Here is a 272,097-nt window from a genome sequence, read left to right as displayed (position 1 = left end):
TATGGATTCACGACATTATTTAGCTACAGATGTGCTTTTTTGTCCGTCAGAGACAATCGTCGGTTATGTGTATGTAATCAAAAAGCCCTGCCCTTAAAATAATAATACTGCTGTCTTTAAATTTCCTAAACAAGCTCAAATAGATTGTTATTAAATTACTAGCTGTTGCCCGCGACTCCGTCCGCATAGAAGTATGTAAAATTGTTTACATCTTATTCTCAGACCTACCGAATATACACAACAAAAAACAAATATCGGTCAAGAAGTTTTGAAGGAGTTTGGTCACAAACATTTTTGTCCCGAGAATTTTACATATCAGATTAACCGGAGTACATTTACAATATATGAATAGCTTAAACAAATCAATTGAGAGGAAAGTTGTATTTTATGTAAGTACACTTGTAGTTTTATGGGAAGTTAACATTAAAAGGACATTATGGGTTATCTATATTAATAATTTCGTACAGGTGTACGGTAGACTCGAACGAAATGCACATCAAATTGACGAGCGTAAAAAATTAATCAATCCGAGTCGACAACTTGTAGGCGGAAAATTCGGATTATCGAGTATTTTCAATAAGCATTGCACCGCTGTGGTCAATCGCCAAGTACCATTTTCAAGTTGCTCAAAAATTTAAATATAACGCTTAGGTTTGTGTATCGTACTATTGATGAGGACAAGAAAAGAATTGGCCGGCCTCGCTCCGTACGAACACCAGCAGTGATCAAAGCGATCAAGAAGCAAGAAATCCTGTCCGAAAACAGAAGTTGATGGCGTTGAGATTTTAAACGAAGATCTTAGTCTACGAGCATACAAAAAATAGAGTGGGCACTTACTTTATGCCAGTCTAAAAACAATAAGGCTTAAAAGATCCCGGAAGTTGTTAATGCGGTACGCGAAAAATCGACACCGTGATCCTCTTTACAGACGAAAAGATTTTCGATATTGAAGAGAAGTACAACAAACAGAATGATAGAGTGTACGCTAGGAGCTCTGAAGAGTATTCTCTGATCTTATTACGGGCCAACTGAGGTTCATTTTTGCAAAAAAGGGGTCAAAATCAGTGCGAAAGTGTACCAAGAGACGGTTTTGGATAATCATGTCAAAGATCTGCCCAACACGCTATTTTCAGGACATACACTATGTATGATAAGAACGTGACCGGTAAAACTTCGAAAAAGGAAAAGAATTATGATGCGAAATTCTATAATTATATAGTTAATGAATTACACTTTCATGCTTTATTTTTAATAAGGTGTCCAGTCTCCCGAATTGTCTATAATCGCTTGGCATCTTTGAGGCATACTTTCAACTAAATTTTCACCGTAACTGCGAGGTAAAGACTTCCATATGGACTTCAGTTCTCGAGATAGATCAGCAACGCTAACAGTATTTTTTCCTCGTAATTTCAGCTTCATCCACGCCCATACATTTTCTATTGGCTTAGCATTGGGTGATTGTGAGGGCCAATCCAAAACATCGATGCCATTTTCAGCCTTCCACGCAGTACAAACCCGACTTCGGTGTTTAGGGTCATTATCTTCTTGCAGGATCCATGAAGCATTATGCCTTGAAAACATCTTCTTAGCGGAAGGTAACAATGCCTTTTCATAAATTTTCGTCATTTTTAGGGCATCCAGTGAACCAGTGAACAAGTGCAAAAGGCCAAAACCCTGTTTTGAGAAGCATCCCCAAACATGCACCTTTACTGGGTGCTTGACGGTCCGCACGAGCAATCTGTTATCAGCCGTAGACCAAGCCCTGGTTGAGTAATTAGCTGCCCAAAATGAAGCTTCATCTGAAAATATTATATTATTCCAATCCCGGTTTTTGTTTTCACTCGCCCATGACAGTCTCTTTCCCGTGTGTTTTTCAGTAAGGAGCGGTTTCTTCATAGTACTTCGAAATTTGAATCCATTTTCCATCAAACGTCTTCGTATTGTATCTATAGATATAGATAAACCATATTTTTTAACTTTTCTTGCCCGAAACGCAAAGATAAAAGTGGATTTTTCATAAATATTTGTAAAATCCGCTTATTCTCTGCAGAAGAGGTTGATTTTGTTTTCCCGCGTTCTGGTAAGTCGTCGACGTTTTTTGTTTCCGAGTATCTTTTCACCCACTTGTTCACAAACGCCTTCGACTTATTCATGTACTAAGCGGCCCGATCGCGAGACATTTTGGGTCCTTTCGGATGTAAACAGAGGAACACTGTTTCGTACCGTGTAGCATACGCGGCACTCATTTTGGAAAATATGCTTTTGGCGGGAAACTGACAGATTTTTTATTTTATTTTTACAAAGCATTGTACGTTAAAGACCATGCTATTCAGCCAGTACTTTTTTTTAATGGGTGCTATTTAAAAAATAAAAATTATACCGGTCACGATCTTGTCATACACACTGTAATTTTGTGTTCCAGCAGGATTCTGCACCAGCACACAAAGCCAAGAACACTCAAGCCTGGTTTGACGTCAAAAAATCGACTTTATAAGACACGAAGATTTGCCTTCCTCCAGTCCGGACCTTAATCCTCTGGACTTTAAAATTTAGCAGGTCTTAGAGGGGAAGGTCTGTGCTAAACCCCATAAAAATTTTGAGAGCCTGAAGTCATCTTTAAGAAAAGCAGTCGCTGAAATAGAAATTAAAATGGTGCGTGCTGCGATAGACGACTGGCTGCGCCGATTAAGGGCCTGTATTAAAAACAATGGAAGTCATTTTGAATAATTTTAAGTAATTATATTTTTTTATTAAATGTACTTAAAATTGTTATATAATTTATTAAAAACTGATTGGTACTTTTGTTTTAATCATTATTTTCATTTGTGACATAACTTTGGGACCGACTACGTAGTTATTTGGGAAAATAAGATTTAGGAGAAATATCTACTGGTGAAATACCGATACGTAGGTTAGCCGTTAAAGTGTTTGTGACACATATCTGTGTCTGACATTTGGATTTTTTCTTGAAACAAGTCTGTAACTTTCTATGAATAAGGTTAGATTATTACTACAACCGATTATTATTGCAACTCAAATAAATTATGATAAAATAACGAAGAAATTATACTTATTTCTATCACACAAAATAGGCGGCATAGCTTCTGTAATGCCTTACATTGTCATACATCTGTATGGAATTGTTTTCACATTACATATTATGCTGTATTTTTTATTTTATATTTTTAGGAACTCATTTCATTATAGTATTTTTTTGATTGTGCATCGTTTTCTTTTATTGAGTACAGAATTCATACTGTAATTGTTCACTTGTCAATGTTTTGCGCTATATTGTCCGTTACTTTCAGTAATAGAAGCTACTGACACTTTTCAAAAAAATATCATGAAAATTATTTAATTATGTAGTACTCTTTTCCTGTGACCAGCTGGACTTTTGAATATTATTCAAACGATTTATTTGAATAATACACAAATTGAAAAGCTACATTGTAATGATTTATAAATACCTAGTGCCATCCACGAAGACGCGTGATTTTGACAAAATTAGACATTAATGACATTGTAATAAAAACCCCGCGTCATCGTGAATGACTCTACCTATACCTTTTCCAATAATTACTACCGTTACATTACGTATCAAATATACCACCTACCCAAGTTACACGTATATGTATATACCAAACTTCAATTCAATTTAATTTGCTACTGATAAATAAAAAAAAACCTATCGTTAAAAGTAGATAGAAGTAAATACTGGATAGGAACAAAACAAAAATTATCGATGGCTGTTGGTAAATTAATTCGCAACCTTATATTCTTATTTCATAAAAAAATGCTTACAGGCAGTTTTCAAATTTCAACCGCCTATGTTTAGGGCCATTTGCAGCAAAACATTAAATCAGGTTTGACAAATCTATAAATTTTTAAATACTTGTAAATCGCACTTATAATTTATATCTATATTTTTTCCTAAGACAGCCTTAAAACATAACGAAATACATGTTCGTTTTAAAACTGGGCGCCCCTAGCGCCTGCCCTGGGCGGTAAAACAGTCCACGGGCACCAACACCAGGTGATATTATTCAATAATATCTAACACCCGGTCAAAATAAACGAAAACAAAACGAACTCATAACATTTAAAAAAATATTCATAATTTTCCACTTCGCCATAGTCTGATGTATCATTATAGAGCACAGCCATCATTTATACTATTATCTTGTAAGGAATTTACAAAATCAACTAAATAAAATTAAACATCTAGATACTCATAATAGTTTTGCTGAATAAAAACATGAAGCCCTTCAGGTGATCGAAACCATAGGTGCAAAAACACCGAAGCCATTCATTAAAAAAGCTCATTAAAATTACACAAGTACAAGAAGCCTCTCTTCATAATATAATACTAAAAAGCTTGTAAAGACAGCTTTTTTTACAATTCTGGTAATTTAATAGTTAAGTTTAAGATCTAAAATTTGTAATTCACATTAATATAAGCCTCTCCCTCATCCCTTAACCGTATTTTGATTAAGCTTTGTGGCAACTTACAATTTTTTTTCCGAGCTTCACTTTCGACAAATTAATTATTATAACATCAACATTTAAATTAAAAAAAATACGCAATATCTTCTTTTAAGTACCCACGTGGAAAATACTTATCGAGAATTTGCTAAAAGTAAAAGCTTCAACTGCATTAACTGCAGAAAAAGTATCACTTCACGGGATAATTTAATTCGGCTAATATTGAACTTTCGCTTAAAATCCATAACCTAAACGGAATATAAACTCCAAGAAAGCTCTTCAACAAAATACATGACAGGCAATTGCAGTCTACGCAAAAATGACAAGGTTGTATACAGAATTATGATTTCCTGTTCAAATCAAGATCATTCAACATGTTCGAGTATGGTACTCTTAAGTAAAGATTCTGCCCTCTTCCATTAGGTACGTTGAAATTATTCAAAGGACATGAAATTTTTATTTTAAAGTAATGCTACTATTACAGAATGGGTTCTAACTCTTAAAACAACTGCTTACGTTGCACTTCTATGATAAATAATTTAAGTATAATTGGCAGTCATCGATCAGAGGAACCTACGATGCGCCAAGCGTGGTCCGAAAAGTCTAGAAGGAACGTTTTTACAGTCAGGTTGGCGTAATACGTCGTTATCTCCAGATGACGGCGACGTTGGGGTCGTCTTCTATGATCTGATCGAGCGTGGGTAGGTCGAGGCGCGCCAGGCAGCAGATCTCGTCGGCGCAGAGCCGGCCCGTGAACAGCCGCCGCAGCCCCGGCGCCGCCTCCGGGCGACGGTTGAAACCGTTCGACCGCGACGGCGGCCGTATGTACACCGGAAACCTTGAAAGACATTACAGTTTAGTAAAAGCAAGTTAAAAATTACTACGTTTGCGCAAACGTTGTGTTTATTCGTTAATGAACTACATTAATTGACCTTGCTTCTCCGCTACAAAAGCGCAGAAGAAATATAAAATAGTGTAGTTCATTGATGTGGACCTCCGCAAAGTAGCGCCTGAATCAATCAGTTCATTCATTATGGTCACTCGACGCTGAATATGAGAAGCAAAAAATGAGAAAGAAGAAAATGCCGAGACAATGTTTAGGATTATTACATTCCATCTGAATCCTACATAACTTTCACGCTAAAATGGTTAGCGATTTGGATGAAATTTGGTATAGGTAGGTAGGTACAGTTAGATCTTGGGAATAACAGATAAGCTATACTGAGCAGCACAAAACTTGACCCACTCTCCATAGAAAATTACCTTAACTGCATACATTTGAGGGCCAGTTTTTTTGCAGTTCAGTATACGTTTAATACGCATACAAAATACGCATCGAAAATACAAACTGAGACATGGATGCACAGAAAAACCAGAAAAAGAGACCAGCGCTGGGAATCGAACCCAGGTCCTCAGCAATCCGTGCTGCGTGCTATACCTCTACATTACCGATGGACAGGAATCTAGACACGAATTTTTCCTATGCATACATATCTCAGGTTGCTTATTTCTACTACGCTACTTAAAAAGCAGCACTAGCGACATCTATGTTCCGCTCTCATCGAGAGAAGTCACACTCTTTCGGAACCAACCGCTCACCCAGACAAGAGATGTCGCTACTAAGCAATCAAATTATGATTGAAATTATGATTTTGATTGCGGTTGGTTCCGAAAGAGTGTGACGTCTCTCGATGAGAGCGGAACATAGATGTCGCAAGTGCTGCTGCATAAGTAGCGTAGTAGAAATAAGCAACCTGAGATATGTATGCATAGGAAAAATTCGTGTCTAGATTCCTGTCCAGCGGTGGTGTAGGGGTTATAGCACGCAGCACGGATTGCTGAGGACCTGGGTTCGATTCCCAGCGCTGGTCTCTTTTTCTGGTTTTTCCGTGCATCCATGTCTCAGTTTGTATTTTCGATATGGTTTCACGGGATACCCGTAAAAGTAACAAATTTGAAGTTGAAATAAAAAATACAAAAAGACTCCAAAAAAACAATCATAAAATACGCATCTAAAATCCCGAAATGTCAACCATCAAAGTTTCTTCGTGAAACGTAATTTAAGGGCACAGTTTAGTTTTTAGTTACTCCAATGGAAATGTAATGGATTCCGAAAGACGCAACGGCTACGTTATCAACTGCGAACGTTTTTACGTGCTTGATACTGCAATTAAAAAATACCATCACGTAGCTTGAAAAATTCTCTATCAGATGAACTCAAAGGGTGACTGGTAGAGATCCCTTAAAGGGATAAGTTCGCCTTTGTACATATATTTCATTGTTTGTCATCTGTGTTTGTTTACTTATTTTGTACAATAAAGTGTTTACATACATACATACATACTAAGCAAATTGTATTTTCTGTATACTCGAAATGTCTTAAAAATTATATACTGCCAATGAGGGATATCGTTTTTTGTCTTTTTAGATGGCGCCACTGTTGCGTGAGGGTTTTTAAGTGTGGCTTTCAAAGTCTGTTATTACGGGCGTGAAAACAAAGTTTAGATTAAAATCATATTTAATACACCTTAAAACCGTACCATAAAAATATCGAGCAACCACAGTGTTGCGTAGTCCCGTTTTGTTCGGAAAAAAAGGGAGGACAAAAGTTTCCGAAACACAAAACTGTCTCAAAACACTGGCATTCGTTGCCTCGTAACGCATAATTGCCATAATTAATTTCAGGTAATCCAAAATATTCACAAAATTATTCTAATAATAAATAAACCCGCGTACCTCACCCAAAAACTATGAGATTTGACATTTCGGAGACCTCACGCAACACTAGCGGCGAATTCATACACGATAGCCCTCATTGCCCTATGAGGGCAGTATAGTGTGTTTATTAACCGTTTAAGGCACTTGATGAAGCCGTGCAGCTGCGCGAAGAGGATCAGCTGCCGTATGTCGAAGGCGGGGCGCGCGGCGGCCGCGTAGCGCTCGCACACCGCGCGCAGCGTCGTGCCCTGCTGCAGCGCGCACAGGATCGCCAGCACGTCCGACATCGACGGCTGCCAAACAACAACTAACACTCAACCAAATAAAACCTATGCCGCATTTACACTCGCGTAAGAGTCGCGAGACGAGGCGCAAGGCGAGGTACGAGGTGAGACTGTGATGCGGCATTTACACTCTCGCCTCGTGCCTCGTTTCGCGCCTCGTCTCGTATCTCGGCCCGCGCCTCACGTGACGAGCTTCCTGTTTACACTCTCGTGGCGAGTTCAGTTGTCTTTGAGCTTAAAACCTGCTCAGCACAAGGTTCAAACTCGAATGAACCGAGAGCGCGAACGCACCAGGCGAGAGTGTAAATCTCGCATTAGAAGTGATAATATAGACATAGACTTTGTACGACATCAAAAAATACACTGACTCCTAAAATAATAAACAAATCATAAAACCATTTCATTACGTAGAAAAGGAATTTAACTAAGCATTACGCTGAAGTAAATACTTACTTCACGTATACACGTGCCTACTATAGGGCTTATTTTCAGTCAATACCTTCCTATCTTTATATCTAACGTGTTGAACCGGAATCAGCACAACTAAGTTTGTGTAGGAATAGTGTACAATGAATAAAATTAAATTAAATCTGTGTTAAATATGTACGAAACCAAACGCAACCATTTGTTTACATATTAAGCACGTAAGTAGGTACAGTCGAGTTCATAAGCTTCTGAGCAAACATTTGATCAAAAATATGCGAACACGACTCTATCGTTAACGGCGTAGAAGCGTGTTCAGATATTTTTGATCAAATTATTGCTCAGAAGTTTACGAACTCGACTGTACAAGAGCTGGCACGAATGGATTGAATGAGTGAATGAAAGTATTTGTATTCACACAAATATAAAAATGTCATGCATCTGTCATTTTCCTACATAAATGTCTAAGTAACATTACTTTCGTTCAATCCATTCATGCCAGCTCTTGGGAATCGTCCGTAGTTTCGTTCATTCGTCAGTCCATTTCGTATCAGATGACCCGCTGGCTTTCCATAATAAAAAAAATACCTTGCAAGTGACGATTTCTATTTCCACAATAGTTTATGTAAACCTATGGTCCTGCCTGTTAATTTTTAAAACTAAATCATGTTTCATCATTGACTAAATAAAAGGCATAGATTTAGTGAATAATGTATGTTCGTCGGGAAAAGTCAGAGGCCGTATTGTCTAATGCGCTGCGCTGAAATGAAGTGGTGGAAAACCGCGTGTCAAAAAGAAGTGGTGGAAACGATTGTAATTCCAAGTGTGTTTGACGATATAGGTATACGTTATACCAATCCAATTTATGGAAAGTGTAAACAGACCGATTTCATCCAAATTCTTGTATAAACACCCACTGGATCGAATCAATAACAATAACACATTAATCTATAATTCGTGTTTATTTAACTAGACGTCTAATCACTTTTTTTACCAAAATTCACTTGATTTCAATGTTTAATTTTCATTTAAAAAATCTTCGTCAATAAATCTAACGTTATTTCTTGAATGAAACTAGTGTAAAATTTGCAGTAGCATAGATTAGCGTAGAGATGGTGGAAAATTTGACATTTTAAAAATCGATTAATACTCGATTGAATAAGCGATTTATTTATTTAACTTAAAATTAAAAAATAGTTACTGCTTGTATAATTGAATAAACAGTCTTTGGAATTAAATGAAGTATTGTAAATAATAAAATAGACAAAAATACTTTGATCTAGTCAATTAATAAATTAATCGATTTACTGAACAGATTAATCATCTTGCAATAGGTTCTATGTTTTCGCATCATTAAATATCTGTGGTCGGGTTAATGGCGTCTTTGTTTACCCTTTCTATAAATTGAATTGACATAAACCATAGTGTCATTCACGATGACGCGTGCCGTGGTTCTTATTACAATGTCATTAATGTCTAATTTTGACAAAATCACGCGTCTTCGTGGACTGCACTAGGTATAAGTCTTCAGATCCCAATCAGAATACGAAGGCACCCGAACTGTCAATCAATAAGTGACATTTACATATTCATTAATATGGAACTTCATTGTTTAGTGTCAAATGTAACATGTATTTCATTACGACACGGTTCTGTGGTGGCCTAGGAATAAAATTGGCTGACTACATGCAATCATAATCTTGTTGTACCCAGGTAGATATCGTCACCTGTAATATTAATTAACATAAAATGGAGACTTCAGGAGAGGCCAAAATGTAATTTATAAATACGATACAGTAAGCAATTATTACAAAAATGATTACAATAATAATAAAGTGTTAATTAAATAACGGAATACCATAAAGTAGTTTGCTCAAAATAGACACAGTATATATATAAGCTAAAGCTTTAGCTTATATATACTGTGTTATGGTGGAGCCGGAAGGTGGCCACACACAGCATCTCAGCAACAAAATTATATTATTATAGCCTTCTAGAGTTTGGGCTCGTTTGATTTGTCTTCACAAGTGAAAACGTAGGTATAAGCAATAACAAAATGTAAACCCGACTCCAAAAAAATAACAAAAAATTGAACAGCCTACAAAACCCTCGAGTCTTAAGGGCGTACATTAGTACATTGTGTCTTAAGGGCGGTAAATAAGGAATTACGAACGAGAGTCTATTAGAAGCACGAAGTCGAACACAAGGCTTTAATGAGTCGATTTTCGTAATTCTAGTACCGCCCGTGCGACATACAATGTTTTTCATCACATTTGCGAGTAATATTTTATATTTCTAAAAGAAAAAATATAATTATTCCAAATATTGGCGATACCTTAGGCTGCGCTCTTGGCAGCGCCGAGCAGCATGCGCCTGACGTGCGTGCAGCAGCATTAGTACGGGCATTGAGCCGTTTACCGACCTTGGGCTTCATGACAAGAAAAATTGTCACGCAATGACACATTTACCGACCACGACAAGTTTCATGACAAGCACATTAAGGTCGAGGGTTTTATTTGGGGGGTTGCAACCAAGGTAGCCTGCATGGAGCTAATTGTCAGAGCACGATAAATGCAAACTTTTACGATAAATACGATAGAAAACCACCTTCTTGTATAAATAATCAAATAAATCAAATAAATAAATCATTTTAAGTTGCCCAAAAAAATAAAAATAAAAATTACCTTTTCTTTACTATCGGACCCATTTGTGATAAAGGACAGGCAAGACTTTTGTAATTCGTGATCACTGAATAGTTGGCTTAAATTGGGAGTGGCTCTGTACATGTTAGTAAATTTTATCACCGGTATTAACGTGACCTGAAACCAAAAGAAAATAACATAGGCATTTTTATTTTAAAACTACAGATACCTATATCAAAACAATGAAGATAGTTATACATACCACTCCATAATATACCAGGTTTTGTATGCATGATTTAACTAATGTTTTCTCAACATTTGTATCAGCAGCAATCTTCGATACGTGGTTGTATCCAGTGATGTACGGCAAAAGCTGAAATCCATAAAAATATGAATTAATAATGTAACAGATTTTAGTGATACATACGTTATTTACACTAAATATGTTTTTGCGGGATGTTACCCGTAATTAACTTTAATGTGCCACCGATATTTATTTATTTATTTATTTATTAACTTTGGCACACAAAACAAATTGTAAACATGCGGTACAGTAATGAGAATAATTAAGGCAAGAGATCATTTACAATTCAAACTATGTGTACACATAATGAAAAAAGTGATACAATTAAAACTTAAAGAAAAGAAAAGAAAAGTATCAATATTTATATAAATACAAGATAAACTATACATGCATTTAGTTAACAAACATAATTTATTATATTTTACTTAGAATCCTCACACAACTGAACTGAGGACAATCCTTAATTTGCTGACAAAAACATTGAGTCTTGAACCAAATATGTCTAGGTCTTCATGAGCACCGGCTAAGTCGTTGTACTCCCTACACATTCTAACTATTGGATTATAAAAGGATGTATTATTTTTAAAGACTTCGAGTGAAAAGGTTTTAGGTTTTCGTATTCTATATTTAATGTTGATATTTAGAAGTGATAAGAGGGATGGCGCATCAATATGGCTATGAAGGATTTTGTACAAATATACGATGCTATATTGTCTACGACGTATTTCAAGTGATGTCATTCTAAATCTATCAAGTCTGGCGCTGTAACCTGAAAGGGGCTTACCCAAATTGTACCGGAAGCATCAAATTCTGAGAAACCTTCGCTGTACACTTTCAATTCGAAACGAATGCCCTGAGTAGAATGGTGACCACACCGGTCAAGCGTATTCATGGATGGTACGCACTAAACTGTAGAACAGATAAATCGCGCTCTGTGGCCTATTAAAGTGTTTAGTGGACCGAAGTATAAATCCCAAAAGCTGCTTTCCTCTACTAACTATGTGCTCATAATGAGGTCGAAAGGAAAGCTGACTGTCAAAGAGAACGCCAAGATCCCTGGCTACCACCTGTCTATTCAAATTACTACCAGCCAATCTATAATTGTATACCAAGGGATTATATTTTCTAGTAAATGAAATGACAAAACACTTTCCCACATTCAACAACATTCGGTTTGCTTAACACCAATTGAGGACAGATTCAATATCCTTTTGTAATAATAAACAATCGTTGACAATGTCCACTTTCCGGTAGACTTTTAGGTCATCGGCATAAAGGAGACTAGGGCAAGACTAGTTACTAACGAGATCATTGATAAAAATAACAAACCGAAGTGGTCCCAGGTGGGATCCTTGAGGTACTCCAGATGTAACAGGAATTGGGCTAGACTTGAAACCCTTCAAAGCGACCAATTGGCTCCGGTTGCAAAGGTAAGAGCATATCCATCGATATAGACTACCACTAATACCGTAAATATCCTTTAGTTTATGACACAACAACAAGTGATCCACCTTATCGAAAGCCTTGCTAAAATCGGTGTAAACGGAATCAACTTGACTAGTTTTCGCAAAAGCACTACACAAATAATCTTATAATTGAGAAGATTACTCACTGTTGATCGATTCTTTACAAATCCATGTTGATTTTCTGAAATGGAGTGCTTTACGTGATTGTAAATAACATCGTATACACATGACTCAAAGATTTTAGCAAAGCAAGAAAGAATATTTATGGGTCTGTAGTTCTCACAAAGCGACCTATCTCCACCCTTGTGGACAGGCACGATATGCGCTGATTTCCAGACGTCAGGAAAGCAACCAGAAGATAATGATTTGTTGAATATGAGACACAAAGGCACACATAATTCAGAACCACAAGCTTTAATTATTGAAGGAGGAATACCATCTGGTCCCGCTCCCTTGGTACTATCTAATTGTTTTATGATAGAGCCAACTGTGTTTTCATTTATAACTATGGAAGCCAAAATACTATCACAGTTGGGTTTAAAATTAAAGTCAGATTTAGTTCCCGAAGAGGATTTCTCGAAAACAGAACCAAAATATGTTGAGAACAGTTCACACACATCTGAACCATTAGAGCAGGTGCGACCGGCATACGCCATGTTTTCAGAGATAGCGGAATGATTCTTTCTACTATTAACAAATCTCCAGAACATCTTGATGTCATCCCTAACACTGTCCTCAACCGAGGAGATCATTTTCTTGTAGCATACATACATCAATAAGCACTTTACATCTTGCACGCAATATTGAGAATGCATCATAGTCTCTAGGATTTCCATACTTTTTGTGCAGTCTATGAAATTTGGCCTTCTCTTTGAGACAATTTAATAATGCATTGCTGTACCAAAAAGGATAATTGCCTTCCCTCGATTTGGAATACGGTGTGTGAGATAAAACTATTTTATTTAAAACGTCATAGAAATTAGAAACACAAACATTAATGTCCTCTGAGGAAAGAACAGCAACCCAATCTACGTTTTTTAATTCAGCTTTGATCTTTTCAACGTTCGATTTGTGGAAGTTTAATCGTTTAGTATGGTTGTCCTTGATTTTATTAAACGAAACATTAACAATGGCATCAATTGCCAAGGGAGGGTGATGGACATCAATTCTACTCAGCGCAGGGGACCACATACTTTAATATTAGAAATAGTGCTTAAAACTAAATGGAGGTATCTATTGTTTTGGTTAGGCACATTATTGAATTGGGCTAGGTTGCAAAGTGATAATGTATCAAACAACAACTCAGATCTACGATCAACTGGGGCACCAAGCTCCATTGCGAGTAAATGCAGCGACTTGGTCCATGTAATGTTAGGAGCATTAAAGTCTCCGATGAGAATAAACTCATCATTTTCTTTTTCACCAACAATATTTTTATGACAATTTTCATAGAAAATTTCAAGCGCACAAATTGGTAAATCAGGTCATCAGGTGGTAGATAACAAACACATAAATGGATATCTGGCGTGGTGCAATCATTAGAAACTACTGTAACCTAGACATCCTCTACTTGACTCTCCCACGAAGAGCGACGGACAACATTAAGATGTTTTTTGACAGCTATGAGGGCACCGCCACCGCTCTTCTTATTAATAATCGTATCACATCGGTCACGTCGATAAACATTATAATTTTGGTCAAATAGTTCACCATTAAATATAGCACCATCTAGATTAGTCTCTGTTAGACAAATAATGTCATAATTACAATGCAAAGTATTGAGGAAAAATTCAGTAAGTTTAGGCTTAAATCTGTTGACATTCTGATAATATATTCGTAACATTGTAGGAATAAGAGAGCCAAACAACAACTGTAAGCTTTTACTTTAGCAATAATACTTACACAATATTTATGGTAATTTACTAAGACATTCCATGCTTTTAACATGAATATAATTAGAAGATTCGTCTTTTAAGTCTTTTCGCACATAAATGCGACCATATCTCACAGAAACACGTTCGTATCCACGCTCGCGAGCAGCTCGCCTTGTTGCCGCATGTAGCTGTTTAAGCTCAGGTGACAGATGTTCCGAAATAAATATTCTTCTCTTCTCACCAGCCAGGCCCAAGTGACCTGAGTGCAATAAGTCGTTAGGATTCACCTTATTAAAGCGAAAAAAAGGCAGACATAAGGCTGTAACGGAGACGAGGCGAGGAAAGAGTGACCAAAATAGTTCTGGGACGGTTCGAAGTCCTATCAAATTTGGCCACTCTACGGCAGGCGTGGACGTCAGATTCATTCAACGGAAAATTGATTGTGTCACACAAAGCTTTTAGAAGTTGAAGAACGTTTTCACTACGACTCTCGGGCACGACGTGTATTTCAAGGTTACGGCTACGCGACATCTTGTCCATAGAACCCACCAATCCTCGAATATCATGCAACTCCTTCAGCAGACGGGAGTGTTCACTCTGTAATGCCGATATTTGCTTGTCTTTAGCCTTGATCTCGCTTTTTAAGTCATTCTGTTCGGCAGCCAAGAAATCCGTAGTGCCCGTAAAATCATCCTTTAATTTCTGCATAGAAGAACCAACCTCGACTTCAATCATCTTTTTTATGTCCTCTCTTAAAATAGACCTTAGATTAGACATGAATGGGGATGAAGGGGCGAGCTTGTGATCCAGAAGACGACTAATCGTGTCCAGCGAAAGGGTTTCACCTACATTGCGTACATCGGTATCAAAAGACATGTCCAAATCCAAGTTCAGTACAGAGGACTGCTCTGCTCTCACCGGATCAGGATCATCTCTGATCTTGCGCTTAGTGATATTCATACAAGAGACGCCATCCCAGGGACGCCAACTCCGTTGTAGTCAGCCTGGACGCTTCTTCCGCTGTAACTCCAAGGCAGGGCTTGCAGTAGAAGGCAGCACAAGAATTGCATTTCAACAGATTACTGCCTGCAGCACTACCAAAGCAACCGTGACAACTCATTGGGAGGAATCCAAAAAATAAAAATATATTTTTTTTGTTGCGTTGTGAGATTTTTAATTTGTTGATGTGGTATCCCTAGGAAAACGTTTGGCTTCCATCCAGATGACAGATGTCATCTGTCAACACACACGTCAGTTGTCACACGCGCGATAGAAAATAAAAAAAATGTGAGGGTATTCCGAAACTTAACTGATAACTGGTCTGGAAAACACGTTCCGAAGAATGAAGCGAGATCAATATTTGGCTCAATAACACAAAGAAACTTGTACTTACTTCTATAAATTATTGACGGAACTATCAAAAACCACGACTTCACTCGACGATTACCCGAAGACAAAAAAATTTCGATGCAGTTGTACAGTTTGATTAATTCGAGTTAACACTTGACAGATGGGCTTGACAGATGGCTTCAGTCAATTTTCAACTTTGACGTCATACAAATAAAGCCATTATTAGTATAACTCTACCCACATTTACAGATTATGTAAAAACTATTTTATTTGTATGACCTCTAAGTTGAAAATTGACTGAAGTCACGCCCATCTGTCAAGTGTTAACTCCAAGAACCGTACTGTATGCATCATGATCACGGGTAGGGCAGGGAAGGTAATCACGATCTAATCCCTTAACAAATATATTTAAATTAGCGCAGTTAAGGGGCTACCCGAGGTTTTCATTGATTTTTGACAAGTTTTGAATCGCATCTCCTACTTTTGCACTACAGATAGAGTTTTAAATCAAACGGCTATCGGTTCTCCAATCTTTTATCTTCATTTTTGTCTACCGGTTTTGCGAAAAAAAATAATCTTAATTTTGTATAATTTTTTTAAACATTGTCTGAAAAACACTTATTTCGTATCTCTATTGACGTGAAAGATCTAACATATACGAAATCTACATATTTGGGATCGCCCTTGACGTCTCTAAAAACTGGTCGAGGGTTTTCCTTTGAAACTAATTAACACAAAAGTTATGGCCAGAAAATCAGTTTTTTGGCCTAAAACTGTTCAACTTTGATGCCAAATATTTCGAAAACAATGAACTTTGCAGTAAATATGGGATACTATATTGCTTAAAGCCGTTGTTGTTAATATAATAAGCTACAAAAATCATTAGAAAACTAAGGAATTCAGATCGAAGGTCATTGGGGCACGGTGATCCCCGTTAACCAAATTGCTGCACCTGTCTGGTTGTGTAGATACCCAGTCGGCACGGCGTTAAAGTCGACCTGCTATATTGCTTAAAGCCGTTGTTGTTAATATAATAAGCTACAAAAATCATTAGAAAACTAAGGAATTCAGATCGAAGGTCATTGGGGCACGGGATCCCCGTAACAATTGCTGCACCTGTCTGGTTGTGAGATCCCAGTCGGCGTTAAAGTCGACCTGGAAGGGTTGATCAACGTCGATGTCGGGGTCGCACTGGTCGGCTCCATCGGCGGGCGGCTGCGTGGGCACGGGCGGCGGGGGCGGAGGCCGGCGCCCGGGCCGCGGCAGCCCTACCGACGCCAGCATCACCGGCACGTCGTGGTCGTGCACTGGCGCCGGGTCCGCGCGCACCTCCACCACCTTCAGGTGCATCACTGTGTCCCCTTCTACAAACAACATGACGTCATTCACGAGTTCAGTGTCCCTAACCTAAACCGTGTAAGGGGCAGAGGTTTCCTTAGGGTCCACGTTGGCGTAAAAATTTAGGGGTTTTAGGACTATTAGGGGCTGTTTCACCATCCATTGATTAGCGTTAACCGACGGTTAAATGTGATGCCGTCCCCGTCTATTTGAACAAAACAAATAGGGACGGCACCACACCTAACCGCCAGTTAACACTAATCAATGGATGGTGAAACAGCCCCTTAAAACGCAAAACTTTAAAAGTGGTCTATGAGAAAAAAATTAGGGAACCTCAGCACTAGTACAGTCGAGTTCATAAACTTGTGAGCAAAAATTTGATCAAAAATATCTGAACACGCTTAGTTCTACGCCGTTAGCTATAGAGTCGTGTTCAGATTTTTTTTTCAAAATTTTGTTCACAAGTTTATGAACTCGACTGTAGTACCTCTATATGTTTTGAACACTGACCAGGACGTCACTTTCAACGTAACTCGCACATTTTTGATTTAAAATTCTTGAACATGGCAACTATTTTCAGGCCCCTCTTATCCACTGGGCACACTGACGTGCCCAGGGCCCCGCGCGCGATGCATAGTCCCTACTCCATTACCAAACGATAACCGATAGTTTCTCCACTCTCGCTTGAAAACCAGGCTTATGCGGTTACCTAATGATTCGCCGACTATTTTTAGGCAGATTATTGATTGGCAGACAACGTTTCGCCGAGTAACGGTACGCCGATGAATTTGTATGCAGATGTATTATTTCGTCGAGTAACGTTTCGTAACTCAACCTTTAGCAGACTATTTACTTGGCATATCAGTCAGTGAGCCGAACAACTATTCACAGACATTCGTTTAGCCTATTAATCACTACACATTTTGCACGTTTGGTCGAACAACCTTTCGCTTTTGTAACGGTTGAACTATTATTCAGTGCGAATATCAACTTTTCGCACCTTTCATTTCGCATGGGGAATGGCATTCAGTACCGCGAATATGTGTGGATTACACTATGGCCTCATTGGCATTTTTACACGCCAGGCGTGCTGACCACGCATTCTTTATGATTTTCTCATGTACCCTCACAAATTTTAAGCGTATAACGCAAGTAATATTCGTATTTTTGACCATCATTTGTATTTATTTTATATTGGAGTCTAAACAAACCAAGTCGCGACGCTAGCGATTCGCTTCTGGCACTTCGCCGGCCGCTGCCGCGGCACGCTCGCTTCGCTCGCTCGGCTCGTGCATTGTTGGTCGAAATTCTACCTAACACTCCTCCTCGCTAACGCTCGTCGTCGCACCTAACTTCATTTTGATAACAGCTAGTATAAAATAGTCAACTCAGTAAAATCCTACCTGTCGTTTGGCCGTTTTTATCTACGCAGATCACGAAACAAAAATCAATACAATAGTATAAGCAATAGCTTAACAATTATTGAATGCCATGTGATTACTCTGCTTATCGTGTATCAACGAACAGTTAAATCGACTGAACATTAAATCTACTTATCAATATGAATGCCATGTGATAACTCTGCTTATCGTGTTTCGACGAACAGTTGTTCGGTTAAATGAAACAATTACAAAACAAACAATCTACTAAACGTAAATCTGCTTATCGCTATTCTTCCTACCGACTACTCGGCGAAACGAATAATAGGCGTAACGAAATTATACCAAACGTTGCTCGGCGAAAAGAAAAATCTGCCAATAGTTGTCTGCGAAACGAAAATCTGCGTAATTAAACTCGGCGAAACGACAGGTCACCGGTACCGAATGCAGCATGTTGTGCCCAGGGCCTCTAATAGGTGAAAGCTGACTATTTTGTACAGAAGTTAGTTCCTCTTTCATTCGTTTTCTACACTTTTGTGTGGGAGCCTAGACGTCTTGTGTAGATCCTTTGGACTCACTCTAAAGCAGGATTGAAAAAGCGAGGAAAGAACGGCGTTTTTTGCGTTGCCTTTTCTGTCGCTTTTCACATACATTCCCTGTGTTCTTGATACACCGGAATCTACCGTCAGACGGGAAATAGTTATTCTCATCTCTCCTGTTCGGAAAGTTTAATTTCGTGGGTGGAAAATTGCATTTTCATCTCTAGGATGGAAAGTATTTTTATTTTTAATTTTTACGATTAGCCACGGAATCGAAGATAAATTGAGTTCCGTTATTTAAATAAAAGCTTTTCATTTATCTAAACTCAGCTATACATTAAACGACGTGTTAATTACGATCTATAGTTTCACACTAAAAACATTTTACGGTTGGTCTATTTTTTTCGCAATTAGGTACAGAAAATCAACATTTATAGTACATTGTGTCTTAAGTGCGGTAAATAAGGAATTACGAACGAGAGTGTATTAGAACTCATTTACCGACCTTGGGCTTCATGACATGAAAATTACATGCTCGCTTACATGCTCACGTACTTGCATGCTTGCTTGATCGCTTGCTTTTTTTAAATGTTCACGCGAGCGAAGCCTAGTTCTAATATATTTCAAGAGCAAACAGCATAGAAAATGGTGTGGGTTTTACCTACAATTATCAACTTCAAAAAAAATAATTTGCAAAAAAACAGAAAAGTTGCACTTCAATCCCTGTCGTCAGAGAGGAAAAGTTACTTTTCTGAATGAGAGGCGTGAAAAAAAATAGAGATCTTTCGATCATTATAATCCGAAATGGACTTACCGACAAGCGTCGCCTTGCGATGCGTGTTCAGGTCGTGCAGGAGGTGCGCCAGCAAAGTGGGCAGCTTCGTGGACCCATTCGACACAAACATCGTCTCCTCTTCCATTATAGTCTGCACAGAAAACAAGAATATGTATACAGACAGAGTGATAGAAAATGCGATGACATGTTATGGAACGCATTATTTATATAAGTCGAACTCTCGAAAGAATAAATTATAATTGAATTGTGTTAGTAGTATTTTAAATTATAATTTAAAATACTTTGAACATGAAACTACCGTGAGACTCACTGGTATTAAATGATATTGTAACAGATAACTCACGTCCCTAACCGAGTTTAGCTCGACATGTTTCGGGCTATTTCGTAGCCCTTCTTCTCAGGAGCACGCGACTCGGCGGCTGCCGCAACACGCACACTCGCGTTTAAGACGTGAGTTATCCGTTACAATGTCATTTAATATGAATTTAAAATTCTAATAACACACTTTAATGGTAAACATTCACACAAAAACATTCTTGATTAACATAACTTTTTAGAATAGTCTTACAGCCTTATTCATAAAAAGTTAGAGCCTCCTTGAAGGCCCGATGCTAAAAAACGTGATTCATAAACGTCTTTTAGCGCTAATCAGTCGATCAAGGCTCTGCGAAAGTTAGAGGACCGTAGACCCTCCTTTATATCCCTGCTAAGTCACAAAATGGCCGCCACAAGTTTGAACAGCTGACTTTGACAAGAGCAAAAAACCATACCGAAGATATTTTTAGTGAAGGGTGAAGTTACGCAAAGATTAAAAAAAAACAGGAAAAATTATTTTCAGGAATTTGTATTTAAAAATCCTCTAAAATTACTGCTACTTTACTACTTTACTAACAATAAATATGAGAAAAATAAAATTAGGATGGTTAACATAATTACGGCTTTTTGCACTTAAACATAAACATGCGGATCGGAAATGGCGGGAAAACAAACATCTCGCTTCTTATTTTTTTTCCTGCTAATTTGCTGTCACTGCTGTCAATTTTTTTTTTAATTTTCGATGAGGCCATTTTTTGTCTTTGATTTGTCAAGATTGCCAACATAACGCGTCTAATCCGTCTATCAGCAGCTCAACAACTAGCAGACTGCTAGCAAGCGTTTATGAATCATACTTCTTGACAACCGTCTAACAAGCTTAATCAGTCTGCTAAGTAACAGACCGATCAAACCTCAATTAAGGATTTTTTATGAATAAGGCTGTTAGCATGTACACCCTAAAACTAACAAGTTATGTTGCCCTGTCTTGTAGTTCCAACACCTAGCTTCCGGCTCCATCATCAGATCAGCTTGACCGCACCACATTATTGCATTTCCATCAGAACATCATCAGAAATCAATGTTTTTGAGAGAGTAAATAAGTATTATAACTTAATAAAAAATATTTCAAAGCTACTCACCAAGTGTTCGCCAAGCTTCTTAACAACTGGCTCATACTGTACAGTTCTCGACCAACTGTCGCATACAAAACACAAATTGAAGAGGTACGCATTGCGTTCATAGCGGGAACTGTCGATTCTTATTGGGTAGCCCACGATTTTGTGACCAAGTGCATTTCTAAAAGAAATTATTATTTATGACTTATCAGTGTTGATTGGTAGTTTAAGAAAATAACTTACAGAACAATTGCTTGGATTTTTCTATCAGCATTTCTCGACTTTTAATAGCTGCATAATATGTATGTGTATACAATAGACAGACATTATTTGGTTCATGTAATTTTGTTACTAGTTTCTACATTTTATCAATAAATATTTTATATTTACGATTATATGTGGTTAAGTAGTAGTAGAGAACTAAAAGGAACTTACTAAAGTTCCTATTAAAAAAAAAGGTTTCTTGAGGAACTTTTCGTTGGTAATAACGGTCTTTCCAAGAGTGCTGAACCTTTTACATCCTATTAGATAAATTATTTTTCATTTTGAACATAGTGGTGTATATGAAATTTACGATAAAAGTCTGTGCTGTCTAATTTATTGATTAAGATTGCATTACACATTTATAATTTCTTGTCTAGAAGTTGAAACATATCTAATGTATACCCTCTGTATGAATAAACGATTTCTGACAACTAAGGCTAAAAACTGATGAATGCCATAATCCAAGCAATTGTACTGTACACATTACACCATTTATCAGTTTTTAGTTTTTCATGAAACACCCACATTGCGAAATAGAAATACTATGTGAATACAAATGCAAAAATTGTAATAGTATTCAAAAAAAGGATAACATTAAGCTTATCATTATTTCAACTATCATCAATTGCCAATTATCATTAATTAAAAATAAGTCAGGTTTTTCTTTTAAAGAAGGTTGTAGTTTCCCCACTGCATTGCGAATTAAATGGGTTGAAGAGAAGATATTTTACTACTATAATTATACCATATCTACATGACATGTACATAATTAAGAAAATAAGCGAAAAATTTGATTCCAATTTTCAGTTTTAGTATTCTGTACATTAAATAAAAAAAATATACTGATTTTCGATGTTTTTATTTTAGTCGAAAATACTATATTGAATAGCACAGAAAAAACACAAACAAATAGACAGCTGAAAAAGGACAGGATAGTTTTTATCATGAAAAATTTCATATTTCTCGCAGAATATTAACAAACATATTCCTTGCAGATAGAGCTGCAGGTAACAGCTGGTCCACTATAAAGTCAAAACCACTTTTTCTTGGCCAGAATTATATATAGTGTGTAGTTTGCTAAGCATATAAATAAAACTAAAAACTAAAGTAAAATTAATTTGGTAGCACCACAGCATTGCTTTTTATGAACTGCGCTTAGCATATTAAATAAATAAATAAATATCATGGGACACTGACACCAATTGACCTAGTCCCAAACTAAGCAAAGCTTATACTATAGATACTAGGCAACATAATAGATAAATACATACTTAAATACATATTAAACATCCAAGACCTGAGAACAAACATTCATATTATCCATACATATATCTGCCCCGGCGGGGAATCAAACCCGGAACCTCAAACTTCACAGTCAAGTTCTCTAACCACTTGGCCATCCAGTCATCCTGTTCATCATATTAGTTTTAAACATACATTTAATTAAAATTCATATTTTCTATGGGCTGCACATTCGCTTTAGCTGTATGAATGTGATATTTTATTTAATTTAACATTATAACTCTCCATACTATACTGAGCATGGTCAGTCAGCAAAATATGACATTGTAATAAAATTGACTCTCTCTACATCAGCAGAGTTAAACCAATCACACTAAAAAATATTGCATTATTATTATGCACCTAAAGATTTACAGTATTTACTCAAGTCATTCAAGTTAACACAATATAAGTTATCACAAAATGCATTGGCACAGTAAGTTTAAGCATAACAAAGCATGGATAGACATTCATGGTTTCTTAAGTGCAAGCTTTTTTTGAGTAAAAAAAAAACAGAATTATTAAAATCAATCAATCAAATTTCGCTGAATAGTTGACTAATAGTCTCATTGAAACATGGCAAATAATTGGTAAATGCGCTAGCTGATCTACAAAGTTCACTTACATTGTCATTGTACATCGTTGAATCTCCGGCTTGGGAATGATATAAGCACTAATAGAATCAAAAACTTCTTTAGATATATAATCTTCAGGAAACTGAAAACAAAAGTTTTTTTTGTAATTAGGTAATCCTATAAATGTCTATAGCTAGCATGGTTCTTATGATCCTTACTAAGGGATGGTTATTTTAACTAAACAAATTGAAATATTTTTCCATTAAAAAAAAAACATGAAGGTTGCTTATTGATCAAATATTAATTGATGACTTTATGTTATGACATGGGAAAGCACTGGATGGTATACATAACAACATAATGTCATAAGCTGAGCTTGTGATTTATTTCTTTACTTGATGTCCAAATTAATTTATACATAATATACAGTAAATATTTAATTCAAAGTTATGAAATCTTTGTTGCTTAGTGGCATATTTCTTTAATATACTAACCTGACACGCGATTTTAGGGCCAGCCACGGGATGAAATTCGCCTAAAAAGATGCATCGTATTGGGCCTTCTCTTCCACACCCTTCATAATACCTTGTTTCCGTCATTTTTAAATTAGATGAATTGACCAGTCATAGTATTGAGAAATTCAATACAAACGCTGTTGAGCAAGCAGTTACAAATTTCCAAGTAATTGGTATAAGTTATAACAGTGGTCATAACACAAGTATCGTCTAAAATAAGTACACGTTAGCACAAATAGGTACTTTGGATTTCTGATGAACCAGTCACTTCTGAATTTGACCTTAATACCTTAATACCGTGCCTTGCACTATTAAAATGTGACTATTACTGACTATTATAGTTTATTATAATAAATACAGGGTAGTAAATCTGCCTTTAAACACAGTTTAGTTCCACTACTTCAATCAATCAATCAATTCTAGGAAATTCGTCGTCACTCACGTCAATCCTGCCTGACATAGGCCTGACAGTATGATTTTTTTATGTTTAGGCAGGGCGAAAGAGTTTTGGTCATACATCCTTATTTACTAGAATCCTGTTTCTTACTCTTACTATTAATAAAAGGTACCTTATATTATAAATTGTTACTTAATATTATAAATTGTTACTTAATATTATAAATTGTTACTTAATATTATAAATATGAAAGAAAATCTCATTTTCTGACTGTCTGTATGCGTATCTACGCTTAAACCGCTGAACTGATTTAGGTGAAATTTGGTAAGTATGGAGAGTGGTTAAGACCTCGAAAAGACAGGTAGTTTTCATCCCGAAAAAATGGGCAGATTCCGCGGAATAACATTAAAAGAGTTCTTCGCAGACTAAGTCGCGGGAAATAGCTTATTATAATAGGTATACCTATAGTCATTATATGATCATCGTACTAATTATTAGGTACAGTGTGAGAAAACAGGGTTATACTCGTACGAAATCTTATAATAGGTATAAGGGAAAGTAAGCATACGGAATAATTAACTTTTTGATTATCACGATAATCACGGACTGATTGTTATCAATGATAATATCGTCCATACACCTTCGAATTAGAATTTTTAGTTTGTAAACTAACGCGATTAACATACTTAATACGTCACTTTTTGTTTATTCTGTGTTATCTGAACACGAGATAACTAAAAACTAGGTCATCATCATCATCATCATCATCATGTCAACTGAAAGACGTCCACTGCTGGACATAGGCCTCCCCCAAGGCTCTCCACTCAGACCGGTCTTGTGCTTTTCGGATCCACCGCGATCCCGCGATATTAACCAGCTCGTCACTCCATCTAGTTGTTGGAGGCCTACCGACAGCTCATCTCCCGGTCCGCGGACGCCATTCAAGAACCTTTTGACCCCATCGGCCATCAGTCCTGCGAGCAATGTGCCCCGCCCACTGCCACTTCAGTTTCGCAATTCTTCGGGCAACAACAAACAACTAGGTACCTAACATTAATTTCATTACATGTGTTATTATTGTTTAATAACTGAATAATTATCCTATAGTTATTGAATAATTATTAATTAACATAATTATCTTGATGATTTCCAGCCACATTGTCACAACAAAGATCTCAGTGAATCAAAAAACAGAACTACTTAATGCGACTATTTTGCAAAAAATAGTTATTTGTGCAACAAGAGAGCAAAGTTGTTTTTTGTTGCGAGTGTTGATTTTGAATCCCGAGTAAGCGAAGGATTCTAGGTTAGAATCCTGAGATCAGCAAGGGATTGAAATACACGAGATGCAAAAAAACTTTGGTCTCGTGTGACACATACAATTTTTCACCTCAGCAGCGAGAACATAATTTAAATGTAACATAAGAATAAAACCACATATGTCACACCTGTTTACAAAACAAACACATTTTTTAAAAATAGAATCCGATTATTATCAAATATAATAATTACATTTAAAACCATAAAAAGACTCCAGTAGCTACAATACAAATCGCATACTCATAACATGCAATCTTAACTTCTTGTACTAATGTCACACTTATTTTTTAATACTGCAAAAAGCCTCATCTCGGGGTAATTGAAAAGGTTGAACAATTAAACCTTTAAATATGATTTTTATTAAGATTTCTATTACATAAACATAAATAGATTTGTTAAAAAATCATTCAATCTATCAAATAATAATTATACTGTAGAGGCAGTATACGGAATTTTTTTTAATAAAAAAAAACAAGAGAAGCGGCTTTCGTGCAACGAGGTTGCATACTTTATTAAAAGATCGAGAAAATTTACATTTTGGAAATATTTCGATATATTTTTAATACCAAAAATTTAATTTAAGTTTGTAATCGACAAATTTGATCCTATCTCTTGCTTTTTTCGAGTTGAAGTGAAATGACAGATCAAAGTAAAGTTCAAATATTTGGAATTCAGTGAGTAGACCCAACACTGTACTCAGCATTTAAAAAAAATAATTAAAAAGTTACTTTGTCTCACGGAGTGAGCAAAATGCGATTTTGCTCACTGATTTCTCATAGCAAAACCTGCCTGTTTGAGGTGCTGAGGTGAAAAATACTTTTTACAGTGCGCCCTGAATGTTAATGTTTGTATCTTTCGTTATTTTTGTGTAGGTAGTTTGTACAGTTTATTTAATTAAGAGCATTAAAAACTCATATAAAGCTAATAAAATTGTAGGAACGTAAGTACTTTTAGAGCATGAGAAGTGAAAAGTAGTTTTTATCTCACCTATTTGTAAACTAAGTGCAAGCAATTTATAAAATAGGTAAGTGCGAGCAAAGTAAATCATTTCCCTGTGAGACTTTCACATAGGGCAAACACAGGCAATTTTATTGGTGCTAACAACACGACCAAGGAGATCGAAGTCTGGTATTGTATGAAATAAGCACTTATGTTGCACTTTGTTATACTGGCAGGTTTAAGATGGGCGGCGCGTAACTGCCAAAGAGCATAATAATATAACCACTACGTTTTTAACTGCGCGCTTTTTGAATTAAAAAAAAAACGCGGGAACTTATTAACACGTCCTTAAATACGTCCGATCAGAGTCCGATCTTCTCTGTACTAGTAAAGTGAGGTACTAGTATTTTATACTCTTTGAAAAAACAACAAATGATTTTGTCGAGTACCTAGCGAATGTAGGTACAATTTTAAAACCTGAAAAATGTAATAGGTACACAGGTAGGTTGTATAGGTAGGTGTATAGGTTACTATACATACCAGCTAAATCCTGGGGAAATATTAATCCATACTAATATTATAAATGCGAAAGTGTTTGTGTTTGTATGACTGTGTTTATGTTTGTCCGTCTTTCACGTCGACACGGAGTGACAAATCAACGTGATTTTTGGCATAAGTATACATAGTTTATGGGCTAGAGAGGCTACATAAGTAACCCGGAAAAATGCACAGTACCCAAGGGAACAGCGCGCGATAACATTCCACGCGGGCGAAGCCGCGGGCAAAAGCTGGTCTATACATAATCATATACGAGTATGAGGGGAAGATAAAAATAGTGTTACTGTACTCGCCAGCAATAGTAGATTCTACAACAAGAGCATAAAACGAGCCATTTTACCCAAGACGTTCATACCTATCAATGGCGTAGCGTCAGATATTTCCGTGGTAAAGCCGAAGTAAGGATCGCCCACATCCTTCATAAATAATTAGCGTCCTGCTGTCGTATTTTGTCAATATAGCGCAAGCCGGTGGGAATGAGGTTCTATGAACGCTTCGCCACTATAGCCGCATTCCTCTATAGCCACCCTAGCCGGTCTTAGACTTTGCCGGTACGGCAAGGTTGGACGATAGATGTCGAGGGGGAAATGATGCTCGAGTTTTACACTGCTTTTCATTTAAGATTGCGAGGAAGTGAAATATTTTAGTTTTATTGATTTATTTTGATTACAATATAAACAAAATTCATTATACAGATAAGTAGTTTGAGTCCTCGAAAAGGACATAGCATAGTTAGTTTAAAAACTAGAACCGGGATCCCGGAAAATTGCATAGTTCCCGCGGGATAGCGATAAATCAATACTACGCGGACGGAGTCGCGGACAACGGCTATCGTTAATATTATAAATACGAAAATATATGTGTGTGTGTGTGTGTGTGTGTGTGTGTGTGTGTGTGTGTGTGTGTGTGTGTGCGTGCGTGCGTGCGTGCGTGCGTGCGTGAATGCGTGCGTGCGTGTGTGTGTGTGGGTGTGTATGTTTGTCCGTCTCTCACGTCGAAATGTAGGTTACTATGTAAGTACCTACTGTACCTACAAATAGCAGAAGCAGATGTATCGTATTGCTTCGAACTCCCATGGTTTTTTTTTACCTAGAAAGACCGTGCTCATCTTTTGTCAAAACGTGCTACAGATATTAAGAACAACTCGAAACACTCTTTTGTCTTGGTCTCTAAATCATTCAACATATCGGATCGGAAGTACTTTATACTATAAACACATTGACCTAGTAGGCAGGTGACAGCGCTTTGCCCGTGAACCGGGAAGTACGTCCAAGGTTAAAGTGGAGCATGCGCCTTCAGCACCCCTGACCGCAGTATGTAACTTTGAAAAGGCGCCCAGCCTATACGAAAGTACTTGTACTATTATCTATTCTGTGATGAAAGTATATTATGGTACCTAAGACTAACCAAATTCGCACAAAATAGACTATGTAACCAATTTCGTCAATAGAATTTGGTCAATTTGGCTATCATCGACAAAGTACCAATAATACCAACAACAAAGTTCGTACAAAATACAAAAAACCGGCCATGAGCGAGTCGGCGATAGGGTTCCGTAGCCATTACGAAAAAATTAAGCAATATTTTTCTAAGGATTTCGTATTTTGTAAGGAATATTCCAAGTTTTGGTATATTTTATACCTTAGGCTGCTATTTACTCTTAAACTACTAATAATTCTCATAATGCCCGGGCTTTATACATAATGCCCTTATTAATCACTGGTCCTTAACATACCTATATAGCCTATTCTTCAGGGTTCCGTAGTTTGCTTCTACTTTCTACCATAGTGGATAACCATGATTGATGATGCTGTCCGTCCGGTTGTCCGCAGAACGAAGTATGTTAAACGTTTTGAAAATTTTCAACAACCTCAAAAAATTTATAAGGTAACTAAATATCAAAGCTTCGACTACCCCCGAGCAAGGTTAAGGGGGCGGCCGGTGTCCTCCACGGCTGCCTACACAGATTTTAGTTCCGAAACGCGGTTATCAAACGCCGGAATTTACTGTGAATTCAGAAAGATTTATTTTTACTTATGCATCTGTTTAAGTCCTGCCTGGGCTTGACACTATATCCTATAGGTAAAATGTAACTAATCAGGCTATAGCATTAACCATCGCATTGCAGATATTTTAATACTTACGGTAAATATCGGAAAAGTCTTTTGACCCACAAAACTAACATAAAAAATAGTGATGAGCTGCTCTGTGCTGGTCGAAGCTACGAGCTCCTCAAATATTGAAGACGATTTGTACACGTAAGTATTTTTAAAGCATTAATTGAATTCAAATGGATTAAAAAACTTTGTGATAGTGACGTAGGTAATGGTCTGAGATCGATTATTAATATCAGCTGGACTTTTCCATGGCCTTGAGGAACGGCCTTGACGGTGTGTCTAATCAATCTAACTACAACAGATCTTCAAATGTTTGTGCCTTGACCATATTGGTGGTACATGACGGTCCTGCTTCCTTATACCTACTAAGATGTACACCTATGTTTGCATCTTGTAACTGAGTAAAAATTCACTAGGAAATGTATAGGTACTCGAATGTAAATTTTAGGACGTAGGTATATTACTAACACCTATTATTATGGATGATGTGTGCCAAATGTACAATAGTCCGAATTAAATATTTTTTTGAATCACAATATAAAAATAAAAACTCAATATTCTTTTAGTCGTAAAAGTTCTCACATTTCATACCTTAGAGCGTATTCAGATCCGATATCGGTATCGGACGCCGATACGACATCGGGGCAAGTATATATAATGTATGAAATACCGGATCGGATAATCTGAAAGACAGGCAATATTTCATACATTATTCCCCATTTATTCCTGTTTTGTACCTACTCGTATATGCTAATAAGTATATTCATACGTACCCACATATAAAAATAAATTATTATTTAACTGGTAAAATACCTAGCGAAAAGTGCTTACCTGTTGTCGCTGTCGGTCGCTGTTTATCTTCCAGGTGCTAGGATTGCGGCAGACTGAGAAGTGGCACTGACTTTTTTCCTGTTAGGTATTTTGATTCGTAACTTTCTATACTTTCGAAAGAAGTAACTTGCAAGTTTGAACCTAACGTAAAAATATGCGATCTGAGATTGTATAAAAAACTTGTAAAAATGCAAGTCTGTTACACTAGTCTTGACAAAAAAAAACTGAGACTGTGTGACAAATCTGTTCTCTGATAAGTAGTAAGTAACACGAATTTATCAGGGACTGGTGTGAAAACTCTCTTCTAGTTAAATAAAACTGCAGACATACATTAACATGGCATTATTATGTTTCAAGTAAGAATTACAAATGAATCTCGTGTTTCTTCCACTCCCGCCAAGAGAGCTCTGCGTTGACAGTTCTCTCATGTAGTTAAGCAACTTATTTAAACAAATATTCAATTAACTATTTTTGTAATAATATCAACGATGTGTAATAAATTAAAGAAATATTAAATTAACTTCATTCCTTTTACATTATTGTCTAAATAACCAGTATTTCATTTATTAATTTTATTGTGAGAAAAATATTGAAACGTGCCTATGAACATAAATTCATGACATACTGGTTTACAAAGGTTACTTAAAACTACTGAGTATTCTATATAATCTAACAGGTGAAACAGTCACATACCTACTATTGAGAAAGTTAGTTATGGCATTATGGCATTTAAATATGTAAGTATAAAAGTGTTTCGTGATAGGGTAACTAAAATATTGTTTTTTTACTTTTCATGATAAGGTAACGGCGCCTATTACCGTGGTACTTAAGGAAGTTTTCAAATGAGTCCCAAAAATTAAGGGTATCAAAGCTCCTTAACAAACGAGATTTTTTTTTTTATTTAAGAGCGTTTATTGAACTTTCAGTGTCTTAACTTTTTGGGCTCGTTTTAGTTATTAGTATTTGATAAAATAATTATTGAAATCAAAATACCCAAATCTTCTATTACCGTGGTAATGGACAGGCTGTGATTCCATTACCGCGAATTGAGCTTCTATTACCGAGGGTATAAAAAAACGGCAATTTTCTACCATCGGTAAAAGGAACGCGACACATGTTTTGGAACTTAATACCGAGGGATTAAAAAAAGGTAATGGCTTTGGTTCTGTATAATGTATTGTACACCAAATATTTTTTGAGAAAATTTAAATAAAAAACTAAAGTTTGATTCGAATAGTGTATCCAGCCCATTGTATTTTATTATGCTTATGCCACCAGTTATAGTTTGATGTATGCATGCTGAGTAAAAGTCACAACTTTATCAAAAAAATCTGCATTTACGGTACCCTAAATGTGAATTATTTTAACAGAAAAATAAAATGTCACTCGGTAATAGGGACTTCTTTAAGAACCTATTACCGACCCAAAGACAATTGAATGGGTCGGTAATAGATGCCCAAACATTCTATTACCGAGGGTTATGCGATCATACCATCGTTAATTGGCTTAATTTGGAGTATTGTAAAATCTAATTCCGACCTATAAAAACTATAGGATAGAGTTGTGTTTGAATTACAAATCAAATATACTTATTACATCCTTGCATATAACCAAAATTACATAACTGGTAAGTAAATATAAAATTTCATCGCAATATTTAAACAACTTGGCAAAATAACGGTTTCTATAGAAACTACAAATTCAGTATTGAAGTTTTTGCTAAAAAATAAGAGTTTGTTAATACTTTTCATACCACGGAAATAGTTTTTTAAAAGCGTGAATAGATCAAGATTGGAATAACTGTAACAAATTATATAAACGATAATTTATACCAAAAATAAAGCTTGAAGAACCAAAAATACCACTTTAACTATTACCGTGATATACCACGGTATTACAACCAACAGTTAAAAATGGCGCCTATCGCCGCTGTATTTTATTTTCCATTTTAATCGTATTTCCGGGCCAAAAAATATACAAAAAGTATTCAGAACTCGTACAAAAAACTATAAAAAGCCATTTAAAAACCATAACATTAGTTCAATTGCCATAAATATTTTGTAAAACACTAAATAAGATTCGAGTCTGCTTGTATGTGGTGTCACGCGTTAGTATGGCAAATCCTCTTCCGTCGGTGCCATTTCGGAAAATCACGAATTGCAAGATCTTTGATTCATGCACATACACTAGCGCTAATAAATCAGTGAGTCGACTAAATAAGCTTTTATCTTGTAAAATATATTTTTTAAGAAATCTATCGGTTTGATTATAAAATGCGTATTTTAAATTGCCGCGGTGATGGCCGTCGATTTCGATACCCCGGTAATAGGCGCCGTTACCTTAATGACAAAACTACTAAACAAAGTAACTAAAGCTAGGCAAAGTATATTTCTTATTGATCTGATAAAACTAAATTTTTATCGTTGAATTTAACTCTCTGATGACTATCAATAATGAAAATCTTATGGTGGTCTGCATTAGGTTAGGCAGGTAGATAAGTATTTTTGTTTTCGGTTTTTCATGTCAACCCGATACACGGTCAGCCTTGTCCAAAAAGAACATTAAAAATAATTTAAATGACAAATTTTTGGGTAAAAATATATTCCAGTGTGTGTATTTTTTTTGTAAATATAATCAGTATCCCCGACACGAGGTATCGGTAAGACACATAAATGCATAAGCGATTTTCGACACTCTTGTTTACAATTCAAATCATAAGTTTCAGTCTCCAACGTTCCTTGAATTGCTCACTGTAAAAAGATGTATAAAAACTCATTCTCGTCCTTGAATGTGCCTACTATTAACTCCATTAACCTAGTGGCCGCGTTTTACTGTTCCCCATGCTTGTCTTCATTCAATTCCGAAGTGTATTCTGATAATGTCCAAGTACCATATTGACAAACAAGTATGGACTAGGCTAATTATTTCCTTAGTAAAAATGCGAAAGTGTGTTTGTGTGTTTGTCCGTCTTTCACGTCAAAACGGAGCGATGGATCGACGTGTTTTTTTTTTATGTGGAGATAGTTGATGGTCCGGAGAGTGACATAGGCAACTTTTTGTCTCTTTGTAACCCCCCACCCCGCTAAAATAGGGGGTTGAAGTTTGTATGGAGCTTTCCGCAGTTTTTAAGGTAGAAAGCTAAACATTCGTATGCGGACTCTTTGATAGATACTAACATAAAATACGTGCATCATTTTTTTTTGAAATCTGCCCCCAACCCCCTTAAAAGGGGGTGAAGGTTTGTATGGGACTTTCTTCAGTTTTCAAGGTAGAGATCTGAAAATTGGTATACAGACTCTTTGTAATAAGTACACGAAAAAATCTTGCGTCAAGATTTTTTTTTAATTCCCCCTAATCCCCTAAAAACAAAAACATTTAAACATACAAACTAAACTGTGTTACCCGCGGATTCCGATAGATGGCGCTATTAGGTTGTTAAAACACGCTTATGGTGCGTTTTCTTATGCTGTTAGGTCCGGGCATCTGTCCGCGCTTCACCTAATTATGAGTTTCTAAAAGCTCGAGAAAGGTGAAGGTGAATTCAATTTCGTGGCAGATTTTAAAATTCTTGCAATAATAGAATGATACTTACATTGTCTTAGATTGACAAATTAAGGATTTTAAAATAGAATTTCTCGGGATAAACGTAGCCTATGTCAATTAAAAACTGTAGCTTTCTATTAGTGAAAGATTTTTAACCCCCGACGCAAAAACGGGGTGTTATAAGTTTGACCGCTATGTGTGTCTGTGTGTGTGTCTGGCTGTCTGTGGCACCGTAGCTCCTAAACGGGTGGACCGATTTGAATGCGGTTTTTTTTATTTGATAGCAGGTTATTTAGCGATGATTCTTAGACAGGTTTTATTAAAATCAGTCCAGCCGTTTTTGAGATATTTAACTTTGAAATCACTTATTTCTATCTCCAGGGAATTTCGCATTTTCCCGAGGAAAAAATAGGTAGCCAATGTCAGTCAAAAAAGTAGCTTTCTATTACTGCAAGTGTTTTTTTTAATTGATCGAAAGGGTCATATCTATCTCGCGGGAACTATGCGATTTCCCGGGATAAAATAAGCCTGTTTCAATTCAATCAGGGACAGAGTAGCTTTTTTTCTTCTTTCTTTCACGTATTCTTCTACCGCGGAAATTATCCTATATCGTGTAGGGGAGACCGAGGAGAGTTGTGACAGAGGAGAGTAATGACAACGTCGATTTCTTGCAACTTACTTATTAACTGCTAGCGAGCTCGCAATAGCGCGCGTTTTTTAGTTCGTCTCAAACTATCAAACGCGTGCTACTGCAAGCTCGCTTTACAAGTAGTTAGTAAGTTTAGTTAATAAGTTCTTAAAAAGCGGCATTGTCACTACTCTCCTCTGTCACAACTCTCCACGGTCTCCCTTACGAAGTTGCGGGCAAAAGAAACACATATAGGCACATTAACGTTTTCTGGAATTCCACCCCTGAATATGTTAAACAGAAGTTCAAAGTTTGTACGAATTATGATTACTTGGGTCGATTTTTGAATTCCAATAATTTGCTCCATCTGTCTAAAACAACGACTGTCTGTATCCGCCACATAATCCTCCGAAAAATCAATCAAAACAGGAAAAAAAGGATCGTAAATAGAAAGTAAATCTATGTTAACTCAAATTTAACGCGAGCGAAGCCGCGGGCAAAAGCTAGTATATATATAGAGCCAGAATTAAAGAATTAATTTATAGTCAAATTGCCAATAATAAAGTAATTATTATCAAATTGCCATCTCAAATTGGCCATTTTACAATCATGCTCATGTATTATGAAAAATGACCAATTTATCACTTGGTCCACAACATTAGACACCCCAAAAATGTTTTTTCATTTTATTCTAGTTTAGTTGACCGCACTTAGTTTTGAATACCTTCATTATTTTAAAAGATATAAGTATTCTTGTGTTTGGCTAAGTCAGTATATTAGTACGTATTCTTCTTCATTTCTAAGTCTTCACTCATGATTTGTATTTGTCAGTTGCGCTTTTGACGTTTTTAGGAGAAAATCACACAATCACATTTACAGCAAAAGGGCCAGTATTAAATTATCGCAATAATATGTAACCTTGCTAAAATATTTAATTGGCGCCTGATGCAGTCGTAGCTTTTAGACTGGACACAAAAAAAGGGATTTAAGTATTTAATTTAATACAGTGTAATCGACTCTACTCTCGATTCTGAGGAAACTGCTTTCTGGCTTTCAGTAATTTAATTAACACCTTGTATAATAATACTAGCTTTTACCCGCGGCTTCGCTCGCGTTAACCATTAACATTTCAAAGAAGCAAGCAATCAAGCAAGCAAGCCAGCAAGCATGCAAGTGAGCATGTAAGCAAGCATGCAAGCAAGCATGTAATTATGCAAGGAATAGTGCAAGCAATCATGCATTCGAGCATGCAAGCAAGCATGCATTCAAAGCTGCATTCTAGTATGGAAGCAAGCATGTAAGTATGTAAGGAATAGTGCAAGCAAGCATGCATTCGAGCATGCAAGCAAACATGCATTCAAGCATGCAAGCAAGCATGCAAGCAAGCGTGCAAGTAAGCATGCAAGTCAGCATGCAAGCAAGCATGCAAGTGAGCATGTAAGGAAGCATGTAATTATGCAAGGAATAGTGCAAGCAATCATGCATTCGAGCAAGCAAGCAAACATGCATTAAAGCATGCAGCAAGCATGCAAGCAAGCGTGCAAGTAAGCATGCAAGTCAGCATGCAAGCAAGCATGCAAGTAAGCATGTAAGGAAGCATGTAATTATGCAAGGAATACTGCAAGCAAGCATGAATTCGAGCATGCAAGCAAGCATGTAATTTTGCAAGAAATAGTGCTAGTAGTAAGCATGCATTCGAGCATGCAAGCAAACATGCATTCAAGCATGCAAGCAAGCATGCAAGCAAGCATGCAAGCAAGCATGCAAGCAAGCATGCAAGCAAGCATGCAAGCAAGCATGCAAGCAAGCATGCAAGCAAGCATGCAACCAAGCATGCAAGCAAGCATGCAAGCAAGCATGCAAGCAAGCATGCAAGCAAGCATGCCAGCAGGCATGCAAGCAGGCATGCAAGCAAGCATGCAAGCAAGCATGCAAGCAAGCATGCAAGCAAGCATGCAAGCAAGCATGTGATTATGCAAGAAATGGTGCAGCAAGCAAGCAAGCATGCTTTTTAACACATTATTAAAAAAACGTTTCTGTAATGTGCATTCATCAGCAGTCAGCTCAGCGGTTAGAATACAAAAACAAACTTTTGGTCATCCCTTGGGAATGGCAATTTTTTTCGGGATAAAAAATATCCTATTATTTACCTGTTCGTTTTTAGGGTTCCGGAGCCAAAATGGCAAAAACGGATCCCTTATAGTTTCGCCATGTCTGTCTGTCTGTCTAGACACCCGTCCGCGGCTTTGCTCAGGAACTATCAATGCTAGAAAGCTGTAATTTTGCACGGATGTATAGGTAAACTATGCCAACAAAATGATACAATTACAAATTCAAAAACAATTTTTTTATTGTACCTCCCATAGACGTAAGGTGCAGGTGTTTTTTTTTTTTCATCCAATCCAACCCTATAGTGTGGGGTATAACCATTAGGGGTTTGTTTATACGATTTTGCGGTTCAGTGATTTGTTTGCGAAATATTCAACTTTAAAGTGCAAATTTTCATTACAAACGAGCGTCCCCCCCCCTCTAAAATCTAAACCGGTGGGTGGAAAAATTTTGGATGGTAGTCAGTAAGTATATCAATCTTTCAAGAAAAATTTTGGGCGTGTCCGACACGCTCTTGACCGGTTTTTTAAAGAATATAAAACCCTATCGCGAATAATTATTGGAGTAGACCTAACCTAAGTTATGACGTACTCCCGTCCCGTCCCGATGCACCGGCAATGTGTCGTCACGCTTGTTTATATAGGTACACGCCGATGGAATACCTACAGATTACGCCAAATTCGTCTGAAACAGACGCTAGATCTAAATGATTAACTTCCGTACTAACTAATATTATAAATAAGAATGTTTGTATTTTTATCCGTCTCATCGAAATATCATATGATTTTTGGCATAGAGATGTTTCATGAGCCAGAGTGACATATTTAGGCTACTTTTATCCCGGAAAAATGCACAGTTCCCTAGGGAACAGCGCGTGATAACCGAATTCCACGCGGGCGAAGCCGCGAGCAAAAGCTAGTAGTAAATAACCCTCCTTCTTTGCAGTCGGGTAAAAATAGGGTCGTTCGTAAAATTTTGTTCCCGTCTTTTCTGTCTGTAGACACGAAAAAAGTTAACGGTTCACAACGAACAATTTTTGTTTCAATGTGCTTGTACGGCGTCTTCCCTACTTTTATTCCGTTTAAAGAAATCATAATTTTGATTATATAACTTCTTAAAAAAAAATTTTCGTTTCTTATTTTGTGTATCCCAAAATTTTAAACCAAGGAAACACTAAAAAAGCCAAGTTACTACAGGACACCGAAGTGATTTCGCAAACAAAGTAGAGGGCAAATATTTTTAGAATTATTGAGCGAAGCCTAAATAAAGCATTGTCGTTTTCTACTGGCATGAGACTGGAAGACAGCCCTCCAGTTTTCTTTAGCTGTTCAGTTTTTTAGGTATTTATTACTCTTACATAATAGTACATTACTGCAGAGGTCATGAAGTAAGGGATTAAGGGACGAGTTCGGAGTAGAAGGCCGAGTCGTAGACGAGGCCGGATAAAACGAGTCCAGCAATCCCTGTTCTGGCCGAAATTTGTATAGTGCTTTTCTCAAACAATGTGAGGAAATATTTCATCCATCCATCCGTCCGTCCGTCCGTCCATGAATCCATGCATGCCTCCATCCATCCATCCATCCATGCATCGCATCGCATCGCAATATCGCAAATGCTTACAGAGTGGTGGTTGGTTGTTTGTAATTTTTTCTTTGTCAGTTTAATGTTAGTAAGCAAATTTAAAAAGTTAGAGCAGCGGACAATAATGGATTTTCATACATATTTCATTACCTAGGCCAAGAAGTTATGTAGGGAGGTGGTAGGGAGCCATAAATGAGAAACTTCATGTCTCCATTTTGTGACATTAACGCATACATTTCCGAGCATGTTTGAGAAAAGATTATTAAAGGCCAGAGTAACTTACAAATAAATCAGGATATAACGAGTATATGTATCTAGTTTGGTATATAGGTAGTCATAACTTGCTACATTCGGAAGCAGTGTCAACGATCGTTAATTTTTTCAATTTATTGTTCGCAGCTTTAAAGAAGAGCCCAGTTCGCCGGAGCCAGCAAATTCACCAGGTACCTACAGTACAATCTATTACTTGATTATACGGCACATACGCTTGCGTGGTTTAGAGCTAGCCATACCTATAACCCCGAATTAACCATCAGCCCAGGGTAAAGTAGTGTCAAAATGTCGGGAATTGCACTCCCCAACACAGGTTTAACGAATCCAAATATAGCACTACTAATTCATGGCATGACAAGGAATCCAAGGCCCATTTGGTATTTATTCTAGATCCCTAAGATGTACAAGTTTTCAGACTTTTATTCAAATACAAAATTAAAATCATTATTGCCAAGAAGAATGCGCCGGCCGCAAGAAACTTGGCAGTCTTTTTTTTTTAAATAAAATAATTATAAATAAAATACTTAAAAACTACAGTATAATTAAAGAAAAAATTACAAAAAAAGAATAATAATAATACAGGGATGTATAGAGTCCCTTAGTTACAAATCTAAACACTTAACTATACCTACGTCCAGTGGAAGTGTAGAATGCTTCCACCGTCATAAATTAAAAAAAAAATGATTCTGAAATATACATTTCAGGTCATTTGGATACCGAAGGCGTTAGCTCAATATTCATTTAATGTATCATCTATAACATTAAGGGGCTGTTTCACCATCCATTGATTAGTGTTAACTGGCGGTTAGGTGTGTTGCCGTCTCTATTTGTTTTGTTCGAATAGACGGAAACGGCATCACATTTAACCGTCGGTTAACGCTAATCAAAGGATGGTGAAACAGCCCCTAAGTCTAACATAGCAAAGTCACAACAATGTTATGATTGGTTTTTTGGACTCTTTTTGCAGTATCCCGTGAAAACCATATCGAAAATACAAACTGAGACATGGATGCACAGAAAAACCAGAAAATCGATTCCCAGCGCTGGTCTCTTTTCTGGTTTTTCTGTGCATCCAAGTCTCCGTTTGTATTTTCGAGACAACAATGTTAGACAAGTACCTAAACATTGCTTAATGTGGGGTAGCAAATATAATGCTTCCGCTATCAAATAAAGTAATTGTTATAACAAGCAATCCCTCATGTTTTAACGAAGTTCAAGCACCTTATAGGTCCGTTGAGAAAAACGCTTCGACTCCAGTTGTTGCCTACCTGGAGTTGTAAACTTGCCGGCAAGCGGATCGCGCCACACGGCAAGCGAGTTGGTAGATACCTTATCTCAAGCATTTCTCTAGCTGTTGAACGCTTTTACATCTTTTACATCACGTCAAAACCGCGACCATCCGGAAAACCGTGATCTACTCTGCAAAATTTCCATGTCAAACATAAACAAAATGGATCAGAATTAACTTGCAAGACATCAGTGAAGTAACCAAAGGCTAGGTTAAATTATTTGTTAAATTTAGATACTAAGTACTCTGTGATACCAGATGCGCGGAACAAAAGAGGAAGTATAAATCTACTTGAAGGTGGACAGTCACACAGTGTTTCAGAAATGATAACGGACAATAAAATAGTTCAAGACTAAAAAGTAAAAAATAATTATGCACTACCTAGCTGTAGCCCGCGACTTCATCTGCGAAGAATTCGTTTATCCCTATTCCGCTTTGACTGTGCTGATTTCCCGCAGAATTAGGCTAAGTTAATTTAGTATAAGTACCTAGTAATATTTTTTTATCTAAGCGCCGTCGGTGTCGGGGGACCGCTAAGGTTAATACTTTAAAAAATACAACATATGTACTTTAGTTTCCTGTTAACCTTAGCGGTCCCCCGACACCGATGACGCTTAGATAAAAAAAAATACTAGGTAGGTACTTATACTAAATTAACTTAGGCTAATTTTGCGGGAAATCAGCATAGTCCCCGCGGGATAGGGATAAACGAATTCTTCGCAGATGTTGTCGCGGGCAACAGCTAGGTACGTAGTGCATAATTATTTTTTACTTTTTAGTTGTATTTTTTGGCGGAGTTTTTTTCGGCCTTTTTTTATTTTTGCTGGTGTTTTTTTGTGTTGGGGGCTTTTTAAAATTTAAATTTAAGTTTTTTTATTTCATGTATTTTAAACTGGTATATTTTTTTTAAAGTGTTCTAGTGTGTTGGATATCCTGGCTGCAGCATCAGCTCATCGTGTTGCCACCATTGCATTTTATGTAGAATCAAATACTGATCAAAAGGAATCAAACAGGACATATCTGCTATTATTTTTTCAAGAGTATACCTACTGGTGGTGTGTTGAAAAAAAAACGAATTCTAATCGGTCCACCCGTTTAAGAGCTACGGTGCCACAGACAAACACAAACACACAGACACAGACACACGGTTAAACTTATAACACTTGACAAAAGTGAAATATGTCATTTAAATCTTTTTTCTAATGATGTTTGCTATTTTGCAATACATGTCATATTTTTTCTGAGTAATAAGGAATTCACCTATATACTTTTCACTAGATTCCTCTGTATACCAACAATATCAGAATTGTAATGCCTGCCTACCTACTTGTATTTAAGTGCGTAAAATGCATAAAAAAGATATGTGTACTATTTTCTTTATTCATTTAGTGACAATCTGCTTGGGACGTTTAAAAAATTCCATCTAAAAATTCACAGTAGGTATATATTTTACGTCTTAAAAAATCGCTTGCATTGAACACCAGCTTTTAGCTATCGAGTTATTAGTGCGATGCACCCACGACGAGGGGATATTTCCAGGCAGTCGCGTGATGAAACTTGCAACTCGCACGTTTCATTAATTGGTTTCAATTATCTTTACCAGCTCTTTGATACCAACTTTACTAATATTATAAATGCGAAATTAACTCCGCCGTCTGTTACCAGCTGATACTCCGCACGCTTAAACCGCTGAACCGATTTAGATGAAATTTGGTGTGGAGATCATTTTAGACCCTAGATATATATAATAGTTGTATTCCGAAAAATTGCATTAGAGGTACCCGAAAAGATAGGTAAAAAAATTCGCGGATTTGGTTTTTTGAATTAGACGAAGTTGTGGGATCTAAGCATAAGTATAAAGTATGTTTCTGTGGTAACATTGAAAATCCTTCTTCTGATGTCTATTTATGACGACTTTTGCCAACGGAAGTGGAGAACCCCCCCCCCCCCCCTCCTCTATCAAATGGAAGCTGCGCTTCCTCGTTTGATTAAAAATGCGCTCGTGCGTAAGAAAAAATACTTAACTGGAGTAAACCGTGATCCAAAAAAGTTTGTCCTTATGTGAACTCAAGGTCAGCAAAAGTAAGTCCTCGTGTACTTCACAAAATACAAATCAGTTATAAGAATAACTGCTGAATGTACTTGGCGGAGTACAAAATTTCAATTAAATATGAACTTTAAATATAAATATGTAAGTAATATGAAAAATCAAAAAACAGGATTCTCGGTTCGGTCTGTAGAACTATGTATGATCTGTGGTATGATAAAAAAGTCAGGACTTACGAGGCTAAATTTAATAAAAAAACTTTAGGTACTTATCATGCACAAAATGTATTAAGGTAAAATAATAAATAGTATAAAATATATATTTTGCTGTTATTATATTGTAATTAGATTATTTTATTATTTCCCTATACTTGACAATCTGGACTGAACGTACCTACTTAATGTTTCAGCTTAATATGTTGAAGAGATTTTAATGATGATAGGCCATAAAAACCGTGGAGCTGCGCATAAAGAACCTCTTATTTAACGTACTTCATTATAATTATGGCGCTTCGCACCTTGGCGCGACTCTAACCTAATTTAATGTTATACTTACCTAATTCACCGCACCTACTCGTATCTCAACTTGTGACCACCAGAGGTGATTTTTAATTACTAGGTACCTACTTTTTAAAGTGGTATTTTTGGTTAATGGTTAAAGCTATGTTTCCACCAATATTGTGTAAGATGTATTGCGAGGGATGTGTTTTTCGTTAACCAATAGAAACGCTTCATTTACACATCCACGCACAGCACATCTTTGGTGGAAACAGCTGAGCGGAGCGAGGCGAGGTACCTAAATGAAATGTTGCTATTATATTGGTTAATGAAAAACATATTCCTCGCAATTATTGGAGAAAACGCTGCTTAGGTTTAGGATGTTTAACATATAAATATGTTCGATATGCCAATGTGGCTTGGTGGTTAGAAATTATAGCCAGGAAACATTTGTAAATTAGATACATAATATTACAAGTTAACTGTTGACTGAATATTGGTTTAAATTGTTGACCATTATAATATTATTAAAGGAACAAGGTTTGCAGCTTGAGTTTCATTTTGTTTACTTATATGCCGTCTAAATGATTTAACGGTTTTTTTTTCTAACTAAATTGAAAAACTGTTAACCATTTTAATTACTTCTCTTCATATTTTTTCTGCAACATGTACCTACTTAGTTATTCACAGCAAATCCGTTTTGTCATTCTACCTTTTCTGGTTCCAGATGGTTCTCTGAATAAATACCCATAAAAGCATTAATGCTGTATTTATTTAAGATCCCATTTTTGTTTTTATATTCTTGGTGCGTATCGGCAAATCTTATGAGACAAGCAAGCCAACCAGCAAATGTTATATTACCTTTGCAGAAACTTCCTTAATCTCGGTCAAGTTAAATCCAGCTGTATTCACTCTTGAATATGAATCGATTTGCTAAGCCCTCTGCATAAAACACGTTTCATTAGATACCATAACTATGTTCGTGGATCCTCTTCCGCACCGTAAATAGAATAGGGTCTGTTTTAGCTAGTTGCTGCAAATCTAACAGGTATATTCAGTTCAATGACCTGCGTAAGGTTTGCTTCCTGCGCTAACGCCTTCGCCATAATAGAGGCAACACGGCGCAAGCGGCCATCGCGTCGCGTATACAGCACCGTGCGCCGCACGCGCAGCTACGAGTAGGTACACAGATCTAAGCAAAGCATGCAAGCTCGATGTTCCAGCTAGCTGTTTTTATTTATAACTAGCTGTTGCCCGCGGCTTCGCCCCCGTTGTATTTTCCATAAAAACCTTCTCCTGACAATGACGAACGCAACAAATTAAGAATAAGTAAAATCGGACCAGCCGTTCCCGAGTTTAGCGCTTAGCAACACATTTTACGATTCATTTTTATTAGATAGAGAAGAAGATAGAAGAAGATTCGGACGATGTTGTAGGAGACCATTGCCAGAGCTGTTTGCAACAGTGCTTTTGACCTAAGCAGATATCGAAATCTACTTGACAGCGGAAATATGTTGGGTATACTAGCTTTTACCCGCGGGTTCGCGTAAACCATTACGCATGGCACTAAAATTCCAAGATTTCACAAAAATTACTAAAAATTAGGTAAGTACATCTTGAGTTCCATTAAGGCAGCTTATTAAACCGAGTTGAAATTTTGGAACTTTATCCCGATCTCATGGGAATTTTGGGATCAAAAGTATATGTGCTAATCCAGACTTCCACTTTGTAGTACATAGGCACCTAATTTCATCTAAATTCCGGGATGCCCAAAAATTGCCGAGGGAATTCTCAAAAAATACATCGTGATTCTGTTATTAGAGCTGCATAAAAACCCCGCGCCAAATTTCATATCTAATCCTAGCGGTTGTATCTACTATGTTAAATTTTCTTATTTTATGCGCAACTTTCTTAATTTTTTCCGTAAGTAAGAACATTATAAAAAAATATGGATCAAATTAGTAAAGTCGTTCTCAAATTATGATATCATTAGGTAAGGGAAACAGTGATTTGTTTTCATTTATATATACTAACTAGCTGTTGCGCGCAACTCCGTCCGCGTAGAAGTATGAAAAATAGTTTACGTCCTATTCTCAGACCTACCGAAAATACACAGAAAAATTCATAAAAATCGGTCGAGCCGTTTCGGAGGAGTTTGGTCACAAACACTGTGACACGGGAACTTTATATAAGTACATACTACAAGTAGAGAGATAGCAAAAAGGACAAATGGTGTTTGCAGCTTTTAGATAAGTACTAGCTAGGTCACCATAACAGACAGCTTCCACCTTCCTTAGTTGATATAAAATTCATATATCCTGAAACTTACGCGTTACCTACAAGCCGTTTGTGTATCAGTATCACACGTATCAAAGCTCTACAGTCTAGAACATTGCTATTTAAGTTTCAGTAGGTAGTCCCTAGTAACAAAATCTAGGCACAGCTGTACTTGACCGATTCCCTACATCATTTCAAATTGGCCACCATTATATAATCATTTGAAATTCAATGGCTTCTTTTTTTGTATCGATTTCTGTTATATATTCCACACTGTTTCCGTCCGTCAAATTCGTCGGAGCGAAATTTAGTGGATTGGGTCCGGTATACTGAGATCGACCTGCAAGTCATAAGGGCATTTTTACCTAATTCTTCCCTATAAATAAAGCGAAATACGTTGCTATTTAATCAAGAATGTCATTTTCAGAGTTTTTAATGCGAAGTGTTTAGGTTGAAAGCATGAAATATTGCGTTATACACAGATTTTTGATCACAAATCAAACATTAATATGAATAACTAATATTTTTTAAATTGAATAACACGTAGAGCTAATTGTTGTATTCGTTCGGTTAGCTTAATTTTGTCGACTCCAAGTCGTAACTTTTATGCCCGTAGAAAACACATTTTTGTTTGTTTGTTTTGTTTGTTTATACTTACTCTTTATTGTACAAAAAGGTTACAAAAATATATATTCTGTGTATGTTCCTATTATTTTTTACGGATTTAACTTTATTGTAAATTGTATCCAAGTCGTTTAACACGAGTTGTATTAACATAATAAATATGCGTATTGGGTGTTTTGACGCCTGTGAGCCGTGCGGGCGCCGAGACAGGGTCTACCACTCGCGAACGTCATAGGTACACTTGCATGACGTATTCATTATAATGTAGCTTTTTTTTGCTACCCGCCACGAAGGGTTGTGGAATAATCAATCAAGAATATAATGACAAGGTTCTTTTTACTCTCGTTCCATCGTTTAAGCTAAGTTTGATAGGTATATCTGTTACAAAGATGTAGGTAGGTATATTTCATTTTCATTCAACTAACTAGATCCAGCACAGGTTAGGTTCATGTGCTTTGACATTAGTAATTCTCTTGTTAGTATTTGTGACCAAACTTCTCCGAAATGACTTGACCGATTTTAATGATTTTCTTGTGTATATTCGGTAGGTCTGAGAATAGGACGTGAACTATTTTTCATACTTCTACGCGGGCGGAGTCGCGGACAACAGCTAGTGTCTCTATGAAATGATGTATTTCGAACAAAAAGAGTTGTATAAGAAGTATAAGTAAAATCAGTTGTTACGCTTGGAAGAGTATATCCGTATTATTCGGTATAAGCAAAATCCCATGGCGAATTGAAAAAACTCTCACTGCCTACCGATTCTGCAGAGTCCGAACCGAGCACGGCCGCGGGAAGCATCGTACATTAGGGTTCCTTCGGGACAAAAGCCGAAAAAAAAACCTAGAAATTGTTATTTGTTATTTTCTTAGAATATTTAACACTAGTTTCACTAGTATAACATGTGTATTACACGCTAGAAACGTAGAAAGAAGTAACAGGTCGTCTTGTATCATTACGCCTAAGTAGAACTTTACTTATAGGTAATACGTATTCTCGAAAATATTAAAGTATGGTAAAGTAAAATAATTATACACTAGTAGAAGTCTACTTACTTATGTATGCGGTACTTGGATTCTTAAATCCAGTTTTAGAAAATGTACCTAAGTACAGTCAAGAAAGTGTGAAATAAAACAACTATCTATATCCAGACATACCACAAAACACGAGACAGAAGACACACTCTTTGTAAGTATATCAGTTTTAGTGAAATTTGGTCCGTCTTCAGACTTCAGACATATCCCGGACGCTTTAATACTTTGTGTTTGCTAGTACCAACTGTTTATTGGAAGCAGATCGCTACGCTACGGGCCCCTCAAAATCTTTTTATACATATTTCGCTTCACAGGTTTTCGAAAGCAAGTCGCGAGCTTGAGGAAAGCTCAGTGCGCGGTTTGTGACGAGGGCCGGCGCACGCGCAGGTCACTACAGGCGCCGGCGTTAGGCGGACATGCGCGCACCATGGACTTATGGAAGGGCCGCCCGCCCGCACGCGGCACTTCCCCGCCCTTGACCATCGAGGGCGAAGGGTTCGCACTCACTTTTTTTGATAAGGACGGCGTCGCGCCCGCCCCGCCACCGAAACAAGGTGTGTTGTGTTTATCAATTAATAGGTATCTACCTACAAAAAGTTCATTATGTATCATTACGTAAATTAATTGGTAAGTAAGTAGAAACGTTACCAAAAAAGGTAGTTCGAGCAAGATTAAGATTTTTTTTGTTGTACTTATTGTATTCATTTCCTTCTGATTTTTAGATTAGTTTTAATTTACTTTCTGCTATATATTAAACAATATTTATCGCGTCATGTTATAATATACCTACTTCCTGAGAATGGCGTTTCTGGGCTACGTATAAAATAAATAACCCCCTTATACATAAAAAGTTACAAGCCTGCTTGCTATAAGAATAAAAATATTTGGTCTGTGTCCCGTTGGTGTCCCGCAAAGGAAAGTGTCAAATTCAATATGACTATAAAGGTACAGTCAAATGCAAAAATAATCTATTGTAACCACTCAAAAACATATCATTCCGATCTAATCTACAGCTTCTTATTTCGACGTATTAAGGCCGCTGTACATATGTTTGCAGAGTTGAATAAGTTCCTATTTTTACACGACCCTGTTTATTATTTGTACTTCACTGTCAATTTTCGCTCTCTTATTTATTGCTCTGCTTTGCTTGCGTCTCAAAAAGTCACGCTCAAATTTTAATATTGGTGTAATATCTTGTATAAAGTTTTAAAGTGAACTTACGTTGACGACAACATATTAGTCTACCATTCAGTACATTTACTGGTGCACTTATCATTGAAGCGAAAAATGTTAAAAGACAACAATTTATGCCACAAGTATTTATCAACTAAATATGAAACTTGTTTACCCTCCGCAGTTCCCAATTATAAATATAGGCATGGTGATATTTCTATCTTTCATAACACTTTATAACTTATTTGGTCATTGCATTACTTTCACTTATTTTTTGCACTTGCGACATTCTTAACTGCCAAAGCCAAACCAAAACTAAATTAAGGTAAATTGAATTTGACTTCGTTTATAGTATCTACTCGTAGGAAGACCAAGTCCCGGAATTCATCTTTATGTTGTAGTTAAGCAGATGCTTCTTAACATAACGTTAACTGGAAGAGATCCCTTTAAGGAATATGTACGCTTTTGTGAGTCTGTCTTTTTGGTTATCTGTTAATTCTATGTGTAAATAGGATATGTCCTATATATCTTTGACTGGGACATTAACGGTAATATTGTTGCAAAAATTAACAGAACACTGTAGTATTAGTTCCAAGAGGTGATAAACTTAACACTGTCGTTTCACTGCTGTCTGGATATTTGTCACAGGTTTGTATCTCGAGAATTTACACATAACATTTATTTATATTGCCGCTCCAACAACAAATAACAGAAGTAAATTAATTTAAAAACCAATCATGAAAAGTATTTTTTTACAATGTTTAAATGTGTTCCCTGAGATCGATTTATGCACCTCTATGACCGGTTTTTGTTATTTATTTGATAATAATTAAACATTTTCCTCTATCTCCATAACGTTCAAACATACAAATCTCAAACTCAGAATGATATAGACACAATGTATTGCAATTCAACAAATAAAAATCCGGTCACACATGAGAAATATGATTAAACTTTGTAGTTTGTCTGTCAGCGTAACTCTATTAGTTATGATTATGAACTACAAGTGGTCTGACACTGGCTATATGGAATTTCTACTCGCACTTGGCAGGTTTCTGAATTTGCACTGGTTCCACAGTTCACACTGTTCTTGAACGGAAGATCTTTCTCGCTGCCGCCACCGAGACTAAACTTAAATTAAATTAAGTACTAGCACAAGAGACGTTCTCTTGTTTATCTCTTTGTTGACAAATAAATAATATATAAGGATTCTTCAGACAATAATGCCATGTGGGTATGTGGCGGTTAGGTAGGGGTTTCCAATTAGACAATGGTAATCACTCATTCGACAGCATTTATTTGATTCCTGCCGTGACACACAAAAAAAAACTATCATGGTGATCATCGATTTGACTACATGGAATATTGACTGAGGCGGAGGATTTCAAGAAGTCGAGACGAACTGCGATAGGTGTAATGTACAGATATCACTAATATTATATACAGCCTAAGTGAATGAGCGGCCACACCAGTAGGATTTTTGGTCAGATCAGTAGTAACATTATCCTGACCTAGTGTCTCCTATCGCATATGTACTTATCCACTAGCACCTACTTAACTTTCTTGAAACAAAATCCAATTTGCAATAGGTAGTATCTACTGCAGCATTACAACGCTGCATGCGAGTTGCTTGTTGCATACTTTTTGGTCATTTTCCAAGTATTTTTACTGGCCGGTTGTGTGCTGGCAGTTAACTCTTTTATGTTAGACATTTGGTTTCTGTTTTGAAATTTGAAAATTAAATTCTTTGATTCGTTGGTTCGACTGATGTTTTTGTTTTTGGCCTCGATTCTTAGATCAAATGTTGGATAGCGCAGAGCTCTCGTCTGAGTTGGAATTTTGATTTAAAAAATATTCTGCAACCAGTTTTTCCTTTGGTGTAGTGATTGATACCAGTGTCAGTACAAGTGATTTTACCAATTGTGTGTGGCCGGCTGGTGCCGCAAGATGTTAAGCGTTTGCCCGCTGCTTTTCTTCTGCACGCCCTTGTGACGGGGCGTTTTAACGATTTCTCCGATACTGCCGATTTTCATCGGGTAAGTTTTGATTCCGTGGTTGTCTAGGGTCGTGTTAGTTTGGGTCTTTTCCTTGTTGTGGGCTAATTAAAATTCTCTTTTCAGTTCTACCTATACCCCTACTCACATCCTGATCTACCACCTACTCGTGATGGGTGTCGCCATGTGGTTATTATCCGCACGTTTAATCTCGGGAGACTGGAGCGTGTGACGTCTACTGCTCCGTGGGATCCGTTGGCGTGGAGGTTCAGAAGAGCATACCGTTTCGTAGTGAAATTGGTTAAAAAGAGTTTGAATAACCTAATCATCCCTATCTTTAGAATGTTTTGCTAATATCGTATATGAAAGACAAACGTTATTATAGTTTTTTTCGCTCTCATAGATTTTAGGTTGGTACCCGATGAATACATACATGTACCTAGTCATTAGTACTAGCTTACAACTAATCAGGCCCATCATACCAGGGATTACCTTAGCTTTTAATATTGTCTTTTGTATAGGTTTTTAGGGGATGATTTCCTTTTCAAAATTCAAAAAAAGGCCTTTACAAAAGCGCTTTCTACATTGTTATTGGGTTTTATTTGGCTTGCGGCTGATTAACCTTTTTTTCATAACCGTACCAATTATAATTTTCTTACGTACCTAATTCACTAACAGCTCCGTGTAAATGAACGTGTGATCCCAAAATTTGTTTATTTTTTGTGTTTTTATAGTTATTTGTGTGTTTTTCTTTTATATATAAAGTGCGGCTGTTAAATTTTTAAATAAAAAAATGTTTTACTGCAAAATTCCACGTTTTTGATTTATGTCAGCTTGCTTAGGGTTCACGAGCACCTTATGAGCTCTTGGACGTTTAAGTATTGCTGCACTACCTATCCACACATATTCAAATCTTCTAATATACATAAAATCTAAAATTCTTGGGTCAAAAATGTTTGTGACCAAACTCCATCGAAACGGTTTGACCAATTTTTATGATTTTTTTTGTGTAAGTATATTCGGTCGGTCTGAGAATGTCTGAGAATAGGGTGTAAACTATTTTTCATACTTCTACGCGGACGGAGTCGCGGGCAACAGCTAGTAAATATATAAAAATCTCTTGTCACGGTGTTTGTGGTCGCACTTTTCCAAAACGGTTTCTATCGATTTTTTTGTATATTTGGTAGGTATGAGAAATAATCGTAAAATATTTTTCACCTGCCTACTCGTATCTCCCCCCCCCCCCCTTTTTATATGGTAGAATTAGAATAACTCGGCCAGTCCATAAATAATACACAAATGTATAAAATTCCCCGTGTAAATGAACTCATAATACAGGTAGTTTTACCATTTTTAGAGCCAAATCTGTTCGTCTGTCTGTTTGTCAATTCGTCCGTCCATCTGCCCGCGGATGAGCTTAGAGACTGTTAGTGCCACCTGGGAAGTTGTAATTAAACCACGCGGATAATGTAGTAAAATAAAATTTCTGAAAAGTATTTTAGGGTACCGTTCCCTAATGTAAAAGTAGAATGATTCTTTTTTTCTTATGTAAACCCATATCATTTTTCGATTTAAGGTATCCGTTTGCAGACTCTTAACTAAGCTTGAAAGTACTAATTTTTTAGTCAGGTGTCCCCCTCCCCCTCCCAACGTAAACCGTGAGCGTAAAAAATAACGAAGTTCTTTAAATGCATTGTAAAACTCTTTGTTGTAAGAAAAACAATTTCCACAGACTCTTATTCCGAACATTCCGATGCAATAAGTCCGTATTTCTGAGTGGTTCGAATACATACCTACTTATTTTTGCAGTTTACCGTACACAAAAATACATGAAATTAACATATTATATGACTATTGTCAACGTTCGTCAGACGTAGTATAAAGGTGAACTTATCCCATGTACCTACACGCGCATAGAACAGTACACTGCGCGTGGCCCGACATATTATCATCAGACGTGTTAGAAGTGGTCGATCCCTACATGTCTCCTCTCCGCTCGGCTCGTCTCCGCCTCACCAAACACTTGTCCGGTTTTTTGATATCAAGCAAAGATGATAATTCTGCTACAAATTCTTTACTTACGCGACGTGTTGAGGGATCGCGAGGTGAATCCCGTTAGGTATTTTAATTATTGACTCGCTTCGTTTATCTATTGCAGGCAAAACATTTAATTTCGCACCTTAGTTTCTTACAAATTAATCTACTTCCATACATTTCTTATGAGTTGTACACTTAGTTATTTATATTCCTTTGCGTACTTAGTGATAAGTTCATGTAGTTTGCGCATGATAAAATTGCAATCGAAGCCCGATTTGCATTAGATTTGAACTTACAGCGTGAAGGGACAATGAAAGATATATTAATGTTAATTTTTGAGATAAAAATTAAATTACATTCAAAGTACATAGGTACTACACACATCTTTAGAAAAAACATAGCTCCATTCTGATGTGAAATTTAGAAAAATTAAACATCACAACACGCTTAATGACGTTATGGTGGATTTTAATTTTAACATTAAGTATAGTTAATCCATACAGTAGCATTGCAAATCCGCACGAAAGCAATCGAGCCAGCAATACTCGCAGATAGACACGGTGGGAGATCGCGGACTAGTGAGAGGGGCTAGAGGGGGTCCGCGGAGGGCCGGGGAGGGGGAGGGTGTCGTTGACCGCAAACGTTATGCAATGGCTGTAAGCCTCTGATAAAGACGTCCGTGATATTGCACCTTTGTTGTTTAAATCTTAGCCTCTTCCAATCTCAGCCGATCTCTCTTGACCATTTTACGCCTTTTGCCTGTTGGCTTAAAACGGCTGACAAAAGTGATAAGAAGCGTACTCCTCTATGAGATTTATGTAACGTTAATTATCATCAGTCTAGTGTAGGGTTACCATATCTCAGGATTCCGGCCGGATTTTGGAAATCTCAGGATTTTTAGTTTTCAACTAAATAGAGGATTATTTTTACATCATTTTATTAAAAAGTAACAAAGTCAATGTGCGTCGCGTGACCCACGTGGATAGAACATGACGCCCACATGGCTTCCCGATAATGTCAATACTTATAATAATATACCTACTGCCATACACGAAGACGCGTGATTTTGTCAAAATTAGCCATTAATGACATTGTAATAAGAACCACGGCACGCGTCATCGTGAATGACTCTACCTATTACCATCGAGATCTGTGTATATAGATGTCAATGATAATAATAACTGACTTTTTATTGTAAATTACGTTGGGAAAAGTAATCTGATATTGCAGCAAATTCTCAGGATTTTTTGACGGAAATCAGGCTTATTCTCCGGAGTTTTGTATTTTGCATCTGGTAAGCCTACTACCCGCACCTCTGAGTTTTTCGAAATTCATGTGGGACGTAAATAGGCTGGGATGATGAGCCCTACTCTAGTGTAAATAAATATATATTAAATACATAATACTATTCAAAATTATTAAAAAATATGTGGAATTTGAGATAAGATTAAACTCAAATTCTTAATTTCGGACAAACAGAGTATCCATAGTGTGTTAGTAATTAAACAAACAAAACAAAAGATACTTAATACATTTAAAACTTATTCTAGTGTTAGTATTTAAGGACATATATTATTAAAATAAAAGAACCTGAGATTAATTAACAGAAAATTACAGCTTAATATTGTCAACTAGTTAATTCTAGGGCTAATGTAAAATTAGTAATTTCTGGTAGTACTTATTTACACAGATTTTTTTACAAGATTTTATTTAGTTTCACCTGTTGTCTCATATCAAATCGTAGAAGCCATACACTTCCAGTGGTCGAATTGACGTGAAATTTGGAACGCTTACAACTCTATTGTATTACTCGAATTACGAATTTGAAATGAAAGTGAGAGCCAAGTTCAATATTATGATATACCTACACGTCGCCTTGGTTGTTGAATTCAACGACAAAGAATAGAGATCTAAATGGGTACCAAATTCGTATACCAACATAAAATATTTTATAACAATTTAAAATAAAAAAAAATCTTCTTATAACTTAGGATAATATATTGAAGCCTAAGGCTACTTGGCTAGTTTTCGTATACGAATTATAATATACGTAGCCTTTGCAAATTCTGAAGCTGTAAGTTCTTATTTTATTCTTCTAAAAATTTGGCTTGCCGGTAGAAACTAGTCATCGAACATAGGGCTCTTCCATGACAGTTTTAGTAGGTACTTATTAATAATTCGTACAATGAGAACTAGCTAAGTTATAATAAGAAATTATATTTTAATTAAATTGTTAAAAATATTTTATGTTGTTATAAATAAATTTCAGGAATGGCCATTGAACTTGGCACCCATTTAAGAGTAGATCCCACTTCTTTTGTCGTTGAAGTCAACAACCAAGGCGACGTATCATAAAAATATATATATAATATCATAAAAATATTGAACTTGGCTCTCATTTCACATTTATGTTTTTTGATAGTATACTTACATGTTATTCTAGCTGACTCTGCCTGACTGCCAAGGTAATAGGTACGTGCATTACAAAACATCAAGTCACGAGTTCAGTCCAGCGTGCATAACTTATGACTATACATATATGTACGAAGCGTGAAAGTAAACAGTTTTTATTAAAACATAAAACCAAACGCTGAGCTAGACCGATCAAACACTTACATAACATTTGTAGTAATAGCTAGCGCTCTGACAGAAAGTTCCTGCCCGAGTAAGCAGGAACGTTTAACAATACATTGCAGAGTCATTGTAGGGGACCCGAGTTTTCCAAAGAAATATTCCTTCAATGGAAGTTCTATCCAAAGAAGTATAGGAGTAAGCAAAAGACAAGAAAGGCTTTTATTCTACTTGCGAGAGGGAGATAGGCATAACTGTTAGTGCAGGTTCAATGATCGACTCGCGCGCAGTTTGTTGAACTGCAATCATTGCTTTGGGAAAAAGTTAGGGTTGTTGATTTGATTTATATGTAAATACCAATTACTTATGCGATATCAAAACCAAAAAAAATAAATCTGTTTACTCCTAACCGGACTTTATGTATCAGTAGGTTGACAAAAGTAGGTATAAATAGATAAGGTACAGTACCTACCACTAGCTTCAACTGTTAACGGAAAGGCAGTCAAAGGTTCTCGATACAACGAACATGAATGTAGGTATTGAGTGTTGCGAATTTTTTGAACAGCTTTGTTAACTAAATCTACTTAAAACATGATAATTACCATAATATACTTACTTACCTATCGGTATTTCCTCCTATCATTACCAAAATTCGTTAAGTATTTTTTACCCTATAAATTACGTAGTTATTTTTGTTACAATTTTAAGAAATAATAGGTATATTTAACCGACTTCAAAAATGGAGGAGGTTCTATGTTCCAATGTTTGTATTTTTTTATGTATGTTCATCAAATACTCAGTCAATTGTGGACCAATTTTCAAAATTCTTTTTTTATTCGAAAGAGTATTTTTCTGAGGTGGTCCCATTGTCACCAAGTCAAACTTCAAATTTCATAGGCACACCTATGGCGATTTGCTGAGCATTTACATTCAGAAAGTATCATTTGGTAACCTGGACCTGTTGAAGAAGACCGTAGATGACCAATGGATCTCGTCAAAGCTAAGTAATGCTCGCTCGTCTATAAACGATCATGATTAATATACCTAGCGATACGCGATAAGCGACTACGAAAAAACTTTAAGTTAATGATTCTTTAGAACTGATCTGATGCTGAAGCCAGAAGGTAGGCAATGAAACTCTGTTATAAAACAACGTTATACTAAGTCGTGTTTGGGCTTAATGGAATCCTTGTGAGATGTAAAGTATAAATAAAAAGTGAGAAATAAAGAAAACTTTTAACAAAAAAGTAAAACCGACCAAAAAAATAAATAAATATGGAACCGACTACAAAACCCTTGAAAATATTTTTCTATGTCGGTGACTCAGCACGACCCAGCAGGAGGGATTGAAACCCATAGTATGTAGGTGAGGTAGACGACTATTGTTCCACTCCTGCTGGCTCGTGCTGAGGCACGAGCCAGCACTTCGAGCTGGTAGGTACATAGAATAGTTATTTGTTATGCAAGGCTGGAAAGTAACTGTTTGGCACGAGTGCTTATATTGAAAGCCGAGCAAGCGAAGGATTCTAGGATTGAACCACGAGCGAAGCGAGAGGTTCAAAAGAAGAATCCTGAGCGTAGTCGAGGGTTTCAAAGGCACGAGATGCTAAACAACTTTACAGCCGAGCGAAACACACAATTTTTCACCTCACGACAGTGAGAAAAATGTAGATGGAATAAAATAAATTGAGCACTTATAAGTCAGTTTCAGGTTATGCTAGCTAGTTTATGCCAATGGCTTCTTCTAAATCGCAGAATTCTCATCCCATGGTAATATAAAATACATCCATGTTCTTGTCTCCATAAAAAGAGGGAATTTCGAAGTCCAAGTATAAGTTCAGCTTTCTAGATCCAGGGTTTGGGTTGGACGTTGATAAATGAGTTAGCCTGTAATTTTTACATTTAATTATGCAAGTAGCTAAACCTACTTAAAATTAAAATAATTATTAGGTAAGTACTAGAATTGGTAATACACCTTATTGGTGGTGACCTTTTTCCCTCCGGTAGGTGCGTTCTGAATTTGACCACATATCTATCTACCTATTTGTCATTATTTTTTGTGAATAAAGACGAAAAAACTTATGTAATAGAACAAAATGTAAATAAATGTTATCTATTTTTTTGATATTATTAAAATATAACAACAATACTTATCTAATAACAAGAATGAAAACACTAACGCATTTATATTAATGAATTAATAATGACAAACCACGTTTCAGAACGTGTCATTGTGCTTTTTTTTCTCGGGTTTCCGAATCCCTTTTCATCATTTGATATCCCATTTTCTTCTTGTTTGATCTGTATTTTTTTTGTAATTACTTATAGATGCATTCGGAATAATTTCAGTAAACTGAAATGAGCTATATTATTACTAAATAAATGTTTAGTAATAAGAATAAAATAACAGATTTAAATATGAATTCAAAAATGTATGAAGAACTTTCTTTGTGAACACGTCAATATGCAACGCTTACTTCCTCAACCTCGTATCTACTCGAAATGTATACCACAAATCAACACTGTCTTATTTACCATAAAGATGATTCTAAAGCAATATTGTGGCCAGATACGAGGTTGTGAAAGTAAGTAGTCGATATGTGCCTATTCTCAAGGCGGCACCCATTCACGATAACGTTCGAATTTCAAAAACTCTTTCCAGCCAAGAGGATAAAAAGCGACTTTCCACGCAGATTTCGAAGGATAAAGACAGCTTTTTCGAGCTAGTGAGGTGAAAAAATATTTTCAAGGTTTTTGTAGTCGGTTCCATTTTTTTTTGGAGTTGGTTTTACTTATTTGTTAAAATTTTTCTTTATTAGGGTCAACCCTACACAGAGTTAGTAAGTGAACCTAAGCTTGGGACTCGTTTCCACGGGGCGATTAGAGCAAGATAAAACATTCGCGGAAGAAAGCACCGTGACTCATTATGTAAGTTGTTATTTAATAGACACTGGTTTAGCTTAAATATATCTACAATATTAGACTTTCGGATGCAATTCAGGGATTCTAGAAAGTACCTCATCGTGCATCTCTTTTCTCGGCGGAATCGTCACCTGCGGAGTAAAATAGTATATTTTATGTGGAGGGTCTAAAGAGAGCTATTAAAAAATACAAACATTGGAACATAGAACCTCCTCCTTTTTTGAAGCCGGTTAAAAACCGAAGCCGCCCGCAGTTTCACCGAGTGAGGCCAAGAAATTCTGATGGTTTTAATTGTTTTTACTCTTGATAAAACTTAAAATAATAAAACTAATCAAGAAGTCGGGTTTTAAGATTGTTTTACATATTTTTTATAGTATTGTTTGGTATTTATAACTTTTTTTTGTACATAAAACAAATGAAAATAACAGTTAACAAGATAAAGAGATGTACAAGGGCGAGCTTATCACGGCCTCTGGTTTAGAACTAAGTACTATCGTACTGTACGATAAAACTTAGGTACTCTGGCAACAGATAATGGCGTACCCAACCTATTAAGTTTATATTAATAGATCATGCAATAAGATGATCGGCTACACGAATATTCAGCCTTTTATGCGAAAGTACTTAGTATTCTAACTTACAAAATAGTGCGCAAACTACATTCTGTATTATGATCATTTTGCCAAAAGAATATGCGAAACAATTACGTCAATAGACTAGGTACTCATTTTTCTTCATTATTGTAGATTAGAGGTCAAGAAGCCATTTCATTTTCCATCCGATTTCACTAATTCACGGGATTTCACGGTTAAAAACTGCATTTCCATAGGCAGATTTAACGTATAACAGGAAAGACCATGTTCATGAAACGTTTTTTAGGTTCCACACCCAAAGAGTTCAAACTGAACTATTGATCTCACTGACGTGTCAGTCCGTCCGTCTTTCACGCAGGTTTTATCGCCAAGAGGTTGGAGCTACAGTCTTTACATTTTTACAGTACCTATACTACAGCGTCATGTTGACCCAAAGCCATACAAACTGTCAAAAATATTTTTATTCATAAGATTCCCGTGGGAATTTCCAAAAATTACATCGTGGTTTTTATTGACGCGTTGCATTAAAACCATGTCATATTTGATTTCATTACTCTAAGCCCAGTAGTTATTATTTAGAGATTTCCCTGTCCCGTGGGAATATCGGGACAAAAGTAGCCTATGTGTTATTCCAGACGTCCAGCTTTCTACATACCAAAATTTCCTCGAAATCCGTCCAGCCGTTTTAGCGTGAAGGAGTAACAAGCTTACACACACATACTCACAAACTATCGTATTTATAATTCGATCGCTAGCAGTGGGTAATGTTATGTGTCTTAGCTCAATTGTTTTTTTTTTTATATATAAGAGGGGGAAAATAAGCATGAGGATCACCTGATGGGAAGCATCACCGCCGCCCATGGACACCTGCCAACACGAGGGGTAACACAGGGTCGTTGCCGGCCCTTTGTGAGACTGATAAGCTCGTTTTTTAAAGATCCCTATGCTGTACCGCTCTGGAAACACTCTCCGAGAAAGCTGGTTCCATATTTTAGTCATGAGTGGATAAAAGTTTCGCTTAAAGCGGAAAGTGCTAGATTGCCAATCATCATCAATCATTGGTGAAAATGAAATTCCTGACGGCTGCGCGAAGTACGGCAATGAAAGAAAGCGTCAGGAAAAAATCCGAATAATTTATCTGAACACTCCCCATGATACATGCGATACAATATACAGAGAGAGTCTACATCCCTCCGCATTGCTTTTTACTTGCTAATTTTGAAATTATCAATATACAGATACCTATAGTGAATAATGTATTTCCCTCGAGAAAAGTCGGATCTCAATCGGAATACGAGTACGACGGCAGCCGAAGTGTCAATCAATTATTATTGTATTAAATAAGTGTCATTTTCGTCTTCATTATTGTGGAACTTTATTAATATTAGATTCATTTGACTTAAATATAATTTGCTTAAATACAAAAGGCCCACAAATCATTTTTTTTTAATTTTATTGCAATAAAGTTGCACGTTAAATAGCATTTAAAATGCAATTATTGCGATTGAAAAACATTTTTTTTTACATGTAGCCCTTTTGTATTTAAGCAACGATTAATATCGACGGCTACACGATGGGTATTGAAGCTAACTGACGCAAGCTTCTTCGCAGAACCCTAAAAAGAGTAAGTGGTTGCAGTATCGTTTTAGCAACATTACGATACACTGCTGTTATGGGGAATAGACAATTATAGACTTTTCCAGAATCTTGTTATGTATGCTGTTATATTACTGTTCGTGATTCAGTAAATCACAGATTACAGTAAATTAGTAGAAAAAACAATAAAATAAAAAACCCAGTGAAACAAAACAAAAGACACACTTTATTGCTGGCCATGGCCAGGCAATGTTGTTTGAAAGTCCATACTAATAATTTATACTAATATTATCTATACTATATACTATCTATATCTATACTTCTATATCTATACTCTATACTCTATACTAATATAGTAAAGAGGAAAGATTTGGATTTTTGGATGTTTGTTACGAAAAAACTACTGGACCGATTTTAACAACTCTTTCACTATTAGAATGCTAAATTATTCCATTTATATATAGCTATAATATTTAATACCAAAAAAAATTTGGGTTCCGTACTAAAACTTCAATAATGTGCCTCAAAGTGTAAAAAAGTTGCCATAAAACATGTTTCATCGCATGCGCTGTGGAAACTATTGACGATAAAACAAAAAAATTAATATCCTTATCCAAATAAATAGTTTCATATTCAAGATAGTTTCAATACCTGTAGATTACTTTTTGAATTATTAAAATCGAACATTCCATTCAAAAGTTATTACGAATTTAAAAATATCAATCTAACCAAAAAGTGCCTCGCGATTCGCGCGGGTCGGGTGTTGTTTTTAGGAAATGGAGCTGAAAAATGTGTGTGAAGTGCCCTCGATTAAAGACCTTTTTAGAGTTCTGTGTCGAAAGGGTAATAAAAACGGGACCCTATTACTAAGACTCCACTGTCCGTCTGTCTGTCTGTCACTAGGCTGTATCTCATGAACCGTGATAGCTAGACAGTTGAAATTTTCGTAAATGATGTATTTCTGTTGCCGCTATAACAACAAATACTAAAAACAGAATAAAATAAATATTTAAGGGAGGCTCCCATACAACAAACGTGATTTTATTTTTGCCGTTTTTGCTCGATATTAATAACGGCATCAGGTAGTTGCTTGAAATATTCACAGAATATTTATTTTCATATCCATTTCATAATAATTTTCGTAACAAAACGGATACATTCAAACAATATTTTGGGGACACATCTGGAGACCCTTTTTTTACAGTTCGGAATCATGGGCTGAGTATTTATACCACCTACATCCCAAATTTTGTTGAAATCGGAGAGATAAACTCAGGGTACATACAACGGTAGATAGAAATGCCCAAAAAGGAGAAGTAACCAGAATGTAACAGTCCAAATTCCCCTAATCGCAACCACTTCTGCCTTGAAAAAAAATACCCACAAAAAATAGCAATACAGATCCTTGTACAAATACGGAATCCAAAAAAACATCTTGTAGATTTAAAAGCACAGCATTAATGTATCCTTTTGTCTAAGTAGGTAGACTGAAATTTGATGCTCAAGATAAAAGTTTGGAAGTAAGTAGGTACAGTATAAGTATCTTAAGACTACGACACTCTCTTTTGTTGGAATATTAATAGATTGTTATATGTAATTGAAGTGCCTTGCAACTTTAGATCTATTGTATCTATATAATGTAACTTGCGTGCACGAGAGTCATATGCGTCTTTCATCACCACGAGTCGAGACCTATAGCAAGCTCTAAAAAGAGATGCGAGTTTCTTCTTTCTTTCAAGCGATCTCTGTCGTTCATTAATAAACTGTTGTATATGCTCTTGCTGATATCCTACAATTTGTCAGTGGTCAGGTACGCCGCGGATAGCGCAAGCGCAGGCAGCGGCAAGGCGGCGGTACCTTGTCGAGTGTGCGGTGATAAAGCATCTGGCTACCACTACGGCGTCACCTCCTGTGAAGGCTGCAAGGTAAGCCGACAGTCATTTTTGCTCTGCCTCCCCTCCGTGAGATGCCTCATTCGGGTCTATATAAGTAGTACTACCCTATGCGTTATAATATTGTTGTCTTGCTCAACGGGTACAATATAAAAAAAAGATTACGTATCTATTACTTATTATGGAGGTAAGTAATCAAATTTTTACATTTTAATGGATTGGACAAAACAGGGTAGCTTTCGAGTGACTAATTTTTATAGGCTTCCTACCGTCCCCTTAGGTCAGATACATTTGGGAAGTTGTTTGGGGATAGAAAAGTACCTTGAACTTTTGTTCACAGGGTTTCTTTCGCCGAAGTATTCAAAAACAAATTGAATACCGCTGCCTGCGCGACGGAAGGTGCCTTGTAATAAGGCTGAACAGGAACCGCTGCCAGTTCTGCCGCTTCAAAAAGTGCCTCGCTGTCGGCATGAGCAGAGATTGTGAGTTAAACTGAGTTGCATTGATTTTTTTATGAAGTATGTTTAATCTTAAAATTTGATTAAGTTTATCGATATCCTACAAAGTGCGACTTCCGTTAGTAATTATTTATTTCTTGTTTTATAAAAGTGTATTCAGTGTCCGCTTTTGAATGCCCAATGTATTATCTTTTTTCTTATTTAAATTGATGTGATTGATGATATAGGTATCGTCACACACATATCAACATGTACCTATCTAACGTACAGGTACCATTAGCAAAAATATGTGGTCTACCACCCTAAACACTTCTTTGCGACAAAACTGTGCTATCTCCAAAGTTGCGATTTTACAGATGTCACAGTTTTGTCGCAAATGAGCGTAAAGTTGATAATCGTTTTCATGTCATAAAACAATAATGCCAATAGACGTGTCTATCAACTTGAAAGTTCGACTTTAGCATATTCATTTGATAGGAACTTGTTTAAAATTTGATAGACCACTTTTTTGGTTGAAGGTTGTACATGGATGTCGATGTCAACACGCCGACTTATTTATAAAAAAAACATAATCCTACTTCGGACAGTCGGGTAAAAAGAGCAGGCTTGTGCTTGAGCTCTAATAGAACCGTAGATACGTTGCATCTTGCGTCGGTACGAATCGTCTGCTTCCGTCCATTTTCTTAAAATCAGAAAATAGGTATGACCTCCGTACCTGCCTAAATACTTACAATTAATTTGAAATAATTAAATTATTATCATCAGACTAAAGCATAGTAAATACACAAGCTCTTTGCTGTGGCAAAAAACCACCGTCTTCGGTCCGCAACATTACTCTGTGATAACTAGGCACTTATCAACATATCAAACACGCATTTTTTTTTGCAGTAAATTTTGTAACCATCATTCGGCTTCTAAGCAGTTTTATCGCATTAACTTCGCTTTTGTTTTTAATGTGAGCTCACTCCTCAGCTGTTAGGTACGGCAGAGTACCGAAAAGGACCAAGGAAGCGGTAAGCACTGATAGCATGCCTGACCTGGCCAGAAATCTGACCGTATCGGGAGCCGTTCCCCTGGCAAACAAGGAAGACATGGAGTCTGAAAGTGTGCGGCACGACGTGTCCAGGGAACTGACCAAGACCGTGACGGCGGCCCATCGCTGCAACAACACCTACACCGAGGAGCTGCGGGGCTCGCTGCCGCGCCGCGCCATCCTGCTGCAAATCGATGACTCCGACAACGAAGGTGACGTGTGCTTGCTTTTGCTTTAATGTAAGAGTAGGTTACGTACCTACTTTTAGACATTTACTTTAAATGTCTCTCCCTAGTTGCTACTAATCGACTATAACAGTGATCCCCAATTAGTGGTAGGTAGGTAGGTACATCTTTTATTTTAGAAGTATCTGCCTACTTAAGGTTATTAGGTTGATTTGATAAACGAGACGCATCTGTACCATTTCAGTCAGAGTGCTATCGCATAAGACTGCTTAATAATTACTGTTGTATCAAAATCATTTATTTTGTATTTGAACGCTTATAGTGCACCAAATATTGTCAATTTATCACAGTTTAGGCTATGTAATCTATATATCTAAATAAATAAAGGTAAATGAAGAAATGTGCTCAATCACCATATGGCCAAATTAGTATTTTTCGCTTCAGCTGATAATGTACACTTTGATAATACACAATACGCAAAATGTTCACTACACGCATAGTGTGTAAACAGTCAAAATGTACATACGCAAAGTCTACATCATGACAGACGTACAGTACACGAAATGTACAGTACGCAAAATGTACTTACGCTGAAAGCACATTATAACGCAAAATGCACAATCCGCAAAATATGACAAAAGCAAAATGCTGAATCGCCAAACGTACAAAATGTAAAAAGTACAAGTACAAGTAGGTACTGACCTGAGCACGGTTTGGACGTTTTTAAAAAAAGTGTATCCATTCCGTTATATTTAAATTTTGGAAAAAAACTGGTTTTTCTTACTCAGAATCAAGAGCACAATCGATTCCGATCGTTAAAAAAATTTACTCCAGTTTTTCATACAAAATTTTATGAGTCAGTTTTGTCACGCCCATACTGAGTGTATGAAAAGAAGTCGCAAAACTGTAATTTTTTTGGGACATTTTTTTATTTAAACTATCGGAATCGATTGTGATCTTGACTCTGAGTAGGAAAAACCATATTTTTTCCAAAATTTCAAAAAAAGAAAGGGTACACTTTTTTTGAAAACGCCAGTTTACCAAAACCCCGACGCAAAAAGAGGGTATTACAGGTTTGACATGTGTACCTATGTGTCTGTCTGTGAGTCTGTGATGACACACATAGAGGCAAAGTGTTGCCAATCAAATAACTACGAGGTTCAACTTTCGTTTGCCACACTACAAAGCATGTAGGTACATTTTGCGCATTGCTATTTTTCCGTAATGTACATACAATCACATCATTCTAACTTGGCCCATTTTGCCACTTTCAAGTGGAGTGCATTTTGCATATTGTATAATTATCATATGTACATTTAATTGTTTGTACAATCTGCTACTGTACATTTGTCATGATGTACATTTATCATGGTGTAAATTTTGCCTATGTACTATTGACTGTTTTCACATTATGCGTGTACTTAGTGTACATTTTGCGTATTGTAACATTATAAGCTGAAGCGGTATTTTTCGCTAGGGAAGGTAACGTATTTGTCGTTATTAGCCTTTGCGCGTAATTAAATTAATTCTTAGTCAAAGTAGGGTAAAGGCACCAGTGCCCAGCCAGGATCCTGTAGTCAGCCTTTTGCGTCTTTATTTGCTCATAAATAGCGATATTTTTCGATTTAACCAATCACGAGTGGTTGAAAAGATGCTTTGATTCCTCATTCGTCAGTGCATCACGTGATTGGTGCGGTAAGTGGGCAACGGGTAGAATCAAACTCATTTAAACAAGTACTGTCAGTCGACTTGAGTGGTAGTGCCATGTCCGCCATTTTTTCAACAGCAAATAGTGTTTACGAAAAAGGTAAGAAAAGTTATGTCATTACGTTAAAAGTGACTGATTTTCTGCATGTGTGTGTTAATTACTAGTTTATCTATTAAATTTCATCAATATTGAACTAAATTATCGCTGATTTACATAAAAATTTAGGAGGCTGGATACTGGATACTATTTTTTTATACGACATCCAATGCTCAGCCTGCTGGGGCTGACTTCTGGGTAAAACACATATTTCTCATATCTTAACAAGAGTAGTCCATTAAAACCGTTAAATTTAAATAGTCAAATGGAATTTAACGTTCCCTACACAATTTTGAGAAAAACCCAGTAGTCGGCCGTATTTCAAAATATTTTTTTATATGGCTGACTACTAGGTTTTTGTGGCGCCAGTGTTCAGCCGTTCCTTTTTTTTCCGTTTATACCACGTTAGTGGAAAACAGGCATGCGGCCTGCCTGATGTTAAGCAATTACTGCCGCCTAGGAACGCTTGCAACAACCGAAGTATCACTCGCACGTTGCCGACCCTGCATAAACCTTTTTAACTCGCTGGGAAAACCACGACAGGAAGTTCATTCCACAATCTAAGTGTTCTATGTAGAAAACACCTTTTGAACCGAACGGTACGCGACCGTTGTGACTCCAAAATGTGGGGATGAACTCCCTGTCTATGGCGGGCGGTGCGATGGTAGAAAGTTGCTGAAGGCATCATGTCAAAAACTTCTTCAGAACACAGCCCGTTATAAAGGCGGTAGAACACGCAAAGAGAGGCGAAGTCTCTTCTGAAACTCAACGGCTCTAAACCGCCTGTAAGTTTGGGATCGTCGACAATCTTAACTGCGCGTTTCTGTACCGAGTCAAGTGGACTTAGCTGGTATCGTGGTGCGCCTGCCCATAGGTGAGAGCAGTACTCCATGTGGGGCCTGTTTTGCACTTTATAGAGCAGCAGCCTTTGCCTCGGGGTGAAGTAGCGCTTCGCCCTATTGAGCACACCGAGGTCCTTAGACGCCAGCTTTGCTTTGCTATCCAGATGACTGCGGTACTGCACATCGCTTGAGGTATCAACACCAAGGATCTCAATACTTTGAGCCAAGTCCAGAGCTGTGTTCTGAAACTGCGGAGTTACAGCGAAGGGGGTTTTCTTAGCGGTGAATGCGCAAACTTGTGTCTTCGTGGGGTTAAAGCGGACTAAATTAACTCGTCCCCAATCAGAGATTTTGGCTAGAGTGCTCTTAATTTCAGACACAAGTTTACTCCGACCCTCCTCCACTACGGAACGAGGGATGTTTGTTCTCCCCGTGTAATACGCCTCTCCGGTACTATCATCCGCATAACAATGAACGCCATCGATTGACAGCATATCATTGATATGCATCAGAAACAGCGTCGGGAATAGCAAAGAACCTTGTGGAACGCCAGCATTTATGCACGTGTCACTGGAGCAACGACGGCTCTTATGCATCTGCCAGACAAAAAGCTGGCGATCCATTCGCACAATCCCTCGGGAAGTCCGTAAGATGGTAGCTTCGAAAGAAGACCACGGTGCCAGACCGAGTCAAACACCTTTGTCATATCTAGGCTTACAGCCAATGCCTCACCTTGACTCTCAATGGCTTGTGCCCAACGATGAATCAGATACACCAGAAGATCGCCAGCCGAGCGACCGCTTCGAAAACCGTACTGTACTGGCGATCCCTAATGAAATCGCGATCCTCTAGGTACCCGAGGAGCTGGATGTTAATGACAGGTTCCATCAGCTTGGAGAGAAGGGAAGTTATTTCAATTGGCCTGTTATTTGCCGGGTCCGATCTGTCGCCTGTTTTTGGCACAGGGTGCACATTTGCAGTCTTCCACGAGGACAGAACTCTTCTTTCAGTATAGGAAAGCTCGAAAAGGCGCGTTAATATAGGACACAGCTCAGGAGCATACCGTTTTAACACCAATGCTGGTATGCCATCCGGCCCACTCGACTTATTAACATCCAAAGAAAGCAGCTCCCGCCGTACTACCCGCTGGGAAAAGCGAATTTCTGGCATGGAGTGTTCACTCCTCGGGATAGTAGGAGGCGTGGCGCCTTCATTGTCAAAAGTCGAGTTTGAGGCAAAGAGGTTGCCCCTAATTACATATGCTGCTGCATCAGAGGCCTCAATGGACTTACAAATTAAGACAAATTGTGAAAACGTAGGTAATGGTAATGGATATTGTCTTGGATATAAGTTTACCGACGCTTGGTAATAGTTCACTTTTCAACAACAGGTACATAATTAGGTACACAATTTTGAGGTCGCTTTAATTAATAAGTGGCTAGGCTGATTACTGGGTACACAGAGGCTGATTATTAGATTTTAGTGGCTGATTACTGGGAATAAGTGCTATTTTGTGTTTAAAACGAAATATAAAATTATGAAAGAAGTTTTTTTGTTAGTTCATTGTTTGTTTTAAAACACAAGTAAATAATGAACCAAACTGGGTAGTACATTTTATTGTCTGCCCTACCCTGTAGAAATAACAAAGGTTCAAACTTGAAATTTCCGTTAAAAGGCTGACTTCTGGTGCCTTTACCCTATGACAGTTATGAAGCTTTTTTGTTCAATCATTGTTGCTTATTGTTGTACTCCGACAGAACTATGGCTACAATTCGTATTTGTTTCATTATTCTAATTGCCACTTATTGTGCGTAGGTACCTACCAATTTAAAGCATACTTACTTATGTATAAAAAATATTTTTTTGAAAATGTATCGGAACCCGCATTTTGTATATTTTTAAGCTAATATTTACCTATTCGTAAAATTATTTTTCAAAAAAAAAACCTGTCAAGATCGTAACTATTTACTTTATTTGTAAGGCCAGTAGCCTAAATGTGGGTTAACTTGTAGTACAGGATTTTTAACAGCATGTATAAGTACGTTGTTGTGAATGTTTAGGCAGCGGCGGCGAGGAGGCGGCGTCGTCGACGACGGACCGGGCGACGGACGTGCGCTCCGTGCTGTGGCACCACGTGGCGCTGCGCATGACGCCCGCCGTGCAGCAGGTGGTGGAGTTCGCCAAGCGGCTGCCCGGCTTCCACAACTTGCCGCAGGATGACCAGCTCATACTCATCAAGGTAACTACCACCAAATTAAACCTGATCTTAAATAATCTTAAATAAACTATATCCTTTTCAAACCGGAAAGTCTGATGCGTAACGGTTTTGACACACGCGATCACAATCCAATGACAGTTTTGTATGCGAACGTTACACATTGGTCCTCAGGTTAGCTTGAAAAGATCCCTTTTAGGGATATGTTCACCTTTGTGCTGTTTTTGTTTTGTTGTTATTTTTTATTAAGAACGTTTATACCTGCTAAAATGGCAACGTTGCATTTTTGTTAGTTTTTCTCGATTATTCCATAAAAATTTAACGAAAATTAAAAATATTTTCTGATCGAACACTTCTTAATATATAAGTTAACTCCAATAATTATTCGTGATAGACTTTTACCTTAAAAACGAATTAATGTTTATGACCGGTTTTTAAAGAAAATAAAAGTAACGCATAATTATTGGAGTAGACACATTATCGTATATAGTGTTCTATCAGACAACATTATTAATTTTCATTCCATTTTTATGGAATAATCGAGAAAAACTAACAGAAATGCAACTTTGCCAGCTCAGCAGGTATAAACGTTCTCAAGTATTTTTGCGTTTGATGTACAATTAAGTTACATACTGTAAAAGGTTGGTTCTGGGCATCGAATTCCGAAATTAATTGGTGATTTGTTACGATAAGTGCGTCATTCTAACACATGATACAACCATTTTTATTGTCTTGAATGACCACTAACAGCCCATAGGTAGGTACTTTGAAATTTTGTACTAAGAGCAATGGTAAACAAGTGCGTCGGACAAAATAATATGTACTTCTTTAATGTTCATTTTTCGCCTGCCGTTGGAACAGAGTATATTTTAGTTTTAGTATTAGAATAATAAAAAGCAGGGGGATTTTACTTAACTATGCTTTGCGATGACTAAACTAAACTAACTCGTGATACCTCATGGACAACCATAGAAAACTACAACTAACTCATTCTTGCACGGAGATAGTCTCTGCGCGCAAAAGAGTGTCTAACCATTTTTTTTTGTCTTACCACCATCACCATTTCTGTTTTTGCGCGACATATTTTGCCAATATTGCAGTAGAAAAGTACGTTCGTTTAACTTTCCAGTCAGTTGAGTACCTGTCTTCATTTCGGCTTCGTCATGTATACAGCCAAAGAAACTGAAACACGTATCGGGTGGAACTGCAGATGTCAAATTGATATACCACACGTCTGACAAAGAAATCATGTGATTAAATTTTTTCGACTGTAGGTAGGTATTTCGTATACCACATTTATTTATCTAAAAGCATAAAAAACAATAATTTTGATCTTTGCGAATGTGTAATGTGCCGCATTTTATGAAAAATATTGCGATTCTCTTTTCGCTTCGTCCATTCCTTCCTTACCTGTAATTCTTCTGGCAGTACCTTTAATGGAATAATGCGATTTTGTCGTACTAGACTAGATCCGTTACAAGTTAGGCAGGGATCACTTGTAAAGGAATAAAAGCGAACAAGGACTCGCAATAGCTTTCTTAAAAGAACTACAGCGAAAAAATTACTCGCCTCGCAGTAGATACTAACTAAGAAGAAACTTAAGGAACGTTCCTTTCTTTTCATACTAAGTAACAATTTTGCACTACCAAAGGAACTACGCAAATAAGTAATCCCGAAAAAATGTCAGGTACTGGCAAAGAAACTAAGTATAGCGAATATCCGAATGGTTGGCAAACATAAATTTAACACAGTGGTGTGCATTGTTCTTGCAGCTTGGGTTCTTCGAGGTGTGGCTGACGCGCGCCACGCGGCTTTCATCCGCAGACGGCATCGTGTTTGACGACGGAACTATTATTACCCATAGTCAGCTGGAAATAGTGTATGATGTAAGTTTTTATAATATTGAGAATCGTAACAGATACCATGTCTTGGAGGGCGAAAACCGTTCTATCCCAGAATAAAATGACAACAGCAAAACAAATTAACACAAATTTACGTCCATGGTAGACAGCAGGTAAAAAGGGTCAGTAAAATACCCTCAATTTATAGTACTTTGTGCATTAAGGGCCGTAAGAAGGGAATAAATAATAAATAAATAAATAACACGGGACAATTCTCACCAATTGACCTAGTCCCAAAGTAAGCTTAGCAAAGCTTGTGTTATGGATGCTAAGCAACGGAAAAATATAATTACCTATATAGATATAGATACATACTTAAATACATGTAATTCATGTCCCGCGGGAACTTTACAATTTCTCGGGATATAATCCTATATCGTGTATGAAGTTGCGGGCAAAGGAAACGCGTAGTATGTACTTTAACGTTTTCTAAAATTCCAACCCTGAATCAGCGAAGCAGGGTTTCAAAGTTGGTAAGAATCATAATTAATTACGTATGTAGGTCGATTTTTGTATTACAAAATTTGCACTATCTGTCTAAAAGAGAATCTGTCTGTATTTGTATATATAATCCTCCGAAAAATTAATCAAAACACGAAAAAAGGATCGCAGAAAGTAAATGTATGTTACTCCAAATTTAACGCGAGCGAAGCCGCGAGCAAAAGCTAGTTATATATATAGAATATAGATTATTGTTAAATCGACTTTGTAGATTAATTAAAATATATAAATAATTATTAAATAATGAATAGGTACTTACATAACGGACAATTATTATTATTATTATTATTATTAAATATTAACATTTTAGCATTATTTAATTTGACTGTAGTACCTAAAGTTCCCGGGTCCATTCTATTGTCGTAATTAAAGAAAAAAAAGTTTTAAAATAGCGAGAATTTGTTTTGCTTTTGCACGGAGTTCTTGAAAGTTTTAAGAAATCACTATTTAAACAATTTTTTATCTGTGTGAATGTGTGACTTTGGCAAATTGTGATGCAGAAATGTTGACGCCACCAAAAATTAAACAGGCGGCAATGGAAGTGAGCAGTAATTCCCCTTACAGTAGTTGCATGAAATAAACGTGGGTGGTGCTCGCACGAGGGCGCTTTATTTTATTTGTATTATTAGTAAAAACGTGTGTTCTCAGGCACCGTTCGCGGCGGCCGCGCTGCGCTACGTGCGCGACGTGACGGCGGCGGCGCTGAGCGAGGAAGAGCTGGCGCTGTTCACGGGCGCGCTGCTGCTGAGCCCGCAGCGGGCCGGCCTCAGCGAGCCCGCGCGCGTCGCCGCGCTGCACCGCGCGCTCTACGAAGCCTTCCAAAACTCAGTCAGTGTAACTCATATTATTTTGACGACACTGCTCGGAAATATGGCCATATATAACCTGAATCCAGTACCCAAAACTGCCTATATATACATTAACAGCTGACTCATTTATGGCTCGCAAAACACGACAACAATGTAACACATTACGGTAACAGGTCGTATGTACTCATGGTACCATCAGCTAAATATGTGGTCTACTACCCTAAAGTTGATAATCATTTGAATGTCATAAAACAATAATGCCTGTCAACTTAAAAGTTCGACTTTAGCGATATTTTCATTTGATAGAAATTTGTTTAAAAATTGATAGACCACTTATTTGGCTGATGGTACATACGACTTTTTAGAATATATTTCAGAATTTCATTCTCGGCGTGCTGAAAGGACAATCGGACCAATCAAAAGTAATCATCTGCTGCAGAAATTAAATTGACCAATGAAAATGCGTCATTTATGACTTTTATGGGGTGTTTTTAGGGTTCCTTACCCAAAGGGTGCCAACGGGACCCCGCTGCCTGTCTGTCTGTCTGTCTGTCTGCCTGTCTGTCCGTCTGTCACAGGGATCTATCTCTTAAGCCGTAAAAGTTAGACACTAGAAAATTTCACAGATTATGTATTACCGTGGCCGCTATAATAACAAATACTTAAAATAAAATAAAGTTACAAATTAAAGGGGGTCGTCATACAAGATTTTTTTTCAACGTTTTTTGGTTGCTAGGCGTTATTAGCCGTTGCTAAGGCGACTGAGTCGCCTAGCAACGACTAGCTATTTCGTGTGAATATTTCCCTTTAAGTTTGCGATTTTAATGATGTTTTATAAAAGCTTCGATAATATAATATAGTGACTGTCTGATTGTGTGGTTTATTCGTTTTTGTGCAAAATTAAAAGCAATTTATGAACCACAAACCTCAATGAAGCCAACTTTGATAAAGCGATCGCCAAATCCACACCGTATAATCACTATGTTTACCTATTGTTTTTACACTAAAAAGTCATACTAAGTATTTAACACTATTTACAAGGTTTATAATACAGTTTAAAATTTATTCACACTAGTTGAGCTTCTTATTACTTAATTACACAACATACGAAGTCCGCTGAATTTCCCGCGAATGAACTGAGCCAAAGAGGATGAGACTTTAAAATTGTTCTCTATTCAAAATACGTGCACCTAGTGCTTACATTTTGGTGATATGTTTTTATTAACTTGTAATGAAATGTAATTAATTAATATGTTTGTTCGGGTAAAATTAACATTTCAACTTAAATTTGAAGTGGATATCTTCAACCGATTGAGCTGAAATTTTGCATGCATGTATAAATCCGATGACAATGCAATATTATTAGGACGTAGAGCTGATCTAATGATTAAGTTAGATGTTGGCCATAGGAACTCTGTAATAAAACGACACGACCGCATCGATTTTGGTCTCATTTCATTCGTCTTGACGACTACCTACTTTGGTAATCAGGGGCAAAAAGTACCGCCAGCAAAAAAGGTTGTATTAGATTTTTTTACAAAAAAATATTACTGAACTATTTGTTTTTAAAACATTGTACGGAGGTGCCCTTCATGTGTGAGTAGCTCCCACTCGCGCTTGAGCGTTTTTTTTCTTTAATGCATAATATGCACAAATGCTTTAATTTTTTAGTATGTAAAAACGCCACAGCATCGCAGAGGTCGGACATGATGAGGATGACGTTTTTATTTATTAAATATGTGGTTGGGCACTTGCCACTGAGAACGGATTTGTTTAAAAAAAAACTATGTTACAAAAGAAAAACAAAAATCGGCGGGAGGGGTGACTCTGTTTACTTAACGGCCCGGAATAGTAATATTATCGTAATGGAAATAACGACCCGATTATTCGTGTACGTCGCCTATACAAACTCAAACAAATGTCAAACTGACATGAGTTTTTATGGGCGTGTACAAGAAAAATCGGGTCGGTATTTCTATGTTGGTATTATCCGGGCCGGTAAAGAGGTGTGACACTCTTCGCAGGAGCAAAATGTTTTTTATTTCCTCGCAGAGGTCGTGAAAAGCACAATGTTTATAGTCTCGGCCAAAGAGTATTAGTATGGTCTCGGCCAAAAATGCAATAGATGAACTCGCATTATCGAAGGCCTCCCCTACGGGTCGGCCTTCAAACTAACTCGTTCATCTATTGCTTACTTTCTAGCCTCTACAACAATGTCTAGCCTGGGCCGGAGACTTCAGGCCGCTGTACCTGTACCACAAACCACAAAAATTGCAAGGGCTACAAATCGACATTAGTTGTTAACTTTCTCATACAAACGTTGGTGGTGCGGAATATACATACGAGTATATGGCATCTAGAATTCGAGCAAGAAGGTTAGGTAATTTTGTTGGATTATGATTATATTTGTGTGTTTACCCACGGTTTACCTTACGTTGTATGTACCTACAGGTCTACCTTATTTATTGGACTGCCAAACATGGAAGTTTACAAAGAAACCAAACCAATAACTAAACACATGCCAAAGGAATATATAGAAAAAGATAGGCGGGATAGGTAAGCCGAGGGGTAGGTAAAATAGGTCGTATGAACGAGTTATCCGCTTTTCTAAAGTTTTTATTCCTCCCATTTAAGAAATTAAACGCCAACGTGACCATTATTTTTATTTTCGTTAGCACATTAACAGCGAGGAGCGCAAAGTTTGAAATTTATTGACGGTTGCGTTTGTTTTCAGGTGATTACCGCGGCGAGCACGGGCACAGGCGCGGGCGGCACGGCGCCGGCGCGGCTGGCGGCGATGGCGGCGGCCACGCGTGACGTACAGACGCTGGGCCGCCGCCACTTGGAGCTACTGGCCTGGTGCCGCGACCACTGGCCGCGCCTCGTGCTGCCCGCGCTTTTCGCTGAGATCTTCGACATCCCCAAGGGAGAGGAAGACGACGCCGCCGACACGGAGCGCGCCTGCTCCTCTTCCGCACCCCCACCCTCGTCCTCAGACGCCGCCGCAGGCACCGCTGCCGCCGCCACCGCCACCTCCTCCGGAGTCTACAACGGCTTGGCTTCGCAAATACAGGGATAAGCCTCACCCTTTTCACAAATACAGGGCGTCCCAAGACCATGCCACATGAAGGGGAAGTATCTTAAATATTGTACTTAGATAGACAGTTGTACTGAAAGGAGACTTCATTTTTATTTTAAAAACAATTTTAATTTTAATCAAAGATTTTTAATATTTTTGATTAATCGCCTTTCTGAACCGGGAACTGAACACACCAAATGGTGAAAAAAAAAACACAATTGATTTATTACAATATTATTATTTTATCTTGTACTTTAAATAGGAAAATAATACTTACTAGAGTTATTAGTAGGTAATAGGTACTTTAAAATGATAATAGCTATCAGTATTTAGAAACAAAGTAAAGTCAAAGAAAAGGCTAAGTATTTATTTTCCTGGAATTGTAAATGTAAAATTTCATGGATAAAAATAATCCTTCTGATTGAGCCTTTTGATCGGTTTCGTAAAATGACGGTTTTTTTTACGATTTGGCGGTTTTGATTCCCGGTTCAGACAGACGATTATTCAAAATTCTATGAATGCCGTTAAAATGGTTTTAAAAATCAAAATGAAGTCTCCTTTCAGTTTCAATAAACTTGTCTTCCTACAATATTTAAGATACGATACTTCCCCTTCATGTGGCATGGTGTTGGGACGCACTGTATAGGTAGGTATTCAGCCACCAACAAATGTATCGTCCTGATAAAATTAGGTCAGACAACAGCGCTTGCATAATAGATAAATTATGTTCGCACACTCGCCCGATACATCCGCTAGAGATACAATCAACGAATATGTGGTCCAAGAGCCCGCGGCAGCCAGATCTTCTTTATAAAGTTTTTTATAAAAAAACTGCATAGGTGTATAATTTTGTCAGGCGTCTATTTAAACATATTTTAGGGTTGCCTGGCAGGGGGTTACTTTCCTAGAAAGTGTCTGGCAATAAAGGAAGTGATGACAAATATCAAATGAACAAAATATACTCAGAGGTACCAAATTTTACATACAAAATTACCTACTACTGCATATATTTGAGGGCCAGATTTTTTGCCGCTCAGTAGGTAAGTATACCGGGTGTGGCCTGTAATACGAGCAAATAATTAAAACATAGATCGTACTCGTCAAACTAAACAGCATTAGTTCAGCGACTTTTAAAAATAATGGAGTACGGAATCTTCCAAGTTTAGGTATATTTTATACCTTAGGCTGCTATTTAAGAGTAAACCTACTAATAATTCTCAAGCAAACTTAGCCGTTATAGTTTTCCTTGAAAGTTTGATATACTTACTACCATCCTGATTTTTTTCAAATCTTTTCCGTTTAGATTTTAGAGGGCGGGACGCTCGATTTTAATGAAAATTTGCACTTTAAAGTTGAATATTTCGCAAAAAAAGCAATGAATCGAAAAACCTATCCAACTATACCCAACACTATAGGGTTGGATGAGAAAAAAAAACACCCCCACTTTACGTCTATGGGAGGTACCCTAAAAAATTTTTTTTATTTTTTATTGTAACATTTTATCGGTATAGTTTACATATATATCCGTGCAAAATTACAGCTTTCTAGCATTGATAGTCCCTGAGCAAAGCCACAGACAGACAGACATGGCGAAACTATAAGGGTTCCGTTTTTGCCATTTCGGGTCCGGAACCCTAGAAAGTAAATATTTTTAAAAGTAGCCGAACTAATGTTGTTCATTTTGACGAGTATGATCTATGTTTTCATTATTTGCTCATATTGCAGGCCACACCCGGTATATCAAAACTGAGTTTTATACATTTTATATTATGACTAGGTGACATTTTATGTTATGACGTTTAACACGTAATATTTTCCAAAGCGCTCAATATGCAAATTGGGGGATCGTTATTACCTGTGTTAGTTTTGAACGTGAAACTACCGTTAGACTCACTCATATTAATTATATTGTCCCGGGTAACTCACGTCTTAAATCGAATTTAGCCCGACATGCTTCGGGCTAATCCGTAACCGTAACCCTTCGTCTTCGGAGCAACGCGACTCGGCGGCTGCTGCACCACGCGTACTGTGCGCCGCTGCTCTGCTCGCGCGAGCGTTGCTCCGAAGACGAAGGGCTACTGATTAGCCCGAAACAGTCGGGCTAAACTCGATTTAAGACGCGAGTTATCCGGGTCAATATATTTAATACCTGTGCTAGTACCATATATAAAAAAAAACTTTCAGCCTTTATACTAATAACGAAGGTGTGGCTGCCGCGGACACCGGCTCTTATGCACTTGTTTATCTACTTAATTTCATTCCAACATTCCGCGTAAGGCCGAGGCCGCACTACGGCTAACGCTGCGGCTTTTAACGCATTCACTGCCACCGACGCACATATGCGTTTTCGGGACTTCGCCCAGTGCCGCTGTCATACTCATTCATACATTTTGAACGCACATGTGAGTCGGTGGCACCTGTGGAAGTCAGGAGGCAGTGAATGCGTTAACCGGGTGACTTTGTGAATCAAGTAAACTAACAAAAGCGGCCGCACTAGCGGTTTTAAGTTTACTTGTATTAAAAAGTCACGCGGTTATAAACCGTAGAGTACCTATTCTCACAGTCCGAGTACAACAGATGATTTACTGACTTACATAAATAATGTTCAGGTTAGAGATGATAACCGTTATTGGAATAGTGAGTCAAAATGTTTTTAGATAGCAAACAGTAGAAAACAAAACCAACTTAAACTATCTCTCTCACATTACCTACTCATTGTCTTATTGTGCTTTTAAATCCTAGGTGCCCACGAAATGGCGATGTACCTTCTTCACTTTAAATTTTGCCATAGTTTTCACCTCATCTGCAAAACACCAGCAGCGACCAAAGTTCCGAAATCACTTGCACTCGTAGGTAGTAGCAATCAGCGACAAACTTCGTTAAATTTTCGTTGCGGCCTTCATTTCAAACTTCGAATTTCGTAGTACACGGCACCAATTTGCGACTGGCAATTACGATGTTCGGAAATGAAGCAAAGGGGTGCTATCTTCTACAGTCCGGCGAGTGGTCGGGTTGCCCGCCGAGAGGAATAAGCCGATCCCTCTGTTGGGGTAGGTACATCTACACAGACAATATTAACATAAGTTCTTTGAACAATGCTGGTGAGCTCTGCTATGTGGCCAAGGTTTTCTTATATCAGATCAAAACCAAGCGACGGCCAGCCAAGTGACTACTGACTGGAAAAGAGAGAGCTTAAGACCTCGAAGTGATCGGACGTGTAAATCCCGTGTGATAAATATAAACAACAGATAATTTAAATACGAGCCGTTTTAATATCGACACATGCACAGTCAATCTTAGGGGCGGTACAGACGGAAAGCATTTGAACTGCAACCTAGCTGCAAAATGTCAGTTCGAGTGCAGTTTTGCTGCAATTGGTGTAACTGCATCAAAACTGCAAACCGATCGTGCAGTCCGCTTACAGTTGACGTGTACTCCTGTCAACCGCACACCGACCGCAAGCTGGCTGCACGGCCGTAATGCAGTCGTATTGCATTTGAAGACAATTGCAATAGAACTGCGAAAGGAGGCATTGCAGTTACAATGCAGTTATATTGCAGTCATTTCAACTGAAATATAACTGCATTACGAACGTGCAGCCAGCATGCAGTCAGTGTGTGGTTGACAGGACTGCACGGCAACAGTAAGCGGACTGCACAGTCGGTTTGCAATTGTGGTTGTGATGCAGTTACACCAACTGCAGCTAAGCTGCACTCGAACTGCCACTTTGCAGCTAGGTTGCAGTTCAAATGCTGTCTGTCTGTACCCTGTGCCCTTTGTTCGATGTAAATTTATTTACAAAAACTTGCTTAACTTACATAAGAGATGCCTTAACTTAATAGTAACATATAAAATATTTCAGGAAAAAAACAAGTGATTCCGTAGTAAAACTGTAATAAGTCAAAAAATAAAATATTTTTCCTAGTATAGTTGTGAGTAAACTAAAGGTATAAAAAAATCTAATCAAGTCAAAATAGCTCAAGGGAAAATGTTGTTTCCTTATCCAGCTACGGCCTTACAGTTATTATGAAACTGAAAGTAGGTAAAGCCTGAATACATGCTCTTTCAATGAAAATGAAAAATATTTTTCTTAGATTAAGCGCCTAGTTGGCTTTAAAAATGTAATTTAATGGGGTGCAATAGAAAATACTTTAATTTTAATGTATTCCAAATCTGATCTCAGCTTTGAGACTGATCGACTCTATAACATCTTGTTATACTTGTCGCCAACGAGTGGCACCACTGTATTGGCCACAGAGTCTGACTTTCATTACCTAACTTAAATCAAGCTATTCTGATGACTATTTCGCTAGCAGTCTAAATGTTTGATATAGGAAAACCTAACAACCAAGCCGGACTGTTGTTAAATGTATATGTATGAAAGTCTGACTACTTATATAATATGATCCCACAGAATTGGAAACCGCCAAGACTAATATGTCCGTTTTGTTTACCTTATGATGTAGTCTGACCAGACCCTGATATGCAAAAAGGAGTTAAATCATTACATACGGATATTTTCTGAGTAACCAGTCCGTTTTATTAAGTAACAAGTCAGCAAACTTCGGGACAAGGGTGTGGTTCGACTAGCAAAACATTATTAACGAAAATTGTAAAGGAGCAAGAAGTTTGCAAGTTATAAAATTAATGATAATTAATTTTCACGCTTCTTTGCTGACAAGAAGTAGGTACTTTAGTATTGTATTAGTCAGCGGGCCTACACACGCGTACCATATAAAGCTAGTGCTCGCGGCAACTAGACCTTCATTATAGTACCTATAAAAGCTGAACTTCTTTTATATATGGTACTAACACAGGTAAGAACGATCCCCAATTATGAAATTAAAATATCACGAACGAAGATGAATTTTGAACATGAAACTACCGTGAGACTCACTCATATTAAATGATATTGTAACAGAAAACTCACGTCTTAAACCGGGTTTAGCTCGACATGTTTCGGGCTACTTCGTAGCCCTTCTTCTCAGGAGCACGCGACTCTGCGGCTGCCGCAACACGCACACTCCAAATGTTTTATGATTTTTTTATTGTACCATTTTGTCGGCATAGCTTACATATATATTCGTGCAAAATTTCAGCTTTCTAGCATTGATAGTCCCTGAGCAAAGCCGCGGACGGAAAAACAGACAGAAATGGCGAAACTATAAGGGTTCCGTTTAAAATTGCGTTTACATACTACAGTATGACGAATTTGAGGTGAAATTTTATGACGTTTGATGCGTGATAATTTCCAATGCGCTCAATAGCCAAATGTTATAATTGGGGATCGTTCTTACCTGAGAACTATATAAAAAACCTTCAGCCTTTATACTATAACGAAGACTGCCGCGGGCTCTTAATCGACCAGTCAAAATTCATTGCAATACAAAGATATGACTTTCTAAATCTAGAATTGTAACTGTTATTACAGGGTGTGTTTATTTTCCCTACATTTATATTGATAAGTCTTAAATATATTACTCAGTGGATATTAGGTACGTATGGTATAAGTAGCTGGCTCTTTACGTATCCGATTCAAAGTTGATCCACCTTAAAAACTACGTGCCAAAGAGAAGGTGCGACAAAAAACTACCCCCAAAAACCAAAAACAAAAAACTTTAAACTTTGTCCCGGCTTTTCGCAAATGATTCTTGCTGCTGTATCACTGCTACATATTATACTCCGCAAATTCTACTGGGTATGAATCTGACAAGTATTCCAGATGTTGAGAATACCTACGAAGGTAGATAAAATAAAAATTAGAATTATTTTCTAGTAACACCGATACGACAGTCTGCTGCTTACGAACAAAGTTTTATTTAGGAACAATAAAAAAAAATATTAGCATTAAATGGTTTAAGGGGTGTCTACTCGAAACTATAATAAGCAACGGTATCAAATGTTTCCTTCTACGAAATAACAGTGAATCAATTTGATTTCTGGGCCACCATTGAATGACAATAATTATATATATAACAGTGCTTATGGATTGATTGACGGAAATATCACGATGAAGGTTCTGTAGTGGCCTAGGAATTGGTTGACTGTGCCTAGGCAGAGTACTTATTACTAAGCTATTGTCATTGTAAATTTATCTATTTCAAAGCTATTTTTGGATAGTAAACATAAGATCACACTATACACGATGTATTTTACTGTGTTTATGTAAACCTAAGCAGAATAAGTTACTATTAGTGCGATAAAAAAATAAACAGAAATCAGTATACTTACACTCATCAAATACGATAAAAAAAATCTTGTCTTAATGTAGAATTTAGAGCCTTATTATAATCTAGATGTACTACTTAAATTGTTTACATACTGCTAAAGTATGCCTTGATAAAATCAATGTCATACTAACCGGATTAAATTGCATGTAGCAGCGAACTTTATTTTTTTCTTATCTCCCTACCTACTTTAATATGTACCTATACCTACTCTTCTCCGTTGACGTGAACGTAAATTCAAGAAGATCAACTGGAAACATGAGTCTGCCTCGAAATATTATTTTAATATATGTATATCTATAATAGTGATAAATGAAACTTAAATTCTAAGTAGGTATACATCCCGCGGCTCGAAACTAGCGGTGACCGCACTCCAATCCTCCAAATCTTCTGCCCCGCCGATCGCTCAGTTCCCCGCAATACCTTATTGTGTACTTCTGTGCATTAACGGTCGCCGCTAATCATTCGTGCCATTAGGTTACACGCATTCTACGGGCTCATAATACCTAAAATTAAGACTAAGAACTAAATTTTCGATCGTATTTATGATAAAAATAGTAACGAGATGAAATAAGATGAAATTCAAATTGATAATTACTTAATTTATTTCATCACCATCATCATCATCCCAGCCTATATTGCAGGGCACATGCTTCCTTTTAGAATGAGAGGGATTGGGCCTTAGCTCCCATCCCACGCGCGCCCTGTGCGGATTGGGAACTTCACACACACCATTGAATTTCTTATCAGATGTGTGCATATGAAAAACAGTGATTTCGAAATTTAGACATTTTTCCATGCAGCTCATCCACTTCTGCTGCTGACTGTAGACACATAATTTTTAGATTTGTCTGCTTTTGCAATAAACTGCTGGCTCGGCTAAGCTCTTAAGCGCAAAGAGGGATAAAGGTATCAGGTACATAATGAATAAAAATATATTTTGATTTAATGCTTAATTTGTATTGCCGCTTTCTCAAATCACAAAGACGAAACAATAAGTGTTAAACATAATATTTTAAAAACTTACAATTTAAGAAATTAAATAATTCTTCTTTCATCTTTAATAACAATAACAAAGCAAAGAGCTAATTTTAGAATGTTAGCGATGTATATCGCTAAGTTAAACAAGCTTTTCGTAATTTTAACTCGCCTACTATTTAAATGTATTATACAAAAACGAATACGATATTTCAAATCTGAAAGCCATAATAAAATAATTGTGGTAAGCATTATAACTTATAACAAACGGAATTTTTAACATCGAACTATTTGAAAATATGATATTAGTAAACTAAAACTTCATAACACACAAAAACATGTTATTTTATTACCTTTCTTACTAGGAAAGTTATATGTACATAGGGTTTAAAAAATGTATGCCTTTGAAATTCATAATTACTTCACCTTTTTAAAGAAATCAAATATTACAGAACACAATTAACCTAAAGAAAAGTGCATTATAGCCGAGGACAACTTTCTAGTTTGAGAAATGTTTGGTTCAGTGTTAATAACATTCATTTTCTTTGCTAGTGCTGATAGGTTGGCTCCCAACTAACTCAACTTTTCAATCGGTTCTCGATTTTGATCCCTGACCCTGAAGAAGCTGATTTTAAAACATTACTACGTACAGTCAGCAACAAAGATATGAATACAGCCAAAGAGCCTAAAAATATGTATACACGACCTTAATGTTCAGGCAATAAAGTCATGTATTCGTATTTTTGGCACTTCAAACGTATGTATATTTTTGTTGCTGACTGTACATCATTACAATTTAAAATGCGGTTTACCGACGACTACTTACAATTGTTTCATTATGCTAGTGTTAACACAGAACATTAAAGACGATTGATATACCGTTTAATTCTAACTTGTATGTACAGGTGAAACGACGATCAACTTTATTTTTGTACGCGAGTAACAAAAAGCAACATAAACTAAGAGTTCTCTACTTTGATGCAGGGGCACATGCCTATTTCTTCTTTCTCTCTTATTTGCTAACTATAAATAATCATTCACTCCCACAGACGAAACTTGGACTCTTTTATTTTCAAAAGTTGTATTAATGGCTTTTAGTTATACACAGCGACTGGTACATCAAGGATAATTAAGGATATTAGGTTTACAATTTTAAAGAGAGCCGGGAGATCAACTGTCAGCTTTGCTGTCTTCCGTCCTCGTACACGCTTTTTTGCTCGTGTCAAAAATCACCGGATTCGCTCTCCCCTAAACATGTGGTTCATAAAGCTGTAATCGTATAGAAAAATTTATTTAGCATGCCTCAGTACAAAAAAAACTAGATTTTATAACAGCTTATTTACGATCCACCTAACAATTAAATTCTTATAGCGTTTAAATCGTATCGCATCAAATGCTACACAGGCGTATGTGACCATAACAAAACCTTCAAGATCCACAATTGTTTACTTTTTCTACGATGTTGATGGCAAACCGAGAATAAACTGATTGATTCAGGTGTTACTTTGCGGAGGTCCATAGTAGAGGGAAGCATGTTGCTCTTACTGGCGGAGAAGCAAGGTAAAAATATATTGTAGTTCATTTAAACCGAGAATTGTTCAGTGTAATGATTTAACACGGGTTCTGCCTTTACGCAGAATTAATGTTTGCCAAATATTTCATTTCCCAACTCTCAATTTTCCAACCGAAACCAAAAAAAAAACTTAATTTATTTTCTTAAGCTTTTATAACACAGATTATAAAAGGTTAGGTTAGGTTAAGTTTGTTTTATGAAATATGAAGAGAAAATTCTGAGTTGGCAAATTAAATAGTTTGAAATTAAACATTTGGGAAATGTGAGTTGGGAAAAGGCAGAGAACCCTTTTTTAAGAAACAGGAGGGGCTAACGAGCAAGTAACAGAAGTAAATGGTGGGTAGCCGTTGTCCTAAAAAATGTAACTTTCACAAAGTTTTATTTCGGATATCAGATCAAAGTTTTGTCTGATATTCTTGAAAAGAAAATAAGAAAGTGATAAGTGTGGCAACATTATAATTTCTAAGTAAAACTTTACGTGTAAGACCAGGCAATTGCTTTAACCTTAAAGTAGGTCACGTTTTAGTTGGGCTTGATAAAATCACGCATTTACATGTCGCATATGTAAAAACTTTAGGTTGAACAGTGAATAAAATATGTAGACAATAATTATACAAGAATACAAAATAAGACTAATTAGTATTACCTATATTGAACGAAAATACCAACGTAAAACATTATATTTTCATATAATAAATAGCGATTCTAAGTAAATCACAATATATATTGAAAAAAAAATACCATAGACCAAAAGCTACATAGTTTAAAGTTGAAGGTTTCTTGGGGTTAGTCTCACTTCGCCTAAAAAGCAACTGGTCTATGTAGCATGTGGTCTAAAAAGCAGCTGGTCTAAGTAGCAAATGGTCTATAAGGCAACTGGTCTAAGTAGCAAGTGGTCTATAAGACAACTGGTCTGAGTAGTAAGTGGTCTAAAACGCAACTGGAAGCTGGTCTAAAACGCTTTTCGCCTAAAACGCAACTGGTCTAAAAATACAACTCGTCTGTAACGCTACTCGTCTAAAACGCTTCTCGTCTAAAATGCAACTGGTCTAAAACGTTTTTAGTCTAAATCTCATCTCTTAAAAAATGCAAGTGGTCTAAACACAAATTAGTCTCACTACCATAAGTCCGAAATCTTTTTGAGTAGGCTTCATTACGACTTTACACTAATATTATAAATGCGAAAGTTGGTGTGTTTGTTACAATCACGTGTAAACTAAATAGAAAAAAATTAAATTAATTTACAACATCAAAAAGCAATGCTCGCTTTGCTCGTGGTTCAATCCCAGAATCCTTCGCTTGCTCGAGTTTCAATTGTAAGCACTCGTGCCAAACAGTAACTTTCCACCCTTGCATAACTATTAGACAAGCTTATAATTTTAGACATGAACGTATTTCTTTATCGTATGTTATATAGCTATTAGATAGGCATAATATAGGTCTAAGGAATAAAATACTTCTTCATATTTAGACCAAGTGGCGTTTAAAACCGATTATCAGGTAGCTTAAGACCACTTGTTACTTAGGCCATCTGCGTTTTAGACCTATGGCTATGGTTTTTTAGGCCATTTAAGTTTTAAACTACTTGCTACTTAGACCAGCTGCTTTATAGACCACTTGATAATTAGACCAGTTGCCTTTTAGACCACTTGCTACTTAGACTAGCTGCTTTATAGACCACTTGCTAATTGGACCAGCTTTGTTATAGACCACTTACTACTTAGACCAGTTGCTTTTTAGACCACTTGCTACTTAGACCAGTTGCCTTATAGACCACTTGATACATAGACCAGCTGCTTTTTACACCACATGCTACATAGACCAGTTGCTTTTTAGATGAAGTGAGACTAACCCGTTTCTTGCAATTAGGTACAATCCGTGAGCTCTTAGAAAAAATTTCGGGATTCGGGGGGAATCGGAAGGTTTCGTGTTGTAGAAAATGTCAAAAAAATGTCTTTTTGATTTAGTAGCAATCCATGACGCGAGGAGTGCACTCGTTGTGTTTTCATTAATTTATATAGAGCAGTTAAAACCACCACTTACACCACATTTCCATGGGGAGTCAATTTAAACAAGGTATTTCTGCAAAAAACAAAAAAAAACATTTGACATACCCAATAGAAGTATATACTTCCAAATAACAGTAGTGTGTTAAGGTGGGGTGTTCTCTATTTAAATTAACGATGGCAGAATTCGAAAATTCTGATTTTGTTTTATTTGTATCATGACGAAGTCATATTGTGTTAAAACTAGAAAAAGATAAAGAAACGTAATATTATTACAGTAAGGTTTATTTTGTACTGATGGTTATTATTTACATAACTTTTTACGGTAACTGAAATGTTTTGCAAGTAGATAACAGAACAGTACAGCATATCACGATCACATGTCATCGTCAATACCCGAAGTATGCTTCTAAAATCCGAAGTTTCTTTTAAGAGCTCACGGAGTGTACCCACTTAGCAAATACCAACCGAATTTTGCTTAAAAGTGAAAAACATTAATTACTCGTAAGTTATGATAAGAACTACAAAAGCATTGAATGAAATAGAAAATAATTATCAGAAGAGTAACTTAGACCAGAAATTAAGCGAAATGAAATGTGTGAATAATCATCATGAAATTATTATCAGGCCCACATTCAAGGGTAGAAATTAAGTCAGAGAAAATATTAAATTCGAAAACGTTGTCATATTGAAACGTTTAAAGACTAATAAAACTTGACATTTACCTACCTACTAACGAACAGAACTATTTTTATAACTTAATTTCTACTCTTACTGTCAGAAATAGGTAAAAAATAGTGATTAACTTGGTAGCCTTTAAAAATATTAGCTTTCAAGAATAGCTACAAGAATGAAAAGCAATTTTAGATCTCCTATTTAGTCGTTTATCATTATCAATTCAAAGATTTTTTCTTAAGTAGGCTACCGGCAAGATTTACAGTTTTTTATAAAATATAAAAGGCAAGTTATATCCGCCTGGAATATCTCTACTAATTACTAGAACACTATGTTTCTATCCGGATTTTAAAATTTTGCTCCTACAATTATTTCAGACATACGAAATAAAGTTTCTAAGTCTTGTTAAATAAGTTTTAAGTAGAAATTACATTTTTAACACCTATTTCGGTAGCGGTACTTTATTATTCGTGTCATCGGATTTACACACACACGCACCACATTGCAAGATAATCGGAGTAATCAGACTGGAAATCGGTAAGTAAAACTAGACTTACAATTTTTTTAGGATTCCGTAGTACTGCAAGTAGTTGCCAACCGCACTATATACATAAATACAGTCAGCAACAGAAGTGGATGAGCGGTTACGCTGCTCAAAATGATCTACACGACTTTACTACCAAGATAATAAGAGTGTTTAGATCATTTTGAGCACCACAATCGCTCATCTACTTCTGCTGCTGACTGTACTATATTTTGAGTCTGTGTACTATATAGCATTCCGTAGTACTGCAAGTAGTTGCCAACCGCACTATATACATAAATACAGTCAGCAGCAGAAGTGGATGAGCGGTTACGCTGCTCAAAATGATCTACACGACTTTACTGCCAAGATAAAAAGAGTGTTTACATCATTTTGAGCACCACAATCGCTCATCTACTTCTGCTGCTGACTGTACTATATTTTGAGTCTGTGTACTATACACTACTGAAGATATATACCACTATTGTACGCAGAAGTATTATAATGTATCACGTGCGGTTTAGGATGACCTTTTTTGATTAGTATAACTAAGTAGTTCTCATCTTTTAACCCAGGGTCGTTTTTGTCTTTGTCTAAACCTATTTTTACCTATTTTTTGGGACAAAAACGACCCACTGGGCATATATGGGTTAAAATACTCAACATCCCATAACTTTTGCTTTATGAACGCGCCTAATAGGTATTAAAGACTGATTAACTAGGAAAAATAAAAACGCCATTTTAGTGTAGGTGTAGGGGTACCTGTACACGTAATCTAAAGAGGGGATGATTTTTTTGCAATTTTACTATACTATAACCGTTTTCTGAACGATATCGATAATCGCTATTTCAAAACCAGAGGCTTGTCATTGTATAACGCGCGGACGCTTGATATCGCATTCACTATTTCTTTCTGTCTAACGGTGTAAGATGGTGACCGAAAGAGATGGTGAAAGCGATGGCAAGAACCCACGCGTTAGGCAATAGGGCCTCTGATCCGATCCCTGGTACTCTTACGGCTTAAGAATTCCAAATTTCAACGGCATTCGATAGAGTGTATGATGATTCATGCATTTTTGACAATTAGGTACGATGGCATGAAAAAAATCAGCCTGCGTAAGATAGCTACGCCAACTGAAATGTTTTTTTCTTCAGAAATGCTTGTTACTTGCGTGATTGAAGAATGAACTAAGCTTTACTTATAATCTGCTAAAATTGTTGAATGTGAGTACGTGATAGTTGTGTTCTTTAAACTTAGGTATGTTGTTAAATTAAGCCTAGTAACCAAGGGGAACAAGCAAGCCTAACATGAAAGACGATGCTTTTACACTTGTTGGTCAGTGAGTCCCATTTCAACTACAGCACCACTACAGTATACGAGGGATGAGCGACGAGCACAAACAGGCGCGAATGCTCGTCGCTCTGTAATGTTTCGGTATAGTTAGTAATTATTTTGTGAGGGTACAGTTTGACATATCATAGTAGGTAACATAACGATTGGACGGAATTAATTTTCGAGTGAATTGAACAAACGGTAGGCGCGACGCTCCTTTAATTAAATATTGATTATTGCTTATTTGGTTAGAATATTTTATTCAAATAGTAGTTAGCCTCAAATTATGACTTCCAAAATATATTTTAACAAAAAATATAATCTATTCAACTAAATCGCACAAGCATTTCCGAATCATTGATGGCTAATTTGACTTGATTGTTGTTAAAATAAATCAGTTCATATGCACTTATTTTAATGTAACTGATTTTAAAAAAGGTAAATATGCCCGTAATTTATCAGAAACTAAGTGACCTATTTTTATGATACTTTCTCAAGGTACTTAAATAAACATAAAGAGTATACGGCAAACATACAGTTATAAGTTATAACATAACACTACATCTCACGGAACCCTTTCCTTATCATATATTCTTTTCCTTTGTAACAAGTTGTGGAATCGAGTCAGATGTTTGCACACAAATAAATTCGCACCATCATCTTATAATATTACAACTCATTTCATTGTCTGAATTTTTGGGATAAACATACATTACTTTATAAACTTTCTTCAGCCCTGGCATATTATTAATTTATCTCATATCACGCACGATAAATAAAGGGACCCTAATTGGGTTTTGGCTCCGAAAATATATATGTAAATTGGCAAACATAGAGTAAACAGTCAAAAGTAGCAAATGGATGAAAAAGAATTAAAACCGCAAATACAAAATTGTTAATTTCAAAACATTGTATGACTTTATGAAAGACGCAAAGAAAGTGATGCCTTCGTTTAATTTCCATTTTTTGCTGGCGTACTCTAATTCTCTAATCTTTGTTAAATACAAGCAATTCTAAAATACCAAGCAAATATAAAACACAACACAACCGAATGAATTTTAACCTGGTAGTTCATTCTGCATTAACTCTTATTCAAGCACAAATTTTTCAACATTCTGTAAAACATCATATGAAGAAAACAGACTGCGCAAAGTATCTACTTCATTAAATGTTCATTACTAAAATTTCATTATTTTCAAAACCTCGTCTCGTTTCGTTTCGCAATGAAACTTGTAGACGAGTATAAACCAACAAGTTGCTAAAACTAATGCTTTTGTGTTCTAAAATTGTATGTAGGTAGAAAGTGCACTTGGGATCTAGATCTATTAAAATCATTTAACCTTCCTTTTAGGACATACCCCAAGCAAAATATCACAAACGAAAGGTAAGTTATGACTCCATTCGATCTTTAGGTACTTGTACGTAAGATGCTAGCGATCGAATAGATAAAATAACTTTTAAATCAAAAGATAAAAGATAGAAACGAGTTTCCAAAAGTTCTTGCCTCCATGCTTATTGCTAGTTTAAATTTCATTTTAGTCTTATGATCCAGTTACTTAAGGAATAAGAAGGGGTCAATCGCGGAATGAGAGGTAATAAGCTGGAAACTCTTACACAGCTTCATTTTGGTGTCCTAATTGCATTAGGATACTCGCAGAAAACTGACTTTTTTACATTTTACCTTGAATAACTTACGACCCGGACACAAGATCTTATGTGACTTTTGAGACAGCATTTAGGGCACCAAAATGAAGCTGTATACGAGTTTCCAGCTTATTATCTCTCATTCCGAAGTAAATCTCCTAATATTACTGCATCATTGTTAAATTCATACATAAGCAAAGAAACTAAAATTCTAAAGAAAATACTGCATTGAGAAATAGAACCAAACCAAAAAGTTTACTCGAGCGCTGTGGTCACTTCACTACGTGCAGCGGCCGAATGGACTCAATAATTTGCCTAAATATATTGATGATATGTTATTGCTTTCTCAGACGCCTATGGGCCTCGGTACTTTTGCCTGCGCTCAGTCTAAGTTCCAATCCAAACTATAGAGTTCGGATCAAAATTACAAAACAGTTTATTTTCATACAGAAGACAAATTCACTCCTAACACGTAAGTACCCATAACTATATAAGCAGGTGGTAGGACCTTGTGCAAGGTCCGCCCGGATTGCTACCACCATCTTGCTCGCTAATCCTGCCGTGAAGCAGCAGTGCTTGCATTGTTGTGTTTCGGCGTGGAGAGTAAGACAGCCGGTAAAAATACTAGCACTTGAGGTATCCCATCTTAGGCCTCTAGGTTGGCAACGCATCTGCAATACCAGGAGTATTGCAGATGTTTATGGGCGGTGGTGATCTCTTACCATCAGGAGATCCACTTGCTCGTTTTCCAACCAGTCGAATAAAAAAAATAAGAGAAATAAAATCTGTGCTGTGCCCAGTCTGTTGTATAAACACTGACACTTCAAAAAAATTAACCAACAAGGTCTCCTAGCCTCTTGCAAGTGCGAGTAAGCGTAACCGTCAATATTAACTAGTGTTTGATGATATTAGAAAATATTTGCTAAATAGTAACCAGCACCCACCCCATCTAACGAAAAAGAACCCTTGGAGCTTCTGAGTTATAAGTCGCGATATTCGAAATGCATGCAGATTTGGTACAGATGTGCAAGTTGCGGAAAGTTTTCAAAAAGTTCGTAATTTCTGGAAATTTTCACAAGAAATATAGGAAATTTAAAGTTAAGAAACGGAAAGTCTCAATACCCATACAAAATTGTGAGAAGTTTCCGAAACTTTCCTATGCGAATAATTCCGCAATACGGTATTTGACTATTTTTTATATGTTTTATAAATGAAAACTTCACAATACCTGTTATCGAATAGAGAAACAAATTTTAAGCTACCTTTACAAATAACAAAGTTATAAAGGTTTGCAATCCAAGATTAGACAGAGAAAGACATACTGGCATGTGACATCACACGCTAGTAGCGCCATACTTGCTGCATAGAGAAAAGCGTTTGAGAAAGAGACAGGTATATAGATTTTTCAAAAAATCACTATAAAATCAATTTTCAACTGATTTATGTTTTTTCTCGCTAAACACTTTCTGTATACCTATATTTTCATAATAATATATAAGACATGGTAAATTCAGGAGTATTCATTCAAATACCGTATTTTGGGAAGTTTCCTTTGGCACATCAGTAAGTTATGGTACCACTGAGATGTTGTTTCCATTATGGGCCAATATTTTGCATACGGGTGGTATTTCACTTATCAAATATCTTTTTCCAATTCCAGTGTTACATTCAATTTATTTTTATGTATTTTTATTTGTTGCGTAACCATATTGATTTAAATATCCATTGGATGAAGTCGTCCAATATATTAGAACTATAATGATTTTTTCTCATTAAGGCACTTGTCCCACCGCCGACGATGAGCGAGAAGCGAGTAGAGCGAGTAACTAGAAACGAGTGGGTGAGCAGCGAGAAGCGAGTGTAGTTCTGTCGCTGGCTGTAAGCGAGCGTTCGAGTGCGACGGGCGATTACTCGCTCCACTCGACTCGCTCGTGCGGGGCGGCCGCCAAGCTGGCATCGCTGAGCGAGTATCTATAGCTCAGCGAGTTTTATAGCTCTTGTCGCTGCAACAAAAGATGTAAGAACGAGTTCTCGCCGACAGTGTGAATAGCCAGCGATCAACTATTAATATATGTGCCTCTTTTACTCACACAGGATCTTATATCTTTTGTTCGTTTCTTGAGCGAGAAAATAGTCGATAGCCAATCGTTTCCTCGCTGGCGGTGAGACAACTGCCTTAGCTTTGTCCGATTTAATATTTAATCAAAATTCTTTAACGGATGCCCATTTCACTTTTTTGTTACCGGTTCGCTACAACAAAATGTCATAATACCAAGTTACGTATTACGTACGACGCAATGTCAAAACAGATTAGTTTAAAAATTCACATTGCGACGTACTAAGAACATGGTTGTAGCAAACCGGTAACACTTTTTCGTACAACATATTTTCTTTTTTGCATAGCCAGTCATTTATAGATTTCATGTTTGATTAAATGCACATTGAACATAGATATTAGATAAGTGGTCCCAACAACAATGCCCAAGCAACATTTTTAGGTTATATTGCAATCCCTTGATTCTCTATTGTTTGACTGATCGATTGGTTGTGGCCCGATCCCACAGCCGCGCGCCGCCGTCAAAGCCCGGGCTCACGTCCGTTGCGGACCACCGGCATCTCTACGGAGCACCACAACGTATATCCGATACGATAACTCAAACCAATCATTCAAACAAACCAAAATACGACCGTCTAATACTAAAGTAAGCACAAGATTTAAAAACCAAGAGCAAGGCTTAAAGGGGTAGTGGACAACAGTATTTACTGGTACAGGTGCTGGCATTGTAGCTTGCTAGACTATCAGATTGAACCTTATCACAAAAATACTGTTGGTAACGTTTTTTTATTTATATCCATAATCATGTGAAATTAGATCTCTAACTATTCTCATGTCTGATGTAAGTTTTCTTTATTAATATTGTCACACGCATAGTCCCTAATTGTGCAATTTCTACAAAATTTAATGCAAATAGACCGTAAATCTAAATTCCTCCATATACTACATATAAAAATATTTAAAATAGTTTTTTTTTTTTAATCCATTTTTGCATAATCCATTATTGGTAGCCAGCAAGCTGTTTTTGCATTTATCTTCATGCTCAAACATTAATAGCAAAACTACTCGCGTGTAAAGAGAAATAACCACGAGTGCGTAGGTACATAATCAAAATAATGCACTAATGTGTAACGTGGCACCTTTATCAGCTGGAGTTAACATTGCAGTAGTTTACATGAGTAGAGCGAACAATGCCTTTAATAATGACCATTTAGGTAAAATATTGCTATTATTTTGATTGTTAGAAGATCGATGCTTGCGGAAAAATGAGTCCGAAATCAAACGTAAAAAAAAACTGAAATAAATAATGACATAAACAATAACGTTAACACATGAAGAGCTATAATTAATTATCAATTAAAACAGAGAGCACTCTAATCAAAGCATGTTGCGGGCGACTATTGGTACAGTCACTTTTACAATGCTGGATGCAACAGAGTTCAACGAAGTAAGAACATGAACGATGGATATGATCTCAATATATTTAAACTCAAATGTCCACCTTGATCTGATTTTGCCCGTATTTAATATTATTATATTCAAATGAATGGATTGGCAAGGGAAATTTAATGCTAGGGGAAAAGAAATGAAAAGGGAAACAGAGGAGACGCGTTGACGTAAGTGTCATTTCTGTGGAGGTGGTAACGGTGTAGGGAAAGGGGCGGGCGCGGCGGCGCGCGCGCTCACTTCTTGGTGGGCGTGCCGCGCTGTGTGAGGCCTTCGAACCGTTTGAACGTGTAGTTGATGAACACCCAATCCTTGTACGCCACCTCGCCGTCTTGCGTGATCGGGGCCGCGGCTGCAAACACAACAAGGTTCCTTTACATCTATATTTGATTGATCATCAGTACGAGGGCTGCCTTTTAAGTTCTGTCGTTTGCAAACCTCCCGTGACTATTAAAAAAAAAACTAGTATCATCTTAAAATATTTAAATTTAGAATTCGAAAACAAAAGAATGATTCGAGATCAGCCGAACCGTTTTCGTACAGCGTCGGTTCAAAGTTGACAAGTCAGTTGTGAAAATGGAAATTTGGAATGAAAATTTACGTGCAAGAATTTTTTTACAACTTCAAAAGAAGTTTAACGCGTCTACAGTGCTTTGAAGAGCTTACTACTGTTTTTAATAATAAAGCACCATGCAACCGGACTGTGGAACGCTGGTATTTAGAATTTCTACGTGGTTGCTCTAGTCTTAGTGATAGGCACCGTGAAGGCCGACCCGTAACCCAGGAGAACATTTTTGCTGTACGGCAACTGATCTTAGAAGATCGCCATGCGACATACCGTGAGATAGAAGCTTCATTAAGCATTTCAGGGACCAGTGTTCAAAATATTTTTTCATGATCACTTAGGCGTAAAAAAATTTGATCTTACGCGGGATACCACATTTACTTAGTGAAGACCAAAAAATGACTCGCGTTAGATGGTGTCGCAAAACTCTGCGGCAATTCAACCGAGGAGACTCTAAACACGTTTATAACATTAGCAGAGGTGACGAATTTTGGATATATGCCTACTATCTGGATTCTAAACAGCAGTAGACTATTTGGGTGTTCCAAGATGAGCCAAAACCGACCAGAATAATACCCTAACCGAGCATTTCGAAATGGCCACGTTGCCACCATCGTACTCGAAGACAGTAATACAGTTAATGCTGACTGGTATACCACTGTTTGTTTTTCTGAAGTTATCGGCGAGTTCCGAAAAAAATACCAATACCAATACGTCGTATAGTACCGCACCACGATAATGCTAGCTCGCACACCGCCCGGCAGACAATACGGTATTTGACAACTCCGGATTTTGCAATATGTTAATATTATTATGAAAATATAGATAAACAGATAGTGTTTAGCGAAGAGAAAATTTAAACCGGTTGAAAATTGGATTTATAGTGTTTTTTTGAAAAATCTATATACCTGTCGCTTTCTCAAACGCTTTTCTCTATGCAGCAAGTATGGCGGTACTGGCGTGTGACGTCACATGCCAGTATGTCTTTCTCTGTCTAATCTTGAATTTCAAACCTTTATAACTTTGTTATTTGTAAAGGTAGCTTAACATTGTTTTTCTATTCGGTAACAGGCATTGTGTACTTTTAATTTATAAAACATATACAAAATAGTCAAATACCGAATTGCGTTTTTAAAAGAGCAAAACGTCTAATAATACGTAAAAATCTGGAACACCCGCCGTACAGCCCAGACTTACGCACTAATGATTTCTTCACTTTTCGAAAAATCAAGCAACGACTTCGTGGTCAACGATACCGGACGCCTGAAGAAGCGGTTGATGCATACAAAACGGCCATTTTAGAGACCCCGACAGACTCGAATAAATCTTTCGAAAACTGGTTCGATCGAATGAAAAAGTGTATTAAATATCACGGTTATTACTTTCAAAACAACAAATACCATTTGACTCTTAAATTCTTTAGTTTTTCGAAACGACAGAACTTAAAAGGCAGCCCTCGTAATCATTAACATGTTAGATTCGATTAGAACTACAAGTGAGGTGGATAGGAGAAAAAATATACTAAAATAACGCGATCAACAGACCAGCAATAAAACGAAGGAGTAATTTTTTTTATTCGCTGATAACAGAGTAGTCAAAATTTGTATGACAGCTTTGTTTGTTTGCAAATGTCCACATGAACACACTAAGTAAGTAAGTTGTTATGGTTTTCATGCGAACAAGATCGCAGCTAGAGATGGATGCTGGTCAATTTGATGTGAAACATGATATAGTACATTGTGTCTTAAGGGCGGTAAATAAGGAATTACGAACGAGAGTCTATTAGAAGCCCGAAGTCGAAGACTGAGGGCTTAAATGAGTCGATGTTCGTAATTCTAGTACCGCCCGTGCGACATACAATGTTTTTCATCACATTTGCGAGTAAAATTTTGTATTTCTAAAAGAAAAAATATAATTGTTTCAAATATTGGCGATATCATAGGCTGCGCTCTTGGCAGCGTCGCCCTCCCCCTGCCTCAGCATGTTGTGCCTGAGCCGCGTGTGCATGTGGTCCTGCTGCTACGCCATGCGCAGGCTGCGCAGCGCAGCACCATCAGTACGGACATTTACTCATTTACCGACCTTGGGCTTCATGACAGGAAAATTTGTACGCGCAATGACTCATTTACCGACCACGGGTTTCATGACAAGCACATTAAGGTCGAGGGTTTTATTTGGGGGGTTGCAACCAAGGTAGCCTGCATGTTTCGACGCTGTTTACGAGCAAGTGTGATGAAAAATAAATTAATAATAGATTAGATAAACATCTCACGACGCATTACTTTTGTCTGAAAAGCGGGCGATTCGTACAGTACAGAATATATCATCGGTTGGAAGGATGGATGTTACTTCTTTGTGCTTAAAATAAAAAAAAATAACGAAAAAAATATACTCAGCGGCACAAAATGCGGCCCATTTTTCATACAAAATTACCTATTACTGCATACATTTAAGAGCCAGATGTTTTGCCGCTGAGTATACCATTAATGTGATCCAGTTGGTAGGACACCTTTGGCGCGTCAAAGTCAAGGCGTGTTTCTAATGAAAACAATTTTTATTATTTGTCAAATTCTCTCCTTTCTTAATTATCGTCATCGATAGTTATAGTAGGTAAGGTACTGTCGAACCAACTGAATCGTGACCCAATGTGGAAACTTTTCGTAGAAAAAGTCATAGTGACATCTCATAGCTTGACAAGGGAATTTATTGAGTCACTTATTGGGAGAACGTTCTAAGGTGAGTCAGGAAGGAAATGGTTCAACTGTACACAGAGAGGGGGTACATATGATCGCTGCGCAGTGACACTTACGTATCTCGAGCTTGACGTCAGGGAAGTCGTCAAAGTTGGAGGTGTCGTCGATGGAGCGCACTTCCACGCTGATGGCGGCGGGGCGCTCACGCACGTGGCTCCAATCCACGCCGCGGAAGAACGACACCGACTTCACGTCCTCGATGCCGCGCCCCGAACCAAGCCTGTGGAACAAAACACCGCAACTATAAGGCTGCGTTTGCACCAAAGATGTGCAAGAACGTGTTGCAAGGAATGTTTTTATCATTCATAAACCAATAGAAACGCTTCATTTGTCTATCCTCGCATGGCACGTCTCTGGTGAAAACAGAGCCTCACACAGTATATTACACTAGGGGGTAATACAAAATACATAATGGCTTAAAATGCAAGTCTTGGCACCAGTCAAATGCGAGAGCGATAAACATATCACCTACCACCTTGGCTTATCTTTTTTCTTGACCAGGAAATGGGATTTGTGGTAAATGCCCAGCCCAGAATGCCCAGCCCAGAATGATGTAAATTGCTTTGGACTATTTTCGTCGAATAGCTCTGCTCGTCATTAGTTTCACCCGTTTCACATCTTGACATGACATTTATTAAGTTTATACCTGCTGAGCTGGCAACGTTGCATTTTTGTTAGTTTTTCTCGATTATTCCATAAAATTGGATGAAAATTAAAAATGTGGTCAGATAGAATTCTTCTTAATATATAAGTTAATGGGTCTTTTTAAAGAATATAAAAGTCTATCACGAATACTTATTGGAGTAGACACATTAACTTATATGTATATTAACCCTTTACCAGGCCCCTTAGAACTAGCGTGTCTTCATACGTACTTTATATACTGTTACAACCGTATTTAACGCCTTGTAAAAAATGTATTTACGAAAGTCGGAGATGTTCCTTTAAACCAGAAATAAAAATGTGGGTTACGGTTATCCCATCGCCTGTCTAAGTAATTAACTGTCATACTCGATTTTGTCTTATTATATTCTTGATCAGGCGAAGGGATATATTCCTCCCACATCTTATTCTTCAGGGAAAGTCTTTAAAAGGAGATTTTACAGCTAGGTACATGAATTCGCTCTAGGTTGAACACAAAATCAGTTTTATTACTTACGCGAGTTTTTATGACACGACAAGACAATTTACCGGGCCATGGGAAGAATAGCTCCCGCACAGTTAAACTCTAATAAGGCCATGGGATAATGTCAACCCATATCCTAATTTTGGTCATACACAAAAATGCATGAATATTTAGCAAAGTTTAAGATTACATTACCTTTCAACACTCAAAATCTATAAAATATCAAAAAAAAATTCGATCTATGAACTTCTGTTTCATAGAAATTAAGGAAAGTGTTCCAATTTCTCCGTAGTTTACTGAAATTAGAGTTCAAGTGAATCTAAACGGCTGCCAAAGATATACTACGCGATTTAGAAGCGTGTTGTGAATGAAGATAATAAAATACAATTTTCAGGGATCAACAAAATATTTTGTAGGAGGTTTGGAGTTAAAACCTGACTACGGTAACCGATATAAGATGTGGGAGGAATATATCCCTTCGCCTGGTAAAGGGTTAAGAAGAGTTCTATCCGAGCAGATTTTTAATTTTCATTCAATTTTTATGAAATAATCGAGAAAAACTTACAAATATGCAACGTTGCCAGCTCAGCAGGTATAAACGCTCTTAAGAGAAGTCTCCCTGACGGCCGCTGGCCGCGTTAGGTATTCGTTTGGGATAAGCTCGTATTACCATAATTTGATGATCGAAAACTCAACAAAAATACTTACTTAATTTTCGCTTTCATATTTAGTAACAAATTTTGCAATGGTTAGGTAACGAAGTTGTTTTAGTGAACTTTGGGAATAAAATAGTGCTCGGTGATAGACATAACTGGATATAGCAAAAAACTTAGTTAATTCTTACTTCAATGCATGTGCAAAAACAACAAAGTTAATGATTTTACTAACTTTATTGTTTGCTTTATTGACAGAAATAAGACTGAAATTTGCTGATGACATTAAAAAGTCAATTTCACTCTACGGGGACGACAGAAAAACCACAGGCATAGACAATTACGTCTAGTCCATTTTAACCAAATATCATCTACTTCTGTTGCCTAGTTTTCAAATGAGACCGGGACTACGTTTGTATGGAGAATGGAACGAAGCGACATCTCTTAAACCATATCGTTTCTCAATCAAATTTTCTGACAAGCAGTTTAAGTTTTTGTGTTTGTCAATGTAAAAAAGAATAACTGGTACCTGCGATCTGGCTCGGAGCAAAAACGCATTATTGTTTCCCGCGCTTCTTCACTGATCGGGATCTCTGGAGGGAAGGTCAGCGACTCCCGCCAAGACATCACCTTCCTGTACGTTTCTTGAGGAGATTCAGAGCAAAATGGAGGATAACCGATCAGCATCTCATACCTGTAAGAATATTAGATAATTACGAATTAACTTTTTGTCATCTAAGCGAGCACATACAGGAAAGGTAGCTCTGCAGGCGGAGGCGAAGCCGCAGAGTAAGCTAGTTTATTTTTACAAGTGCATTGGTAATTAAAAAGATTGATTGTTTTAATTGTTCATTCCTCTTGCAAAATAATAAATTTAAACTACACCAGAATAAATAAATATCATGGGACCGATACACAACAGAAAAGTACATTGTTGAAGACATTATTTACAACAAAATTACAAAAATCACATGTATGATTGATATATCGGCTTAAGCAGCGTTTCCACCAGAGATGTGCGAGGATGTATTGCGAGGAATATACTTTTCATTAACCAATAGAAACGCTTCATTTACCTCGTTTCGCTCCGCTCAGCTGTGTCCACCGGAGATGTTCTGTGCGAAGATGTGTAAATAAAGCGTTTCTTTTGGTTAAAATTCATTCAAGCCGCGGTGGCCTTGTGGTTTGACCTATCGCCTCTCAAGCAGAGGGTCGTGGGTTCAAACCCCGGCTCGCACCTCTGAGTTTTTCGAAATTCATTTGCGGAATTAAATTTGAAATTTACCACGAGCTTTGCTGTGAAGGAAAACATCGTGAGGAAACCTGTACAAACCTGCGAAGCAAATCAATGGTACGTGTGAAGTTCCCAATCCGCACTGGGCCCGCGTGGGAACTATGGCCCAAGCCCTCTTGTTCTGAGAGAAGGCCTGTGCCCAGCAGTGGGACGTATATAGGCTGGGATGATGATGATGATTGGTTAAAAACACATCCTCGTACATTATTTGTAGAAACGCTGCTACAGTCAAGATAACTAATCAATTGGCTATTCCGTCGTTAGTTTTTGTTTAAAGTCAGAGGCAAACGTAGAATTTATTGATTAAATAAACAAACAAATATGTGTACAATTCACAAGTTGTGATTAACAACAGAAGGGAGCCACTAGTAATACACAATAGGCATTCAAACTAGAAATGATATATAAACGAGGCTACGATAGTACAATACGAACGATGCCGGAGAATAAAGGTAGTCTCCGCAAGTAACTTAGGTCGTAGCACATTGCTGTCACAAGTAAATTAAGCTTAAAAAGAACTTTGACTATAACACTTCAAGCTGTAAACAAAACTGTAGGCAAACTGCAAAAATATAGATTTAGGAAATATACTAAGCGGCAAAAAATCTGTCCCTCAAACGTATTCAATAAAAGGTAATTTTGTATGTAGAGTGGGCCAAATTTTGTGCCGACGAGTATGTTGTTGTTTCTTTAAAAAAATATGGCTCTGTCCATCGGAGGACAATTTTGCTAGTGTCTAGTAGTTTTTGCCGTTGTACGGTAAAAAAATTCTAGAAAACGAAATATGAGACGTAATGGTGGATGAATGATGACAGCGCGACCGAGTATATTTTTAGACTTATGAGGCGTAGACTTTTATGGCTGACGTGCTGATCATCACTGACATGAAGTAAAAAAAAAAAATAGGCAACTCTATGGAATTCGAGTTATTATTATTACGATGCCACAATAACTCGATTACCACAGGGTTGCCTATTTTTTTTTACTTCACGTCAGTGATGACAAGTATGGCAAAGCTTGTGTGTACATATACTAACTTCATGGAGTTGTATTCGAAGTCAGATAACGATTCTTTCACTCTCTGAGTTGCTTAACAAGAATGTTCACTACACGACACTCAAGCAGCGCTTCCACCAGAGATGTGCGAGGATACGTTGTGAGGAATACGTTTTTTTATTAACCAATAGAAACGCTCCATTTACCTCGCCTCGCTCCGCTCAGCTGTTTCCACCTGAGATGTGCTGTGCGAGGATGTGTAAATTAAGCGTTTCTATTGGTTACTGAAAAACAAATCTCTCGCAACACATCCATCCTCACACATTATTGGTGGAAACGCTGCTTAAGCCTGTTAAATCGCAATGCAAATTATAAAAATAACGACAAGATAGAAAATGACAGTAATTTGACACAAACAGAATTAGAAAAACATTAAGAAATAAGGATAGAGAGCTTAATTTTTTTTCAACCGTTTTTATTCATGCAAGCTTTTCGGTTGACCATCCGCTTTTTATTGACAGTAGTTGCACGTCATCCAACCTACATTCACATACCGAATTTCAAGACTATCCGTAAAAAGTGGCACTTGCATTATGGCTTGATGTCACTAATTGATAAAGAATAATTAATATTTCAAATTCCATCATAGCTCTGTATTAGCTCATTGCGTCAATACTAATCGTAATAAACCAAGATGCAGAGTTATAAAAACATTTCGATCAACAGTCATGCTGCCAGTCCAGCCAAGTTAAAGTTAATATCGGCTTTTTGTAGACTCCACAAATCAAAGTGCAATATAAACGCGTTCATTAGGAATGAGCGTCTTAATGTGACTGAGGTGTGCATGTGGTGTAGTGTAGTAAGTGGGCATGAATGTGTTAGGTTAGACGGCAGCAAGTACTCACATGATGACGCCGAGGCTCCACCAGTCGGCCTGCGGGCCGTAGCCGGTCTGCAAGAACACCTCGGGCGCGATGTAGTCCGGCGTGCCCACGGTGGAGTAGGCCAGCGCGCGTCGGTTGCGCTTCCACGACTCCGCGCGCCGCTTAGAATCCATCGCCGACGACGACGTCGAAACTGAAAAAAAGTCTAACGTGACGATTCCACGAATTATTCATCTATAAAACCATGACACATAAATAAACAGAAAATAACCATGAACTGTGTGATAACGTACTGAAGTCGGAAGGAGTGGCGCGTGACAGGTCTCGGTAGAAGTCGGTGCGGTGGCTCTTTTTAAGGCCGGTGCAGAGGCCGAAGTCACTCAGCTTGATGTGCCCGCGCGCGTCCAGCAGTAGGTTGTCGGGCTTTATGTCTCTGCACACACAAATTGTATTATAGCGTTACGCGATCTAACTACTAATTCATTAATGAGCATAGAAAGTTATATTACCTATGTATAAAGCCGAGTTTATGTATACTGTCGATCGCCAAAGCTGTTTCAGCGACATAAAACTGCGCACATTCTTCGCTCAATGTATCTTTCTTCATCAGAAGCGTCATCATGTCTCCTCCGGGAAGGAATTCCATAATGAGGTATAGATTCATAGGATCTTGAAAACTATAATACATCTTCACTACCCACTGATGGTCCGCTTCTACCAGGATGTCCCGCTCGGCTCGGACGTGTGCCACCTGAACAAATTTTCACATAAATCTATTGGTTAACATACAGCAAGACCTTTGTAAAGAATTTGTACTTTGACCACTTCAATTTACCCTATGGTTGATCAGTTAAAAATAGTGTTTTTTTTTGGTAAATTTTTTGTCACTCACTTGTTCCTTTTCAAGCATATCGGCTTTTCTGAGTATTTTCATTGCGTAAACATGACCGGTATCTTTCTTTTGAACAAGCCGCACCTCTCCAAACGCGCCTCTACCTATAACCTGTAAAAATTGTATGAAGTAACATGGTCATTGTCATTACAATCCATTTCTTGTTTACCCAAGTGGAAGGAAGCAAATTAAGTATACCGACGAACAAGAATAACGGATAGCTTTTGAATTTTGATACAGTTTTGTATTTTAAGTGACCTGTTATTGTTGCCCGTCAAAGTAGAAGGGTTTTTTTTTTATTCGACTGGATGGCAAACGAGCAAGTGGGTCTCCTGATAGTAAGAGATCACCACCGCCCATAAACATGTGCAACACCAGGGGTATTGCAGATGCGTTGCCAACCTAGGGTGTTGTTGTTGTTGTTATTATTACCTTTAGAGGCTCAAAGTCCTCTACGCCGAGCCTAGATCGCTTGAGTCTCAAAAACTCTGTTTCTTTCTGAGCGTGTTGTTGTCTTTTTTCTTGCTTCTGGCTTTCCGTCAAGTTTTCATCCTTGAGCGACTCCTCCAGTTTCTCCAGCCTGAATAGACACGTGAACAAATTAAATCAAACGCAAACAACAAATTGGAATTGAAATAAAAAATACATAAAGATTCCAAAAAATCAATCTTAATCGGTTTTGATCCCCTTGACCAATTATAATATGTTCAAATGACACCTATAAAATTAACTTTTTTGTTGGCCAACAACATGTCAAAAATTGGTTTTTAAATTTATAAATCGGTTAAAGTTTAGGTGAAAAATGTTCTCGCTGTTTTGTATGAAAAGACTATGTATGAGAAGAAACATTCGTTTGTGCTTCACAATGCTCTTAATTACGAAAATTAAGGAGGTACAATTATCATAAACAGTCATGTCATATCAAGTCAGCCGAAAGACGTCCACTGCTGGACATAGGCCTCCCCCAAGGCTCTCCACTCAGACCGGTCTTGTGCTTTCCGCATCCACGGCGATCACTCGATCTTAACCAGGTCGTCGCTTCATCTTGTTGGAGGCCTACCGACAGCTCGTCTCCTGGTCCGCGAACGCCATTCGAGAACCTTCTGACCCCATCGGCCATCAGTCCTGCGAGCAATGTGCCCCGCCCACTGCCATTTCAGTTTCGCAATTCTTCGAGCTATGTCGGTAACATTAGTACTGCTGTGAATATCATCATTTCTGATTCTATCCCGCAGAGAAACCCCGAGCATAGCCCTCTCCATTGCCCTCTGAGTGATTTTGATAAACAATATCATCGCTTAATTCACTTACCTTTGTTTTCTCTCATAGTGTTGTGATATAAGGTTTGTATAGAAATTTTCTAAGGTGACCTTGGCTTTTGTAGCCTTATCAAGCGTGTGCCCGCTGAACCGAATGTTATCCGTGGCTGTCATTTCCAGCACCCCTTGAAAGAAGAAAATTGACACTATTATTAACAACTTTACGTTCAGTAGTTATTGAGTCATGGTGACGCTAATTGGCTAAGTGTTCAATCAATTCCGATTCAAAAAAAAAAAACTATCGACACGTGTATCAAAGCGGTATGTGCTGCTGTTAAGTAGCTGATTAGAAGATATACCTGATTGAAATACGGTAGTTCACTCAATATTAACTCAGATGAACAAATGACAGAAAACTGAACAACTGATAAATAGGATTTGATCTGTTGAGCTTTTTATATTTCTATACATCTATAGTATATTTTGTACAACGTGCACTACGTGTAGGGCTGCCATCCGTCCGGGTTTCCCCGGATTTGTCCTAGTTTAGAGGGCGTCCGGGGAGCGTCCGAGCGGGGTTTCATTTGTAGTCCGGGTTTAAAAATATTTTTAATTTTTGGACCAATGCAATTAGAATTTTTCAAAGAATTAATTTCCAGCAAGCTTTAAATCGTTTTATAAATAAGGATCTAATTTGATTGGCCTATATTATATTATACCTACTGACCAAGTTTAATAAAAACCTAAACGTTTTCGGCTCCAAAATCCGGGGTTTTCACGCGTCTTGTCCTGGTAGCCAAATTTTAGCGATGGCAGCCCTAACTACGTGTCCGGTGTCTATCTTGTCTTGTCGGATGGTTAACTCGTCTTGATGCATCAGTGCGCAGTGCGCTAAAGGTACTCATACCTTTTACAAACCAAGACGTAAGCGTATTGAATTTCATTACGTTACGAGTAAATAAATACAGATGCGTATCTATATCATATAAAATAATTAAAACAAACAAAAACAAAGCCGATTATTGCGGCTTTTCTAGACTTCACTATGGATGTATTTATGAATGAACCAATAATAGAGTGGCCAAACAAAGCCAAAATGGCTGAATGTGTTGAAAGTGGTTTATTGTACCTCTTCAGCAAAACAATTTGCGACATGACACGGATACCTATCCTCTTATAAGAGGCTATAATTATAACGAGGTAACACCATACTACAAGTAAGAGCTCTGACATGACGTCAGACGCTTCCGACCTTGCTGGGTCGTTAGCAATACTCTAGTAAGTACCACTAATACATCTTACACCATTAATTAGAGCTAGATTTATATTTCATACAATGCTTCAATACTGCCCAAACTGTTGAAATAAATATGAAATATAATGTGGTCAGATGTCAGTCCATACAAAAAGTACTTCCCCATTGCTATCATTAATACGTAATGATTATTTTCTCTTTGAAAGTTGTCACTCGAAAATATACTCTGTGTCTGCTATTAAAACCGTTTGCGGTATGCCGACTGGTGGTTTTATGGCCTAGAGGGAGCTGCACTTTTTTGTTTAATTAATTTGCTCGTGACTCAATGTGTGAATAAACACTATTACGTAGACACTTCATTACTACGTACCTAATCGTTCATTAGTGACGATTTGATAACACTTGCAGAGTAACTTGATTAAATTTTTCAAATTACCAAATCTTTTTCAGCCAAACAACCTTTAGTGAATTGAAAATAATAACTAATAGTAACCGACACAGTAAGTAATTTCTCTGGTAAAATATCAGTAACTAACTGATGCATGATGTAACTACTAAAAATACAGGTACTGTCAAGCTCAATATGAATGACCTGCACCTCTTAGTACTTAGTTAGTGATCAACAATACTGGAACAGTTTGAAATATATACCTAGTTCAAAGTTGTTGCTAGTGTTCAAAGCGCACTAAATTGAATTGTTAAGAATATAATAATATTGCGTTTTTTTCAAATTTTGTTTTTATTCCTTTAGTAACAAATTGGTACGTAATTAAGCAAAACAAAAACTTGGCCAACGTCAGTTATGAATGATGACAGGCTGTGGAGTTCAATTAGCTTAAGGCCGGCCGCAGACCTACCGATTTTGTTCTGATTATTTTTTGTTCTGTAAGAACATAACAAAATCTGGGTTTATCATCACCAACACGCCGGCCGGCCAGAACATTCTGATCGGCGAACTGTAGATTCCTTGCTGACCGATTATTCCTGCCGACCGACAGGTCGGTAGGTTTGTGACGAATGGTACATTTTGTATTGCATACTAGCCTTCCAGTTTCAATTCTTTCAGGTAGAATAGAAAAGAATTTACAAATCTGAGGCCGGCCTAAGAACCCTAACATTTAAGCAGCAACAAAAACAAAAAACCTTTTCGTTTTCGGCTGAACAATGTTGCGAGAGTCACACTACACTACGAGATCCCTAAACTCGTCTTTTGTTATGTTAAAGATTATCCGCATGTCAGTTGTCACTGTACCTAGTGTCTATTACGTCTCCATCTCAGACATGCTTATTACAAAACATCAAGACTTTTAAGATACATTTTACGTAAACTCAAAGGTCATTTTAGTCATTTTACACATTAAATTTATTTTATTATTCACTGTTTCATTTAAGCACAGAACATATAATATTACTAACGTACAGAATGGCCACGCTCCGCCCCGCACCGGTTCGAGTTACCCCACCCCTCAAGCGCAGATTGCAGGAAAACCGCAGGAAAGCAGTCGGGTGCGCAAGGCGACGTATGTCGGCCACACGACGCTAAGTTCGGGAGCAATAATTACCCTACCTACTTCCTTTTTCTAAATAAATAATGATTTCTGAAATTATCGCGATTAATACATAAAATAACTACCTACCGAATAATTCGTTTAAGTTTGTAGTCGTATATCTATTGTAATTGAAAATAATAATGCTTAAATGCATAAACAGACACATTTTAAGTAAGTTTAAATTAATAGGTAAGATTAACGATTACATTGATTTCCACTATCTAAGCCATACCTATAGCCGTGGTGGCCTAGTGGTTTGTCCTATCTATCGCCTCTCAAGCAGAGGGTCGTGGGTTCAAACCCCGGCTCGCACCGCTGAGTTTTTCGAAATTCATGTGCGGAATTACATTTGAAATTTACCACGAGCTTTGCGGTGAAGGGAAACATCGTGAGGAAACCTGCACAAACCTGCGAAGCAATTCAATGGTGCGTGTGAAGTTTCCCGCGTGGGAACTATGGCCCAAGCCCTCTTGTTCTGAGAGTAACCTTGTCAGTTTGAAAAATAGGCTGGGATGGATGGATGGAAGCCATACCTACATATAAGTACCTTTAAATGTCATTGGTAGCACTTATTAGGGTTTTGCGATAGTCAGCCCTGTGTATCTTACGCACACATTGACGCGTGTACAGACTTCATCGTGCTAATGTAGATTCAAGAACGCATATTTTGTACGGCGTGGCCGCCGTGTGATTTAAGTCAAGCCTTAGTATCTTATAGTATACCTACCTATGTTTTCAAGTGTCTATAAAAATATCGTTCTAATATTATAAAATAAATGTGAAGATGTTTGGATGTTTGTTACTCAATCACATCTAAACCGCTGAACCGATTTAGATGAAATTCTATGTACAGATAGTTTGAGTCCCGGGGAAGGACATAGGATAGTTTTTATCCCGGAAAATTGCATACTTCCCGCGGAATAGCGATAAACGAATACTACGCCGACGGAGTCACGGGCAAACTGGTAGTAATGCATAAAGGACATTAACCAATATCTGTAGGTAAATCAAAATCAAGGGTTAGTTTTGAATAATTGATGGACTGGTAAAATAGTGTTACGCCAGCGTAAGCAAATCAATATTTTATCGTTTATCCTATACGTAACATTTTATGTACATAGGCAGGCGTAAACAAGCCGAACCGTGATTTATCTGTAGCCTCGCACTTTATTAGCGGAGATGAGATTGTCGCAGCGCACCGTGCCGCGCTCCCGGGTGCGTGGCGTGACGCGATGTACAAACAAACTAGCTAAACACTATCATTATGACTTCACGCTCTTAGATATTCGCTCCGCACCCAATAACGTATCAAGCTAATCATATGTATGTATGAATGTATGTAAAAAAAACTTTATTTTACATAAACACACAAAATAATACAAAAAGAAAACACCAAAAGAAAAAGAGTACAAAGTGATCTACAACGTGAGAGTACAACTGATCCCTAAAATGGATCTTTTCAAGCTAACCTAAACTAGAAAGGAAAACTCAAAGATAGGCGAACAGTAATTTATGCACAGTGAGAAGAAATAAATATATAACATGTAAATAAATACACTAAATAAACAACAATTAGTATGACAATTATATATACATATGCTTATTACTTACTATTTACCTGAACACGATACACACACATTATGAATAAACAATACATATAAAAAAAGAATACAATTACTTCCACAGTTTCTTCAATCTATACCTGAACGAGGACACAGACGGGGACTCCCTAATGTGACTTCACGGAATGAATGCTGAAAGATTTAGCATATGAACGCGCATTGTTCGGCGGGAAGGCAAGTGTGAGACTGGAGCTGAACCGCAAGCGGTCCCCGCTTCCAGCGGCCAAGTAGCTAAACCTTTCAGATAGGTACGAGGGAGAGGAAGGATTGAACAGTACATTGAAAAGGAGACAGGATGTGAATGTCTCTCCGCCGTCTAATCGGCAGCCAATGAAGCTGCTCGCGAAAGTGAGAGACATGATCGTAGACATACCGAATGCACACATTTTGCAGCCGTCCAAGTTTGTCAAACAGTTCCATATTTGTATCGAAACATCGTCAATACTTCTAGAATATACACCGTGTTATTTTTGATTTCCGTTAACTTAAATAAAGAGGACATTGCTACAGATCAAATGACTTAATTATTTCTCTAAGACACTAATGTCTTAACTCTTAATGTTTAAATGATAATAAAGAGTTAAGATAATTAATTATGGTAACTATATTTTCTCTCCTAATTTAAGATGTGTCACTAATCGGCAATACCCTAATTATAATAGGGTATGATTTTATTGATCACCTAATAAATGCGTTTTCGGCGACCTAAATTTAATCACCAAATAATATTAAAACGGCTACCTAAATATTATTTAAAAATCACTCGGAAATAATATTGATCATCAAATAATTATATTGGGTTCCTAAATAATAAACGGCTTCCTAAAAATTAATTATTTCACTGGAAAATAATATTGATCATCAAATAATTGAACTGAAATTTTGGCGATAATGATAAACAATTAATGAAATAATAATACTAATAATATTATCTTCTCACAAATTACACCAATTGACCCAGCCCCAAACTAAGCAAAGTTTGTGCTATGGGTGCTAAACAACGGGTAGACATACATACATAATATACTTAAATACATACAAACATTTATATTCATCATACAAAAATTAGCAAAAAAAAATCTGTTCTGGCACTTCGCCGGCCGCTGCCGCGGCACGCTTCGCTTCGCTCGCGTTCTCGTTCTCTTAAATTCGGTATACAGATAGTTTTGAGTCCCGGAGAAGGACATAGGATAGTTTTATCCTGGAAAATTGTATAGTTCCGCGGGATAGCGATAAACGAATTCTACGCGGACGGAGTCGCGGGTAACAACTAGTAATTAATTTAATTTTTCAATGATTAAAAATTAATTTTTAGGTGCACATTTTTATATTGTTTGGTGATTTAGTTTTACTGACACTTTTATTATTTTGAAACACAATATAATTCTTTGATGATCGATATTATTTCCAAATATTTTTTAAATAATATTTAGGTAACCGTATTAATACTATTTGGTGATTCAATTTAGGTGACAGACCTACTATTTTAGGAACAAATATTATTTACTAGCTTTTGCCCGCGGCTTCGCTCGCGTTGAATCTGGGGTTTAAAAATCAACCTCCATACGTAGGTAAGTAATTATAATTCGTACCAACTTTGAAACCCTGTTTCGCTGATTCAGGGGTGGAATTTTAGAAAACGTCAAAGTACTACGCGTTTATTTTGCCCGCGACTTCATACGAAATATAGGATTACGAGTATATTGTACTTGGGATATCCCAAGAAATTGTAAAGTTCCCGCGAGACATGAATATTCTTAATTTTCGCCCTGTCTGACTCCTCTACAGACCCTTATTTCAGAACCTTTTGAAGCTATTATATACTCAGCGGCACAAAATTTGGCCCACCCTTCATACAAAATTACCGATTCTGCAAACATTTGAGGGCCAGATTTTTTGCCGCTCAGTATATATATGCATAAAGAAGATTTTTATTCTCGAAAATATATTATTTTACAATTTAGCGAAATTTTTTATTATCAAGTTCATATCAATGAACTGAGCCGTCTGGCGAAGTTAACGGAAAAAAAAACACGGTGTATGTACGTTCAATCCGCATTGAAATGTCGGAATACAGATAATGTGATACACAATGACAAAACCGTGTACTGTTCGGTAGGTACAGTCGAAGACATAAATGTGTATACAACCACAGCATCAAATATATGTATACCTTATGGTTAGTGTTTGAAATGTTATAAATAAACATACAGACAAATTTAATACATGTTTGTAGGGTGTCCTGGGAACTGACGATAAGCAATTCGCGTATTCGCTGGTTTAAGAAAACTAAAGATAAAAATACTCATTTTTCACAACTGAACATATGAAAGATTATCTCCCACAATAAGATATTTAGAAGGTAATATCTATTGGCAACAAAATTCATATCATAACGAAACTAAGGTGTGTTAGAGCAATGATAAAACAGTGTTTGAAAGACACCTTCATCACTGGTGGAGATAACAAGCCATAGATACAAAATTTAATCAAGGCACCTAGTGTAACATGGTTTTCATGTTATCTGATTTATAATAATATCAGGTACTTGACAAATCTTTGTCGCTTATTTCTTAGAGTATTATATTAAACTTAAAATTGTGCTTGGGAAAGAAGCTAATGTTCGTTAAATTATTTTCAGCTCATGCTGTGCTATAGTTGGATCAATACTAAGTATTATGAGCAAAAACATCATGCATTAATATTATGTACTAAATATGCGGCAAGGTGATACAGCATGGCTAAATTGGATAAGTAGACTTTATTTGGAGCTATGACAAGTTTAACAGGAAAAGGCAAACATAGGGTAGCAATGGCTTACCCGGAGGCTGGGGCGCTGGCGCCGGTGTGTCTGGGGCCACCGTAGTGCCCGGGGTGCTTTTCCCCCAAGACACGGCTCTCTCTGTGGAAATAACACATTTAAAACACAATCAGTTATGTATATTTAAGTAATACCCAACATTGTTGTCAATAGTTTATTGACCATCATAGAAATTCTAGCCTAGCACCCTGAACTAAGAACCTCTGAAAGTCTAGACATGGAAGCATTATTTTGCAGCATTTGCTATAGCTGTTTTTTTGGTGGTAACAGTCACCACCATCTGCATCATAAACAATGGAACTGTCTGGGTGCTCAAAAATATCTTTGGCCATATTGTCTAATACCAGAGTCCTCATGATCCCATTCACCATTTTTTTCTACCCTCATTATTATTGGAAGAAATTGTGAAAATGTTTGTAATTCTGAGTGTGTTAGATGTCTAATGCCTTTGAACAATCCTAGTTCCAGTGTTTATAATCATACCCCATTATCAAGCGCAGTTTGGTGTCTGCCTAACATTAGTGATGCTCAAAACAAACTATCCAAGGCACACTCAATTAAAAAAAAGTGTTTTTTATTGAAATTGCATATCAATCATTTTAGGTAGCCACCAAACTGACCGCTTGATAATGGGGTCTATTTATAATAAACTCTTAATTGAAGTTGATATGCATAGTGGGCATTTCACAAAAAAGTGTACCTTTTGTTATCTTAAAATTTTGGAAAAAATATGGTTTTTCCTACTCAGAACCAAGAACACAATCGATTCAGATAGTTAAAAAAAAAAACCCAAAAATAAAGACAGTTTTGTGACGTTTTTTTCACACACACTTACACTCAGTATGGGCATCACAAAACTGACTCAGAAAATTTGAAAGAAAAGGGTAGGTACACTTTTTTTAAAAATGCCTAGTATACGATTTGGTATGGAAATTAATTTTATTCTCGTAAAACCCATATCAAATTTTGATTATTAGAATATGAAACTTGAGTCAATCAGTAAAAGTTGACATTTGCTTTGATGATTGTCCTAAATATAGGACATTGGGCCTTACAATGTTATATTTGGGAATTATTTCTTATTATTATAAATGTTAGAAAAACACCTAAGCAATAGAATTGGCATCATAACTGAAACACTAAGTATTTTGTATGATGCTCAATTAAGCAAGAAGATAGTTTGAAATAAAACAATCAGAAGGAGCTATAATTTTTGCAAGAAATCTGATGAGTAGCCTGTTAATGTGTCAACCCAACTCTCTGTTTTCTATCAGGATCTTCACCGTTCAGACACATTGTAGTACAAAGAGAAAAGTTTACTTGAATAACTATGTTACACTTTGCTACACAGGTACATAACAGGACCAGCCCACTAAACATAAAATGTCAATACAACATGGAGGCCCAGGTACAATGGTGCTTTCAGGCAATGGCGTATGTTTGTCACAAATACATCTTCTTACTGCAGATGTAAAACTGAGGCACCAAAACATCAAAATCAGTAACCAAACAATGATTTTAAGAGAAAAGTCAAATCCAGAGCTAGTCATAATTTTTTTAAGGAAACTTTACACTCATTACATTACAGTGCTTTTATTCTAGCATGGTGCATGTGACACTTGATGCATGTTTCATTTTACTCAAAAAAAGTTGCTGCAGTCTAACCCCCTTATTCATAAAACTTAACAAGCCTATGTTAACTAACAAATGCTTTGTCCCTTTCTAACAAATACAAATGTCGAAGTGACAGATAAGGACAAACAAATTTTAGCAGCATTTTAACTAAAATAGGTTTGATTGTTGTTTATGAATAAGGGGGTAAATATATGGAAGTATATTTCAGTTGTAGCCTGAATATGACTGGCGTAAAATATTTGAAGATAAAGAACTATGTTATATGAAATAAATTTAATTAAATTCAAAGCACAATTAAGTGATGAAACATAATATGGATGTAATGTGATGTTTAGTGATGGGATCTAATGGATTTTGAGTTATATTGGTACTTATTAATTAATTGGTATGTAATAAATAATCTTGCAAACTTCGTTTAGCCTTACTTAAGTGGCAAATAATATTCCAACCTAGAATTTCACTAATATTCTCATCAAAATTAGCAGAATAATCAGATTAATGGTGACATTATGATTAAGATTTTAAATTATTAGTTTTATCAACTCAAGTTTCGACACTTTGACTCTCTACTATTGCGATATTGACAGCTCTCACTCGCACCATGCTACAATGAAAGTACAATAGTAATTTCAACAATTTTAATGTCACCTAGTCTTGAGTGCTGCTGTTCAAGTCAATATGGAACAATCTAATACTAGCACAAAATCCAGAGACTAATTATTACCAGATATTTTCTAATTTATTTTTGATGACCATGATTATGAGTGCCAGTGCAGTAGTTTTTCCACTATCACAAATATTGAGGCAGCATTATATTAATACCATAACCAGACAACATAGTTTTCTTTGTGTTTCTTCTCTCACAACCTTAACTCTTTTCTTTATAATGTGTAAGCAATACAACAATATATAGTTTTATATATAGATTACACATCAACTGGCTTGATGTGAATCTAGCTAGGGAGATTAGTAATAATATTGAATGACAGAAAAACACTTGATCATAATAAGAATGTTTAGCATGGTTATTTCTACTGATGCCTCAATATAAAATTTAAGTAAATTGAAGAATTGTAGAAGCTGCCATTTACTGTACAAAATTGTATCACTTAAACGAGCCAATTAGATACCCTTATGTGGCATTTATAACATCAGAGCATAATTTGCCAGATTTGATGAAAGTGGGAAAAGTATTACGTTAACTAGTACTTTTTTCTTTAGATGGTTTTATTTCTAAATTCGTCTCTAAAGGAACAACTGATGCTTACCTTGAATGGGACTGTGGCACAAAAATCTTGTTGCTTGTGCAGCAACCACCTGAGCCCACTAATAAATAAACACTATGTTTCTGAATAGGACTAAAATCGATAATTTAAGAGACCAAAATAAATCTTTACACGATGTCACTGAACGGATCAGCGTTTGTAACGCGTGTTCCACTAACAGTGGTCTGCCGTCGCAACCAGTTAATGCCTTTGTTAGATGAGTTACAAAAGCAAATAACGGGATTTTTCATGAGACCTGACAGAAATTGCACAAAGAAAGATGTCAGAGGACTCCAATTTTTTTAAATCGGGCTTGAGTGCGGTGGCAATTACTGTACTATCTAATTCAGCCCTAACCATATCTGTGGTTTTCGTTTAGAAACGTTCTCGTAACTACGCAATGCTGTTTTAAGGTTAACACATTTTTATGTAATTCTTGAAAATATAATATCTAGCTTGAAATACTCACACATTAATTTTGCGAAAAATCAAACATATTTTTTTTTAAACTTCAGTAAACATATCTAAACTTGGAAGATTCGGTACACGATACGAAATACTCAGCAAAATATTACTTACTTGATTTTTTCCTAATGGCTACGGAACCCTTTCCTGGGCATGTCCGAGTCCGACACGCTCTTAGCCGGTTTTTTTTATTATGGCTAAACACTGATGTTGGCTAAAGCACTAAAGAAAGCGATCCTGTTCGGCAAATTCGGCATTAAAACCACTCTAATTATAATCTGTGATTAAAACCATCCATTCTTTACAAAAAATAAAATGTTGATTGGATTTATCTTCATTTGATATAATCGATTGCAATTTATCTATCTTTGAAAAAACTCAGTGTGGGTTTGTATAATTTTTAACCCCCGACGCAAAAAGAGGGGTGTTGTAAGTTTGACCGCTATGTGTGTCTGTGTCTCTCTGTGGCACCGTAGCTCACGGGTGGACCGATTTTAATGAGTTTTTTTTTATTTGAAATCAGGTTTTCTAACGATGGTTCTTAGGCATATTTCATCAAAATCGGTTTAATCAGACTTCAGTTGGCCAAAAAACAATTCATTTAATTTAATAATAGTGAAACAGGGGGTTAGTTTACTAAAAAAATATAATTAATCCGTCAGAAAATATTACTAACTCGTATTTTTTTCTTGTCATGTTAACAAAAAATTATGATGATTACTTACTTAACCAGTTAAAGTTCCGCGTGACGTCACGCCGTGCGACACTTTAGCACGGCGCCCCCACTTTCAAACTGACACGCTTTATCTTTCTTAAAAAATAGGTACAGATAATAGTTTTATACCTTAGAAGGAAAACCTACGAGAACTAGCATAAGTCTGTACGCAATTTTTATGAAAGTACGGAATCCCCTTCACGCTAGTTAAACACGCACTTGACTGGTTTATTTTTTGGATAAATAGGTAAATTAAATGTGTATATCGTTTATTTGACTGTCGAAAACCAAAACAACACACTTCTTTGAAATCTGTATTTAAGGATAAAAACCTTAGGTATCTTATTTAACATTTTTACCATGCTCAAACTTTGCTTGAACTTGAGAGTCATGCAGGAAGTTGTAGCTACCGAGATTGGGCTCACCACCTAAAAAATATAAATAAAAACAAAACTATTAAAATGTTTGAACAAACGGACGTTTCAATCTCATTGTTAAGTTGCGGTTTGGGAATAAAGATTACCTGGTCCGTCTGCAGACAAATGGGAATTGCCCACTAGCACGTCTTCAGGTGCAGGGTCTCTTGTATCTGTTCTAAAGTTCGACGGCTGAACCTAACATAGAATAAGCAATATTAGTAGAGTCAATGAAAATTGTTAAAATGTATTTTCTTTATCCTGTGTAGTAGCGCTTAGGCGTTATAAGTAGGTATCTCACTTCAAAGCTATGCTAGATTAATGAAAATTTATCACAATAACAGATCTGTTATCTGTGATATGGATACTGTGAAGAACTGATGGAGTTAAGCTTTACCTGGCCGTCGTTTCGCATTATATCAGGTGCGGCGGGTGAAGCAGGATATCTATTGTAAATTCCGTTCAAGTTGTAGTGCAGATTCATGTCCGGACCAATGTTAGCTTTAAGAAGCTGCTCCCAAATACCACCTACAAACGCAAAATTGTTTGTGATGATTTCTCATGCGTTTGCGTGTATAGTAGGCAAATATATAAGTTAACATATTTAAGTAGTTCATATATCGTAATACCTTTATCAGCAGATACAATAGGCCTGTTCGATTGCCAAGGATATTCTGCATGCGCTTGGAAATATATTGCATACGTTGAAAGCTGAAAATAATAAGAAAACTTAAGTTATCTTCTAGTCTAGACCTACTATCAACGAAATAATGCATGGGACACCTACGCACAGAGGTATAGATACTTAGTGGCAACTGAACGTAGTAGGGTTAATGCTAAAACTGTAATGTCTGTCTTATCCATTACGGATTTATGGCTCTGATAATTGCATGAAAAGGGTGTAAAATACCTACCTGTGTATAGTAAAGAGACAACCAATATTTCCCCCCATGTCCTACAAATGCCGTTTCGTTAGCCTGGAGAAGCCCCATTGGCAAATCTTGGTGAAGGGCTTCCGGAGATATGCGCAAGTTGCAACCATACCTGCAGGATAAGAATACAAATAAATCGTTGGTAATAACAAACTTTCATAAGTTGATACAACTTGAGGGTTAGCAGTGCTTTAGACCAGATGTTCTCAACGTGTGCCGCGTATACCTATATTTTCAGGTGAGCCGCGATTGTTGCATTGAAATCATGAATAGCTGTTTTAATATATGGTTTTTGGGGTTTTGTACCTAAAGGTGTCAACGAGACCCTATTAATAAGCCACTGCTGTCCGTTATCTTATACATATTATGGGTATACTGTACGGAGCCCTCTACACGCCAGTCCGACTCGCAATTGGCTATTTTTTTACTGGTGTGCCGTGAAACTTTGACGAACGAAAAGTGTGATGATAAAACCAAAAGGGTGAAAACGCCTGCTTTAGACAATAAAAAGAAAATAAAAAAATCGATGTTTTGTTTACCAATCTGGACAAGCTTTAAGTATGTCGTAAGGCGCCCTGTAATATTCCGCTCTCCTCACTACTGGATTCCTTATGTTAAACCGTTCGTTAGGGTCTGTCAAGTTTACTCTCTTGATCTTGATGTCTCTACGTTCGCAGATGTAGTCATAATGAAACTTTGGAATCGCCTCACCACGAGCACAATATGTCGCTGAAAATTAATTCTCGGCAATAGTCATTTTAACCAATAAAGAAATAACTAAGATGTAACATTAGGCCACAAATTACAAACATTAGGGTACAAATTATTTACTTTTATAAGTGCCGTCGATGGATTTTACGGCAGCATATTTATCGATGCAATATCGATATCCAAGAACCGTAGGGTAGCGGAGATACGGAACTTTACATGAAAATCTTCCTTCCTGGTACATCGCGCCCTGTAAATAGCCTACGATTAAATACTGCTTGTGCAAAACAGGACGGTGAGCGTCGTGCCGAATAGACGTATTAGACAAGATGCCTTCGACGAGTAGCGAAACTTCTACCTATCTCTTATGCGCAAGTAAGTGGATAGAATTTAGCACCGGTCGAGTAGAGTTAAATGGGGGGATTAACCTTGCATATGACGCTCCTTCTGCCTGGTGGACGCGATACACCACCAAAGCAATATGTTCTAGTTCCGTTGATCATGATCTCCGTCACCCCGATGTGGGCTATGAGCGTGATACCGTTGATGCCGGCCAACGCAAACCTCTGCAGCCCGGCTCGCTTGCGTACTTCCACGTTGTTCTTCATGCTCATGGTGTTGACGATTGCTTGCCAACCGTATACAAATTCATGCATAGGACCTGAAATTAAGTCAATTTTCGATAATAATTACAAAATCTTAATCACTAACTCTCCATTTAGAAATTACTGCATTAGGTACAGTTAAGTTGTTTCGGTTCGTAGAACCGCCAATTATAATCGAATATTCATGGCTAGATTGACAACCTATTCCAAAGCTATCTCCATCGAGGAAATTAAACATTTCCCCAAACGAATCCGGCATCAAGCCGGCAATAACAGTGGAGGCTTGCATGTTTTCTTCAGGCAGCATCGGTGCGATCTCATCTTGTGGCGTTGTGAACTCGTGTGCTGTCTGATTGTTAAAATGTCCCTTGCTGCCATTACTCTAAAACACATGAATTAAATAATTAAAAAAATATTAGGTATATGTAAGTAATCTATTTCAATGAATTCCGTGTATATTCATATTATATAAGTACTTCACTACTACGTTGTTATCAAATGTCCATAAACTTTTAGGTTTCAATTAGTAAGCAAATCCACTTAAAGATCAGTTTACATAAAAAAATGTTACGAGTTACGCCAATCAAGGAGTTAAAAACAAGCAGTTGTCGTTAACATGACAACGTGGAAAATTACAGTACGCAGTTTTTCCTTTTCTTTTCCTAAAATCTTATTGGGCTTGGAGGTGACAAAGTAGATTTTCAAGCCATATGCAATAGTATGCGACTCAAAACTTGACAGACAAGCATGACGAAGCTAGAAAAACTTCTATCTTTTTTCACTGGGGAGGTACAGATTATTTTTATTTACAAAAGGGTAAATAAATACTATGATGTGCAAATTATACCTGCTTAATCCATAGAATGGAGGATAATATAAAAACCATATACTGCATGGTCCAATCGCTCATCGTACCCCGACTTTATGTCGGCAACTGTAAGCTACAACCATTAGGTCAATAAAAATAATTGCTTTGATAGACCTAACTAACAAGCAAGTTGTTAACAAATTGATTTCGAACGTTTGGATAAAATGGCTCATAAGTCTGGACCTCATACGTAGGTACATAATTTTTTTTAACACTTACCTACAGTGATAAATCCAATGGTAGGTACTTGTAGGGTTTTTCAATTGTGCACAATGGAAGACGAAGATTGTAATATATTTGTTTTTATTCTATTTTTTTTAAATATGAAAAAATTACAATGTATCCTTAACAAAATCACTTAAACCAAATCAATAACCTAGCTAGTGGGTCGCATAGCTCATAGATCAGATAATTGCAAATTTTATAAACACAATAGATATACAGAATGTCCAGACATCAACGATATATACCGTCAACAGCTGATGGGGCTGCTAATTACTTCTCAGAATATGAGGTTTTAGGTTTAGTAAAAATGGCTGAGGTAATTTTCGAGATATCGTCATTTTTGTAAAAATCCTGTATATTTCTTGTAGGTAAAGTCAAAGAAATTGACTCGCGTACTAAGCAGGGTGGACCTTTTAGCTGCAAATGTCGTGTTGACATTTGTGTAAGTTTTTAAACATGGATGGGTCTAAATTTATACAAGTAAACTAATTTATATGGACAACCAGTGTATAATTCATCAATGAAAATGAGTAAAAAAGCTATTATAGACATTTCACTTATTGGCTCTAAGAATAAGTACAAAAATTGTGACACTAATGACCAGACAAGTCTAAGCAAGTCTAAGTATAGATTATAAGTACGTACATGAATAACTTAGCATTTCCTACACATGCATAGTTTCACATAGAAAAAGGCAGAATTATTATTATTTAAGCACATAGTATTGACATAATATCCGCCGCACTAAATTATTTACAAAAGTGTAACACAATAAGGCACAGTCGTTCTAACAAAAAATACGACACACAAACAGTACATCTGCTAAACTTACCTATTAGAGAACTACTTTTTCAAAGCAAATATTTTAAATATTTTACAGATTAGGTATTATAATATTTCGTTGAGAAACACTTCAATTTTGACAATTTACGTAAGTTTAGTTTAGTTTATTTATTCAATCAATACATCATTACATTATAATTTACATAAATGTCAGTTATAAGAATTTGTATTGAAATCGTCAAAGGTAATATGATTAGTAATAATTATAAAAAATAAAATTCTAAGCATGTCATAAGTAAATTGAATTTATTTTTGAAGTACATACTATTACTGCAGTGTGATTTTATACTATCACGTATGTAATTTACTTAAGTACTTACATATAGAGTCATTCACGATGACGCGTGCCGTGGTTCTTATTACAATGTCATTAATGTCTAATTTTAAAGTAAGCACATACTGTGAATAATAATAATACTGCAGTGAGATTTTATACTATCACGTATGGTACATATAGGTAGTCATTCACGATGACGCGTGCCGTGGTTCTTATTAAAATGACATTAATGTCTAATTTTGACAAAATCACGCGTGGATGGCACTAGGTAGGTATACGTATGTACTTATAAAATGAGAATTCTTGTCATCAACCAAGCAAATGAAGTAAAATCATTAGGTATGAAAAAATATTGTTTATAAAAAAAAATACAAAATACAAAATAGTTTATTTCACAGAAAACAGAATTTTACAACAGTAGGACTATCCGTCAGTGACCAAACTAGGCTGAGCCTGTAACTTGGCCAGCTGCGAGTGCGGTTGACAGTAAAAGTTGACAAACGAGGAGACAATAATATAAAAGGGAACAAAATTTAACAAAACATGTGGTATGCGTGTATGTATGTTTGGTTATGTTATGCATAATCATTGTTATGGTGTAAAATATTTATTTTATTTTTACGTATCCTCAAAATTCACGCACTAAGTACCAAATTGACACAGCGGAGATAAGATTTTTGATATATTATAAATCTGTTTGTAATTAAAATTAAACAAAATGTATTTATTTCAGTATTTGTAACTATGGCCGATATAGGAAGCAAATTTAGATACCTAATATTATCGATAGTTTATTAGTTATTAATCAAGCCGCAAGCCGTGGTGTCCTAGTGGTGCAAGCCGTGGTGGCCTAGTGGTTTGACCTATCGCCTCTCAAGCAGAGGGTCGTGGGTTCAAACCCCGGCTTGCACCTCTTGAGTTTTTCGAAATTCATGTGCGGAATTACATTTGAAATTTACCACGAGCTTTGCGGTGAAGGAAAACATCGTGAGGAAACCTGCACAAACCTGCGAAGCAATTCAATGGTGCGTGTGAAGTTCCCAATCCGCACTGGGCCCGCGTGAGAACTATGGCCCAAACCCTCCTGTTCTGAGAGGAGGCCTGTGCCCAGCAGTGGGACGTATATAGGCTGGGATGATGATGATGATGATTAGTAATTAATTGTGCTTAGGATCTTATCTTATCTTATCTTATCTTATATTTAGGGGTCCTTGCGGATACACTTCGACCCGTAGGGATCTTTTGTGTAATTACCCCTCCTTCGCACTTACTCTATTGCCTTTATCACCTCGTCCATAAATTGGATGATTTGACGTAGCGGTAGTGCCTTAAAGTCTCCTGGTGCGGGGTATCCGTTGCCAAAGAGTCTCATTCTAAATCTGGCGAGTGCGTCACATTCACACATAATGTGTTCCTTTGTTTCGTCTTCCTCGCCACGTATTCTACAGACTTCATTGTCCTGTAGTCCCATCTTTACTAGTATGTGTTTAGTATTGAAATGACCTGTGAATGCCCCGACGATATGTCGGAGTTGTTTCCTACTGAGTATCCAGAGTTTTTTAGTCCAGCTTGTGAATTGTGCTTAGTAACTTTGAGCTGCCATAAATTGGAAGAAATAGTGTATACTTATAGCGAAATATTGGGTACTTAAGTAATTATTATGTTAGCAACGGTCAACTTTATTAAAATTAAATTAATTATAAATTTTTTACCAAAAATTAAACCTTTTGGGCATAAAATTAAATAACTTGTCATTTAGAACTTATCAAATAATCCTTACTCGGACACAGTTCACTCCGTTCTGATTCATCGAAGTTTGGCTGAGTGAGTGAGTTTTTGGTGCCGAATATAGTTGGACGTATGTATTTAATTCATCATCATCAGCCTATAGCAGTTCACTGCTGGACATAGGCCTCCCCCAAAGAGTGTCATTGCGCCCTATCCTCGGCTAGACGCATCCAGCTTCTACCAGCAGCCTTTCGCAAATCGTCACTCCACCTGGCCGGAGGGCGCCCTACACTACGTTTGCCAAGACGCGGTCTCCACTCCAACGGTTGTCGGTTCTTCGAGAGATATGACCAGCCCCACTGCCACTTCAACTTGCTAATTCTCTGAGCTATGTTCATGACCTTAGTTCTGTCGGATAGCCTCCATCCTTCCATAACTCGCTGAGCGACCTTGAAGTGGTGGATAAGCCGTATTGTGAGCGTCCACGTTTCAGCTCCGTTGTCATGACGGGTAGGACGCACTGGTTGAAAACTTTTGTTTTCAGACATTGCGGTATGGATGACGAGAAAACCTGACGTAATTTTCCGAATGCTGCCCAGCCCAGCTGAATCCTCCGCTTGGCCTCCTTCTCAAAGTTGTTCCTACCTAGCTGCAAAATCTGCCCGAGGTATGTGTACTCCGAAACAACTTCAAGGTTTCCATTGACGATGACGGGCTTCAGATCAACGCGGTCGTTGACCATAATTTTGGTCTTATCCACATTCATACCGAGGCCTATCCGATGTGAGGCTGATGCTAGGACGTCCAGCATTCGTTTCAGCTCCTCTAACGACTCCGCGAATCGTAAGTGTGAGATGTACTCGCCGTTTATGTTTATGCCCATACCTTTCCAGTCCAGCGTCTTAAACATATCCTCCAACGCGCTTGAAAACAATTTTGGTGACATGACATCGCCTTGTCTCACTCCTCTGCGCAATTGGATGGGTTTGGACTTCTTCTAGGTCCATGGTGCCAAATCCTCCGCGAAACCCGGCCTGTTCCGGTGGCTGAAACTCGTCAAGTTTCCTGGCGAGACGATTCGTAATAACTCTTAGAGAACAGCTTATAGACATGGCTTAAAAACGAGTTAATTCTAAATAAGTTTCTGTTAAAAATTTCATTTTTAATAAAAGCTTTTTTGCTGACTGTAGTTTTTGTTGACTGTACTTGCATTGTCATTTAAACTGCATATCCGTAGCAAATTTCAAGTCGGTACTATTAACCATTTTGATAATGAGACTGTCACTAAACAAAATATGTCAGGTTCTTGTCAGGTTGCAAAATTAAACTATGCGTTACAAATCTTTCAGTGTCATTTTGAGAGATGACAAATTTTGTTCAATGACAGTCTCATTCTCAAGGTGCGCATTGAGGAGTTGCCTCCTGCGGAGACGATCCTGGCAGGACCACCAAGATATCACTACAAGATTATTGTATTATCACCAAATTTACATAAGTATGTCAAATTTCAGTCTCTAATGGTAACCTCACACTCATGTAGTGCTTTCCACATACTGTCGTGCATGGTATATAGACTCAAAAGCTTTAGCATAGTATAGTTAATTAACGTCAAGTTTAATTAAAGTATGGATGTGATCTGTTGTGGAGAAGTTTTTTCTAAAGCCAGCTTGTTCTGCTGAAATTTCCCGGTGAATATTGCTAAGCGACTCTCAAGACATGCAGCAAATAGTTTGTATAGATTAGGTTGTAAGCTTATTGGTCGGTAGTTCCAATATCGGCAGGGTCTCCTTTCTTATAGAGTAAAATTATGTCTGATTCTGCCCATTCTTTGGGTATTGCTCTTTCATCTAGAATTTTGTTAAATAAGGTTGTTATACAGGATGCTAGTATGTTTGCCTACTATCTGACTTTTATAATACTAAAAAAAACATTATTAATTAATAAAAAAAGATAATGAATGCACGTTCTCATAGCCATGGGCTGAAAAGATTGCAAACGCTATTATTAATATGACACTGTGTAGATACTAGATATCTACTTCATGGAACAATACTTTTCAATAAAACCATTAATACCATTGAAAAAAAATTACATCCGAAAAACCTATACTGTGATCACTCTGCTAGATAAAAACACACAAAGAAATCAACTAAATTAATATTAACTAAATGGATAAAATTTTATAAACTAAACAACAGAGACCATTCGAGATTCAAGATTCTATTCATTCTTCCTTATCTTCTACGGCAGAGAGAAACAATTTTTGGCACCCATGAGTGAACTTTGCTGTAATAAAAAGAATAACTTATTTATATAATTTGTTTTTAAACTTAAGTAAATAATGATTACGTAAATACATATAAAAGATAATATAAATTATCCTAATTTTCCAAGTACAAGTGGAATGCTCGTCAGCGCAACTACTTAGTACTTATTCACATATTCGGGATAGTTTGCAAAACCGCTCGAAAACGCATGCAACGTCAATGTCCTGGTAGAGCACTGAAATCTGCTATTTGAACTAGGAGTCAGTGAGCTGAGCACCTCACAGGCCATAAGCTAAAGATGGAACTCTACTCTTTGACTACAAAGAGCTTAGCAGTTCGGCAATTGAATTGAAAATCCGGGTTTTTACTAAATTCATAAGAATTTCCAAAAATTACATTGTGGGTTTTATTAACATTACATACATTATAATAATAGCGGTTGAAATATAAGACTTTTATTCCGATCCCGCGCGAATATCGGTATAAAAAGTAACCTACGTGTCATTTTCAGACGATCAGCTTTATCAAAATCTGTCCAGCCGCTTTAGCGAAAGGAGTAACACACATACACACTATGGCGTGCATTGAGTAGGCAGCAGTATAGGCAGCGTTAGTGCTGGTGGCGCTGCTGCAGCGCCAACTACCAACTCATCATCATGTCAGATGGCTCTCCACTCAGACCGGTCTTGTGCTTTCCGCATCCACCGCGATCCCGCGATCTTAACCAGGTCGTCGCTCCATCTTGTTGGAGGCCTACAGACAGCTCGTTTCCCAGTCCGCGGGCGCCATTCGAGAACTTAGACGTCCAGATACTTAGTACTTACTAGCGTAGGGAACGAGCCAGGGTGGGTGCGAACGCACGAGTGCGAAGTAGACGGGCACACCGGCGAGCGTGATGGCGGCGCCGGCGCACACGGCCAGCGGCTCGCTGCGTATCGGGACCACCAGCAGCACGGCGCACACGCACACGAACACCACTGGCATCCAGGTCGGCACCTACACACACCACAATTTATATATCACGTCTTTAACCTATTGAGGGTTCATTCTTCCCATTCTTCCCGAACGAGCATTCTTCCCGAATAATTTACGTGCACATATTTTTTGAAGAAATGGCAAAATATGGAGAGAGTTAGAGTTGCATAGTTCCCTCGGGATAGCGATAAACCAATTCTTTGTATACGAATTCGCGGGAAAAACCCAGTAAAGCATCATTTGGACTGCATTGTGGACCGCAATTATGGATGAGTTGCCCTTAAAATAACGCCATTAGAACATGGTAAAAGGTTTTCAGAGCAAGCGGAAAAACAAAAGCTTGTAGTAATATAAATCATAAAGTATGCTTATTTGTAGTTTAAGTGAGAAAAGTTTTTCTATGTCAAATTCTTTATTACGAAATTGGCATAAGATTGATTTTGAATGGTCCTGTGTATAAAGTTTTTTCACTACTTCTATACCTTGATAGGCCTAGGCAAATCCGGCTTCTTGTATCGCAGCCACAGCACAGCACTGCAACTGAGTGTTGTGAAGAAAGACTCGACTATGGTACAGTACGTAATAAGTGACGTCAGGTTACTAGGGATCAACATTATCAATGATATTAACATCTGGAACAAGTAAGAGCGTTGTAATATCTGAATGTAGCCATAGTAATAGTGTTCGTAGACTCACAGTACTCACCAAAAATATGAGTGACGGTAAAGGAGACATGCATTTAACGTTGATATGTGCCAACAGTTCCGGCATGTGCCCATTTCGTGCGCCCGCAAAACACATTCGAGACGACGTCATAATGTGAACGGTAAGTCCGCCCAAAATGGCAATGGCAACCAGTGTTGGCATAGCAAATCTGAGCCAACCCAAAGCAGCAACAGAGAAATCCTGATGGGGAAAAGACCTATTAATATTGCGTATATCATTACAATAATGCAAAACTGAGATTATAATTCGATTTTAACCATAACTAAAAGTAGAAGCCTTGACTGACCTTTCTGAGTATGAGTAAAGTAAAGTTTATATTTTTGGTCAGCTGTATTATCTATTTAGTATATGAGTACGTGTAAAACTTACGACAGCAATGGCCTCTGTCGCCCTGACGCCGACGGGCCCCAGCACGGCCAGATAAGCGACGTTCGCCAGCAAGTAAATAGCCGTCACCATGGGCAATGACAGGTAAATTGCGCGTGGCAGGTTAACAAAAGGGTCCTTAAGCTCTTCCGTCATGAAATTTAGGTAACTCCTGCGGACAGAAACAAGCTATACCAAGGAAATTGAAACTATTCCATAATAATAGGAAATTGAAACTATTCCATAAAAAATCTTTTACCTATTTAATAATGTCAAGCAGTGGTCGGTTTTTGTTGATTGTAATAACATAATCTTAAGCAACACTGTATTTATGTAATAAACAATTTAAGCAACAGTGTATTTATGTAATAATACAATTTGAAATAAAAAAAAGAAAATTATTTTAAAAAATATAACCAACTTCTGTTACTCTCCTTTTAGCTTTGAAGAACCTTCTTGCAGAGTCGTCAACTTGTAAATGAAAATTAACGAAAATAGTACTTAACTATTATTTATAATGCGAAAGTTTCGGAGTATTTGTATATTGTAAGTGTTTGGTACTCCTTCACGTTTAAACGGCTAGACGGATTTGTATGAAATTTCGTATGTAGATAGCTGGACATCTGACATAACACATAGGGTGCTTTTATCCCGATATTTCCATGGGATTGAATAAAATGTCGAAATATCAACTGCTGTGCATAGTCATTCATAATGTTTGTCACAGTTATTTTAAATGCAACATCAATAAACACCACATTATAATTCTTGGCAATTCTGGTTGGAATTTTTAATTGTTATCACTTCATGCTAAAGTGGCTGAATGGAGTTGGATAAAATTTGGTATGTAGATAGATATAGCTCTATAGGCCCTGGGATCAGGGATCAAGGTAAAGTCTCAAAATCTCAACTGCTGGGTGTAGTTATGAAATTTGTCATGGTTGTTTTAATGCAACGTCAATGAAGACCTCAATATAGCTTATGGGAATTCAGTAAAATCACAGGATTTCAATTCAACTGCCGGATTGAATGCTATATGTCATGGATAGTCTAGTTTATAATACAAAAAAAAACAATTATTTATCAACACTACAGTATAGCAGTATAGTAATGCACTGAATCCCTTACCATCCAGAATAAGAAAATATTCCTGAGTAAAAAGCCACAGACCAGTCACTGACAGAGGTTTTTGTTCCCGCCCAGCCATCATCAAATTGCTCTACCCTTCCTAAAAAATCACAAAAGAAACAAATGATACGAAATTCTCAAAAAAAAAACCAGAATAATATTTAATAATGAATATTTTTACCTTTACCCAACCACACAATCCCACCAATAATTATAATAACCAAAGCAGATATTTTTGTGAACATGAAGACATTTTGAACTCTAGTTGTAAAACGAACATCATAAGCGTTTATGAAAGTGAGAAAGCCTGTAAATAATGAAATTATATTAGCATTATCATTTAAATGTATAACATAACATATGTAAATGAAACCCTACAGAGCCAAACTGGACTAGCAGGTGGTCCTTGTGAAATATAAATAAAGTATACTTACAAATAGTAACAGCAGCAATTAGCTTCTGGCTCAAGGGGTCAATTGGACAATTTGGAAATATGGGCTCCAACAGGTTATTAGCAAAAGTTAATGCCATTATAGCATTTGTACTTGGTCTAAAATAAAGTGATATATGATAAAACAAAATTTATAAATATTATTATTCTCAAATAACCAGGCATGCAAGAAATGTATTTTACGAGGACAGCAGCAATGATCAGGGATCGTAAAATGCAAGCAAAATCAATTGAAATGATGTATGACAATTATGACTACCCTAGCATTTCAATTAATTTGCTCGCATTTTATAAACCCTGGCAATGGTAATGTGTATTAAATGTTATCACAAAGGCATAAAAACGTATGAAAAAATACTTAAATCAGCTGATCCCTCTAAACTAATATCCTGTCTATGAGGTACAACAAGTCATGTAATATTATATTATGAAATGGAGATAAATACAGAATATTTGTATGATTGAGTTGTGTCCAAAGCAGGAAATAATGGGGCTAATATTTATGTCCCGTGTTTTTTTTTTTTAAATGGCTTCAACTCTTTGTAAGCTGAATGAAAAGATACTACTAATAAATATATAATGATGGTTGAATGGAAAAATTTACTAAGCAATTTTTTTTAAAGATATTGAGTTATATACATGTTTAGAATCAGTGAATTTTTCTGTTGTTTGAGCAATGTTAAAAAATTTCGCAAAAATGTTGCTTCATCAATTTCCCCTTTCAACTGTTGATATTATACTTAGCACAGAATTACTTTATTCAACAAAATTACTCATAATCTTCTAAAAACTGCCAGGAAAATTTTGACATTAACCCTTTTCCAGGCATAGTGCATATAGCAACCACATAAATGTACACAAACATTCAAACATGCTAAATTTACTATATGGAACAAATTCAATTGAAGTAGTTAAAATATTATTTGTTTTAAATTAATCCCCCATAGCTCAACAATATAACTTTTATTAATTTTCCAGTAGCATGTCTAAATTAGTGGGGCTTAGAAAAAGGGTAAATATACTGAGTGGCAAAAAATCTGGTCCTTGAATGTATGCAGTAATAGGTATTTTGTATGTAGTAGGCCAAATTTTTTTGCTGCTGAGTATAGTACATAGAATGTACTATAATATATAGATATACATATACCACTCACACAAACACCAAATTAGCATCCCATAGATAAAGGAATGCTGGCAAAGATCCATAAGCCTCATTAATATAGTGGTAATCTCCTCCACTTTGAGCCAATGTGGTACCTGTTTAGAAAAATACTATCAATGCTATGTAGTTATTCTACTTAGTAAATAAAAAATATCAACTCAAATTACAGGAAAAAAAAAGAACTTGCCTAATTCTGCATAGCACAAAGCTCCTAGCGTTGCCAAAAGTCCACAAGCAGCCCAAACCGACAGAGCGCCCCAAACAGACCCAGTATTTTCCAGTACTTCTTTAGGAGATATGAATATCCCACTTCCAAATATGATGCCTAAAATTATGGCTACTCCTTCTAACAGGCCTAGCTGCTTTCGCATCTTAACCCTTTCTTCGCCCATTTTTAATCCGTTTTTTGACAACGAAGGAGTCTGGAGTATAGCTGTGTGAACTATGAGCCGCTCAGCGTTACTGTATTAACTTTAATACTGAAGACTGTAGCAATTAACCTTTCACATTTTTTAATTAGAATCCGTCCTTGCTGCCGGTTCCCTCATGGCCTGTGGTCCAGTGGCTGTGTTCGATACAAATAGTCATGAGTTAAAATCACAACAAAAGTAATAAATACTTATCTGGATTGTTTTATAACAGTGCTATCAAATGACTAACCATTTCCACTGTAAAAAATCCATGAAATCAAACACTCACGCAATAAAATTGCTTATTCGTTCGATACGACCAAGCGAAGCGAACACATGGCCGGCCATGCCAATTCATGCCATGCCATCAAAAACGTCATTTTTATTTTTGCTTCCTTTGTGATGAAAAACTGAGCTGCACAAAGATACCAACAAAACAGACGCGAACCGCGAACACTGGTGCAATGCAACCCAGGGGCCGAAATCTAGCCGAAATAAGAAAATCGGAGTTCGTATCGCACCGTCCCTCTCACTCTCGTATTAAATACTTTAAGTGTCAGAGGAACAGAACGACTCGAACTTCGACTTTCGTATTTAATAATAGTAGCCCCGCAATTTTGCATTATTGCATACCACTTGCATACCCTCCTTTCAACGAGCTACGAATACGCTGTCAAAAATGACAATTGGGCGATCCGTTCGGAAACGACGATCTTATTAAATATGCTTATCTTATGCAAAGCTTTGATCGTCGTACGATGCGGAACTCATCCTCTATGGAACCCCAAAGTCGCTTTGTGTTATTCAAGTACAGTCAGCAGCAGAAGTAAATGAGCAATTGTGTTGCTCGAAGTGATCTACACACTTATTTATTACCTTGTTATTAATGTCGAGTGTAGATTATGTAAGTATTATGAGCACCGCTACAGCTCATCCGCTTCTGCTGCTGACTGTACGACATAAAAAAAACGAATGAGAAAGGAACTTTTTTTACCTGGAAATGAGGCAGTTATGATAAAAGTAGCACAGTTGCTTGATATCTAGTCTTTTTTGTACTCTTTTTTGTAGTTTCAAGTATACGTATACCTCACGTATACTAACCAAACTGAAACTGGGAATGTAAATACTTACTTAATAATTATTTTTATTAATTATGTGTAGCATTGTGGTAGCATTACTCTGTATCTATGTCTGATATTTAAAAACTTACCTACTGCCCCAAAAGCGTCGTCGGACGCGTCGGCACCTCTACATTGACTTCCAACCAATTTCCAACCGTACAAATGCTCGATTATCACTTGTTTGTGCACGATGAAATATAACATAATAATAATACTTAAATGAATCTTCCTTCATACATGCTTCATACTATCTAAAGTGTCGTATCATAAACAAAAAAGTAAAACCGACTCCAAAAAAATAACAAAAAATGGAACCGACTACAAAACCCTTGACAATATTTTTCTAGGTACGTACTAGCTCGAAGTCGGTGCCTCAGAACGAGCCAGCAGGAGTGGGACAATAGTCGTCTACCTCTTTTACATACTATGGGTTTTAATCCCTCCTACTGGGTCGTGCTGTCACTGACTTCGAGCTAGTACGTACCTAGAAAAATATTGTCAAGGGTTTTGTAGTCGGTTCCATTTTTTGTTATTTTTTTTACATACATAAAAAAAATACAAACATTGGAACATAGAACCTCCTCCTTTTTTGAAGTCGGTAAAAAAGCGACCTATCCCAAATCTATTCACTTGCTATTCACCCTTCACCTAAACGTAAGGTTAGATCTTGTTCTTATTTTTAATCGACTTCAAAAAAGGAGGTTATCAATTCGGTTGTAATTTTTTTGTTTTTTACTTAGAACTTCGTCAATTTTTTTTTTGCGCTCTTCTAGGACCAAATCAGGATCTGATGATTGGATCTTAAGGAAATCGAGGGAACTCTTCAAATGTTGTAGGGACATCTATATAAATTGGATATATTTAGTAGTAACTCGTGCATTTGCTCTTGAAAATCATCATTTGGTATCATATACAAATTAATCCCTATTTTCCTTGGTCACGGCATCACGCGTGAATGGCTGGACTGATTTCGCTAATTCTTTTTTTCTTGTGTTTGCTATTGTCAGGAGAAGGTTCTTATAAAAGAAGTTTTAGAAAATTAAAAAAAATATATAACAAAAAATTTACTTAACCGACACAAACGATGAAAATAATTTTCTACCAGTCAGCAGGAGTGGACCTATAGTCACCTATTTCACCTACGCACTACATATTGGGCTTCAATCACTCCTGCTGGCTCGTGCTGAGGTACCGACTTCAGACTGGTAGAAAAATATTTTAATCGTTTTTTGTAGTCTGTTAAATTTTTGTTATAAATTTTTTTTCACCATTTTTAGTGTAAATATACTAAGATACAATAGATTAATGTCAACTGCTCGTCACCCTTTACAAAAGATTGCTTTTTCCGATGCAGAGACTTTCATTATTAAGGAATCCTGGTGCTTTACCACCCATTCCATTTCACCATATGCATTACGAGGAGCATAAATTGCTTAGCAACTGTGTTAAAGTAATTGAATTCCGATGGTCAACTGTGGTCTCCATCATCAATTCCACTTCACGAAATGATGATTTTCATGAGCAAATGCACGAGTTACTACTATTTAAATAGAATCTAAATTCTAATATCAAAATTACCATAGGTGTCCCTACAACGTTTGAAGAGTTCCCTCGATTTCCTTAAGATCCAACCATCAGATCCTGATTTGGTGCTTATGGACCTAATTGAAAGCATTCCTAGACGAACGCAAAAAAAAATCAAATCGGTTCATAAATGACGGAGTTCTGAGGTGAATTGATAACATCCTTTTTTGATGTGGGTTAAAAAAAAACTACACCGGGTGGGGGGTGAAGCCGCGGGCACCAGCTATTTGGATATTATGTATTTAGTAGTAATGATGATGAAGACCACAGTTGACCATCGGCGAGTTACTTACTACTCAATAACAAGTATTTAACTGGTTGAATTTAATTACCTACTTTGACACAGTTGCTAAGCAATTTATGCTTCTAATGCATAATAATGGTAAAACGGGTGGTGAAGCACCAGGACTCCTCTATAATGACCGTCTCTGTATCGGAAAACGCAATCTTTCGTAAAAGGTGACGAGCAGAACACTTGATATTAAACTATTGTATCTTAGATTATTTACACTAAAAAGCGTGAAAAAAAATATACTTATAACAAAAAAATTAGCCGACTACAAAAAAAACCATGAAAATAATTTTCTACCAGTTTAAAGTCGATCGCAGTGCCTCAGCATGAGCCAGCAGGAGTGGACCTATAAGTAGTTATCTCCCTCACTTACGCACTTTATATTATTGGGCTTCAATCATCAATCACTCCTGCTGGCTAGACTAGACTAGTAGAATAATATTTTCATGGTTTTATGTAGTCGGTTCAATTTTTTGTTCAAATTTTTTTTTGATGATATATCCACGGAATATATATCTAATCGAAGGAAGTCAAAAATTCCAACTCGAAACCTCATACGACGCAACGAACACATGAGCCTATGCACAGACTGATCTAATCAGAAATATTGGATCTGTGGTTTATTAAAAAAAATATATGTGACACGTCCACCCACCCTGTCAAACTTACACGGTTCTTCGGCCACTGATTTCTACATTATAATTTTTCATGTTTGTTAACTAAAAAATGGTAAGAATAATAAGATGTCGACCGTAATATGTTAAAAATAAACTATAATAGTATAATGTTGGGAACCATTACGTTTCGTAATTAAATGATTTACAGAGTGTGTCATCATCGCCATCGATCATTTCGGCATTTGTGAGAAAATATTATTGAAATACGTATTTTAATCTCGATAATGCAGTGCTAACCAGTTGTTTGTTAATGTTTTTAAAGCCGTTGAGACTGGATATCAAAAGGAAGTTGACGGCGAGGTCGGACCGCGTCAAGTGCGTGGACCAGCACCCGACCGAGCCATGGCTCCTTTGCTCTCTCTACAACGGCGACGTCAACATATGGAATTACGAGACACAGCTTCAGATCAAGAGATTCGAGGTAGGTCACTAATAGTATTTTACTAATTTCATAACTGGCTTTCTCCTGTGTTTTCAATTGAATGTGATTTTTCATTAGATCAGGAAGTTTTCTGTTTAGAATTATTTCAGCATTTTTGCTCATTTAATATTTAATCAAATAACAAAAAATAAGCACTGACAAAATCTATTATTAGAGTAGTGAATTCACTCTATATCTGAAACACTGAAACAAATGCAGTTATGGTAATTCTTCATTAGTTTACTGTTAAGTGACCTGCCCATCTCCACTTCAATTGTGTTAGCCTCTTACCCACATCCGTTGGTCGGATGACATCTGGCAGGCGGTTGGTAAACTGTGGATGAGAAAAGCACAGGAAGAGACAAAGTGGCGTGAAAATGAAGAGGCCTTTACTCAGCAGTGGGTGGATGTGGGCTGATTTGATTGATTGATTACTGTTAAGCCCTCCTTAACTACAAACATTTTCAATAACACTGTTATGAACCTTTTTTACCATACCAAAATGTCACCAGTTCTGTTGTTGACAGCAATTATATCTTAGTACGGTCAAGAACTTTAATGAGCCACCATGGTAACTTTTCAAAGGTATAGTCATTACGACTTTCCTTTTTAATTAATGCGATGTCACTATGACGTTTACTGTGAAATGGTTCCATGGTGGCTCATGAAATAAAGTCCTTAACCGTACAAGTTGATTCACAAGAGCTGGCACAAATGGATTGAATGAGTAAAAGAAAATATCAGTGTGTTACCTATTTGAATACATTCACACATTACTCAGTTTCTCACAAAAATGTCTAAGTAACATTACTATAGTTCAATCCATTTGTGCCAGCTCTTGTGATTCGTGCCGCTCTTGTGAGCGGCCAAAGTTATCAAAAATATCAATACATGAACTCTAATACCTTAATAATAGAGTGCATGTGCCCATATTTTTGACCACCTTGGCCGCTCCGAAAATTCTGATGGCGACTACAATGTCATATATAACTTTATACACCATGTTATTTTTTATATCTGTTAACTTTAATTAAAGGGACAATCTACAGGTCAAATGATGTTAATTTCTCTAAGACTATTTCCTCTAGTGGCCTAATTTACTGTTTAAAAGATAATCAAGTTTTAATTATTAGCAGTCAACAGCGTAAAAGTCCTTAATGTATGATTTTTTTTCAAAGTCCATAACTAATCAGTGTTTAATTCACACATATTTAACAAAAGAAAGTTAACCCCTCGTATGCTTAGACACGGATCCGCGCCAGTTCATGAATTGCGTTAGCAAGTATCTGTTCCAAAGGTACTACTATGCATAGTATGTTCACATTTTACTAAATTTTCTACTTTCTGCTGTAAAACATAGGTCTCCCCATGAGGCTGGCATAGTCACATTTAGTGTACTAAATCCTCGTTAAAATATAAGATAAAAAAAAACAGGTCAAAAATAATTTACACTATTTTACACCGATCCTCCTGCATACAATGGGTTAAATATGTGGATTTTTTTATGCCTCTCTTATCCTCCTGGGGTTCAAAATAAGTATTAGTACATATTGTTAGCAATAGAATTTATATCTTTTGAAAAAAGAATAGTGTCATTTTCTCTGTATCATTCAAATTAACAAAAAACAATAATTCAACTATATATGAGACATTAAGATTTAAATTTCGATGTAAATTTTTGTTGTATGGTGGGTCGTAGGAGGATAAGTGTCATATCAATGTATTTTGTCAAATTTATTTATTTTACAAATTAACAATGAATGTGAAGCTATTATATGCAAGAAAAGAGATTTTTATTTAATTTTTTTTATGTTGTGAAAAGGTCAATTTTCGGGTAGTTCATATCTATGAACTGAGTTGTCTGCCAAAGTTAACGGATATCAAAGAAAACACGGTGTATATACCTAGATTGTTATATTTTTTAATTTCTAATTTCTTGATTAACTTATCTTAATTTAAACTTCATCAATAACCATAAACAGAAAAAAACACTTATTTATGCAGACATTAAAAGACCGCAGTTTCGTTTGCCGCATTGCGCAGAATTCGTTTTTCACTATCTTGCGGGAATTATACAATTTTTCAGGAAAAAACTACCCTATATCCTTCTCCAAGACTCAAACTATCTGTATAACGAATTTCATCTAAATCGGTTCAGCAGTTTAGACATGATGAAATAACAAACATCCAAACCTCCAAACATCTTCACAAACTTTCATATTTATAATATTAAAGTTTAGTAGGATATACATGTAGTTGATGTTTTGTGTATGTTATATTTATTCAATGTAAATGGACCTAAATTATGAAGAAAAACTATTTCAGGTATGTATGGATCTACCCGTAAGGTCAGCCAAATTTGTGCCCAGAAAAAATTGGGTGGTCACAGGCTCTGATGACATGCAGATCAGGGTGTTCAACTACAACACTTTGGAGAGGATACATTCCTTTGAAGCTCATTCAGACTATGTCAGATGCATCGCTATCCATCCAACACAACCTTACATTCTAACATGTAGTGGTAAGTCCTATTCTGTTCTTCTTTATTACTATTATTCTGGTTTTAAATTTTTATACCAAAAAAAGAAACAATTTGTCATATTTTAGGATGCCATTGATGGCATAGATAAAATAGCAGAAATAGTTTTATGATTTATATCTGTTTTTTTTTTTAAATTGATTAATTATAAAACTAATGAAATCTGTCACATAAAAAGTGCTCTTTGGGCAGACTATGGAGTTGAAGTTAATTTAGCAATTTTCATTAATAAGTTCGATTTGACTTTTTCGTAATTTTATGTGTTAATGATACTAAATTTCACATTATTTATTTTTTATGGTTGCAACTTCCTACCATATGTTAATGATTATATAGGTAAGTGATACACAGAATACAAATATATATGCAAAACACAATTTGGACTGTTTTTTTAGTAATATGTTCAGTTAAAATTATTATTATCAATTTATTGACAGATGATCTATTGATAAAACTATGGAATTGGGACCGCAATTGGGCTTGCCAACAAGTTTTCGAGGGACATACACACTATGTCATGCAGATTGTTATCAATCCCAAAGACAACAACACTTTTGCAAGTGCCAGTCTCGATACAACAGTGAAGGTGTGTGTCATATAAAATTAAATTATTCTGAAGACATTTTTGGATCTATTCCTTAACATAAGACAGTGCTCTTTCAGTTCAAAATGCTAGTGAAATATATTCAAAGATGTTAGCTGACCATTTTACCCAAAGCAATTTTAAGTACTTAATCATGCAATAATAATTTGAATAATATCATTCAGGTGTGGCAGCTAGGCTCTTCTGTGTCAAACTTTACACTAGAAGGTCACGAGAAAGGTGTCAATTGTGTTGACTATTACCATGGTGGTGACAAACCCTACCTCATCAGTGGGGCAGATGACCGTCTGGTTAAGATATGGGACTATCAAAACAAGACATGTGTTCAGACCCTGGAAGGTAAACAGTACTATTAACTTATTTATTATGCCTTCTGGTATGTCAATCAACACTTAGACAACTTGTTTTATCTAGGTCACGCGCAAAATGTATCAGCTGTATCATTCCACCCTGAACTTCCCATCTTGCTGACGGGATCTGAAGATGGCACAGTCAGAATATGGCATGCTGGCACATACAGACTCGAATCTTCCCTCAACTACGGTTTTGAAAGAGTTTGGACAATATCCTCCATGCATGCTTCTAACAATGTGGCTATTGGGTAAGTTAATATACTTCTGGTACCAATTTATATTCTTGATATTTCTTCCATTATCCAGGATTGTGTTTGTGTTGCTTTACTTTATTTTAATTGAGTAATTTGCCACAGCTATGATGAAGGGACCATTATGATCAAAGTTGGAAGAGAAGAGCCAGCTATTTCCATGGATGTTAATGGAGGCAAAATAATCTGGGCTAAACATTCCGAAATGCAGCAAGTTAACTTAAAAGCTCTTCCCGAAGGTAAGTTGTTATAACTTGACCTTTTTATACTTATTAAATCAAACTGATTCTGCAAATAATCTTTTTATATCAATCTTCTGCAGGTACGGAAATGCGAGATGGCGAGCGTGTTCCGGTAGTTGCTAAAGATATGGGTTCCTGCGAAATCTACCCACAGACCATTGCTCACAACCCCAACGGCAGATTTGTGGTCGTCTGCGGTGATGGTGAATACATCATATACACGGCGATGGCGCTCAGAAACAAGGCATTTGGAACGGCACAAGAGTTTGTTTGGGCCTTTGATAGTTCAGAATATGCGACGCTAGAGAATTCTAGCACTATCAAAGTGTTCAAAAACTTCAAAGAAAGAAAAAGTTTCAAGCCTGAATATGGAGCTGAAGGTGGGTTGTTTTTTAGAGTAAAATTTTGATAGTGGATATTATGTAAAAGTGTTTATTTCTTGTATCTACTAATTTTTATTATGTTACAGGAATTTTTGGAGGAAATATGCTTGGAGTGAAATCTATAAGTGGAATGGCATTTTCCTTCTATGATTGGGAACATCTCGAATTGATAAGGCGGTAAGAATTTAATTTAATTTAATAATAATTATGTGCATATAAATATTTTTGATGGCCAGCATTAAATTAGTATCTTGTAAAGAGCTCTGACTTGTTGATTTGATTACACCTTATTTATGTTACCATATCTCACCTGCAAATGCGATGATAGTAAAGAGAGCAAGATTTTCAGTAAAACATCGGAATGAGAATTAGTCAATCCCGGTGAACGCTGTGTACTTTTTCTACTCGTGTGCGAATTTAAATCACGATTTTAAGTTTGTTACCATTTTCTGAGGGTCAATAGTATAAAGAGTACAGCAGTCTAGTTCCTTATCCAGCTTGTGCGTGGAGCATAGATGCAAGCTGTAAGGAATACGGAGTAAAAAACAACTTCTTTTTTCAAATTTGTTTTATGATTCGAAAATAGTCTGCTTGGAATAATTACCAAGGGAAAACTTAATAAGTACCGTACTGGTTTTAAAGCAAATCTTTTCTGAATCGTTTCTCGTGCAATAAGATCCTAATTAGAAGGTACTCATTTTAATAAGAATATGAATGCTGAATGTCTTTCAAGCGTCCAGAATTATATTTGACGAAGCGAATAATTATTATCCTTTGAAAATAATACGCTGGAACTTAACAGAATTTTGATATTAAGCAGTAAGTACCATAATAGCTATGCAACTTAGCTACGAAATGACACTTCTTTGTTTATGTGACGAACGAATCAAGAGCGCTGTGTTTGTAATTGTAAGTCTAAGGAGAGATTGTTGTGTAAACATTATTTGAAATTCAATTTTAAAAATGTAATCGAGAGTAGTATTACCGCGGCACATCACTACACGAGAGGTACAGTCGCCATCAGCTATTTCGGTGCGACCAAGGTGGTCAAAAATATCGGCACGTGCACTCTGTTAACTATCAAGGTATTAGAGTTCATGTTTCGATATTTTTGATCACCTTGGCCGCTCCGAAATGTCTGATGGCGACTGTACCTAAATCTTGGTGTACATACGTAATGTCTTCTCGACCCATCGTATAACTCTGTAATTACAGATATAGTTTTAGGGGCTGTTTCACCATCCATTGATTAGTGTTAACTGACGGTTAAATGTGATGCCGTCTCTATTTGTTTTGTTCGAATAGACGGAGACGGCATCACATTTAACTGTCAGTTAACACTAATCAATGGATGGTGAAACAGCCCCTTAATATAGTAGTCGTAGTCATGTTCAATATAATCTGCAGGATTAATATACGACCGCTATCAGGCTATCACAACCACCACAACGGAGATGCGGTAGAAGGATGTGGCCGATATGATTGTGAGCGCGTGTGATATGTAGCCTCGTATTAGAAATTGGTTTACTTGCAATTGTAATTTTTATGTCAACAAGAAAAACTTAAAAAATTTTTTTTTATGATAAACGCGAATAATTAATTTGAATAAAACCTTTTCAAACAATTTCTCGGTAAATATGCAAAAAAACTGTTTTTTAAAGAATAAAAATAAATTAGTAGCCGTTAATTCTTATGCTCTGCAACTATAGGTATTCAGATAGTGGGCTGCAGCGAAATGCTTATCCTTTATTCTGTATAATAAGTTTATAATAAGTACTGTAAAATTTCATCACTCATAACGTGCGATAAGGCGATGAAGTCGTATAGCGCTGTAGCATGCATTTAAAGGTTTTCAATATGCCTATGGCTATGATAATATCTATTCTATTTAATTGTTGCTATATAGGGATTATCTGAAAAAGTAATATTATTTGATCTTCTCATTTAAATGAGAAGTGGTGTTTATAAGGCCAGTTTTGGATACGACAAAATTAAATACACTGTAAAGGGTGATATACACATAAGTCGGCCGGCATAAAGCGACACAACCGGGTGGTAAAATCTATTAAGTATACGAATGTGCGAGGTATAACCCGCTCGGTTTTTCTGACTTGTAGGTACCTACACTAGGCCCCATAAACCGAACAAGTGCAGTAATTGCTTTGATGATCAACAAAATGCTGCCCAAACGACAGATCCGACCCGCTTATGTGTATAGCAAACTTAAGAGACAAATTTCACGATTTATTGTAACGATGCTACCGCGATGTACTCTCAACCAGTGTAGATGCTTTGCGATTTGCCTACAATACAACTCGCCTAGACATTCATAGCTTGTCTCGTAACGTACCGATTGTTTTGGCAGCATTGAGATCCAGCCGCGCCACGTGTATTGGTCGGAGAGCGGCAATCTGGTGTGTTTGGCGACGGACGAGACTTACTACGTACTCAAGCTGAACGCAGCTGTGATCGCCCGCGCCCGCGCCAACAATGCCGAAGTCACGGAAGATGGCATCGAAGACGCTTTTGAGGTCTCATTACAATACCATTCAGTTCTATGCAGCAGACATACGTATACATCCAACATAAATAAGAAAGAGAAGAGAGAAGGGGATTTTTTTTTACTTGTCAGTCATGCTATTCCTTCGCAAAGGTTCTCAGAATCTTTTGCAGGATATTTTAAATCCGACAGTGTGGTTGCTAAACTCTCAGTTTCTTAAATGTTTCTGCAGTCGCTTCTTTCGCCCCTTCTCGTATTTTCAACTGGCAATTTTATTTAAATACTTTTAGATAATACACTTGTAAATACATCATTCGTTCTTACTTTAAATACAATTCACTTTCAGGTGGTCGGTGATGTCAACGAAACAGTTAAAACAGGATTGTGGGTCGGCGATTGTTTCATTTATACCAATTCCCTAAACAGACTAAATTATTACGTCGGAGGTGAAATCGTCACCATATCTCATCTGGATCACACGATGTACATCCTCGGATATGTCGCCAAAGAAAACAGGTAAATCATTTGAAATAATTGTATTGAAAGTATTTATCAAAAGTAACAAGCTTCTAATTTTACATTAAATTTATCCATTTCAATCTCAACTGACTGGTAATAGCGGTTAATATAACTTGTTGGTAGTGCCGCTCGATACGCAATGCTGGAATCTGTTTAATGAATTTCTTTTGTAACAACTATATTCGTGACCAAATTTGATTAAACATGACAAGTATGGTAAAGTTAAATGTATAGTGGACGTCACGAGGATAGGTATAGTCGAAGTGAGAAAAGTTTTCCACGTCCAAGTCTTTGTGACATTGACATCAGATTGATTTTTACTTGGTCTGTTAATAACTTTTTCACTTCCCATGCTCGTAAAGTTCGTGTTTATGCTGGATCTAGGCGACATAAAATGACTTTTTATGCTCTAGTGCATAAAATAAAATCTTCGTCTAAGACTAACTTAAGACCAAGGTAATCAGGTGTCAACAGACACAAACAAAAAAGTATCTGTATATTTTTAAATAATTTTTAATTTATATAAAACTAAAAATCATTCAAATCAATCATAATAAATCAGTAAAATTAAAAAAAAATGAATTATTATAATAATGTATAAAAAATAATAGGTAAATAGAAAGTTAATAATTGTTTCCCGTGTTGCTTCATTTCCTCGCCATCGAAGTTAAAAGCATAGTGAAACCTATCACTACTGAACCAAAATTCTTGTCACCGAGGGATGACGTCCTATCATTATTTTTGTCATATATTTCATTTTTACTACTGCTTAATGTGCTGTTACATTGTCCAAGAACATGTTTGTTTAAGACATTAATTTCGGACGAACTCAAGCCCCTAAGGCACAGGTTTAAACCTAGTTTAGGGGTCGAAAGCTCGACCACTTACTTAAGACCCTTTTGTACAAACTTAAGTTTATGTTACTTGTAACACTTCTTTTTGAGTACAATAAACATTATTATTATTATTATTTATTATAGTGTAAAACTCGAGCATTAATCCCATTTTCCGCTCAACGTGTCTATCCATGGCTATATGGCTATATGAACGTCTCGGGTAAAAAAAATGGCACGTTTTATGCTCTTGTTGTTTGTACAATGTACTATTTTCACTACATCTAATGTGGGTAAGGTAAACGTTCGAGTGCTCGACACGCATTAGCAGGGTGGGGGGTGGCCATTATCCCAATAGACGACACCCTGCTGTCATCTCTATTGCTAATGACATAAGATTAAAGATGCCAACTATTGGGACAGTGATGAGCACTCGTACGTTTATCTTATATGACTTTCGTTAGCAACTACTGTATAAGTCGTGACATTTTTTATGTTTTTTATTTTTTTTTATTCGACTGGATGGCAAACGAGCAAGTGGGTCTCCTGATGGTAAGAGATCACCACCGCCCATAAACATCTGCAAACCAGGGGAATTGCAGATGCGTTGCCAACCTAGAGGCCTAAGATGGGATACCTCGTGCCAGTAATTTCACCGGCTGTCTTACTCTCCACGCCGAAACACAACAGTGCAAGCACTGCTGCTTCACGGCAGGATTAGCGAGCAAGATGGTGGTAGCAATCCGGGCGGACCTTGCACAAGGTCCTACCACCTGCAAATTTGATAGTTGAAGGGCAGTTCTGTAACCAGTGTTGTGTTTGCAGGCTGTACTTAAACGACAAGGAGCTGAATGTGGTGTCGTACTCGTTGCTGCTGTCGGTACTGGAGTACCAGACGGCGGTGATGCGTGGCGACTTCGAGACCGCGGACCGCGTGCTGCCCACCGTGCCGCGCGACCACCGCACGCGCGTCGCGCATTTCCTAGAGAAACAGGTGCCGTACGCGTACTAAACATACACAGTCACACGTCACCACTATATGTCAGCCCAATATTAAAAATCCAAGCTGCATTTCTGTGCCTTTATTGAATCCACTAGGTTATCTTATCTATCATCTAACTTTGGCCGACTTACCAACGGTTTTATGAAATTTAAATGACGTTAAAAAGCAATAATTGCTAAGTGTTCTTATACTTGTCAGAAAAACGATGGAGAGAATTGGTTCTTAACGCAGTTCACTGGTCTGTGATATGATAACGCAATGTGGCGTGATTGATATGGCGCGGGGATGGCACTGAAGTCGATCAGCATGAGCTCAATCGGTTGCCTGCTCCGTGCGGTATATCTAGAGATTGTTAGTGAGGTGGTGTTCGCAGGGCTTCAAGCAACAAGCGCTGGCGGTGTCCACGGAGCCGGAGCACCAGTTCGAGCTGGCGCTGTCGCTGGGCGAGCTGCGGCACGCGCAGCAGCTGGGCGAGGAGGCGGCGGCGGCCGAGGGCGCGCCCTCGCGCTCCGCCGCCGCGCGCTGGTCGCGCCTCGGCGCCGCCGCCGCCGCCGCCGCCGACACAGAACTTACCAAGACCTGCTACCTGAAAGCACAGGACTACAGCGCGTTGCTGCTATTCGCAGCCAGCACCGGTCAGTCATACACGCAATCGATTACTTCGGATTTTGTGACGTTTGAAATGGGGTCTTTGTTTCTCTAAAATTTTGCCACTATGATATGATATTCAGCTCCAATATTCAACTACCAATATTTAATAAAAAGAGAAGATGCATCTTTGCCATATGCGCTGAAAACGATGACTAGCATCTGAATACTGAGTATCTTTGCCACTTGAACATTTTTTTCTCTTCAAGTTATTTTGCCACAAAGACTGCTTTGGAATAGAATATGTATTTAACCTCCTAAGTCCTGACATTTTTTAACAAACTTAGCGTTTAAGACCTAGACGTGGTTGGCCTGCTTTGTTATTTTGGATTTAATTTCAAAATTCTTAGAATTCTTTATTCAATGAAAAATTTGTACTTTATAAAGTACAATTCGGCCGTTATTCTTAGTATTAATTAGTCCTTTATAAAGTACGCAAGGACTTAGGAGGTTAAATAAAAAAAGTTTGGAATGAACTTTCGTTTAGTTATGTTGCTAGGGAAGTGGCAGTTAATGTTTATATCCTGTAGGTGACGAGAAACTTCTGGAGGAGGTTGCGACGCTGTCGGCGGCGAACGGCGACGATAACATTGCGTTCGTGGCGCACTTCACGCTCAACCGGCCCGAGGCCTGTCTGCAGCTGCTGCTCGCTCGCAACAAACTGCCCGAGGCTGCCTTCTTCGCCAGGTCACTCATACACACACAGCTGCACTATCACAATAAAAAAAAAGTAGATTTAAATAACATGTACTAACCTTTTAGTTTAATTTACCGCATGTTTTTATATTGCTCATAGTTATTGATTATTACATCGCTTAAGCGAGAAACACACTGACGGCGGAGGCGGAGCGGTGCGGCGCGTAGGCGGTATCAGTATAGCGGTATATTCGAGCTAACATGAAAGAGGACACACATAATACCGCGCGAGATATAAGCGTGGTGCGGTATTCTGTGTGCCGCATCACTCCGCCTCCGCCGTCAGTGTGTTCCTAGCTTTATGGTTGACTTGATTTGAGATCAATGTAATTTGGAAACGCCATAAGACTTATTGCAATTAATTAATTTTGTATAATTTTTTTAAACATTGTCTGAAAAAACACTTATTTCGTATCTCTATTGACGTGAAAGATATAACATATACGAAATCAACATATTTGGGTTTGTCTTTGAGGTCTCTTAAAAACTGGTCGAGGGTTTTCATTTGAAACTAACTAACACAAAAGTTATGGCCAGAAAACCAGTTTTTTGGCCTAAAATTGTTCAACTTTGATGCCAAATATCTCGAAAATAATGAACTTTGAACTAAATATGGGATGGGGTTGTTGTTAATATAATAAGCTACAAAAAACTCAGAAAACTAAGTAATTCAGATCGAAGGTCATTGGCATGAGATCCCCTTAAGCGAGATGACTTTTAATTTTCCGTAAAAAGACAAGTGATTTATCCGACCCGTCCATAGCAAAACAGTGTTAACAAAAACGCTTTCACAACCATCCAATAATACAATGATAAAGCTAAAACAGCTTATGTAACACACACATAATTTTGTGTACCTACTTTATGTCGGTTAAATAATGAATTTCGAGATATATAGCCAAAAGTCTTATTGGTTGAAGCGCCAAAGAAATGCTCTGAATCGGCTACAACCCAGACCATTCGACGCAGAAAAATTTGCTGTTTCCAAATATATAGATAAGTCGATTTCACCCAAAATGTCGATAAAACCAATTTGGCTTTTAACCCTCGTATGTCCGAAAAGGAAAATATATATTTCCGCAATATTTAACTAAGGGTAAAAAGAACTCTAAAATTTCACGGTGATTGCTTCATTCGTTCAGAAGATTGTTTTTTTTTCCGTCTATCTTCTGGACTTGGGTGTTCATGACGAGATTTCACTACTTTCTATAGGCAAATCATCTCAAGCAAGACTGCACGTTTTTACAGTAGGTTTTGGTTGGGATTGACCTTGCAAAATTGAATAGTTGATCAGGAATTTATGTATGTTTCAGGTCTTACATTCCATCAAAGATGTGCGAGGTGGTGAAAATGTGGCGAGAAACACTCGGAACCACAAATAAACGTTCCGGCCAGTCTCTTGCTGATCCTGAAAATTATGAAAATTTGTTTCCTGAGTTTGCGGTAATGCATATTATATATCCATAAATAAAATAAAGTTTTTATTCTTAAACATTGGCATTGTAATATGTTTATTTCCGAAACAGGAATCTCTAGAGTTGGAGCGATTTCAAAAAGAGTTTGGATTCGAAAACAGTTCTCTACTATCCAATATTCCAACGAACTCCAAGTTATGCAATATAGATCGCAATCTTGCCGAGGAGAAGGCCGAGGCGGAAAAGCTCGGCAAGTGGAAGCCTTCTGACCGGAGTAGCAAGCCTGACTCGCTCCTCGACAATGATGACGATAAATTGGCTAAATTAATTCCGGGGCCTTCAAGCGACAGGTATGTCTGCAGTCTCTTTCAATGATAACTGTGATCAATATATATATAAACGAACCGGACTTCTAAGACGGTGTTTGAGTATCTACAATTTGTAATAATTTTGTGGCGGAAGTTGTTGATCATAGCCGTATCTTTAGACACCGTAAGACTAAATGTGAAAATATCGTTTTCCTTTTAGTATTTTACCGGCAGCGGCGGAGAGCCAGCCTCATAGGGACCCGCTCGACATGATGGACGAGATCGACAAAGAGATCGATGGCATTGCGCTGGAAGACGACGACAGTCTGGTGAGTCTGCTCGCACTTGGAGCCGCTTCAATGCCGGCGGGAAAGAAAAAGAGCGAGCGAGTGATACAAACACCCTCAATCTTCACCAACACAAGTTCAAAATGACAGCCAAATAATTCATTTCAGTCTCACCAGCGCCACCATTAGGATGGTATTTGTACATACCGTATGCGTAATGGTAAATAAGATTATAAATATTTTTTTAAGGAATAATAGTTCCGTAACACCTCAAGTAACTTTGTACTTCTCTTATTTGCATTTAACGTAAATAAATGGATATATCAATAGAAGGTAAAACGTACCGTTGATATTAGGCTATTTGTAATTACATATGTAAATGTAGCTGTAGAACGCTTAAGTATCCCCTTTCATCGTAAGTACAGTTAAAAGAAAACTTGCAGAGGAACTTAAGGTTGCTAAGAGTGGGTTTATAGAGTAGTCTGGCCAGCATAAGTTGGCAATGGAAAATATTCTTATTCATTTATTCATAAAATTAAAAAATTTACATGTCAAATATTTAAGTATATAAAATCTTTATTACAATTTATAATAGCGGCAAATTAAAAAAATATAAGATTGGAAACCCACATTTTAACGGAAATAAAACTTGTCACAATTTTTTTAACACTGCTAATCCTGTGAATGAATGGAATAAATAAAGTTGATACTTGTTATACCTAACCATTTCACTTTTTTAATTCTAATTAGAACAAATGGTCAAATTTGTAATGTTTTTGTATGTTTTAATTAGACACTGAAAATTTCCTAATTTTTACATTTGAATCGTTTTAATAAAAGTGAATGAGCGTTGAGAAGAAAAAAAAGGATGTACTTCAATGTATTTTTTCATATATTGAGATTTCTTAAAGAAGTTACTTATAAAAATGTGAAATACAAAAATAATGTGAGGTAAAATAAATCCAGACTTAAGGTCACAGCTCATTAGACCCACCCGGCACCCGACCAGCACCGCTTCAACTTTCGGCGTCAACTCGCCGACAGGTGATCCACTGGTGGATGCCGCGTTGACAACGAGTGGACCTCGCGTGATCCTCGAATTTCCTAGCAGTCACTATGGCGACGAGCAGCGGGCTATCACCGATTGGTTCACTCGCCGTCCGCGCGTGGCAACCTCGCGAGTGAGGCGATTCGATGTTCGGTGACGGAGTTGATGTAGAGAGCGCATACCTATACAAACCTATATGAAGAATACTAACCGCAGGCGGAACTGGTCGGATGTCGGGTGACTGTAATAGGCTGTAACCTTTATTTATTTGTAATCAAAGTATCAAAACTCATTGGAACATATCTGCACATGCAAGATGATCATAAAAATTTTGCTACAATTTAATTTGATTAACATCGCTGCTTGTTGGGGTTAGTTTTAGGGTTGCTAAAACAAGTTTTAGATTGCTCGTGACAAGTTACACTGACCGCACTCTACAGTAAACATCTAGTTATTTTCGGTAGAAAAAGTAACGAATTTTTTTTTTCTTTCTGTTTATTCCGAAAATAAACACCAATGATTTTAAAGATATGCGTTTGGAATGGTTACTGCACAGACTTTTTAAAGTATTATTTATTGTTCATTATTAACGTAGTTTTGTGAAAAATGCTTTATATTAGTTATTGCTTTGTATTAGTTAGTAAGGGAGCCCGTAAGAAAGACTAAATAGGAATTTACTCGAGTATCGCGGCGATCTGGACCTATTCAGTTTCAAAGGTTAGATGGTGTAAAGATAGTTATTTAACTATTTATGTGACTGATACTTAGTGAAAGGCATTTAAACACGAGCGAGGTCTAATACAAGCGACAGCGAGTTGTATAATAATATCTCACGAGTGTTTTAATGCCTAATTATGTACAGTTGCATACATAATTTTATCTACATGCATATCATAAGTTTTCTACTATTATGTATAGATATATAGATCGCGCCATCCACGAAGACGCGCCCCACTTTTCTTCCTAATCGCTTAAAATACTAGTGTGCAACCTTTTAGCAGTATAGTAGTTCTGTCTTTGCACATTTATTACCTTGAGTGCATACGCACACAACGATAAATAGACTAATCAGGAGCAAGCTCCTGAGAGCACAGCTGACAACTAACAGACAGCTGGAAAGATGCTCTACTTGATTTTAATACTGCCATACAAATTTCAATTCTCGTTTCGCCTCGCCGGTGGAAAATCACTTTGAAGCTTATTATATTATATTAAAAAAATTCATTTTGAATAATTCGGTTATTCAAATAATGATAAAAATCTATAACGACATTTAGAATAATGATAAGACGGTATAACATCATGCGTGCCAAATGCAAAAAAATAATTATTTGATTTGTGCGAGGGAGCGAAGCGAGAGAGCAAGACGGTTCGGAGCAGAAGCGACTCGGATAGGTTAGGTTTTTTTTATAGCAGCTCGGATAATATTGCTTCACAAATGATCTTTGCTGCTGGATGTGGAGGTGTTTATACTTTTCGATCATTATACTCGATGTTTGTATAAAAATTGTTTATTATGAACTTTTATTATATATATTTATTTCCAATGTATTTTTACAAATTAAATTATTAAATTACTACGTTACAAGTAAATAGAAAAGAATTTAAATATCAGATTTTTAAAAAGATATCTATTTACTATCACATCATTAAATAAACAAAGGAATAATCGAAGCTAAAAGAAGAGAAATAAAATAAAACTATTTGTCATGGTTCATTTAGGACCCTAAACCGTGCTTGAATTATTGTCAAATTGTAATGCCACAGATTATGTTATGTACAACCTGAATTTTTCCAGGCAATGGAATGTGGCTGTCTCACTGTGACGTCATCCAGCGTATTTCGTAAAAAAATGTATAAAAAAATAAATACTCATCCAAATTCAAAATCAATGAAAATGGTATCTTAAAATATCCTATTCTTTCCAAAAATAAGACAAAAACTATAGGTTGTTTTTCTTGGTGCATCCCAATTGTGCAAATTGAAAAATAAGATTTGAGAAAATAAATTCGACAATTTGTTTATATGCATATTGTTTTTATACCTACGTTCTCAATATTTCGACAGATATAAATTTCGATATTTGTGTTATAAAAAAATTCGCAATTTGAAAGAAGAAAGAAAGAAAGAAAATACATTTATTTAACGCCATAAAAACAAACATAGGAACAAACATAGAACAAATAAAGACAAACATGACGCTAAACAGGTCCCCACTCAGCATAATGCCACGGCAAGCCGTGGCGCTGATTTTCAGTGAGGAGCGATTTGCAAATCGTTCTTATGACAAACATTATACACCCATTCTAAGCAAAGCAATAAAGTATATCATATTACATACCTGACTTTTTAATACAATACGGTGAGATTTCTTAGACATTATAGACGAGGTTGTCGTGGTAGTAGTAAAAGATGCAGATTATCTATTTACAATGATATATCATACAGGAAATAAAATATTTAACATAGTTCAATATGAGGTTTTTTTCTCTTGCTAGTAGAATTGACAGCTCTGTTATTCTCGTTGCTGCACGACTGATCGCAGCATCGCGCAGAAGCGCGGACTTAAACGATGGCGGTCGAGCGGGCCATAGACATTTTGTAAAAATATTAAGTAGAGCAACAATTCCGACGTATCTAGATTTGCGTAACGCGGACTTAATTACCGCTCATGACTAACGGTCTAGTCGAACTCCCCGCACCCCGCCATCCCCGCATTCAGAGAATAGTGGGGCGTGTCTTCATGGATGGCACGATCTATACCTGCATTTTCGAGTTGTGGTTCTGGTTTGTAGGCATAAAACCTCAGTTTCAATATATGACTGACGGAGGCAGGTATAGTTTTTTTAATTCATAAACAATGTAAACTTCACTCTATATTGATTCTCAAATCGATTTTAATATTCGCGATTGAAAATATGTATGGAACAATCATTTTATTATTGAAATTTGAATGAAATTACAAATCGACTAATTCAACTATCGCAACCAATAGAGCGGGTTCTGGAGGGAGTTGTGTATGCAAAATTAGAGGAGTGCATTCTGTGAGTAGTTTTCAACTCAGAAAAGCTTGCAAATTATGATTCTGAATGTTGCCAGGAGGTCCGGTGGACCATTTTTTTTAATACCTGAACCCCTAAGACATCATGTTGGTATATGGACTGAAAAAATGCTTTCAAACCATTTTAATAATTATTTTCCTGACAATATCCCATTTTTACAAGCTTTCATTTAACTTGCAATGTATGTCTGTATGTACTAATGTGCGGGTCAAATCTTGCAAGTTGAATTTGACCCACTTTCAGTAGCCGGATTGACTTGAAATTTGGCATACTTGTGTAAACAATACAATAATCGGATAGTGATATCCTGGTGGTCCAACTAGGTCGTCTTTGAATTACGGAACTCTTCAACGGTTAATGGCATCGACTTGAAATTTGGTACGGAAATGTAGTTTAGATGACAATAAAAGTATCATCAACAAAAAGTACAGTCAGCAAAAAAACTTGTATTAAAAATCCTTTTTTCTGATTATTAAAAATAAAAGTTATCAACTGACTCGGTATATGTATTCAAACGTGTAAAAGATGAATATTATCACGAAATTAGTTATTAAAATGTTCCAAAAGCATTTACATGGGGGTTTAAGGGATGGGGTATTAAAAAAATGGACCACCGGATCTCCTGCCAACATGAATCATTATTTGCAAGCTTTTCTGAGTTCAAAACTATTCACAGAATGCGGTCCCCTAATTTTGCATACACAACTTGCCTTGGCGCCTGCTCCAAAGGCCTGCTTGACAAACAAGATTTTAGATTTTTTAAGATGTTCGAAATTTGAATGTAATTAAAGTATCACTTACCAGCACTATAATGAAAACATTTAGATGCAACCACAGATAGAAGTTTCTTAATGTAGGTCATTTGCTTATCGTCGTTGAACATAATATCATAGGGAAGTTATGATATGGATGTGGATAAAAAGATTAGATGAAGTATTACCCATAATATCTTTCTTTTTTCAACCGCAGTTGGTATCAGTCGATCAGAATAGTAAATCCAAAATCCAATTGTTGTGTATAGTGGCTTGGTACTAACTGAGGGAGCTGCCACGCGAGGCAACCACTTTTAGCACGATATTGAGCGCTATTCGCTCAGTTAGTATCCAGCTATCGGGCGAAAGACCAAGTAAATTTTAGCTGCACAGTACGTAGGTATCATTTTGCTTTCATCCAGCTCAGTTAGTATCCAGCTGCTTGCAAGATTTTGTCGAATGTTACCGAGCTTGTGAGATATTATTATTTAATAGTATTACGTAATTAAAAACCCACTTACACGTTTCTCAATAGGTAGATATTTAATCACTAAATATATATAATAATAAATAAATAAATAAATCACTAATTTACTGGAAATATGCATTTTTTATTATTATTAGACTTTAATTTTAATGGTCATGTTTAATTTCAGGATTTCTCGGATGAAGGTGCCCTGCTGGATTAACATATAAGTGTATTTAAAATTTTATTTTATATTATTACAATCATAAAGTATGTATTTCCTAAAGTGCTAATACATGTAAGATTAAAGTACCTATTATACAAATTTTCTTCTGAAATGTTGTCTTATTAAATTATACCATGTGAACAAATTATTGGTAGGTATTGGTTCCCAGGGATAATCCCCCTATAAACACTTCTAAATCAGGCTTTCAGTTCTTCAGTAACAATTCGAATATTTAGGGCTTGTTTCACCACCTGTCGGCTTTAAGTGTCAGATAAAAGTAATGCCGTCTTTGTTTATTCGGACAAAACAAACAGACGGCATCACTGATATCCGTCACTTAAATTTAGTCGACAAGTGGTGAAACAGGCCCTTAATCTTACCTCCTAATAGAATAATAGGTAGGTATGGACAGTCGAATATGAAGATATCTATACATTTTTGAACCTTTATTTTTATTACATTGTAACAAATCATAAAAATTTTATAACTTTTGCTTAGGACTTGAGTTTTTTCAAGTGTTCAGCTCACTTGAAAAACTCAGTTCAGAAGTTAGGTGAATAACTGAACCAATGTCTACTATTTGATATGTATCTTCAATTTATATGTAATAAGCACTTTTGCACGGACTTTTGTCAGTGGCGGGTACTCTAAATTTCATTAAAAACATAAAGCTCTCTTTGATCTTCATATCTTTTGACACCCGTCCCGTTACCACTCGTGCAAATGAACTAATGATAAGTAGTTAATGTCTAAAAGTTAATATATGCATAAGATAGAAATTTAAGCCCGTAACTTGTATTTCCACACGCCCTTTGAAACAGTATAATTTCGCCATTTTGTTTAATTTAAAAAGAAAATGTGCAGGTCAAAAATTGACAAACTTTGGCACCTAACTGTATATCTTTCTGGAAGTTAGTTTTTCCGTAAATTATTGGAGCAATATTAACTAACAAATTATACAAACAATTACTTACGTCAGAAATACTGGTTAAATTATCATCTTCCAATAAATTTAATCATTGTTAATAAACGCAAATAGAATTACCCAAATTAAAAATAATAATAATTGAATTGCCTACGACTAACCAAGTATCGAATAATTTTAAGAGAAGTCTCTTCGTTCCATTCTCCATACAAACGTAGTCCCGGTCTCATTTGAAAACTATGCAACAGAAATAGGTGAAATTTTGTAAGTATAGACTAGAGTAAATTATCTATGCCTGTGGTTTTTCAGATTTTCATATAAATGAGTAATATCAAAATTACAGGAGCTCAAAAGTCGATAAAAAAAAGATTTCGACTTTGCACGAGAATTACAGACTAATAAAGCATTTTTACACAAATCGAAAAACCACAGGCATATATAATATCTTGATTCTAAAATATCATTGATTTCTGTGCTATACTTTTCGTATAATATGAGTACAACGAAACCCAAATTTCAACCGCCCATATTACAGCTTTCTCGATATAAATTACGGACGTCGTTGCGGAAGGCATGGGGGAAGAGCATGGGGGGGACGGCTGCGAACGCTTATGTCACGAGCGATAAAGACAGCAATATCCCAAACGAATACCTAACGCGGCCGGCAGGGAACATGAAGCATCAAAGAGGGCAGGTATTAGGTGCTTGTCACATTGCCGCCGCATCCCGTTGCGGCGTGCGGCAACGGCAACGGAGCGGCGATGAATTCGCGTGCGGCGACGACGCAGCACCGCACGGATTTGCTTCTGTCCCGTTGTCTGTCTGTCCCAACTTCTAGCAGTCGGATTGACTTCAAATTTGGCATACTTATGTAAATTGCGTGACAATACAATAATCTGGTAGTGACATCCTGTTAGTTCGGCCAGGATCGTCTCCGCAGGACGGAGCTCTTCAACGGTTAATGGCATCGACTTGGAATTTGGTATGCAAAAGTAGTTTGGGTGTAAATGCAAGTAAAATAACAAAAAGTACAATCAGAAAAAAGCTTGTAAGTATTAAAAACTACTTTTTTGTTTCTTATGTTCATTTCTATGGCGCTCAATGTGGCATACCCCGCGTCCCGCATCGAATCGTTCGCCCGGGAGTGCGAACCGTCGCGCGATTCGCACCTCCGCACGGAGACATGGAGCCAGTGTGTTACACGATGAGGTTTTTGTGTACAAATCTAAATAGGGATGACTACTGGGTTCAAAATATATCATTCTATTTAGTCCGACAGATTATGGAAAAATATGAGACACTATTTTTTAGTTTATGAAATTATTAAAAATCGACAAGGGTATAGATCATCAAACTTTCGGAATAGGAGCTTGTGACGTCACTTTTTCTTATGTAGCCTGTAATATGTCCCAAGGCTGGGCAAAGGCCTCCCCTTTCTTTCGCCACTCTTCCCTATCATGAGCATGTTCCTGCCAATCGAGCTGAAAAGCGCTGAGGTCGTCCCGCCATCTCCTCCTTGGTCTGCCTCTGCTCCTTTGACCATCCTTCGGAACCCGTTCGGTAACGATTCGTGACCATCGGTCTGGATGCATGCGGCAGACATGTCCAGCCCAGTCCCACTTCAGCTTAGCGGTCTTGACACCCACATCGGTTATACGGGTTTTGGAGCGCAGTGCCGTGTTTACCTGATTCGATCAGTTCTTCGAACACCCAGAATACTGCGCTCCATTGCTCGTTGGCAAACCTTGAGCTTGGACTTTTGAGCTTCAGTCAATGACCAAGTCTGGGCGCCGTAGGTTAAGATGGGAAGAATGCACATGTGACGTCACTATTAGGTAAAAATCGTACCATATAGTCACTTCACTCGAAACTTCTAAGCACTATCCTCATCATTTTTTGTTTGTCAAAAAAAAAAAATACGTGCACAATATTTTTTAATTATCTAACTGATGGACTAAAATTTTTTTTTAGTCGTCTAGCCTATTTATTCTACAGTATACCTAAAGTTAAACACTGCAGCACTGGACGCCGCTGCGATGTACGGAGCAGTAGTGAAGAACGAGTTTGAATTACGGCATTTGTCTCTATGTCTGTCTATCTGTCTGCCCATCGGTTTGTCTGTTAAGATAGAAAGATATGGCTGCAGCTGAAAATCAGCGCTGTGTTCCTCTTCCTCAGCAATTCGCTGAGCAATGACAGCCCCTTTGCGTCGTGGCTAGATGTAAGCCATTCCTACATTATGTTATGTCCTGATGTCTCCGTTACCCACCAAGTAATGTATATTGCAAAATAAACATTTACAACCTTTCCTCCTACTTTTTTAAGTCGGTTAATTAGGTGGTGACGACTGAACAAGCAAGATTAGATAAAAATAGATAAATGAGAAATCGAGTAGTTATTAAAGATTTATATTTAAAAGACTGCACAATTAGGGATATCTCTCTCTGTGGTTGTAGTAATATTCCAACACAACAATATGGATTGGTGAAAGGCTTTTCATTTGAAAGCGAAAAATTGTGGATGTGGTATAATGCAGGTAATTAAATAAAAAAACAGCATGTTCTTGAAAATAATTATACTTAGGTACTTTATGTACATTTATTTTCTATTTACAATTACATTACTTGCTAGTACAATCTAATAATCAAAACCACTTCGCACAATAAAGAACTAACTAAAATATCGCAGCTCAAAACTATAAAAACCATCTATTTAAGTTAGCACGTTATTATACAATGGAGTTTTAAAAGAGCCTTGCCCCTTCGTCCCAACATTTTTGATAACAGTCACATATCCTAATTCTCCTAGACAAGTCTGTTCTACGATCTACTATGTTTTAAAAAGCCGGCACGATTCCCATCTTGTTACAACACCAGTATAATATAAAAAAAAAATGGGTTTGTTCAATACTTTTTAAAGTAAAATTCATTTATTAAAATTCAGTTGCATACTGTATTCAGAGTTGGGCGTTGATCAATTAATTAACGCACTAAACAATTATTGCCATTAAAGGGTACTTAACCGCAATTAAAATTTTAAATGTATTTTGCATTAAAATTATTTGTATTAATGTATTTAAGCCCAACACACACAGACGAGTGCAGTTTACATAGCGGTATATCTTAGATAATTAAAGACCGGTATATGGACTCCCGACCCGACCCGCGCCAGCCGTCAGTGTTATGGCGTCCATATACCGCCAAGTAAATACGCCCGTGCACGACCCGCGACCATCGTTTGTGTGTCAAGTTGGGCTTTAATTCGTAACTCGTAATTAACTTTTTTAATTGTTCTATGATACGATTAAATTTAACAATTAGCTTATTTGTCTTTACGGAAATCAATAAAAAAAGATACAAGATTTCGAAAAATTAACCTACACATTAACCTCTTCACCGCCAGAGTCATCCAGTCGTGACAGCCAATGGAATGCCTCACACGCCACGGTCATCTATACCATACATGACCAACATTCGACTCGAAATAAAAATCAAGTTAAGAAAAAAAGCATAATTGTAAAACATTTGTCGCAAGATCTTTAAGCTTTATTATTAGGTAATCGGTAATAATCAGAGAATATTATACTAACTAATGATCTGATCACCGAGTCTATAACAAACAACCATCCATGTCTCAATCGGCTTCAACAAAATATTTTCATTACATTATGAATCATAATTTATGATTATGTTCAGCACGACTGAAACGTAAATTGTTTTTAGTAGATTATTTATTATTAAACATGGGCCATGGCCATGGCATGGTCGTTACCAGATATATCAGGGCGGCTAAAATATACACACTCATCTATGGCTAAAATGTCTTAAAATATTATGACTACCTTTGACACGCCCTAACGGGCCAGTCACGACAACGCACGACCAACGGGATGGCGTGTGATTGCGTGAACTGTCAGCTGTCTGATTAACCAACCACTATGCGGCAAGTATCTCGGCCGTTCAAAGAACAGAGAAAAGTCGCTCTTCGCCGGTCGCGTGCTGTCGTGGTCGGTGGCTGGACTATAAGAGCATTTAGAGGGTGCAATATATTTGATGCAGTCTGTACAACGGTTGCTTTTGCCGATAGTACTCGAATAAAATTAGAATTTTTCGAGGTAGTGAGTAAACTGAATTCATAACATTCTAACAATTTGAAATTAACAATATAAAATCTTTCTCAGTCTAACCCTAAACTTGGCAGCGTATCTAATAAGATAAATAATTTAAGATCATGTTTTTGTATTTTTTTTTTCAAGTTTTTTTCGTTAGCTCTACAAGAATCCAATGTGGCTTGAAGTGAGTACATTTGTCTCACCTTGTCAAGTTTAGGGTTAAGTCCCTCTAGTGGAAGTGTCCGCAAATAGATATTTTGTTATTTATCAGAGATTTGTTTAAGCTTTCATACTAAATATTTCAGCCAACGAAAGTCGGATTGATTCCTTTTTCGTCGTATTCCTGATTGGACATATTCTTGTTTCGGCACATTCCTGTTTGGACTTATTCCGTTTTCTTATAACTACTATAATAATATATGTATGTCTTGAAAATAAAAAATAACGATACCTAGGATTGTTTTTTTTTTTAATATAAAAACTGTCCACGATAAAATCCGGGCATGCCTGATCTGGTGTATCTTTGCAATGAATGCTAATTTTCAAGCAGCACTTTTTTGTAATAGTCATTGGTTATGAAACTACAAAATAAAAATACAATCACAATAAAATGTTAGAGCGTCTGTGAGTTTTAGCTTTATGTATTTCACTGTGCCTAAATACGGTATTTGACAACTCCTGATTTTGCCATATCTTAATATTATTATGAAAATATAGATAAATAGATAGTGTTTAGCAAAGAGAAAATTTAAATCGGTTGAAAATTGGATTTAAGTGATTTTTTGAAAAATCACTATACCTGTCTCTTTCTAAAACGATTTTCTCTATGCAACAAGTATGGCGGTACTGGCGTGTAACGTCACATGCCAGTATGTCTTTCTCTGTCTAATCTTGAATTTCAAACCTTTATAACTTTGTTATTTGTAAAGGTAGCTTAAAAACTGTTTTTCTATTCGATTCGACAGGCATTGTGTAGTTTTAATTTATAAAACATATACAAAATAGTCAAATACCGTATTGCTCTGTACATCGTTTTTTGATAATCTTCACTCGTTTTCAACTTTAATGCCATAATTGTATTTTCACACCTTCAGAAAAGTAACTTTTCCTCCCTGACAAGAGGGAACAAAGTGCAACTTTTCTGTTCAAGGCTTTTCTAAGTATTTTATTGCAAATGCCATTTTTTGAAGTTGATAATTGTAAAGCCACGCCATTTTCTATTCTGGTTGTTCTTTAATCATATTTAGAATTTGTTTTTTTTTTTCAAGTTTCTTAATGCTCGGTGTGAAAAGTTGCATGAGCCACTCGGGAGCAAAATTATTTTTCTCTTGGGCGTTAACACTTGAATCCCTCATTACGCTCAGGATTCTATTGTAGAATCATTCGCTACATTCTGGATTCAATGTATACGCCCTCGCCGTAAATACACCATTTTGCTCCCTTGTGACACAAATAACTATTACATTTTCACAAGCTGTTTTACGCTCAGTAGGATATTATCTTTCCAGTAAAAATCTTGATATTACTGTTTTCTACTTGGGGGAGTCCAGAAAACTTTCGAATCTAAGCACCAAAAGTAGTTTTTATATGGGAGATATTTTTCTGTCAAAAAGGCAAATTCACCAAACTACCTCAATCCTCACCTCACACTTCCAAACTACCTCAATCTGAATTCAATTTGAAAATATTAGCTGTCGTGAAAAGACAATGTTATAAGACATCAGTGCTAACCATATAACCATATAAGCCATAAAGTGAATTGTCCAATTTAAAAAAATATATAAACTTTACATAAAAACCTAGGCCGTCAGAAGACGCTGTACAAAATAATTTAGGCACAGTCTAATATATAAAGCTAAAACTCACAGACGCCCTAATCACACAGACCACTAATTACTTATAAAAAGTGCTGCTTGAAAATTAGCATTCATTACAAAGATACACCAGATCAGGCATGCCCGGATATTATCATGTACACACTTTAGGTAACGATTTATGCCGAAAACGGAATACCTCTAAACAGGAATGTGCCTAAACAAGAATATGTCAAATCAGGAATACGACGAAAAAGGAATCAATAATTTCCAATCAATTCAATTACTATAAGCGAGCGAGAATCGATCAAAGACTTACAGAGGTAAGTAGACCTGAGGCTGTATTGCCTAACGTTTCTTATCAAATGACAGTTTTTGTTTGCCAAATCTGTCATCAGACCGTATTGCTTAACGTGCGGACGCTCGCGATCGCATTCGCCGTCTCTTTTTACCGTCACCGTATACCGTGTGCCAGAAAGAAGAGGTGAAAACGTTTCTGATTTAAAGTGCGTTAGACAATAAGGCTTCTGTTACTGATAACAAGCGAAACCGCCAGTCTGTAGTTTAATAATACTTTTCGTTTAGACGATTTATGTTTTGATTTGGACTAAGAGGGTCAAGGAAGGAGCAAATCATAGTACCTAAATGGTAAATCGTCGAAATAATGTTCATTAAGTTCATCTAAAAAATTATCGATTTTGAGGTAAGTACAAGTATTTTTAAAAGTAATGACGAAATGTAGCTATTAATTCATTTTAGATTACGTCAGCACGGAAACAGCGTAATTCGCCAACAATTTTGTAACTTGAGCGTCGAAGTCGGAAGCTTCGATAGTATCGAAGGAGCTGCGAGTACATTTCAAAAATTGAATTGAATTGAACTTGAGCATCACGCAACAATTGCACTCTACGGATATGACCCCCCAAAGAAAACATTATATTGACGTGACATTTGAAAGAAAAAGAAATCGTCGTAAACGCACGTACCTACTTATGAAAAAGATCTTCCGGAAAGATCGAAACTAGTCGGACCGTTCCAGCAGGGCTACCACGAAACTCGAAACTCGAAGTTCGTGTCGTGCGGTCCCTCTGACACTTATACTATTTAATACGAGAGCGAGAGGGACCGCACGACACGAACTTCGAGTTTCTTAGTAGCCCTGCTAGCCCTATACTACGCAGTGCAAAATTCGAACTTCGTATCTTTGCCGTCCCGCTGACGCTTACACTAAAGACGCTGACGCTTTAATACGAAAGTGAGAGGGACGGTACGATACAAACTTCGATTTTCGTAGTAGCCCCCTTGACTAATATACAATCGTGAGTTGAACCGTTCCACTTAGTACTTTTATCAATATCTCTGACGAGAATTTAAATAATATTAAAGTCGGAGAAGCTCCTTGTTAATGAAATATAAAAAGCAATAAAATTGTTCAAGTCATAAATTAGGATACACGTTGGTTAACCATGGACTAGTTATTGAAAATAATTGTTCATCCCCTAAATGATACGACCTAGAATTACAGAATAAGAGACTTCATTCACTATACCTGAACAAGCTTCCCTTAAAAGTCACCAAAAAATGTAAAAAAAAACCAAAGGTTTGAAAAACATACGAATTAAACACAAGTTACTTTTAAAAGAGGTTCGGCCTTAAACAAGACTCTGAAGACCGAGCATGAAAAAATCGGTAGTATCTTCTTTTGCCTAATTTCGGTTTGCGTTTGTTAAATAAACTAATATTAGGTACTTAACCTAATGGCTTATTTTACCTAATTTTCCTTTTAGTGAAAGTCATTTGGTATACAACTTACCTACTTTACATAATTTTGTTTCGCCTAATTAGAACTGACCTAAGTATCACGTTATATAAACTTATTTCGTATACTGTTTGACTGTCAATTATTTTCGTCTAACATAAATTCGGTTATGGCGCTTCGCCGGCCGCTGCCGCGGCGCGCTCGCTACGATCGCTCGGCTCGCGCGCTGTTGTGGCCGCAGTTCTAACCTAACCTAACCTTCTATACTGGTCGCATTTCTAATCTTAGTAAAAACGTTATTCGGCTAAGGAATGATTAGTTAAAATATGAACCGACAAAGTGCGTTTTAAATAAGTGCAGGTGGTTGGACCTTGTGCAAGGTCCGCCCGGATTGCTACCACCATCTTGCTCGCTAATCTTGCCGTGAAGCAGCAGTGCTTGAACTGTTGTGTTTCGGTGTGGAGAGTAAGACAGCTGGTGAAATTACTGGCACTTGGGGTATCCCATCTTAGGCCTCTAGGTTGGCAACGCATCTGCAATACCCCTGGTGTTGCAGATGTTTATGGGCAGTGGTGATCTCTTACCATCAGGAGACACACTTGCTCGTTTTCCATCCAGTCGAATAAAATAATAATAATATTAATATTCGACAAAAGTTTATAAAACTGATCATTTAGGAAAAATGAAAATCCGGAAAAATAATAATTATGAATAATAAAATTATACTTTAGACAAACAATTCACTATAGTAAAAGTTGTAAGACAAACTGAAATTAGGCAAAAAATGTTTAGACATGTCAAGGGAATACCGAAAAAATCGTCAAGCCAAAGAAAATTATTAACCTTTTAACCGCCACGGTCGGCCAAAGCCGACAAAAAAAAATTCGGAAAATCGTTCCATATGCGCCACGAAATGCCGACATGGCCACCATGGCACTTTTTTCAGCTGTCGTGTTTTACCGACCGTGGCGGTCAAAGGGTAAGAGGAAATAGAAGTCAGTAAAAGTAAGTTAAGTGCATTTATTATTAAATTATTTATAAAAAAAAAAAATTGAATGTGGCTCTAGACAAGTGGCTAGTAATGTAAATATACGATAGTTTTGAGAGTAATTCTGACCACATCGGTCTAAAAGGCAGACGAAATTATCAAGTGTAACTTTAAGAAAGTGTTTCACGCCGTCAATTGACAATACAGGGCTGCCGTGGTTCTTAAAGTTCTTTACAACGATGCAATGCAGTCAACGATATTTGTAATATCTGCCATATGAACAAATTATATGTATAGCAAATATAGCAGCCATCTCCGTTATACCACATTTATATAATATAATAGGATGTAAAATCATATAACGATATTTGACTAAGGCTCACAAACGTTTTGACCGCCCGTTCCAGTGTGTTATGAATATCGATGCATACGAACGATGGCCCGTTTCTAGTAATATAAGGATGAATACTTCACTTCAAACTACTTGTATCAGAAGTTGACGCAAATAGTTATTGTATGCATCAATATTCATAACACACTGGAACGGGCGGGCAAAACGCTCGTGAGCCTTACCCATTTTCGAATAAATATCGCACGGTTTTTGGTTTAAAAGGGTTTTTTTTTCACTGGCACAACAAATGTGACATAATGTTGCTACTTTTGGAATAAGATATATGCAGTAATACAGTCGACTGCAAAAAGATATGTTATTTATCACATAAAAAAGTGGATACATGTTTTTGTAGTCGGCTTTGCAACGAGAAAAGAAATAGGTGCGAATGGTCAGCAAGGGTTGGAAAAACAAGGAACTTAACTACTTTACTTTGAGAAGCAAGGTAAAGTCGTTTAGTTCATTTATTGTATCTAGACGTTGCGGAAGCAACGTAACACCTAAATCAATCAATTATGGATATGACGATAATTTGGATCAGTCCAGCCCGGCACAGATGGATGCCCTAATAGGCTTATCGTAGCATCATCATCAATTCATCACCTGACCTAGTCTCCTACATGAAATTTTTTAAATAAAATGCAACACTAAATTCCTACGCAACTGGCACGTTTTTAACGTACAAAGCTTAATTATCTGTTTCTTCTTTTAACGGTTTTTTTATTTTAATGTATGTGGGAGATTATCCATTACTGTTTATTATACGAACAGATCACATTTTCATTTTTAACAGGTTAATTTTGAAATGAAATGATGGATGTTTTTCCCACCCTTGGTAGTCAAAGAACAGACAATTAAAACGAATAATAAAATGTATGATTAGATTAACAAACAACGAGTAGATATTAATGAAAAATATATTATGTACACATACATAACTATTTACAAGATTCTTACATATTAATTAACTACGAAACTTGTTATTGTTAAAAAACGGGCATGCGACGTTCTTCACAGAAATTAACTTATTTACTTGTATGCTTACGTTTGTAACAAATATGCTAAGCTCTAAATACGCTGTCACATGAAAGGTTGATAGATATGATTATGATAAGTATTTTGATTACTCATGATTGAATATGATTGAATCTTGATATATATTAAGCTGTTTTATCTTAATATTGACAATAATTTTTGCAAAGTACATTAAGCAGTCATCTTGGAATTCATTGTTCAACTTTTATATACAAATTGATTCTGCATTTTAGTCTTATCGAAAAATTATTTTGACTTGTCAAGAATGTATCAATACGAATTATATTTTATCACAGTATCAGACTGCATACCTAACCTAGCACACATGAACGTCCACGTAACGAACAATGAACGGCATATTTATCACTTTTTTATATATTCAGTAGTCAGTAGTGCCTTCGTCATTGCATACAACTTACAATTCAGTCACTTTTAGGGGCTGTTTCACCATACATTGATAAGTGTTAACTGACGGTTAAATGTGTTGCCGTCTCCGTCTATTCGAACAAAACGAATAGAGACGGCATCACATTTAACCGTCAGTGAACACTAATCAATGGATGGTGAAACAGCCCCTTAGTCTGTCTTGATATAATTATCTCATTTTTATTAAATTGCAACTGTCCCTAATTTTATAGCAAACCGATAGAATTTATCGGATTTATATACAAGAGAGACCCTAAATGAGTGTTGCAGTAAATTAAGTGAAGGTAGGGGGTAGTGTTGGTGGTTGGTGGTGGGGCGGTCACTTGAGGTAGCTGCGGTAAACGAGCGGCGAGTGCGCGGTGTCGCGCTCCTGCTCCAACAGGAACACCATGTCGCGGTGGTTGATGCGCTTCAGCCGCGTGCGCAGCGCCAGCTGGCTGCGCCCGCTCTGCGACACACATAAACCGACATTAAGCTACCGACAATACCAATACTATTGTAGTTTATCCAATTGTTACGTAATAGGGGGTCCTTAAAAATACGTTTTTTAAAGCCTAATTACGTACAGTTGCGTACAATATTTTATCTACACACATATTATAAGTACTTTATGGATTCAGAAACCGATGACAATGATCTGCATTGCATTAGGTACAGTCGATTTCATAAACAGGTGAGCAAAAATTTGATCAAAAATCTGAACTCTTCAACGCCGTTAACAATAGAGTCGTGTTCAGATATTTTTGATCTAATTTTTACTCACAAGTTTATGAACTCGACTGTACTGACTTGCTCTACCAGTAAAATATCCATAGGTGTGTTAAACTAATGTAAGTACTTAATAAATAAATTAAAACAGATAAAGAAATTATATTTATATACTTTAAAAAATATATGAACTTTAAAAAACTAACACAGCAAAAAAACAACAAAAAAAATGACAACAGTAATGGCAGCCAGACAAATCTCTGTCACAAATGTTTTTTTTTTTCAAACACAAAGATACACAAGAGACACAAATCAGTAAAGTCCTTATTCTTATGTCGCTTGAGATCAAATTTTTGTGTGATTTATATTTAAAAACATACCAAAGTGACCAGAATAGAGGCCCATTCAAATTGTGTTGATTTTGACAGCTGTTCCCAATTTGAAACTCATTACAGTACTATATTTGATACTGTAATGAACATTACGTTACTGCTGTTACCTACTACCACAAACAAGAAAGTTCTCATAGTAAAATTGTTTTTTTAATACTGGTTGTTGCCAACGGTATTTGAACGCATTATAGAGTACTTATGATATGGGTGTAGATAAACATTTCTTATGAGCTCTCCCACATTTTCTACGGTGCTAACAAGCTCTAACGTCACTAAATAAGCAAACTCTATAAATTAACTACTTACCTATTTATTTATTTCGATGAAACTAAAAAGCAAACTTTGAAGTTAATGCTTTGTTACTAAAGCTGATCGTGCTCCTTACCAGTCCTGTGTTGTTGTGTGTGGCGCCGTTGGGCACGATGTCGCCGGCGCCCCCGGGGCCGTCCAGTCGCGGCTTCTTGCGCGGCCCGATCGCTTGCAGTGCGGTCAAGTTCGCCTCTCGTTGACGCAGCTCCTCCAGCTCTGCTCGCTGCATTTCTTTGGCCTTTAAGAAACATTACCACTATAAACTCAAGCTTCAAAATAAGTCGATACTAATATTATAAAGAGGTAAAGTTTGTGAGGTTGTAGGGGGTAATCTCTGGATCTACTGACCCGATTTATATGAAATTCGGTACACAGATAGATTGAGACCCAGGGATGGACATAGGATAGTTTTTATACCGGAAAATTGCACAGTTTCCGCGGGATAGCGATAAACGAAGTCTAAGCGGGCGGAGCCGCGGGAAACAGCTAGTAGTTTATAAGCGTCGAACTTACATAGTTCTTATTGGAAACTTACCTTTGCTTTAAGTTTTGCTTGCTCAGGGTCTTCGTTCTTAGATCTGGACTTTGCTGCCCGCAGTAACATTTCTCTTTCGGAATCCTCTCGCCGTTTCTTGTCAACGCGGTCCAGTTCTTCCAGAAACTTTAGTTGTCCTTTAACGTCCTGGGTTACCTCGTACCTCGAATCAGTCTGCCAAATAAAATAAATTTTATTTTCTTCAATATACTTGGAAATGTCCGCCTAACTATCTAAAACATAGTACGCAAACTTCTTACTTATATACTGCTACAAAGTCAGTTTCTATGGGCATGTACACAAAAAACAGGGCCGGTATTTCCATGCCGGTGTTATACAGGCCGGGAAAGAGTATCACCCGTAGTAAATAAAATCACTTATGCAGTTCCATTACCATAGTTTTTTTTTGCTATTTAAATTCACGTTTTCACTACGATAAGTCAATCTAAACAGCCTGACAATCAAATTCCCTCTACTTTTTTCTTTTTAAGTCCTAGTCTAAGATTTAATTTAGGAAGAAACTGCGTCTTTGAAAATGTCTCAAACAGTATCACTGTTTTTCTTTAATATTTCGAGTTTGAGCCCAATGAAACCGAAAAAATGGCTTAATTAACTTAAAAGTGTTCAGTAGCACTTTAAACTGTAATTTAGTCATACAAAGCTTCATTGCATTTCACTTTATATATTTTTATAAATATAACAAAAAAAAACAAATTAAATGGCATTCGCGTCGTGTACTTAAAAAAAGAAGTATCGCGGGAAAGTATAAGGGCAACAATTTTAAATTTTGAAGCCGCGCCCAAGCATTTAATTTAATACTTTAATATTTTGCTTTATTTCCTCGCATTATTGGAAAAAAGCACTACATATGCCTCAGCGGGAATGGCAAATCGTGGATTCGTATTATTTATTTATTTTATTAAGAGGATTTCATAAACGTGCAAGGTACTTACTTAGGTACGTACTTCATTATTTTATTATTTTGCTAGTATAAATAAAAATCAAGAATATTTATTAAATTAACCCTCTTTGGGTCCCTGAGCCAAATTAGTTAGTTAGTTACTTATTTATTAAATAGGTCAACAACTTTCCAAATAACAGAACCACGGTGGTAGGTCAAAAGGCTCTAAGAAATCTGTATAGATATGTATAGGAGAAAAACTTAAGTAAATGACCTGTCATTATGTAGAAGTAACGTGTCCGTACAGATAAGACGTTCCATATTCGAAAAATGTCTTAAGTCCAATATCGATTCCGTGCACTACTACATACAACAGGTCATTTAGTTATTTAGGTTTTATACTTACATATAACAATTTCGTTTTTTTTTATGGAATTCGCTACATGGCAGACAAACTTAGAAATAACAGTCAGATATTATACAAAGAAATGATTTCGCGTTGCAGCCGCTCATTTGGCAAATTACGAAGTTTCCATTAAGGCAGCGAATAGTAATATACATAATTAAAGAAGTATAACAACTCCACCTAGAGTACCTAATCTTAGTAATATTTATACAACATACCATACTTGGAGGAAAAATAGACTAGATAGCTTACATGTATCAATAATTGGTTATGAGATATTTATCTATGACAACTCATTGGTCTTTTACCACTTTCTGATAAAATGTTTGCTCGGCGTGCATAGAAACAGATGACTCCCTATACACGAATCGTCAATACTATTCAACACGTTGCAATCATAAAAATAGTGTTACAACAACTATTCGCGGAAGCAGGAAAAATATTTACTGGGATATAAATCGCTTTAGCACGTTTCGAATAGCGGCACTGGAAGTTTAATTCTTTCATCATAGGTATAAATTAAATCGCAATGCTGACAAATATTTACATGTGCATTATTGTACACAGAAATGATATTTATACAGAGTAATATAAGTTGCTAACAAGTTAGTTACCAATACTTCAAGAAATCATACATTAAAACAATTAACTTGTAAAAAAATTAAGAAAACTTTTTGTATCACGTTTTTGTTTCAAAAATTATTTAATCTAAAGAAAGCTGCATTATCCCAGATTAAGATAAGCTAATATTTATAGTGAGTAATGCTAAGTTTCCGCAAGAAACAGACAAAGTAGCGGGTAAAGCTAGTTTCATTAATTTTCCTTATTATTCATTATTTAGCACCAAATGCAAACAGCAATGGCTAGAAATAATATTGAACGAAGAAGCTTGAGAGGAAAATTACGGCTAGATAAATAACGATACTCTATACCAAAATAGATTCATTAGAGAAATATGTGTAACGATGTGCAGTCACGAGCGATCATTTGACACCCATTTCGTCAAAAAATCCTTTGAATTGTCATACAAAAATTACAGATATTCGATCTTAGGTGGGTTCCAAATTAACGATCGTGACTGTACAGTCAAAAGCATAAATATACCTTTATGCCACTAAACATAATGTCGATGTATACATATTTTGACGCTGTGGCTGTATATATATTTTTGCATTCGACTGTGCCCTTTGCGGTCAGGTCTTGCTTACCCGTAGTACGGGTGTGAAGTTGTTTGTCGCTTCGTGTGCTTCGATAGACGCTCTGATATAGGTAGATGCGTTACCTTTATAAGGAGGTCGATCCTGTGCTGCGCGATGACGGCGAGTTTCTCGACGAGGTTCTTGAGCCGCTCGTGCACGGCGTGCGAGAGCAGGCCGGCCACCTCCGGCGACGGCTCCTCCAGCCCGTGCCGCGCCGCTGCCACCTTCAGCCGCGCCTGCATCAGGCTCATCGGCACTAGATACTCGTCCTTACACGACCTGATCAAAATGCATTTATTCATTACACATCAAAACCCTCAGCAAAATTAATTGATTGTTGTTGTGATAGATATATTTAGAGTAAGTTTTATATAATTATGTTCGTACCTGATTTGTGTTCCAATCATTTCAGTAGATCCGAGGATTCTTTGGGTCTCCTCGGCCAGATTAACTCCACCCATTGCTGCAACGTCGTTTATGTCGTCGTCACCAGCCATTTTATCGTCAACGAAAGGCTGCGAAGAGTACTGAACTGAAGATTTTTTCTCTTTCTCTTTAAGTAGCGATTTTCCTGGAGTTAATACTGTGTTAAGGGCTGCCGAAGCCGCTGCATTCCGGTTGAAATTAGCCTTGCTGTTAACAGTCATAGCTTTTCCGCCCACCTTATTAACATTTATCTTCGTATGGACAGGTATATTTTGAAGTACAGCTATCGTGTTGCCAGATTTGACCGTAGGTTTCGGCTGCAAGTGAAAGAACTGGGTTACCAAAAATAAAAACAATACAGATTTGGAGCTACACCAAAGGCTTTAAGGGAGCTCAATTACGACATAAAATGTGGACACACGATGTACGCATCAGAAAATCTCAATTCTTTCAAAATACCTATTTCTTGCGTTAAATTATGAACGCACCAGCACCAATATTTGACAACAACAAAGCATGCATAAATATCTGATACTTCTCTATTTCTAGGGCCGGTAGGATGTGTCAGATATTTTTGCACGCTCCGCTGTGGCACATTAGTGCAGGTCTATACACGGTGTTTGTTAAAATGACAAACAAAAAAAATTAAGTTAACAAGTTACTCCCTTGACAAAACTACATTGTTAGTAAAATTCAATTTCAGAATTATTTTTTTATTTTCATTGACCTCTATTTCACCTTATGTTTAGTCGAGAAGAGGCCGAAGATGTAAGCGTTGTAGATTTTGATTTGTCTATTCACCGGCAATAATATCAGATATTCTCGAGTGCCCGATTTGAGTGTCTTACCTGATATTTCTGTCGGTGACTGCACTGAACCACTTTAAAACAATCTTTCTTTCTAAAGTTAACATATACGATATATATCACGATGAACATGCTAACAGAACCATCAAAAGAAATTAAAAAGTGCAAACTCATAGTTTGTCAGTAAACAAAGAGCGCAGCATACAAAAGCAGACAGGTCGTACAGCCTTTAAAAAAATCCTGCAATACGAGGCAGGCACAGCTGACAATGGGGCAAAACCAGACTCCGGAGGTTACAACAATTTGGTATTCGTAGCTTTCAGGCGAACCGACTGAGACATGGTCCTGACTTTAAAGTAGTGGTCAGAAGTTCCCAGTGTAACAGACAACAGCTTTTTTAGCACCCTGTGATTGAAACTAGATAAGAAATGCGATTTCATTAAGGTGGAGCAGGGTGGCGGCGTGCAGAGTCGACTAATCCCATTAGTTGAAATCTAAACCACGTCCCGCTACGCTGGCGAATTCACCGAAAACATCCCATTATGAAAGGCATGGTTGCTCTTTCTTCGACGTCAAGTTAGACCAGAGACTAAAATTGGCGCATTTTTTACTTTTATATTCGGTCGATCAATTTTTGAGTCATGATTCAGATCTCTAAAGAATAGATTAGAAATCATGCAGTAATTAAAATGATTTTAGAAAACTAGCACTAACCTATTAGGAGATAAGTATTTAGAAATCAATGACATCATTGATAACAACAACAAACAAGACATACCTATAAGTACAAGCATACTACAATTTACATGTTACATTTTACATCGACACCATAATCTAATCATTAAAAAAAGTTTTAACATGCTCACGTAGTTATTATAAGGTATCTTCTGATAGCGTCAAGATGTCTATAACTAGACTAAAAAAAATTGGGTCCACAATTAAGTCTCGTTTTATTTACAACAATTCGATATCCCACGAATGAGTCGAATTACATAACTGTTAAATTACGGCCGAATATGTATTGAAGGAAACTACTAATTATCAAGTAACAAACTTATCTAACCCGACGTTCAAATCTGGTACCTACTACGAAAACACCGAGTCAGCGGCAACACTTAGGTTCATCAACAGCGCGAACGTCACTGGATGGGTGAGGTAAGTGTGTGGCACCATAAATAACTAAAGCCATGCATTTTAATATGTGTGTATAATGTAATCAAACGTGTGACAAGTACTTATGGATATTTTGACTCATTTATTGAATTCCTTCACCCCAACTCACGTAAATCGACTTAATTATCGAAACACAATTATTTTATTAAACTATTGTCAATTAAACGTAGTTTGATAACGTCACTATATCCATTACTACCGATACCGACGTACATATTATTTCAGGCTAACTGAACGAGTTTACAATAAATTAAAACTTAAACCTACGAGACAATCATGAAGGTAATTAAAACTAAATCTACACGTATACAAAGCTACGACTTGACACCGATGCATGTTCCATTCTGGCAGCCCACAAACCTGCGAGTTAGCTGGCACCGATAAAACGTTCATACTCTTAGCCGTAGGCACGAGTGCGGGGGCTAGGCTAACGGGCAACATCGGCGGCAGAAGGGTCGTCAGGGTCGGGCTTGAGCCGTCCTCATCCAAAGGCTGAGTTATCAACACAACTAAACATTATATTTTGAATTTTTCAAACCACTTGCATAGTGAGTACCCGACTTCATAAGGTATAATAAAAAAAATATGACGAAACCTACGAATTGCTTTTTTTTTAAAACCTACTTATTTATTTTTTCTTCTGTTGGTAATTTGTCAAAGCATAAAAGCTAAAGAAAACATTTAAAATGAATGGAGAATTTATGAGAAAACGGTAACAAAATATGTGAATATGTAGTACTACAATGCCGTTTGGTTTATTTAGGAGACGAAATAAATATCTCATTTACGTCATCAAATACAAGAAAAGGAGACAATACCAAATAATCATTCTACAAAAATTGGTCTAGTGCCAGTTCAGTGGACATTGAGCCGTAATAAATAACAACGATTATGCAAGATTTCTAACTAAAAAAATAAAATAGTGGACCCATAAGATCATGAATAATTAAAGCCATATATCCATTAAAACGCCGTTCAAGGGCCAGAATGTCAGAATACCCAGATTAAAATGCATTTTATGTCGCTGAATTTTTACGCCGTTTTTGTTTCACGTACATAATTTTTTAGCACTCCTATTCTTGTCCTTATGTACTAAAATCCTAGTGCCTAGTGCTAGTGCTGCTGCTTAAGTAGCAAAGTAGAAATAAGCAACCTGAGATATGTATGCATAGGAAACAATCGTGTCTAGATTCCTGTCCAGCAGTGGTGTAGGGGTTAAAGCACGCAGCACGGATTGCTGAGGACCTGGGTTCGATTCTCAGTGCTGGTCTCTTTTTCTGGTTTTTCTGTGCATCCATGTCCCAGTTTGTATTTTTGCCATAAACGAAATCCTTAAATACTATGTTTTTAAGATCAATATAATATTATCTGCATACTGTTTTAATTTTTTTTTGTACGACTTCCTAAAACTATTTGAAACATTGTTAGGTAGAAGACAAAGCTAAGCAATTTTTGAACACATTGCTCAGGCTATGGAACTACAAAAACAACATTCACGGTTTTTTAGAAACATAAGTATTGCAAAAATGATAGCATGATAGTAGTCGGGCCCGGAAGGGTTTATTTATTAAGGAATATTTATGCTTAGAATATTCAATTAATGCTACTTAATGAATTTCATTCTCTTTATATACAACATTTAAATAACATATTTCGACATCAAACATTAAGGGTAAATAAATAGGTACTTTATGGGACAGACAGCACTCTATGGTAGCACAGGAATACATTCCGAACAACATGTAATAAATTGAAAATTATTCAGGCGGATAATAATTAAAAATAAAACACAGGCAGGTGTTTTGATACATACATTCAAGTAGGATCCCATAGTCTTTCGCATGATATACTTCTGTAAGTAACCTTTTCAACACTCCACAAAACAATAACTTGATAAACAATAGCAAACAAGTTGACCTAAGCAACACGACGTGACAGATCGAGTTGTTACAACGGTCTGTACGATCAGCTAGCTTGGCATTAGGCAGACCCTATTAGGGACCAGTTATTAACTCAGCATCAAAACATGTCCAATAATAATAGCTACTAAGATAATGCTGCTAATTGCATGTCAGTTTTCATCGAAAAGGTAATGATTTAATTGTTTAAGCCCTTATATATATACCTTATATTTATACGATACCAGTTATAAATGACGGATAATATTGATAAGTAGTTATCTACTAATTTATACTTTTTGAAGTAAACGGCCAAGCGCCAGTAGGACTCACATATCAATCATGGTTCCGTACCTAATCCAATACCTATAGATAAGTAACTCTTATCTATATATATAAAAGAAGAAACTGACTGACTGACTGACTTATAGATCAACGCACAGCCCAAACCACTGGGGCTAGAAACTTCAAATTTGGAATATATGTTCCTTAATAGATGTAGACGCGCACTAAGAAAGGATTTTTCGAAATTCCCACGGGATAGGGAAATATCTAAACTTTTTTCGCTTTTTTGTTTGTAGTCGAATCTCTGAAACTATTGAGCCGATTTAAAAAAATCTTTCACCGTTAGTAAGCTATACTATCTTTGATTGACATAGATTACTTTTTATCCGGGATAATGCAAAATTCCCGCGGGATAGAAAAAACTGAGTGCAACTTCGGGGATGATTTTAAAAATTCTTTCATCAATAGAAAGCTACACTATTCCTCATTAGTATAGACTACTCTTCTTCGGGAAAATGCAAAATTCCCGCGGGATAGAAATAAGTGAATTCAACTTCGGGTCTGATTTTAAAAGTTCTTTCAACAAAAGTAAGCTACAGTATTCCTGATTGACATAGGATACGTTTTTCCGGGAAAATGAAAAATTCCCGCGGGATAGAAATAAGTAAACTCAACTTTGGCACTGCTTTTAAAAAATCTTTCATATGATATAATATGACTATCCTCGATTGACATAGGCCACTTTTTTTTCGGAAAATCCAAAATTCCCATGGGATAGAAAAAACTGAATTCAACTTCAGAGCTGATTTTAAAAATTCTTCCACTAATATAAAGCTACACTATTGCTGATTGGTATAGATTACTCTTGTTTGGGAAAATGCAAAATTCCCGCAGGATAGGTACATAGAAGTAAGTAAGACAATCCAAATTCGGAGCTGATTTTATAAATTCTTTCGCTAATAGTAATCTGCAGTATCTCTGATTGACATAGGCTGCTTTTCTACAGAAGAATGCAAAATTCCCGCAGGATCGAAATACTTAAGTAAATTCATCATTGGGGTTGATTTGAAAAGATATTTTACCAATTGGGAGCTACATTATCCCTGATTGGCATACGCTACTTTTCTCCGGGAAAACGTAAAATTCCCAAGGGATAGCAAAAAGTGCTTTCAACTTCAGGGTTGATTTATTTTTAATTCTATACCTAACTCTACCTGAACAGTACCATGACTGGCTGACTGACAAACAACGCATAGCCAAAACTACTGGTGCTAGAGACTTGAAATTGGCATAGATGGACCTAAAGTAATAGAGAGGTGCACTAGGGAAAGATTTTTAGAAAATCCCATGGAATAGAAAAATATATCAACTTTGTTTGTTTCTTTGTTTGTTGGGGGTAATCTCTGAAACTACTGAGCTGATTTAAATAATTATATTACCAATAGAAAGCTACAATATCCCTGATGGACAGACTTCTTTTTTTTTTAAATGCAAAATTTCCGCAGAATAAAAATAAGTGAATTCAATTTCGGGGCAGTTTTTGAAAATTCTTACAATAATAGAAAGCTACAATATGTATCTCATCGACAATTAAGAATATTAAAATAGATCATAACAGTAATTCATATCCCGCGGGGACTTTACAATTTCTCGAGATACAATCCTATATCGTGTAGGAAGACGCCGGCAAAAGAAACGCGTAGTACTTTAACGTCTTTCAGTGAAACAGGGTGTCAGAGTTGGTACGAATTATGAATGATTAATTGAAAAATGAAAATGAAAAAATGTTTATTTCGTTATAAAATCATTGGACAAAAATTAGGGTTGGGGCTTCCTAGTAGGTATTGGATATACCTGTAACAGGAAGTCCCGCTCCTCCATAACAATTTCATTATTAAGTATAACAAAACAAATTATACCAAGAAAAAGAAAGGGGAAAGACAAACAAAAACAACAATCTTTAAACTAATTAATATCAAACAGTGTGTGTGTGTGTGTGTGTGTGTGTGTGTGTGTGTGTGTGTGTGTGTGTGTGTGTGTGTGTGTGTGTGCATATGTGCCGTTAAGTTTTATTTATAATATGTGAGCAATGCTTCCGCTTGTTCATAGCTGATAGTTTTAAGCCAAACTCTCAAGGCATCATTGCACTTAAATGACTGCATTGGATAGATATTTATTATTTTTTGAATTTTATTATACAAGTGGGCGGCTTGAGCCCTGAATTGTCTTTTTGCAAACAACGATTTGCAAGAAGGAACGGGGGCAACGTTACCAATTCTTCTTCGAATCAAAAGGGATGGATTAAAGTTTAATGACTTATGTAACTTCATAATAGTGAGTAGAATATAGAGTTTTCTCATTGAAAGTAGATCGCAGTCTTCATAGAGTTGTTTCGTAGGGTATTTATACGGCTTGGAGTACATCACTTTTATCAAACTTCTTTGCCCTCTTTCCACATCCAAAAACTTCGTCTTAGCAGCACCTCCCCACAGAGGAATGCAGTAAGACATGATAGACTGAGCCAAAGTGGTGTAAATTTGTTTTAATAGAGTTTTAGTAGCAATATGTCGTAATGTTTTAAAGATCCAAATAAGCTTTCTAATACGAGTATTGATATATTCAATATGAGTATGCCAAGAGAGGCGTCGGTCGAGCATAACTCCGAGGTACTTCATAGAGGCAACCCTATCTAGTTTTGTACAAGAACATAGTTTGGTGTCTTTTAGGTTACAGTCATGAATTTTAAGTACCATATCACTACCTGGTTGCGAACTTAGATATTTAGTAAAACAGATGAAACTAGTTTTTGCTGTATTCAAGGTAAGAAAGTTGGATTTAAGCCAGTAGGATACCTTCTGAAGCTCCACGTCAGTGTTGCTAAAGACAGTCTCCCAAGTCCCACCGTGAAATACTATGACAGTATCATCTGCATATGAAAATACATTTCCACACTTTATGTTTATGTTCGTTAAGCCATTTATGTAAGCCAGAAATAAAGTAGGTCCTAATACACTTCCCTGTGGTACTCCGAATGAGATATCTGCGGCACTACTAATGTGGCTGCCGATTTTTACTTTTTGCGTTCGACCTTTTAGGTAATCCTTTAGTAAATCTAGTGGTCTGCCTCTAATGCCTGTTTGTTCCAATTTTTGTACAAGAATGGAGTGAGAAACGGTGTCAAAGGCTTTTTTTAGGTCCAGGAAGACAGCTAGACATTTGTGACCTTGGTCTACGTGTTCAGTAATTAAAGAAGTTAGTGATAGCACTGCGTCTTCTGTAGATCTACCCTGACGGAAACCATATTGTGACTCAGAAAGGATGTTGAATTTATTAAAATAAGCCATTAACCGAGAGTTAAGTAGCTTCTCAATAATTTTGGAAATGGCTGGCAAGACAGAAATAGGTCTGTAGTTATTGGCATCATCTTTCTGCCCACTCTTGTAGACTGGAGTGACAATAGATTGCTTAAGAAGTGAAGGAAAGACTCCCTTAGAAAAACATAAATTAGACAAATGAGAGATCACTGGGACAACCACAGTTTTAGCAAGTTTAAGAAACTTAATGGGAACGTTATCCCAGCCAGGGGCGCTGTCAGACTTTAAGCCCATGAGAACATTGCTTACCTCCTGCGGGTCTGTATCTAATAAAACGAAAGAGGTAGGATTTGAGCTACGTGGTTGTGCCAAGTTTACTGTTGTAACGTCTTGCCCTGCTATTTCATCTGCCAGTTTTTTTCCAATAGTGGCAAAAAACTCGTTAACATGGTCAACAGATTCACTGTAAGTAGATTTAGAGTTTAGTAGCTCAAGATTTTGGGTTTTCGTAGCTTTATAATGTGTTATACTTTTTATCGTTTTCCAAAGTTTCTTTGTATTTTTATTAGAGGCAGCTAGTTTTCCACTCTCGTATTTACGTTTAAGTTTTTTTATGAGTCCATTACAAAAATTACGATATCTTTTATAAGTGATACAGAGAATCTCATTTTGTGGATCAGAGCGTAATTTGAGTTGCATCTTGTTTCGGTTATTAATGCATCGCAAAATGCCAGGGGTAATCCAAGGTTTTATGACTCGCAGACTTTTTGGTAAAGTTTTCGTTGTTTTATTTTCCTCAAGTGATTCTATAAGTTTCTGAGTAAGTTGTTGGACAATGAAGTTGGGATCATCGGAGAACAGAAGAATTTCAACATTTTTTTCCAATAAAGTAGTAACAGCTTTTTCATAATCTATTTTATCCATAGTTTTTGAACTAGAGGTTTTTTCAATTATATTCGTAAGTGCCAAAAGTATTGTGTCATGATCCGTTATTGAGGTGTTTACAATAGCAATGTGGGCCGAAGTTTTTCTGGTGTCAATTTTTATCATGAAATGGTCCAAACAGTTTTTTTCTCTAGTGGGTAGTATGTGACCGGGTACTATACTGTAAGTAGATAACATATTAAGGTACGTTAGTCTGTTTGTACATTATAATAATTGCTCCTGCTCTCTGGGGATCAAGTTAATGTTAATATCTCCAGTTATAACAATATTATTGTAAGATTTGACAGTTTCGAGATATGAGCTTAAAGAATTTATAAAGTTGGATGCATTGTTATTTGAAGGCGATCTATATATACCTAGTATTATAGAATTTTGGATTTTAATTTGTAAACAAGATGCATTTACTAGCTTTATTTCTCCTAATTCTGCTCTCAGATGATTTTTAACGTAAACTACTACACCATCATTCTGGTTAAGATTATTTACAGTAGATAATGCGATATAATTATCAAGTCGTGGGATAGGTTTAGAGGGGTTTAAGCGGCACTCAGTGAGTACCAAGATATCGACATTAAAATCAAGTTGCAAGAGAGTAATGAGTAAGTCATCAAAATTACTATAGATGCTTCTGATATTTTGCGACATTACCGTTAAAGACTTATCGACAAAAGGAATATGATTTTTGAGATGCTGTATGTCACAACGCAAAGATCGCGCAATCTCCGTTTCGTCTATTTCATTTAGAGTTTGAAGCTGACTATCCATTTTGGTGAGATAAGAGCTGAAATTACGTATGAAGATTGATTTTTGAATTCCAAAATGTGCACCAACGTCTTACTGTAACTATATTTCCATGTAATCCTCCAAAAAATCAATCAAAACACGAAAAAAAGGATCGCAGAAAGTAAATGTATGTTAATGTTACCCCAAATTTAACGCGAGCGAAGCCGCGGGCAAAAGCTAGTATATTATATATTTTTTAGTATATTTTGTTTCTGGGATCTCGGTAAAAATTTCTATGACAGTTGAAACGTGGGAGTATTCCGACATTCGGAGCAAACAATCGCTCTATCTAGGTCTTGGGAAAACGTTATGTATTCGAGTTTTTTGCCCAAGTGTTACACTAATAAACTTCATCATCTATAAAAGCACTCAACAAAAAGATTACTTTGACTGAAAGACAACCTTTGCAGTAAAAATCATAAAAAGTCAATCAAGCCGAAAATATACCTAAACTACAATATTTTGGATTTTGTTCTTTACCTATACTTGTGGTGCTGTGATGTAGAGCCTTGCTTGGTTTTGGCTTACCTACTTACGACCTGACCTGAGTGTCAAAACCTCACATACAGACTGATAGACGGACGGACAACGAAATGACCGTAACGGTTTTCTCTTTCCTTGAAGTATAGATCTATAAATCCGTATCTAGTGGCATAATTTTCGCAAGTCATACATAATGTATGTTTGTCGGAATTTTCGTTAAACATAATTGTTTTCTCAACAAAACTGACAATTTTACTAACGACGTCGTGAGGATTTCCAAGTCTGAGTGAACTCCTACTACTGACCCAGCTGTTGACTCTAAATCTTGGCGAATACTTAAAAATTGAAATAAAAGTCAAGTGCAAAAATAAGTATATATTCGAACCACTCAAAAATATGTTGCTACGGCCTTATTACGTCGCAATAAGTGTGGTACTTATTTTTGAAATTTTGAATAAGTTCATATTTTTACACGTGACTGTACAGTCAAGAGCAAAGATATCGACGCACCCAAAGTTGCAAAAATATGTATACACAGCCTTAATGTTAAGAGCATAAAGTCGTGTATACATATTTTTGTAACTTTGGCCGTGTCGATATCTTTGCCCTTGACTGTACAGAGAAATTAAGGGTTGGTATTTAAGCGAAAAAAAGGGTACAACAAAAGTAACCTAAGAGCCAGTCTCGCTCATGCTTATGGTTTATGCGCTTACACGCTCAGGCGCAGAATCGCTGAGCTAACGAATACCTTTAACGACTTATAGAATTTGGAATATTATTAGTAGTAACTATTCATATTTGATAAATTATGATTGTTATGAAAACGTGCATTTGTGGCCGATTCGTAAGATATTCAGATTTTTTGCTTACTAGTAAAAAAATAATTTCAGCACAGTACGCCAACACAAATTCAAAGCCTAAATTAAAAAGTACGTTTTTAGTAGTAAGTATGAATCTAGAGTGTAAGAGCACAAACTTTGTTTGGAAATTGTGAGATTACTAATCACGAGTCAAGCTTAATTGACAACGTTCAATAAGACGCACCTGACACTCTGCATTTACAGGTATGGCTTTCGCAGGCGATAAGTCATAGATGTAAGTGCATGCTAATGGGAACGTCGGAGTCGGCCGAGATGGGACGAAGGCATTGTAGTCTTCATCCGACTATGCACAAAAACAGATTCTTAAGTTGAAATAGTATACCACAAGTCATGGGCGTCAAGTCATTAAAAGTAAAATTGCATAATAACTGAGTGCAAAGAAGCCACTAATAGCAGAGTAACGGTTGGCGAACTTTTGCACCCTAGCACGACAGACATACGTAAAATACATAAAAGAAAGCAATTAGTGACTTCGTGACCAGTGCGGACTACACATAAACTAAGTATACTCGGAATTTGAAAAACAAATGTTGATTAATGATTAGTCGAAACCCAAAAATAATCACAGACTTTATCCAAGTTTCATATCCCAGAATCTGTACCCCCACCTGCTCTGTCTTTCAGTTATTAGGAAGCTTTGTTAGTATGTGTGCAAAATAATATTACCATTTGGACATTGGATGTAGCCATAATGGATTGCTGCGATGGCGCTACTATCGTCGAAAACGCCACATGGGGCGCCGGCGGGTTGATTCCTTCAATAACCAGCTCCTTTGTGACTAAGGATTGCCGCAGTAGTGGCAGACTTTTCTGAATAAAATTAAGAAAAAAAAGTAAATATAAGTCAGAATTAATTGTGTTATTCGAGTCACAATTACTCTTAAAACAGTTCAAAGAATAAACCACTTCTTTTGTTAATACTATTAACTAAAATGATCTTTACTAACCTTTAAGAATCCAATTAGACATGGCTGTGGACTAGCGTTTAGTAGCCGTTCAAGCCGATCGCAAAATTCTTCTGGCTCAACTTGTGCATCAATAAGCTCTTGAATAAGATTCCTTACATTTCGTTCAACGGACTTAGGCTCTTTGCTAGATAGGTCCAAAAGATTCGCCAAAAAATTTCTGCATTTCTCTTTGGTGTTATCAGAAGGTTTCTGTAGACAATTAATAGTTCAATTAAGCACTCTAAAGGTTGTGATAATAATTAAAAAATAATTAGAGCACACAAAATAAATCTATGAAAAATAACTTGACGGATTGTTCTACAAATTAATGCTTAGGGTGTAGCTTTCTAAAATATTACTTTTGAGTATTTAATTTAGCCGTCCACTGGCAGCAGACTAGAGATTTAGGAAATGTGATATTTAAAACCTGGTATCCTACAGTACTTTCATTGTAGCATGGTGCGGGTGACAGCTGTCAATATCACAAGACTAGAGAGTCAAAGTGTCGAAGTTTGAGTCGAGAAAACTAATAATTTAAAATCTTAATCATTATTAATGTCATCATAATAGAATATTAGTGAAATTCTAGGTTGGAATATTATTTGTCACTTAAGGCTAACGGAGTTTGCAAGAATATTCGTTACTTACCAATTAATAAGTACCGATATAACTAAAGATCCATTAGTTCCCATCACTAAACGTTATTACGAATTACGTTTCTTTACTTAATTGTGCTATGAACTGAATTAATTGATTATAAAAATCTGATAGCTTAAATTTATTTCGTATAACATAGTTCTTTATGTTCAAATATTTTACGCCAATCATATTCAGAATGCAACTGAAATATACTTCCATATATTTAGACCGCAGCAACTTTTATGAGTAAAACGAAACGTGCATCAAGTGTCACCCGCACCATGCTAGAATGAAAGCACTGTAGGAACAAAAAAACATGCCGCCATAAACGCGGCTAAGGATAAAAGGCGGCTTTAGAGACAACTAGCAAGTGCACCGTAAATTATTTCAGAAATTACACGAGAATTGCAGCCAGAGCAATATCACGGCTGATCAACCTCCGGCCATAGTACATTCGAGTTCATACACTTGTGAGCAAAACTTTGATCAAAAACATCTGAACACGACTGTATTGTTAACGGCATAGAAGCTTGTTCAGATATTTTTGATCAAATTTTTGCTCAGAAGTTTATGAACTCGACTGTACAATTCCGTCTGTCAGCTTGACATCAAAATCTTTTAATATTACGTGGGCCATAACCAGACTGTCTTTGTGGATCATAACATATCTAGTTTGTGTTTAATAAAAAATCTGTTTAAGAGAAAAAAAAATGATGAATGCAAGTACATTGAAACCATTAAATATGTATGTTATATCTTTTTTCGATAATTTTACTTTTTATATTGATTGTGTACGATTTATATTTACCTGGGTGGTAACAGTCGGTGCCTGCGGAGGCGGCGCGACCGAGGCCACGGAAGCCGCTACCATAGGCGCTGGTGCCGGACCCGAGGGTATCTGCGCCTGCATTTGAGGTGGAGCCGCAACACTTGTTGATACCGTTTGCACACCAGGATGCTGTAATCAATGACTATTGTGAGTTCCATCACAAAGATCGCAATCGGCCATGCTCATTGGTTTCAAATCAACCTTTTGTTTAAGCGTCATACAATCTCAAGCTAAGTATAGTAGGATATAACTGGAGTTACATGTTTCATATAGAAATTAAACATGATATTGAAAAGACATTTCAGATTATGAAAATTACCTACAATGAACAGATCATAATTACATGACGGATGACATTAGCTGTAATTCCATTAGCTTACCTTGTTAATTACCTCAGAACATGCACCTTCACCAAGTTTGCACATGCACTGACAATGAGTTAAAATTGGACAAACGGATATAGTGCATAAATATGTTTAAAAATTGGCCTTTGCAAGTGATTGAGTGTAAGCGCTTGTCCAATTTCAAAGTAGAAGGTGAATTGCAGAATTGCTGTGCCTACTTACTGCCGGCACGGTCGATAGCCGGATGGTTTGAGTCTGCGGGGCCGTAAGAGTGCCGGCCGCGGGCGCGGGGCCCACTCTCAGCAACTGGTATTGACCATTCTCAGTCTTTAACAACAAATGACCCTGCTGCCCAGGTTGTAGACTCTGCAGAGTTTGCAGCGTAATCTAAAAATGAACGCCGTGTTTCAATTTCCAAGAACTTACAGTTCTGAACCCAAAGCTCTATGTGAGTTCATAAATGAACATGAGCTATAGCTAATAAAATATATATTAAAACGAAATTACATGTTTTTATATATGTATATATAGCAGAATCTAAAAACATGATCCTAAAGCAGGTCATTTGTTAGATCAGTACACACTCAATGAATACTAAGGATGAATATTGCAAAATAATGTGGGAAGCTGAACAATACCACTTAAAGCATACTTGTATTGTAATTAATTATTATAGTAAGCTATAATTATTATCTAATATTAATGTAAAAGATAACAAAGAAACACTACTTTTCAAAATGCTACAAATTAAATCATATCCTACCAGATATTAAATTATTCTCACTCATACAAATATTAAACTGTTTAATTTCTGACCTAAAACAAAATGTTCTAGAACCCACCCCCCATTGGATGACCCACTTGGATATTTTTCTACTCATTGGAAAATTTGAACAGTCCCCTACAAACTTTCTCTTAAAATTATGTATGATGAATTGAACAGTAAAAATGGTTTTTCATCTCTCCTGTTCGGAAAGTTTTATTTTCATGGGTAGATAGCCGGGTGGAAAATTGCGTTTTTATCTCTAGGGTGAAAAGTTTTTTTTTTAATTTTTCGATTAGCCACGGCGTCAAAGATAATTAAGTTACGTGGCCAAGTAGCTTATATACAACAGTGGATGTTGGACGCCGAACATCCGCATCCGTTTAAAACAAGAAATTTGATCTTTATTACGTCACAAATATATTCCATGTCTTTCTTTAGTTAGGTTAAGAAAGAGATGGATGTCATTCGTGAAATGTGTAAGAAAGAGATGGAATATATAAATAAGTAATAAAGGTTAAACTTCTTTGTTCGGCGTTCAACCTCCACTTTTGTATATAAGCTCCTTGGTTGTGACCAACTCGATTTTTTTTATAGTCTTCCGTGGCAAGTGGCCAGTCGAAAAGGTCCCGTAAACCGTTGGAGGTTGGATATAAGTAAATTCAATTTATTATTATTCTCATTTTTTTTTGTAGTATTTTACTTTCCTTACAGTCGAAATGAAAAGTAGTGTCTCGGGTGAAATTACCCATTTCCCCTCGAACTATTGGCGCTCTCACTTTGTTAGAGCGCCGCGCCAGAAATATCTCGGGTTAAATGGGTCACTTTCCACCCTTGGTTATCAATCTACTATTGCACCATAACTACTGTGTTGTGTAGACTATATAAATGAATGCACAAATTTCAATCTTATCAATTAGGTATTTTTATATTAATCATAATCAGGCAACAGGGTACTGTTTTTGTACTCTTGGGACAATGTTTAATTAAAAATATTATTAAAATGATATGCATATTAATTGAAACACTACTTTATGATCATTGACATTGTATCCTTACGGCACTAGACTGGCTGTTTGGAACAAAACGCGCGGCGCAACAATTATCAATATTATTTTGAGACAACCCCTGTCACGGACTTCGAGAAACTATAGTAAAAGGTTCACAAATCCGCACTGTGATCAAATTTTGTGCGCCGTTTTGATGTAAGAAACATGCAGTCTATACATAAGTATGTCGATGTTTATTAACATCAAAGTTGTAATCATCTTTTTAAGTTCAATAGAGAAATCTTGCTAAATTGTAACACATGGCTAATATTATCTGATACTTATCAAATTCTGGGTCAGGGACATGTCAGGGGACTGTTTTTTTGGGGTGTTTGAAAAATTGTAATTAAAAGTAGTTTTATTGTTGGTATAATATAAGACAAGATTAAAAATATAAGTAGTTGTTTTTAAACACAGAAACATTTTTTCATCACACTTGCTCGTAAACAGTGTCGTAACATGCAGGCTACCTTGGTTGCAACCCCCCAAATAAAACCCTCGACCTTAATGTGCTTGTCATGAAACCCGTGGTCGGTAAATGAGTCATTGCGCGTACACATTGTCTTATCATGAAGCCCAAGGTCGGTAAATGAGTCGGTGCCCGTACTGATGGTGCTGCGCGCGCTGCTGCAGGACTACATGGACCACATGCACACGCACATTGCGGCGCATGCCGAGGGAGGGGGAGGTAGAGGGCGGCGCTGCCAAGAGCACAGCCTAAGGTATCGCCAATATTTGGAAGAATTATATTTTTTCTTTACAAATATAAAATTTTACTTGCAAATGTGATGAAAAACATTGTATGTCGCACGGGCGGTACTAGAATTACGAACATCGACTCATTAAAGCCCTGTCTTTGACTTCGGGCTTCTAATAGTAATTCTAGTACCGCCCGTACCAATGTTTTCAAAACTTTAATTGTTCCAAATCTTGGCAGCTGTGCTCTTGGCAGCGCCGCCCTCTACCTCCCTCAGCATGCGCCGCAACGTGCGTGTGCATGTGGTCCATGTAGTAGTCCGGCTGCAGGAGCGCGCGCACGCGCACGGGCACGGCGCAGCAGTACAAGTACGCACATTGACTCATTTACCGACCTTGGGCTTCATGACAAGAACATCAGTACGCGAAATGAATCATTTACCGACCACGGGTTTCATGACAAGCACATTAAGGTTGAGGGTTTTATTTGGGGGGTTGCAACCAAGGTAGCCTGCATGGTATGACACTGTTTACGAGCAAGTGTGATGAAAAATAAATAATTTTGAATAGTGAGTTTTGAAAGGAAGTAACCCCTGATAGGTAAGTAATAGGCCAATGTATAGCCCAAGAAAAAAATCTAGAGGTGTCACTTCTCCACAACCAAATAAAAGAAATAATTCTAAGGAAAATCTTACTTAACAGCAATGAGTTGATGCTTGGGTAACAAAAGAGTAAGTCGTACTTTTTATGGTAATTTATTAGAGATTTTTTCATCTATTTTATATCTCATTTACCTCATAAAAACCACTCAAATGATACATTTGAGATTTAATACATTAAGTAGATTATTGCCGTGGCCTGGAAGTAGGCAATTGCTGGCTGAGTATGAGTATTAAACGGACAAGCTTGCGAGTCCGTTAAACTAATACGAAGCCAGCAATTGCTATTCCAGCCGAGACTAATATAAAGCTTTTCTGAAAAATGGTGAAGAATTCTGAGGAGAATAAACTTTTTCTCAAAATATATTATGACATTTAATTTTATTCCAATGTTTTTCTTATGCTTTCCTGCCTTTTTTTCAATAAAAATATAATGCAGGTGTATTTTTCCACCAAAAACACAACAAGCTGATTGGGTCTGAACCGAATAAAAAAGTCCGGAGTTCCAACAAAATATCTGATACGGCCATTAGACTTGGCTGTATACGACTTGTGCCAACATTTCCATGGCCTTTTTAACTTTAACAATAAATTGTGAGTCAACAATAATAAATTATTGTTGAGCTAGCACGCCTGCACTCTTTTTAACTTTTTAATTTTTTGCTGACCATAAACTATGCACTTCACCTTCTGATATGTAAAGAATAATGTCAAGTTTTAGGGAGATTTTTGAGAAAAACATTTTATAGAGTGGTTTAGGGAGATCTCTAATCAGCCTATGTATGGCCTTGTAGTGTCCCATGTAGCGTCATCTGCTAGGCTAGTAGATTAGTCAACATGTTATTTGATTGTATCACTCTTACCATTACTAAACATATTTCATGGAATGTGACAAGACAGAATAATGAAAAGCATAAGAAATTCCTTAGAGAACTTGATGCAATCAAATCACGGAAAGGTCCTGAACTCAACATGTATATATATTTATATATATGTACTTTATAGACTGATTTAAATTATGCAGCATGTGGGCATTGTAATATGGAATATTGTTATTAAGCAAGTGCAAGTAATCAATATAAATTACACCACAGGTAAAGCCTTTTCCTTTAACCATGGTGATTACAGTTCAGTACAACCTGTCAACACAGTCTGGACAACAATAATGTACAACCCGATAGTCTATACCTTTATGGCAAATTACATGAATTATCAGGTCATACATTACAGACATTCATTCTAAGTCAACAATTACAGGTAATTACACCTGACATATTCATAGAATTATACACAGTAGAATCCATTTACAATAACATAGGTACTTAGCAGATTTATAAACAATACCACTTCTTGCAGTCAGGTAAAAAGAGAGTAAAATATTGTTTTTATCTTATGCAGCTTGTTTCTTCTATCTTTAAAACTTTATGATAATTGGGAATCCATTGTGTTAAAACATACACAAGTGCCACCTAGGACAGCAATCACTACAAAAGCAAAGTTATAAACCCTAATTTGTTTTAATATAAGCAATATAAAGACACTAACATGTTTGTGAGTAAGTATAACAGAAACAACATAGTAAATGGATTCAACTGTAATAGTATTTATGTTCAAAAGCATTGTGTGCCATCGCATGATGATAATATCAAGTGAGTTTAGTTAGATTAGACAGATATTGATGAGTTTTAGTGATGGTGATATGTCTTTAGACATTCGGTGAGCAAGGGCATGTCAGCATTTATAATACAAAGCAGCAAATTATGTAATAATAGTTACCCCTGGCGCTGCTGCTCTTGTTCCCACCACTTGAGGTGTTCCAATGACTACTCTTGGAGAAACTGTTGCCACTGACTTCTGAGCTGCAACTGATGGCGCGCCAGGTCTCATGTTTAATATCTGAACATTTGGAATGATGGCCGGTTGCCCTGACCCTAAATTTTGGGTTGTAACAACAACATTCTGCCCTCCTGGCTTATTTATGTTCATAACATTAGACATTGAATTAGGCATGCTTGAATTAACAGTCATTGGCACCGTGACCATGCCGGGCTGCATGCCCACCTGACCCGACGTAGTTCCTTGTTTGATGACAAGTGGGGGCTGCATGTTGATAGTTTTGTTAACAGACTGCGGGATTACTGCTCCGGTGTGGATTATCTGGTTTTGGGAGGCCGAGAGGCCAATGCTTCCGTTTGGCAATGTTTGCGATGGATATGACACTCTGTTCACACTATTAGACAGACTCTGTGATGTTTGAGAGTATATCACTTTGATAGGCTCGCTTGAATTAGTCAAAGAATGTTGTGACACGAATCCTTGAACATTATTAAAGTTTACACCACTTCCAGGGCCAGCCTGTTGAAAATTACCACTCGATATTTCACCAACACTCACTTGGTCCGTGTTGTATTTTTGTACACCAATAATAGAACTTGCATTTGACGTAATATTAGAAAGCTGACTAGGAATAACATTAACTATATTGTTCTGTGAAGACACTGCTGAAACGGACGTAACTAATTGATTTTCCAGTGATCCGACGATAGCATTAACTGCGTTCTCGTCAACGTCTGTGGACAAGGCTTGCTCTAAAAACTCGGCTGACGCCATTTTATACAAATCGGCTGACATGGAGCAGTCATGTGGACAAATCGGTTAAAACGGCACAAGGCATTATCGGTTTTTAATGCGAAGTAAAATTGTGTTTCTAACTTGTTTGTACCAGAAATAACAAAGAGTAAAAAATAATATGTTACTCGTGCGCGCAAAGTAATATGATAATAATACGATAAATGTTTAAAAACATTTATGTGATATCGTAAATAGTTGGTAATTTCGTACAGCACTAGTGCAAAAATAGTACATTGTGTCTTAAGGGCGGTAAATAAGGAATTACGAACGAGTCTATTAGAATTAATGAGTCTAATCAATGAGTGAGAGTATTAGATTTAATGAGTCGATGTTCGTAATTCTAGTACCGCCCGTGCGACGTACAATGTTCTTCATCACGTTTGCGAGTAATTTTTTTTATTTCTAAAAGAAAAAATATAATTGTTCCAATATTTTGGAACCTGGCGATACCTTAGGCTGCGCTCTGTCAACGCTGCCCTCCTCGCGCTCCCCTCGTGCGTGTGCATGTGGTCCTGCAGCAGCGCGCGCAGCTCTCTGCGCTCTGGGCGCTCTGACTCATTTACCGACCTTGGGCTTCATGACATGAAAATTAGTACGGGCAATGACTCATTTACCGACCACGGGTTTTATGACAAGCACATTAAGGTCGAGGGTTTTATTTGGGGGGTTGCAACCTAGGTAGCCTGCATGTTACGACACTGTTTATGAGCAAGTGTGATGAAAAATTTATTACGGCCCACTACAGACTAACATTTGAGCTCTGTTACACGAGTGCAGTGTCAAAGGTCTCGAGATTCAGTTTGTCTGGGTGCCAAGTCATTCTGGGATTTATGGAAATGAGAAAGCTGACAATCTGGCTCTCGAGGCCATTCATTCCGGGGATCTTTTCCCCTATAAAAATTACACCCATGATCTCCTAGCCCTTCCTAAAAGATATTTACGGAACTCCTGGGAGTTCTTTTGGTTTTGGAGTTCTCTAGAGACCGGAAATTACTATTATAGTTTACAACAAAAAATCCACTGAGACCATGCTTTTATAATTCAAAATTAGGCAGAAGAGAAACATCCATATTGACTCGGATGAGGCTGGGCCATACGTGCGCCCCTTCTCATCTGTTTAGATTCAACATAATCAATAGTAAAGCATGTGAATGTGGAGCCGCGGTGGCTGACCTAAATCACATCTTTCTATTCTGTCCATTATATGACAGAACGTCGTTTATGGAATCATTAGTATCCCACAGTATACCTCTACCTACAAGCATATTTTCCTTGCTCACCTTTCCCAATATATATAATATAATTGCATCCTTTATTTCTAAAAATGATATTAAAGTATAGTATTTTCAAATTAATGTAATTTATTTTGCCTTTGCGTTCTACCTACCCTGACCTTCTATATTCCAAATTCCGTCTACCAAACTACCCCTTTCCCGCGTCCAATTTCCCTAACATGAAAATGGCTAAGGGCAACTAAAGCCCAAGTCCAGTACCAAAAAAAAAAAAGACTAACATTATCCGAATTCCACGCGGAGGGAGCCGCGCGCAAAAACTACTATTAAATAAATTTTAGTGACCATCATGAGTGCTTGGACTAACGAAGAAATTTTATCCTTTTTCTTTAAATTTCCATATCTCAAACTGCACAAGAGCCGAAGCAACTGAGAGATCCAAGTCTGCCATGCTTGCCTGCAGGGCTACTACGAAACTCAAAACTCGAAGTTCGTGTCGTGGGGTCCCTCTCGCTCTCGTATTAAATAGTATGAGTCCGGAATACGTTGACGCGCTTGCAAGCGTGTTAACAAATGGCATTCAAGCGTTTGGATAGATTTGGAGCTTGTAGACGCTTGGCAAGCCTCGGCAAGGGTGTAAATGTATGTAGTATTGGCACTCACTTGGTCCCCCAGCACGCTTGTTCTGGTGTTTCTTCAACAGAAATATTCAGGCTCCATATCATCATGATATTTATATATATATATATATATAAATATCATGGGACACTTGACACCAATTGACCTAGTCTCAAACTAAGTAAAGCTTGTACTATGGATACTAGGCAACGGATAAACATACTTATATAGATAAATACATATTAAACATCCAAGACCCGAGAACAAGCATTCGTGTTATTCACACAAATATCTGCCCCGGCCGGGATTCGAACCCAGGACCTCAAGCTTCGTAGTCAGGTGCTCTAACCACTTAGCCTTCCGGTCGTCGTATAATTGTTCCATATTTTTAAAAATTTGTGCAAGCTAGCTGAAGTTCGGACAGTGTGTACTAGAGCTTATAAATAAGAAAACACATTTTTTGACGTTTTGTATTCGAACAAGTTTTCTCGACCGACATGACATGACAAGACCGACTTATCTGCAGGGCTACTAACTGCAGAACAGCAGGGCTACTACGAAACTCAATACTCGAAGTTCGTGTCGTGTGGTCCCTCTGACACAGTATTTAATACGAGAGCGAGAGGGACGGTACGATACGAGTTTCGAGTTTCGTAGTAGGCGTGCTGTTGTCTGTCATGTCATTGTCATTATTTTGGTATTGCGTTTTGCGTTGGTTGGTACGTTCACCCTCAGTTTTGAGAAAATAATTGTAGGCGGCTGTTTATTTCACTCCCAGTTTTTAATAGGATTATAAAGGATCACTAAGTATATTCACGAAACCAAATCAGAAAAGATACGCTTTGATATCCTGGCCTCGAAATGACACGAAATTACTAGGTTAGTAGCAGGAAGTTTAATTTTCTAATTTGTTTTGTTATGCTTTTATGTAATCAATTGTATTAATATAAACAAGGTGATTTGGTTTACATGGTATTTTGACATGAAATGAATTTCATTTAATGGAACTTAAATTGCTATTAAGTATGATACGGAAATTTACGTGAAAATGTTGGGGGCGTCAGTATCGCTCAAGTGCGATAATTTCACTTTTGGTCCATATAAATTGTTGCTAACGAATTTCCTTCAATATTAATGAAGTAACTTTAGCTCTATGTATATAAAAAATTGTCTGCTTGCTTAGATCTTCTCTAGATTCATTTAAGAATTGGACAGGCAATATACCTGTAGTAGGTACCTAATTAAAATTTTATTAATAAAAATATGAATTCACTGCCATAGAAATAAAAAGAAATATCGTCTTATAGGGTTTTTAAATTTTCATGGAGATTTATTGTACAGTTTAGTGCAGTGGTGGGCAAACTTTCTTCATGTGGGGCCAGAAAGTTATAGATATTTTAGAAGAGTTTTTGCCAAATAACAAAATTATATTAAAATCGCGCTGGCCATGTAGGTAGGTACTATTTACTTCAAAGGAACGTCAGTGGGCCTGATTAAAACCCTTACGGGCCGTACTTTGGCCACTATTGGTTTAGTGTATCCTTTTTTTTATAACATAATATTATTACGAGTATACTCATAAAACTAGCTAGCTAGGTAAATAGATAATTTTTCTTGAAATAAGCAAAATAATGTCTTTTTCATATATAACAAATAAATACAAAATATATGGTTAGGATTTCAAATTCAGAATGAAAAATAAACCTGCATTCTAACCTTTGTTTCAAATAATATCAATAATGCAGATTATGATGAAAATACAAAACATTAGAGCTACATTTTGGACTGAAAGCATACAGTTGTAGTCATATAATTAAGAACGATTTTTATAGAGAAGATTTTTTCAAACTGACGTGTTACTAACTGCATGTATATTTTTGTACTTCTCTCGGTATCGTAAAACTTTTCCGTACTAGCGGTAAATTCATTTATACATATAATTGGCTTAAAAATAAATAGATAAACTTTATACATTACATCTAAACCTAGTATTACTACTTACTGGCTGGTCATATAATTAAGAACACTGAATAGTTTATTTTTTATTCAAATTTAAATAGAGAAAGGACCGCCGCTTTGTGGTTTTAGGTTTTTATTCGAATAATTTTGGCGCCATTTAGTGCCGTAAAAGTCTTAAAGGCGATTGCTTCATATAAAAACAATGGGGAAAAATAAAAGTTGTGATAAATCTACAAGAGAAGTAATACTAAAACTTCGCGACAAGAATTGGTCGTATAAACATATAGCCGATCATCTGCAATGTTCAAAAACTATGGTATTCCACGCCATAAAGCATTTTGCCACGTATCAAACTACTTCAAATGTTCCGCGTGTACCTAAAGAAAGAAAGTCATCTCGTCGAGATGATCGAAATATCGTTCGTTTCGCAAAACAAAATCCTTTTAAAGGGTTTAATGAGTTGAGAAAAGAATATTTTGGCGAAAACAACCCTTCAGCAATCTCGGCAAGCACTATTCAAAGGCGTTTGGTAGAAGAAAAGTTGCACGGAAGGATAGCAAGGAAGGTGCCTATGTTGAAACGGTGTCATAGGCAAGCCCAGCTTGCATTTGCAAGAAGATATGAAAACTGGACAGTCAGACAGTGGAAAAATGTTCTTTTTTCTGACGAGACAAAAATAAATAGGGTATGTTCCGATGGCAAACAATATGTAAGACAGCCTCCAAATAAAGCATTCGACCCAAAGTACACAAAAGTGACTTTAAAGCATGGCGGGGGAAATGTAAAAATTTGGGGATGTTTTTCTGGACATGGTCTTGGACCTGTTAGGCTGATAGAAGGAAACATGGATCAATTTCAATACAAAAACATACTGGAAGAAACAATGTTACCATATGCTGAAGGCGTGCTTCCGGTTATTTGGACATTGCAGCACGACAATGATCCCAAGCATACTCCACGTACCGTTAAGGAATTCCTCACATCGCAATCAGTTTCTGTCTTAGATTGGCCAGCCAACAGCCCCGATCTTAACCCAATAGAGCATCTTTGGTGCAAAGTCAGGAAAAAGGTTTCAAATCGACAGTGTGGCAATTTAAGATAACTGTATGACGTATTCTTAGAAGAATGGAACTCTCTCTCTCGCGAAATGTCCAAAAATTGATAGATTCAATGCCTCGCCGGTGTAAAGCAGTAATAAAAAGCCGTGGACATGCTACTAACAAAAGCTTTTTTTTTTCTGTACAAACTTCACATTAGTGTGATTTAGTTAATCTAAGTTTCAAATAAAAAAACTTTCAAACAGTTCAATAAATCGTTCTTAATTATTTGTCCAGCTTCATTACTATTTGAATTTGTTACTAAAGAGAATAAAAACAAAATTTGTAAAAAATGTCAGCAATTTTATTGTTTATTCTTAATCCCGTTTGCTCTATTCATGTGGCTATTTCATAACGTAACTAGTTACTTCTAAGAAGGAACCAGACTACACATGACATGATTTAGTTAAAAATAATCTGTAACTTCAAATCATTCTTAATTACATGACCACCACTGTATATGGAAGGTTAATGCTTAAGGCTGCATTTCCACCAGAGATGTGCGACTATGTGTTGTGAGGAATGTGTTTTTCATAAACCAATAACAAAGGCTTCATTTACATAACCTTGCTCTGCTCAGTTGCTTCCGCAAGAGCTGTGCTGTGCAAGGATAGGTAAATTCAGCATTTCTATTGATGACTTGTTGTTGACTATATAGGCTTTTTTTGTATAGGCATTTACTGAAATCAGAGACATTGATTTCTTTACAATACTCGCATCTTTGTATGACGGGTCATATCCATATTAGCATAATGATTGATGTCATTGACCTGGTGTTGCACTGTCAAATTGTCAATGCTGATCTTTGCTTGTCAGATCCTGACTTGGTGACAGTGGGACCTAATTAGAAGTATTACCTTTTCAGTAAAATAATTATTAAAAAATTGGTTCCTAAATGATTGAAGTCTGATACTTCTCAGGGAAAACAATTACAACTGACAACCTCCTTTTTTTAAGTTTCTGCCTTTCCTCTGAATAGTTTTTACTGCCATAGATTTTAATCAAACTTCATTGAAGATAATTATTTGTTTCAGAAAAGCAGTTATGGAAAGATTTCCACTGAAGTCATCTGCACAAAAAATGAGTTCAACATATCAATCCGTCTACAAAAAGGTAGGTATAAATCCTACTTCCTACTAATCCTACTTTCCTACTTAATATTATAAATGTGAAAGTTTGTGAGTGAGTGAGTATGTTTGTTACTTTTTCACGCTGAAACGGCTGGACGGATTTGGATAAAATTTGGCGAAAAGTTAGTTTATAACCTGGATTAAAACATAGGATACTTTTTATCCCGATATTCCCCTGGGATAGGGATAAAATCTTGAAATAATAACCGCTGGGCTTAGAGTCATGAAATTTGATAAATAGGTAGCTAGACGTCTGGAATAACACATAAGCGACTTTTTAACCCGATATTCCCACGGGATACCTAGGGATAAAATCTCGTAATAACAACCACTGGGCTTAGAGCCATAAAATTTGGTATGTAGGTAGCTGGACCTCTGGAATAACACATAATCTATTTTTTACCCCGATATTCCCACGGGATAGGGATAAAATCTTGAAATATTAACCGCTGAGCTTAGAGTTATGAAATTTGGAATGTAGGAAGCTGGATGTCTAGAAAAACACATAGACGACTTTTTGACCCGATATTACCACGGGATACCTAGGAATAAAATGTCGGAATAACAACCGCTAGGCTTAGAGGCATGAAATTTGGATGTAGGTAGCCGTATGTCTAGAATAACACATAAGTACGCTACTTTTTATCCCGATATTCCCACGGTATAGTTTTGTAACTAAGGGACCCCATAAATGAAGACCCCATACATATTATTATTATTTCGTATTGTTTTCTTTTATTGTATACTGTACTTTTTAAGTATTTTATTTGTAATTATTTTATTTTGAAAAAATGACTTTCTGCCAAGTTTCTTGCGGCGCATTCTTCTTGGCAATGATGGTCTTTCCGAAAGCGCTGGTAGTATAAAAAAGGACGTGTAAAAGTGCCCATTGCGGCCTATTTACTGAATAAATGATTTGAATTTGAATCTTGCATTTGAATTTGAATAGGGAAAAATTTTGAAACTTCAGCACTGGGTTTAGAGTCTTGAATTTTGTACAGTTATTCACAACACAACCTCAATGAAGACCACGTTATAAATATTGGGAATTTCCAGGGGAATTTTTAAAATCCCGAAAATTTCAATTGCAGCTACCACACCGAATAGTTTACGCGTGCGAAGCCGCGGGTAAAAGCTAGTATAAGATATGCCTTGAATGAATGGCAGTATTTTCTTTCTTAGTTATTAATAGATAATCATGGGAGTGCAACAGCAGGCGACCCGAGTGAGCCTGTTGTGTCAGTAGCTGGCGAAGCCTTAGGATCACTATTAAATACTAAATTGTTTTTCGTTGATTATGAAAACCGAGTTCGCTGCGAGCGTGTAACAATTTCGTCGCGAGCGCGTAACGATTTCGCCACGCACGAGTGCGTAGTGTAGCGAGTTCGCCGTGGTCGTGCAGCGAGTTCGCCGCGACTAGAGCTGGGGGCTACTACGAAAATTGAAAATCGAAGTTCGTGTCGTTCCGTCCCTTTCACTCAAGTGCCCTTGGTGTAAGTTTTTGGTTACAAAGTACGTCTCGATCGCGTTCGTTAAAATCTCAATTTGTATGGAAACACGAACAGCGCCTCTAGCGGAACGTTTGCGATGTTTGTATTTCCATAAAAATTGAGATTTTACGCGAACGCGATCGAGACGTATTCACGAAGAGAGCCAATTCTCTCTTCGTGTTTCGTAGTGCAACGATTTCGGCCTGATTTATGTCTAGTGTTATCCGAGCCAGTTCATGCGAATCCTCGACCTTAATGTGCTTATCATGAAACCCGTGGTCGGTAAATGAGTCATTGCCCGTACTAATTTTGTTGTCATGAAGCCCAAGGCCGGTAAATGAGTGTGAGTGGTGATACTGCATGGCGTACAGGAGCGCGGCGCGCGCACTTCGGGCACATGCTGCGTGGGGTGGGGCGGCGCGGAGGCTGGCGCTGCCAAGAGTGTAGTCAGCGGCATCGGCAATTTTTGAAAAATTATTAGTTTTTCTTTTACAAATATACAATTTTACTCGCAAATGTGATTAAAAACATTGTATGTTGCACGGGCGGTACTAGAATTACGAACATCGACTCATTAAAGCCCTCAGTCTTCGACTTCGGGCTTCTCATAGACTCTCGTTCGTAATTCCTTGTTTACCGCCCTTAAGACACAATGTACTATTATGTCGCCTAGATCCAGCATAAAAACAAAGTTTACAAGCATGAGATGTGTTTTTTTTATTATTTTGCCACTGTCGGCGTGACGTAACTGATATATTTACCTATATATTCAACTATGGCTAATAATTAACTAAAACTAGCACGAATAGACTTCACGACCAAGTTACTACCTACTCGTATAACAGAAAAAGATAAGCGCTTAAAGAGATAGGCGCTTTTACAATATTTATCAAATATAAACGAAGAATTTCTTTTATATTGATTCATTTCGGGGATCTCGGAAATGGCTCTGACAATGTTGAATAATCTACTTATCTCTACAATATTAAGTCTCTGTGGGCGAAATGTTATAGGAGAGGGAGAATCAGCAGAAGTTACATAGATAAATACAGTTTAAGTGTTTTTATTTGTGATCCACTTTGGTATCAGAACGTGGATTGAGTTAGAGTGAAAGTGAAGTTGCTGAATGTGGACTGATGTTGGGGATGTTATAAGTTCTCAAATCAAAACCAAGTGGTACATACATTGTACTTCTTACCTTAAAGAGCAAATACATGTGGAATTTTGTGGAACACTACAATTCTACATAACAAAGAAATTTATATATTGCCCTATTTATTTATTGCCTACTACTCCGGCCCGCCCCATTAAGAGCGGAGAAGGTACGATACGGGTAACAGGTACGAGGGTCATGCCAAAAGAAATTAGATACTCCATGCTCGTTTGATTGACACTGGCCAGTTATACACCACCGTGAAGGCTGATTAAATAGCTATAAATTTAAAAACGGAAAATTGCGTAGTTTAAAAAAAAAACTGATTGATTCTGGCGGGAATTTGCGGTTACAATTGGAACTTAGTCGTGATTTTCGAGTTATGATTTATTATGACTTTAAAAAAGGTTTATAAGCCCCAAAAATGTTTTGAAATTTTAGCTACGACTTTTGGTGAGTCTGCTTGTTCTCGTGCAACTGTCTTTAATTGGTTTGCTGAATTTAAAAGAGGGCGGGAGAGCTTTGAAGATGAGGCGAAGTCGGGGCGACCGCCAACCGCAGTTACTCAAGAAAATGTGCAAGCCGTGGAAAAAAAATATCCGTTAGAACGGACGAATTACATACGTAGAGCTTGAGCGTGGTCTAGGCATTGGATCAGCAGCACTGCAAACCATAATTCATGGACAACTGTCCCTCCATAAGCGTTGTTCGAGATGGGTGCCGCATAAACTCAACAATTTGCAGAAAGAACGCCGCGTGGATTGGTGTAAGTTTATGATAAATAAATTCGATGCTGGCGAGAAGAAAACTGTGTATGATATACTGACAGGTGACGAAACATGGTTGTATAACTACGATCCTGAAACAAAGCAACAGTCAACGGTATGGTGCTTTGAAGATGAACCGACTCCAACAAAATGTCGCTAAGCACGAAGCACACCGAAACAAATGGTTGCCTCATTTTTCTGCAAGACAGGCCATATCGCGACTGTGGTGCTAGAGGATCAAAGAACTGTCAACTCAGAATGGTATGTGACAGTTTGTGCTCCACAGGTGCTGTCAGCTTGGTTTGACAAGCGTCCAAAGTCAGGAACCCAGCACCTGCTCTGGCACCACGACAACGCCGACCCGCACACTTCTGCCAGAACACTCGACTATTGTAGTTCGAAAAATGTCACTATACGCCCTCAGCCGCCATATTCTCCTGATCTGGCACCCTGTGATTTTTACCTGTTTCCAAAAATTAAAGAAAAATTAAAAGGAAGGTGATTTGAAACCAAAGAAGATGCCCTGGCTGCCTATAATTATGAAATTTCAGAGGTACCCAAAGAATAATGGTCCCTGACATTTTCCGAGTGGTTTAGCCGGCTCCCCTACACCTCAAGAAAACATATCTAAGTCTAAGAACCTTCTTACATAATTTTGTTTTGTCAGTTAAGTTGACAAAAAAAACCTTCCTCGCTTTAGGTAGGTTCGTATACGGGTTATACAATCGTAAGAAATGTTTTTAATTTTATTTTACACATTTTACCATTTTGTCGGCCTAGTTACTAATAATTTAAATGCGAAAGTGTGTGTGTTTGTGTGTTTGTATGTTTGTCCGTCTTTCACGTCGTAACGGAGCAACGGATCGACGTGATTTTCGGCGTAGAGATAGTTTTTGGGCCAGAGAGTGACATAGGCTACTTTTTATCCCGAAAAAATGCACAGTTTCCGAGGGAACAGCGGGCGATAACCCAATCTCACGCGGTCGAAGCCACGGGAAAAAACTAGTCTATACTATAAATTACAGCTTTCTAGTACTAGCAGTCTCTAAGCTAATACACGAACGGACTGACATGACGTTACTATATATTAGGGTTCCTTTTAGGACTACGGAACCCTAACAACGGCTCTTAGACATTTTATATATACTTTCCCAATTTAGAATAGTTTTAGTAGTGCATCTACAAGAAACAATAAATTTTAATAATCATATGAACTCTGCATACTTAATCAACATCAATACTTTTGCCGTGAAATACCTGTCGAGATCATTTAACAAATTGTTTTTTGTTTATAGCACTGCTAATTGTTGATTTTAAGCAACTTTTTTCTTTAACTGGAACCGTTTTTTTATTAATGGCATTTTAATTTTCTCAATCACAGGTCCAGTAGGTAATAAATTATCTTTCACATTGTACAAAGAAGAATAATTCTTTTAAGTTAGGTCTTCGTTTTCTCATTGGCTAATACGTACTTAAGTATACTACTTATGTTAGTATGTATTGAACGATCGTAAGTATTACCTAGAAAACCAGCGTAATGATATGAATCGTTCAATTCTCTACAATATCTGACGTTATGAACTAGAGGAAATTTGGAGTTCCGCAGAGCGGCGGCCTCGTGCTACCCGCTTACTCTAGGGACGTTTATTGATTTTCCCCTCCCCCGCTATCCATTGAAGGAAAGAGAATTTCATGCACCGTCTTTCGGTGATTTCGTTTATTTGAGTAATACGTAGTGGACGTATTTTGATAACTTATAAGCATTAGCAACATATTTAAATATACCTAAATGTGAAGTGATTTTTGATGACTTAATGCTCAGCAGTGGGACAGAATAGGCTAATAATAATAATAATAATAATAAGTGTAAGTCCTTTTGCTGACAAGGCGTTACATATGTCGTGACATTTTTAAAATAGACTGCACTTGTGTTATTCAGCATATATGTACCTTGCACACTTTGGAACTGAAAGTCAAATTAACTATATATTTAGTCCGGTTGCGACCCACGAAATTGGACATTTTCTGATCTGTTTTTCTTCATCTACTGAGTACGTATCTGCTTTTCATATTGTTGTTCAGTGAATACTAATGGTCATGTAATTCCGACTTGACCGATAACACTAATAGTTTTTAAATGACTGCTTAGCATCGAAATAAAACTACAATGTTTAATGTATTAGTTGGTAACGTATTTCTTCGTAAAGTAACGATTTGTAAATGTTGTGTTGTCAGGGTGCACTCAACAATGGGTTCCAGGCGTCGGGCGAGGGGGACATGGTAGAGATGAGCCCGGGGCGCTCCGCCGACTGCACGCCCACCAGCCACGGCACCTTCCAGCTGTACGAGCACACGCCCGCGCGCAACACCGACACCAGCCCCAACTGTCAGTACCTCTTTGTTATTCGCTTTTTAAACGATTGCCCGGTTCACCTTATTCCAGTAAAATCGTGCCAGTAGCGATACACTGCGAGGTCACAATCCAAACGAGTTACACAAGATTGATCGAGCACCGCAGTGTCATGCTACTGGAACGGTTTTACTGGAATAATGTGAACTGGGCAGAATAGTGTCTTGTCTTATATTTTTCCTTCCCCTTACACAACTGCCCATTCGACAGTCTTTATAGACGAGTCGGGAACTTTGATTAATATAATCTTAGTCCATTAAAAGAAGAAACTGATATTTTTAGTATAAAAGTTAAATATCGAAAAATAAGCTCAATGTCTTTATTCTCTCGTTTCAAGCTTGCATTGCTCAGTACTTCGGTGATTCCACTGGTAAGCATTTGTTATCACAATTTGATTCAGACTCTCAAAACATTTATCAACTCACCTAGTTGCTAGGACACTAGACGCTTTACGATTCTGATAAAATTAAAATAAAGTAAAAAACGAATTCGTTTCTTTCTTTCTGTCATATTTTTTGATATCGATAATTCGGACTAAGTATAGATAAGAAAGATACGTGATTTGATATCAATGTTCAGTGTGTGTTATGGAGAGTTAGTAAGCGGGTCTTTCCAAATGGAATCTGCAGAATTAACAGTAGAAGACACCGAGCCGCTTGTTGGGCACTCTGGTCAAGAATGTAGGTAATATTTCACTTTTACCTTTTATTTCCGAAACACTAACTTGAAATAATTTAAAGACATAGGTAGATGCTACTCGTTTGAGTGCCTGGTTATGTTACTATTGCTTAGACCGAATACAGGTAGGTACCTACTTTTTGTGACAGAAACAAAAGATAAGAAAGAAGCACTATTTTGTTATTGTGTTAGTGCCTCCGCTAGCTGACGCAGATTACCCGAACGGACGCCCGTCTAATAAGAAATTGTATGAACAGCGCTAACTGGCGCGGGCGCGTGCGACGGATTTTTATACGGCGGGTGTCCGGAGTGGGACCCGCGAGCGTGCGCACGCGGCGGGCGTCCGCGTCAGCTAGCGGAGGCACTTTTAAACCCTTTGCAATTTATCACGGTATTTTTGTTGTGTATTCAACGTTACCGACTAACGAGCAGGAAATCTTAATGTAGGTTTCAAATATAAGTAGGTACAGTTAAGTACAAAGATATCGACACGGCCAGTTAAAAAAATATGTATACCTACACGACCTTATTGTTGTTAATCAATGTTGTTGAATAAAAAAATAAATAAATAATGTTAAGTGCATAAAGTCGTGTATACCTACATAATTTTTGTAACTTTGGTAGTATCGATATCTTTGCACTTGACTGTACTTCATTCATACATAACTTTTAACGTTTTATACTCAGTCATACAATAAATAAAATATTAGCCAGCATCATATTGAAACCCTTACAGCCTGGTCACTCTACAGTTTTTTTTGGAAATAATTTGATATAGGGCAAATTTTTTGTATACGGCTTTTACGTGTAATTTTAAGACCCTATATTTTCGATTCAACCAAAATTTGGTTCCGGATTATGGTAAAAAAAAATGTACCCATTGTAATTGTATAGGTGATTTTTTTTGAGCAAAAATGTTATCAGTTAATTTACCGTCAAAATATGTTTGAATAATTCCGTTTTTAGACCCGCAAGCTGAATCCACCAATATATCTTAAAGAATTAAAAAAAAATCAAGTGATTATTTCGTAATACGTCCAATTTCTTTTCTGTGCTATAGGTGAAAAACATAAGTTGTTGTATGTAGTGTAGCTAGATTAGATTGTCCCGGAATTGCGTGTCTTGTCTCGCATCCAGGAATTACACTTTAATGTCCCGGATTTCGACTACTAACTGTAATACTAGTTTTTTTTAAATAAGTTACGAGAGTAGTATTTCCTTCCATATTAAATATTGAAGCTATGGTTAACATTGACGGCATGTTTTCAGAATTCACATGCCTGAGAACTGTTTTGGAGGTCCTTACAAAAGACTTGCCAAATGACAAAATCTGGGCTCACTTTTTTAAAACGAGCAATACTAATGATTTTGTCAATTTGAAGAAAATACTTGGTTTTGTGCTTGTATTTTTACTGACCTACCAACCCAATTTGTAACCCTCGATTTGTCACAGAAATAAAATGCCTGTATCTGGCAACCTTAAGTTTAGTGTAGTGCACAGAATTGATATGGAGATTCATATATTAGTAATCTGTGTGGAGATTAAGTCATTTTTCGAATTTGGAACGTCAGTTTATTCATATGGACACGTTACTACTACATACAACATCTGGGGGCACGGTAGTGCCCCCGCCAAGTCGAGCGCGAAGCAAACACTGCCGTACCATCCTTTACTGGTACCATTTCCCCGCATTTTCAGGCCCCTATTTGAGAACCTCTGGATAAGACCAGAACGCAGAAATTTTCGTCATCCAGTAAGCTATAATCACATACTTAAAATCCAAAATTTCAAGTCTGTAGGTCATTTAGTTCCGAAGTTAAGCGAAAGCAAAGTTTCGCATTTATGACACTCACTCATTCACTCATGATCATCAAAATAGAACTAGTACTTCCCATAAACTCAGAGAGCTGAAATCTCATACAGAGTTAGGGTTTAATGGCCACATAAAGGGAAAACTATAAAAACTAGGATAATCGAAGATCTGGAGTATATGGTGACCCTGATTAGAAAACACAAGAGTTCAACCAAACTATTAGAGACCGACATACCGCCTTTACAAATTTTCTACAAAAAGAAGTGAAATCCCACCAAAAACATTCCGTAAAAAACTAGCCAAGTCTCGATGGAGCTGCTTGTTTATCTCTAAAAAGTAATGAAATCTAGACAAAGTCGTGCCAAGTCTAAGGTTCCTTACTGCGATTTCTTTATATTGTCCGCGTATTGAGTCTCAACATTTACTGGATAAGACTTAAGACTCAACATTCTTTATACGTGAGTGGGTACAAGTCAACGGCCAAGTCACACGACATTAACTGTAATAATAAAGAAATCGCAGTAAGGAACCTTAGACTTGGCACGAATTTGTCTAGATTTCATTACTTTTTAGAGATAAACAAGCAGTTCCATCGAGACTTGGCTAGTTTTTTACAGAATGTTTTTGGTGGGATGTCATTTACTTAAGTTTTTCTCCTATACCAATGTTTATTTCACTAATCTTGTCTTTATATTGTGTTAAACCAGAAGTTGGACTTCTTCAGGTTCCAGCTTCTTACATAAAGAGGATCTATTATTGAAAAAAAAAACATATTTATTCAAAAGTACTGCATATTTTTGACTATAGTAATGAGCTGTAATTTTCTATTACTCATTCTAATCTTTCGATTAAAGGTAATTAATAAAAATCAATTCCATAGGATTAAGCTGGTATTCCACTCACTCATTTAGTTAAAATCGAATTAGATAGATCATCTGCGTACATGTGATATTTTGCATGAATTTCATTTTTGACATCTTTGTTCAAAGATTAGATCATTAAGGATCTTCAGTTGGCCGTTAATCTCAAGAATAAAACTATAATTTTTCAAAATTCTTAGAAATTAGCATCTGTTCTTCTTAGAAATTTCCATATAATTTCGTGTTTTTAGGTTATGAAATGTATGAAAGTGACAGCTGCCAATCGAGTTTCACGGTGATAGATCGTAGATTCTCAGTGTCATCGAGTTCTATCTCGATTGCGAGATTTCGTAGAATTAGGATGCATGAACGTTTCTTAAAAATTAAGAATCCAGAGTAAAGCACGAGTAAAGTAAAAGTTGTGTCTTAAAAAGTTCGTGTTGACGTTTGCGCTGGCACTGTTGTAATACTTCAATACTTGTACTGTTTTGTGTATAGTATAGTTAGCTAGTTTTGCGTTTTTTCTTGCGACTGTCATTGGTATTGAGTTTACGACAATTTTCATTTGTTTTATTAGCTTTCGTTCCTAATTTCGTCACTACTATCACTATCACTTTTTTCTTCCGAGACTAGGCTGTGAGCAGTAGATATTTTAATTACTATGAATCTGCTTTTCAAGAGAACATAAATCTTAAATTTCATAGTGAAATGCTTAATTACATGTCCGATTTACGTATGTATTTATTAATTATTTATTCATAATTTATTGTTATAGGGGACGCAGTCATATTTTCTGGGATGCAGGGTTAGTATGACTGACTATGACATCAATTTTGACATAATAATATACAAAATAATATATCATATTTAAATTTTTGCACTCAGCGTTTTGACATATGCTACTTTTTTAAGTCATGTGACCATTGTTTGTATTTCAAAACCGTAAATCAAAACAATCAGTAGGCAGTTATAAATATGGTATTTTCCAGTTTCATATTGTTATCATTACAGATTGTTGTACTTATACTGTCTCTCTTTAAATCTTTGAAATGCTTATTTCAATAGGTAGTCTAAAATGTTTCTCTTTTAAACTTTTGTAGGTGATGATGACATTCCTGGTATTGGTCAATATGATGACTTCCACACAATTGATTGGCAAAGAGACATTGCCCGAGATCGCATGCGCCACAGATACATAGTGAAAAAAAGACAGGACTCAATATGGGACTTAATAAAAGTAATACACCATCTACATTTCTACCACCTTGTTATTTTTTGTACTAATTATTTATACTGCTTTAAATGCATTGTGTACGATAAAGTGAAATGTGTTTTATTGACTTGTTCTCTTATTTCCAGGGAGCTCATGATGCGTGGTCTGGCTGGGTATGTGTTCTTTTGGTAGGAGTATGTACGGGTGTGGTGGCCGGAGTCATAGACATTGGTGCCTCCTGGATGACAGATCTGAAATTTGGAATCTGCCCTCAAGCATTTTGGTTCAATCGAGAACAATGTTGCTGGTCTGATAATGAAACTACATTTGACCATGGAAACTGTTCACAGGTAATAAACATAAAGTTCAGCATTATGGCATTAAGATTGGCTTTCTCATCCTTGTATCTAGGTACAGTTGAGTTCATAAACTTGAGGGCAAAAATTTGATCAAAAATATCTGAACATGCTTCTACACCATTAACAATAGTCGTGTTCTGATCTTTTTGATCAAATTTTTGCTCACAAGTTTATGAACTCAACTGTACTTAAACTATGCCAATTTCCAATCAATTATTATCGATTCTGCAAATTTGGATGTCAGTTTGTTTTTGTGACCTCATAGAGAACATAAGAGAATATACCTAGAATATAAAAAATGAATGGAATTTTACTGCAAAAAACAGGAATGACAGCAACTCAAGTCAATGTGTAAATTTGATGTGATTTGGTTTGAAACATACTGCTTTACTTTTTTTGGTGTATTTTTTTGTTTTTTTAACTGGTCATGATTTTCACAATGATATAATTTTACACTGTATAGAAACAAATCACCTCTCAGTACATACTTTATTTTATTTTTTGTCAAATATTGACAAATTATAATAATGTGATATAAGATATTTTATAAGCAACACATCCTAATCTCTAAGATGTGGATCATATAGTGTGATGGTTTTTGAGGGCTGAGTTTAATGCAGTGGTGGACATGGCCGGAGGCGCTGGGTGGGTCGCGCGACGGGCCGGGAGCGTATATCATCAGCTACCTGTTCTACATCCTGTGGGCGCTGCTGTTCGCCGCGCTCTCCGCCTCGCTCGTGCGAATGTTCGCTCCTTACGCTTGTGGCTCCGGTACATAATACATCTAAACAGTTATCGATTTACCAAAAGTAACTATATTGGGAATGAGTTGATGAATTGTACTTTTTGTGTATAATTTCCTGATATAACTGAATTTAATTATTTGTTAGACAAAGTTCCAGCTGCAGCTGCAGCTGCAGGAGTTCCATAACTTGTTCAATCTTAGTAACAACACACGTCTGCGGGGCCACCAATTTAAACTATCTACTGAACAATCGCACAACAATCCCCACAGACATTTCTTATGTAACAGAGTGGTCAAGACATGGAACCAACGAACAGAACATGTAGTCTGAGCACTGAATGTGAACCAATTTAAGAACCGGCTGGACCAACACATTAACAATACAAAGTATACTTGACCAAGGAACAGCTAGATCTAGGCACCTACTAGTTGCTTGCAACTGCCTGCCTGATAATTTATATAATAATAATAAAGTGATAACGAACTGGGTTTATCTGTTTTTAAATATTTGAGTTCTGACAGGTTCTGTCTTTATTCGTTCTTAGGGCATGCACATAACATACGAATCCGTGACAGGTATTATACATGGAAACCATAAAGTACAAACAACAAACACAGTAATTTTATGTTGAATGGTCGCTGGTAATGTTGATAATCACAAGCAGCAACCATTCAACAAATTGCACTTGCTTATTGAAGCAAAATCTGTGTATTTTTACACAAGTTTTATCTAAACTGTTATGGTGTTCACACCAAGCGTGCCTTATTAAGTTCTCAACTATATTAAGTCTAATCTCTATAAGTTAATATTCGTAATGTACTGTTCCTAGGTATACCTGAAATCAAAACAATTCTCAGCGGCTTCATCATTAGAGGCTACCTTGGTAAATGGACGCTAATTATAAAAGTAGTTGGCCTAATATTGTCCGTGTCCTCTGGATTGTCTCTTGGAAAAGAAGGACCTATGGTGCATATCGCCAGTTGCTTAGGTGAGTCTTAAAAATATTGTCATTTCATTGATTCTTTTGTAAAATTTAGAGAGTGGATGATGATTATAATATTTTGCTTCCTTGCAGGTAATATTTTATCTTACTTGTTTCCAAAATATGGCCGGAACGAGGCGAAAAAACGCGAAATCTTGTCAGCGGCGGCGGCCGCCGGAGTTTCGGTCGCCTTCGGTGCCCCCATTGGAGGCGTACTCTTCAGTTTGGAAGAGGTAATTTTAATAACTTCTTTATTCTGGTCTGCTTAAGTGAAATTAATTTGTTTACTTATACAGTAAACTTTACTTAATAACAACTTTGCAGGTGTCATACTACTTCCCTCTGAAAACGTTATGGCGGTCGTTCTTCTGTGCATTAATTGCGGCTTTCATCCTGCGATCGATCAACCCCTTCGGCAACGAACATTCTGTACTATTTTTTGTAGAGTACAACAAGCCTTGGATATTCTTCGAACTGATACCGTTCGTCGGACTCGGTATTATAGGCGTAAGTGTTATATAAATAGATAAAAACTATATTGACTCAATATGATAGAACATTAGGTTAGGTATATCGCTAGTTCTTTTTTCTTTGACCTTGGCTGGACACGTGGCAGCTCGATACTCGACTCGTAGATACTCGCATTCCTGATTCGATTTCCGTGTTATCCTTAGCTAGCTAACAGGTCACTGAATAAAAATCGTCTTAGCAACCCCCCAATGGTTTTAAAAGACCTATCCAACGACACCCCACACTATAGGGTTAGTCGCAAAAAAAAACAACCCCACTACGTCTATGGGAGGTACCCTAAATTTTTATTTTATTTGACCACTGTCGGCGTGACTGATATGTATATTCATGCCAAATTACAGTACTAACGGTCTCTGAGCTTAGCTGCGGACGGACAGACAGACGGACAAACATAGCGAAACTATAAGGATTCCTAGTTGACTACGGAACCCTAAAAACAAATTTGGAAATCGCATAGAAAAAAAAACCTAGTGTATGTGATCGACGTTAATGATGCTTTTCTGACAAGTGGAGTATCGCTACGTAACGTTAGTATGGTGTGGTTGTGGTCACGTTTAACTGGGATTGGTTTTTAACTAAATGTGCCAATCTCTAGCAAGACTACCGTCAAACCGACCGATATTTTGTAGGCTTTTGAATTGATTATCTTGATATATGATGCGAAATGCTAGCATGATGGTGTTAAGGCTGTTTTTCCACCAGAGATGTGCGAGGATGTGTTGCGAGGAAAACTAACCAATAAAAAAACTCTCCTCGTACAGCACATCTATAGCGGAAACAGCTGAGCGGAGCGAGGCGCGGTAAATGAAGCGTTTCTATTGGTTCACGAAACACACATTCCTTACAACACATCCTCGCACATTTCTGATGGCAACAGAGCCAGTTGGTGTTACCATAGTGTGTTTATTGACGACTTGTTGTTGTAGGGTTGCATAGCGACGATATTCATAAAGGCGAACATCTACTGGTGCCGCTACCGCAAGTACTCGAAGCTGGGCCAGTACCCGGTGACGGAGGTGCTGGTGGTGACGCTGGTCACGGCCGTGGTCGCGTACCCCAACCCCTACACGCGCATGAACACTAGCCAACTCATCTATCTGCTGTTCAACCAGTGCGGCATCTCCAATTCCGATCCCCTGTGGTAAATCTCAGTGCTCATTTTACTGTTTGTTACACTCATATCGTAAACGTCGTATTCAGGTATGACAGACAATATTAATTCCCTTTGTCAGTGTACTGACCATTGTTGTAAAGTAATTTAATATAAAGATAAATGGCATTTTTGAGTCATCCGTTGTCGTAACCGTCGATATCCTCTATGAGCAAAACTGATTCTTACCCTTGTTTCGGAATAGAGTTCAAAATTAACCTATTTTTGGTGTAACCCACCAATGGTTACATGATACGAATGTTGACACCATGGTTCAGTTGACACAGAAATTTAAAATAATGAGTATATAAATAATGAATAATTCAAATAAAAAAGAGTAATTTTACTACTGGGAACCGATAATGCCACCATTTACAAACATGTTGTATGGACTGTTTCGCGGAGATCGCGTGGCGACCTTGTTTCTATACTACTCTACTCACTCAAATCACAAAAAAAAAATACTGTTTGTCTGCTTTTAAAAAGTTATTTCAACTTTTATAGTGAAATGATTGTAAAGTATATCTTTACGTGAGCAGTGACTACAACCGCAACTTCACGGACGTGAACTCTGCCATCGAGAAGGCGGCGGCGGGGCCGGGCGTGTACCGCGCCGTGTGGCTGCTGTTCCTGGCGCTGCTGCTCAAGTTGGTGATGACGGTGTTCACGTTCGGCATCAAGGTGCCCTGCGGCCTGTTCATCCCCAGCCTGGCGCTCGGCGCCATCGCCGGTCGCATCGTTGGCATCGGTTAGTTGCTCGACGGTTATCGTTATCGTTTCCTTAACACTTTTCCAGCCATTGTATATTGGCCATTAAAATATACAAAAATATTTGGCCTAGCTCCTTTTACAATGTGGTACAAAATAAATTAAAGATAAAAATATGATTCGTTTTCATATTAATCACTTATAATGGGAACCATGCGAAACTGGTGATGATAAATTTAGTAGTAGCGCCTATAAATTAACGGGTACTGGTAAAGAGTTTAATATCCAAATTATGAGAGACTCGTTGGTTTCCTGTGATATTTAATTAAATATTAAAAGACACTTAACTTCGCTAAAAAAATAAAAAAAAGCTACTTATGTAGTTAAGTCCAAAAGAACTACTACATGCTCTTATATACAGGGTGGAAAGTTGAGATGGGGCAGCAATACTGGGTTAAGACCCTAACTTTAGTTAAAATGTTCAGTTTTTAGTTGTCTACATACTGTTTTATTTTCTTTAAGCATAATGGATTCATATTCGTAAAAAAACAACATGCGAAAGTGTCTGTACTGTATCGAAAAAGTCTTCTTTGATTTGTGGGTATTCTAGTACTACTTACCTTAGTTGGTCTCAAAGAGTGTTTTTATCCTTGATAGAAATGGGACCGATTGGCATTAAAAAAAAAGACAAATCTGTCGATTTTCTCGCTGACTGTACATTTTATCAAAAATCTGCGAATGTCGATTGTCATAACTCAAAAAGTTAGTAAAGGTCTCCTAAGAGCATTTTCGCGTAGCAGCAAGGGATCTAGTAGCTGCCCTTGTTGCCCCATCTCAACTTTCTACCCTGTATTTAGTATTTTAGTGTTACTGATCTTGATTACTGACAAAGTTATGCTAAAACTCTTTATACTAACATATATTTCTTATTCTATAAATACAAATTAAATATTGAATTAAAAAGCAGTTGAGTCTTTGTCACCCAGAAGAAAATTCGTGATATGCAGTGGTATCAAATTGTGAAATGAAACCGTTCCGCGATTGTCATCAGGCGTGGAACAGCTGGCGTACCACTATCCGAAGATTTGGCTGTTCTCGGGCGAGTGCTCGACCGGCGACGACTGCATCACGCCCGGCCTCTATGCCATGGTGGGCGCCGCGGCTGTACTCGGCGGCGTCACGCGCATGACAGGTGCGACATCACTAGAACCTCTCACATCGGCACAGTGAGCTGCAGAAGTAGACCAAAATAATCTAGTTGTCTAGTGCTAAAGAAGTCGACTGTCTGCTGCCGATAGTATAAGTTAGATGTTCAACAGTGTGAGCTTTCGAAAAACGTGTTTTTGGAACCAAAAGGTCTCTACTTGGTGGGTACAAGCAAACGCGCGCTTCTGCTGTATCACATGTATGTACCATGTAACATTGTTGCGACATTTGAATTTGCAATTAAAATTTGGTTCTGCAAGCCACTTTTGCTTTTACCCTTGAAGCTAGAATGTTCGCATTTGTTTACATGAAAATATTGTATGGGAATTGACTCTAGTGGTTCAGTAACCCACACCCAGCTGTTACTAAGCCACTTTTGTTAGCCATTCGTTTTTAGGGTTCCGTACCAACGGAACCCTATTACTAAGACTCCGCTGTCTGTCTGTCTGTCCGTCCGTTTTGCACAGGGCTCTATCTCTTGAGCCGTAATAGCTAGGCACTTGAAATTTTCACAGATTATGCATTACAGGGGCCGCTACAACAACAAATACTAAAAATAAAATAAAGTTAAAAATTAAAGGTGGTCGTCATACAAGAAACGTGTTTCATTCAGCGGTTTTTGGTTGCTAGGCTGCCAAGATGACGGCCGTCAGTTGCTAGGGGCAACGCGAGTGACCCTATGTTGTTTTTAATGTTTAACTACTTATTAATTTGCGATTTTATTAGTGCTATTTTATAAAACCTTCGATAATATAATAATTGTCTCTAAGACCGTGGTTTATTGTTTTGTGCAGCATTAAGACTAAATTATAATTTTTTAAAACATTGTACGGAGGTGCGGAACTCTTCATGCGCGAGTCGCTCGCACTCGCACTTGACTCTTTTTTTTTAGATTTTTTTGAATTGATGATAAATATTGCAACTATTTTACTTTAAACTATACTATACAGTCATTGGCCATTTAAGGATTTCAAACACTGACATACCTATTAAAAGGAAATATATTATATTATTGCTAAATGCTAAATTTTAAGGCAGCCAATCACTCCCTCCGTTACTCTAGTCGTGTTTATTCTCAACGTATTTCCTAACGTAGGCAATCAGTCCCTCTGTTAGGCTCCGTTTCCACCAGAGATGTGCGAAGATGTGTTGCGAGAATTGTGTTTTTAATGAATCAGTAGAAACGCTTAATTTACGACGCCTCGTTCCGCTCAGCTGTTTCCACTAGAGATGTGCTGTGCGAGGATAGGTAAACGAAGCGTATTGGTGCATGAAAAGCACATTTGTCGCGACAACTCCTCGCACATGTTTGGTCGCAATGGGAACGCAGGCTTACCCTAGTCGTCTTTATTGGCAGTGTCACTGGTGGTGATAATGTTCGAGCTGACGGGCGGCGTGCGCTACATCGTGCCGCTGATGGCGGCGGCGATGGCCTCCAAGTGGGTGGGCGACGCGCTCGGCAAGCAGGGCATCTACGACGCGCACATCGCGCTCAACGGGTACCCCTTCCTCGACAGCAAGGACGAGTTCCAGCACACCTCGCTCGCCGCCGACGTCATGCAACCCAAGTAACTATACTACTAACACTTTTATATTTGAATTGACCTTCTGTAAGCTTCACTAAGTACATAACAAGTTACTAATTCATATTTCGTCACCTGACAACCAAAAGTCACTAAATACAAAAAAAAGATTAGGAATATTAACCTTACGATGCTATGCATAAGTTTGATTATCCCTCTTGACACTAAGTGGTAATAAGTGACTTTTGATTGTCACCCGACGATTTCCTGAACTACACACTGATAAAATTAACTATAGTGTTTCTATCTCGCTTCTTCGATTTTTTTGATTGTTTTTCACGCTTGTTTTGTAGCGGAGAAGAAAGGTAAAAAATGTAGGCCAACCCAGATAACTGAAAAGAAGTTAAAAATGGTATTTTATAACTTATAACGCCTAATTTATTTGGAGAGTAGACCGAAAGTCATCTCTTTACCAGTTTTAATTTACATGGTGGCATATGTATGTACTCGTATGTTTTTTTGTCATCTTTCTCATTTTAACTGATGTAATTCCAACAAGCTTATTATTCCAATGATTGAGTTTACGTAAAAGCCAAAATGCTCTACAAAACACAATTTTTCATGAAAAATAATTTTAAAGTTCTCATTTAAGCTATCGCCATTTGATTTTACCTCTTATGGGAGTTGTTTTTTTTATATCATAATTTGATATTTCATTTCAATTTCCAACCCACATGTTAACCCCTTTAGAGACAAAAGACAAATTGGTTGGTATACCTTACTTTCAAAAAACTGAAAAGAAAGAGTAGATATTTTTTGAACAAACAAAACAAACATCACGCCTGTATTCCCAAATGGGGTAGGCAGAGCACACGAAACGTTACCGTTTGGAAGCCACTTTTAGCAGTTTTAGGTTTTAAGTTTGTCAAAAACGGTACAATAGTGATGACCTATCGCCTACGGTATACCTTAACCTATATCCTCAGTCGCCTCTTATGACATCCACGGAAGAAATAGAGAGCTGTAATTCTAACCCGACACCACACGGGTCACGACACCATATTTTTTGAATCCCACTAATATTATAAATGCGAAAGTCCCGGGGAAGGACATAGGATAGTTTTTATCCCGGAAAATTGCATAGTTCCCGCGGCATAGCTATAACCGAATTCTACGCGGACGGAGCCGCGGGTGACGGCTAGTAATAAATAATGTATTCCGCTTTTAGACGCAACGAGACGCTGTCGGTGATCACGCAAGACTCCATGACGGTGGAGGACGTGGAGGCGCTGCTGAAGGAGACGGAACACAACGGCTATCCCGTCGTCGTGTCCAAGGAGTCGCAGTACCTGGTCGGCTTCGTGCTGCGCCGCGACCTCAACCTCGCTATGGGTACGTCACTCGTCTTGCGTTGCGTCGAATGTTTTGCCATTTGTGTTCCATAGAAATGCCATTAAATCTAGTTACCAAATTTTTGAAAATGTAAAACTGCTGAAGTAAATTGAAGGCATAAGATTTTATTTACCAAATTAGGCAAATAAAAGTTAGTACGGCATCGTTTTTATTTGGGTCTGTAATAGCTTTATGTTATGGAGTATCGAAGGGATAACCAAAAACTATGCAAAAGTGGCCGTCGAAAAGTGTTTAATAGGCGGCATTGCAGTAGCAAGGGAGTAAATTTTTAAAGGAAGTTTTATAAAGATAAACAAAGTAAAATCAATAATGTTTTCACGAAAATTAAATCAGAGAGTTCGTTTTCTCACGTCAGGCATCGGACATCGGTTACTGCAGAATTATTTATTAAATTAGACACATGCTACTCTAGCGCCAATCTTGAGGCATTTGAAACGGGTACCTACACTACATAAATACGAAAAACGAAATTCCGAAAGTCGGAATCACGAACTTCAAAATACCGATTTTTACAATTCTGAATGTTTTAAAACTCTAAATATGACTATTGCGATTCTTCATAAATCTGAAAATTAAAAATATCAGGTTTCAAATTACGATTTTTAAAATTCCGAATTTTAATACACCGAACAGTAAGAAGTCCGACTCAATAATAATCCGACATGTCAAAAATACGAATTCCGATGACTAAAATCCCGATTCCCAAAATTCCGAATATCATTACACCGATCAATAACTTACCCAACTTCTAAAAGTAAGCTTTGTAGGTTAGATTGGTCTAAAAAGTAGTAATTGTTATTCATTTTTCACAAGGTCGGCGGAGCTCCGCGAAGCGCTTCGCGCCTTGACGCAATTATAACCTAACCTAACCTATACGGGTTAATTTACCTAAATTGATTGATATTAATTCAAGATTCGATATTCAAGATGCCGATTATTAAAACCACGAAGTTTATTTTGCCGAATGTCATATTTCCGAATGAGCAATGTAATTTCGGAAATTTAATAATCTGAATAATGTACTTCGGGCCAATAACGTTTCGTGTTTTTAATTCTTCGGAGTTCTAAAAAGCGGATATAAAAAAACGATATTTTGAAATTCGGACAAAATAAATTTCGTTTTTTTAAGTAATCGGAATGTCTTAGGAATTGTGAAAATCGGAGTTTTGAAAATAGGAATTAGCAAATTCGGAATTAAATATTTCGGAGTATTTGGGTGTTCCCATTTGAAACTGTTATGCTATGCACCCCTTGACGCAACACTTGCAACTTGTCTCCCGTAAGCGTAAGAGTTTGTCATCCTTCTCTCTACAATACATGCTTTAAAATATCCTCTCTAAATGCCATTGTTAAAAAAATTGGCATGACATTAATTACGGTACTATTCAATGGAAAAAATCAATTGTGGTAAACAAATGTGGTGACTGACATCGACACTTGACTGACGACTGGCTGACTGACTGACTGACGTTGGCTCTAGTGATGTGAAAGCTCTTTAAGATACTTCAATCAGCAGTAAATAATTATTTTGAATTTACTCATATTTCATTATTTTAATGTAATCCCTAAGTTTAATTTAAAAAAATGGCGAATCACGTTTTCTCTTAGTCCTGTTCAAGAGTCATTCACAATGTTTCCATGTCCCTTTTAACTTAAAATGTTTAACAGCATTTTCAAGAAGTTTTAGAATTATATCTTCAAATATATACCTAACGTTTCTTCCATACAAACTTACACTTCATGTTCAAAACTTACACTCCCCTTTATACCCCTTTAAGGGTAGAATTTTTTAAATGGTGAAACATGTACATCCACTTATATTTTTTGACGTATATTTTCCCCAAGGTTTATGATGGAGTATTTTAGAATTGAAAGGGTCAGTTAAAATATGGATTAATTTAGATTTTTTTGCTGCTTAAGTAGCGTAGTAGAAAAAGCCAACCTGAGATATGTGTGCATAGGAGAAATTTGTATCTTGACTCCTGTCCAACGGTGGTGTAGGGGTTATAGTACGCAGTACGGATTGCTGAGGACCTAGGTTCGATTCCCAGCGCTAGTCTCTTTTTCTGGTTTTTCTGTGCATCCATGTCTGTTTGTATTTTCGATATAATTTAGAAGAGGCATTTTTAAATTTACATAAGACAGGGAAATGAGAGTAGACACAGGGAAGTGATTCAAAATGATTTTTTGGTCCAACAATGGACTCCGCAGTAAATATGATACTAGTAAATAGAAATGTACATAATTTCTACTAAAATACTATTTTATCGTCCAACTAGTGTTTACCCGCGGCTTCGCACACGTAAATCATTAGGTCCAGCAGCTGAAATACCGGGATTTTTAAAATTGCCGTGGGAATTCCCGAAAATTAAATCGTTGTTTTCATTGACATTACATTTAAAACAATCATGGTCAAATTTCATGACTCTAAGCCCAGCGGTTATTAGTTCGAAAGCTATCCCTATCTCGTGGGAATATCGAAATAAAAAGTAGGCTATGTTTTATTCCAGATGTCAAACTATCTACATACCAATTTTCATGACTCTAAGCTGAGCGGTTGTTATTTCAAGATTTTATCCCTATCCCATGGGAATATCGGGATAAAAAGTATCCTATGTTGTAATCCAGGTTATCTAACTTTTCGCCAAATTTCATCCAAATCCGTCCAGCCGTTTCAGCGTGAAGAAGTAACAAACATATTCACTCACTCACTCACAAACTTTCACATTTATAATATTAGTAGGATTAGTAGGATATAGTAGGAAGTAGGATAGGATTAGAAACCTTTATAAACCTTCATTAAATAGTGTAACTTAACACAAATAATTAATATCTACGAATAAATTAATTTGCAGAGCCAGCCATAATTATCGGTAGGTAAGGTTGGTTCAGTCAAATAATTAATTTTGTTGGTACAGCACTAAATTTCCAGAGACTAGACCGACCATAGACCAACTTCGGTGAGGAAAAAAATATCATGTCAATTTGACAAATATAACGGATTTTCGTCTTCCAATTAATTCTATAAAATAAACATATTTACACGATTATTAAAGATAAAATGGTTGTTAAAAACAGTGGTGAGGTCATTGAGATGTGAATATGATCGGGATTGGCGTTCAAATGCAAGTAACTACGGAGTAATCGTGAAAAATTGCTTTGTTTACACAATTGATTTTTTCCATTGAATAGTACTTTAAGTACGCAACTGTTGTAGATATGTGTTTTACTAGTAGATTATTGTCATGGCATTGAGTTTTAACCGATACGAAGCCAGCAATTGCTATTCCAGCCGAGACTAATATAAAGCCTTTTTCATAAATGGTGAAGGATTCTAAATGGCAGTGGCGTATCTGATATTTCCGCGGTAAAGCCGAAGAAAAGATCAATTACATCTTTCCATAAAATTTGTATGTTTTGTTGTTCTATTTTGTAATTATTGGGCAAGCCGGTGGGAATAGAGTTCTATGGACGCTTCGCCACTGTTTAATGGTAAAACCTTTTCTCAAAATATACAGGGAGTCTTTGACTTTAAATTCAGGGTTCGATTCTACTCGCATAACTGAGTTACTTTTGTTCTGCAGCTTTTTTAAAATATTATCACTGTTATTTTTTTTATCATACAGATTAAATCTTATTATCAATGTATGCGATACAATACAAAATTGACAGCACATCGATAAATGATTGTCTATGAGACATCAAATAAATGTCAAAAATTATTTTAAGGGCCCCATGCCATGAGATAGCGAGTATATTCTAAATATATTCTAAAAAGTCGTATGGTACTATGAAATTTATATATTGATACGACCTGTTACCGTAATGTGTTACATTGTCGTCGTGATTTGCGAGCCATAAATGAGTCAGCTGTTAAATGTACATATGAGTCATACCATAATTATGGCAAAGTCAGCAACATCCACTTCAACTGAAAAGCGTCCAGAAGATTATTTTTATTTACACTTCATGCAGCATCTTCTAAAGTAAAGTAAGTTGCTACAGTAAAAAAGTGAATGTTGCTGACTTTCCTTCTATATGACTCATATATAGGCAGTTTTGTGTACTGGATTTAGGCTATCTATGGCCACATTTTCGAGCAGTATCGTTAAAAATAATGTGTACGCAGCAAACGCCCGGCGGCTGGTAGAAGGCATCACGGGCCAGTCGCTGGTGCTGTTCGCGGGCGGGCCGCCGGCGGGCGCGGGCGGAGCGGGCGCGGGCGCGCTGCCGCCGCTCAAGCTGCATCGCATCCTGGACATGGCGCCCATCACCGTCACCGACCAGACGCCCATGGAGACCGTCGTCGACATGTTCCGCAAGCTCGGTCTGCGCCAGACGCTCGTCACGCACAACGGGTAATATACACACTACAAATATTTTCAGCGTCATCTTGGGCCTATACGTCCCACTGGAAGAGAACGTAAGGGCTCGGGCTAAGTTTCCACCCCACTCAAGTGCAGATTGGGTACTTCCACACACCATTGAATTGCTTCGTAGGTGTGTGCAGATTTCCTCACGATATTTTTCTTCTCCGTAAAACACTGTAAATTTTGAAAAATAAAGCCCGGGTAATATATGTATTTATTTGCCTGTCTTAAAGCCAGCTAAATCATGCCCCAATCTGCTGTTGCATTGCCTTTATACGGCAATTAATTCGGAATAAACTTACTTATACACACAAGTGTTATCAGATTAGCTGGTAAACCTGAAATTGTTCTCAGTTATGCCATGTTTTTCATAAAAAATATTAATTTCGTTATTTACAGTCGTCTACTCGGTGTCATTACTAAGAAGGATGTCCTCCGGCATGTTAAACAGATGGATAACGAAGACCCTAACTCCGTCTTATTCAACTGAGTTGATTTGTCCAATCAACAATTTATAAATTAAATTTCAAATGACACCCGTTGTGTAATGTAATGTACAATCATGATTGACTATTATCCTAAACTCGAATTTTTAATCAAACGAAGTTGCCTGACGTTTACTGGGTTGTCAGGTTTTGATGAAACAAAAATAGACAGCAAAATTATGAACGGTTTTTTTAAGCTGAAGGTTTTAAAAATCAAGTCATGATTTTTTTTATCTTCTGTCCATATTGTCACTGTTCAGCACTTCCATCCCATGTGTAGTGATTAGATATATTTTTGACCTACTCTGAATTAAGATTTATAATGTGATCTTACTGAAAATAGGTTTTGAAAAGGTCACAGTAACTGTTTTACGGGACTGAGATGGTAAGATAAAACGGCGAAAATTATCCATATTGTGTAATCTTAATATATGTAGTCTTAGGAATTTAGCTTGACGTGCTTGAAACAATATAAAAACAAAATATCTCAACAATAACCACAATTACAACGTAATCAACAAAACAACTCAACAATAACTACAAACACAATGTAACCAAAAAAACTTTACGAGAAACTTTCGAGCACAGAAAGCATTCGAGCAGTCAGACAGAGAGTTATGACTAACAGTAACAAATAAGTGACAGATAAAATGGCAACCAACTGGGGTTCCAAAAAACTTCAAAGAAACCGTTTTTTTAAATATCTGTGGTTTATTTCCAAGTTTTATTCATAATGTTTAATTACTATACGTTTTTGAATTTTATGGTAGATACTTGTAAACAATGCGTCTTTGGATCTGTTCAAAAGGGTTTTTCATACCAAAAGGGTGCTGATTCATGATTGACTATTATCACTCATTCGTGACGCATCACTATTTCAATTAACATGGCAACATTATTTTACTAAGTGACATTCGCATAATAATGTCAGTTGACTTCGTTTGATTAAAAATACGACTTTAATTCAGACAGAAAATCAAATAGTTTGCTATCGTTAAATTATTTATATAAAATATTCACTCGACAATTTTTCGTGGTGGAGTTAATATAAAACTTAACTTTTTAAAATTTTATGATTTATGTTTTTGTGACGGCACATTATAAATCCTTTTTTTAGAAATATCACAGTCAAGCAATGTCTTAGAGTGCAATCATCATATTTATGCATGTTTTATTTAAAAGTCAGACAGTGTCGTAATTGTACATAACATTTAAAAAGTGTCAAGGAAATCAATGATAGTTAGATAAAAAGTGGTGGTATTTCAATATTAAATCGTATTATTGTTCGAGATGTATTAGGATAGGACGTTGTTTTTGACCGACTGCTTGTATACGTGGTTTATGACAGATCAGTGGTTGTCAGAACACCAGGACACCCTTTTAGTTTATAATTTTAAAACTATACTATTATACTTTTAAAATCAATCTCCAGCTTTCGAGCTTATTTTATTATTATAATTTAATTACCGTTGAGTGCGTAGTTGATAAGAGTAGTCAATTTATAATCACAGCTATTTTACTTTTAAGTTAGACATTTTATTTTATTAGAAAATCTGAACAAACTTTTAAAATTTTAGTACAATTGATATGTGTATATAAAGTGCTTATTTAATTTTATTTTGTAGTAAATACCTATTATAGTTATCATGCAAAAAAGTAATTTTATTTTGCGTCCTAAAATAACAAAGGAATCATATATATATACTGAAGCCAGAGTGAAAATCATTCGAATTGATATGCGTATTAAACGTTTACCACGTTTACATATATTTTCAATGATAGTCGAAATTATGGAAAATAGTTATATGTATTTACAGTTCCATCAAGTTATAAAAATATAGTTCCCGAAGAAAATGATAAAAATCATGTTTTTTACCAATTAATCTTCATAAAATAATTGCGCCTCATCCAGCTAACAAGGTTGCAACAAGGCGGACGAGGTTGAAATCGTTGAACATCAATAATTATTTATTAAAAAAAAAACATACATAGCTTTTAAATGAGCAGATCCTTTTTGTGTTTGACTATTTTCACCTACTTTTAAGTAGGTAGTTAAAAGTCACTTCTTTTAATTAATTGTATATTAGCAAAATATAATCTCGCCAGATTAATTGTTAGGTTGTGTAACTTTTTCATATGTATTTTTTTACTGTTGATGGACATAGAAAACAGCTTTCAAATATTGTTTTGAGTTAAACCAACAAATTAATGAAAACGAAAGGACATCAAAAAATTACGAATTTACTAACTGACCATTTTGGCATAGGTATAGGTAATAGCATTTTACTGGTAAACCATAATTTAATTTATTTAAATTTTTAATCTGTATACTTTTTTACGAGTTTTAACCTATAGAATATTTATGTTTTTGATTGTTATTCATATTTTTAACACTTTTCAAGGCAGTTATCTTTATCTGATGCAGCTACATACATGGGTCATACATAAATCAATTGTTATGTCTTTTTACAAGTGCGGTCACCATCAGATAAATTATAGAAAGCGAGGTACTTACTTAAAATAAATAATATTGTGTTACAATTTACACTAATCGTCTTAGATTCAAACTAAGCAAAGTTAAATAATATCTGTACCCATTCTATGTAGAAAATTTGGAACCCATGACCGCTCCGATATGTCGCCAATAATTTTAAGCTGAGATTGTACATTTTATTGTTTTGTATGTAAATAACCATTAAAATTATTACTCATGTAATTTAGAAGCAATTGTAGTATAAATAAAAACTGTAATTAAATGGAAAAGGTTTTCTTTCTGATTTGTAAAAATATTGTATAGTCACCAGCACCAATATCTGTCACAACAAACCGTGCGTAATACGGCTCTATTTATAGGGCCAGTAGGACGTGTCCGATGTTGTTGCACGCTCCGCTGCGGCAGATATTAATGCAGATGGCAGTACGTGCATGAAAAGAGATGCTAACAACATAATAGTGGAGTGCATGCGAAGTGTGTACAATAAAAATCCTTTGCAAAAAAATTTCTTTCCAAGGTTTTCATAGCAAAAGCAAAAATCTTCGTGTCGTCTACTATAAAAATACAGTACAATGCAATATTATTGCGTTTAATTTAACTAATTTTGCATAGGCATGATGCTCACTAAGAAATTTAATGCAGGAGGATTGTTCTGAGCTCTGAACCACACATTAAAACAGAAAATTCTCACTGAACATAATCTGATGTGGTCTGTTAGGTACCATTGTTGAATTTAAATATTTTAACACTTATTGATAGTGTTCGCCACGAACATGATTCAAGACTGTCTTTTTTATGTAGAATTTTTGGACATATAAGGTAATGACGAGGTTTGAATAATGAATTTTATTCAATATTATGCTACTGACTGCACGAATTTACGTTGGGGAGCAATTTGAGGTATACTCATTCGGTTCTCTCTCTCACTTACTTATATACAGTGCAGCCTCACTGAAACAGCCGCTTACTCAGCCTTTCCAACTATTTATACACTATCCATATAAATTGCCCCGTCTCAAACTTTTATTTCATTATTTTTGTACAAGTATGAATATTTCCGAACCTCTGTTTAGACTGCACTGTATGGACTGTTAAATTTCAAAATAATGTATGTGTATTCGACAACATTTTATTTGACTTACAATATTCGTATGTACGTCAATAAATAAATACCTAAGTAGTAATTTCAATAATTACATGTGAACTGTAAATTTTCTAAACGTATGTATAGAGGTCTAATGACCCAATCATCCTATAATCAAGTACCTACTGTCGGTACAAAACCTCCGTAAAAATGAAAGTTTAAGCAAAAACTGATTTCACTTTAATATGTGTTATAGTGTCATAGATATTTAAATCTTTAACAGTACGGTCAAGGACATTATTTCATGAGCCACCGTGGAACCATTTCACAGTAAACGTCATAGTGACATCGCATCAATTAAAAAGGAAAACCGTAATGATTTTTTGTTTGAAAAGGTTCCATGGTGGCTCATGAATTAAAGTCCTTGACCGTACACCCACTTCGTTGTACCTGTGAAATGTTCAGATTTTGAATGCATCCATATTATTACACTTAACTGTACATGGTTTGTACTTTTAATCATCTGCTATTTTAAAACGCATGATTTTATAATAATAATTATGTCTCGAAGTGACAAGATCTAGTATTTTACTTATTGCCCAAACCTAAGTCCTATGTGTTATAGGTTACCTTGTGCCGTTTGGAAATAGTGAAAGGAGACTTTAAGAAATCACAAAGTATTTTTTTGCAATAAATAAAGTATTTTTGTGTTAAACATTACATTAGACATTTTGATAGATTAAAAAAAATGTGTAAAGAATAGTGATAGTGTAATTTATACTGTAAATAAGTATATTGTTTTCCTCTATTTATTGCATTGTTATGGAATGCACTTTAATTCAAATTAATTTATTTCACAGGATTTTAGGTACAATAAGATCTTACAAATAACACACGAATCATTAAAATTTACCACAAATGGCATGTGAAATTAGGGAACACATTCACTTGTAGCAATTTACGGTATATAAACCTGGAGTCAAGAAAGGAAACTTAAACCTAGGTACAACTAACACACTGCAAACAATTAGGAATAAATATTTTAGTAGTAAGCATCTTAATGTCGAGTGCGAATTAGTGGGAATTTATTTTCTCATCTAGATGTACTTATTCCAAACTGATTTTATCTATTGTTCGCAGTGCCGTTAACTGGGGGAAAAGACCCATTAGTTTGCAGTTGAAATGAAAGTGTACGGAGAAGCGGGCACAGCCCCATGGGTAGCAGATAGCTTTCACGACGAAGCTTCGCTTTTTGTCATTTTGTTGCTTTAGTTTTTCGCTAAATCGACTTTTGTATCGTTATTAAAAACGAAGCCGATAAAGGTGGCGAGGCGCCCATTCAATCTACTTACTCCGAATCTCGTAAAGTAAAATACTTACACCAAAATATTTTACTTTATATTTATAACAAGAGAATGACAATAAAGAATATAAATTAAACGAGGGCGCCAGTTTCTTAGTATTTTTCATATTCTGTCGAATGATGTATAAGTATAACAATAGTTTTGTATGAAATAGTTTGGTTCCGTTTAACCATTTTCTACTCTTGTCGGTCTCTATAAGACGTACGTTAATACGTTATTAAAATACGTCATTTAAAATTTATAGCACAGCTAGTATAGGTATGTGTTAGAATTAATTTAAATTTATTTTGGGTTCCAGGATATCTGATAACACCCTGAATAATCACCAGCAAATTTGATTGTTTCAACATTCAAAGCTATAAATTATCTACCTATGTATTTTTATAAATAAAAAGGACTGAGAATTTATGATTAAATGTAATGTTATTTGTAAATAAACATTTCTATCTTGTACAGTCAAGGGCGAAGATATCGACACGGCCAAAGTTACAAAAATATGTATACACGACCTTATGCACTTAACATTAAGGCCGTGTATACATATTTTTGCAACTTTGGCCGTGTCGATATCTTTGCCCTTGACTGTACTATTTTGTGCGTTGCATTAGTGTGCGAAGCGATTTTTTATAATGAACTTTACATTGTTAATGAGTATTAATGTTTTGACTATGATTATGATTATACGTATTACAAGTACCTGGGTGAAGACCAAAAAATTGGATAATGTTAATTTGCAGTTAATCATACAAAACGACTGACTGGAAAAAACTTTAATACTAATTTTAACTGCCGACGTTAAGATGTCCAACTTTTTGAACTTCACCCACCTGTCTTTGTGTAGGACCGAAAGAGTTCTAATGCATGTTGCATAATCAATAAACAAAAAATGCTCGCAGGCTTCACGTAACTTTTCTTCAGAATGTCACGAAATATATTACGTTCGTTGAGGTAAGTGACATGCAAAAATAGCAAATACTAATGTCACTTAGTAAATATATGTTCACTTTGTTCTGTATAAATTGTATCAGAGTTGAGTAAATACTAGAGATTAAAGTGAAACATGTGTTTTATTTAATAATTTGTTAAAAAATATAAAAATATATTAATAAATAATAAATATTAACTATTAAAGTTACCCCTTAGATTGACAAAATTCAAAAAGATCATGATTCAAGCCTCGTCGGTACCTTAAAGTTCAAAAAAATCTGCATTAAAAAAAAGACTAAAAGATAGTCTTGAATCATGGTCCCTGTGGTGTACGGTCGGACAAATAAGTGGTATATAAATTTTTAAACAAGTTCCTATCAAATGAATATATCCCTAAAGTCGAATTTTCAAGTTGACAGACACGTCTATTGACATTTGGCATTATTGTTTTATGACATGCAAGGGATTATCAACTTTAGGGTGGTAGACCACATATTTAGCTGATGGCACACTATCAATTTAAGGGTTAATGGTCTAAGAGCCGCTGAAGATCGACCTTCACCCATCTTATAACCTGATGACACATATTTTTTTATTAAATATTACTTATTTACAAACATGCATATCAAAGCTTGCCTGTCGAAAAGTGTTCATGGCTATTTTTATCTAAATTAATTTTAGTCGGTTTTTTTTAAATACCTTCACTCATTTGATAACCGGTAATCTTTTATTCCAACTGATAGTTTTTAATAGAGAATATGCCTTGGTAGGCTTGCCTACTTATTTTTGTTCATGGCTATGTATATACAGGGCGTCCCACGGCTATGCCACATGGAGGGAAAATACCTTAAATATTGTACATGGAACGTTTTACTGAAAGAAGACATTATTTTAATTTAAAAAACAATTTAAACTGCATTCATAGATTTTTAAATAATTACATGGTTGAACCGGGAATTGAACCCGCTACACGAGAAAAAATCGCAGGGCTTCATCATAAGGATTATTTTTTGCTAAATAACATAGTGTCAGAAATAAAAGGAAGACTATGAATTTTAACATTTTTAATACAAAATTAATCAATTTAACAAATGCTCAAGATGAGTTCCATGCTGTTGAATACAAAGTCGCACTCTTTTGATTATTTCACTCCCTGCCGATTTTTTGATCTTGTTGTGGTGGATATTTAGAATAATACGTCTAAGTTCTGTTTGTAGCTCGTGGACACTTTCATACTGGTTCTTGTAAACTACATTTTTTACATAACCCCATAAAAAAAATCTAACGGGGTCAGACCTGGGGATCTCGGCGGCCATCTTATTTGTCCCGAATTCATGGTTTTCCTTGTATTTCTGACACTGTGTTATTTAGCAAAAAATAATCCTTATAATGAAGCCTTTCGACCGGTATGATAAAGCTATAGGACATTTTTTTCTTGTGTAGCGGGTTCGATTCCCGGTTCAACCATGTAATTATTTAAAAATCTATGAATGCAGTTTAAATTGTTTTTTAAATTAAAATAATGTTTTCTTTCAGTAAAATATTCCATGTACAATATTTAAGGTACTTTCCCTCCATGTGGCATAGCCGTGGGACGCCCTGTATAATTGTCTTTCTTATGATAACCAGTCAAGATTGGTATCATAAGAAAGACAATTTAATTACAAAATTAATCATATAGGCTTGCCTGCAAAAAATCGCTCATGTGAGATATTCTTGCCAGGCTTCAAAGTTTTAGGATTCGTGCAGCTTAATATGCGCGAGAGAGAAAGTATAGCATCTGACGTCCGCGTGATAGAACAGGACACAACATAGCAGCAGCGTCCGACATGTCCGCAGAATGCAACCGAGTGCGCATGCTCTTTTACATGCGTCCGACAGAGACAGCGATAAGAAACATACTGATGATAAACTTAATTTCGGTTACAATTATTGTATCATTACAGAAAACGTATATTTTTAGCTCTGAAATTATAATAAAAGTAAATAATTTAATATATTAATAAATAATTATAATACTTATGAAAAAAATATGAATTTGATATTTTAGAATTTGATTGATTTCAGGGTATACCTACATATAAAAAACTGTAACTGGCCGATATCTGTGCTGTACATCCATACTAATTACTAATATTACTAATTTACTAATATTTACTAATTACTAATATTACTAATTTACTAATATTTACTAATTACTAATATTAATAATTTACTAATATTTACTAATTACTTAATATTATAAATGCGAAAGTAACTTTGTCTATCTGTCTGTCTGTTATGCTTTCACGCCTAAACCGCTGAACCGATTTTGATGAAACTTGGTACAGAGATAGAATAGACCTTGTGACGGAACATAGGTTTTATTGCGAAAAAGAGGATTTAAGGGATTGAAATAGGGGATGAAAGTTTATATGGTGGAAGTTCGTCGCTGTCGAAGATAAAACCATGAAACTTGGCATTTAGGCACTTAATAAGAAATAAGTCGATATTTATTGTTTGAGCTTTTTGAAAATTCGACCTGCTAGGGGATGAAATAGGGGATGAAAGTTTAAATGGAAGGTCGTCATTATTGAAGATAAATCTATGAATCTTTATTAAACTTGCCATTTTGGTACGCGATAAGAAATAAATACATATCAGTTCGCACGTTTTTTAAAATTCTTCCTGTGAGGGGTGAAAAAGGGGATGAAAGTTTATATGGAAGATCGTCATTGTCGAAGATAAATCGATGGTTATTTATGAAACTTGGCATTTGGGCACTTATATAGAAATAAATAAATATTTGTTCAAGCGTTTTTGAAAATTTTACCTGCGAGGGGATGTTAGCAGAGCGGATGATGCAGTGTTAGCAGAGCCTTCTAAGCTCATAAGCAAAAAGTACGCGATGTGGGGTCATTTTAGATGGCTTATTGGCATAGACAGTCAAACATGAAAAATTATGATTTTCAGATTTTTGTTATTCACATATTGTGCTATATAAGAGCTACTTTTATGCAAACTTCCAAGTTTCTAGGAAAGCCGGAAGTACCATAAAACTTTTTCTTTTAAGGCGATTTGTATGGAAACAGCATTTTAATTACTGTAGCATTTGATTGCCTTGACTTAGAGATTTGATTTTTTCACAGCTTTCGGGACTATTGACCTGAGTTTAGGGTTTTAATTTCATCTCGATACCGATATACTCCGCGCGTTTACGAGATAAAGGGTCAGACAGACGGACGGAGGGACAGCAAAAACAGAACCCTAAAAAATATTTGTTCCGGCGCTTTTCAAATTTCCACCTATTTACTTGAAAATATGGCGATGAAAGTTCTTAAGGAATTCCAAACAAATTTACTATAAGTATATTTATCGGAAATATGTGTAGCTATTATGCTTAGTAAAAATGCCGTCTTAATAATAATCCCACCCTCCTAACTTAGGTACAATAAAGGACGTATGGTGTCAAGAGTTCACTATGAAGAATTAGTCTTTTTGTGTTGGAAGGGTACATACACAAAATATTTATGTTTGACCAAAGAACATGGATGGATGGATGGATGGATGGAAGAAGAAAAAAACTTTTGTTTGTATTTATAGCAATGTATTAAAATAGGTTATTTTCAGTAAACCGTTGAAGTTTCTATGTACTATTATTGGCAGAATAGGTATCCTAAAAAATTAAATAGGTACTTCCCAAAGTTACTATTCCACACGGACGAAGTCGCGGGCAAAAGCTAGTTCAAAATATTTGCGAAAAATTGTTACAGTGGTAAATATTTATTATAAGCGCAATAAAACCCATAAAAAGGTTTTTTTATAATGAGAGGGAGGGAAACGAGCAAACGGGTCATCTGATGGGAAATGATCACCAGTGCCCATGAGTAAGTATCAACTACTCAAGCACAGTCATTAGTCCGACGCCGGCTTTTTAAGAAAGTATAAGCCTATTTTTTGAAAAAAAAAATATAAAGTAGGGAAATAAATACATAACTGGAAACACCTTCATAGCTGGAAAAATATGCAAGTTGAAGTGGCAATTGGCTGGTCATATCGCTCGAAGAACAGAAAACCGTTGGGGGAGAAAAGTCCTCTAGTGGCGACCACGAACCGGAAGACGAAGCGTTGGCAGGCCGGGAGGACTTTATTCAACAGTAGACGTCTTCCGGCTGATGATAATGAAATACATTACCAACGTGAGTTGACCTCACATTACTATGGTTAAGCATATCCAGTAGAGTTCAGCTTAGGTTGGAGTTGGAGGGTGTTAAGGGCGCCGCGCGACCGGTTCTCTTGGCCCTCTCAAAAGAGATTGTCGGCGAATACAGGAAAAACACAGATCATCTCCATGAAGTAGAAGAGACTAGTATCGGTACTCTGGTTTTGAGTTCAGACGGAGCTTTATTCAGGCACCGTAAAGGACCTGAGTGTCACCATAGTCAGGACAGGACTCTCTCATTCAAGTAGCATGCCACGTCCGTCCAGGTCATCCAGCGCTGCCGTACAGGTTTGGAAGAACGTACGGCTTCATCGACCACTCCGCGCGCTTTATGTTTGACTGCGCCGCTGACAAGTCAACACACGACAGCCACTTTACGCACGTCTCACAGATCGCTGAATTCTGGCCCTACAATAGTACTTACTAACGTACAGAATGGCCACACTCCGCCCCGCACCGGTTCGAGTTACCCCACACCTCAAGCGCAGATTGCAGGAAAACCGAAGGAAAGCAATCGGGTGCGCAACGCGATGTATGTCGGCCGCACGGCACTAAGTTCGGGAGCAATAATTTTGCGAAATGGTAACGGTACCCACCACCTACTTACTTCCTTTTTCTAAATAAATAATGATTGAAATAATGAAATAATGATGAATGATTTCTGAAATTATCGCGATTAATACCTACATGAAATAACTACCTACCGAATAATTCGTTTAAGTTTGTAGTCGTATATCTATTGTAATTAAAAATAATAATGTTTAAATACACACACAGACAGACACATTTTAATTAGGTTTAAATAAATAGGTAAGATTAACAATTACATTGATTTGCACTATCTAAGCCATACCTTCATATAAGTACCTTTAAATGTCATTGGTAGCACTTATTAGGGTTTTGCGAAAGTCATGCAGCCCTGTGTATCTTACGCACACATTGACGCGTGTACAGACGTCGTGCTAACATTTCCATGGCCTTAAAATTTGTGACTGATTGCAGGCGCGCTAATTTATTATTGTCGAGCTAGCGCGCCTGCAATATTTTAATTTTTTTAATTTTTCACTGACCATAAACTATGCACTTCACCTTCCGATATGTAAAGAATAATGACAACTTTTACGGACATTTTTGAGAAAAAACATATCACCAAAATATAGGTGCAAGTATTTTAATAAAGAACAATTTTAAATTCTCATCCTCTTTGGCTGTCGCCCTGTTGAAGGCTGAATAGCGCTTTAGACTTTTGCAATGCGCCGCAACAAAAAAAATTGGCTGTCAGTCAGCGCGGTTCATTCGCGGGAAATTCAGCGGACTTCGTATGTTGTGTAAAATTAAATAATCAGAAGCTCGACTAGTGTGAATAAATTTTAAACTGAATTATAAACCTTGTAAATAGTGTTAAATACTTAGTATGATTTTTTTAGTGTAAAAAAACAATAGGCTAACATAGTGATTATACGGTGTGGATTTGGCGAGCGCTTTATCAGTTGGCTTCATTGAGGTTTGTGGTTCATAAATTGAGTCACTATACATATTATATTATCGAAGCTTTTATAAAACATCATTAAAGTTAAAAGGTAAGCTAATAACGCCTAGCAACCAAAAAACGCTGAAAAAAAAAACGTTTCTTGTATGACGACCCCCTTTAATTTGTAACTTTATTTTATTTTTAGTATTTGTTGTTATAGCGGCCACAGTAATACATAATCTGTGAAAATTTCAAGTGTCTAACTTTTACGGCTTCAGAGATAGAGCCCTGTGACAGACGGACAGACAGACAGACAGGCAGCGGAGTCTCAGTAATAGGGTCCCGATGGCACCCTTTGGGTACGGAACCCTAAAAATTAGACACATTGTGCTGTAGTGTGATGCCAAAAGGACTCAGGTCAGCATGTGCCGTATATATATGTATTATATGTTAGTATGGAATAATCGAGGAAAACTAACAAAAATGCAACGTTGCCAGTTCAGCAGGTATAAACGCTCTTAAGAGTTAAGTAGGTCATTATAAGTCGTTGGTAAATAAAATACATTGAGTTACGTAATTTGTTTATTTATTAAATTAATACTAGAATACATGTCAATCGGTTACAAATATCAATTACAATTAACCATACCAATAAAAAGTTTCCACAGCGAAATGTTACTCAATAATAATTAACTAAAAATAATGTCATCACATTAACTAGGTTTGTTTTTGCCATCGATGTTTGAGTTAATAGTAAGGTACAGATAATATAGAAACCAAGTTGAATATCACAAGGGCAAGTTTTCCATCGAACAGTAAAGGTTTTTAGACAGAAATTACCTAGACAAAAGGGTTATAATAATGTGGCGAGTCTATAAATCATTTGGACTATTCTTAGTTAATATAGAAGACAATCGGCCTATATATCTTCGAACTCATTTTAAAACATAGGTAATAAGCTGCAGCTGTTTATACTTACAGGTTAAGACAGCGAGACAACAAGAATAGACAAAAAGTGGCTGCATAGAAGAGAAAGTTGATTCATACATGAGCTACAAAACTGTCCCCGGACCATTCTCATTTTACTACCGTAATTACCGTACCGCTTTTTTCCGCACTGACATAGTTATTAGACTTGAGTGTGCAGATAAATATAAACGGCAGCCATCTTTTTTCTAGATGTGCGCTCAGTCTCAGTGCCGAGTCGCTTTTGCATGAAAAAAATAAGTGATACTTTAATTAGACGGGTGCACAGTAAAATGAGAGTAACCATTCTGATAATTATAGGATGACTTCCCACGTCACATGGACCTTTGTGCTTAAGGTCATTTGGAATAAACATTAGTATTGTCGGCCTCAAACGATGCTGATTACTTTTGTACTAAATCTCTTCAATCATCTGTTATTCTGTATCAAGTATACATAAGTGGTCATAAAGCAAATAGGTTGAAAAGTGTGCAGCTACTTCCGACGCTGACTGTACATATTTACCTAAACTACCTAGGTAAGTATTCCGATGATATAATTCTAATGGTCAAAGTTACGTTGTTCTTTGATAGCGTGCCTTACAGGGTTCTATAATTTTACTAGCTAAGTTATACAATATAGCATTAAGAAAAATATTCGACGATTTTTATCTTTCGAAAGTGTCTAATGTCAATCGTATTTTGTTAGAATATTAACAGGCGTCCAAAATCCTAGTACTTTAGCAATTGAAGAGGGAGATAAAGTCCGTTAAAACTACAATCGGAAATACTTTTTTGATCTTCAGTAAGTACCCATTTATACCACTGGGAATAACCCCCATTTTTAACTTTAAGGCCGTCTTGCAAGAAAAAATAAATCTAGGTTTAGTAGTTAATCAAGGCTTAAGCTTGACAGTTCCATACAATTTGACACTACTAAACTGAGCTTAACGCTAACTCAATGCAGGAGGTAAGTGAGTAACTCACCGTTTACCTTATTTTTCTTTAATTTAGCTTAGCCAGCTAAATAAGTTAATAAAATTAAATGAGAAACCAATTTCAATAACTAAAACCCGACCAGGATTTAAAAAAACTTCGCCATATTGCGGAAACTACTGGAACTAATTTCTTCAACTGGCAACAGTGAATTAAGACGTCATTAGCGCCATCTGTCAATTGCTGTCAAAGTTGTGTCGATTGTGCGTGGTCTATTTCTAAAATGATAATAGTACATTGTGTCTTAATGGCGGTAAATAAGGAATTACGAACGGGAGTCTATTAAAAGCCCGAAATCGAAAACTGAGGGCTTTAATGAGTCGATCTTCGTAATTCTAGTACCGCTCGTGCGACATACAATGTTTTTCAGCACATTTGCGAGTAAAATTGTATATTTGTAACAGAAAAACTAATATTTTTTCAAAAATTGCCGATACCGCGGACGATGCTCTTGGCAGCGCCAGCTCCGCGCACCGGCTCGGGTGGATAGACACGTCGAGGGGAAAATAGGTTTAATGCTCGAGTTTCACACTCTGCTTTTCACTTCGATTGCGAGATGAAATAACAACAGTGGAAACATTGTTCGCTTTTCGTTTGTGGCTGTTTGCTGTGGCCTGATTGCCTTGGTCTTAGACGAAGATTTTACTTTTTGAACTAGAGCATAAAAAGTCATTTTATGTTGCCTAGATCCAGCATAAACACGAATTTTACGAGCATGAGAAGTTAAAGTGATTTACAATATGACGAAGTATTTTTCGGAGAGTAAGTCTGGAGGATTATTTCTATTTCCTCTAAATAACATCACCGACCTTGTTGTCAACATGACTTATAAGTACATAATATAGTGTGTATAATGGAAATTGATTGCAATAAATTGGTAAATGTAAGTCTTTATTTTATTTTAAGTAGGTATATCCCGATTTTCTGTAATTACAATACAAAGAGCAGATCAGACGTCGCCTAAGAAATATAGATGAATAAATTGAAACAAAGCAGTAATAGAAAACATTTAGGGGCTGTTTCACCATCCATTGATTAGCGTTAACCGCCGGTTTAATGTGATGCCGTGTCCGTCTACTCGAGCAAAACAAATAGAGACGGCATCACACCTAACCGCCAGTTAACACTAATCAATGGATGGTGAAACAGCCCCTTAGACTTACAACGGACATCTTGTCCGATATATCTGTTACTGGAACAGTCAGTAGGTACAATCTGATCATGGGTTAGTATCAAAACGAAACGCAACTGGTCCAGGGCATCAACGCGCTAAATTCGCATCGCATTATAGTCGAGTACATAAGACAAGGAATTAATGTTAGTAATTAATAAATAATTAATGATTAATATTAAAATTGAAAATTTGTGATTTTATTTATTTATTTTATTGTATGTATTAAAACCGGACTATGGTTAGATTAACTAGAATAAAAATAATTTCACTATAATTTAAAACATGTCACGTAGATGTTGTAAATTAAAATTGATTTTATTTCATGAATAATCTATAATACATATTAACAATATCTGGGGGCACGGCAGTGCCCCCGCCAAGTCGAGCAAAACAAAAACAAAGGCACGGCCGTACCATACTTTTCTCGAAGCCATTCAGGCTATTTTCAACATAATATTTTTACACTAGCCAATTCGCATATGTACGACTTTACTTAGTATTGCTGATTCTGACTGAATATTGGAATATTTAGTAATATATATCCTAAATAACTTTCTAAACCTTGCGAGATCTTAATACAACATTATTTATTTGTGGTTGGATAGCGACAAATATAGTTTATTTAGTTTATATGTCGTAGGTACGCGACGCGTATATCAATGGTTTACGCATAATGCTAAACAAAAAACGATTTACGTCTACGAAATAAGAGTGAAATGGGTCCAACTTATTAAAAAAAAAGACTAATGTTGCTCTAACACTGCAGATCTATATATATATATACTTGTACCTCACTAAGCAACGAAAATGTCAGATGCATACGCAAAGTGAACGAGGCTAATTAAAAATTTTCAAAAGAGGTAGTTTTAAATTGCGCAGCGCAAACTCAACGCTACAACCTACGAAAACTGAGGAAATCTCTTTAATCTTACGTACAGTAATACAATATCTTATCTGAGATCAGTAACCTACCGCCAGTAGGTATGGTATTTTAAACTGGTAAAATTGTTATTTGTCGCTCATTTACTCTTTATTTCATTAGTCGCTACCTTATGTCAGCAGAGTTCTACGGGATGAATGACCAAACGCGGTAACAATTTGATCTGAACTAGACTTAATATCATATATAATCATAATAAAACTATAATATAGGGTGTTTGAATGTAATTATACTTTGATCCGTTTCTAGTCCATTTTAACTGTTGGAGTTTACAACCGTCTCTTTATTTCTCGATAGCGACAGTCAAAAATATGAGATCAAAATAAAAACCTGAAATTCGGGCAGCTATTGCTAGAAATATATGATGCTCAGGTAAAGTTACTAAGTTCTTAAGGTAATGGACCTCTATAGTATATCGCCTTTGGATGAAGTAAGTTAGTGAAAAATAATCATCATACATAAAAAATACGTTTTCTACAATAACAAACTAGGTATCACTTGAGTCCTTATTACTTTAGATACATTTTAGTATTGCCGCTACTCCGATTTTTTAGATTAGTGTGGGTCATGTTCTTAAACGTCTACACATACATGAGACATGACATGATTTAGTCAAGGGTTTCTCAAATTTATGGCTCCCTGTTAAAGTTTTTAGATTACAGCGAACGGCTACCTTCCCACCCCCAAAGAAAATAATAAAATTGGCTGTTAACCCACCATTACGCAAATCTTGTCGCGAACTTACTTTACTTAACTTGTCCTTTACTCCACTTTGAGGAACCCTGATTTAGTCAATTTGAAAAGATTGTCTACATGACATGTTTCGCCATGGAAGTCTAACAAATTTGATTGATCATTATCATAATTTTGGTTAGCTTTCATCATATAATATAGTCGATCCGAGCTTTGCATTTTTTGTTCCCTAAGTTCAAAATAATGAAAAAAAGTGATATTAAATTATTAACTCTGTTGATGAAACAGCTGGAATATAGTTTAGGTGTTTTATTAGATCATAAGGGTGCTATTACATCTAAGAGGACTTTGGTAGCGGGGGCGAGGGCGAGGGCGAGGGCGAAGGCGAGGCGGGGAAGCGTCAGGCGAAGTCCGGCCGTTGCAGCGCCACGGACACCTTGTACAGGCTCTCCATCATGAAGGACAGGTTCTGCGACAGCTCGTTCACGGGCCGCGTGATGGCCACCATGTCTGATAATCAACAAATCATTTCACACGCATTGCCAAATGTACCTACTGTGTTTTAATAAATGTTTTAGTTATGAAGTCTTAAGTGGAGCGGTAGTCTGATTAAACCATTGAGGGTCTGTTTCACCACTTGTCGCCTAACTTTAAGTGTCAGATAAAAGTAATTCGGACAAAACAAACAAAGACGGCATTACTGATATCCGTCACTTAAAGTTAGTCGACAAGTGGTGAAACAGGCCCTTAAACTAACTTTTTAGATGGTTATGTACTCTTATAATCTAGGAAAATTAATCACGTACCAGGGCGGAACCTTTTCATAACCAATTTCGCTATGATTTCTTTAGTAGATGTAAGGGATGTCAACATGACATTAGTAGCACAAAGGTCTAGTACGTGATTCGGTTTCATTGACTGTACGTAGATCAAACATTGTATTCGACTTAACCCTTATCATGGCAGAAGGAGATTTATAGGCCATTGCAATGGTAATTGATTATTTCCAACAGTAGATAGTGCCTTTTTAGGGTTCCGTAGTAACCTAGGAACCCTTATAGTTTCGCCATGGCTGGCCGTCTGTCTGCCTGTCTGTCTGTCCGTCCGCGGCTAAGCTCAGAGAACGTTAGTACTAGAAAGCTGTTATTTGGTATGAATGAATATACACCTATCAGTCACGCCAACAAAGTGGTAGAATAAAAAGAAAAAACTACTAAACTAACTTTTTTTAGGGTACCCATAGACGTGTTGGGGGTGTTTTTTTTTTGACTAACCCTATAGTGTGGGGTATCGTTGGATAGGTCTTTCAAACCCATTGGGGGCTGGTAAGACGATTTTTTCTATACAGTGATCTGTTTGCGAAATTTAAAGTGCTAATTTTCATTAAAATCGAGCGTCCACCCTCTAAAATCTAAACTGTTGGGTGGAAAAAAAACAAAAATTCAGAATGGTAGGTACTAGTAAATATATCAAATTTACAAGGAAAATTATAGCGGCTAAGATTGCTTGAGAATTTATTAGTAGTTTAAGAGTAAAACTAAATAGTACATTGTGTCTTAAGGGCGGTAAACAAGGAATTACAAACGAGAGTCTATTAGAAGCCCGAAGTCGAAGTTTGAGGGCTTTAATGAGTCGATGTTCGAAATTCTAGTACCGCCCGTGCGACATACAATGTTTTTCATCACATTTGCGAGTAAAATTGTATATTTGTAAAAGAAAAACTAATATTTTTTCAATAATTGCCGATACCGCTGACTACGCTCTTGGCAGCGCCAGCTCCGCGCCCCCCTTCCCCCACAGCATGTACATGTGCCCGACGTGCGCGCGCCGCGCTCCTGCATGCCATGCAGTAACAAACTCATTTACCGACCTTGGGCTTCATGACAAGAAAATTAGTACGCGCAATGACTCATTTACCGACCATTGGTTTCATGACAAGCACATTAAGGCCGAGGGTTTTATTTGGGGGGTTGCAAGCAAGGTAGTCTGCATATTACGACACTGTTTACGAGCAAGTGTGATGAAAAGGTATAAAACATACCTAAACTTGGAAGATTCCGTAGACAATACGAAATCCTCAGAAAAATATGACTTGATTATTTCGTAATGGCTACGGAATACTATCTCGGGCGTGTCCGACACGCTTTTGGCCGGTTTTAGAATTATTAAAGATAGCATATGGTGCGTTACCAGGGTGCTTGTGCGCGAGTCCCTTGCAGTAGACGTGAAGCAGGCTGGTGGCGTCGTCCTCGGGCAGCTCGCCGCGCTCCAGGATGCGCTCCGCGTTGCGCTCGCGCACCATCGCCAGCGCCGCGCCCCATCTGCACACGAACCATACAGAACGGCTCAACTAATGTAGACCTACTCTTACACTCACACATCACACTTCTATGTATTAATGTGCCAAAGGAAGCTTTCCAAAATTGCGGAATTTGTAATACAGGAAAATTTCCGAAACTTCTTACAATGTTGTATGGGGATTCAAACTTTCCATTTCTTAAATTTAAAATTTCCTATATTATCTTGAGTTTCCAGAAATTTCCGAGAGTTTTTTTGGGAACTTTCCGCACATCTGCACTTCTATGGTGTTATGCGGAGCTGCAAACACGATGCGTTCGTTCTCAAGGATCTGCAGTGGTGAAAATTGATTACGTATTTACGAGCAAATATATCTGCGGCTGTCAATAACCAATAACATAGTATGAAAAAAATTACAGCGTCGCAAATAGGTACAAATGGACTTTTTATCTTCTCGAATCACACTAATATAATAAATGCGGAAGTTTTTAAGCCTGTTTGTTTGTTACTTCATCTTGTCTAAACCGCTGAACTGATTTAGACAAAAATTCGGTAAGTATACAGATAGTTTGAGTCCCGGGGAAGGTCATAAGATAGTTTTTATCCCAGAAAATTGCATAGTACCCGCGGGTTAGTAAAAACCGAAATTTACGCGGTCGGAGTCGCGGGTAACGGCTAGTACAGTCAGCGTCATAAAGTACGTAGCAGTCAAAATCACCAAATACTTGGAATCATCCAAAGAGTATTAACATTGACCCAATCAAAGCGATCAAATTGCTCAGGACATCCATCATGTACAAATAAATCAGAGCACGCAGATCACCATTGGTAGCGTAGCAGCCATAATATCCAAAAGTATGGGACACACTAGAAAACTGAGCTTTATTTGAAAGGTTTACGGTTTAATCTCGAGTAGAGTGCGAAATAAATTAACACGTCATAAGATTCGACTTTTTGTTTTTGACAATCACCGAAAAGAGTACTAACTTGTCAGTGATCGTTCCGTCTCTTTCATTTGGAGCATGACGGCTATTTTCACATTTTTATTTACATTGTCAGAATTCCGGATTAACGGATTTCCTTTTAAATATGGCTTGAATTGGCCAGTATAATTACATTATAAAAGAGTTTTTAATTAATTAAAAAGGTAATGACATGTGCATTTTGCACCAAGAGACTGAAAATGGAACACGGTTCACATTGTATTAAGAGGACTAGCTAGTCCAGTCTAGCTGGATCATTCGGTATGTAATAAAGTCAATTTTCCTGTGGTGTCCCATACTTTTGGATACTTTGGCTGCTACGGTACTAATGTGGCTTGAATGTTATGGCGACGTGCGTGCTCCGGTATATTTGTACACGATGGATGTTTCGAACAATTTGACCGCTTGGACTGAGTCACTGGTAATGACAATTTTGTATGTTTTCAAGTATTTGGTGATCTTGACTGCTACGTACTATATGACGCTGACTGTACCATATATATTTGTGAACAGCGTAAATAGAGTCAGTAAATGAAACGTGATGTTAATATTGACTAGTGATCGGTATCAACGTGCACTTTTCGTAGCAAAGGGTATGGTTGTCAGAAAAACAAACACATTTGAATATTCACTTTTGTTCTTAACTATTAAATAAATACTTACCTTCTGAGGATGATATAATACTATTCTGGAAAAAACTAACTTACTCCGTAGTACACAAACGCCAATCCCGTCACTCTCAATGATACTTTTAAAATCATTTATCATTAATAATCTGGAAGACGAAAAATATCCAACACCGAAAAGTCTCAATTTAGTGCTGGACTTATTTGATGTAATAATTACAAATTAATTTATTCACACAAACGTATGGGATAGGGAAATCTTGGTCACATATAGATAGTTTATCTTAAACATAGTTTATTTTATTCAATCGAAGACATGAAATTTTACTCAATCAACGATTTAATCTATTGTATTTCAGCTGTTTAATTTTAGTGTGTTTATTCGTAGGTACTTATATTTACTGTGGAGTCCATTACAATCATTTGAATAAATTTAAATGATTATATAATTGGATGAGACATACGAATATATCCGTATGCGTTATAATTTGTGTATTCTGTTGTTTTTGCTACAAGTTAACTGCTACACATGAGTATCGTTAATAATATTTGTTTCACTAGAGCCAACGTCAGTCGTCAGTGTCGTCAGCCCAGTGCGCCCGCATACCTCTAACTATAGCTCTTTACGGTACAAAACCTTTTTCGCTCTAATATAGGTATGTATGTATGTAAACTCTTTATGGTACAAAATAAAAGACACAAAATCCAATCAACAAAGGCATACTTGTACAAAGGCGGACTTAAAACAATCGCGGATTTAAAAACAATATATACGTCCAATGACAATACATATTTGACATTAAATATTAAATATTTGAATTACCTTCCTGTGACTTCTGTTAATGTAGGTAGAAAGGTCATTTAGTTAGTTATTTAAAATGTGTTTTTTTCTAATCGACGTGAACGACTGACATCCGAATCTATTGAACAAATTTTAGTTGTTTATTCAGTATAATTTGGATAAATGATTATAATATAAATATGAATATAAAGCTTATAATTTGTGAAATACATATATATGTTTAAAACACTTGTGTATTTGGTTTTTTGTCAACCATACTTTGCTACAAAAGGTGCACGTTGATAACGATCAATAATATTGACCTCTGCCGCTGTATGAGATGCAGCAGTCTTGCGTCGTCGTGTGCGGGCGAGTGCGGGTGTCCGTGCTCGCTCCACGCGTCCGGCGTCGCGCCCGCGCCCGCGCCCGCTCCCGCTCCCGCTACCGCCGCTCCCGCCATCAGCGCTGCGCGAACCGCACACACAGCATTGCTCATCTCCACACCCTACAATATACAATGCCATATTACGAAATGGATTCATAAAAGTAGCTAAGTTCCTGAAGGGTCAATCAACTTTTTAGAGTAGGTAGCTGGTTGCCATGGTTACGTCTCCTGGGTCACTTCTGAAGTATTACCTTATGGGGTACAAATCCACTAAAAGTTAGGAGTTTTGACAGTTTAAGGCAATTCTTTCATGGCTCATCATAATCGTCTGACGCGAGAAACGGCGCCATCTATGTGTTTGAAGTGTATTAGCGGTATTTACTTATTTACTAACATAGTTAGTTTATTAAGATCTTACTAGATGGCGTTGGCGCTGACCTTAATTTTTTTTATATTCATGTTTGAAATTTGATATTTCGCTGCCGTAGTAAGTAAATTATGTCCCTGCCTGGGTGGCTTGACTTGTCGTAAGAGAAGGAGAATATTATTATTCGCATTACTATCGTTGGTGTGATGGTGTGTGAAGTTGAAGTTCCCAATCCGCACTGGGCCCGCGTGGGAACTACGGCCCAAGCCCTCTCATTCTGAGAGGAGGCCTGTGACCAGCAGTGGGACGTGTATCTATAGGCTGGGATGCTGATGATAATGAAATTCTTTATTTACGAAGACCCATGTTGCGAATTAGTGTCAACTTTAGTAATCTCCAAATCTAGCAGTAAATTTACAAAAACACAAACTCAATATTATCGCCTGGTGGGATTTGAACATGTGACATACGAACGAAGAACGAAGTTCACAACTACTTGCCCATATTACTGTTATCTTAAGCGATGAAAATCGGATCTATATCGGGTCGTCTTAATATTAATCGGTAAGTCATGCGTGTTTAACGAAACTTAAAGAGGGTAGACTGAAGATCTTCAAACTACCAGGCTAAGTTTTTATTACAAAGATTTTGCTACTTGTTCAGCTGCTTGCAACATCGTTGATCGTCTCTTTCAAGTTGAATCTGCTTATTATCGTAATTATTCTTTAAAATGAGTTCTCATCGCAATATTGAAATGGTTAAAAGTTGAAGAAGGAAAAAATGACAGAAATTTCTAGAGAAGTTGGAGTTAATGTGAGTTTTTTTTTGTTTACGTTCATCCTACCAACTTCTTCAATAAAATGATATCTACGTTATATTATTTTATGTTTATTTATATTGTTACAGATAAAAACAGTTATATTATGGGCACGACGATATCAAGACGAAGGATCTTTGCTGTATCGTCAAAGATCGGGTAGACCACGACTCACAGATACGCCGCAGCGCCAGCTATGATGTTGCCCACTGTTAGAATTGTCTATCCAGAAGAACAAGTGCCGTGCATAACGTTCGTGCAAGATAACTGCCCAATACACCGGTCGCGTGTTTGATCAACACAAAAATAATATTAAAGTCGTTCCTTGGCCTGCCAGATCACCGGATTTAAATCCCATTGAAAATTTATGGGGTGTTATAACCATGTCCAACGTTGGGATAACCAAAATAAGCGAACTCCGGGAACGTTAGAAGCCCACTGTGTAAAAATAAGGGACAGTATTTGCGGCTCTAATATGTGTGGAAATCTAGTTGCATCGATGTGATTCTTTTTGCAAGCAGTTATCGACAATCATGGTGGTTACACCAGTTATTAAAATAAAATTGATAGTTACGTGTAGACCGGGTTATATACTGAAACAATTATGTTATAATAAAATATACTTATAAGATGCGGATATTTTCAGGGTTTGTAATTAATAACCTAAGAATCAATTATACACATAAATTATTTAAGTATTGTGTGGTAATATTTTTTTGCTTCATACAAAAATACCATTCCGTCCAAAAATAATCATCCTCGCATTAACATTGCTTAATTTAATTTAATTGAAACCAATTAACGACGATGCAAATAATCGATCCTCAAAATATCCGCATCTGATTTTCTAGCACACTGTATTATATAAACCAAAATATTTATCTTTATTTATGATCCTGTAGGTATCACTTTGTAATGAAAAGTAATTATTTTATTATTATGAACAAAACATTTAAATATACCTTGATAGTTTTGTTTACTTATGTGAGATAAGTGTGAAAGTTCAATATATGATTGTAACGCGTTCGAGTCTTATGATAACCCGGCCTCAGATATAATACTTTCAAATACTATTTTTTTATTGTGGTTCAGCTTCAATCCTCTTTCCAGAATCGGAAATGAATACTTAAGCTAATACCTCAATAAAATGTTAAGATACAACTTTTAGTCAGGTGCTAATTAAATAACTGAAAACCTCACACGACACCCAGAAAATATATTTTCATTTTATTTAAAGTTAGTTGTTTGCGTTTATTTTCGAATACCTTCATTATTTCCTAAAATAATTGTACGTTTTACTTATATATGTACTCTGTGGTTTTACGTAACCAGTAATTCTACTTCATTTCTAACTTTACAGTCGTAATTTTTAATGCCAGATTTAGAAGAAAGCCAAACTGACGCAAAACGGCCAGTATTAAATTATCTAAGGGGCATGAAACATCCCTAAAACATTCAATTGGCATATGCATTCGTAATAATTTAGACTGGGCACAATAAAAAAAGGATTTATAAACTCAAACACAACCTAATTTAAAACATAGTGTAATCGATTCTACTCTGGATTCTGAGCAAACTACTTTCTGGTTTTCAGTTATTTAATTAATATATAGCATAACATTAACAACTGCGTCAATATTTAATAAATAGAAATATTGTTTTAGGAATAAACATTTTATGTTTTAAACTTAAAAAGTGTATTATTTCTGTTGCAACGTTATCCTTTTTTCAGAGTATTTTTTTTAATTTCCATATCAGTTATCTACAAAATTAAAATAGAAACTTATAAATAAAAAATAAACAAAAAAACAATTCTGATATGTAGGATACGAACTCATGATCATTATTATCTAAGCAGCCGCTCAACTCAGCTATCAGCACATTACTGTTACGGGCATAAAATATCGATCATATCATAATAACTCTTCAACAGCGCCATCTAGTTCATTTCTTGTGAACACCTAACAAAATCGCCAACGCTCGTGTTCAAACGATTATAGAACGTAAGGTGTCCATCCATTTATGCAGGCCATTGTACATTGAATAAATTTTTCTAAGTAAGTCTGTCAGTGATGTCTCCTGGGTCACGGGACAATATAACAACACTATAAAGTTGATTTACCCTGAAATTAAGTACAGTCACCAGCACCAATATCTGACATAACAAGCGTGCATAAATATCTGATACAACTCTATTTCTAGGTCCGGAAGGACGTGTCAGATATTTTTACGCGCGGGATACATTTTACGAGGCCCTATGAAGACTCATCAGGTACATAATGATAGTCTTTTAAAAGACCAATATTAAAACAAGAAACATGCGACACGCGGGGCCCCGTCACGCTGCGAGGCCGTAGGCGGTGACCCACGTCACCCACACATTGCACCGCCTCTGATCACTTTAATCATATAAAGGAATTGGGATCCATTTTTCCTTAAATACGTGCTAGCTAACAATTATCTTTTATCTCATTAATTACTGCTAGGAAACACTAAGCTAAAGTTAATTAACTGAGTTGGTAGGGTCTCCAGTCTGTAGCTACAGGCTACAGGGTTACGTACTCGGTTGTCGCGCGCGGCGTGGTAGCTAACATGTTATCTATCGACTAAACTGTCCAAAGCTTGTCGCTAATGTTGTTATAATGTTGTTGTTGTGTTGTAATGTTGTTTTTTTAATGTATGATGACCAGATGGTCTCAAAGGAAGACCAGCGCCGTTCGCAAGACCGGCAGATTGCTGATTTGAGACCATTTCGTGACATGCATAACTTATTTTATTTTTTTCTCTTTTTTATTTATTTTATCCATTGTTCTCATGTTTGCCACGAATAGATATTTTCTTTCTTTTCTTTTCTTTTTTCTTTATTAAGTACTTTTGAGACGCCGGAAACCAAAACAAAAGTATACTTATTTCATTTATAACTGTTAGGAAATACTAGGCTATAATTAATTAACAGGATTGGTACGGTCTCCAGTACAGTCAAGGAAACTGAATCACGTACCAGGATGGAACTTTTTCATAACCAATTTCGCTATGATTTCTGAATAAATGTATAGGATGCCAACATGACATTAGTGGCAAAAATCATACCCTGGTACGCGATTCAGTTTCCTCGCCTGTAGGCGGCTACAGGCTCTGGGGAAACGTACCCGGTTGTCGAGCGCGGCGTGGTAGACGGCGACCACCATCTTGTTGTTCGTCTCGAGTAGCAGCAGCAGCTGGAACACCAGCTTGTACAGGCAGCGTACCACGTCCTCGCGCGCCGCGCCGCGCCACGCCTCCATCGTCTGCGGCGCGATGGTCACCGGTGTAAGTCTCATTGGTATCACAAAATTTTACTCTAAACTGCATTTTGAGATTACAACATGCACTTTTTTCAGCAGCAGCGCAGTTTTCATCCCTTATAAATATAGATGGCACCACTTTTTCAAACTACATGACGTACACTTGAAACATTTAGGTAATTAACTAAATGTAAACAAACTTCAGCTGCCAGATTTGGTACATTCAGGATTTTAAACATTTTACTTATCCATCACTGTAATACAAACTAGACTAGCGTATTTTATTTCAATACAGAAATGTAAATGTTTAGATAGTTAAATGGGGGAATTTCAATATTTATGACACCAATTGTCGTTGTTTTGTTTACATTTAGTTAAATACCTATCCAAACCAAACCAATTATAGATACTTAATCACAAAAAAAGCATAATTGCTAATGTTTTTGTGTTATTTTTTTAGTTGTTCTAGTCATATCGTAAACTAATATATAATAACTAGCTTTTACCCGCGGCTTCGCTCGCGTTAAATTTGGAGTAACATACATTTACTTTCTGCGATCCATGTTTCGTTTTTTGATTAATTTTTCGGAGGATTACATGAAAATAAAAATACAGACAGATTTTCTTTTAGACAGTGGTGCAAATTTTGTAATAGAAAAATCAACCTACATACGTATGTAATTAATTATGATTCTTACCAACTTTGAAACCCTGCTTCGCTGGTTCAGGGTTGGAATTTTAGAAAACTTTAAAGTTCCTACTACGCGTTTCTTTTGCCCGCGACTTCATACACGATATAGGATTATATCCCGAGAAATTGTAAAGTTCCCACGGGACATGAATTACTGTTATGATCTATTTTAAAATTCTTAATTGTCGATTAGAGAAACATTATAGCTTTCTATTATTGAAATAATTTTGAAAATCTGCCTCAAATTTTAAACTTATTTTTATTCTGCGGAAAATTTGCATTTTTTTTAAAGTACTCTAATGTCAATCAAGGATAGTGAATCTTTCTATTGATAAAAGATTTTTTTAATCAGCTCGGTAGTTTCAGAGATTACCCCCAACAAACAAAGAAACAAACAAAGTTGAGATATTTTCCTATACCATGAGATTTTCTAAAAATCTTTCCCTAGTGCACCTCTGTATTACTTAGATCCATCTATGCCAAATTTCACACCGTAGCATGCTAAACGGTTGTGTTGCTCTGAATATGAGCTCTGGTTGAGTTCGAAACGCGTCAGTGTAAAGTGGTGGTGGTGATAGATGGATTTGAGTGATTTTTGTGTGTTCTAACAATGTGGAAGTGGAGGAACTGGATGAACACACATTGCATGGGCACAAAAGTAGCTATCATAAGTCGCGGGTGAGCAAAGTAATTGTGTCAGCTCGTTGAACGTATATGTAAAATTTCGTATCAATGCTATCAGCCTTTGAGGAGTTCCGTCATCAGCAGACGACGCTGATTGCAGCATCAGGCGGTGTATATCATTTAAACGCATTGTCATTGAAATTTAACAATCACGTAAAGTCTTTTGCGTGTGCCATCAACTTTTGAGGAGTTCCCTTCTACGGAGACGATCCTCGCCAGGATGAGCAGGATTTCACTGCTAAGTAATTGTTACCAGATTTACATCAATTTGCCAAATCTCCAGTCCCCAGTTTTATTGGTTTAGCTTATGCGTTTTCTGATTCAGTTGGTATATAAAATCCTCTTTATTCGTTTTATCCCGTGGGATATTCGGAAAATCTTTGAAACATTTTTTACCTATTAGTATATCACTTGTTCGCATTAAGATGTAAGACGGTTTTAGTTAAGAGTAGTAATCGCGGTTACCTCCAACGCGTGCTCGCGCCTATCGAAGTATGTCTCGAGGTGTTCGTTGATCTCTAGCGCAGCGAAGCGCACGGCGTCACGCACGCGCGGCGCGTCGGCGGCGGCGGCGCCGGCCCACAGCAGCGGCGGCTCGTCGGCGCGCAGCCGCTCCACCACCGCGCCCAGCTCCGGCGCGCCGCCCCAGCCGCCCGCCGCGCCCCACTCGCCGCACACCGACACCGTCTTGCACGTCACCTCCTGCACACAACAACGCACGACGCAACTCAGATACAAGACTATACCGCTGGTGTTGTAGATGTTTATGGCCGGTGGTGATATCTTACCATCAGGAGACCCACTTGCTCGTTTGCCATCCAGTTGAATAAAAAAAAAAGATGTCGCGATGGATATCCGATCCGTCATTAAAATGCATTCTGATGGTTTTTAATATTACATTTCTTACTTCATAAATATTCTCATTCGTCAATACACGTTAGTACACGGTCAGTAAATACCACAAATTATGTGATAAACATAAGTAGGAAGACTACAATATTTATTGACTGTCTAGCCTTCCTCATACTCGTACTTTCAGGTTCGATGGACCACGATTCCACCTGTCCTGCTATTAACTGCTGCTATGTCCTGTTATTAATTTGAAAGGCCCTGTAGCGTACAGAAATTTCTGTAGGCTACAGTGCTGGCTCGTGCTGGCTGACGTACCGACTTCAAACTGCTAGAAAATTATTTTCATTGTTTTTTGGAGTTGGTTGTGATTCGGAATTCGTTAAACAATACGGCCTCATGTCAGATCTTGATCAAATTTAAATGAGACATGAGAAGCACCAGCTTTCCAATAAAAAATAATCATCAAGATCGGTACACCTGGAAAAAAGATAATAACTTAAAATAACACGAAAAAATACAATCGAAGTCTATTACTTTTTTTCTAATAGAAGCTATGACCAATAATCGTTTAGATTTCAATGTGTATAAATTGTACAAGCAATATGATTTCCACTGAACTCGAATACAGTTCATTGTCCGATATTTTGAGCACCTCACCTCAACCGCTCCCAAACATTTGCTGCCGACTGCAGAATCATGGACTCATGACGTTTCCTCAAGTGTGTGTGTGTGTGTGTGTGTGTGTGTGTGTGTGTGTGTGTGTGTGTGTGTGTGTGTTACCTTGAGCACGGTGTGCAGGCGGTGCAGCAGCGCCAGGGGCGGCATGTGCGCGGCGTGCCGCAGCAGCGCGGCCACGGAGGCGCGCCACGCGTCACGCAGCGCCGCGCCGCCCGGCGCGCCCGGCACCGGCGTCACGTCGCCGCGGTCACCTGACGCGCCAACAACAAACCATTACTATCGCTTATACACTTGTCTTGACAATTAGCCTATTTGACATTCTCTTCTTTGTCGATTTCTTCATTGGTGTCAAGTCTGAAGGTATGATGGCTCGTTGCACTATGCTTGATATTACCCGATACATTGTGTATAGCAATACTGAACTGTGACCTAAACGGATCCAGCTTTTATAGCAAGGGTCGCATGCTCAATTTATATTTATTTTTGAACATTAATCAAATTAAAACAAAACTCCTATTTTGTCATAGAAATATATCATTTTATTAATAGTCCTAAACCCAGCCCAGGGCCCTGAGGGGAAGGGGATCCACTCATGACTGTGACCTCAGTTGTTTGACTATTTGTTAATTTCGAAGCAAGGGTGTCGCCAGTCGATGGCCCAGGGGAAAGGAGGGGGGGGGAGGGGCAAGTCGATATGGAGAATGACAAAAGTATGAATCATAGATAAAGTCGAGAGCACATGAAGCTTTTCACTTGTAGTAGTTGTAGTACTACAAGCCTTTTACATCTACGGTGATACAACGGTACAGAGTCGGTTGCTTTACATTTGGCAAAACTTTTAGAATCTCTACGGGGGGCAGCTGCCCCTCCCTGCCCCCCCTGGCATTGTTTTGTATGAAAAACTTATCAATTACGAAGAATTGTAGCACTTATAAATAATGTAGTATAGCGACCAGAAAGCAGAATTTACAGTTACTTAGAAACTAATCAGGATTTTCGGGTTATACTTGAAGTATATCTATCACACCTGTCTTGGAACTGTTCGGTATCAATAACTGTGACTATCAGAAAGCGGAATTCTCAGAGAAAATTCAAAACGGGCTGGTGCATTTTATGTTTCCATAAACTTGAATCTCTTTCAACGTATGTGATAGTCGAGCTGTATAAAATTTATCCATAATATTATTCAACATCCCAAGAAGAAAAATAAATAATAATAAAAACCTGTAAACATACATACATATAATCACGCCTCTTTCCCGTAGGGGTAGGCAGAGACCACTTCTTTCCACTTGCTACGATCCTTACATACTTGTTTTGCTTCGTCCACTTTCATTATTCCCTTCATACATGCTCTTCGGTTTAGGGTACTCTTGACCTGACCTTTTTTCAAGACGTCCCTGATTTGGTCTCGAAACGTCCGCCTAGGTCTACCCCTTCCAACCCTTTCATTCACACTCGTCTCATACACTTTTTTCGTCAATCGTTCTTCATTCATTCTCTCGACATGGCCAAACCGACAAAACCGACAAACCTGTAAAGCACGTCAATTACTGACTACAAATCTTTGACATTGGCTAATGTCGTCGAAACCATAATACGAAAAAACGAGTACTGTAAGGTGTGTAAGTGCGGGTACCGTCGGGCTCGCCGCTGGAGGCGCTGGAGAAGCTGTGTGCGCGCGGGCGCAGCGCCAGCTCGTGGCCGGCGCTGACGTCGCCGTCGCCGCCGCGCGCCGCGCCCTCCTCCCAGCCGCCCTCCTCGTCCGAGGAGTCCTCGTGCCCGCTCTGACGACAAATAAATCTTCATTAGCATATCAAACACCCTTGTATACCACGAGAGATATCTCTCTCTAGGCAGATGTTACGGTGGAGGCCTTAGTTCAATAGCGGACGTTCTACGGCTGATATGATGATTTTGATCATTACCAAACAAAGATTTTGAATCCCGACGGAAACATGTAATTGTACTGAATTTCAAGCTATATTTTGTTTATTTATATCAATTTAATAATATTCGATTAATCCACTTCGTGACTTTAATATGCGTTGACTGACATATATGTATATTTATATGTTTATTATCGATCACTTATTATTAAAACACGATAATACAATTGTTACTAAAAGAAACATCGATCCAATACGTATCTCAAGACGCCTCTCGTTTTGTTGTTACCCGTTCAATCTAAGTATATCGAAATATTATTTATGCTTGTCATCAGCATAGCTCTACAAATCGATACCTTGGGCCTCGAAGGGCGTAAAGCACAAAACACAACTTTACAGGAGAAGCAAAAAACTGGCAAAATAAATAAAATAATTATAGTTTTGTTGTTTCTAATGTTACATAAAAGTCTTTAATTGACGAAGAGCTTAGAATTTCTTGTAGTTTTTGTTACTCCAATTGGATGCAAACTGTATAGTTAGAGAGCTATACGCCCTGGTAAAAACACAAGGATTGAAACAGATGTACTTTAAGACTTAGTAAACTTGGCTTATTTTGGTTCACAGGGGTGTAAAGGTAACATTATCACAAATTTTGCTTTCAATGGGTCGTATAGTAAAGTTCAACTTCTTCTTATGGCAATAAATTAAGCCATTTCAGAGAGTAAAAAAATCGTATTATTCCATACTTTTGATTATATTAGGCTGCAGTCTTAAGAAATCAAAATAAACGGTGAAATATTTGGTGGTCGTAAAGGACACTTAAATAAATTACAGCTTTTACGCCGTATGTCTTAAATTTTTTTCGAGGCAATAAAGGGAGTGTAAAAATATGGGTCGGTTTAATATCGGTGTTATTTAACATACTTTATACTTACTGCACTTTTAAAAATAATTGTGAAAAGGACATTTTTGAACGTATTTCCTTGCATGGATTATACAGATCGATAGAGAAAAAAAACTGTATAAGAGCCATAGAGAGTGCCTTTACGCCCAGATGTCTTACGCCCTTTGAGCCCCAAGGTATCGAAATAGATTCCGATTCCTATAATGTGTCCAGAAAAGTAAAGAATACGAACAGCGTTAAAGTTATGATTGAGTTTCTATACCACAAACGTAAAAGCATAAAAACTTGTTGCGTTTATGATAGTAATAGCGTCTTGTTAAGTATTTAGGAGCCTGTCATACTCGAAAATTGGATATTTAGTCGAAAATCATACTGCCTACGTATGACAGGATCAGGATCACACACCAAACACTGCTATAAGAGAAAAGAGAGCTGGGCCCTGTTTCTCAAAGCTTAATCCTAATTTATTAGTGTTCTGTCTCGTAAATTGAATGAAAAAATGACACAAAATACTAATATTATTCTAGACAAATATTTTATGCTTCTAGAATCTGGGCCCAGGTGGTACCATCAGCCAAAGATGTGATCTACTACCCTAAAGTTGATAAGCGTTTGCATGTCACAAAACAATAATGCCAATAGACGTGTCTGTCGACTTTAGCGACATATTCATTCGATAGGAACTTGTTTAAAAATTGATAGACAACTTATTTGGCTGATGATACGAGTGTTACCAGCTTGGGCGGGTCGGGCACCCGCGGCGGTTGCGGCGGGCTGCGCTCGGCCGCGCCGCCGTCATCACGCTCCTCGCTCAATAGACGCCGGCGCACGCCCCAGTTGAAGTTGTCCGAACTCTCGCCCTAAGGAAGACAATGCATTACTTGTTAAATAAAAAAAACTAAATATTATGCATAGGTACAGTCACCTGCATTAATAACTGCCACAGCGAAACGCGTAAAAATATCTGAAAAGTCCTACCCAGCCCCAGAAATAGAGTCGTATCAGATATTTATGCATGCTCTGTTGTGTCAGATATCGGTGCTGATGACTCGATGTTAATTTTCTGAACATCAATTACGTAATGATGCTCACACACATCAGTCAGTCGTACCTTTATTAAGCAATTTGCTAACTGAAATACATGCTAAATTAATTTACTCTCTAATGATATCAAATCATTACAACAATTCTGACGGTATGAGCAAATTATAGTATCTTAAAAAAGCAGTACATTTCAGGCGATAATAATATGGTACTGACCTCGATGCTCTCGCTTTCGTATTCGAGGAAGTCAAAATCCTTAAAGACGCCGAAGTGGTCGGCGGGCGGCGCGCCGGAAGCCGGCTCGCCCGCCGCCCCCGACACCTCTTCTAACGAAGATGCCATTGAAGACTCCCGTTCTAGCAGCTCCGAACTTTGGCTGAATATCACCTGTGCATACACACACATACACCGTTACTACTCCACAAACGATACTGACAATTTATAAATATTGACAAAAGTTGCAATAAATTATTTTTCGTCTGACAGAGCTCTTGTGTTAGCATGTAAGAAAAGGCTTTAATTAGTTTAATTACTAAGGACAGATTTTTGTAAACATATAAGCTTTTATTCGCTGTTAATGAGGGCTATCGCGAATGAATTCGCCGCTAGAGGCGCTAGTGTAGCGTGAGGTCTCCGAAATGTCAAATCTCATAGTTTTTGGGTGAGCTACGCGGGTTTATTTATAATTAGAATTATTTTGTGAATATTTTGCAATATCTGAAATTGATTATGGCAAATATGCGTTCCGGGGCAATGAATGTCTGTGTTTTGAGACAGTTTTGTCTTTCGGAAACCTTTGTCCTCCCTTTTTTCCGAACAAAACGGGGACTTTGCAACACTGTGGCATGCTCGATATTTGTATGCTACGGTTTTAAGGTGTATTAAACATGATTTTAATCTAAACTTTGTTTTCACGCCCGTAATAACAGACTTTGAAAGCCATACTTAAAAACCTCACGCAACAGTGCGCCATCTAGTGAGACAAAAAACGATAGCCCTCATTATAATAAAGCGCTTTTCTGAGGGTTAGGGAAATCAACCCTTAAAATTGTAAATTAACCCTGAGTAAGTTATAATTTACCATTTTTTAAATAAGTGGTAAGAAGTTTTGCGTTTGATTATGGGTTAATATTATAAATTAACGCTTTTGTACTGTTGCATATTTCATTGGCAGGCTCCTTTCTACTGCAATATTTACCTGAGTTAAGTACCTGTTTTTGACTTAACACGTTAAATGTCTGGCATAGATGAAATATACATAGACTACTAATACAATTTTAAAACACTATTGAATAATGAAATCTAGTTATACTGATTTTATTCCTGGTGGTGGTGCTTTCAAATTGTATTTCGACCCAGTACCATAACATTACGTGATTTACAATAACAGTACATTAATTACTTACGTGAAGAGATATAATAAGTCTAACGAATGTCATCGACACTACAAATAATGAAAATGAAACAAAATGTAGGTATGAAATATAAAAAATAATATCGTATAGGAGTAGATAATACAATTTATAATAAACTGCTATCACGGCACTTGCAGTAGTAACAATACGTTTCCCTTAATATCCGCATTGACGAACTAATATACTGAGCGGCAAAAAATCTGGCCCTCAAATGTATGCAGAATCGGTAATTTTGTATGAAGGATGGGCCAAATTTTGTGCCGCTGAGTATATAATCAAATCATATCATGACTGGTTTAATTAATTAAAAGGGACTTACGGGAATTACTAAAAATGTTATTTTTACTTTTGTAAAATACTCTATCGTGATTTTACGGAAATGTACGAATAACCGTGGTGATGTATAAATAGACAAAGCGGCGGTAGCAAACCAGTGATTGCAGAAACATGTTGACGAAATAAATACATAAAGCGTTCAGCAAAATAAACATTCAACCACTTGCAACAAATACCCAAAAAGTATGATAAATTAACTTATAATAGTCCTATCTTTACTGTGATGTCAATCATTGTTTATGTTACGATTATGTAATATTCGTTCGAGCACCCATTATAGCGCAGTGTAGGTGTATGCGTGAAAGCGATTGCCACATTATACAGAATGTTATGAGTTACCTTAGAACATAAAGTGGTAAGTAAATCGTCCTAGATGCAGCGATGGATAGAAATTATAGTAATTATTTGTCACTTATTAGGGGTCTGTCACTTCGGCGCGCGTTACAAAATATCAACAACGTATGCCTTTTGTTGCTATCTATAAAAACTTCAGAATTGTGTTGCTTGATAAAATAAATGTTGCAGTTTTTGTAATAACAGTAAATACTTACAGATGGGCTTTTAGGTAGGCCTACTCTCTGGCCGCATGTTGTCAATAGGTTAACTAGACATTCTCGCACTCGACTCTGTGGAATAAATGAATATTTTTGAATTACGAATAAAATTTAAATCAAATAACGTTTCATTCTATATCACGCATGCAATGTTAATAGAAACATTTGGAACCTGTGACATCCAGGGCCTTTTCCAGCCGGAGGCGAGAGCGTCGGCGGGAGAGAGCGAGAGCGAGCGGCGCGGCGAGGCGACGCTGGCGGGCGCGGCGCCGGGCCCCGCGCCTGCCTCGCCGCCCACCACCGTCGTCGTCGACCCCGACTGGGACGCCGAAGAACCTGCACTCAACCAACACGATCAAAACAACTATCGGGAACAAGTTCCACACCAAACAAATGACTCGGTCGTAATGACGGTACTAACAAAAAACATTTAATTCTGTAGCTACTAGATAAAAAAATCTGGTTTAAATAAAAACGGTGGCATTATGAGAATAACTTGGGTGTAGTGTTTAAGTTTCAGCTGTCAGTTTTGGACATGTGACTCATTCTAAGGGTTGTTTGCGTGCCGACAGGGCTGTGCGACCACGTGAGCGTGCGAGGAGTAGCATTGTGCGAGTTAGACAGTTGATTACGCGCTATTTCGTACACATTGAGCGAAGTGTCCGGAGTGTGCTGTTGTGAAGGTTTAACTTTGAATAGCTCCGGACATACCGTCCCATTGCGTAACCAGCTATGAAACAAGACCGTTCCTTTAGTTATTCGGAAAATAGAGAGTAAAACAGTGTTATGATCGAAATAGCTCATGATGGAAGAAAAATATTTAGCCGGTGATATTTATCACGCCAAGCCAAGTGAAAATGGTAATGGAGAAGCAATAAAAATTGTAGAAATTGAGAGCGTTCGAAATGAGCATCGTTTTAGTATAGAATACGGTTTTGTATGAAGTCGTATAAGGGTAGTGTACCTTTGTCCGGAGTGGTGGTGGAGGCGTTGGAGAGGGAACTGGGCCCGGTAGCGGGCTGAGAGCCCGCTTTCGGCAAATACTTTCGCCCGATCACCGGCGTCTGGCTGAGATCAAATGTGAAATCCATTGTTCGTCCGGGTAATTCCTGTCAATATACCACATAGATTTAAAATCGTGATTGACTTAAACTAGTCATAATATTCGTCTATAAAAAATACACAATTTTACCTTTTTTCCGTGAAGTTCTGTGTCAAGAATAGAAGAGGCGTGGCTGTCCCAGTACGGAGGCACCACCAACGTTGAACATCGCGTAACAACTAGTTTTAAGATTTTCATTGCTTCTTTGTAGTTGTTTCCATCCTAAAGAGAAGTAAAATAGACAAAATTATAGTATTAAAGACACCTCTATTCATTCTTTCAGCGGGTTCGTATTGAAACGGTTCAAGTCTTTGAGGTATGAACACTTTGTTTTATTAGAATCTAATGTCAAGAAAATGCTGCCACCCAGCTTTTTCACGCATCACAAATAAAAAGAGTAGTTCAAAAGACTGCTACTATAGGCAATGCCCCCAAAGTTTTGCAGGTGGTAGGACCTTGTGCAAGGTCCGCCCGGATTGCTACCACCATCTTGCTCGCTAATCCTGCCGTGAAGCAGCAGTGCTTGCACTGTTGTGTTTCGGCGTGGAGAGTAAGACAGCCGGTGAAATTACTGGCACTTGAGGTATCCCATCTTAGGCCTCTAGGTTGGCAACGCATCTGCAATCCCCCTGGTGTTGCGAGTGTCTATGGGCAGTGGTGATCTCTTACCATCAGGAGACCCACTTGCTCGTTTGCCAACCAGTCGAATAAAAAAAAAGTTGAAATCACGCACACAACAACATAACGTGTAATGACAGCATTATTTTGACATTTAATAATTCATTTTGGTAGCTATGCGTAATCATTCACTCCAACTGTCGTGTCACGCACATTATGCGGAGAATATCTGAAACAAAATGCAGTTATTTCCGCAATACAGACGTCGATGAACTTGGCGACGACGCGCAGCAGGTCGGCGTTGACGGGCTGCGCGGCGGGCGCGTTCAGCTCCACGTAATACAGCATGCAGTGCAGCACGGCCAGGATCGGCAGCTGCAGGGTCGCCGCGCCCTGGGCACACGACACAGAGACCTTTACTACTGCAGAGCAGAATGATCAATCAACACCCTTTCCTCTATATTTCGTTGCTTAAATACAAAGCGATACAAATAATAACTTAACCAACAAAAAGTTGGAAAGCCCCCGACTCTGTCACTTCAAAGTTCAATATCTCAAAAACGGCTGAACCGATTTTGATAAAACATGTCTAAGTACCATCGCTAGAAAACCTGCTTTCAAATAAAAAAAACTGCATTAGAATTAATTCACCCGTTTAAGAGTTAAGGTGCCACAGACAGACATACAGACACCATAGCGGTGAAACTTATAATATTTTGCGTCGCGGGTTAAAAAAAAATCTAGTTTTTTATCACAAAAATAGCAATTGATATGCGACTTTTTAGTAAAAAAAACGTTTTATTTTATTTGTATCGCTTTTGTATTTAAGCAGCGATTCCACGAGTCAGATTACTGCCTTTATATACAGGATTGATTCTGGAAATGTGATCGTGATAAAACCGACCGAGTCACCACCGTATCAACGTGAAACATTAACTGTTTTGCTTTTAATGAACATTACTGGAGTATTACTAAAAACAAAAGCACACCCACCCACATTGGTGGTATGAAAAGCTAGCCTATAACATACGCCTAGTAGTAATTGTTTACCTTTTCTAGTACTTCTACAAGGAAAGCGAGCATCTGCAGCGACAGATGAGAATATGTATCCCACAGATACTTGACGACGCACTTAGTCCACTGGAAACTTTCCTTGCTGAACGTCCGGCGCGAATACAGTGTCATCACTGTACCGAGATTCTCCAACTTTTTGCTCTTCTCTGCGGTGAACTGAGAAGACAAATACCAAGCATTAGTTGCTAAGCTCATGTAAACCCAGCAATACTCAAGGTGCCTTCGTACATTATCATTTATCATCCTTGCCAAACTTGATCGCATATTTGCGAGTGGAGAAGTGGCGTCTTTACCTGTGCAATATGACAAGCTGCGCGCACGCAGAGCTCGTTGGCGTCTTCGTAGTGCAGCAACATGTAGGGCAGCAGCGCCACGACGGTCATGGGGAAGGCGAGCGACTGCGTGGGGTCAATGACCGGCAGCTCCAAGAGCGGGATCATGTCCGCGAGCACGCCCACCACCGGCTCGTACGTGTTCGGGTGCGTGCAGCCCTAAGGCACAATACCGTTTTTTAGTTAGGTGTAACTATACACTTATGTTATGAAGATGAAGAATAATCAGGTTGCCTTAGATAAATCTAATAATCTTCACGGCCATAGAGTCAGACACACGCTCAAGACAGTTAATAAAAGTTAAAGTATTTGTTGGCCGTTTTATTTAAAGTCATGGCTGTACTAATAAAAACTCAACAGATGATTTTACCAATGACAAATTAAGAAAGTAATGTAGTCGGTAGAGTAATTTTTTAATGAACTATCGCTGTTACAGTTTACCGAAGAGAGAGCGAGCTGTCAGGCCGCGTATCCACTAGAGGCAGCCTCGGGCCGAGCGGCTGCCTCGTTCCGAGGCCGCGCAGGTGGAGATGCTGCCTCGACCTGAGGCGCGCCGCGACAGAGGCAAATTCGTCACCGCGATCCGAGCCATAGTTTTGTCGGTTTTTTGGCCGTGCTCAAATCAAAGGAGCCTCAGTACGAGCCGTGCATTTGATGGAGACGGGCGTATCTGGCTCGCACGTTGCCTAGATGAGGCCTGTCGCCTCGGCTTGATTCGCAACGTGCCTCGAGCCTATACCTCAGAGCGAGCAGCCTCAAACTGAGGCTGTTTGCTTCAAGTCGAGGTAGCTCGGCCTGAGGCTGCTCTAATGGATACGCGGCTTCAGACGCAAGCCCATGTCGAAAGGAATATTCCTTGCCGAGCAGCCCCTTTGAGAGCTCACTCATGTTCGTGTTAGGTCGAATTTAGCGTCACGACTCGTTTTAGTAGGTATCTTGCGGCGCGTGGCCACAGGGATGTAACATACCAGCGCTGAACTGTCAGCGTTATTCAAAAATGCTTTACTGTAGAGCATTAATTGAAGTTGCGAGGGTTCTGAGGTCAAACTCAATAACTGAAACTTTCAATTTAATCTTTAACATAAAGTGTTCTTACAATATCGAAAATACAAACAGAGACATGGATGCACAGAAAAACCAGAAAAAGAGACCAGCACTGGGAATCGAACCCAGGTCCTCAGCAATCCGTGCTGCGTGCTATAACCCCTACACCACCGCTGGACAGGAATCTAGACACAAATTTTTCCTATGCATACATATCTCAGGTTACTTATTGTTCTTACAATGTTTTACACTATCGCGGTCATTACTAATTTTGTGCTATTTTGTTCCGCGTACCTTGATTTTAGAGAAGCTCGATATTTCGGTATAGAGAATTGCGGGTATGCTAGTATAACTGTCAGTCAGAAAAATAAATCGGACATAGCCAAGGTACGCGGAACAAAACCAGAATGTAAATCATAAAATAAAGTGTTATTTTTTCAACAGTCAATTATTTAGCCTTTCTATCGGGTTTGACCAGGCCACCGTCGTCCGTGAGCGAGGATGGTGAGCGCGGCAGTTTGGCTTGGTACCTTGAGCAGCAGCGAGTGCAGCGAGGGCGAGGTGTGCGCCTGCGTGCGGTCAAGCCGCTCGCGCGCGTCGGGCCGGTCCAGCGGCAGCCGCGCCATCACGCGCGCCAGCAGCCGCACGCCCAGCAGGAACTCATGCTCGTAGTCAGACTCCAGCAGCGACGCGCCCACCCAGAACAGCGTCGCCAGGATCGTCAGCTTGTCGTCCTGTACATACAAATAAGTTTTTGGTAAAAAAAAAATTTTTTTACAAGCTTTTTTTGCTGACTGTACCTTTTGTTGACTGCACTTGCATTGTCACCAAAACTACATTTGCATACAAAATTTCAAGTCTGCCATTAACCGTTGAAGAGTTTCGTCCGGCGGAGACGATCCTGGCCACCAGATTTATTGTATTGTCACGCAATTTTCATAAGTATGCCAAATTTCAAGACAATCCGTCTACTGGATGTTGGTCGAATTTAAATTGCAAGATTTGACTACAGACAGACAACGGGACAGGTGAAACTAAATAAAGGCTTACATTCCTGGGACAACATATCATCTGTAAATAATGATAGAGTTTCAATAACAGGCCAGTTGAAGGTGGTGCATTGGGTCGATTCCAGGCTTCGAGGCAATTGGTACTTAGCGCTGCAGCAAAGCGTCAGCGGCACTCACTGACTCGCCAGAGCGCTACCTACCCTGTTGCCTGCCTACTCAATGCAAGCCATATTAGTTAACGCTAGTATCAGGAGATCCGTTTGACTTTTGAGTCACGTTTGTGATCGGTTAAATATCTAAACAAGTCAATCACAAGCAAGACTAACATCAAACGGATACACTCACAATACTAATGCTATCTAGCGATATTTCGCCTGTCCCGAACCTTTGCCTTATTGCCGAATGTACGCGCGAGAACTTTGCAATTTATCACGGAGTTCCTAAGTAAAAAATAGCAAACTTGAATCCCTACTGTTCTAACTAATTTGGCTAGGAACAGTTTAAGAACTAAAATAATTTGTTACAAAACTGAAGTTTTGGTTGTAACCCAATATTATGAACCCTATATGAAAAACCTCGCGCGACACCATTACGGTCGCGGCTTCGTAGATGCTGTCGATGTTTGACGTTTGTCTTTGTTAAACCTTCATTTTCCTAGAGCTGGTTGATAAATGATAACTTTTGATGAATATGGAGTTAGTTTAATAGTAGTGCTTAGTTTTAATTAAAGCGTACCTGAGTAGCGCTGTCGCCCAGTAGCTTCAGTGACTGTGCCGATCGAGAGCGACACAAATTGGTGCAAATACCCTTCGCTGCTTCGCTGCAGGGCCGTGTGCGTACTTCTAGAAATGATTTCAAAACATTAATAAATTTTATTAACTCAACGTTTTACCTATTTGTAGGCTACATTTTAAGATACTAACTTGCACATTAATGTTGTTGTTCAAAATTAAATTACTCTTTTTTTATTATTAGTTTTAGTATGTGTGGTTGATTTTGTGTGTTGTTTTACCGTGCGGCGGTTTTTCGGCACTGGAAGGAGGCGCGTTGTTTTTGCGCATGCAGTAGGAGACGGAGTAGCTTGTGCTGCGCGTGTGGTTGCTAACGCAGCCCACGCACACGCCCGGCGAGCGTTTGCCTGCGCAGAGAGAACGTAGTATCAACAATACAATTAGTTCAATAAATACGACGCAAAGTCATTAGCGCATTTTTATACATATCATGGAAGTGTGCTTTAACAATTTGTGTAATACTTTCAGAAGATTATATTATAAAAAACAGATGCTGGTATTCGAGATCCGAAAAATTAACAGGAGTGGTAATTTCGATCACGTCCATCTTGTAGCAAGGTTAAGTGGAATTGATTACAGTGTAAGAAAGTGGATGGGTAGCAGTAGTACACAAGAGTGCGCAACCGGGGTTAAACAGCGAGCCATACACACCAGCAGAGAAGGCGCCTCCGTTAGGCTGTTGCCCTGGGTCCTTGTTATTGAGGTTCGGCGTAGACTTGAATATATCCCGCATGTAGTCGAGCGGGCGGAAGTTGGACTCCAGTGAGTCGACGGCGGCCTCGAGCGTGAGCAGCAGCTCGGTGACGTAGCCTTGCATGTCCTCGCCCTGCTCCGCCACCGTTTCCACCAGCCGCGACAGGATGTCGGACACCATGCGGCCCGTCATCGCCACGCCGATGAACCGGAACACCTGTGTGGCACCACGCTTAGTCATTAAAGCTGCGCGTCCACTGCATCGGAATCGGAGCGAACGGAGCGGATGGATTTGTTGATTTATATATATTTCTATGGTACTGCGTGGACTGGATCGGCATTTCTGCGCCATAGAAAGCTATACAAAACATCAAATCCGTCCGCTCCGTGAGTACTACGCTCATAATTTTTTTTAAAGTAAGCGACTAAATAAAATGATTTACCTATCCCAGTTTAGTAGGTAAACAAAATTCAGTGCCGGAATAATTTGCAAAATAAATTATTTCTAGCCGCTACTTTGGAGTTTAAATCTATCCAGAAAATGTTCGATGATAGCTCTGGGCGTGTAGTGAGACGAAACGAGAGAATATGTTCGTTTTCTGAATAATATAAAATAAGAAAATAATAAGTGTGCTTGTGAATCGTCTCACACCGACGATCGCGTCCAAAGTGGTTTTATTTGTAAACTGTGAGGCAAGCACGGTCGGGAAGATGTACAGGGTGAGGTCTTGAATTTAATTGGACACGAGGATGGATTCTCAAGTGTGGGAGCTATAGGCTACCAAAGAGAGGTCTATCTGCATATGCCTGGAGTTATAACTGGTCCGAAGTTCGAAAAAGAGACTCGAAATCAGCACTATCTACTAGTCATCATAGCAGTTAATTTCGGTCGCAGACTATAATATTTTTCACCTATGATGAGTTCTGTGACGTTTCGAGTTTGAAAGTTTTAGAGATGTACTATTTATCGAGTGAACTATCGATTTTTCTACGAGTTATTAGTGCCTATTTTTGGAGAAGTTGCATTATATATTAAAAAAAAAAACAGTTTTCTGCCCACCGGGACACCGTTTTCTCGTTCTCGCTCAAAATAATCCCTCAAACTAATTACAAACTCCCGACTCTAGGAGTTCAAAACAGTCTTTTTAGACTGTTTCGGCATTTTGCCAAAAAATAACAACAAACCTAACGAGAAACAGTAACAAAAGTCAACAACATTAATAACAGAAATGAATAATAACAAAATACAATGCAAACAAAATGCAAAGGAGACTCAACTCGTACCTATACAAGGCAGACTCTCAGCGACAGAAATCTTGCAAGTTTTGTTTAAAATTTAATATAATGTTCATTGTTATTGAATAAATAATGCTCCGCGGCAATTGCCGAATTTGCCGATAATGTTGTGTCACGTCACTACTCTGTTCCGTTTCACACATTGCGTCATTTAGAAAAATAAATATTTTTCTATCGTATTCGATGGAGACTATTTAATGGACACTGATATTGCTATATATATATATTTAAAATGTACAGTTTTATTTTTTTATGATTATTTTGCTTCAAACTAGAAATTATTTTTAAAAAATATTTTGCGAACATAGTATGCGTAATTCGGAAAATTTTCAAGTGTCACAGAACTCATCATAGGTGAAAAATACAATAGGCGGCGCTGGAACGTAAAAGAGTAAGTACCTGGAGCGAGCGGCCGGCGTAGTGGCGCGAAGGGCAGGATAGGCCGAGCTGCAGCGCGGTCTGTGCCCAACGCTCGGACACCAGCGCATGCGGCAGCGACTCGCGGAACACGCGCAGCACGTGCCGCACCAGCGTCGACATCTGCTGGCAGCTGCGCAGCGTCCACACTGCACAGCGACACCAATATTGATACCTCACTAAAATGCTCCCAGATTGCACCTTGCTATTTCAAGCGGGTACAGACTGCGGCACATTCGTGCGCGCCAGAGGTTTCTGACTGCGTATGTAGATTTGCTATACTTAATGTGCGTTACATTTGAGCAGTCTGTACCTGAATAATGTTTAATGGTTTCAGTAGCCTCGTGAAGCCCACCATAGAAGTATTTAACTGCTTTTTTTAATGGAATTTAAATCAAATTGTTGTAGACAAACAATAAGTTACTGATGAAGTGAATAATGTTTTATCTTCGTATTTTGTAATGTAATGTAATAAATCGCTACTTATAAAATATAGCCTGTTCTATTTACATACTTGTGTAGTAAAATAAACAAGTGGAGTTACCTTTGGCAGTAATGTCCTCGTACTGCCAAAGCGGCATGTGCGTGGGCCGGTTAGCGAGGAAGTGCACGAGTGACTTGATCACGTCGGCGACAGGCAGCTCGGCGGGCTCGGGCGCGGGCGCGGGCGCCGGTGCCTCCGCCTCCGCCTCGCCCTCCGCTACGATCACTGGCAGCGACGGGTAGTTGTCGCCTTCGCCTGCTTCCACATGTAATGCTGATGCGTGATGTGTTTCCCGCAATAATTCTATGGCAGCCAGCAAGATGAGACAGTTGGGCAAAACCAAAAAACATACCATGTGGCGGAACTGCGCTTAAATATTTCATATTGTATGCATTTATAGCTCACCGGCAAAAAAAACTTTAATTACTAAAGTTTCAACATTTAATTAAATGGCAAACACGTTCGCTCGATATGTATTTCCAGGCTTGTTTATTTTTAGTTCATTCGTCGTAAAATAAGGCGGAAAAGTCAATAAGATTCAGCTATGTATGAATAAATATGGGTTCAAAGCGAATTTTTGGAAACATTCTGGGAAATAAGTATTATTATTATAACAGTATCGTAAACGAGACTTTAAACTGACGGTGTAACAAAAAGTTGCAGCAGTACCACGACTTTGATAAATCTACAGTACAAAGCAGACTCGGAAATTATGGAAATACCTTCAGGGGTAACCTGTGGGTCCGAGTTCAATGACAACGGGTGGTGCGGTCGCGGTGAGTGTCCATTGCATCGTAAAAAGCTGTCGAACACGGCATCCGGTTCTGATAATAAGTACACAACTTAACTAAAACTGACAGTGAGTAAGTTGTTTGGGGCAGTTTGGTTAGGCAAGTCGGTTTTTTTAGGTGCGTTTTTTTTCTGGATTTATCCAGGCGGAATAGTTGTGCCTAGACCGGTGTAACGTCAGGGGTCATTTAAAAATATCTTAAATAAACTCTTCTTTCGATTATGCTACAATTTTAGCATTATACTGACACTGGCAAAATTCGATAGTCGACACAATCAATTAATAGTTCCAAGATAACCCGTATAATAAGCATTATTTTAGTCAATTTTGTTAGAAAATAAGTGGCGTCACTTCTTTCTATTGCCAAACAAACCTATTATAGCCTAGGATTTCACCATTAAATTTTGCTCTCGTTTTGATCACCTAATTTTTTGGTGAGATTTTACCCTATTTAGGGTCGAGTTTCGACAGCTCATTAAAAGTGTGACAACTTTAGAATTTGCCATTGTACTGTGTACATAATTATGAAAAATAGATGTATGTAAATCCAATGTTTAGCGAACAAAAAAAACGGTTAAAAATATAACATATGGGGTTTATAAAAAACATCTATTTTCACTATCTCTTAAAACGCTTTTCTCTACGAGTTAGACATGGCGTTATTAGCGAATTTCAATCATTTATAACTTATTATTTTATAACTTAAAATCTTTTTCTTTTGATGACACGCATTGTCAAGCTTTAGATAAAATACAAAATAGTCGAAAAGCGCATCCAACTGCATAGCGGGCAGTGTCAGTAAAGGTCAAAATTCTTATTGTCTAACACACTTAAAATCACAATCGTTTTCAGCACTTTTTTCTTTCACATTTAAGATGAGAGTAGAAAGAGACGGTGAATGTGATCGTGAACGTCAGAGCTTTAGAAAATACGGCCACAGCGGTTTAAAGGAAGAAGCGACTCGTCTGCAAAGTCTTGTTTTATTTTGTGTACTTATGTAATTTGCGAAATGCGAATAAACGTTTTCTATTTCTATTTCTATTTCAAAGTTAAGAAGTCAAAGGCTGGAGTGAGGCGGTTGTGGGTGTACTCGTACCTGTGAAGTTGTGTGGCACGAGAGGCAGCGCGGGCGGCGCGCCGCGGCCGAGCTGCGCGGAGCGGCTCGCCAGCAGCACGCGCGCCACCGTCAAGTGGTCGTGGTGCGCCGCCACTGCCACCAGCAGATTCAGCAGCAGCTGTCGGCAGTGCTGGTGCACGATCCATCTGCACACACACACACACAAACACGCTCAGAACAAATATCTCAATACAACAAGGCATTTACAGATGTTTTGCAATCGTACTTTGTCGGTGAAGTTCGTATTTATCTTGCTTTTGCAACTAGCTTACTGAAGTTTACTGAAGCTAATTGAGGAAGCAAGATAAATACGACCTTATCAGACAAAATACGATGGAAAAACATTATTCACCATTAACCAGACACAGCTCTAATAAAAAAAGTTGTTAGTAGTTGTAATCATTATTTTCCACTGACGCAGATCCAGGTCAGATTTTCTTTTCGATTTTTCATTTAGATAGGAACAGAGAGGTTATATCATCATTATTGATTCTTGAAATAATGTTCATAAAGTTTAGTCAGAAAAAATATCGATTATGAGATACGAATTTTTGTTGTAGCAGTGAAGCTATATTTTGAATTTATGCTGTTTTAATGACTTTGGAATAACTTGTATGAATGAGCGAATTCCTCCTAATACAAGTGCTTCACTTAAAAGGAGGATTCAACACTAGTTTTAAAACAAAAGTTGAAAATAAATAATTTTGTATTTTTTTTTTGTAATTTTGTAATATAAAAAAATAAATGGTCAGTGGCAAAGTTCAGTATTATCTATCATATAAAATCACGGGGTAATCGCAAGGTGATAGCTCATAAAAATAATGTTAATTAATTGGTGATGCCAACTAGTGTATTGGTATTGGCTTACGGATACACAAAGAGTACATAATTTAATTCACTACACGCTAAACAATTAATATTGATAGATTGAATGACTGAAAACAAGTAGTTGTTTAACACTTACGTTTGACGTTCAAACAACTGCACTTTGTTTGCCACATAGCCAGAGCTTGCAATTTGAGTGACCTCTAAAATAAACTGGAAACATAGTCGTACCTTTATGTTAGTGCGGAGCATACCATAGGGAGCACTGACCTGGTGTGGTCCATGCCGAGGAAGACGATGTGCAGCATGAGAGGCACGTGGATGGACCAGTCCAACTCCACGCCGTCCAAGACCACGTCGCACAGCAACATCACAGCTACGTTGCATCTGTCCCACACATACGTATTCACAGTTATATTTTTAAACTAGCCCTTACCCCTGGCGGTAAAGCAGTTCATTTGAAATTACGGGATTTTACAAAAAATCCAGTGGGAATTCTTAAGATTACATCGTGGATTTTATGAACGTCGATAAAATATAATTTCATATCTCTAATCCTATCTGTTCAAATTTTGGGATTTTACCCCGATCCCATTGGTATATCAGAATAAAAATTAGCCAATGTTCCAGACATCGAGATATTATATCTACAGTAGAATTTCAACTAATTACTCGCCGCCACAAGTACATCATCAGTCGTGAGCATATTATAATACTATCCAACAAAACGACCTGGGTCATTTTCACGTGCTCCCTAAGCTAAAATAAGTAATAGCAAGTATTTCGAAACTTTTTTATTTAAATGGTCAATAGTTTATCTCGAAACAAATACACAATAAAAAGGTCATCCTAACTGGGTCAATTTTATGATTAATGTAGAAAAAGTTGCTAATTTCCCATCCGTGTCACAGGTTCTACGCCCGATTTATATATGTACTCTGTGGCCCGATTTAAAGATAATAAAAAAACCAACTGTCTCGGAATTCACATTTTTTTTCCGGAGAGGTTTATTTTATTAAATTAACATTGTTATACTAACACCAACTTTCTATTCAAATATGGTTATATATGTTTTCTCTTGACTTAAATACGTGTTCACATTTTTTATCTCATTTGTGTTACCTTATTTGTAAACTGCCTAATAGAAGTTACATCCAACCTGCCTCCTTTGCCCCGCGCTTATACAAGCGCGTCCGTCTGCCTCGTTGAACAGTTCATACAGCATGAACGCATGCAGCTTCGTTTTCATAAGATAATAGTCTAAAAACCGATGTCGGTGCGCGGAACAAAAATTTGTTCATTCGTGTGACGACCACTGTCTCCGTGAGTAATTTGTACTTTTATTATTTAACTTTTTTGTATATAAAATAATTACGGTAGCATCTAAATCCGACATAAATTCGAAAGTAATCTATTTTCTGACATTTACAATTAAAATTATACTAAATCTCATTCGTGTCACTCTCATTTGTGTTATTTTTTCGAGTTACACTAATGATGAAACATGGACACTAATGATGTTAAAAATATAATGGAGTCGACTGTGTTTGAGGTCTCCTCCCAAATCGTTTTGGAATGAAATCATTTTAAATAACCTCTGGTTATGTTTGTAAATAGGATCGCCTCCAGTTTAATGTTGTTGTCGGTTCTAGTTTCTGAGATATAGCCATAATTATGTCCTAGGTATAAAACTACTACTAGGTATAACCGGGTACCACGATACCTCATTGTGCCCAGAATGCATAATAGGTGTTTCCCCGACTATGACAAAACCAAAAAGGATGGGTTATATTTTTAGCAGTGTCTGTAATTATTTATGTATGTATTTGTATTTATATTTGATCCGTATGTTCCATGGTCCTAACATTCAAATTATTATTATAGGCAACATTGATAAATGGGTTTTTAATCTATTTATTTTATATAAACATAGATCTATCTATCCTTTATTTTTAATGTTTGAAAGAGGGCTTACAATGGCGAAGGAGAAAAATAAGTTAAGAAGGATAAGGTAAAAGCTAGAAAGGAGAAGACACTGGCAAGATGAGAAAAATATAGACAAATAGAAGAAGAGATACAGAGTAACATGTTATAGAAAAGACTAAAAAGAAACGAGTTTATTTGATAGGCTGGTTTTAAAATACTAATAATAAAAATTAGAGATTTTTGGTAAATCAGCTTACATAAACAACTGCATTAAATTGTCTTATCTTTTTTTTAATCTCAACAGTAGTCTTTCTATATCCTCAATGGAAAAATAACTGCAAGCTCTTCCTCTTATATACACATAAAGGTATAACATCGAATTTTATTACAAGAAGAAAAACTATGTCACAATACATGGTTTGAATAGGTATTTTACTAAATGTACCTAAACAAACTTCAGCTGCTAGATTTGGTAGATTCAAGGTTTTAATACATTTTTACTTATCTATCGTTGTAATAAATAATATTTTTTTATTATTTCTCCACCACCAAGTTACAATGTATCAATTATATAAATTTAAGTGTGCAGTTTACAGACTTATGTGGGGGAGACTGGTGCGAGAACTAGGCCGAGCCTGTGTATCAGGGCACCAGGTCTCCAACCCTCAGCTGCCTGTAGTTACTACTCTTATTATTAAGAGAACAAAGGCAAGATTAAAAAGGAAGACATAAATAAATACATACTAGACTAGTGTCTTTCAATTCAGAAATGTTAATGTTTATATACTTTAATTAAATTTAGTCAAATACCTTTCCAAACCAAGTATAGCAAGTGTCAATTTTCATTAGTGTGCATTTCTTCTCATTAGAGTTTTAAGGAATTTCATTAGTGTTATTTTAGTCTCATTAGTGTGACATAAAATACCGTTTTTTTTCATATTCTAGCCCGTATTTATCAGTGATTTTGAAAGAAACTTGTTTATTACCATTTATTTATACGTTTTGAATCATAAAATCTAAAAAACAAGGGGGTTTGGCAAAAATCATAAAAAAATGCCATGATAATTCACAAAGTGAAATCGAACCATCTGATCACTTCTGTACGTTCTCACTTTAAAGTCACGTATCTAGTTGTTCTTCCTAATCCAAATAGCTATTAATTAAATGGAATTCGCTCCTAGTTTTACCGGAGAAAAACAACCTAGAGCCCTTCAAGGCTTGAGTGAATAGGCTGTTATGGAACCTTTGAGTTACACCTCCTTTTGATTCCGTTAGGTGATGTAGGGGCCAATCGCAATCATAGGCCAGTTTATTGTAAAATCAATAACAATTTAATTAGGTAATATGCAACCACAGAACCTTGTCTCCATGACATTTACGGCATTTAATAAGCAGTAATTATTGTGTTTGTTCTTTATTTTTGTACACTATGAGATTTCTATTCTGTGTATGTTTGTAGTGTGTTTCTATTCTATGTTTGTAAACACAACGAGGGTTTTTGACAAGCAAGATACCTATCTCTAGATGTCGGTAAAATTGAAAGGTCCGTTTGACGTTAAAATCTTGCTTGTAATTGACTTATTTGAGTATTTCTCAAAAAGGTGGCCTGTCGTGAAATTGACAAGAAATCCGTTTTGTCAAGAAATTATTAACACTAAGGACGAGATCAGAAAACAAACTGCATAAAACATCCAAAATTTCTTGACGTCAGGAAAAAGTCACGAAATCTTGTAAGGAAAAAAATCGTAATTTTGTAACTACGAGTATATCGAAACTTTCTATTGGATCCAACAACAAAGATTATCTGACTTTTTATTACCTTTACCACAGGGTTTTGTATATATTACTTATTTTTGTGTTGAAATAGCGTCAGAAAATCCATACTAATATTATAAATGCGAAAGTGTGTTTGTATGTTTGTGTGTTTGTCCGTCTTTCACGCCGTAACGGAGCGACGAATCGACGTGACTTTTGGCATAGAGATAGTTTATGGGCCCAAGAGTGACGTAGGCTACTTTTTATCCCGGAAAATGCACAGTTAACGAGGTAACAGCGCACGATAACCGAATACCACGCGGGCGGAGCCGCGGGCAAAAGCTAGCATGTATATAAGTAAACAACTGAAAATGGTCAACTTTTTGAGAAATAGTCATTTAGTTATTCAACCAATCACAAACGTGAGCCAAATGTCAAAGTTGTCAAACGGGCCTCACGCTATTAGCGTCAACTAGCCGGCCACAGAAACCATCAGTGAACAGACAAACAGTGAAACATTTAAAAATACGACTTTATCCCTTTAAGAGTTCAGTTATGACAAGGTTTCATGGAAAGATATTTAATCTAACACAGCCCAACCAACCCAATTAACTCAATTAGTAATAGAGGCGCTTTGGTTTGCTGTAGTCTCTATTAAAATAAATGAAAGATAAAGACGGATGGAAAGAGAAAGAGGAAGTCCTTGCCCAGCAGTGAAGACATCTTACAGTTAATTTAGTAACTTTTCCTTAGAAAATGTATTAGATACAAACGTATGTATATTAATCCTTTAACAAAAACAGGACACAATAGTAGGACGTGCCTATTATTTAAGTTACAGGGTCCAAAACTTAGTAATAAATAACACTCAACAAAATCACCTTAATCAAAATTACGGTACTGCCCTTAAACTTGAATGTAATTTGGCAAAGGAAATCCCGCGGGATTTTTGGGGAAAGGTTACCCCTTCACATCGGAATATTAATTTTCTCCCAATTATATAATTTGCCCGCTCTCTTCTAACGGCCTTTCTGCATGATTTAATTTCTAAATTGGAATATAACGAATAAAAACATATTACTTATTATAAAAATAATTCGGTCATGTACATATCTACACCGAAATTACGTTATTGGGTCGCTTCCAATAACCGCTATAGTAATCTCGATTAGCAAACTATAGTATTAATTATTACTCAATTCCCCGGTGGACTTCGTTAGAGGTGGAGTGTTTGTCTTACATAATGATAGATGATGGTTGACATTCACGCTTCTCACGTCATATTTACATTTACCGTACTTGACTTACAAATTGGGGGAGTTAGGCGTAACAGTAGGAATTTCAAGTGTGACTTATTATATAAATGATAATATCAAGTATTTGTAATAAGTAAATAATAACAAATAAATGAGGTGCCAATTTACGGGTTCATTATTTATTAGAGAATATTTTGTTTTCTCAAACATGCTCGGAAATGTATGCGTTAATGTCACGAAATGGAGACATGAAGTTTCTCATTTATGACTCCCTACCACCTCCCTACATAACTTCTTGGCCTAGGCCATGAAGTATGTATGAAAATACATTATTGTCCGCTGCTCTAACTTTTTAAATTTGCTTACTAACATTAAACTGCCAAAGGAAAAATTACGAACAGCAACCACCACTACTCTGTAAGCATTTGCGATACTGCGATGCGATGCGATGCGATGTGATATATGGATATTGGATGGATGGATTTTCGATTCAGTGATATGTTAGCAAAATATTCAACTTTCAAGTGCAAATTTTCATTAAAATCGAGCGTCTAAAATTTTAACTGGTGGTTGGAAAATTTGAAAAAAATCAGAATAGTAGTAAGCACTATATCAAACTTTCAAGGAAAACTATAACGGCTAAGTTTGCTCGAGAATTATTAGTAGTTTAAGAGTAAATAGCAGCCTAAGGTATACAATAGACATAAACTTGGAAGATTCCGTATAAAATACGAAATCCTTTGAAAAATATTACATATTTTTTTCGTAATGGCTACGGAATCCTATTTTGGGCGTGTCCGACGCGCTCTTGGCCGGTTTTTTTATTGTTTCAAACACAATTCAAATACCAAAAAAAAGGCAACAAAAGTAAATTGCCGAATTAAGTAAAAAGCATTCAGTACTTACCACTTTAAACTGTAATTTAGCTTTAAAAAGCTTCATTGGATTTAAATTTATATTTTTAATAGAAACAATTTTATTTTAAATTAAATTATTACACACACACAAACATCACGCCACGCAATTAAAATATTATTTCTAATAAAATAGCATTATGTATGAGTCATACATGTCGTGTACATAAAAAAAATAAAAAAAATGGTCAAGTGCGAGTCGGACTCGTACATGAAGGGTTCCGTAAACAGTTCGGTAAAAGTTTTTCTTAAAATTCTTGTAATATAATTTTTTTTTGCTGACTGTACTTTATGCCCCTGTTTACCAAAGTACTCGTCAAGACGACAAACGAGTCCAAACTCGATGCGGTCGTATCGTTTATCACAGTTCCTATGGTCACTCGCTAGCTTTATCATCAGATCAACTACATGTTATAATATTATTGCATGTGTCAAGATTTGACCCAAGCAAACAATAAATAAACAAACAGGGCAAGCTAAAGAAAAGCTTCTAAAAATATCGCCGTAAGCACTTGTGCAAGTATTTCGAATAAAAAACAATTTGAATTCTCATCCTCTTTGGTTCTGGCTGTTTGCTTCTGAATCCATTGCCCTAAAAGCGCCGTGCTGTCATTCGCGGGAAATTCGGCGGACTTCGTATGTTGTGTAATTAAATTAAATAATAAGAAGCTCGACTAGTGTGAATAAATTTTAAACTGTATTATAAACCTTGTAAATAGTGTTAAATACTTAGTATGATTTTTTTAGTGTAAAAAACAATAGGTAAACATAGTGATTAGTACGGTGTGGATTCGGCGAGCGCTTTATCAAAGTTGGCTTCATTGAGGTTTGTGGTTCATAAATTGCTTTATTAATTTTGCACAAAAACGAATAAACCATACAATCAGACAGTCACTTTATTATATTATCGAAGCTTTTATAAAACATCATTAAAATCGCAAACTTAAAGGTAAATATTCAAACGACAACTCGGTCGCCTAAGCAACGGCTAATAAGGCTTAGCAACCAAAAAACGCTGAAAAAAACACGTTTCTTGTATGACGATCCCCTTTAATTTGTAACTTTATTTTATTTTTAGTATTTGTTGTTATAGCGGCCACAGTAATAATACGTAATCTGTGAAAATTTCAAGTATCTAACTTTTACGGCTTCAGAGATAGAGCCCTGTGACAGTCGGACAGACAGACAGACAGATAGAAAGACAGACAGCGGAGTCTTAGTAATAGGGTCCCCTTGGCACCCTTTGGGTACGGAACCCTAAAAAAGTATAGCAGGAAAGTAAAAATGCAAAAACATAAAATTTCAAGACAATGTCCAAGCTCAATTTAATATTTTAACAACTTTTCTTTATTTCCTCGCATTATTCAAGAAAAGTACTAATACTCGTATATGCCCTAGCGGAAATAGTAATTCGTGGATTTGTATTTATTGGCGGCGGACGAAGCGTAAACTCATCCACGAATTGCTTTTTCCCGGCCTCGGCAATAATGTACTATTAATAAATAGACGGCGTAAGTATACGTACCTGTGGAAGCCGGAGATGGGTTGGCTGCTGTCCGGCAAGTACTCGGTGAGCAGCGCGAAGAAGCCGCCGTACTCGGGCATGGGCAGGGGGCGCGGTTGCGGCACGTCCAGGCGCGGCTCCTGCGGCGTAGCCGGCGCGCTGCCCACCCCCGCGCCTGCGACCAGCTCCGGACACAGCCCAGTCTACGAGGGAACCGTTAACATCACTGCCAGAGATCGCTTTTAACACAATCGCTACACGCTCGTAGCAGCGTTTTTCCGCTTTGTAGCTTAAACTGCCTACGAACAGAGAACGCGCCTAGCAGGTTCTTGGCACTGAATGTGTGCGACGAGACCACCTAGAGATTTTGAGACCACCTTTGAGATGTGCTATATAATTTGCATTTTTATTATATTACTGAACGATTTCTTCCAGTTGTGGACTGCTTGGCAAATTTTTTAGGATGTCTTCCAAACAAAATAATTTAAATCGTTAAGAGCGTTTAAACCTGCTGAGCTGGCAACGTTACATTTTTGTTACTTTTTCCGATTATTCCATAAAAAAATAATGGAAATTAAAAATGTGGTCTGATAGAACTCTTCTTAAATGTCTACTCCAATAATTATTCGTGATAAGACTTTTATTTTATTTAAAAACCCGTTAATAAACATATGTTCGTTTTTAAGGAATATAAAAGTCCATCACGAATAATTCTTTAGTAGACACATTCACTTATATATTAAGAAGAGACTATCTAAAAAAACCATATTTTTAATTTTCATTCAATATTTATGGATTAATCGAGAAAAACTAACAAAAATGCAACGTTGCCAGCTCAGCAGGTATAAACGCTCTTAAAGGATGCATATATGTTCAAGACGCTCGCTCCTAAAGATTGGATTGGAGTGAACGATAAGAAGTAAACCTAGAATCGTTTTCGAGACGTGCCGGTGGGGCAAGTGGACTACAACTTATAGTAACAACGGAATGCTGAGGACCTGGGTTCGATTCCCAGTGCTGGGCTCTTTTTCTGGTTTTTCTGTGCATCCATGACTCAGTTTGTACTTACAACTTATAGTAATTTATACACAGAATATTTACTTGCACGAGTGTATCACGATTTAAGTATAACACGATAAACTTGTTCATATTTACAAATTAACAATCACATTAGCTTGCTTGTCGGATAAAATGCACAAAAAGCTAAATAAAAAAAAGGTAACACAATTAAGTACTTTAACGAAGAAACAGTAGACGCTACGAAAAATCCTAATGATCAGACTGCATCGTTCGACCGGTACCGTTTACGGTATCATGCGTGAGTGAGAAAACCGTCGAACGGAACAGTCTCGAAACGGGAAAATTAGGAATATACCCACAACCGCTGAAATTAAATGAAGATTGCTACGATTCAAAGTAGCGTGTGCGTGGCGCAAGAATTTACGATAAATCGGACCGATCGAACGGTGCAGTCTGATCGTAGGATTTTTCGTAGTCTCTGGTGGCCTTATAAAACAGTGTATGTTGTTGTGCGATACTGACGGGGGTGGCGTCGCCGTCGGAGGGCGGTGGCTCGTCCTCGGCCGGCGGCGTGGCGCACAGCGGCGCGGACGCGCGCTTGTCCGCGCTGCGCGGGCCCGCCTGCTCGCCTGACTTGGCGCCACTGCACACATAATAAAACATTTATGACACTACTTTGGTTTATAAATATTACCTGCCTCAACTGGAATGCGTCTTTCAAACCATTTAATTATCATATTCGTGTATGTTTTACGACAAATGTGTTGACTTCTACAAATATTACTTCTCGTAGTGTAGTTACTCCATCCTTACCTTTATTAATATTATACATACATAAATAGCTATGTTTAAATGTTTGTTATGTTTACACGCTTAAAGCACTCAACCGATATTAATAAAATGTTACATGGATGAACATAGTTCGAGGCTCTGAGAAAGACCAAGGATTGTTTTATACAGAAAAAATAAATTTTACGCGGGTGCGCGGTAAACGAATTCTTCGTAGACGAAGTTGCGGGTAACAGTTAGTTATATTATAAATGCAGACTAAAACACTCTCTTTTCACGATTAAACCGCTGAACCGATTTAGATGGAGTTCGGCATGGAGATAGTTCGAGGCTCAAGATATTTTTTATTCCGGAAATCGGTACAGTCCCCACGGATAGCGATAAACGAACGCTATGCAGACGGAGTCGCGCGCCGCGCAACAACTCATTATTAATAAGATTAACTTTGACTTAACCTTGACTTTGACTTTTTATAAGTATTACTATCTAACACCAACTAATAAAGGTAATAATTTGTAAATTATAAATAAGATATCTGTGATGTTTCACTTTGCCTTTGAGGAATATTTTCAGCAATGATCATATTTCTGAGCAATGAAAAAATACACATGGGATGGGATGGAGCTCAAACATTTGGACAACTTAACAACAACAATAATTAAAATTAGCATGACAGTTTTGTATGGTTAACCGCGATTTAACGTGCTCCACGTTTTTGGTTTCCCCGCATAAAACGTTAATAATAGATATACATATACCTACAAGGATTGGAAGTTACAATAAATATCATTCGATGACTGATTACGATATACTGATGTAATAGGTATATCGCGAGTACAAAAGGACTATAACATACACATATAACTTTGAAACTGTTTTACGTATGTATTATTCGCCTAGAAACGGAATAAGAAAGGAGCATCAAACTAGTAAGGTCTGTTTGAATTCCCAGTGGACGTAAACAAAAACGTCTAGTGACAGGCGTCAGAACCATAGTGGTCTGTGTAATGGGAATTGGATTCAAATGCGGATAAGATTGTTTTAACAGTTTATATGCTGTTACGGAAACCACATATAAACATTATCGCTATTGGAGACGTAAATATTCACTAGGATAGGAGTGGAATATTTTAAAGGCAGTTGTAAATTACATACTTCCTAGATCTAAAACGGGCCGGCGATAAAACTGAAATTTTAGTTATATCGTTCAAAGGTTAAATGAAAGATTTTTTAAAGATAAATC

The 272,097-nt window shown here is 37.0% G+C and overlaps 10 protein-coding genes across 36 annotated transcripts in view; 3 read left to right on the top strand and 7 right to left on the bottom strand.

The window, feature by feature from the left end:
* Positions 1-4,980: 4,980 nt before the first annotated feature.
* On the bottom strand, positions 4,981-24,107 carry LOC141432439 (GATOR complex protein NPRL2-like). Its single transcript, XM_074094003.1, has 9 exons — positions 23,640-24,107; positions 23,196-23,287; positions 21,050-21,206; positions 19,614-19,725; positions 16,660-16,907; positions 10,812-10,922; positions 10,592-10,726; positions 7,333-7,493; positions 4,981-5,320 (listed from the first exon to the last, which is right to left on the bottom strand). Exons 1-9 carry the CDS (start codon positions 23,742-23,744, stop codon positions 5,128-5,130), a joined length of 1,314 nt encoding a protein of 437 aa, XP_073950104.1. The 5' UTR covers positions 23,745-24,107; the 3' UTR covers positions 4,981-5,127.
* A 4,730-nt stretch (positions 24,108-28,837) lies between these two features.
* LOC141432422 (ecdysone-induced protein 78C-like) lies at positions 28,838-79,715 on the top strand. 3 transcript variants are annotated; one of them, XM_074093985.1, is made up of 9 exons: positions 28,838-29,132; positions 38,083-38,126; positions 60,413-60,534; positions 60,842-60,983; positions 61,932-62,204; positions 66,884-67,062; positions 68,811-68,924; positions 70,089-70,268; positions 72,984-79,715. In XM_074093985.1, the coding sequence occupies exons 1-9, from the start codon at positions 29,071-29,073 to the stop codon at positions 73,326-73,328; spliced, it is 1,461 nt and encodes a 486-aa protein (XP_073950086.1). In that variant the 5' UTR covers positions 28,838-29,070; the 3' UTR covers positions 73,329-79,715. The 3 variants fall into 3 exon arrangements, with proteins under 3 accessions (XP_073950086.1, XP_073950080.1, XP_073950095.1); XM_074093979.1 differs by lacking the exons at positions 28,838-29,132; positions 38,083-38,126 and adding an exon at positions 46,097-46,277; XM_074093994.1 differs by lacking the exons at positions 28,838-29,132; positions 38,083-38,126; positions 60,413-60,534 and adding an exon at positions 60,603-60,688.
* Positions 79,716-81,273: 1,558 nt separating this feature from the next.
* On the bottom strand, positions 81,274-112,678 carry trc (Serine/threonine-protein kinase tricornered). Of its 3 annotated transcripts, none has more exons than XM_074093949.1 (11): positions 112,363-112,678; positions 109,460-109,540; positions 102,264-102,396; positions 101,385-101,532; positions 100,953-101,063; positions 100,570-100,811; positions 100,354-100,493; positions 100,082-100,265; positions 97,416-97,580; positions 95,164-95,327; positions 81,274-92,141 (listed from the first exon to the last, which is right to left on the bottom strand). In XM_074093949.1, exons 3-11 carry the CDS (start codon positions 102,383-102,385, stop codon positions 92,026-92,028), a joined length of 1,392 nt encoding a protein of 463 aa, XP_073950050.1. In that variant the 5' UTR covers positions 102,386-102,396; positions 109,460-109,540; positions 112,363-112,678; the 3' UTR covers positions 81,274-92,025. The 3 variants fall into 3 exon arrangements, with proteins under 3 accessions (XP_073950050.1, XP_073950068.1, XP_073950059.1); XM_074093967.1 differs by having other exon boundaries at positions 100,082-100,253; XM_074093958.1 differs by lacking the exon at positions 112,363-112,678 and adding an exon at positions 110,160-110,264.
* A 1,162-nt stretch (positions 112,679-113,840) lies between these two features.
* Positions 113,841-118,689, bottom strand: LOC141432400 (uncharacterized). Its single transcript, XM_074093942.1, has 10 exons — positions 117,048-118,689; positions 116,402-116,582; positions 116,024-116,256; positions 115,719-115,845; positions 115,427-115,616; positions 114,870-114,999; positions 114,585-114,666; positions 114,353-114,483; positions 114,063-114,153; positions 113,841-113,967 (listed from the first exon to the last, which is right to left on the bottom strand). The coding sequence occupies exons 1-10, from the start codon at positions 117,108-117,110 to the stop codon at positions 113,882-113,884; spliced, it is 1,314 nt and encodes a 437-aa protein (XP_073950043.1). The 5' UTR covers positions 117,111-118,689; the 3' UTR covers positions 113,841-113,881.
* Positions 118,690-118,782: 93 nt separating this feature from the next.
* Positions 118,783-128,231, bottom strand: gb (solute carrier family 7 member genderblind). 2 transcript variants are annotated; one of them, XM_074093926.1, is made up of 11 exons: positions 127,877-128,231; positions 127,404-127,781; positions 127,209-127,311; positions 126,038-126,153; positions 125,785-125,910; positions 125,604-125,703; positions 124,479-124,647; positions 124,089-124,289; positions 123,866-124,015; positions 123,233-123,404; positions 118,783-122,427 (listed from the first exon to the last, which is right to left on the bottom strand). In XM_074093926.1, exons 2-11 carry the CDS (start codon positions 127,606-127,608, stop codon positions 122,366-122,368), a joined length of 1,404 nt encoding a protein of 467 aa, XP_073950027.1. In that variant the 5' UTR covers positions 127,609-127,781; positions 127,877-128,231; the 3' UTR covers positions 118,783-122,365. The 2 variants fall into 2 exon arrangements, with proteins under 2 accessions (XP_073950027.1, XP_073950031.1); XM_074093930.1 differs by having other exon boundaries at positions 127,916-128,231.
* Positions 119,890-121,087, bottom strand: LOC141443427 (uncharacterized). The gene is made up of 2 exons (XM_074109069.1): positions 120,787-121,087; positions 119,890-119,951 (listed from the first exon to the last, which is right to left on the bottom strand). Exons 1-2 carry the CDS (start codon positions 121,085-121,087, stop codon positions 119,890-119,892), a joined length of 363 nt encoding a protein of 120 aa, XP_073965170.1.
* A 3,010-nt stretch (positions 128,232-131,241) lies between the features above and the next one.
* beta'COP (coatomer subunit beta') lies at positions 131,242-149,968 on the top strand. 2 transcript variants are annotated; one of them, XM_074093918.1, is made up of 18 exons: positions 131,242-131,352; positions 131,563-131,721; positions 134,047-134,242; positions 134,698-134,846; positions 135,029-135,203; positions 135,279-135,465; positions 135,574-135,707; positions 135,791-136,090; positions 136,180-136,270; positions 138,459-138,624; positions 138,940-139,109; positions 140,771-140,939; positions 141,322-141,583; positions 142,127-142,283; positions 143,606-143,735; positions 143,819-144,057; positions 144,236-144,344; positions 149,821-149,968. In XM_074093918.1, exons 1-18 carry the CDS (start codon positions 131,350-131,352, stop codon positions 149,851-149,853), a joined length of 2,829 nt encoding a protein of 942 aa, XP_073950019.1. In that variant the 5' UTR covers positions 131,242-131,349; the 3' UTR covers positions 149,854-149,968. The 2 variants fall into 2 exon arrangements, with proteins under 2 accessions (XP_073950019.1, XP_073950012.1); XM_074093911.1 differs by lacking the exon at positions 131,242-131,352 and having other exon boundaries at positions 131,551-131,721.
* Positions 149,969-156,160: 6,192 nt separating this feature from the next.
* On the bottom strand, positions 156,161-185,294 carry Taf4 (TBP-associated factor 4). 3 transcript variants are annotated; one of them, XM_074093888.1, is made up of 11 exons: positions 184,452-185,294; positions 179,731-179,895; positions 179,144-179,293; positions 177,697-177,906; positions 177,416-177,559; positions 168,521-168,652; positions 166,143-166,498; positions 165,839-166,034; positions 163,250-163,423; positions 162,791-162,952; positions 156,161-161,753 (listed from the first exon to the last, which is right to left on the bottom strand). In XM_074093888.1, the coding sequence occupies exons 1-11, from the start codon at positions 185,283-185,285 to the stop codon at positions 161,625-161,627; spliced, it is 2,652 nt and encodes an 883-aa protein (XP_073949989.1). In that variant the 5' UTR covers positions 185,286-185,294; the 3' UTR covers positions 156,161-161,624. The 3 variants fall into 3 exon arrangements, with proteins under 3 accessions (XP_073949989.1, XP_073949997.1, XP_073950003.1); XM_074093896.1 differs by lacking the exon at positions 168,521-168,652; XM_074093902.1 differs by lacking the exon at positions 179,731-179,895.
* A 2,544-nt stretch (positions 185,295-187,838) lies between these two features.
* On the top strand, positions 187,839-221,201 carry ClC-c (chloride channel protein 3). Of its 12 annotated transcripts, XM_074093486.1 has the most exons (18): positions 187,839-188,035; positions 191,247-191,325; positions 196,988-197,138; positions 197,500-197,532; positions 201,290-201,319; positions 201,615-201,751; positions 201,874-202,077; positions 202,707-202,857; positions 203,662-203,820; positions 203,908-204,047; positions 204,139-204,321; positions 205,272-205,486; positions 206,035-206,243; positions 207,255-207,395; positions 208,767-208,977; positions 210,161-210,324; positions 214,475-214,703; positions 215,115-221,201. In XM_074093486.1, exons 2-18 carry the CDS (start codon positions 191,257-191,259, stop codon positions 215,203-215,205), a joined length of 2,517 nt encoding a protein of 838 aa, XP_073949587.1. In that variant the 5' UTR covers positions 187,839-188,035; positions 191,247-191,256; the 3' UTR covers positions 215,206-221,201. The 12 variants fall into 12 exon arrangements, with proteins under 12 accessions (XP_073949587.1, XP_073949595.1, XP_073949602.1 ...); XM_074093494.1 differs by lacking the exon at positions 197,500-197,532; XM_074093509.1 differs by lacking the exons at positions 187,839-188,035; positions 191,247-191,325 and adding an exon at positions 196,419-196,618.
* Positions 221,202-231,531: 10,330 nt separating this feature from the next.
* fry (microtubule binding protein furry) overlaps positions 231,532-272,097 on the bottom strand; it is a 120,802-nt gene continuing 80,236 nt past the window's right edge. For 4 of the 8 annotated variants that reach the window (XM_074093328.1, XM_074093321.1, XM_074093336.1 and 1 more), the window contains 27 exons: positions 270,588-270,708; positions 269,067-269,248; positions 261,961-262,077; positions 260,845-261,011; positions 259,681-259,782; positions 259,019-259,261; positions 258,457-258,623; positions 256,720-256,978; positions 256,290-256,415; positions 256,013-256,119; positions 254,798-255,001; positions 253,185-253,382; positions 252,868-253,047; positions 252,082-252,210; positions 251,290-251,421; positions 251,062-251,206; positions 250,270-250,433; positions 250,095-250,169; positions 248,009-248,179; positions 247,483-247,608; positions 245,595-245,742; positions 244,058-244,206; positions 242,891-243,127; positions 240,916-241,053; positions 236,521-236,702; positions 233,700-233,830; positions 231,532-232,019 (listed from right to left, as the gene is read on the bottom strand). In XM_074093328.1, the coding sequence (XP_073949429.1) occupies positions 231,910-232,019; positions 233,700-233,830; positions 236,521-236,702; positions 240,916-241,053; positions 242,891-243,127; positions 244,058-244,206; positions 245,595-245,742; positions 247,483-247,608; positions 248,009-248,179; positions 250,095-250,169; positions 250,270-250,433; positions 251,062-251,206; positions 251,290-251,421; positions 252,082-252,210; positions 252,868-253,047; positions 253,185-253,382; positions 254,798-255,001; positions 256,013-256,119; positions 256,290-256,415; positions 256,720-256,978; positions 258,457-258,623; positions 259,019-259,261; positions 259,681-259,782; positions 260,845-261,011; positions 261,961-262,077; positions 269,067-269,248; positions 270,588-270,708 (4,210 nt within the window). In that variant the 3' untranslated portion in view covers positions 231,532-231,909. The remainder of the gene's footprint in view (positions 232,020-233,699; positions 233,831-236,520; positions 236,703-240,915; positions 241,054-242,890; positions 243,128-244,057; positions 244,207-245,594; positions 245,743-247,482; positions 247,609-248,008; positions 248,180-250,094; positions 250,170-250,269; positions 250,434-251,061; positions 251,207-251,289; positions 251,422-252,081; positions 252,211-252,867; positions 253,048-253,184; positions 253,383-254,797; positions 255,002-256,012; positions 256,120-256,289; positions 256,416-256,719; positions 256,979-258,456; positions 258,624-259,018; positions 259,262-259,680; positions 259,783-260,844; positions 261,012-261,960; positions 262,078-269,066; positions 269,249-270,587; positions 270,709-272,097) is intronic. The other 4 variants (XM_074093353.1, XM_074093378.1, XM_074093345.1 and 1 more) reach the window with 3 other exon arrangements.

The sequence above is a fragment of the Choristoneura fumiferana genome, chromosome Z (assembly GCF_025370935.1).
Source record: "Choristoneura fumiferana chromosome Z, NRCan_CFum_1, whole genome shotgun sequence".
Classification (NCBI taxonomy): Eukaryota; Metazoa; Arthropoda; class Insecta; order Lepidoptera; family Tortricidae; genus Choristoneura; species Choristoneura fumiferana.
This window is presented reverse-complemented; position numbering and strand designations above follow the sequence as displayed.

Bases quoted from the DNA above. Each gene is read 5' to 3' on its own strand.
- LOC141432439 (XM_074094003.1), bottom strand. From the start codon at position 23,744: ATGACGGAAACAAGGTATTATGAAGGGTGTGGAAGAGAAGGCCCAATA. The intron at 10,923-16,659 runs GTGCAGCAATTG...TATGGATTTCAG, and splicing joins GGGATCTCACAACCAGACAG to CTTTTGCCGTACATCACTGG. The intron at 5,321-7,332 runs GTTAATAAACAC...ATGTCTTTCAAG, and splicing joins TTCATCAAGTGCCTTAAACG to GTTTCCGGTGTACATACGGC.
- LOC141432422 (XM_074093979.1), top strand. From the start codon at position 46,151: ATGGACTTATGGAAGGGCCGCCCGCCCGCACGCGGCACTTCCCCGCCC. The intron at 62,205-66,883 runs GTGACGTGTGCT...GTGAATGTTTAG, and splicing joins CGATGACTCCGACAACGAAG to GCAGCGGCGGCGAGGAGGCG. The intron at 67,063-68,810 runs GTAACTACCACC...TTGTTCTTGCAG, and splicing joins ACCAGCTCATACTCATCAAG to CTTGGGTTCTTCGAGGTGTG.
- trc (XM_074093949.1), bottom strand. From the start codon at position 102,385: ATGACAGCCACGGATAACATTCGGTTCAGCGGGCACACGCTTGATAAG. The intron at 100,266-100,353 runs GTACGTTATCAC...TCGTCACGTTAG, and splicing joins CGCCACTCCTTCCGACTTCA to ACTTTTTTTCAGTTTCGACG. The intron at 95,328-97,415 runs GTACCAGTTATT...TTTGTTCCACAG, and splicing joins TGCTCCGAGCCAGATCGCAG to GCTTGGTTCGGGGCGCGGCA.
- LOC141432400 (XM_074093942.1), bottom strand. From the start codon at position 117,110: ATGAGCGATTGGACCATGCAGTATATGGTTTTTATATTATCCTCCATT. The intron at 116,583-117,047 runs GTATAATTTGCA...CATGTGTTTTAG, and splicing joins CCATTCTATGGATTAAGCAG to AGTAATGGCAGCAAGGGACA. The intron at 115,846-116,023 runs GTTAATCCCCCC...GGCTATTTACAG, and splicing joins GAAGGAGCGTCATATGCAAG to GGCGCGATGTACCAGGAAGG.
- LOC141443427 (XM_074109069.1), bottom strand. From the start codon at position 121,087: ATGTCACCAAAATTGTTTTCAAGCGCGTTGGAGGATATGTTTAAGACG. The intron at 119,952-120,786 runs GTAGGAACAACT...GATACTCAGTAG, and splicing joins CGGGCAGATTTTGCAGCTAG to GAAACAACTCCGACATATCG.
- gb (XM_074093926.1), bottom strand. From the start codon at position 127,608: ATGGGCGAAGAAAGGGTTAAGATGCGAAAGCAGCTAGGCCTGTTAGAA. The intron at 125,704-125,784 runs GTAAAAATATTC...GTGATTTTTTAG, and splicing joins GATTGTGTGGTTGGGTAAAG to GAAGGGTAGAGCAATTTGAT. The intron at 124,016-124,088 runs GTGAGTACTGTG...TACTTGTTCCAG, and splicing joins TACCGTCACTCATATTTTTG to ATGTTAATATCATTGATAAT.
- beta'COP (XM_074093911.1), top strand. From the start codon at position 131,551: ATGTTTTTAAAGCCGTTGAGACTGGATATCAAAAGGAAGTTGACGGCG. The intron at 136,271-138,458 runs GTAAGAATTTAA...TTGTTTTGGCAG, and splicing joins CATCTCGAATTGATAAGGCG to CATTGAGATCCAGCCGCGCC. The intron at 141,584-142,126 runs GTCAGTCATACA...TATATCCTGTAG, and splicing joins GCTATTCGCAGCCAGCACCG to GTGACGAGAAACTTCTGGAG.
- Taf4 (XM_074093888.1), bottom strand. From the start codon at position 185,285: ATGGCGTCAGCCGAGTTTTTAGAGCAAGCCTTGTCCACAGACGTTGAC. The intron at 179,896-184,451 runs GTAACTATTATT...GTTCATTTTTAG, and splicing joins CAAGAGCAGCAGCGCCAGGG to ATTACGCTGCAAACTCTGCA. The intron at 161,754-162,790 runs GTAAGGAGCACG...TGTGTGTCGCAG, and splicing joins CACACAACAACACAGGACTG to AGCGGGCGCAGCCAGCTGGC.
- ClC-c (XM_074093486.1), top strand. From the start codon at position 191,257: ATGGAAAGATTTCCACTGAAGTCATCTGCACAAAAAATGAGTTCAACA. The intron at 197,533-201,289 runs GTAAGCATTTGT...TTATTGTTATAG, and splicing joins GTACTTCGGTGATTCCACTG to GGGACGCAGTCATATTTTCT. The intron at 214,704-215,114 runs GTAATATACACA...CGTTATTTACAG, and splicing joins ACGCTCGTCACGCACAACGG to TCGTCTACTCGGTGTCATTA.